The 277739-nt window shown below is 47.9% G+C and overlaps 3 protein-coding genes across 4 annotated transcripts; 1 reads left to right on the forward strand and 2 right to left on the reverse strand.

Moving 5' to 3' along the window:
* Positions 1-12655: 12655 nt before the first annotated feature.
* FGFRL1 (fibroblast growth factor receptor like 1) lies at positions 12656-29404 on the forward strand. Of its 2 annotated transcripts, XM_064286116.1 has the most exons (8): positions 12656-12706; positions 13284-13378; positions 13825-13857; positions 25020-25292; positions 26702-26782; positions 26879-27163; positions 27494-27847; positions 28043-29404. In XM_064286116.1, exons 2-8 carry the CDS (start codon positions 13300-13302, stop codon positions 28459-28461), a joined length of 1524 nt encoding a protein of 507 aa, XP_064142186.1. In that variant the 5' UTR covers positions 12656-12706; positions 13284-13299; the 3' UTR covers positions 28462-29404. The 2 variants fall into 2 exon arrangements, with proteins under 2 accessions (XP_064142186.1, XP_064142187.1); XM_064286117.1 differs by lacking the exon at positions 13825-13857 and having other exon boundaries at positions 12658-12706.
* Positions 29405-59034: 29630 nt separating this feature from the next.
* On the reverse strand, positions 59035-149292 carry RNF212 (ring finger protein 212). The gene is made up of 15 exons (XM_023549721.2): positions 149184-149292; positions 145842-145903; positions 127808-127882; positions 126102-126158; positions 124429-124487; positions 120490-120542; positions 120336-120387; positions 118502-118547; positions 111869-111932; positions 104327-104399; positions 100799-100980; positions 76985-77201; positions 76353-76406; positions 59630-59801; positions 59035-59163 (listed from the first exon to the last, which is right to left on the reverse strand). The coding sequence occupies exons 1-15, from the start codon at positions 149290-149292 to the stop codon at positions 59035-59037; spliced, it is 1404 nt and encodes a 467-aa protein (XP_023405489.2).
* A 61089-nt stretch (positions 149293-210381) lies between these two features.
* Positions 210382-222308, reverse strand: SPON2 (spondin 2). Its single transcript, XM_064286119.1, has 5 exons — positions 221931-222308; positions 221044-221267; positions 220682-220873; positions 219814-219988; positions 210382-214889 (listed from the first exon to the last, which is right to left on the reverse strand). Exons 1-5 carry the CDS (start codon positions 222136-222138, stop codon positions 214705-214707), a joined length of 984 nt encoding a protein of 327 aa, XP_064142189.1. The 5' UTR covers positions 222139-222308; the 3' UTR covers positions 210382-214704.
* Between the last annotated feature and the right edge of the window lie 55431 nt (positions 222309-277739).

Raw genomic sequence — 277739 nt, forward strand, 5'->3', positions numbered from 1 at the left:
GCAGGAAGCATCAAAAGAAGACAGAAGGAATACACAGTCATTATACCAAAAAGAATTAGTCTATGTTCAACCATTTCAAGAGGCAGCACATGATCAGGAACCGACGGTAGTGAAGGAAGAAGTCCAAGCTGCTCTGAAGGCATTGGTGAAAAACAAGGCTCCAGGAATTGATGGAATATCAATTGAGATGTTTCAACAAACAGGTGCAGCACCGGAGGTGCTCACTCATCTATGCCAAGAAATATGGAAGACAGCTTCCTGGCCAACTGACTGGAAGAGATCCATATTTATGCCTATTCCCAAGAAAGGTGGTCCAGCCAAATGTGGAAATTATAGAACAATATCATTAATATCACACGCAAGCAATATTTTGCTGAAGATCATTCAAAAATGGCTGCAGCAGCGTATCAACAGGGAACTGCCAGAAATTCAGGTCAGTTTCAGAAGAGGACGTGGAACCAGGGGTATCGCTGCTGATGTCAGATGGATTCTGGCTGAAAGCGGAGAATACCAGAAGGATGTTTACCTGTGTTTTATTGGCTATGCAAAGGCATTTGACTGTGTGGATCATAACAAATTATAGATAACACTAGGAAGAATGGGAATTCCAGAACAGTTAATTGTGGTCATGAGGAACCTTTACATAGATCAAGAGGCAGTTGTTCGGACAGAACAAGGGGATACTGATTGGTTTAAAGTCAGGAAAGGTGTGTGTCAGGGTTGTGTCCTTTCACTGTACCTATTCAATCTGTATGCTGAGCAAATAATTCGAGAAGCTGGACTATATGAAGAAGAACGAGACATCAGGATTGGAGGAAGACTCATTAACAACATGCGTTATGCAGATGACACAACCTTGCTTGCTGAAAGTGAAGAGGACTTGAAGCACTTACTGGTGAAGATCAAAGACCACAGCCTTCAGTAGGGTTACACCTCAACATAAAGAAAACAAAAATCCTCACAAATGGACCAATAAGCAACACCCTGATAAATGGAGGAAAGATTGAAGTTGTCAAGGATTTCATTTTACTTGGATCCACAATCAATACCCATGGAAGCAGCAGTCAAGAAATAAAGACACATTACATTGGGCAAATCTGCTGCCAAAGACCTCTTCAAAGTGTTGAAAAGCAAAGATGTCACCTTGAAGACTAAGGTGTGCCTGACCCGATGAGCCATGGTGTTTTCAATGGCCTGATATGCATATAAAAGCTGGACTATGAATAAGGAAGACCAAAGAATAGACGCCTTTGAATTGTGGTGTTGGCAAAGAATATTAAATATACAATGGACTGCCAAAAGAACGAACAAGTCTGTCTTGGAAGAAGTACAACCAGAATGTTCCTTAGAAAGAAGGATGGGGAGACTATGTCTCACATACTTTGGGCATGTTATCAGGAGGGATCAGTGCCTGGGGAAGGACATCATGCTTGGTAAAGCAGACGGTCATCGAAGAAGACCTGGATTGACACAATGGCTGCAACAGTGGGTTCAAGCATAACAGAGATTGTGAGGATGACACAAGACCGGCAGCATTTAGTTCTGTTGTATATGGGGTTGTTATGAGTTGGAACTGACTTGATGGCGTGTAACAACAACATGGCTATTCAGGTTATGTTATCTATTTCTTCCTGAGTGGTAGTTGTTGTTTGTCAATAAATTCGTCCATTTCACCTAAGTTATCACATTTATCAGAATAAAACTATCCATAATATGTTTTGTTCTTATTTTAATGTCTAACATCTGTAGTAATGTCATCTCACATTCTTGATATTGGTAATTTGTGTCTTCTTTTTCTCCTATATCCATCTATATCCACAGACTGCCAAAAGGATGAACAAATCTGTCTTAGAAGTACAACCAGAATGCTCCTTAGAAGCAAGGATGGCGAGACTGTGTCTTCCAGACTTTGGACATGTTGTCAGGAGGGATCAGTCCCTGGAGAAAGACATCATGCTTGGTAAAGTAGAGGGTCAGTGGAAAAGTGGAAAACCCTCAACGAGATGGATTGACACGCTGGCTGCAACAACACGCTCAAGCATAACAACGACTGTAAGGATGGCACAGGACTGGGCAGTGTTTCATTCTGTGGTGCATAGGATTGCTGAGTCATACTGACTCGATGGCACCTAACAACAACAACAACATATCCATCTGCAAGAGGTTAATTTTATTGATCTTCCCAAAGAACAAGCTTTTTGTTTCATTTTCTCTGTTGTTTATATTTCATTGATTCACATCATGATCTTTATTATTTCTGTCCTTCTGCTACTTTGGGTTGCATTTGCTTTTATTTTCCTAGATGAAAGCTGAAGTGATTCATTTGAGAGTGTTCTTATTTTCTAATGTAGGCATTTAGTGCTATAAATTTCTAAGTACCCCTTTAACTGCATCCCACAGTTTTTCATTTTCATTCACTTCAAAATAGTTTTAAAACTTCCTGTTGGTGTCTTCTTCAACAAATGAGAAATTGAGATGTGGGTGAAGCGTTCTTTAAGTATCAATTAGATCATGCTGTTTGACAGCATTGTTCAAGAATTCTCTATTCCTACTGATTTTCTGTCCACTTTATTAAGAGAAAGGTGTTGAAATCTGAGCATAATTGTGGATTTCAGCTCTATCAGGTTTTGCTTCATGGATTTTTAAAATCTGTTGTTCAGTGCATGCACATTTAAAGTTATTATGCCCTCTTGATGATTTTACCACTTTGTCATTTGAAATGATCCTATTTATCTTTGGTATTATTCTTTGCTCTAAAATCTACTTTGTCTGATATTAATATAGCCACTCCAGCTTTCTTTTGATTAATGTTAGCATGGTAAATATCTTTTTCCATCATCTGACTTATAACCTATTTGTGTCTTTATATTTCAGGGTGTATCTTTTAGGCAACATATAGTTGGGTGTTGCAGTTTTTTTTTTTTAATTATCCAATCTGACACTCTCTGCCTTTTAAGTGGGATGTTTAGACCATTTACATTTAATGTGATTATTGATATGGTTGGATGTAAATCTGTCATCTTGCTATTTGTCTTCTGTTTGTCCCATCTGCTCTTCCCCTCCCACCCCCTGCTTTTTCTGCCTTCTTTTGGGTTATTCTTAATAACATTTTTGCCTTCTTTGTTGCCTTATTAGTGGCAATTCTTTGATACATTATTTTAGTGGTTGCTTTAGGAATTACACAATAGATTTTTAACTTGTCACTGTCCACTTTCAAGTGATATTATACCCTTCACATGTAGTAAAATAACCTTACAACACTATACTTCCGTTTCCTCCTTTGTGCTATTGTCATACATTTTGCTTTTACATAAGTTATAAACCTCACAATACACTGTCATTTTTGCTTTAAACAGTTGATTACATTTTAAAGACATTTAAATAATAAGAAAAATATTTTTATATTCCATATAAAAACATTCTCTATAGGTACCCATGTAGTTAGCATTTCTGGTGCTCTTCCTTTGTATAGGTCCAGCTTTCCATCTGGTATCACCTTCCTTCTGTTTGAAGGGTGCCTGTTAACATTTCTTTTGGTGCAGATCTGCTGGTGATTAATTTATTCAGTTTTTTATATCTGAAAAAGTATTTCACCTTCCTTTTGGAAAGATATTTTTTGAGTAAAGAATCCTGGGATGACAAGTTTTCTTTCTTCAGTATGTTAAAGATGTTTCTCTGCTTCTCACTTGCATCATTTTCAGCATCGTTATCTTTGTTCCCCTGTACAAAATACATCTGTTTTTCTCAGACTGCTTTTAAGCTATTCTCTTTATAACTGGTCTTCAGCACTTTAATAATGATGTGCCTTGGTGTAGTTTTCTTCATGTTTCTTGTGCTTGAGGTTCGTTTGAGCTTTTGGGAAGTGCAGGTTTATATTTTGCATCAAATTTGGAAAAATGTTGGTCATTTTTCTTTTCCCATCCTATTGCCTCTCCTTGTGGAAATTGTCCTTATATTTCACCACTTGAAGTTGTCCCATAGTTCACTGATTGTTCCCCCCCCCCCCCCCAGTATTTCTCATGTTTTATTTGGTCAGTTTCTGTTATTGTCTTCAAGTTCACCAACCTTTTCTTTTGCAGTGACTTATTGTCCATTAATCCCATCCAATGTATTCTTTATCTCAGACATTGTAATTTTCACCTGTAGACATTCAATTTAAGATCTTTTTTGTATCTTCTATGTCTCTAGTCTTCCAAATTTCTTGTCATAGATGAGTGAGCACCTCCAGCACTGCATCTGTTTGTTGAAACATCTCAACTGATATTCCGTCAATTCCCAGAGCCTTGTTTTTCACCAATGCCTTCAGAGCAGCTTGGACTTCTTCCTTGAGCACCATTGGTTCTTGATCATACCCTACCTTCTGCAATGGCTGAACGTCCACCAGTTCTTTTTGGTAGTGACTCTGTGTATTCCTTCCATCTTCTTTTGATGGTTCCTGTGTTGTTTAATATTTTCCCCATAGAATTGTTCTGTACTGCAACTCAAGGCTTGAAGTTTTTCTTCAGTTCTTTTAGCTTGAGAAATGCTGAGCGTGTTCTTCCCTTTTGGTTTTCTAACTCCAGGTCTTTGCACATTTCATTATAATACTTTGCTCCAGGAATTGACGGAATACCAGTTGACATGTTTCAACAAACATTTCAATGCTAAGAAATTTGGAAGATGGCTACCTGGCCAACTGATTGGAAGAGATCCATATTTGAGTCCATTCCAAAGAAAGGTGATCTAACAGAATGAGAAAATTATCAAACAATATCATTAATGACACACAAGTAAAATTTTGCTGAAGATCATTCAAAAGTGGTTGCAGCAGTATATTGACAGGGTACTGCCAGGTTTAAGCTGGATTTAGAAGACGACATGGAACGAGGGATATCATTGCTAATGTCAGATGGATCCTGGCTGAAAGCAGAGAACACCAAAAAGATGTTACCTTTGTTTTATTGACTATGCAAAAGCATTCAGCTGTGTGGATCATAACAAATTATGGATAACACTACAAAAAATGGGAATTCCAGAACACTTAATTGTGTGCTCATGAGGAACCTGTCCATAGACCAATAGGCAGTCATTCAAACAGAACAAGGGGATACTGTGTGGTTTAAAGTCAGGAAAGGTGTGCATCAGGGTTGTATCCTTTTACCACACTTATTCAATCTGTATGCGGAGCAAATAATCTGAGAAGCTGGACTATATGAAGAAGAATGGGGCATCAGGATTGAAAGAAGACTTATTAACAACCTGTGAAATGCAGATGACACAACCTTGCTTGCCGAAAGTGAAGAGGGCTTGAAGCACTTACTGATGGAGATCAAAGACTATAGACTTCAGTATGGATTCACCTCAAAAAAAAAAAAAAAAAAAGAAAGAAAAGAAAAAATTCTCACAACTGGACCAATAAATAACATCAGGATAAACAGAAGAGTAAAGTTGTCAAGGATTTCATTTTACTTGGATCCATAATCAATGCCCACAGAAGCAGCAATCAAGAAAGTGAACAACACATTGCACGGGGCAAATCTGCTACCAAAGATCTCTTTAAACTGTTAAAAAGCAAAGATGTCACTTTAAGGACTAAGGTGCTCCTGACCGAAGCCGTGGTGTTTTCAATCACCTCGTATGCATGTGCAAGCTGGACAATGAATATGGAAGATTGAAGGAGAACTGATGCCCTTAAATTACGGTGTGGTCAAAGAATATTGAATATACGATGGACTGCCAGAAGAAGGAACAAATCTGTCTCGGAAGAAGTACAGGCATTATGCTCCTTAGAAGCAAGGATGGCGAGACTTTGTCTCACATACTTTGGACATTTTATTAGGAGGTACAAGCCCCTGGAGAAGGACATCATGCTTGGTAAAGTAAACAGTGAAAAAGAGGAAGAGCCTCAACAAGATGGATTGACACAGTAGCTGCAACAATGGGCTCAAGCATAACAATGATTGTGAGGATGGCACAGGACCAGGCAGTGTTCTGTTCTGTTGTACACGGTCACTATGAGTTGGAACCGACTCAATGGCACCTAACAACAAGTGTGTGTAGGGAGCCCTGTTGGCGTGATGGTTAAGAGCTCGGCTGCTAACCAAAAGGTCAGCAGTTCAAATCCACCAGCCACTACTTGGAAACTCTATAGGACAGTTCTATTCTGTCCTAGAGGATCACTATGAGTCGGAATCAACTTGATGTCCACAGGTAAGTGTGTGCAGAGCCCCGGTGGTGCAGCGGTCAAGCAACAGGTCAGCAGTTCAAATCATTAGCTGCTCTGCAGGGAAAAGATGTGGCAATTTGCTTCTGTAAGGATTTACAGCCTTGAAAACCCTATGGGGAAGTTCAACTCTGTCCTGTAGGGTCACTAGTAGTTGGAGTTGCCTTAACGGCAAAAGCTTTTTTTTTTTTTTTTAAGTATGTGTAATGTCCTTGCCAATAAGCAACATCATGATAAATGGAGAAAAGATTGAAGTTGTCAAGGATTTCATTTTACTTGGATCCACAGGCAACACCCTATGGATGCAGCAGTCAAGAAATCCAAAGACGCATTGCATTGGGCAAATCTGCTGCAAAAGACCCGTTTAATGTGTTGAATATATGCCTTGATGGCGACAATTTCCTTGCCTATTAATTCTATCATCTTTGTTATTTCTGGATCAGTTTTGACTGCTTTTTTCTCCTCAGTATGTCTCACATACTTCGGACATGTTATCAGGAGGGACCAATCCCCGGAGAAGGACATCATGCTTGGTGAAGCAGAATGTCAATGAAAAAGGGGAAGACCCTCAACGAAATGGATAGGACACAGTGGCTCCAACAATGGGCTCAAGCATAACAATGACTGTGAGGATGGCGCAGGACTGGGCTGTTGTACGTAAGGTCACTATGAGTTGGAACTGAGTTGATGGCACCTAACAACAACAACAACATGGTCTATAATTTCTTGCTTCTTCTATAATTAATATAATTTTTGATTGGATGCCAGACATTGTGTATTTTGCCAGGTTGGGTGCTAGATACTTTCGTATTCCTATATATACTCTTGCACTTGTTTCTGGGTTGTGGTAAGTTACTTGGAAACTATGTGACCCTTTCAGGTGTTTTTAACTCTGGTAGGCAGGACTAGACCTACATTTTGTCTAGTGTTGATTTCCCCCCACTACAGAAACAAGATGCTTCTTTCTACTTGAACCAGTGCCCCTTGAATTATGAGGCTTTCCCCTCTGGCAGTGGGACACAGGCACCATTCCCAACCCCGTGTGAGCTCTAATCCTTTCCGTTGGTTCCTTCCCCAGCTTTGTGTAGTTTCTTCACACTCTTGAACCAATCTGTACTCAGCTGAAGCCTCAAAAAGACCTTCTGCAGATCTCTGGGGCTCCCCCTCTGTGCAGCTGTCCTCCCTGGTACCCTGTCCTGCGAACTCCAGCTGCCTCGTCCTCCCTGGAACCCCACCTCTGTCTCCTCAACTCGGGGAGACTATCCAGCTCCACCTGGGTTCCTTCTCCCTGCACCGTGGCCTGGAAACCCTCTCCAGGCAGTGAGCTGGGGCAGTTGTAGGGTTTGCCTCACTGGTTTCTTATCTCCCAGGGATCACTGCCCTTTGTTGGCTGAGGTCTAGGGTCTCCAGTGCTGTTCTTTGTTCTCTGCTTTTTGTTGTTGTTTCAGGTGAGTGTGTGTAAATCTGGTCCCTATGACTTGAGTTTGATCTTGAGCGGAAGTCTGTACCTCAGTCTGCTTCAATCCTCTGCCGAGCACTTTCCACCGCCTGACAGTTTTCTTGTCAGTCCCTACACCTGTTACCAAGAAGCCATCACTCCGAGGGTGGGGCCGTGTCTACCTCTCTGGTCCACACATCTCCAGCCTCAGGGACAGAGCCTGACTCAGAGGCTTGCCTGAAACCGTTGAATGACGACTATACGAAGGGCAAATTAATATATATTGGTGCTTACCTGTGCCAGGCAGGTGGGAGGCAAAAATTCATTCATGTAATCCCTGTGATAGTCCTATAGGGTAGGATTGCAGGTGGGGGTGGGGGTGGGGGGGAGTCGAAGGCCAGAGAGGTTGGCTAACTTGCTCTAAATTTCAGTTTAGAAGGGGCAGGGTTGGAATCCAGACATTCTGGTTCCGTGCTCTGAGCCAATTGCCATGAAGGGGCAGTGGGAGCCCGAGAGGGGGCACCCGTGCCTGGTTCCAGGGGTGGGCGAGGGGCTGGTAGGGACAGCTTCCCGGAGGAAGCGGCCCCAGCTCAATGCTCTGGACGGCTTGGCGCAGCGTGGGAAGCGCTGTGTCCTGTGAGGTTGGACGTGGCGGGGCGTGGCCAGGGGCGTGGCCAGGGCGGACAGGGCCCCGGCGCCCTAGGGAGCCGCTGAGCCCCGCGCGGCCGCCAGGCGGCAGGGCGTCTCAGCGCAGGGCGGCCGGGGGCGGGGCGGGGCGGGCGGACCCCGGCGACGCCCCCGCCCCCGGTTCTTCCGCCTCCACTGCTAAATCCCGGGGGCCCGCCGGAGTCTACGGTTCTAGCAGCCGGAGGCTCTCGGCGTCCACAGGAGACTGCTCTGGGGCCCTTGGGACCCAGGATGCGCCTGCGGGAGAGGGTGGCGGCGGGGCGGGACGCGCTGTCCCCCGCCCACTTCCTCACGCACCTACCTGACAGCCTGACACACCTGGGAGGACCGCACCCACCCGCCCACTTCCCCCTCACCCACCCGCCATTTCGGCCACACCCCCTCACCCACCTGGGACCGCCTCACCTGCCCGTGACCCTTTCCTCACTGCCCACCTTGTACCTCCCTCCACACCCCGTCCTTGACTGCCTCACAGTCGGCCCACTTCCTGTTCCTGACCTCCCCTTACAGAGCTACTTTTTCAAACACCTGCCCTTGACAGGCGCACACACCTGTTAGCCCTCTTCACGCTTGAGCGGTGTCTCCTCACAAACCTGTCTGTGAAGGCTGGGGCTGCCTTCGCACTAGCGCGTGACCTCGTCACCCACCTGCCCACTTTGTGCTGGAGCACCTGTCTGTGACCGCCAGCGCCACAGCTGCTCTCTGCCAGCCCAGGCTGTCCTCAGGTGGGCTCTGAGACTGACTCTCCTAGGTGATTCCAAGATAGAGTCTCCACCTTGACCGGCTTCCTTCCTGCCTGCTGGGCCTGGCCCTGTGTGCTGCTGACTAGCCTACATGTGCTGGGGAGGACTACTGAGGTCTCTGGCCTCTGAGTCAGGGCACAGACCCGGCACACTGGGCCAGCAGGGGCCAGACTGACAGGGACTGGGTTCCCCTCCACCATCCACTGGCCCAGAGGCAGGATTTGGGGTTGAAGTAGCTGGGCTGGGACCCTGCCTTCAAACTGCCCCTGCCAGCTTGAGGGGGCACCTTGGACCTTGATGGACCCCTGCCCCTGAGAGCTGGCATCCTCTGGCCCAGCTCTTCTCTGCCATAAGGGTGTTGTCTCCCAAGGTCTCTCTAATTTCAGTCATCCCAGGAAGTCTTCCTGGAAGAGGCAGTTTATGAGCAGATGCCTGATGAGAGATTGTTCCAGGCAGGGTTCCTGGGAACAGCATGCACTAAGAAAGGCCCAGATGGGATGGAGGGCATGTTGTATGGGAGTGGGAGGCTGGTAATTTGGGAGATGGGCAGACCCAGGGTATCTAAGGCCTCAAAAGTGTCTCAGAGAAAGAGAACTTTCAATGCGGTCAGTGAGACGGAGGCACAGTATGCTGACCAGGCTATCCAATTTTAATCTGGATTTCTAGACTAACCAAACCACCAAAACCAAACCTAGTACCGTCGAGTCGATTCCAACTCATGGCAACCCTATAGGACAGAGGAGAACTGCCCCATAGAGTTTCCAAGGAGCGCCTGGTGGATTCGAACTGCTGACCCTTTAGTTAGCAGCCACAGCACTTAACCACTATGCCACCAGGGTTTCCTCTAGACTAACAGCTATGTTTAAACCATACACCCTGAGGGGTCTTGACTAAGTGACCATCTGCACCCCTCAAAACATGTACTCAGGAAGAGCGCTGTCTGGGTGCTGTTGCCAACAAGGTATTTTTGCAAGATAGACAAAGAAAATACATGTAGGCATCTGGTGATCACTGAGCATCCTGTGAGACTATCTGTAATCACTAAGTACAGTTGGTAACAATCAGTAACCAATCAGAGTGGGAATATTACAATATTCGCTGACTTTCCTGTAATTGCCCTTCCTACGGTTTGGTTCTTCTTTTTACCCCATAAGTTGTTGTTGTTAGGGGCTGTCGAGTCGATTCCGACTCATAGCGACCCTATGCACCACAGAAGGAAACACTGCCTGGTCCTTCACCATGCTCACAATCATTGTTATGCTTGAGCTCATTGTTGCAGCCACTGTGTCAGTCCACCTCACTGAGGGTCTTTTTCCGCTGACCCTGTGCTCTGCCAAGCATGATGTCCTTCTCCAGGGACTGATCGCTCCTGACAACATGTCCAAAGTATGTAAGACACAGTCTTGCCATCCTTGCCGCTAAGGAGCGTTCTGGTTGTACTTCTTCTAAGACAGATTTGTTTGTTCTTTTGGCAGTCCGTGCTATATTTAATATTCTTCGCCAGCACCACCATTCAAAGATGTCAGTTCTTTGGTCTTCCTGATTCATTGTCCAACTTTCGCATGCATAAGATGGGATTGAAAATACCATGGCTTGGGTCAGGTGCACCTTAGTTTTCAAGGTGACATCTTTGCTTTTTTAAAGAGGTCTTTAAAGCAGATTTGCCCGGTGGAATGCATCTTTTGATTTCTTGACTGCTGCTTCCATGGGCGTTGATTGTGGATCCAAGTAAAATGAAATCCTTGACAACTTCAATCTTTTCTCTATTTATCAAGGTGTTGCTTATTGGTCCAGTTGTGAGGATTTTTTGTTTTCTTTATGTTGAGGTATAAACCATACTGAAGGCTGTGGTCTTTGATCTTCATCAGTAAGTGCTTCTAGTCCTTTTCAATTTCTCCTTTCAGCAAGCAAGGTTGCGTCATCTGCATAACGCAGGTTGTTAATGAGTCTTCCTCCAATCTCCAGGAGAAAACTTGCATAATGAAACTGCCGGACACTATCTGGTTCCATTTTCAATGGGCTATGTAGTTTCTCAATTGCAATTGTTTTAAACCCTTAATAAACCTGTCTGTTTTAACTTGAAACAGCCTTCGAGCATGTCTCTACAACAAAGGTCATGTGTTTTGTGTTGAGGGCACTGGGGAGTCACAGCAAGATCAGGGTTGTGTTTCGAAATGACCTCACTTCTAGTGAAGGGCCAGTGGGAGGCTGGCCTAGGCGCTCAGAGAGAGAGGATGGTGGGTGGGGATGAGGCCATGAGACCTTGATCAATGGAGGTGGGGGAGGCATGGGAGCCAGTGAGCGCAGGTTGCTGCGCAAGGGAGGAGCAGGCAGTGAGCAACTGGATTCTGCAGCTACATGAGACCTGGATCGCTCCAGGTGCTGGCTGGGAAAAGAAGTCTTGGGTAAATTTCGTGCTTTCTCTGTGCCTCCATTTCTTCCTCTGTTCCATGGGGACAGAGATAATACCTGCCTGGTGGTGAGGATTAAAGGAGGTGCCATACCTGTTGGTTTCTATTATCATTATTAATGTCGTTATTATTGTTGATGGCACTGCGTTCCGGGTAGCAGTGCCATATAAGGCCGGGGAAGCCTCCCGGTGTGTGTGTGGGGGGTGGGGGGCGGTCACATATGTAGGCGAAGCCTCTTTGTACCCCTGTCACCTGAGACCCGTCCTCCTTCTCCCACCAGTCCCCGGTCCCCCGTCCCGGAGCCGCTTGGGGCTAGGGCGGGATCCTGAATCTCCCCTGTGCTCTCAACAGCTCTGCGGGGACGGACCTCTTGGCGGGGAAGCCCCCAGCCGTCCAGTGCGCCCCCTCCTGGGCGACCCGGGAGATGGCCCAGACTGGGGGCGGGGGCTGGCCAGGGGTCATGCGGCTGTGGGCCTGATCAGAGCAGGCTCTAGGAGCCTGCGGGAGGGTGGCCCGAGGCTTGGACCTGAGCCTGGGCGCCGCACCCGCTCATTCCGGGCCCGGGGCGCGATGGGCACAGGTGTGGGGTGGGCGCCGCGGCACCTGACAGGGCTCGGAGCCCCGCGCGAGAATACCTGGGTGTCCAGCCCGGCCAGGGTCGGGGGCCGAGATCCCGAGGTCCGCCTGGTTAGATGGGGAGGGCCTGGGCTCGGGGGCGCGCCCGGGGAAGCCGTCCGGCTCGCCGCCCGCCGCGGGTGCCGCCCCGCGCCGCGAGGGTTAAGGCTCCCGAGCCCGGCGGGGCGGGGGCGGGGAGCGCTTGCGGATTGGCCGAAAGTTTTGTAGCGGGGCGGGGCGAAGGGCGGGCCGGGCAGCGTGGATTGGCCGAAAGTTGTCCGGGGCGGGGCGGCGGCAGCTCGGCGCTCGCTCCGGGAGAGTTGACAAAGCCCCGCAGGGAAGGACGCCTCGCGGCGCGGCCCCGGGCTCCCTCCGAGCGTCGCCGCCCCCGGCCCGGACCCCGGCCCGGCCCGCCTGGCCCCGACCCCCGCCCAGCCCCGGCCCCAGCCGCCCGCGCCCAGGTAGCGCCCCCCGCCGCCCGAGCTCGGGCCCGCGGGCGCGGGGCGGCGGGATGCGGCGCCCGGGGCGGCGCTGAGCGCGGGGGTGATGACGGCGGAGCGCGCCCCGCGGGCCCGGCCCTGAGCCCCGCCGCCCGCCGAGCGCCGCCGAGGTGAGCCCGCCGCGCGATCGCGACCTCCCGGCCGCCGGGCGCTGGGGGCACCCTGGGGCGGGCCGGGGTCCGGGGTCCGGGCTGCGGCTGGAGGGCTCCAGCCCCTGGTGCCCGGCGCGGGGTCGCCGGGCGGGGGACGCGCGCTGCCGCCCCTGCCCGTCCCCGCCGGCGGGTCCTGCCCGTGCCCCGCCCCCGCCCCGCACCCCACGTGGGCCACCTCTCCCCCCAGCGCAAATTTGTCCGCTAATGGCGCAGGCGATTATCTGCGGGGCCGCTCGGTGTTGTGTGGCCCGCGGGCAGGGCCCGGGTTACAAGCGCCAGGAATCCAGACGGTGTTTGGAGAGGGGGGCGGGGGAGGCCAGTAATTAGTGTAAACCCTTTGTCTGCCTTTGATACCCGCAGCTTCGCCCCGCCGCGGCTTCCTTCGCCCGGAGCGCGGGCGGGGAGGGGGCGTGGGGGGCGGTCCCGGGCCCCGCAGCCCAGGACGGGGGAGGGCCGACCCTGGAGCCACAGGCCGGGAGGGGGGTGTTTCCTCCGCCCTGGCGCCCAGTGACCCCCCCTCCCGGGTCCCCCCCAGGTCAGGAGAGGCCGAGATGACGCCGAGCCCCGCGTTGCTGCTGCTGCTGCCGCCGCTGCTGCTGGGGGCCCTCCCGTTGGCCGCAGCCGCCCGAGGTGAGTCCTGGCGCCGCGCCCAGTCGCCCGGCCTCCGCCAGCGCCGCCCCTTCCCGCCCGGCCCTGAACCCTACCACAGTGCCCGCCTGGCAGCGCGTGCCCGCGCCCCGCCCTGGCCTGAGACGAGCCCCGTGCTCACCCGCGTGATACCGCCAGTTCACCCATGGGGGCCCCATACTGCTCAGCCAGGTGTCTCTAGCTCACCTGTGGGGCCCCACACTCACCCCGGGGGTACCTCGGCTCACCCTTGGGGTACCCCTATGCACACCCTTGGGCTATGCCCCCCCATGCACACCCCAGGAATACTCCCACTCAATGATGGGTTATCCCCAGCTCTCCCGAAGGGCCCCCCAGCTCACATAGGCTCCCCACCCTCGCCTTGGGCACTGATGGCCTTGCTTCTGGTCACTCTGTCCCAGTCGCACTTCTGGTCTTGTTTCACACAGAAACCTGCCTTCCCAGGACATGGTGCAGTGAAGGTAGCTGGTCACTCTGTGGATTTCCTGAACAGTGGGCTGCTTATGGCCACTAGCCCCAAGGAGGTCCCTGGGAACCTTCAGAGACCCCTCGGTGACCAGAGTGGAGAGCAGGAGGCATTGGGGACACCCCTGGTGGCCAGGACTCTTCCTGACCCACACACCCTTCCACCCTCCCAGCATGTCCCTGTGCTCTGGGCCTGCCTTCCAGCCCATCCCCAAGCAGGCAGGTAGGGGCTGGGGTCACATGAGTCCCCAGTGCATCTGGGTCATTGCCAGGGCAGGCCTGGTGGTGGAGGGAGCAAGGAGTTGTCTTGAACCAGATCCCTGTGGACCACGGACTTCCGTGCCACACACCGAGTGTGCCCTTGTGGCACAGGTCACGCCATGGTCTGTGCGTGCCTTTACACAGCTGATGTCCAGGTGGGCAGCCCTGAGATGCCTCTGGACGGAACCCTGCTCCCTGGACCCAGGCTTTAAGGGGCATCCCCCGTTGAGGGGCATCCCCCGGTACAATGGTGATGCAAGGCCAGGACGCCCTGCCCGCCATGTTTGCAGAGCAGGAGGGCACGGGGCTGGCTCCCCAGTGGCTAGGCGGGACCTGCGGCCAGGCCAGCCCTTTGGGCGTGCTGTCCACCAGTCCGCTGAGCTTTCGCACCCCCTCCCCCTGCCCGGCGGGCACACTTAGCTGACCAGGCCTTATAAGGCCACGTTCGGGTGTTGGGTGGCGGGCGGCAGCCCAGGTGGGCCTTATGCCATGGTACCCCCTCCCCCCGCCCTCTGGGGACTGGCTGGCTGGCTCAAGGGTGGGGGCTGCCCAGGCGCAGCCAGTCCCGGCGGCTGTTCTGAAGTCCGGTCAGCGTCCTGGCTACGGCGGGCACTCAGGCCTTGCTGGGCGAGGCCCTGGCGGCAGTCAGCCCCAGCCTTTGATTCCTCTTTTATCTGCTTTGATTCCCCCATCCCTGCACCTGCCTGTCCTCTGGTCACTCGGCTGGGAGGCTCTGGAGGCCGCTGTCCTGCTCTGGCCATTGGCTCGAGCTCCAGTCAGTGGGGGCTGTGGGTGGCAGATGGCGGTGGGTGGGTGGGTGGGCAGGGTCTTCATCGGGTGCTGAGGAGCCTCAGACAGGCCACCCCCTCTGCCCTTGTCTTCCCCTGGGCCGCGGCCTTGGGGCTGCGCTCTGGATCCTGCCTCAGGCTCTGCATGGCGAAGGCCCTGGCAGCCCTGGGGAGCTAAGCGAACTGCCTTCCAAGGACCTCTGTGGTTTGGGGGTGGAGGTGGGGAGGCGGAAAGAACGTCTTTCCTGAGTCGTGCTGACTTTCTCCCCTCCAGGCCCAGCCTAGACTTGGGCACAGCCAATCCAAGCACGTTCCTCCCTCATGGGTGAGTGGACCGAGTTTGGACCGTCCTTGGGGCTGACGACCAGCGGGTAGAAGGTTCTGGTTGTTTTTTGTGAGAGCCGTTTTTTCCTGGTGTCCAGCTTCTGGAAACAGCACATCTCTAAACTCGGATCCCATTAAAAAAAAAAGTTCCCCTTTCCCCAAAGTTACACAATCTTGGTGGATTCGTTTGAAACTTTTTTTTTTCAAATTTGAGAAAAGATAAAATTTGACTTTCTTCATTCTGTTGTCCCTCTCAGCAGTAGGAGCTTGAGAGATTCGGAATGAAATATCTTTCAAAAATAATTTCGAAAAGGTTGTTTCAGGGGTTTTCTAAGTAGGGCCACGTTTGAGTTTTTCCCGGGATGGCCTACTGGCTCTGTCTCTGAGCACCCAGCCCAGGAGGTCACGGCCCTGTCCATGGCGCTGGCTGGTGTACTCCGGGGGCCGAGCCCTGAGCCCAGTGGGCTGGGTGTGCTGGCTGGTGCCCCTCCCCGCTGGCCTGACATCAGAGGGCTCTGGGTAACCTGTAGCGATGGCATTGCCTCCGGCCCACTGGGACCCATTGGGGCTGGCTACTATTGCGTCACTGTGTTGGGAAGACTCTGAGGCTGTGTGCGACCCAGCGGGAGGGCCTTGGTGGCCTCCGGTGGCAGGGATCCTCCCCCCTCCTTTCCCCAGACCCCTGTGGGCAGTGTCTGGTGAGTGCGACTGTGTGCAGCCCGGCTACGGTGGATGTGGCAGGAGCCAGTCCTAGCTATGTGCCTGGGGGGGGGGGCAAGAGGTGGGGATGTGGGCCAGCCGCCCCATTTACGCTTCGGGGGCCCTACTCCTGGAAGGGAAAATAAATCACTGTCCCTTGGGGGGGAGGAGGGAGCCACGAACAAAGTCGCCTTTGGCTGGGTCTGGAAATGCCGCCGACCGCAGTGCTCCTTTATCCATTGTGCGGCCGGAATCAATGGGGGCTCCGGCAGCCGCTCTCAAAGTCCCCTTTCAGCGTCGTTGCTCTGATCAGGGGAAATGTTGGTTTTTCCCCAGCCCGGCCTCCAGCCTCGGCCTTGCCCAGGCCCTGGCTCAGGTGCTGGGTTGGTGCTGGGAAGGAGATGGCTGTGCCCTGCAGGCAGAAGCTCACACCAGCCTTGGTTTCTCCATTCTGTGCTTCATCCAGTGAGGCCGGTCCTGGTGTTATCCAGGTGACAGCGCCATGGGCAGGGTCAGCCCACAGAGGGTCAGGTGTGCCCAGGCTACAGTCCCCAGACCCCCAGGGTGTCCTTCCAGTACTGTCCCCCCGCTCTGCCCACCACCCCCTGCTGTCTGTAGGCGTGGTCACCACTTAGTCCTGGGCAAGTCTTGGTGCCCAGGGTGGGACGTTATTGCCCTCGGGACCATCCTGAGCTGCTCCAAGTTGGGGCTTCAAGGTCCAGGGAGGTTGGGGGGGATGGAGTAGGGGCCTGGAGAGAGGCAGGGGCTCGTGGCGGCAGGCCTGGAAGGAGGAGAGGGCAGGCATCCAGGTGATGGGACTGGTACAGGCAGGCTGGGCTGCTCCCCTCAGCAGGGGTGGACATTGGGGGCCACAGATGCCTTGGTGTGGCTGTAATGGGCCATACGGCGGGAAGTACTGGGCTGGCTGAGAGGCGTGGATGGGGTGGTGGGGTTCAGCAGGGATGGACTAGACAGGGCAGTCCTACCCCACCCCAGGGGAGAGTCCTGCCCCCTACTGAGGAGTCCCAGGGATGGGCTCCCTCATACCCTGTGCCTTAGCTGAATGGCTGGGGACTAGGGCCCAGAGGCTGACAGGCTAGCGAGACCCTCACAGCCTCTCACTGCACATACAAACCGGCCCCCCTTGAGGGGGTTCCAGCCAACCCCGTTCCTGAGCATCGGAGGCAGCTGTGGTGGGGAGGGTGCCCGCCGGCCTCGGGGTTGTTGAAATCAGAGGGCTTCCCATCTTGGCAGGAAACACAATCGCTTTCCTCCTGCCTGGCCAGTCTATTTCGTGAAAGATTTACACAAGCTGTGTGTCCTGTCAAGTGGCTGAGGAGTGAATAATGGGGCTGCTGCAGCGGCTGCAGGGAGGAGGGTGGGAGAAGGGCTGGCCGTCCTGGCCTTGGGGCGCGGCCCAGGCTTGCTGGGGCCCCATGACCCCTCAAGACTCCTGAGTCCCCAAGCCCCAGGACAGCGGGTGGCCCCGCAAAGAGTTCCGGTGACTTGTGAGGGCTACACCACTTCAGGGCTGTGTTCCCTACAGCCCACCTGCCCGGGCTCCGGGGGGACTGTGTGGCGCCACGTCTGAGCCCATCAAGGGCACGCTGCTGCAGGCACCACTGTGTTCCTGTGGGCTGGGTGGCCGCCCCCGGGCCTCCTGGGGGCCTGGGGCCCTGGGGCCCTAGCCTTCAGAAGTCTCTGCCCAGCTGCTTGCAAGGGCAGGAGTGTGGACGGTGGGCACCTGTAAAGGGCCATGGGAAGCCTGGGGGCTTTGGGCAGCAATAGAGGGAGAGGCCTTGAAGGCCAAGGCAAAGGATTGGGCCCAGATTCCATCCTGAGCACAGTGGGACCAGAGATGGGTTATGTGAGGTGTATGGAGTAGGGGGTCCCGCATGGAGTACAGTGGACCTGGTGAGATCTGGACAGGGCAGAGAGCAGGCGGGCGGGTGGCTGTTCAGTGTCCAGCAGGCTCTCTGGTGCCTGGACACTGAACTGTAACCTCTGAGGAAAGGCCCCTGTTGGTGGTTTGTGTGTGGTCCCCCTGGCAGTGGCTGCCCAGCCCTCCCACCACCCGCCTTGTTTCTCTCTGTGCCCCTGTGTGTGCCCTGAGGGAGGGTGAGGAGGAGGAGCCCTCAGGAGCAGAGTCTGCAGAAGATGCTACCCGGGGCCTCCAGAGGAGGGTACAGACCTGGAGGGATCAGGCAGGTGTCCCCAGGGGCACCCCATCAGCGTGCGGCCGGCTTGCTGGTGCCTGCTGCCAGGCGGTGGGGTGGACAGGACACTGCAGCCAGCTTCCTGTGGTGTGGCCTCCATTTGCAGCAGCCAGAAAGGCTTGGTTTCTGGGGCAACCACCTGTCTTTAGGGTCCTATAAGTTCCCCTGCTGATCCTGTGGGTCCAGGCCTGGGGGCCGCTGGGCGGGCAGGCAGCTGGGCTGGTGGCTGGTGACCTGGATCCTGTGTGTGTGTGTGTGTGTGTGTGTGTGCGCACGCGCTTGTGTGTGTGTCCCTGCCTGAGGGTCTCGGGGCCAGGCAGGGCCTGGTCCTGACACCTGATGGACAGCTGGGACCTGGGGGGCCCCTTCTCCTGGGGGAGGCCTGTGCTCTCACTTCCCAGGCCTCGATTTCTTCTTGGGGGTCCCGGGTCCTGGGGCCACTGCCTGGACAGAGGGTCTTTGTGGGGAGGGAGATTACCTGGCATTTTCCACCTTGCCCCCAATGGGTGCCCAGTTGTGGGCCTGGCCACACACTTAGCATGTGGGCCTGTGCCTGGGTGCAGTGTCTTCCTCTGCATATGGGGTTCAGGGGCAGTGCCATAGAGAGTAGGGTACTGCCACAGGGAGACTCCAGCACCTGGCAGGCTGGTCATCTTTGAGGCAAATACCTGGGCCACCCTGTCCACTTTGGTGTCTGGCTTTTAGGCTTTGTTCTCCTGCTTACTTCGAGAAAGCACCCCACCTGCCTGCTTGGTGTTGGGTGCCCTGGAAGGCCTAGCCCACCTTCTTCTCTTCCTCCTGCTCTTCAGCCAAGGCCTGCTACACTGTCCTTTCAAGCCCTCATTCCCAGGCCCTTTAACTCTCCGGGAAGAGGTGGGGCCCAGCAAGTTTGGGGGCCTCCTGGCCTGCTTCCCCCGACCTTCCCAGCCCTGTGGCCAGGTCCAAGGTTGTTAGCCTGCCGCCTGTCCGCCACCCGGCCAGAGAAGCCCTTCTAGGCCGGAAATTCCTCGGGCTGTGCAGGGCTCGCCGGGGATGGACTGGCTCTGATGAGCTGACCAGGTGGCCTCCTCGCACACCTACAGCGGTGGTCAACCCTGGAACCCAGCTAGGCCAAGGCTGCTTCCTGGGCACCCCTTCCTGGCAGTGGCTGCAGTATTCCTTGCTGGCTGGGGTGTCCTGATGGTATGTGTGTGGTGGGCCTGGAAGAGGAGTCAGAGGTCAGGACCAGGTGTGGGCTGCTGTGGAGCAGTGTCTGACTTCACTGCGCCCACGTTCAGCATTCTTGGTGGCTCCAAGGGGCACAGACTGGCGCTGGGGGCTAGCCCCTCAGCCTTGTTGTCAGCCAGGGCCCTTGACCCTGGCTCTGCAGCCAACTAGTCCACATGGGGGGCCTCTCATCAAGACCCAAAACCTTCCCTGACGTCCACCCCCCCGGGTCAGGAGCTCTGTCAGAGTCCTGGGCAGGGGCCGGCACATGGTGGTGCTGGGAGGAGGGGGGAAGGGGGCTGGTCTGGGTTTGTCACCTGAGCAGGTAGGGCTGTGCTGGGGAAGTGCTTTAGGCCTTTCTGACCCCTGTCCTGGGACCTGGGCTTTGTCCCTGCACACTGGTGCACTGTGTGTGTGTGTGCAAACTTGCCCATGTGCATGTGCATGTGCATGTATGCGTGCCCTGGCCTCGGGGTTGCCGTGTAGCCTGACGAGAGAACCATGTTCTGGGGCAACTCTTGTCCTGCCTGGCTCAGCCACCGCCAGCCTTCCATGCCACCCCCCAAGACCCCTCCACTGCCAGTAGGCCCTCGAGGGTGTGACAGTGGCTAGGTAGCACAGGGCCACTGCCTTCCCTATGCCTGGTGGCTGGCCCACCACCCCTGCCTTTCATTCAGGAAACGCTTATGGAGTGCATTCTGTATGCTCGGCAGTGTTCTAGGACCTAGACCTGCCTGCCAGGGAGGGGGCTGCAGGTGGCACAGAAGGGCAGGTGGAGGGGGCCGCCTGGGGCACAGATTCGGGCAGCGGCTGGGGCATGCCTCGTCCACATCATTGGCGCCCCCCTGAGAGAGATGGGGAAGGAGCACAGCCAGTCCAAAGGCCCAGCGGCAGACTGTGAGGGCAACGTGTCCACATCACGCAGCCGTGCCCTGGGAAGGGCCGGTGTGCTGGGGGTGCTGAGCTTTGGGCAGTGCCTGGAGGCCTGTGAAAACTTCGGGGTGGGGCGTTGGGAGGGCTGCAACTGGGGAGCTGGAGCTGAGAGGGCGTCCTGGGGGAGGTCTGTCCCCAGACCCCCCAGCTGCTTGTTTGTCACCCCCCATCCTAGGTCCCCTGCCCCACTGCTCCTTCCCTGGGCAGGAGGGCCACCTGCTTGTACTATAAGCTTTGTCTTGTTTTGCAAAACCAGCCCCTGAGAACACAGTGCTTTGGGCTGACGGGTGTCAGGGCAAGAGGGTGGGGCGTGAGGGTGTTAGTGAGTTTTGTGTGGCCTCGTGTGTGCCCAGAGGTGGGTTGTGTGCCAGCTAGGGGCAGGGTGTATGTGCGCATGTGTGTGTCTAAGTTGGTGTGGCAGCATCTTTGTGTGGATGCTAGCGGGGGTGGGGAGGGGACCAGCTGGAGCCTGAGCTCGTCCAGAAGGCACAGGGTAGTAGTGGCCCTCCGTGGCCCTCTAGGCTGCTGAGGCCCACTCTGGCGCCCTCACTGCTCCGAGTAGTCCCCCTCCCTGTACCCCTATTCCTGGTTGTGTTTTTACAGCTGGGCCAGTGAGGCGGGGGGGAGGGGAGGGGGCCTGCATCCTCCCTGCCCGCCAGCTTGAGGCTCTGCGCTGGCCCCCAGTTGTCCTCCCCACCACCTGTCAGAGGAGTTAGACCTGACTCAGCCTCTGTTTCCCCCTGTGTGGCCATCTGTGTCCTGCCTGGGTGGTAGACTTGAGTGTGTGCAGGGTCAGGGGCTTCCTGGAGGAGGGGTTGAAGAGGCAGAGCTCTGGTGGAGGGATCCTAGAAACACTATCATCCAACCCTGCAGAACCCTCCCCCAGAGCTGTCCCCCCATTGGACTCTTCCCCCAGGCTGGAGTGGGGGACCTGCTCTTCCCTCCCCTGCTGCAGGCACCTGAGGCCTCAGCTCTTGCCTCAGTTTCTCTGCTGGCTCAGTGGGTTGGCAGCCCCTTCCAGGTGGAACAATGGGGGCTTCTGTTCCCTGGCTAAATATAGAGCTGTGGCGGCCGAAGTGGCGGCCAAAATTCCCGGGAAGTCTGGGGGGTAGCTGGGCCTCCCGCTGGGTGGGGCTGGCCTGGGAGCCCAGGGGTCCTGGTCTGGTGGTGGCGTCCAGTGGAGTCGACCAGCCCCAGGGCTGCAACCAGGGCCCAGGTGGGGGCAGGGCCAGCTGTGGGGGAGGGCTGTTTGCTTTAGGATAAGGCTGGCTCCAGCCAGGGCCTCTGGCTGCTGCCACTGGCCTGTCCTCCGGCACTGTGTGGCCCTGGGGGCTTAGTTTCCGGCAGTGTCTGGTGGTCACTTGGCTTTGTCTCTCTTTTCGGTGACCTGGCTGGTGTCCCCACCTCTTTATCTGTTCCTGGTCTCCTGCTGGGTTCTGTCTCCTTATAGATGCCTGCCCGTACCTCCTCATGCCCCTTTGGCTGTGACCCCCTCCCTCGGCAGTCAGGCTGCTTGGTTGGGGGTGTTGGACCAGCACCGCCCTGCCCTGCCCTGCCCTGCCCTGCCCTGCCCTGCCCTGCCCTGCCCTGCCCTGCCCTGCCCTGCCCTGCCCTGCCCTGCCCTTGAGGAGCCCTCAGCAAGCCTTGGAAGAGGGAAATGCTGCCCCTAGGGCTGGGCACTGGCCTCTCCCCAGTGCTTTCTGTGCAGGTGTGTGTGTGGATGCGACTGGGCCAGGTGTCCCCCCAGGAGGCCCACGACCCTGGGCAGCATGTAGGGAGCCAGAGGGGCCGGGTCTCCACTCCCTGTCCTGGCCCTGGGGCGGCGCCTTCAGTGATTCCTCTTTGTCCTAAAGCCAGGAGGCCCGGCCCCGAGGACAGTCTCCGTGAATGGTGGAATTTCAGGCAGTGACAGGTGGTGGACTGGGTTTGCCTGGGAATGGGGCCCGGCCCTGGGAGGGCTGGGGAGGGGGTGTCCCGCGAGGCCCCTGGGCGCCGGGGGGCCCGTGCAAATCCATGGTTGCACTGCGAGCTGGGTGGGTGCAGGGTCTGTCCTCTACCCCCAGCCCCCACTCCCACCCCCATGCAGACAGACCGCCCGGGTCTGTCCCTGGAGGAGACCCTTCCCTCACCTCTGCTCCTCCACCCCCTCCCAGGGCCCCTTCATCTGGGACAGTTGGGGAGGCTGCTGGGGACCTTGGCGGGTGGGGGACAGAAGCAGCCTCACCGCGTGGCCCCAGCTGGGATTGTCTGCGAGCCACGTGGTTGGGTGGGGGGACCCAATTGGAGGCAGAGATGTGGGTGCAGAGAAGAGGGGTCCCCAGAAGACTGCAGGGAGTGGGCTTTGTGTCAGCAGGCATGTGGTGAGAGCCCTGATCCTGCTCTTCCCATGGTTTCTGGTCATTGAGGGTCTTTCCATCCAGGAGACCCTGTGTCTTCCAGCCCCCACCCCATTCCCAACAGGGCTGGCCTGACACCTGCTGGAATCACAACCCAGAGACTCAGAGACTCAGGACCCCACTTGGGAGCCCCAGAGAAGCCCCCGAACCTGGTGCTTCATCTCCCCCACTTCCCCATCCAAGTGGGGGCTGGTCCTTCACTGTCCCCCCAGACAAAGGCGAGGTGGGGAGCCTGGGAGGGGGTTTCCAGGGATTTAGCGCTCTGGGAGGTACCTTCTCCCTTGGCCACACATCCGCAATCACAGAGATAACGAACGAAAAAGCTGCTACTTCAGGTTCTGCAGAAATCCGCAGAAGCACCGTGGCCGACGGCTGCCAAGGCTGGGTAATGTAACCAGCTGGTAATTGCATGTTGAAGAAATACCAGCTGGTTATTAAAAACACATGCTGTGCCGTCAGGCCCTGTCGCGATGGCATCTCAGCCTGCCCACTGTTGCCTGGCACCTCCACATACTTCCCCCCACCCTCTGGGAGTCCCCAGGAGCCAGGTCCACCCAAGCCCCCAGGAGGGGCGTCTGGGGCTGCCTGAGGCTAGCTCCCCGCAGGGGGAGTTGTTGACCAGGTGGAAACAGCGTCCCTTTGTGGTGATCCTGGGGGTGGAGAGGTCGGGGGGGGCGCTTCCACAGCAGATGGGGAGGCTCCCCAAACCCAGGGACCACGGCAGGGGCTGGGGGCCAGGAAATGGGCCAAGTTCAGCACCCCCACGCCCTCCTCCGTTCTGACAGCTGCAGACAATCCAGCTGGACCTCGCTGGTTCTGTGTTCTGACCTGTCTCCCCTCCTGGAGCTGGCTAGGTGGGAGTGGGCTCCTTTCTGCTGGGGAGGGCCGCTGTGGCCTCAGCCCCAGGCTAGGACCCAGGCTGTGGGGTGCTGGGGCAGGTGGGCAGCCTCTCCAGGCCGCGACATGGACCTCCTCACCGCCACCCCCTTTTCCCTGAGGGTCCTCAGCCCCTACTGTCCCTATGGCCGCCCCTTTTCCCTGGGGGCCCTGCAGCCCCCAGGTGCCATTGATCCTCTGACCTCAGGGTATGTTGCTCCTTAGGAAATTGCCCCGTTTTTTTTCATATGTGGTCATAAAGGGTGTGTTAAGTCAAGGGTGTGTTACGACCCCTTGGGGACCATGCTCTTATCTTCCTTCTCAAAAGAGCTTGCCTCCAGGTTTGTGGGGCTGCCCGAGGACGTGGGAATTCATTAGTGAAGTAAATAATCCCTTGTCCAGAAGGACTGCCTGTGCTGGACTGGAGCCTGGCGTACAGTGGGTGCTCCACGAATGTGGGACCTCGTGCATATTGGGTGCTCTGTGAATGTGGGGCCTGGCAGGCAGTGGGTGCTTGGGTGGAGCCTGGCACACGGTGCTTGGTGAACGTGGGACCTGGTGCACAGTGGGTGTTCGGCAAACATGGGACCTGGTGCACGGCGGGTGCTCGGTGAACGTGGGGTCTGGGGTGCAGTGGGTGCTCAACGAACATGGGGCTGGCATCCAGTGTGCACTCTGAGCGTAGGACCTGGTGCATAGTGGGTGCTCTGTGAACGTGGGGTCTGGGTACAGTGGGTGCTCTGTGAACATGGGCTTGGGGTGCAGTGTGCACTCTGAGCATAGAACCTGGTGCATAGTGGTGCTTTGTGAACGAGGGGTCTGGGTACAGTGGGTGCTCTGTGAACATGGGCCTGGGGTGCAGTGGACACATGGGTGGAGCCTGGCGCACAGTGGGCACTCGATGAACGTGGGCTTGGCACGCAGTGGGCACTCAGTGAACATCAACCTTGCTCACAGTGGGCTCTCAGCGAATGTGGGACCTGGTACACGGTGGGTGCTTGATGAATGGGGTGCTGCGAAGTCGGTGCTCAGCAAACGTGGGGTCTGGCATGAGCAGGTGCTTGGGGCACAGTGCTGCCCCGCGCACAGTGGGTGCTTGGTGAATGTGAGCCCGATGTGTAGTGGGTGCTCAGTAAATGTGGCTGCTGCCTGGCACGAAGTGGGTACTCAGCAAACATAGGGTCAGTGCCTGGTGTGGGGGTGAACGTCAGCCACTGCGGTCTGGGAAGAGAGCTCTGCCTTGATCCTCTGCTGCGTATACAGGTTCTGGGTGGAAACCCAGAGTCCTGGACTGGAGACCAGGCAAGGATAGTCACTGTTTCTGGGGCTCCCACTGCCTGCCGTGAGTGGTGGGTCCACTGACACCTCATGTCCACTGTCTGACCCTCTCCTGGAAGGAGTGGAACCATGTCCCTCCCCTGCTTGTCCTTGACTGAGCTCTCTGCCTCCTGCTCCACAGGTCCCCCAAGGATGGCGGACAAGGTGGTGTCGAGGCAGGTGGCCCGGCTGGGCCGCACGGTTCGGCTGCAGTGCCCTGTGGAGGGAGACCCGCCGCCACTGACCATGTGGACCAAGGACGGCCGCACCATCCACAGTGGCTGGAGCCGCTTCCGTGTCCTGCCCCAGGGGCTGAAGGTGAAGGAGGTAGAGCGAGAGGACGCGGGAACATATGTGTGCAAAGCCACCAACGGCTTCGGCAGCCTCAGTGTCAACTACACACTCATTGTCATGGGTCAGTGTGGCCACCTGGCTGGCTTGGGGCCCTTGGCCGGATCAGAGGTTGTGGGTGGTGCTGGAGCTGAAGGGGGATGATGTTGTGGGTAGGTGGGCATGGTGTCAGTGGCCTGGGGGCTGGCGCTTTGGGCATCAGCTGCACCTGGGCATCAGGACTTCAGGATTCTCTCACCTGGAACAGGGCGGGCCTCGGCCACACCCTGAGTCAACATGCTCTTCCGCCGAGCTGGCAGACCTTCCTGTGTCACCCCCACCCCACCCCACCCTGCCTCACCTGCTCAGCCTAAGCTCAGCCCATCAGGGACCAGGACAAGAACTACCCCCATCACCCTCCCCTGACCCCTCCCGCTCCTCAGGCTCCAGCCTTGGGGGCCCTTTCCTCCTGGAGCACCACCTCCCTCAAAGGAGCCTGCTGACCCCGGGGTCCAGAGCCGGCCTGGGGGCAACAGGAGTAGGTAAGGGGAGGTGCCAGGATGGTGGTCCTGTTGAGAGCCAGCCAGGCAGGCGGGGCCAGGCAGGCGGCTTTGGCACGGTGCGCCTCGGGCGGCATTTGGGACTTTGAGGCTCAGGTTTCGGAGTTCAGAGGGGCCGCCGGGCAGCCAATGGCCTTTCTGTTCTCCTCTGCCCCCTGAGCCTGGGCGCTGTACTGGACAGGTGTCGCCAGAGACACGCCTGTCCTGCATTGCCACCGGGCCTTGGTGCCCCACCCTCCCCCAGGCAGGCTGCTGTGTGTGGGTCTCCCAGGGAAGGCCCTCCTCGAGCCACGCAGAGGTGGCCACGCTGGGCCCATTTTACAGAGCCCTGCCGGGCCCCACCCTAATGCCCCTAGAGCCACGGGTGGGGACCTGAGACAGCCTGGACTTGGACCCGGTTTCTCAGCACACCGTCCCCCCGCTCAGCACCGCCTGTGGCGGGCCTCTGCAGGCCTTTTCTGGGTTGTGGAATGGGAAGACCGTGGCCGAGGGGCCGCCCTCCACGGGCGTTTCAAAGGGGAAGATGACCGGGCGGCATTCGAACCATGTTAATTCACCACAGCCTCGGGCCCTTGATGTGGGCTAGGGTTACTGCAGCTGCCAGCTGGGCCCGGCCCCCTCCTGTCCCAGGCCCTGCAGACCCCCCGGAGCCAGGGTAGGAGGGGTGGGCCTACCCTCTGTCCCTCCCGGAGCCTGTTGGGATCACCTGCACCCGGGCAGAGGGCTGGACGGGCGGCTCTTCCCCAGCTGTCTCTGGGATTCTGAGATGTGGGGGTGCCCTCATGGCCTTCCGCTGGGCTTCTAGGGCTTCCCCAGCTGGGAATGAGCCTGGGGTGGGGTGGGGCCTGGGTCTGCGAGGGGCTCCTAGGCCTCAGCTCTGCCACTTGCGGGGCTCCCACTCATACGCCTTTCCTGGCGGGTCTTCTCTCTGCAGATGACAGCAGCACAGGACAGGAGGGCCCAGTACCCGATGGCTCTGCTGGGGGCCAGGAGGACCCAGCCAGCAAGCAGTGGGGTGAGCATCACCGTCCACGCTCAGGACCGGGGGAGGTGACTGCTGGCGTGATGCTGAGGCTTCTCTCCTCTGATCTCAATCCCTGACCTCCTGCAGCACGGCCCCGCTTCACTCAGCCCTCCAAGATGCGGCGCAGGGTGATTGCACGGCCTGTGGGGAGCTCCGTGCGGCTCAAGTGCGTGGCCAGCGGGCACCCGAGGCCAGATATTACATGGATGAAGGATGACCAGGCCTTGACACGCACAGAGGCTGGCGAGAGCAAGAAGAAGAAGTGGACGCTGAGCCTCAAGAACCTGCGGCCGGAGGACAGCGGCAAGTACACGTGCCGCGTGTCGAACCGGGCAGGCGCCATCAATGCCACCTACAAGGTGGACGTGATCCGTGAGTGCCATTAGTTGTTGGGTGGGTACCACCAATGCCACCTATAAGGTGGACGTGATCCGTGAGTGCCATGGATGGGTGGGTAGGCATCACCAACACCACTTGTAAGGTGAACATGATGTGTGAATTCTGTGGGCAGGTACCACCAATGCCACCTATAAGGTGGATGTGATCCGTGAGTACTGTGGGCGGGCAGGCGGGCAGGTGCTACCAATGCCAACTACAGGGTGGACGTGATCTGTGAGGGTCACGGGCAGGTGCCACCAACGCCAGTCCTGTGGGTGGATGGGGTCTGGGGAGGGGCTCCCACATGCTACTGCCCCTTCACAGAGCGGACGCGCTCCAAGCCCGTGCTCACTGGCACGCACCCTGTGAACACAACGGTGGACTTTGGCGGCACGACCTCCTTCCAGTGCAAGGTCCGCAGCGATGTGAAGCCGGTGATCCAGTGGCTGAAGCGGGTGGAGTACGGCTCCGAGGGCCGCTACAACTCCACTATCGATGTGGGTGGCCAGAAATTCGTGGTGCTGCCCACGGGTGAGGTGTGGTCGAGGCCCGACGGCTCCTACCTCAACAAGCTGCTCATTGCCCGCGCCCGCCAGGACGACGCCGGCATGTACATCTGCCTGGGTGCCAACACCATGGGCTATAGCTTCCGCAGCGCATTCCTCACCGTGCTGCCAGGTGGGCCCTCCTGTCGCACGTGGGTGGGGGCTGCACCCTCCCGGGGCCACATGTGAGGAGATCCTTCCTGCCTGGGTGGCACGAAACCCCAGGGGCCCTTCCACACAGACCGCGCTGTGGGCTGGACCCCTGTGGGTAGACACCTTTGGCCCTCATGTGACATGTCCCCCCCACCCTTTCCTCTGTCTCCTTCAGACCCAAAGCCACCGGGGCCGCCCGTGGCACCCTCGTCCTCGACCACTAGCCTGCCATGGCCCGTGGTCATCGGCATCCCAGCTGGTGCTGTCTTCATCCTGGGCACCGTGCTCCTGTGGCTCTGCCAAACCAAGAAGAAGCCATGTACACCAGCTCCCGCCCCTCCTGTCCCCGTGCATCGCCTGCCCGGGACAGCCCGCGACCGTGGAGGGGACAAGGACCTGCCTGTGGCCGCAGCCCTGTGTGAAGATCATGGGCCCCCTGTAGCTCCCCAGCACCTGCTGGGCCCCGGCTCGGCTGCCGGCCCCAAGCTCTACCCCAAACTTTACACGGACGTGCACACGCACACGCATACGCACTCGCACTCACACATGGAGGGCAAGGTCCACCAGCATCAGCACATCCATTACCAGTGCTAGGCTTGGCCGGCGGCAGGTGCCGTGGGGTTCCAGCCCCACCCAGCCCTCTGCATGGCATGGGGTGGGCACATGGGGGCCAGGGGCAGACAGATGGACACGTGTGGAGGGCCAAAGACACAGCGAGATGGACCCACAGGCAAGGAGACGTGGCAGCACCCTGAGGCACCCTACATGAGGCGTGTGCACACCTGACCGCAGGTTAGGAGCCACATACTTGGACCCACGCACGTGCGCGCGGGCGCACACACACACACACACACACACACACACACACACACACACACACACACAGAGTGTCTTCATGGAAGGCTAGGTTTTGACTTTGCAGTGCGGATGCAGTGATGGGCTACTTGATGAAGGAATCTCCCTACCCCTGGTCCCCAGGAGGCCATGGTCACCCCCCAGCCTGGCAGGAGATCTGAGAAGCACCCTGGCTTTGCAAACCAAAAACCCTCCCAGCCCCTGCCCCGAGGCAGGTGGGCCTGCTTACCTGCCCAACCTCAGCAGGTGGCTGGCTCTGTTTGCCACCACGTGTCGTGGGTGTCTGGGAGTCCAGCAGGACCCCGGGCTGGGGGAGCCGGTTGTAATAGCTCCAGGCCCTGCCCTTGAGAGCCTGGAGCCCAGGCTGGGCGTGACTCCCCCCTGCCCCCGCCGGCCTCCCACTGCCAGAGAGAAGGAGCCCGTTTGATATTTATATTTAAAAAATGAAGATAATAATATTAATAATAATAAAAAGAGGGACTGCCGTAGGGATGGTGGGCGGCACGGACCTGGGTCCCAAGAGCCTGGCCCTGCGGCTTAGTGTCTGCACCCCGTCGGGGCCAGACGCCCACCATCTCATTGCCCAGGGCGAACCCAAACCTCTGTAATTTTATCTAGAGTTTAAGCTGAAGTCATGTATATTTAATTTATTTTGTTAAACAAGAAAGAGTGCATCCTTTTCCTCGAAGCTGGTGTTTCTGCCCAGGATGCGTCAGGGCCTGCATGTGCGTGTACCCGCATGCACCTGTATACACGTGTGTGCCCACGTTCGATGTACATGTGTCTGTGCCGCCTACGTGTACATGTGTGCGTGCATCCAGGCTGGTGTACATGGGCCTGCCTCTGTGACACATGCATGTATGTATGTGTGCACATGTGTGCCTATGTATCAGAACCAGGATTGAGAGGAGGTCCCTTGCTGGGCCCAAGGGACTAAGACCTGGGGGTCCCCAAGGCTGGTCTTCAAGACCTCCAAACAAGGAGGGCTCAGGGTTTTGGAGCTACAGCCTGAGGGGTTGGATGTGGGGGTCCTGCTCTGCTCCCATGAGTGCACCTCCCTGGCCAGGCCCCGTCGTCCATACCTGCCCAGCAAGTGCCCCCTCCCCCCCATACCTGGTGCAGCCCTGTGGCCCTCCGCGCAGGTGCTGTGTTTCCTCAGTTCTGGCCTCCAGCTCCTCCTTGGGGCCTCTGTGGGACTCTGGCCTCCTCTGGCTCAGTGCCCCGGCACCACCCCCTGTGCCCCTTGTCCCATGGTGGGGCCATCTGCAGGTGTCAGACCTGCAAGAGGGGCGGGCACCCATGTGGGAAGCTTGCCTCTGGTGCGTCAGCAGTGTTGCAAAGGGAGGGAAGTGCAGAGGTCCTTGGCCAGGCCTGGGGTTGCCTATGGATGAGTGGGCCTCTGAGACATCCATCAAGGCCCTGGGAGACTTGATGGGGCCAGCTGCCATGATGGGGGGAGGAGCAGGGGCTCCGTCCTCACCAGTCCTTGCTCCATCCTCCAGGCACCATCCAAGTGAGCGTGTTGTCCTCCCATTGACCCCCATGACTGGTTCAATGAGGATCCATCCTACAGAGGGGGAAACTGAGGCTCAGACTCCATACTTCCCCATATGGTGGGGGGCCACCTGCCTACCACCCTGGGGTCATGGGATCCCAAGACTGTACAATTCTGGGAACTGCTTAAGAAAAAGCACCTGGATGACTTTGGGTGGGTTTTTGCAGCACCTGAGCTGGGAGCCACTGTGGCACCAGCACCTCAGGTTCTGGCTGGTGGGCTGCAGCCTCCCTTGAGTCCAGGCCCCTGCCTGGGGCCAGCGGAGGTTTTAAGAGGCTTTGAAAGTGAGGAGCCCTGGTGGTGCAGTGGTTAAGCGCTCGGCTGCTAACTGAAAAGTCAGCTTTTTGAACCCACCAGCCACTCCACAGGAGAAAGATGTGGCAGTCTACTTCCATAAAGTTTACAGCCTTGGAAACCCATGGGTTCTGCTCTGGCTTATAGGGTTGCCATGAGTCGGAATGAACTTCACAGCAACGGGTTTGGCTTGGTTTTTTGGCCTGAAAGTGAAGTTGCCTGCCTGGCTCCTGTGGTGACCAGTGGCCTTTTCAGAAGGAGTGCTGTTGTTAGGGTGACCTGCTTGGGTCTCTTCTAACCAAGCTCAGCAGGCGGGGATACCACCCTTCTCCCAGCACTGGGGTCCTCCTCTTTGGTCCCCTCCAGACTGGGGTTCCCCTGAGGGCAGGCCTGGGTCCCCTTCCCCTTCTTTAATCCCCCAGAACTGGGCCCCCAGTCCCTTCCTCCCCCCTCCACTGGGGCCCCCACCCAGCTCAGGACAGGGTCGTCATGCCCCTAGATGTCCCCTGTTGGAGGTGCTCAGCCCTGGGAGCCCGGGCTGGGGTGGTGGCTCTCTGGGGGCCTGGCTGCCTCCTCCCACCTGCAGGGGCCTGGGGGTGGGGCAGGGGCTGGCCTGGGAGAGCCACAATGAGGTGGCCCTGACTCATGGGCAGTGACTGCACTTCAGGGCAGGGCCAGTGGCCCCCGAGTGACAGGGGCTGTTAAGGCTCCTGCCCGGGGTCGTCTATGGATGGGTGGGCCTGTGAGACATCAAGGCCCTGGGAGACTGGAGGGGGCCAGCTGCCGTGATCAGGGGGGAGGAGCAGGGGCTCCAAGTACCCCACAGCTGGTGACAGAACAGATGTTGCCCAGATAGGACTGGCGGGTGCAGAACCGATGCCCAGAAGAGTTTCAGTCTGGGGTGGGGGAAGGGTGGTGGTGGGGAGACCACAGGTGGTAAAAAGATCATGGACAGTGGAGAGACCACAGGCTGCTGGGAGACCTCGCGTGGCAGGATGACGCCAGGCTGCAGGGAGACCCCAGGCTGTGGGGAAACCACAGATGGGAAGACCTTGGGTGCCAGGGAGACCACAGGTGGTAGGGAGGGTGTGGTGAGGGGATCTCAGGGGGTGGGGAGACAAGACCACACATGATAGGCAGACTTCAGGCGGCAAGGAGACCACAGGTGCTGGGGAGACCAGAGGCTGTGGGGAGACCTCAGGTGGCAAGGAGACCTCAAGTGGCGGGGACACTACAGATGGTGAGGAGACCTCAGTTCACAGGGAGACCACAGATGGCAGATAGGCCACAGTGGAGGGGAGAACACAGGTTGGGTAGAGACCAGAGACAGTGGGAAGACCTCGGGCAGCGAGGAGATCATGGGCAATGGGGAGACTGAAGGCGTGTTGCCAGCCCCTTCATGCCAGCACTCTGAAGCCAGGTTGTCTCTGCAGCAGAGGGGTCTGGGGGGTTAACGACTGGCTGGTCCACGATGGGCCCTCTCCTGCCCACCGACCCACCCCTCTGTGAGAGGTCAGACATACCACCTTCTCTAGAACCTCCTTTGCTTGGGCCCCAGGGTCCACTGGGCCAGGCTGGGGAGGGAGGTGGGTGGTGGGCTGGGGCAGAGCAGGCTCCCTCCTGGGCAGGCTGGGCTGGCAGAGCTGGGGCCTCAGGCGCTGGGTTCTTACTCAGTCCAGATGATTTCCTGGGCTCCCCACTGCCCTGAGGGCCCTTTCAGGGGTCCTGAGGAGAGAAGGGTGGGTGATGAGTCCCACTTGGCCAGTGTCCCCAGTCTGGCACATTCAGGCTTCTGGTCACTCTGCAGACATGTTAGGGTGACCACTCTGTGCTGGGCCTCAGATTGTGCAGAGGGGCCCTGAGAGGACAAGACAGACACAGTCCCACCCTTACAGAGCTCCCCGGCTACCTCCAAAGTCCAAGCCTTGCAGGGTCCCTCACCCCCACCTTTAACCACTGCACCCAGAGTCTCTCAGCCGAAAACCCCCTTCCACCCACCTCTTCACCCTCCTGCTCTAGGCGTCACTGCCCACCCCCAAGCCTACTCCCAGGGGCCTTCTCAGGGGGTGCCTAGGTATGGGGTTGGCTCCTCCCTGTGGCCTCCAGACCCTTCTCCTTATTGCCCCTGCCCCCTGAGTTCCCAGCTGTGAGCCCCACAATCTGTCTCTACCCCTACCCTTATTGCTGTCATCCCCCTCTCTATCCCTGGACTACATCCAGCCTGACCCCTGCCATGGCGATTTCAGTGTCCCTGTGGGCACCCCCAGCACCTCGGCCTCCTGGCCCTCCTTGGCCATGACTGCTGTCCTCCCCCTGACTGCTCAGCCTCCGTGATTGAGAGTGTCTGCCCCCCACCCCTGCACATCTCCATGTCCATGTCCACGTCCATGTGCATCCCAAGTTTCTGGGTCCAAGATGAGACCTTGCTTCCTGCCCCCACCCCCACCCCCATCCCCCACATGTAGAGGGACACATCTGAGGGGACATAGCGGGGGGGTGGGGACATGAGAAGGGCAAGTCCTCAAAGTGGAGGGAAGAGAAGACTTGAGGGAGGAGGATGAGGCTGAGGACTTGAGGAGTATCTCAGGGGCTCCTGGAGGTGGGGGGTAGGAGGAGGCAGAGAGCTGGTTTCTGAGGCATGGGGAATGCACTGTCGGGGGTGGAGAAGCACAGCTCTGTAGATATGGCTGGAGACAGCTGGGAGAGTTTCTGAGGATGGGGTACCCTCACACCCCAGCCCTCGATGGCAGAGTCTCTGTGCAGCCAGGCCTCGTATGGTGCATAGTTGGCCTTGAAGAGATGTTTGTTGACTGACTAACTGACTGTCCAATGATGGAAGCTGGAAGGGAGGGGCCGGGAGAGAGAACTGAGACGGGGAAGATGGGTCCTGGGCTGGCGGGGGACTGCGGCGGGGCGGCTTGTGGGATGTGCAAGGGACTTCTCTGGGTGGAAGGGGGAGGTACTCAGAAGGGGGAGGTACTCACCTGCCCATTCACACACCTCTACATCTGACCCCTGAGCACCTGTCACTGCCCAGGCACCCACCATGCCCCATGCAGCCCCCCACGGGTTCTTGCCCAGGCCATTTCACCTCAGAGGGTCCCAGCATCCTGGAGGAGATAGAAATGTCAGCACCAGGTAGATGAAACACATGGGGGCAGATGGTGGGGGTGGGCAGGGAGGCTCCTGGAGGATGGGAGGGACGTGGGGCCTGCCCCTCCATGGTCACCCCCATGTGAAACAAGGCCAGGCCCCAGAGTGCCCTTGACTGTAGATGGGACAGTGAGGGGACAGCCACCAACACGCCAGGACCGGGGACAGAAACAAATGCCTGCACTCCAGCTGTGTGCTAGGTCCTCTGTGGTGTTGGGGTGGGCCTGGGCCCTACCCTAGGGGTCCCAGTCTGGGGGCACAGGGGAGCCAGCTGTGTCCTCGGGTGACCCTAGGAGGACCGGGGCTTCTGCCTGTGGATGAGGGGCGGAGGCTCCCGGGTGGGGCCTGGGGGGTGGGGCAAGTGCACAGCAAGGCTGCAAGGGAGCCTCCCTCTGCTACACTCTCTCTGATCTGTGTCCCAGCCCGTGATAAGCTGGTTCCGTGAAGCTCGGAGAACTTGAAAGGGTGGCCCAGGATCTGACACCCTGGGGTGTGACCGCCCCCCCCCGATCCCCCGGCTTCAAAGGGGCATCTGAGGAGCTGCCCGCAGCTGTCCCGGATGGGGGGCCTGATGCCCAGGGTGGGGCGGTGGCAGCGTGCGGCAGAGAGATAGGGCGAGGGGACATGGGACTCCCCACCTCTCCCCAGGCATTCAGGTCAGCAGCGGCTTGGCAGGAGATCATAGTCTTTGTCCCAGGGCCCAGGAGGGGGATGGGTGCAAGGCCTGGGGACCTGGGAATGGAATGCAGAAGGTGGGACACAAGGCAGGGACACAGGCCAGAGGACACAGGGGACATGGGACGTGGGCATAGGATGGGGACACAGGACACAAAACAAGGGCCATTGGAATGAAGACAGGGCACAGGGGACAAGGGTACAGATGGGGGCACAGAACGAAGGACACAGGATGGGGACATGGGAATGGGGAAGTGACACAGGACACACCACGCAGCAAAGACACTTGGACATGGGGTAATGGAAAAGGCCATCCCAGGTGCCAGGCAGGGTCCCATTCAGCTGAGCCACCCTGGCTGGCTGGGGTGGGGACTGGGGATGGGGAGCTAAAATGGCACACCTCCGGTGACCTTGTCTGAGGTCTGGCTGCACAGCCTGGGGCCAGGCGCGGCGCAGGTGACCGTGCAGTGGACAGTCAGGGACACCGTAGGGACAAGCCTGTGCGGCGCTGGCTTCTAGGGAAGCAGCCCCCACCCTGTGTCCGGCACCAGCATCCAGCTTGAGAACCTTCCAGGCGTCCCAGGAGCCAAGGGTGGCTCTCTCAGCCCTGTCATGTCTATCAGACAGGGGGGGCCTGGTGTGGCAGGAGGGGCCGAGTTGGCCATGGGGCGGGGCTGCGGGCGGGACCTGGCAGTGCTTGGTGCCCCGCGCTGACCTCACCTCGTGACTAGCCACACGGTGCCCAGGCCTGGCCAGTCTCAGGGCCCTCATGGGCAGAGGCAGGACCTGGGACAGGAGTGGGCTTGGGTGGGGCGGGGCGGGTGGGATGAGGTGAAGCTGGGTGAGGGGCTGTGTCTGGGGGCTCCCCACTTGGGATCTATACCCTCTGGTGACTCAGGGCCCTGGGGTGGTGGGTTTATTTTTAGGGCTTCAAGAGGCTGGCTCTGAGAAGAGAAACATTTGTTTGAGGGATGTTGCTGCCGCCCAAGGCCAGGGCTTGAAGGGTGGCGAACCGAGGGTCACCGCTTGTCATCTGCCTGCAGGCAGAGCTGGCCAGCTCCCTCCATGTCTCTCAGGCCCCTAGATCACCCTGAAGTGGAGCTGGACAGAGCAGCAGGCAGGCAGGACTCTGGGGAAGATCCCCCAAAGCTGAGCTCTGAGGATGGCCCAGCCCTAGGCCCAAGGCAGGGGGTCCCCAAGGCCCCTTGAAGAAGACCTCTCCAGGTTTGGGGGAGCAGGAGGGAGCCCAGCGGCTGCTGAACTGGATCCAAGAACTGGGCCTACCCAGCCATGCCACTGCCCACTCCCCGGCCCTGCCAAATCCCTGTCTCACCCAGCTCAAACTGTGGTCCCCAGGGGGAAATTGCGCAGACATGGGTGCCCTTCTCAACCCAACTGGGTGTCCTTGTCCAGCCCCTGAGACCAGCTCCACACCACCCCAGATCCCCATGGCCGGGGTGCCTGCCAGATGTGGAGGGGCTGGCACAGATGTAGCCTCTTCAGTCCCTGGGCCCTGCACGCGCTGGTGTCTCACCCCTCTGCCCCCAGGAGCGGCTCCACAGCCCTGGTTTCCTAGCCACAGGGCTGACCCGAGTTTCAGCTCCGTCCGCTGAACACTGACCTCCTGGCCCTGCCCACTGAAGCCCCGTGGGTGGTCCATGTTCTTTCCCTTAATTCAACCCCACCCAGGCCCTCTCCCCAGCAGACCCTTCCTTCCCTGGCCCTTGCTCCCCTCCTGCCCCCCGCCCCACTCTTATCCAGCCTCTAGCCCTCATGCCCACCTGTTCCGTGGCCCCCACTCCCTGGAGGTAAGGTGACCCTGGGACACTCCTGCCACCCCCTGGACGTACTGTCTGGTCCCCCAGCTTCTCATCTGCCCCCAGCAGCACAGAAGGATTTGGAATGGCCCCCAGTACCCACTGCCTTTGCTTTGGCCGTCTCCCCCCACCCCGAGTCCTCACTCCTCAGCTTGAGGCAGGCTGGCCAGCACCCCCCACCCAGCTTCCCCAAGCTGCCCCATTGCCGTCCTGACCCCTGGACTACCTCTGCCTCCCCCAACCTGGGCCAGGCACACTGACGTGATCGGGGTGTGCTGGCTGCATGGTCCTGGAGAAGGGAGAGGAGGTGGGAGCCACAGGGCAGGGTGGGCATCTGTGGGGAGCCCAGCCTGAATCTGAGGCTCATGGCTGTGGGATGGGGTTTTGCTCATTCCCATGCAAAGTGGCCAGGTGGACCATGGCCAGGTCATTCCCTGGGGGCTGGATCCCAGGTGGCCTGGCAGGAGACAGCATTTCTCCAGAGGGTGGCCCTACCCTGTGGGTAGCATAGTGGGGCACGGTGGGCGTAAGGGGTACAGTGGGGTGCAGTGGAGTACAGTGGGGGAATGGTGGGGTGCAGTGGGGCACAGTGGGGGAATGGTGGGGTGCAGTGAGGTGGGGGGGTGCAGTGGGGCATGGTGGGGTGTGGGAGTGCAGTGGGGCATGGTGGGGTGTGGGGGTGAAATGGGGTCATGGTGGGGTGCAGTGGGGCACAGTGGTGTGTGGGGTATAGTGGGGTGCAGTGGGGCATGGTGGGGTGTGGGGGTGCAGTGGGGTGCAGTGGGGCATGGTGGAGTACAGTGGGGTACAGTGGGATGTGGGGGTGCAGTGGAGCAGGGAGGCTTCTGCTTCTCCTGGTGGAAGCCATGACCATGTTTGAATGCCCCCAGGCCTAACTTCCTCTCTGTGGGGTGGGCATTGTGACCACTTGAGGTACAAGGGTTGGTGAGTGTAAATAGTCTCTGGCCAACGGGGAGAAGGACTGGCTCGTTTTATTGTCTTTTACACCAGTTAACAGGATGCCAAGCATATGGTTTGTGCTTGATCATTAAACTAAAGGTTGGCAGTCCAAACCCACTAGCAGTACCACGGAAGAAAGGCCTGCTGGTCTGCTTCTGTAAAGATTATAGTCGAGAAAGCCCTATGGAGCAGTTCTACTCTGCAATGCGTGGGGTCAACATGAGTCAGAATTGGCAGTAGGTCTTTTTGTTTGGTTCTAACAGGACTTCAAACCGTCATTCCCCATGTGGAAGGTCCAGTCCCCGCCTGCTGTCCAGGGCAGCAGCAGTGACTCTTCACCTTCCACAGCAGGTCCACAGGGCCCAGGGACCCTCCGCCACCACCGAGAACATGACAGAGGGTGTAGGGCTGCCGGGACTCCAGCTGCCCAGGAACTCCCCTGTCAGGGGGATGCTCTGCAGGAGCTGGCGTGGGTCCCCACATCTGGGGACACACAAACACTTGAGGCTTTCCAGGGGAGCACCCCCTGCTGAGACCAACCACAGCATGGACAGGCAGAGCAGCTGCAGTGATCCGTTCCCACTGGTCTCCTGGGTCAGCTGTCCTGGTGTCACAGACCCCCACCCATAACAGAGTTTGCCCAGAGGGCCTGGGCACCATGTGCCTCTACTGGGCACATGGGCTGATCCCAGCCGCTGTGGCCACTGCCTGCCCTGGTCAGCTGCCTGTGGCCCTGACGTGGCCGATCTGAGGTGTGTGGGTGTTGCTGGTGCAGGGCTGGACTGGCTGGGGTGTGGGGTGTTCTCCACGTGTGGCCACGGTGTGGCCCAGGGCGTGGCTCCCACCTGGGTATGGATGAACTTCCTCATCCCCTCCCCTGCCCAGAGCACTTCGCACAACCCAGGGAATGGGGAGGGGGGCTTGAGGGGAGCTTGTCCAGCACAAATTCAGTACCATCCCAGGAGAGGGAGAGGCGCTGGGGCCAGAATTCCTTCCTCGGCCCCTCTGTGTACATACGTCTGGTCTAGGAGAACCCAGGCTTCCCTCTCAGGGTCTGAGTTTGTTCCTTCTGGGGGTCCTGACTCAGGAGTTTTCTTGGGGTATGACAAGCCATTGTGTTTGGGTCAGGCCCAGTGGTGGTCAATGTGGCCTGAGGTTTCTTGGGGCTGTGGCCCCACAGGGAACCAGCCCCCACGAAGCGGTCATTCGCCGAGAACACACAGATCCTCACTCCTGACGGCGCTTTCCAGTCCCAGGACCCGGCCTTTGCCCGAAGTTTCCTGGAACTTGGGGTGCCGGAGGGGCACAATAGACGTGGACCCACCCCCAACAGAGGCTGCAGTTGATCCAGGTTCACCCCATCCCACTCACTTTCAGGGCTGGGTGGAGGCTGAGCTCACGAAGCACAGATCTGAGGGACGACCCTTCCAGCCGCCTCCATGCCCAACGAGTGCCCAGCACAGGGCAGGCGTGCAATGTTGCCTGCAAAAGCCAGCTGGGAACCTAGTCCCTGCGGTTTGCTGTGCCCTGGGGGACCCGGGCGTATGTTCATTAGAGCTGCGCCAGGGCCAGTCAGCGTCCTAAAAATGGAACATGGCCCTGTGTGGGAGTAGTGGGAGACCCGAAGGGAGGGGACCTCTAGGGCCCCATCGGGCAATATGTCCACTCTGACCCCACAGCCTTGAGCTGGTAGAGCTGAGATTTGGGTCTAAGCAGCTCCAAGGCCTCTCCAGCAGTCATACACCCACCAAACCATCCCCCAGGGAGGCCTGCGCCAGGTATGACCGATGGGCTGAGGGTGCAGGCGCTGGAGGCACAGGAGGGCCAGGTAAGAGCTGCGGGATTGGTGGAGGAGGGGGCTGAGGCTCCCACGCCCTCAGGCAGCTGCAAACCTCCACCCCCTACTCCCCGGGACAGCCGCCAGGCGTCTGGCCATGTGCCGGCAGGTGGTGACAGCTGCAAACAGCTGGCCGGAGGGGCGGGCACTGGGCTTATCCCAGGCACAGGGTCTGGCTGGGTCCCGAAAGGAACAGGGTCCATAATGGCTAGCCACAGCCCCCACGGCTCCCCCTTGGCACTGAAGGGGGTGTTCTGGGTGAATGTCCAGGAGGCTGAGCACCCAACAGGGCACCCTGCTGTCCTGCCCTGGGTCACCTTCAGAGAGAGAACAACCTGGAAACCTTGGGGATTGTGGGAGGCATCCCTGCCAGTCCCCCGCAGGGGGCTCCGGGAGTTTCGTCTGCTTCTGGGGGCCCCCCTGTTGCCTGGGGGCTCCGGGGGGAGGGCTGAGAAGCGGAGGAGGAACACCTGGGTCCTCCTCCTTGAGCAGGTCTCTGTGGACCTGCAGCAGCAGGAGCATTCACCCCTGATGGGGAGCAGGGCCAGGTGGGTGGTGGGGAGACCTAGGGAGAGGGGCGAACAGATGCTGGTCTCTCCAGGCTCAGGCTGAGGAGCGTGGGCACTGTGGGTTCCCTGTCGGCTCTTATCACCCACCTTGACCTTTCTAGAAAGCAGTCCTGGCATTTTCCCCCTGTTGCTCAGATGGGGCTGGTTGGGGGAGGGGGGAGCGCGCTGGCTGGCCTGTTGGACCAATGTCCTCTCTTCCCTCCAATTCCTCTTGCTCCTCCCCGACCCCCTGCCCCTGACCCCACTTGGTCTCAACAGCCATTTCTGGAAGTCCGCAGCCCAGGGGAGCCCCCGAGCCACCACTCCTCAGCTCAGAACACTCCACCAGCCCCGTCCTGAGGACACGGTGAGAGGTGGGCTTGCATCCCCAATAACACAGGCTGCCTGGCTTGAGCCAAGACACAGGGAGTGAGGGACAGACAGGAGCTGAGTAGAGAGTCAGCATGGCAGGGCAGAACCCTGCTGCCTGCCCTGCCCACTTTGGCCGGGCTTCTCTGTGAGATGGCCGCCACTGCCGACCACCACAAGGACTTAAAGCCACATCCCACCCAGCATCTGGTGTGTCGTGAGGCAGCCAGCTCTGATGGCCAGTGGTCACCTGACCTGGCCTATGCCAGCCTCAGCTCTGACCTCTGATGTGTGGGATCTTTTTCCTGGGGGGTCTTGGGAGTTGCCACCCTCACCCCTTCTGAAGCGCGCAGGGAATGAGGACCCTGTCTAGTGTTCCCTTCGAGGCCTTGTGAATGCCCTGGGCTGGGCCTCCTGGGTGACAGAGTCTTCCCTAGCGCCCTGGGCAGCCTGCACTATCCACGGCGTGTGCAAGCTGACACTTCTGGGGCCAGACACTTATCCAGCCACTCTGACCAGAGTTCCCCTCATCTGATGTGCCCAGCTCAGGGGCTGCTTAGAGCTGCCAGTGACCAGATGGACAGGAGGCAAACCTGGTCCTTGCCCCAGAGAGGCCTTTCTCCTGGGGCCCAGGAGGGGCTGTGGAGGGTAGCCCAGGATCTCAGCCTTGGTCCAGGCCTGGAGAAGGCCGGGCCAGGGGAGGCACGACTCCACAGAGGCAAATTCTTTCCCTGTTCACAGCTTTTTCCTCTAGTTTTTTTCCACTTTCTTCCAAAAGCCATTCTCTGCCTTCCTGGAGCCCCTCCAAGACAATCTCATTGGCCGCTCAGTGTGCACAAAGCCCCTTTGACGGTGGCGTCGGGCAGCCACTGGGCAGGCGGGGGTTAAACCAACAGCAGCAATGGCCCCCTGGGGGGGGGCATGGGGGAGATGGGTAGGGCTGCTGCTGGCCCAGGGGATCCCGTAGGTGAGGCCTCTGGGTGACTTCTGCAGGCACTGGTGAGAGGGGATCCAATTGGCCCCCGGGGAGGGGTTGTCGGGGGAGAGGGGAGGGGCTGCCCCTGTACTCCCAGGTTGTGCTAGGACTCTCCTGCCCCCCTGGCTGTGAAGACGTGCCCACCCCTGCCTGGCCCTGACTTTTAGCTGCTGCGTGCCCAGAGCCTCCTTCTGCACAGGCCTTGCTGGTGATGCCTGCTGGGGTTGGTGCTACCGGGGCAGGAGCTGGGCAGTGACAGGTAGGTGGTTCACAGTGAGCTTGGCCCCAGCATCGGAAGGAAAAACAAACATGAACAAAACTGCATGTGTGTGTGAGCGTGTGTTCAGTGTGTGTGCCAGGGGTATGTGTGTGTGAGTTCATGTTTACTGTGTGTACCAGGTATATGCACACACATGCGTATGTGAATGTGTATTCAGTGTGTGTGTGCCGGGTGTGTGTGTGAGTCCATGTTCACTGTGCACACCAGGTGTGTGCACACCTGTGTACTGTGAGTGTGTGTGTGAGTACACGTTCACTGTGTGTACCAAGTGCGTATACCAGGTGCTTGCACCAGGTGTGTGCACACGTGTGGTGTGAGCATGTGTTCAGTGTGTGTATGCGCCAGGGGTGTGTGTGTGAGTACATGTTCACTGTGTGTACCAAGTGTGTGTACCAGGTGTGTGCACCAGGTGTGTGCACATGTGTGGTGTGAGCATGTGTTCAGTGTGTGTATGTACTAGGGGTGTGTGTGAGTATGTTCACTGTGTGTACCAGGTGTGTGGACACACATATGGTGTGTGTGTGAGTACATGTTCACTGTGTGCACCAAGTGTGTGCACACGTGTGGACTGAACATGTGTTCAGTATGTGTACCAGGTGTGTATGTGTGTGAATGCATGTTTGGTGTATGTAGCAGGTGTGCACGTGTGTGTAAGTGCACATTTGCTGTGTGTACCAAGTGTGCATGTGTGTGTGTTTTTGTGAGTGTACATTCAACACGTAACAGGTGTGTGCATATGTGTGGTGTATGTGTGTTCAGTGTGTGTGCCAGGTGTGTGTGTGAGTGCACGTTCCTTGTGTGTGCGAGGTGTATGCCTGTGTGTGGTGTGTGCATGTTCAGTATGTGTGCCAGGTGTGTAAGTGCACATTCCCTGTGTGTGCTGTGTGTGCATGTGTGTGATGGCAGTGTGTGGGTGACACATGTGACACCTGTGTTGCACAGCCAGCTGTGCCATGGGCGCCCACAGGAGCTGGAACAGAGACCTGCAAGTGCTCTCCAGAGAGGCCGGGTTGAGGCTCTGGCTTCAGAGGGCCTTTTCCTCTGGTCACCTCTGTGTTGTTGTTGCCCCTAGGGCCACTTTGTCAAAAGGGCCAGTGTGGGGTCTGGGTTTGAGGCCCGGAAGTGCCACCCTCACTCTGAATGGCCCCACTGGCCCTGGGGTGCTTTGAGGGGGGCTTGCTGCTGCCTCGTGATCTAAAGGCTTGATGTGCTGACCCTGTCCTTGGAGATGTGTCTTGAAGATGGGTGTCCAGTTAGCAGGCAGGGACTGGACCTCCTTCTGGGGCGTGTCTGCAGCCACAGGGCCCTAGGCCTGCCTGGGAAATGGGTGTTTACTTCCCTGTCTGCCATCTGTCCCCTCACCAGAAGTCCCCAAGCCATGGTGCCAACACCTGTACACAGTGGTGCTCATTATGTGCTTGGTCAGAGAAGGGCTGTTGACCATGGAATGTCAGGGGCCAGGCGGGGCCAGACAGTGATGCGGAGTTCTGGCTGCTCTGCCTCCTACCTGCCCTCTTAGAAACTGGAGACGCCTGGCCACCTTCAGCCCCCTAGGCTCCTCCAAAAGCCCACAGTGAACCATGGGTCACCCCCAGAATGCCCAGGATGGGGGCAGGGGCATGCAGGGAGGTCTGGTATTGGACGGACAGTAGGGGGCTGTCCTGGTCCTGTGGCGGGGGGGCATTGGTGTTAGTCACAGGATGCAGATGCCCAGGCCGAGGTGGGTGGGGGCCTGGCTGGATGGCCTTTGAGCTGCTGGGCTGGTAACAGGAAGTGGCTGCACATGGCTGGGCATGCACAGCCGGGCAGGCACAGCAGAGACGTTCCCTGAACAACTACCCCTGGAGGTCCGGAGTTGGGCCAGCACATCCTGGGACAGGCAGCGGACCTCTGGTCTTCTCAGCTGGGAGGAACTTTGTTTGGCTAGCTAGAAGTGCCAGCGCTGTTGCCCAGTGGCCGAGGCAGAGGTAGCAGCCGGCCTGAGAGTCTGAAGCTGGTCCCGGCCAGTGAGCCCCCAGAGCGAGGCACAATCCACCCTTTGTTCCCACAGCAGCTCCAAGCACAGGCCAAGAGGAAATGAAGGGAGCGCCGTCTGCAGTCCGTGCCCGCCAAGTGCCAGGGCCCAGAGGCCGCCAGGGCACAGCCCACAGAGACTGGCGGGACCACCCCAGGGAGGGCCAAGGGCCTCACTCTGCCATTGGGCATCCACGGGGGGAGGGGCACCACGTCCCAGGGCAGAAACTCTTGGGCTGCAGCATCCAGGTGTCCCAAGGCTCCCGAATCCAGAGGGGCAGGACTGTGGCCTGGAGTGGGACCTGACTGCCTCTGACGCCTCCCGGCCCCTCAGTGGCAGAGTCACAGAACCCACGTTGGGGGAGCAGTAAGGGCAGGGAAGCCCCCGGGGCTCCAGCCCTTACTAGCTGAGCAACCTCAAGTGGGGGTCCCAACTGTGGGGGCCTGGAAGCTTCTGTCCATCCTTGCCTCCTCTACGCCTGCCACCCACCCTCAGGCTTCAGGATGCTCTGTGGTCTGCTTCATCTGTCTGCGGAGGGCTGTCCAACAACCTGCTCCCAACCTGAGGATGGTCCTTCCTGCTCGTGGTCTCCCACCCCAGCACCCTGTCTTCTTTCTCTCCCATCCTTGCCCCATGACAGATGGTGCCCGAGGCAGATGGTAGGAGGAGGACATCACCCTACCGCCTAGCCCAGTGGTGGAGGAGGCCTGGTTGGCTCAGCCGTCGGGCTCCTTTGGAGGCCACAAGAGGGGCAGATGCTGACAGGCACAGACAGGTGCCCCAGATGAGACCAAAGTGTCTGCCATCCACCTCAGAGGCAGCCAGGGCTGTCCCCATGGGTGTCCCCTTGCACAGGTGGTCACCCGTGACAGGTCTCCCAGCAGTCCTCAGCCCTCACCCACGGAGGGGACCCCAGGCTCGAAGAGCCCTGAGAACAGCTTGCAGGGACCCCGTTCCCATTGTCTTGTCACATTTAGTCCAGGAGTAGTCGCGTGTGTGTGCACGTGTGTGTGTATGTGCATGTATGCATCTGTGCAAGCATGTGCACGTGTGTGCATGCCTATACGTGCCTTATGTGTGTGCCTGTGTGCAGGCATGTGTACGTGTGTGTGGGTGCCTGCGTACATGCCTGCGTGTGCCTGTGTGTAGGCATGTGTATGTGTGTGTGGGTGCCTGTGTGTGTGCCTGTGTGTAGGCATGTGTACGTGTGTGTGGGTGCCTGCGTACATGCCTGTGTGTGCCTATGTGTGTGCCTGTGTGTAGGCATGTATACATGTGTGTGGGTGCTGTGTGCATGCCTATACGTGCCTTATGTGTGTGCCTATGTGTAGGCATGTGTACGTGTGTGTGGGTGCCTGCGTACATGCCTGTGTGTGCCTATGTGCATGCATGTATGCATGTGTCCATGTGTGTGGACACCTGTGTATGTGCCTGTATGTGTGTACAAGTGTGTGGACACCTGTGTACATGTCTGTATGTGTGTGCATCTCTGCATGCATGTGTACAAGTGTGTGGACGCTTGCGTACATGTCCATATGTGTGTGCATGGTTGTGTAGCCTGAATGTAAATGTGTGTATGTGGGGTGACAGCTCTCTACCTCTCCTCCCTCACACCTTCCTTCATACCAGGCTCCCACTGAGGATTCTTAGAGGGGCTTGGGGCACACATGGTGGGAGGTGCTGGGTCCAGAGCCCCGTGAGGCCCCCCAAAGGGCCTGGTTCAGAGCCCAAGACTTGCCCCCTCCGGACTCAAGCCCCAGGTCCCCAGCCCATGGCCTCCTCTGCCCACTGGTGCCCTGCGCCCAGGTGGGGGGCTCAGTAAGTTTGTGTGAGAGCTGGCCACCACGCCGCTATCTACATCTCAGGATGCGTTTCAGCCTCACCTGTTCAGAGGCAGAAAGGTGATCCCTGACGCCCCTTTTGTCTGCCGGGGCTGCGATCCTTATCTCCACCTAGAGCTCGGTTCCTTCCCAGGATGACTCCACAGAGCTGGGACCTGGCTTTGATTGTGGCAGTAAGAGATTGCCAGCCAAGGCCAGACTACAGCTGGGCCTCAAGCCTGGGAACCTGAGACCTTGCTTCTGCAAGCCCCACCCCGCCACCAGGCACAGCCTGGGTTTCAGGCCATCAGCAGGACCCCTGAGGGCAAACCCCACAGGGGCAAACCCCACGGGGGCTGCAGCGTTGCCCTCAGGAGCTCAGTCTGGGTGATAGACCCTCTGGGCAGCCTGGGGCCCCAGTCCTCCAGGAAACAGAAAGGCCTTGGCCTGGGAGCTGAGGGGCAGGGGGAGGGTGACAGGGCCAGCAGCAAGGACGGAGCTGGGGGTTTGTCACCATAACACCCACATGGGCCAGAATCCACTCCCTGGCCGTTGAGGGTCCAACGTCTTGGAGATGCTACACCTGAGTCCACTCCCATGAGCCTCAGCCTCGGCCCCCGTGGGATGGGACCTGGGGGCAGCTGGCCCCATGAACCAGAGAGAGTGTCCACCAGGCAAGGAGGAGGGACTCCAGGATCCAGATACCCGAGCAAGGGGAGGGGAGGGAGGGGTCTACCTAGACTGACATGAGCCCCCCAGGCACGTGTGTACGCATGTGTGTGCGTGTGATGATGGTGCTGACTGTTACTCAGCAGGGCTGCACAGACCCACACAAACAGCCCTGAGGCTCCGGGCCACCCGTGCACCCATGGCTACTGCAGCAGTGTTCGCAATATCCAAAAGGTGGAAACTACCGAAACGTCCATCAGCCAATGAATGGATCAACAAAATGTGCCGTACGCAGAGACTGGAATATTACTGAGAGATAACGAGAAGTGAAGGCCTGGTGCACTCCACAAACCTGGATGAACCTTGAAAACACTGCAAAGTAGGTCAGTCACAAAAGGACAAATTCTGTATGATTTCACTTATAGGAAATAAGGAACCCCTGGTGGGGTAGTGGTTAAGAGCTATGGCTGCTAACCAAAAGGTCAGCAGTTCAAATCCACCAGGCTTTCCTTGGAAATCCTATGGGGCAGTTCTACTCTGTCCCATAGGGTCGTTATGAGTCGGAATTGACTCAACGGCTACAAGTTTGTTTCTTTTTAAATAGGAGATAAATAATAGAAATCAAAGATTATTAGTGGTGACTGAGGAGGGAGTTGGGGAAAAGGGACTTTTAGTGTAGGGGGCATTGAGTTCACGTTAATGGTGGTGGAATGTTTTGGAAAAGGATGGTGGGAACGGCGGCAAGACGTGAAGTACATAATCAGTGTCACTGGATTGTGGGTGTGGAAGCTGTTGCATTGCTGAATGTCTGGGTGTGTATATTTTCGCCACAATAAAGAAAACCCTCTCTGGGCTGTGACGCTGGCCACCACCGAGGAAGCCCAGCCCCGGTATGCAGACTTATATGGCAAGGGGGGCCCTCCTGTGGTAAATCACACTCCGCTGTTCCCCCAGGCCCAAGAAGGAGGCCCATCCCAGAGAGTTCCCTGGTGTCCTGCCCCTGTCCAGGCTCCCTCAACTGACAGTTTGAGCTGGCCTCCCCCCAGTCACAGAGGTCCCAGGTGCACCTGCCACCCCAACTCACAGCCCAGGCCTCAGACCTCAGCCAACACCTGGATGGTCTCTTGGCCCACCCCGGCCTCCTCTGGCCCCTGAGGATGCTCCCAGACATCACCCAGCTTGCAGGTGTGTGGGGTCGCACAGCACTGAGGACTGAGGTACACCAGGATGTGGCCACCAGGGCCCTGTCATGGCCCTAGCTCCCCTGCACAGCCTCTCAGGGGCCCAGGCCTGGGTCTTCAAACGGTGAGCTGGAGCTGTGGGCTGCTGAGCCCCTAAGGCAGAGGGACATCCTGTGAGTCCCACTCCACCCAGACAAGACCCCCAGGCTGCCCTCTGCCCCAGAGTCTGGGGGCTCTAACAGGGCAGCTGCCATAGCCCTTCAGAGCAGGCCACAGGAGCTGGGAGCCGGGCTGCTCCCAGCCACCCCTATTGGAAGTGTGGTCCTCCTGGGCTGGGGCAGGGGCAGCCTGTACATAAAAAGCTGGGGTGCAGCAGTCTCAGGATAAAGGAATGCCTCCCCCTTTTAGAGGAGCCACAGCAGAAGGCACCAGGAAGCTGGCCAAGCAACCTGGGCTGGTCCTACAACTTGTCCACCAAAACTGGGATTTATGAAGAGAATGGGGCTGAGAGAGCCTCCCGTCTCCATGCCCCAGTGAGGCAGGGATATGTGGCTGACCTTTCCTCTGGAATGGGCCTTGCAGGGCAATACAACATTCGTGCTAGAGAATCAAAAATATTCCTGATCAGTGCCAAAGTGGACAGGACAGCAGGTTTGTGACAAGGCTTGGTGGGCGCCGCCCTTGGCCCCAGCCTGGGGAAGGGTCTTGACTGTACCCGCTCCAAGTCTAATGCTCTGTGCTGGCACCACTCTGAGCCATGATCTGCAGTCACATGTTTGGGCTGAGTTGCCTAAGTTTCCCCTTATGAAAGGGGCCATGAGGAGCTGTCTCGGTCTCATCAGGGGCCAGTTTGAGATTGGAGGTTTCCAACGCACTCATAATTGGAGCATTGGAGAGGCACTGTTTTTGTTGTTAGGTGCCATTGAGTCGGTTCCAACTTGTAGCAACCCTGTGTACGACAGAAAGAAAGACTGACCGGTCCTGCGCCATCCTCACAATCATTGCTAATGTTCGAGCCCGTTGTTGCAACCACTGTGTCAATCCATCTCATTGAGGGTCTTCCTCTTTTTCACTGACCCTTTATTTATGAAGCATGATGTCCTTCTCCAGGGACTGGTCCCTCCTGATAACATGTCCAAAGTATGTGAGATGAAGTCTTGCCATCTACACTTCCAAGGACCATTCTGGCTGCGCTCCTTTCAAGACAGGCTTGTTCGTTCTTCGGGGAGTCCATGGTATACTCAATATTCTTCACCAACACCATAATTCTAATGCATCCATTCTTTTTCAGTCTTCCTTATTCATTGTCCTGCTTTCACATGCATATGAGCTGATTGAAAAGACCATGGCTTGGGTCAGGCACACCTTAATCCTCAAAGTGACATCTTTGCTATTTAACACTTTAAAAACCTGAAACTAGTTGCTGTCGAGTCAATTCCAACTCATAGCAACCCTAAAGAACAAGGTAGAACTGCCTCATATGGTTTCCAAGGAGCCCCTGGTGGATTTGAACTGCCAACTTTTGGTTAGTTAGCAGCCATAAAAGAGGTCTTTTGCAGCAGATTTGTCCAATGCAATGTGCCATTTGATTTCCTGACTGCTGCTTTCATGGGCGTGGATAGTGGATCCAAGTAAAATGAAATCCTTGACAACTTCAATCTTTTCTCCGTTTATCATGATGTTGCTCATTGGTCCATTTGTGAGGATTTTTGTTTTCTTTCTGTTGAGGTGTAATCCATACTGAAGGCTGTGGTCTTCTATCTTCATCAGTAAGTGCTCCAAGTCCTCTTCGCTTTCAGCAAGTGAGGTTCTGTCATCCGCATATCGCAGGTTGTTAATGAGTTTTCCTCCAATTCTGATGCTGTCTTCTTCTTCATATAATCCAGTTTCTGGAATTATTTGCTCAGCATACAGATTGAATAAGTACGGTGAAAGGATACAATCCTGACACACACCTTTCCTGATTTTAAACCATGCAGTATCCCCTTGTTCTGTCCGAACAACTGCCTCTTGGTCTATGTACAGGTTCTACATGAGCAAAAGTAAGGGTTCTGGAATTTCCATTCTTAGCAGTGTTATCCATAGTTTGTTATGGTCCACTCAGTCAAATGCTTTTGCGTAGTCAATAAAACACAGGTAAACATCTTTCTGGTATTGTCTGCTTTCAGCCAAGATCCATCTGACATTGGCAATGATATCCCTCTTTTCACGTCCTCTTCTGAATCTGGCTTGAATTTCTGGCAGTCCTCTATCGATGTACTGCTGTAACCTTCTTTGAATTATTTTTAGCATAATTTTACTTGCTTGTGATATTAACAATATTGTTGAATAATTTCTGCAGTCCATTGGACCACCTTTCTTTGGAATGGCACATACATGGATCTCTTCTAGTCAGTTGACCAGGTAGCTGTGTTCCAAATCTTTTTGGCGTAGACGAGTGAGCACCTTCAGTGTTGATCCATTTGTTGACATCTCAGTTGATATTCCGTCAATTCCTGCAGCCTTGTTTTTTGTCGGTGCCTTCAGTGCAGTTTGGACTTCTTCCTTCAGTACCGTTAGCTCTTGATCATATGCTGCCTCCTGAAATGGTTGAATGCCGACCAATTCTTTCCTGTACAGTGTCTCTGTGTATTCCTTCCATCTTCTTTTGATGCTTCTTGTGTCGTTCAATTTTTTGCCCACAGAATCCTTCAACATTACAACTTGAGGTTTGAATTTTTTTTCAGTTCTTTCAGCTTGAGAAATGCCAAGTATGTTCTTCCCTTTTGGTTTTCTGACTCCAGGTCTTTGCACATTTCATTATAATACTTTACTTTCTCTTCTTGATCCGCCCTTTGAAATCTTCTCTGTTCAGCTCTTTTGCTTCTTCATTTCTTCCATGTGGTTTTAGCTACTCTACTTTCAAGAGCAAGTTGCAGAGTTTCTTTTGACATCCACTTCAGTCTTTTTTTTTTTTTCCTGTCTTTTTAATGACTTTCTGCTTTCTTCATGTATGATGTAGTGCTGGCAGCCACTAGCCATCCCCAAATCTGTGAAGATCTCTCCATGACCCTGGGCCCCCTAAGCTCAGTGGGGAGATGCTGGGTCTGGCAGTGTGGGTGCTCGGCACCAACTTGTTGGCAGGCATGCGAGGGGTTGAGAGGGTTGCCTTGAGCCTGACCTGTGCCAAGCACTGAGCAGCTTCCTTCCCCAGAGCCCACTTCCGAGGCAGCCCCCTCCCATACCTCCACTGAAAGGTGCTTCAACACCCCCCCCACCCCTCACCTGGGGGCTGGCGTGAGGCCTGTCCAAGCTGTAGCTTGTGGCCTATCCCTGGTTCTTGAGAGGCAGTGGGGGTGGCAGGGCTGGGAAAGGCACCACGGGAGGTTTGATGGGTGGGATCCACCTCTGCCCCACTGGCCTTCTCCAGCACCAGGGACCCAGGGAGTCCATAGACTCAATTTTTCCAGTGGCCAGAGAGCACAGCTCAAGTAGGCCAAGCCCTTGGTGGAGTCTTGGTTTACTAATGTGGATTTATATTAGAATATAGGATGCTGGGGCTGGGCAGGGCTTAGGGGCTCACTGTAGGGGCAGGTGAGAACAGACATGTGCTTTCTGCATTAGGGTGCTGGGAACTGCTGGTGGCTGAAGAGAAGGGGGACAGCAGGGCTGGAGACCTCACCTCTTCCTTTTGGGATCCAAGTTCCTACCGTGAGTCCTGGCTCAGGGAAGGGAAGCGTCCCGTATGGGCTCAAGAAGGCATTGTGAGGTCTGGAAGGAGGGTCGCCTCAGGCGGGGTGAGAGCTTGGGCAGATAGACTCCACCCGGGGCACCGCATTCAGGGAACCTTCCCTGAGGTTCTACGAAGTGCCGGCAGCTGAGGCTTCAAAGGGTCATCGCTTCTTCCGTTCACTGCACAAACATTTTCAAAGCCCCGTTGGGTGCTCTGCCTTCCGGAAGCTCCCGGAACATCTGGGGAGAGAGCTGCAAAGTCAATTTGGGATTGTTGTCTTCATCTTTTGTTGCTTAAGCCGAGCAAGCAGGGTGGGGACAGCGGCTCTTGAAAGGAGGACAAGTACTTGCAGGTGAGCCTGGCCCGGTGAGCGCAGAGCCTCAGGAGTACATTGAGGCAGGAGACCACAGCAGCTGGAGCCGGCACTCGGGGCGTGAGGAAAACAACGTGCCCATGTCAAATCGCTTGGCGTTACAAGGTCCGGGGTGGGGGTTTCCACGTGTAAACTCAGCTGCTACTGGCTGAGGTCGGCTTAAAAGCTCTGGGCCAGTGTCAAGGCCTCTGGGTGCCCTTGGAGGAGAAGGCATCTGCCCAGGGCGCTGGGCTCCCCGAGCATAGTGGTTGGTCAGCAGGGACATCTGGAGCCCCAGGATGGTGTGACAACTCCCCCAGCCCAGCCTGCCTCAAGGCTCCTGTAGGGAGACGCTCCTGGCCGTTTGAAGCCAAATTGCCCACAGTCAGGCCTCTTCTGTCCCAGGCGGGTCAGCTGGGGCAGAGAGACCAGCCCAGTCCAGGCGCCCCGCGGCAGCCCCTCCTTTGAGCCTAAGAGCTCAGGGCTCTGAGCCAGATTGTTCAAGTCTGCACCAGGGCCGTGACTCCTCAGCAAGGTCTGCAGCGCCTCCTGTCCACCACTGTCCCCCAAACCTGTCCGGGCAGCTGCCCCACGGCCTCACCCTCAACATGCTTGTTCACCCAGGCCTGCCCGCTGACCGCAGCTGGTCTGTTCCCAGGGCTCAGAGCTTCATGCCTTAGTGGTGGGACTCCAGGAGTCAGGGCAGGAGGGAGGGCAAGTGTCGTGCCATGAGCCAGGCTGTGGAGTCACCTTAGACTTATGACTCGGGCGGCAGGAGGTGCCTGGTGTGGTCCCTGAGGCGCGACCCAAGCAAGGGCGTCTGGCAGGACAGCCAAACATGGGCGGAGGGCGGTGGGGGCGAGTTTCCGTGAGAGGGGGAAAGTTTCTGGGCTCAGGTTACAGTTTCCACTGGAAAAACAGCCCCGTTTCTAACGTTGGCTCAGAGTTTCTCGAAAATTGCAAATATATCCAGTTTCTTCAACGAGTGCTCACCAGGCAAACGTGGTCGTTTCTGCCGGCCCTGTAAGAGTGGGCGACCGTCCCAGCTGGAATAACAGGCTCAGGCTGGGAGGAGGCCGGCTGGAGTGCCAGGCCAGCAAACCCTGCCCTGGCCTAGGCTGGCCAGGGGGCTGTGGGGGCCAACATCACAGGGCTGTCACGGCTGGGTGCACCTCCCCGGGCCTGGCCAAGAGCCCTGGGGCCTTATGCGCTCACCTGGTTTAGGCCCCATGCCCCGGCACCTACATGGGCACTTGGGGCCAGATATAAGGCAATGGGGAAACTGAGGCCACCTGGTGCTAGAGCCAGAAGGAGCTGTCACTGAGAGTCCTCCATCTTGCGTGGCCATCTACACATCCTATGGCAGCCAGGATGTGGAGGCAGCACTTCCCAGCTCCCTGGAGTTTCAGATAGGGCGGTGATGGGCTGGCTCCCCAGTGCCAAAGTTCAGGCTATTCTAAGTCATTTGCACGTGTCGTGTCGATGGCACAGTCATCCCACAGCCCCAGGAAGGCCCCGGCTGGGATGAGGAAGCCAAGGCTGAGTCCTCACTGGCAGGATGTTCTTGTTGTTAGTTGTCGTTGGCTCACAGCGACTTCAGGTACAGCAGAACGAACTGCTGCTGGTCCTGCGCCATCTTCACCATCCTTGGTCTGCTGGAGTCCATTGTTGCAGCTGCTGTGTATTTTGAGCGCCTTCCAACCTAGGGGGCTCATCTTCTAGCACTATATTGGACAATATTCTGTTGTGATCCATAAGGTTTCCACTGATTTTCAGAAGTATATCACCAGGCACTTCTTTCCAGTCTGTCTTAGTGAGGAAGCGCCACTGAACCCTGCCCACCATGGGTGACGCTGTGGGTAGACAGCTGCCTAGAGGGGCAGGGGTCAGGTGGCAAGGAGAACTGACCATTGGAACAGCCTGTGCAAGCTTGAGATTCAGAACAAAGTCCCAGCCCCAGAGGCAAAAGGCTCTCACACGCTTCATCCGGGGACAGCTATTCCGGAAGAAGGAACGTAAAGACTGATGGGAAGTGTCTTAGTCCCCTAGTGCTGCTTTAACAGAAATACCACAAGCAGATGGCTTTAACACAGAGCAATTTATTCACTCACAGTCAAGTAGGCTAGAAGTTCAAATTCAGGGTGTCAGCTCCGCGGGAAGGTTTTCTCTCTCTGTTGGCTCTGGAGGAAGGTCCTTGTGCTCAATCTTCCCCTGGACTAGGAGCTTCTCTGCACAGGAAGCTCGAGTCCAAAGGACACGCTCTGCTCCTGGTGTTGCTTTCCTGGTGATGTGAGGTCCCCACATCTCTCTGCTCGCTTATCTCTATTGTATCTCAAAAGAGATTGGTTTAAGACACAGTCTAATCTTTTGGATCGAGTCCTGCCTCACTAACATAATTGCCATTAACCCCATCTCATTAACATCATAGAGATGGGGTTTACAACACACAGGAAAATCATATCAGGTAACAAAATGGTGGACACTCACACAATACTGGGAATCATGGCCCAGCCAAATTGATACATGTATTTTTGGGGGACAAAATTCAATCCATGACATTACAAGGAACTGGAAAATAGGCCACAGGGAGAAACAAAGTGAGGTAGCCTCTGCCTCAAACCATGGTTGTTGTTGCTATCCGCTGTCAAGCTGACTCCCACTCTTGGTGACCTCACGTACAACAGAACGAAGCTTTGCCTGATCCTGCATCATCCTCACTATTGCCAGAATTTTCGAGTCCATCTTTGCAACTATTGTGCCAATCCATCTCACCAAGGGTCTCCCATGCCCTCGTTGGCCTTCCACTTCACCAAACATGATCAGAAACCATGTCAAACTCATAAAATAGGCACTATTGGGGAAGAAAAAAACTCTCAGTGTGTGTGGGCCGGCACAGGGGTCCCTACCGTGACAGAGGAAGGTGGGATCAAGAATCTTGAAATATTGGGATGCAAACCTCAAATTCTTCTAAAAAGACCAGACTTACCAGTCTGACTGAGACTAGGACTCCAGAGGTCATAGACCCCAGACCTTCTGTTAGCCCAAGGCTGGAACCATTCCCAAAGCCAGCTATTCAGACAGAGGTTGGACTGGACTATAAGATAGAAAATGATACTGGTGAGGAGTGAGCTTCTTGGCTCAAGTGGACACATGAGACTATGTGGGCAGCTCCTGTCTGGAGGGGAGATGAGAGGGCAGAGGGGGACAGAAGCTGGCTGAATGGACTCGGAAATACAGGGTGGAGAAAAGGAGCGCGCTGTTTCATTAGGGTGAGGGCAGCTAGGAGTATATAGCAAGGTGTATATGAATTTTTGTATGAGAGGCTGACGTGATTTGCAAACTTTCACTCAAAGCACAATAAAAATTAAAAAAAAGAATCTTGAAATAGAGCCCATTTTCGAAATTGGCCCTGAAGAAAAGTCAAGATACTTGAATAAAGACTTGGGTATAGAACGTCAGTTGTGGAGTTCTGCAGGGCCTGTAACATCTTAGTTATCTAGTGCTGTTGTAACAGAAATACCACAAATGGGTGACTAACAAACAGAAATTTGTTTTCTCACAGCCTGAAATCAGAGTGTAAAAGTCCAAAATCAGGGCACCAGCTCTAAAGGAAGGCTCAGCTCCTCTAGAGTTCTCAGAACTTGGATGTCTCCATGTAGCAACTGCCTTCTCCCATTTGTGCTTGCTCACTTCTATGCCTAATCTGCTCCTTTTAGATCTCAAAAGTTGTTAGGTGGCCTCATTAACATAAAAAAGAAAGGCCCATTCCCAAATGAGATTACATTCACAGGTGTAAAAAAAACAAACCAAACCCATTGCCTTCCAGTTGATTCTGACTCACAGTGACCCCATAGTTTCCAAGGAGCACCTGGTGGATTTGAACTGCTGATCCCTTGGTTAGCAGCTGTAGCACTTAACCTCTACTTCACCAGGGTTTCCATCCACAGTTATAGGGGTTAGAATTCCAACACATATTCTGGGGGACACAATTCAATCCATAGCACATAGCAAAGACATATCATTACTTTGTTTAACCCAAATTCCTCCGGCATGTTGTTGGTCATGAACCGCTTTGTGCCATGTGAGGGACATCCCTTTTCTAAGAAGCCCACTGTGGAAACTACAGCCTGTGGTAAAGTAGAAGAGCTGGTGGCCCAAAGGCCAAATGAGGTCCAAAGAGGCGTTTTGTTTGGCCTGCACAGCTTTGGCCTATATGGCTTTTTAAAAAACTGAATTAGCTGCCAACATTTAAAAACAAACAATTTCAGATAAAAATACAATTTCTCACTTCTCAAATAAAATCAGCCCAACACAAAAGGACAAATATAGTATGATCTCACATATATGAACTATGTAGACTAAGCAAATTCATAGAGACAGAGTAGAGGGGTGGTTACTGGGGTTGGAGGGAGGGAGTGGGGCCTTATTTCCTAATGGGCACCGAGTTTCTGTTTGGGATGGTGAAAATGTTCTGGCAATAGTGGCGATGGTTACACAACATTGTGAGTGCACTTAAGGCCACTGAATCGTGCACTGAAAAATGATTAAAATGTCAAATTTTATATTATACATATCTTATCACACACACACACAATTTAAAAAAAAATCACAACGTCTAACATCTGGTAAAAAATTGCCAGGTATGTGAAGAGAAAAGAAAATATAACCTATAATGAGGAAGAAAATCAACCAACAGAAACAGGCCCAGAAATGACACAGATTATAGAATTAATAGACAAGGACCTGAAAACAGTTATTATAATTATCCTCCCACCTGAACAACTTCAAGGAAAAAAATAGTTCTAGCTTCTCTTGAAGTATTAAACCCAGCTTTCATACCTTTTTTTCTTTTTTTCATACCCATGTGGCACCGTCAGATTGGGCTGAGGAGTGGCCTGCCGTTTGCCACGGTCCCTACCACTCCCTGTTGTCTGAGGCCAGTTGTGAGCTGCCCTGTATTATCACCTTGGGCCCCTCCCTCAAATGGTGGGCTTTGTAGCCAGACCACTTGTTGCCCGATGGCAGCTCTGTCCATGCTGGTTTGTTTGTCTGTCCGTCCTTCACCTGCCTCTGGGTCTTGGAGAGAAATAGTGAGGTTCCCCACTTAAAGAGCTTCCCCTCTGCCAGGCACATAGTAAGCGCTTGATCAAGGGCTCCAGGCATTTGTGTGTTTGGTCCCCAGCCAATGGGATCTAGGATGGTCTTTCTAGCCTCTTCTCTCCCGGCCAAAGTCCTCCTTCCCTACCCGCTACTGGAGTGCAGTGAATGCCCTCCCCCATGGCACCTGGAGTCCTCCTGCCTTCCCTTTGCTCAGCATCTCCTCCTCTTGGACATCTGCCCCTCTGTATTTGCCTGTCCTCTCCTTTGTGCCTCCTGGAGTGATCTCCCTTGTCCAGGTACTGCAGTAGTGTATGTAGATTGGGGTGTGTGTGCATGACAGTGTGAGCGTGCATGCACATGTGCATGTATGTGTGCATGGCTGTGTGTGTACACGAGTATGTACACATATGTGAGTGTGTACACATGTGAATGTGTACATGTGACTTGTGCACGTGCAAATGTGTGTACCCATGCATGCAGCATGCATATACACATGAGTGTGTGCCTGCATCAGTGTGTGCGTGTTCCTCACTTCCCCAAGGGGTCAGGACAAGGCCCAGGCACCTCTGCACCCCTCACACAACAGGGAGACCAGGTTTCAGGGAGGATGCTTGTGGGGTGTCCTGGAATTCCCTCGGTCTGCAGGGCCCTAGGACAGGTGGGCTGTGCTGGGTGCTGGGGGACAAGTCCTTGCTGGCCCCATGTCCCTGGCGTGGTGGCCAGCCAGAGGGGGCAGAAGCATGATGCATGACTTCCTGCTTGGCTGAGAGGCAGAGTCTGCAGGGAGGGTTCTGTGCAGTCCTCAGCTCTGGCCACAGGAGCGAGAAGGCCATAGTGGGCCTGAGGTCTGGCGGGTTTGCCTCCAGGCATTGCGTGTGCAGGGCATGGGGAGGGTGCCGAGACATGCCACCACACCAGGCGCCTGCTCTGGCCGGGCGAGGGCCGTGCGCCCACCCCATCAGCCGGCCTGTTTTCTTTGGAAGGGAGAGAACATTCTTTGAGCAGGACGGCTGACACACCAAATGACAAAAGTGCCCACGGGGTAAACTGGAGGCCCCCAGCCCCTGACGCACCAGCCTTCCAAGTTTCACGGAAGGCTCTTACTGATGCCAAAAACATCTGGAAACAGTTCCACGGATCGGATCCGAGAACTTCGCACTGGGAAGTTCTGGCAGCCCCTGTGTGGAGCACGAAGGCGGCTGCTGGGGTGATTTGGGTGGACAGCCAAAGGCGCTCAGGCTTCTGGGTTTTGTGAGCAACCATGCAAGACGTGACCCGTGTGCCTTGGCCACACTCAGAAGCGACGGCCACACCTCCTGGAGCTGGTGATACCTACGCCCCTGCTCCCTGCCTGCGCCCCAGCTCACACAGGTCCTAAGTGTGAGCAGAATGGCCCCACAGCTCTGGGGTTCTGTGCAGATGGGAACCCTGGCGACTCAGGTTAGAAGAGTCCAGCTCTTGGTGGAAGCTTTCCTGGCACAGATGCTTAGGATGGTTCTAGAAGGCCAGACCCTGGCCCATTTCACAGATGGGGAGGCTGAGTCTTCGCCCTCCACTCCCGCAAGGGGCAGAGTTAAATTTTCTTCTTTTTCAAGCTGCATGCCCATCCGCCAGTCTGGGCGGAAAACCGGCTGGCAGTGGCCGTAGAGTCAGTTCCGACTCTTGGTCATCCCACGTGTGTCAGAGTAGAACTGTGCTCCATAGTGTTTTCAGTGGCTACTTTTTCTTCTAAAGTACATCACTGTGGTGCCTCTGGGTGGATTTGAACCACCAACTTTTCGGTTAATGGCTAAGTGCTACCCAGGGTTCCTTTTGAGGCAAAAGACACTACTTGTAATGTCTTCTGGGTGGAGGTGGTGATTTGGTGGAAAATTCTAGAAGTCATGATGAATCTGAACTTCTCCCCTGTGGGTGTGGGACTGCAGCCTGGCAGAGCCATCAACCACCCACCACAGGGGCCCCAGCTGGCCGAGGAGGGGGTGGGAGGCTCAAGGGTGCCTGGGTGCTTCCCCGGGGCACCCCGCCAGCCCCCTGGGGTCGTGTGAATGGGGCTTAGCCTGCTCCAGGAAACCACCTCCCTCCCCAGTCCGCGGCAGCACCTTTGTGCTTTGCCACAAAGGAAGAACATGATCGCCCTTCTTGTTTTACTGTTCAGTGAGCGCTTACAAGGGCGCCGCGCCCACCTCTCCCCCACACTCCCCAGCCGACCGACAGCGCCAGCCACAAGGAGCCAGCGGAATTCCTCAGCTCAGCATTGCAAGCAAAACAAACCTCCACAGAGAGCACATTCTCTGTGGGCCGGCGCTCAAATTATCAGCCCGTCTGTCCTCAGAGGGGTCTTGGCTCGGAAAAACCCTGAGGCGAAACGTTTCTGAGCCAGATTTCAGTCCAAGTTGCAAAAGCTGGGAAATCAGAAGCGGCTAAAGTGAAAATGAAATAGAAGGAGCCGGAAAGGGCATGAGAGGGATGGAAAGTGACCGCGCGCAGCGAGGGTGACACACATTCACATTCACACAGAGGCCGTGGAGATTACCATCGCTGTCTGGGAATCAAGCTGCCTTGTCTGCACGGCCCGCTGACCACCTGCCAGGAAGGCTGGGAGAAGGGACCCCAGGGGGGGCAGCAGTGGTGGGGGAGGGGTCTCAGGGAGGGGTAGAGCAAGGGGGGCAGGCAACCCCAGGGAGGGTGAGAGAATGGGGGAGGTCAGGGGACCCCAGGGAGAGCGAGAGTGGGGGCGAGAAAGGGGAGAAGCCCCAGGAAGGGCAGGGGTGGGGAGCCCAGGAAGGACTGGGGGGAGTGGGAGGAGCTGAGGGGTCTCCAAGGAGGGTAGGGGACCTCAGGGAGGGTGAGTGGGGGAAAGGGACAGCAGGGGCAGGGGAGGATGGCAGGGGTGGCAAGGAGAGTGAGGGCAAGGGATGGGGATAATGGGGTCGGGGGGGTGAGAGTGGGAGCAGGGTAGAATAAACACAAGACAAGCACTTGTCCCAAATGACTGGAGCTTCACTGGTAGATACGGTAAATATGGACATAGTCCAGGCTGGGAAGACCTGGGATTCCCTCGCCCTGGGGCAGGGAGTCACTGCTCATGCCCATCAGGCCACACTCCCCTGCTGGCCCAGCTCTGACTGCCTGAGACAGGGGTCAGGACCAAGTCCCCAACCAAAACTCACAGATGATCTCCATTGCAGAACGTGGCCCCAAGTCCAGGGCTCTGTGCCCTTCCCAATCCTGCTGAGGCCTCCCAGTACTGGGCTCTCCAGGGACCCCAGTAGGGGCCCGAGAATTTTCCCTGCCCCCATCCATCCCTCCAACCCTCCATCCATTCCTCTCTTCCATTCTTCTCTCTCCCCTCTTTTCCTTTCTTCTCTCCTTCCCTTTTTTCACCCCTCCACTCCTCCCTTCCTACCTCCTTCCATCCATCTGTCCTTCCATTTATCTCTCCTTCCTCTCTTCCTCCCTCCCTTCATCCATTCACACCTAGGCTCCTTCCCTCCCTTCATTAATTTATACCTCTATCCATTCATCCTTCCACTCATCCATCTGTCCATCTGCACATCCATCCCTCCATCCACCCAGGTCTTGGAACTGCCCATGCCTGAGAGGGCTGTGACAGTGTGGCTTTGGCCAGGGAGGGTGGCAGGTGGTATCCAGACTGAAGGAGCACAGCTGGGTCCCTAGAGCCATCCAGGAGGGTGCAAGCGGTGAGTGTGGCCAGAGTGTGCAAGGTCAGGAAGGAGGGCCCTGCGTGTCCCGTAAGGTTTCCACACCTGAGGGCAATGGGGAGACAGAGAGAATTTAATCGGGAGAGGCAGATCTATAGCCTGTAGAGTCGAGGCTGCCTGGGCAGCAGAGGCTCTGTCCACTCACCACACGACCCAGGGCAGGACCCCAGTGACTTGGACTCAGCTTCCCCGACTCTACAGCCACACGATTGGCCTTGTCCATCTCCACAGTCCCTGTCAACTCCAACACAGCGGGTTTGTGTCTGGAGAACCTAAGCTGACCACTGGCATCCACACTGGAGTGACTCACATGGCTCAACACCCTCCAGTCAGCCTGGCCTGGGAGGCTGTGTCCTCCTGGCAGCCCTGGTCTCTCTGCGGGGGATGACGAGTCATCGCCAGTGAAGCAGCACGCCACCCAGGACTGATTCACACACGTCCTGGCCCTCTGCCCTGCGCCTCCCGCCTATGCCCTGGACATGGCCCTGGGTCTGAACCACACCCAAGTGGGGAGAGCATAGCAGGGCATGGTGACCAGGGCAGGGTGGCGCCCCTGTTCTCCCCTGGTGGTACCTATACTTCCCAGGGCTCGGGATAAAATGCTGCCACCACATGGCTCTAGGGGATGCAGAGCTGCACCACTGCCCTGCATGTCCACACTCCTGAGCACCTCCTGAGCACTTCCTGAATGCCCCTGAGCATCTAGTGAAAGCCCCTGAGCACCCTTGAGCACACCCTGGGAGCCCCTAAGTACCCCCTGAAAGGCACTGGAGGCCCTGGGAGCCCCCTGAGAGTTCCTGAGTACTGCTGAGAGCCCTGGGTGCCCCTGAGAGTCCCTAAGCACCCCTGAGAGCCCACGAGCACCCCTGAGAGCCCACGAGCACCCCTGAGAGCCTGTGAGCACCCCTGAGAGCCTGTGAGCACCCATGAAAACCCCTGAGAGCCCCTGAGAGCCTCTGAGCACCCCCTGAGAACCCCTAGGAGCCCCTTGAGAATCCCTGAGCACCCTTCAGAGCCCCTGAGCACCTCTGAGAGCCCCTGAGTGCCTCTGAGATTCCCTGAGCACCCTTGAGAGCCTCCGAACACTCCAGAGTGCTCCTGAGCACCCCCCTGAGAACCTCTGAGAGCCCCTGAGCACCCCTGAGAGGCCCTAAGCACCCCTGAGAGCTTCTAAGAACCCCTGAGCAGCCCTGAGTGTCCCTGAGCATCCCTGAGGGCTTCTGAACACCCCTGAGAACCCCTGAGAGCCCCTGAGCCCCCTCGAGAGCCCCTAAGGACCTCTGAGAGCCCCTGAGAACCCCTGAGAACTCCTGAGTACCTCTGAGAGCCCCTGAGCACCTCTGAGCACCGCTGAGAGCCTCTGAGCACCCCAGAGAACATGTGAGAGCCCTTGAGAACCTCTGAGAGCACCCGAGCACTCCTGAGAGCCTCTGAGCACCCCTGAGAGGCCCTAAGCACCCTGAAGAATACCTGAGAGCCCCTGAAAACCCCTGAGAGCCCCTGAGCACCTCTGAGAGACTCTGAGAACAGCTGAGCACCCCTTAAGAGCCTCTGAGGATGCCTGAGTACCCCTGAGATCCTGAGAGCCCCTAGGAGCCCCCTGAGAGTCTCTGAGAGCCCCTGAGAACCCCTGAGCAGCTCTGAGAGCTGCTAAGAGACCTTGAGTGTTCCCGAGAGCCCCTGGGAACCCTCTGAGAGTCCCCTGAGAGCCCGTGAGAGCGCTTGAGCACCCGTGAGAGCCTGTGAGCACTCCTTGAGATCCAAGCACTCACTTGGACACCTAGGTCTGTCTCTAGAACTGCAGGCTGCTCCTACTTTCCTGGAAGTTCAAGTTCACATTTCTCATTGTTTTTAAGGTGGGTGACAATACATTCCTGAAAATGCATTTATTAGACGATTTCATTTCACTTGGATCTACAATCAATGGAAGCAGCAGTCAAGAAATCAAATGAGGTATTGCATTGGACAAATCTGCTGCAGAAGACATCTTTATAAGCGTTAAAAAGTAAAGAACGTCACTTTAAGGACTAAGGTGCACCTGACCTAAGCCGTGGTGTTTTCATTTGCCTCATATGGCATGCAAAACCTGGAAAATGAATAAGGAAGACCAAAGAAGAATTGATGCCTTTGAGTTTTGTTGGTGAAGAATATTGACTATACCAGGGACTACCAAACGAACAAACAAGCCTGTTTTGGAAGAAGTACAGCCAGAATGATCCTTAGAAGTGAGGATGGTGAGGCTTTGTCTCGTGTACTGTCTCAGTCCGAGTTCTCTAGAGAAATATACGTATAGAGATTTATATCAAGGAAATGGCTCATGCAGTTGTAGAGGCTGGAATGTCCCAAGTCAGTGGATCAGGATAGAGGCTTCTCCTGACACATGCAGCCACGGTGGCTGACAAACCCAGGATCGGCAGGTCAGAGAGCAGAGCTGTTATTCACAGGCTGTGAGGACTGATGAATTCCAAAGATTGACAGGCAACACTGCAGGTAAGCTGCTAGCTCAAATCTCAAGAACTAGAGTTCAGATGAACAGAAGCCAGCTGCAGGATCCAGATTGAGCGAAAGCCCACAAGCCTTGCCAGAATATTCCCTTATATTCAATGCAGGCCACGTGCCTAAGGAAACTCCCTTTCAACTGACTGGCTACTCACAGCAGATCTCATTATGGAGGTGATCACGTAATATCAAATCTCATCCTGGAACCGATCACACCGTCATACAACTATTGTCTTAGGTTGGGTTCTCTAGAGAAGCAAAACCAGTAAAGAGTATAAATATATACAGAGAGATTTATATCAAGGAAACAGCTCATGTGATTGTAGGAGTTGGAATGTCCTAAGCCCTTGGATCAGGATAGAGGCCTTTTCCAATTCATGGAGCCACAGAAGTTGGTGAACCCAAGATGAGCAGGTCAGAAAGCAGGGCTCCTGCTCACAGGCCGTGGCGGTAGAGGAATCCCCAAGGCTGGTAGGCAAGACTGCAAGGTTTCTCCTGAGTCACGTAGCTGCAGGGGTTGGTGAACCCAGGATAGGCAGGTTGGGGAGCTTGCTCACAGGCCATGAAGATCGGCAAATCACAAGATGGACAGGTAAGCTGCTAGCTCAAGTCCCAAGACCCAGAGGTCAGACAGGAGACCACTGCAGGATCCAGAACAAGCCAACAACATTTGCAAGGCAAGCAGAAAGGAAGTAGGTGGCAGAAGGTGGAGAGATGAAGGCTGAGGGGGTGGTGAGCTGCCATAGGCCCCACCCCACTGGTACCATTCAGCATATTCCATCATGGGGGTGATCACGTATCACATTTTGACAGGGAAGTGATCACAACATTATACAACTGCCAAAACACTGAGAATCATGGCCCAGCCAAGATGACACAAAACCTTAACCATCGCATGTACTTTGTACATGTTATCAGGAGGGACAAGTCTCTGGGGAAGGACATCATGCTTGGTAAAGCAGAGGGTCAGTGAAAAAGAGGAAGACCCTCAATGATATGGATTGACACAGAGGCTGCAACAATGGGCTCAAGCATAACAACTGTTGTGAGGATGAGGCAGGATCAGGTAGTGTTTTGTTCTGTTGTACATAGGGTAGATTTGAGTCAGAACCGACTGATGGCATGCAACAACAACAACAACTTCAACAACAACAGAGGTTTTTGAAGGTCCATAATTCCCATTACTGAAATCTTTCCAACACCTTCTATGCTTCTGCAGCTGGGCAATTTCCCTTCCCTTGGGGATACCACTTACTACACATGACGGGGTAGCCAGCTGCAAGCCACAAGACCACAAGAAGATATGGACTTGGGGGTAGGGGAGTGGTCCTGGTCACTGTTGAAATGCACTAGAGAGAACCAAGGTCAAGTTGGGAAATTCAGTCCCAGGGGGCCAGAGCTGGTTTCTTAATCAATCTGCCCACAGCATGGCTCAAGGTCAGAAGGTGTGAGCATTTGAACTTGTGGCCAGCCACAAGCCACAAGACTACAAGAAGATATGGGCTTGGGGGTAGGGGTGCGGTCCCGGTCATGGTTGAAACGCACTAGAGAGAACCAAAGTCAAGTTGGGAAATTCAGTCCCAGAGGGCCAGAGCCAGTTTCTTCATCAATCTGCCCACAGCATGGCTCAAGGTCAGAAGGTGTGAGCTTTTGTCCTTGGAGGACGTTGACCCATGGATGGGGCTTGCTGGGAGCCCATGAGTTACAACATCTTGTCCACAAAATCATGAGAGATGGAGAAAAAATTTGAATTGCCAAGGATTTCATTGTACTTGGATCAACAATCAATGGCCAAAGAAGCCACCACTCCATGACCCTCCTTTCAGTGGGACCCTGGAGTGCAGCACCTCTCTGCTGCTAGGACCCCAGCCCATTTGCCTCGAGGAATGAAATGAGGCTACTGGGGGTTCCCATCCTTGAGTGTGACCTCAGTGGGTCTGGGTGGCCTGAGAATTTTAATTTCTCCAGGATCCTGTTGATGCTGATGCTGAAGGTTCAGGGCCCACCCTGGGAGGATCAAGGTCCCAAGAGGATGGAGGCAGCTGTTCACCCCTGACGTCCCCGTCCCAGGTCCCTGTGACTTAGTGGCCTTTGCCCCCTGGAATCAGGAGCAGAGTCTGCAGAGGCAGGCCTGGAATGCTGGTGAGGGAGGGAGGACGAGGGGGGAAGGAAAGAGGAAGAAAGAAGCGGGGAGGCAGGGCAGGGAGAAGGTTCTGCCCGGGCAGCTCAGCCTGGGGTGGGGGGGTCCGGAGGCATGGTCGCTCTGGCGCCACTCAAGGTGGGGTCTGTCCCCTGCTCGTCTGCCCGTGAGCTGCTGGTGACCTGTCCACATTAGATGTGTGGGGAGTTAGGGTGCGCTTTAGGAACTTCTCTCCCAATTTGCCAGAGTAATTTCCTATCTGTTAAATCAAATAAGAAACTTGAGCTTGCATTTTGTATCTTTTCAAAATTTCATTTACTAGTTACCTTGGTTATCTCGTGTTGCTATAACAGAAATACCACAAGTGGATGGCTTTAACAAACAGAAATTTATTTGCTCACAGTTTAGGAGGCTGTTGTTGTTAGGTGCCATTGAGTCATTCTGACTCATAGCTACCCTGGGTACAACAGAACAGAACAACTGCCTGGCGCTGCGCCATCCTCACGATCGTTGTTACGCTTCAGCCTGTTGTTGCAGCCACGGCGTCAATCCATCTTCTTGAGGGTCTTCCTTTTTTTCATTGACCCTCTACTTCACCAAGCATGATGTCTTTATCCAGATATTGGTCCCTCCTGATAGCATGTCCAGAGTATGTATGTGAAACAATGTCTCCCCACCCTCGCTTCTAATGAGCATTCTGGCTGTACTTCTTCCATGACAGATTTGTTTGTTCTTCTGGCAGTCCGTGGTATATTCAGTAGTCTTCGTCAACACCATAATTCTTCTTCAATTCGTCTTCGGTCGTCCTTATTCATAGTCAATAAAACACAGGTAAGCATCTTTCGGGTATTCTCTGCTTTCAGCCAGGATCCATCTGACATCAGCAACGGTATCCCTCGTTTGAGGTCCTCTTTTGAATCCAGCTTGAATTTCTGGCAGTTCCCTGTCGATGTACTGTTGCAACTGCCTTTGAATGGTCTTCAGGAAAATTTTACTTGTGTGTGATATTAGTCATGTTGTTCGATAATTTCCACAGTCTGTTAGCAGGCTAGAAGTCCAAATTCAGAGCACTGGCTCTAGGGGAAGGCTTTCTTTCTGTCAGCTCTGGAGGAAGAATTTTTTCTTTTCAGCTTCTGCTTCCTGGTTCCTTGGAGATCTTCATGTATCTCGGCATCTACCTTGCCCCATGTCTCCTGTGCTTGCTTGTTTTGTTCTTGTTAGGTGTCGTCCAGTCGGTTCTGACTCATAGCAACCCTATGCACAACAGAACGAAACATTGCCTGGTCCTGCGCTATCCTCACAATTGTTGCCATGCTTGAGCCCATTGTTGCAGCCACTGTGTCAATCCATCTTGTTGAGGGTCTTCCTCTTTTCCGCTGACCCTCTGTTTTACCGGAAACCCTGGTGGTGTAGTGGTTAAGTGCTACAGCTGCTAACCAACGGGTCTGTTTTACCAAGCAAGATATCATTCTCCAGGGACTGATCCCTCCTGATAACATGTCCCAAGTATGTGAAACACAGTCTTGCCATCTTTGTTTCTAAGGAGCATTCTGGTTGTACTTCTTCCAGGACAGATTTGTTTGTTCTTTTGGCAGTCCATGGTATATTCGATATTCTTCACCAACAACACAATTCAAAGGCATCAGTTCTTCTTCGGTCTTCTTATTCTTTGTCCAGCTGTCACATGCACATGAGGTGACTGAAAATACCATTGGCTTGGGTCAGGTGTACCTTACTCCTCAAGGTGACATCTTTGCTTTTCAACACTTTAAAGAGTTCCCTTGAAGCAGATTTGCCCAATGCAATGCATCTTTTGATTTCTTGACTGCTGCTTTCATGGGTGTTAATGGCGGATTGAAGTAAAATGAAATCCTTGACAACCTCAATTTTTTCTCCGTTCATTATGGTGTTGTTTATTGGTCTATTTGTGAGGATTTTTGTTTTCTTTATGTTGAGGTATAATCCATACTGAAGCTTGTGGTCTTTGATCTTCATCAGTAAGTGCTTCAAGTTCCCTTCAATTTCAGCAATTAGGTTGTATCATTTGCATAATGCAAGTTGTTAGTCAGTCTTCCTCCAGTCCTGATGCCATGTTCTTCTTCATATAGTCTGGCTTCTCGGGCTATTTGGTCAGCATACAGATTGAATAGGTATAGTGAAAGGATACAACCCTGATGCACACCTTTCCTGACTTTAAACCATGCAGTATCCTCTTGTTCTGTTCCAAAGACTGCCTCTCGATCCATGTAAAGGTTCCCCATGAGCACAATTAAGTGTTCCGGAATTCCCATTCTTTGCAATGTTATCCATAATTTGCTATGATCCACACAGTCGAATGCCTTTGCATAGTCTATAAAACACAAGTAAACATATTTCTGGTATTCTCTCCTTTCCGCCAGGATCCACCTGACATCAGCAATGATATCCCTGATTCCACATTGTCTTCTAAATTTGGCTTGAATTTCTGGCAGTTCCCATTCAATATACTGCTGCAGCCACTTTTGAGTGATCTTCAGCAAAATTTTGCTTGCAGGTGATATTAATGATATTGTTCGATAATTTCCACATTTGGTTGGATCACCTTTCTTGGGAATAGGCATAAATATGGCTCTCTTCCAGTTGGCCAGGAAGCTGTCTTCCAGATTTCTTGCAATAGTCAAGTGAGCACTTCCAGCGCTGCATCTATTTGTTAAAACATCTCAACTGATAGTCCATCAATTCCTGGAACCTTGTTTTTCGCCAATGCCTTCAGAGCAGCTTGGACTTCTTCCTTCAGTACCATCAGTTTCTGATCATATGTTACCTCCTGAAATGGTTAAACGTCATCAAATTCTTTTTGCTATAGTGATTCCGTGTATTCCTTCCATCTTGTTTTGATGCTTCCTGCGTTGTTCATTAGTTTTCCTGTAGAATCCTTCAGTATTGCAACTTGAGGCTTGAATTTTTTCTTCAGTTCTTTTAGCTTGAGAAATGCTGAGCGTGTTCTTCCATTTTGGTTTTCTATCTCCAGGTCTTTGCACATGTTATAATACTTTACTATGTCTTCTTGAGCCGCCCTTTAAAACCTTCTGTTCAGCTCCTTTACGTCATCATTTTTTTCTTTTGCTTTAGTTACTCAATGTTCTAAAGCAAATTTCAGAGTCTCTTCTGACATCCATTTAGGTCTTTTCTTTCCCTCCTGTCTTTTTAATGACCTTGTGCTTTCTTCATGTATGATGTCCTTGATGTCATTCCACAATTCCTCTTGTCTTTGGTCATTAGTGTTCAATGTGTCAAATCTATTCTTGGGATGGTCTCTAAATTCAGGTGGGATATATTCAAGGTCATACTTTAGCTCTTGTTTGCTTGTTCTAATTTTCTTCAGTTTCAACTTGAACTTGCATATGAGTAATTAATATGGTCTTGTTCTGACTGATGATATTAAGCTTTTCCATCATCTCTTTCCAGAGATGTGGTCGATTTGATTCCTGTTTATTCCATCTGGTGAGGTCCATGTGTATGTTTGTGAACAAAGGTATTTGCAATGAAGAAATTTTTGGTCTTGCAAAATTCTACCATGTAATCTCAAGCATCGTTTCTATCACCTAGTCCATGTTTTCCAACTGCCAATCCTTCTTCTTTGTTTCCAACTTTTGCATTCCAATCACCAGTAATTATCAGTGCATACTGATTGCATGTTCGATCAATTTCGGACTACAGATGTTGGTAAAAATCTTCAATTTCTTTATCTTTGGCCTTAGTGGTTGGTGCCTAAATTTGAATAATAGTCATATTAACTGGTCTTCCTTGTAGGCGTATGGATATTATCACTGACAGGGTTGTACTTCAGGATAGATCTTGAAATGTTCTTTTTGACAATGAATGCAACGCCATTCCTCTTCAAGTTGTCATTTCCGGCATAGCAGATCATACGATTGTCTGATTCAAAATGACCAATACCAGTCCATTTCAGCTCCCTAATGCCCAGGATATCAATCTTATAGTGTTCCATTTCATTTTTGACAGTTTCCAATTTTCCTAGATTCATACTTCGTACATTCCAGGTTCCGAATATTAATGGATGTTTGCAGCTCTTTCTTCTCATTTTAAGTGGTGCCACATCAGCAAATGAAGGTTCCGAAAGCTTTACTCCATCCACATCATTAAGGTTGACTCTACTTGAGGAGGCAGGTCTTCCCCAGTCATCTTTTGAGTGCCTCCCAACCTGGGGGGCTCATCTTTCAGCACTACATCAGACAATGTTCTGCTGCTATTCGTAAGGTTTTCACTGGGTAATGTTTTTCAGAAGTAGACTGCCACGTCCTTCTTCCTAGTCTGTCTTAGTCTGGAAGCTCAGCTGAAACCCGTCTACCATGGATGACCCTATTGGTATTTGAATATCAGTGGCTGGGTTTTTTTGGGGTGGGGCATAGCTTCCAGCATCACAGCAACACACGAGCCCCCACAGTATGATAAACTGAGAGATGCATGCGGGGCTTGCTTGTTTAATGTCTTTTATATCTCAAAAGAGATTAACTCAAGACATACCAAACCAAATTCGTTGTCATTGACTTGATTCTGACTCATACCCACCCTATAGGACAGAGTAGAACTGTCCCATAGGGTTTCCAAGGAGCAGCTGGTGGATTTGAACTGCCAACCTTTTGGTTGGCAGCTGAGCTCTCAGCCACTGCACCATCAAGGCTCCAACTCAAGACATACCCTGCACTATTTCTGCATCATTAACATAACCACAGGCATAGAGGTTAGGGTTTACAACACATTTTTGGGGAACATAATTCAATCCATAACACTAGCAATTCATTTTCATAGTATTTTACCAGAGTGTCGGTTGGTGATAGGCTGGAGATGTAGAAAGAAAGTCCCTTCTCCCCAGAGAGCATAGATGCTCCCTTGGTCATGGTCTCAGAGGACTCAGAATCTTTGAACTGAGTCAGAACAACTCGAGGGCTCTAACTGGGACAGGCCCCTGTGAGCTCGCTTTGGACAAGGTTGCCTCCATCCTGAGCCTGGGAATGTTCTGGAGTTAGCTGGGCTTAAACATGGATGTGTGTAGCACAATCTCCTCTTCTAAAGCATGCACTTAAGTCTGCATGGGAGAGTGTCTGGAAACACACACGGGGGTGCGTTTTATTGCATGGAAACTATACTCCAATTAGCTTACTTACATCCACCCATCTGTCAGTCTGTCATACTGTGGTGGCTTGTGTGTTGCTGTGATACTGGAAGCTATGCCACCGGTATTTCAAATACCAGCAAGGTCACTCATGGTGGGCTGGTTTCAGGAGAGTTCTAGACTAAGACAGACTAGGACAAAAGGCCTGGAGATCTACTTCTGAAAATTAGCTAACAGAAACCTTATGGATCACAACAGAACATCGTCCAAGTCTCTTGCTTTGGACATATTACCAGGAGAAATCAACTGCTGGAGAAGGACTTGGTATTTGGTGAAGTAGAGGGCCAGCGAGGGCGAAGGAGGCCCTCAGTGAGATGGTGCTGGTAATTATGAGGATGACACAGGATTCGGTGACGTTCTGTTGTACGTAGGTTGTCTAGAGTTGGAGTCAACTGAATGGCAGACACCACCAACAACAAACTTACTTAAAGAAAGAAGAAGGTGGAGGCAATCTGGACTAGTACTTCAGGTATATCCTCACACACCTCTTCATACACTTGTAAATGTCACATTTTAAAAACTGAAGGTTGCGGTGAGCGTGATGGACCTCGTGTGCTGCAGATGTGACGACCCGGAGAGATACATGTCAACATGTAGTTTCCAGTCTGGAACACCTGACCTGGATCTGGCCGTGAGGAAACATCACACGAACCCAAAATGAGATCCTCTCATGCGAAAAAAAAAAAAGGAGGTCTTTATTTTTAAAGATGTCAATGGCATAAAAAAATGACAGGTTGTGGGACTGTTCCAGATTACAGGATGCCTGAGACACGGCAATTTTATGCAAAACAGAGTTCTAGACTGGACTTGTGCCTGGGAAAAACAGGCTTGGAAATGCCCATCCCGGGGCCAGTTGACAAACTCAGGATGTGGACATGGCAAAAGGCTCCAGGTCGTGTCTGCTGTCAGACCTACGGTCATGCGAGAGAACACCCTTATTCTAGAAAACATGCAGAAGTACTGGGGTAAAGGGCCACACTATATGCAATTTATGATCAAATGGTTCAGAAAAAAATCGTGTGAGTGTACATGTGCAAGCACGTGAGTGTGTGCGTGTGCATGTGTGCATGTGAGCACATATGGATTGCACATACATGTTCAAGTACATGTGTGCAAGTGTGAGCGCATTTGTACAAACTTGTGTGTTTGTCCATGTGTGTCCAACTGTGTTACATGCGTGAGCATGTGATTACACATATGTATGTTTGCATGCATGTGTGTAGTGCATACATGTGAGTGTGTGTGTGTCTAAGCATGTGTATATGTGTGTGCATTTGTTACACAGTGTGTCCAGTACAAATAATAAAGAAATGGGCAAAGTGTCAACAACGAGCCCCGGTGGTGCAAACGGTTAAGGGGTCAACGACTAGCTGAAAGGTTGGGGGTTGGAGCCCACCTAGCAGCTTCTTGGGAGAAAGCCCTGGCAACCTTCTCCCATAACGATTTACAGCCAAGTAAACCCTATGCGGCAGGTCCACTCTGTCACATGGGGTCGCTATGAATCAGAATCCACTTGAGAGCACACAACAACAACAAAATGTCAAGAGTCCAGGAATCTGGGTAAGCATAGACGATGTCCTCTGTATCAGTCTTATTATTCTAACTTTTCCCTGTTGGCAATTATTTTCAAATTAGAAGTTACCAAGAGGCACCACGCGATAAAGGGCTACACAAGAGTGTGCACGCAGAGCTCACACTCACTGGACATGCACGTAAGGCCAGTGTCCCAGCCGGGCCAGTGCTGTGTGGAGCTCAGCGCCCGGGACTCTTTGGTGCTCAATCTGCCTGATGATTACTCCTTCGCGTGTGGGGTCCCTCTACATAAGGGCGGTCGGTGTGTGATTTAAATGACAGAGAGATCAATGCTGTACTGAAGGAGCTCCGACTGCCATAGGAGATGGTCACTCCTACAGGAGTGCTCTTGAGTTTTGGAGAACTGATTTGACAGAGGGTGAAAGAGCCCTTGGGCAAGGAGCCTGGTTGTGGGGAGCCTGGGATCTGAGAGGGTGTAGCCGCGCTGTTTTGACATCAGCTGCGTGCTCTGGTGGAAGGACCATGGGCTTTCTGGTTGCAGGACTCACTCCCAAATCCGGTTCCTTCATTTACCAGCTAGACTCACCTTGGAATCAGCAGACTCCGAGAGATGAATTAGAGGCGCGTGTGAGAGGCCCCAACGCACCCCCTGGCGCCAACCTCCCATCTCCTCTCCCAGAACTGCCTGCTACCAGGAGTCCTCGCACTGTGGTTCCATTACACACAGCGCGGAGTCGGTGCACAAAGTCTTGGATTTATAACCTAAGAATTTCAGGAATTTCCTTAAGTCTGAAGAGAAAACTCGCTCAAAACATCTCCTCGTATTTGTAATTTCTTGAGTTTGCAGGAATGTCTGTCCTCTCAGAAATGGCTGTGTGTGTGTCTGGAGAATGGGCTTTACTCCTCAGGTTGCCCGGTCCTGGGCTCCTGCTCTATTTGAGGGGTCCCCATGGAAGCTGACAAGGGCCATGGGCCCCTTCCCTGGCCCTGGCAGCTGGGTTCAGTGTGTGATCCAGGTCTGGCCAGCGGGACAGTTCCACCCAAGGGGATGACGCAGAGGTGCAGGGACAGAGGGGGTGACTCACGGTGGTTGCAGAGGCGGCGTGTGGCCCTCAGGGAGGCAGCAAACATCCAGGCCTGGCCAAGCCCGGCTGCAGCAGAGTGCGTCCTGTGGCGCCAGGTCAGTGGCGGCGGCCCAAGAAGACCATTCCTGTGGTGTGTTTTGGCTGGACCCTGCCTCCCTCGTGCCTGCCCATTTCCTGAGCCCCATTCCTCCATCTTCCTGTCAATCCTGGGGGCTTTCTGGATGATTCTTCCAGTAAAATTCATTTCTGCTGAGGCTGGCCAGGGTGGGAGTCTGTCAAGGGCCCATGACTCCGATGCCCACTAAGCCATGTTGCGGTGACCGACTGTCCCACCCACTCTGGGCAGGGACCATTTCACCTGCTCTTGTCTCCCTGATACCAGGACACAGGCTCAGAGCAATCCTCCAGACGCCTGCGGGGTCGGGGTGGTGGTGGTGGTGGGCGGGGGGAGAAGGGGTACATAAAAGACCAGTTTCGTTAGGGTTAAAGGGCTATAATACTATAATCTCTTCAGTGGCCTCCTGGCAGCAGGTTTCTTCACCGGCCTTGGCAAAACAGTGCTAGCTGAATATTCTTTCACTTTTGAAAAACACAGTACTCAGTCGTAAATTAATACCTAACCTTTCCACGCTATTCATCCGTGGAAATGTTAAGGCTGACAACAAAATTTTTGCCAAATGGCAGTCCCTTTTCACTCGTAGAGACGGACGCCAAGCCAGGCGCAGAAGCAAGAGCAGTGAGCTGGCCGCTGGCTTCGGTGCTCGCAGCATGAAAAGGTTGGAAATCTGGAAAACGGCGGGTGCAGATATGGAGGCTGAGAAAGACACCCAGGGCTAGTTCCTGACTCCATGAACTGCCCCAAATGGCTCCCAGGCATTTCCATTTCTAGGCAATTCTATTTAAGTAGAAGAGGTGAAGGACCCACAGTGGAGCTGGAAAGACTGTGGACGTGACCCTGGGACACGTTGTCCCGACCCTGGACACTGCCCCTCCGGCCAGAAGGTGCTGTTGTCTTGCAGAGGAGCGTCTTGGGTCCCCAGAGGGCAATGGTGGGCAGTCTGTGCTCCAGGACTCCAGCTGGCGGATGCATTCTCAGCGGACACGTACAGGGCACCGTCCACAGTGATCCCAGTGGTGGCGGTGAGGGATGAGAGCGGCATGACAAGTGCAACCCTTGATGTCCGTCCTCTCCAAGTCTTCCGCAGCCCCTGTCTGGCACTGCAGTAACTACCACAGGCAGCCCTCTCCTGCAGCAGGAAGCACCAAGTGCAGACACAGTTCCAGACTGCACAGGCCCCAAGCTGGGTGCTGGGTAGGCTCTCTGGATCAGCAACCAGCTCTTTGGCTGGGCCATTTCCAATGGCCCCTCTTGATGACATGGGCCAAACCCCGTTGTTGTTATTGTTAGGTGCCGTTGAGTCGGTGCCGTCGAGTCGGTTCCAACTCATAGTGACCCTATGCACAACAGAATGAAACACTACCTCGTCCTGAGCCGTCCTTACAATTGTTGTTATGCTTGAGCCCATTGTTGCAGCCACTGTGTCAATCCACCCCGTTGAGGTCTTCCTCTTTTCCGCTGACCCTGTGCTCTGCAAAGCATGGTGTCCTTCTCCAGGGACTGATCCCTCCTGACAACATGTCCAAAGTATGTAAGATGCAGTCTTGCCATCCTTGCTTCTAAGGAGCATTCTTGCTGCACTTCTTCTAAGACAGATTTGTTCGTTCTTCTGGCAGTCCGTGGTGTATTCAATATTCTTCGCCAACACCACAATTCAAAGGCGTCAATTCTTCTTCCGTCTTCCTTATTCATTGTCCAGCTTTCACACGCATATGATGCAATTGAAAATACCATGGCTTGGGTCAGGTGCACTTTAGTCTTCAAGGTGACATTTTTGCTCTTCAACACTTTGAAGAGGTCCTTTGCAGCAGATTTACCCAATGCAATGTGTCTTTTGATTTCTTGACTGCTGCTTCCATGGCTGTTGATTGTGGATCCAAGTAAAATGAAATCCTTGACAACTTCAACCTCTTCTCTGTTTATCATGATATTGTTCATTGGTCCAGTTGTGAGGATTTTTGTTTTATGTTGAGGTGTAATCCATACTGAAGACTGTGGTCTTTGATCTTCATCAGTAAGTGCTTCAAGTCCTCTTCACTTTCAGCAAGCAAGGTTGTGTCATCTGCATAACGCAGGTTGTTAATGAGCCTTCCTCCAATCCTGATGCCCTGTTCTTCTTCATATAGTCCAGTTTCTAGGATTATTTGTTCAGCATACAGATTAAATAGGTATGGTGAAAGAATACAACCCTGATGCACACCTTTCCTGACTTTAAACCAATAAGTATCCCCTTGTTCTGTCTGAACAACTGCTTCTTGTTCTATGTACAGGTTCCTCACGAGCACAATTAAGTGTTCTGGAATTCCCATTCTTTGCAATGTTATCCATAGCTTGTTATGATCCACACAGTCGAAAATGCCTTTGCATAGTCGATAAAACTCAGGGAAACATCCTTCTGGTATTCTCTGCTTTCAGCCAGGATCCATCTGACATCAGCAATGACATCCCTGGTTCCACGTCCTCTTCTGAAACTAGCCTGAATTTCTGGCAGTTCCCTGTCGATACACTGCTGCAGCCGTTTTTGAATGATCTTCAGCAAAATTTTGCTTGAGTGTGATATTAATGATATTGTTCTATGATTTTCACATTTGGTTGGATCACCTTTCTTGGGAATAGGCATAAATATCGATCTCTTCCAATCAGTTGGCCAGGAAGCTGTCTTCCATATTTCTTGGCATAGACGAGTGAGCACCTCCAGCGCTGCATCTGTTTGTTGAAACATCTCAATTGATATGCCATCAATTCCTGGAGCCTTGTTTCTTGCCAATGCCTTCAGAGCAGCTTGGACTTCTTCCTTCAGTACCATTGGTTCCTGTTTTTGGGCCAAACCCTAGGTGACCCAATAAGCGCTCTCAACCTCTACGTCCCAAGATCATTGAGCTCTGGAATATGACATGTGTCCCAGGCAGCTGGGACAGAGAAAGGCTGAGGAATATTTCTCTGCATGTCCTCCCTCCCTCCTTCTTCTTTCCTTCTCCTCTTCCTTCCTTCCTTCCCTCCCTTCCTCCCTCTCCCTCCCTCCTCCTTTCCCTCCTTCCTTCCCCCCTCCCTCCATTTTTCCTTTCTTCTCTCCCTCCCTCCTTCCTTCTCTGCCTCTCTCCTTCCCTCCCTCCCTCCTTCCTACCCTCCATTCTTCCTTCCTTCCTTCCCTCCCTCCTTCCTTTCTTCCCTCCCTTCTTCCTTCCCTCCATCCCTCCCTCCTTCCTTCTCTCCCTCCCTCCTTCCTTCTCTCCCTCCCTCCTTCCTTCTCTCCCTCCCTCCTTCCTTCCTTCCCCCATCCTTCCTTCTCTGCCTCCCTCCTTCCCTCCGTTCCTCCTTCCTTCCATCCTTCCTTCTCTACCTGTCTCCTTTCCTCATTCCCTCTTTTCTTCCCTCCTTCTCTCCTTCCCTCCCTCCTTTTTTCCCTCCCACCCTCCTTCCTTTCCTCACTCCCTCTCCCTCCTCCATTTCTCCTTCCTTCCTTCCCTCCCTCCTTCCTTTCCTTTTTTCTCTCCCACCCTCCTTCTCTCCCTCCTTACTTCCATCCCTCCCTCTTTCCTACCCTCCCTCCCTCCTTCCTTCCTTCTTCCCTTCCCTCCCTCTTTTCTTTCTCCCCCCTCACTCTTCCTTCCTTCCCTTCTTCCCTCCCTTCCTGTGTACCCCCCACTCCAGGGGTGCAGAGAGAAGCCATCACAGAACCCAGGGGACAGCCGCCCCCCCCCCCACACTCCTGCAGTGAGTGAATGAGACATCGGGATCTGTGGGGCTAGTCGGACAGCTCCTGGGTGCAGAGAGCAGAAAGAGCAACACGGGTAAATATCCACAGCATGTGGCTGTTTCTCTGAGGAATAAAAGGATCTGAGTAAAGTATGCATTTGCTTATATTTAAGAAGGAAGAATAAACCATGAAAAGCTAGTTACATAGAGAGGGAGGAAGGAGCAGGTGAGGCAACCAGGACCCACGCTCAGCTTTTGTGAATATTTCTTTTTGGGTTGATTTGACTTTGGAGCTTTGTAAATGTCATACCTAATTGTGAACAAAGTTAGATTACATAGCAATCCCCACCTGCCTCGCTGTGTGTCCTGCTGGTGGTCCACCCCAGCCAGGGCCTCTTGTCCCCTAGTGGGACAAGAGCAAGAGGGAGATCAAATCAAATGTGGTACCGCTGGCCTTCTCCCCCCAGGGGCCTTGGCCAAGGCTGGCCTCTTCTGTCTTGCAGATGTAGCAATTTCTCAAACCAAACCTTGCCCAGGCAAGGCTACCCGATACTCCCTCTCCCTGTGGCCTCTGCCCCCTGACTTCTGACCCCATTTTCCAACGCTTCCCAGCCAGCTCTGAAGCCTCTTCAGTGAGTGCCGTGAGGCTCCCTCAGGCCCCATGCACACAGGTGGATGACTAGAGGGCTCCATGTTCACCCCCTTCCCAGCCCCTTTGTCCTGCATTAGGGTCCCATTTCCCTTCAGATAGAACAGCTAGCCACCCCTGGGTCATCGTCAGGCTCTCCAGCCTCCTGAATCCTCTTCCAACGACCTTCAGGTCAAGAGCCCTTTCCTGCCCCGGGGTCTGTCTGTCCGGTCTGGGTCCCGTCCTGTGATTGGCTCGCCAGAAACTCCCTCAGGTTGGGGACTCTCTGTGTGCCCCTGGGACTTGGCCCGGCCAGCTCATGCCTTGCTGTAGGTTCAAGACCAAACACTGACCACCGCCGAGCCTCCTTAGGACCTCGGTCAGGCGAAGCCCGGCCAGGCCGCTCTCCCCTTAGTGCGCTCTGCAGTCGCAGCTTCGTGTCGTCACCGTGTGATTGGTTCATTGATGCTGTCCTGCCCCCCAGATGCAGCTGTGAGGGGCGGGGCCGTGGCTGACTCGTCCACAGGCACATCCCTAGGTCCACCTGAGTGGGCTCTCGCAGGCCAACACCTGTGCAGAATGAACAAACAGGGCAGGGAGAGGCTGAAGGTGTCACCGAGCAGGCACAGGGAGGAGGGCTGGGAGGAGGACCCTGGTGAGGTCACTGAGCAAGGCTGGAAGAAGGAGCCCTAGAGGTCAGGTCGGGAGACAAAACTCACAAGGACTACGGTCTCACCTTTCATGGACCCCTATTTCTCGCAGGGCTCAGCTAGTGCCTAGCACTTTGCCGGTGTCTGGAGGACAGTGTGCATCACTGATGCTCACCGTGGTGCTGCTTGTGTAGAGGAAAAGAGGCACAGCCCAAATGGCCATCCAGAGCAGACCGAAAAAAAAAAAAACGAACCAAACTTGTTGCCATTGCGTCTATTCCGACTCATAGTGACCCTACAGGATAGAGTAGAATTGCCCCATACTGTTTCCGAGGAGCGTCTGGTGGATTTGAACTGCCGACCTTTTGTTTAGCAGCCGTAGCTCTTAGCCGCTAGGCCACTAGGGTTCCTTAGAGTGGACTGGGTACCTGGAATTGTGGCTCATTTCCCACCTCCGCCCACCCGCTGCTGCTAGAGACCAGCTTACCCCCAGCAGCTATCGTGGAAAGAGCTCACAGCCAAGCCCAGAGGGCAAGTCCAGAGCAATCCACGTAGTGTGACCTCCGGAGCCCCGGGGCGGTGCAAACGGTCAATGCGCTCGGCTGCTAACCAGGAGGTTGGAGGTTGGAGTCCGTCCACCCAGAGGTGCCTCAGAAGAAAGGCCTGGTGACCCTTTCAAAATATCGGCCACCGAAAACCCTGCGGAGCACAGCTCTGCTCTGACCCACGTGGGGTCGCCGTGAGTCGGAGTCGACTCCATGGCAACTGGTTCAGCATTATCTAATTTTTCTTAAAAACAAAACCAAAGACTCTAACACCAGCCAAACAGGAATTCTCAGAGATGAGAAATCTGTGAGCAGCAGCTGGTCCAAGCCCTTGCACCTGGGTGGGGAGCGCCTGGGGGACAGTTGCCCCCCCACAATGTTGACTCCCCAGCGCCTGCTGGGACGAAGGGTGAGGAGGCGCTGCTTCCTGCTGTCGTGGCTTTAGGGTTTGGGTTGAGTAAGTATTACCTCGTAATTAAAACAAGATGAGAAAAAACAAAAAAGCTATTACGGCAGATACATCATCAAGTATTTATTTAGCGCCTACTGGGTGTATTAAGGAGATCTGGTGGCACAGCGATTAAGCTGACCGGAGGTCAGCGGTTCAAACCCACCAGCGGTCCCCTGGGAGAAGCACGGGCAGTCTACTTTCATAAATATTATAGGCTCGGAAACCCTGCGGGGCAGTTCTAGCCTGTCCTACGGGGTTGCTGTGAGTCAGAATCGACTCAAAGAGAAAGGGCTCGATTTAGGTTTTTTGGATGACTGTTCACATGATGAGGCGTTTGTTGTTGTTAGGTGCCATGGGGTGGGTTCCATGGTTGAACGTCGACCGGTTCTTTTTGGTACAGTGGCTCTGTATTCCTTCCAGCTTCCTTTGATGCTTCCTGTGTCATTCTCTGGTTTGCCCATAGAATCTTGCAATATTACAGTTCAAGGCTTGAATTTTTTCCTCAGTTCTTTCAGCTTGAGAAATGCCTAGCATGTTGTTCTTCCCTTTTGGTTTTCTAACTCCAGGTCTGTGCACATTTCATTATAATACTTTACTTTGTCTTCTTGAGCCGCCCTTTGAAATCTTTTGTTCAGCTCTTCTTTGTGATCATTTTTTCCAATATCTTTAGCTACTCTGTGCTCAAGAACAAGTTTCAGAGTCTCTTCTGACATTCATTTTGGTCTTTTTTTCTTTCCTGTCATTTTAATGACCTTTTGCTTTCTTCACGTATGATGTCTTTGATGTCATCCCACAACTTGTCTGGTCTCTGGTCATTAGTGTTCAATGCATCGAATCTATTCTTGAGGTGGTTTCTAAATCCAGGTGTGATATACTGAGGATTGTACTTTGGCTCTCATGGACTTGTTTTAATTTTCTGCAGCTTCAACTTGAACTTGCGTATGAGCAATTGATGGTCTATTCCACAGTTGGCCCCGGCCTTGTTCTGACTGATGATACTGGGCTTGTCCATCATCTCTTTCCACAGATGTAGTTGATCTGATTCTTTTGTATGACATCCGGCGAGGTCCATGTGTATAGTTGCAGTTTGTGCTGTTGAAAAAAGGTACTTGCCGTGAATAATTTGTTGGTCTTGAAAAATTCTATCATGCAATCTCTGGCATCGTTTCTATCACCAAGGCCATATTTTCCAACTACCGATCCTTCTTTGTTTCCGACTTTTGCATTCCAATCGCCAGTAATTATCAATGCATCTTGATTGCATGTTTGATCAATTTCAAATGGCAGAGGTTGGTAAAAATTTTCAATTTTTTCATCTTTAGAGATTAGTTCATAACTTTTGAATAATGGTCATATTAACTGGTCTTCCTTGCAGGCATATGGATATTGTCCTATCATGGACAGCATTGTGCTTCAGAACTGACCTCGAAATGTCCTTTTTGATGATGAATGTGATGCTGTCCCTCTTCGATTTGTCATTCCCGGCACAGTAGGCCACATGATTGTCCTATTCAGAGTGGACGCTACCAGTCCGTTTCTGCTCACTAATGATGAGGGATGATATACAAACACTATAAGCAGGCACACATCACAGAGAATACAAGACGACGCTAAACAAGATGCTAAAGAAAGTGGCAATTAGTCTCATTATTTTCTACCCCCAGTTTCCATATGAGTCTCAAAGGACAGTTTAAGAAGTTTGCTTTGCCTAGAAGAAAGAGAAGGAGAAGAAGAAGAAGAAAAAAGTTCGAAGACTTCACCCCAAGATTTAGTTTGGATGGCTAAACATGACAAAGTTCCCTGCACGTTATTGTCACTAACATCTGAGTACTTGCCTGAACGTGGGTGTCAAGACCCTTACCTTTGGGTTGACTGTCCAAACGTTCCATGGAGAACATTTTTTAGGATGCAGCCTTCAGAGACATTCCTGTTGCTTCTCTGAGCCGTGTTTCCTCCTGGATCATTGATCAAACTCAGTAAGCCAGACCGCAATGACATCGCGGCATGCTAGCTGTGTGTGTTACTTGGCACGGTGTCTTCACTCAGTGTAAGCTAGACCTCTCAGTCTTGCAGTAGCATTCAGTTTTATCTTTGTAATTCTCTTCAATTGCCTAAAGCTTTTACAGCCTCAGCCAAAAAAAAAAAAGCAGTAATAAATAGACCGCTTGTCCTGTGAAATGGAAATTCAATTTCTACTTTAGGGAAGATTACAAGGCTCACTTGGGCCTAACACCCTCTAGTGTAGCAAAGAGGTACTGTGAACTGGAGACAAAGTAGAAGACTTCAAAGACTACATCGTTGCACTTGGGGAAACACCTGGAATATAAATGGACAGAAAGTGTGGGTTTGGGACCCCATCGTTTATATGGGAGTATTTTATCTATGCTTGTCACAGATTGTCAAATAGCTATGAAATCAAACATTCTCACATGGCAGTTGTTTGAACAGGAAAGAGGGTGCTGCATGGTTTAAAAGCAGAATAGGAACATGGCAGGGTTGTATTCTTTCACCTTAGTTATTGAAGCTGTATAGTCAGCAAATAATCTGAGAAGCTGGACTAAATGAAGAAGACCATGGCATCAGGACTGCTGGCCCCAAACAAAGACGACTTTAAGTACTTACTGATGAAGATCTAAGACTACAGGCTTCAGTGCAGATTAAACCTCAACATAAAGATGACAAAAATCCTCACAACTGAATAAGCAACATCATGATAAATGCAGAATATATTGAAATTGTCAAGGATTTCATTTTACTATGATCCACAATCAATGCCCATGGAAACAGCAGTCAAGAAATTAAACAATGTATTTTATTATTATTAGGTACCATCTACTTGGTTCTGACTCATAACAACCCTGTGTACAACAGCACGAAACGCTGCCAGATTCCACTAATCCTCAAAAGCGTTGCCATGTTTGAGCCCATGGTTTCAACCGCTATGCCAATCCATCTCGTGGAGGGTCGTCTTCTTTTTCACTTCCTCTTTTTTTTTTTTTTTACCAAGCAAGATGTCCTTCTCCAGGGACTCAACCCTCCTGATAATACGTCCAAAGTACATGAGACGAAGTCACACCATCCTCGCTTCTAAGGAGCGTTCTGGTTGTACTTCTCCCAAGACAGATTTGTTCGTCCTTTTGGCAGTCCCTGGTATAGTCAATATTTTTTGCAAATACCGTAATTCAAAGGCGTCAATTCTTCTTTGGCCTTCCTTATTCGTTGTCAAGCTTTCACAAGCATATGAGACTATTGAAAACATCATGGCTTGGGTCAGGTGCACCTCAGTCCTTAAAGTGACATCTTTGCCTTTTAACACTGTAAAGAGGTCTTTTGCAGTAGATTTGCACAATGCAATACGTCCTTTGATTTCTTGACTGCTGCTTCCATGGGTGTTGATTATAGATCTAAATAAAATGAAATCCTGGACAATTTCAGTATTTCCTCTGTTTATCATGATGTTGCTTATTGGTCCAGTTGTGAAGCTTTTTATTTTGTTTATGTTGAGGTGTAACCCATACTGACCAGCAACTGTCTGTCAGTTTGTTGTACTGTGGTGGCTTGCCTGTTGCTGTGATACTGGAAACTTTGCCACCGGTATTTCAAATACCAGCAGAGTCACCACTGTTGAACCTTGTTGAACAGAATATTTGAAAGGGAGGCTCGAGAAGACAAAGTAAAGTATTATAATGAAATATCCAAAGACCTGGAGTTAGAAAACCAAAAGGGAAGAACACCTTTGTCATTTCTCAAGCTGAAATAACTGAAAAAAAAATTCAAGCCTCAAGTTGCAATATTGAAGGATTCTACAGGGAAAACATTAAAGGATGTAGGAAGCATCAAGAGAAGATGGAAGGAATAAACAGAATTACTGTACTAAAAAGAATTGGTTGATATTCAGCCATTTCAGGAGGTAGCATTTGCTCAAGAACTGATGGTACTCAAGGAAGAGGTCCAAACGGCACTGAAGGCACCGGCAAAAAACAAAGCTTCAGGAACTGACGGAATAGCAATTGAGATGTTTCAACAAAAGGATGTGGAGCTGGAGGTGCTTACTCGTCAATGCCAAGGAATTTGGAGGACAGCTACCTGGCCAACCAACTGGGCCCAGTCTAAAGAATGTGATCCAACAGAATTCAGAAATTATTGAATAATATCATTAATATCGCATAAAAGTAAAATTTTGTTGAAGGTCATTCAAAAGTGGGTGCCGCAATACATCCACAGGGAAACATCAGAAATTCAAGCTGGATTCAGAAGGGAATGTGGAAGGAGGGATATCATTGCCGACGTCAGATAGATCCTAGCGGAAAGCAGAGAATACCAGAAAGATTTTTACCTGTGCTTTATTGCAAAGGGATTCAACTGTGTGAATCATAACAAATTATGGACAGCATTGCGAAGAGTGGGAATCTCAGAACACTTAATTGTGCTCCTGAGGAACCTGTACATAGACCAAGAGGCAGGTGTTCGAACAGAACAAGGGGATACTGAGTGTTTTAAAAACAGAAAACGACATATCGCATTGGGAAAATCTGCTGAAAAGACCTCTTTAAAACCTTAAAAAGCAAAGATGTCACTTTGATGACTAAGGTATATCTGATACAAGCCATTGTATTTTCAGCTACCTCATATGCATGCAAAAGCTGGACAACGAAAAAGGAAGATGGAAGAAGAATTGACGCATTTGAATTATGATGTTGGTGAAGAATGTTGAATATACCATGTATTCCCAGAAGAACCAACAAATCTCTCCTGGAGGATGTATGTTCTTTAGGAGTGCAGATGGCGAGACTTTGTCTCAAGTACTCTGGGCATGTTATCAGGAGAAGGACAACGTGGCTGGTAAAGTGGAGGGTCAGTGAAAGAGGAAGGCCCCCAACAAGATGCACTGACACAGTGGCTGCAACAATACGCTCAAGCAAAGCAAAGATTGTGAGGGCAGCCCAGGCCCAGGCAGTGTTTCCTTCTACTGTACATGGGGTCGCCATGAGTCAGAACTGACTAGGTGGCACCTGACAACAACAACATGTTCAAGAGCAACTTTTAGAGTCTCTTCTGATATCCATTTTGGTCTTTCCTTTGTTTTCTATCTTCTTAGGGACCTTTTGCTTTCTTCATGTATGATGTTTTTGATGCCACCCCATGATTTATCTGGTCTTCTGTCGTTTAGTGTTCGATGTATCAAATCTATTATTGAGATGGTCTCTAAATTCAGGTGGGATATAATCAAGTTCGTACATTGGCTCTCATGGACTTGGTCTCATTTTCTTCAGCTTTGACTTGAATTTGTGTACGAGCAATTGATGGTCTGTTTCCCAGCTGGCCCCTGGCCTTGTTCTGATTATATTGAGCTTCTTCATTGTTTCTTTCCACAGATGTAGTTGAGTTGATTACACTGTATATCATCTGGTGAGTTTCACATGGATGTTGTCGTCAGGTGCCATCGAGTCAGTTCTGACTTGTAGCGACCCTATGTACCACAGAACGAGACACTGCCCAGTCCTGCGCCATCCTCCCAATCCTTGCTATGCTTGAGCCCATTGCTGCAGCCACTTTATCAATTTATTTCATTGCGGGTCTTCCTCTTTTCTGCTGACCCTGTACTTTACCAAGCATGATGTCCTTCTCCAGGGATTGATCTCTCCTGACAACATGTCCAAAGTATGTAAGATGCAGTCTCACCATCCTTGCTTCTAAAGAGCATTCTGGTTGTGCCTCTTCCAAGATAGATTTGTTCAATCTTTTGGCAGTCCATGGTATATTCAATATTTTTCACCAACACCACAATTCAAAGGCGTCAATTCTTCTTCGGTCTTCCTTATTCATTGTCCAGCTTTCACACAAATATGATGCAATTGAAAATACTATGGCTTGGATCAGGCGCACCTTAGTCTTCAAGGCGACATCTTTGCTTTTCAACACTTTAAAGAGGTCCCTTGCAGCAGATTTGCCCAGTGAAATGCATCTTTTGATTTCTTGACTACTGCTTCCATGGGCCTTGATTGAGGATCCAAGTAAAATAAAATCCTTGACAACTTCAATCTTTTCTCCATTTATCATGGTGTTTATCATTGGTCCAGCTGTGAGGATTTTCATTTTCTTTATGTTGAGGTGCAATCCATACTGAAGGCTGTGGTCTTTGATCTTCATCAGTAAGTGCTTCAAGTCCTCTTCACCTTTAGCAGACAAGGTTGTGTCATCTGCATAATGCAGGTTATTAATGAGTCTTCATCCAATCTCGATGCTCCATTCTTTTTCATATAGTGCAGCTTCTCAAATTATTTGCTCAGCATACAGATTCAATAAGTATGGTGAAAGACTACAACCCTGACGCACACTTTTCTTGACTTTCAACTACTCAGTATCCCCTTTTTCTGTCCAAACAAATGTCTCTTGATCTATGTAAAGTTTCCTCATGAGCACAGTTAAATGTTCTGGAATTCCCATTCTTCGCAACGTTATCTATAATTTGTGATGATCCACACAATCGAATGCTTTTGCATAGTCAGTAAAACACAGATAAACATCCTTCTGGTATTCTCTGCTTTCAGACAGGATTCATCTGACATCAGCAATGATATTCCTGGCTCCACATCCTCTTTTGAATCCAGCTTGAATTTCTGGCAGTTCCCTGTCGATATACTGCTGCAGCTACTTTTGAATGATCTTCAGCAAAATTTTACTTGCATGTGATATTAATGATATTATTTGATAATTTCCACATTCTGCTGGATCAACTTTCTTGGGAATAGGCATAAATATGGATCTCTTCCAGTCGGTTGGCCAGGTAGCTGTCTTGAAAATTTCTTGGCATAGGCAAGTGAACACTACCAGGGCTGCATCTGTTTGTTGAAACATCGCAATTAATATTCCATCAATTCCTGGATGCTTGTTCTTTGTCAATGTCTTCAGTGCAGCTTGGACTTCCTCCTTCAGTACCATCAGTTCCTGATCATATGTTACCTCTTGAAATGGCTGAATGTCGACTAATTCTTTTTGGTATAATGATTCTGTGTGCTCCTTTCATCTTCTTTTGATGCTTCCTGCACCATTTAATATTTTCCCCATAGAATCCTTCACTATTGCAACTCGAGGCTTGAATTTTTTCTTCAGTTCTTTGAGCTTGAGAAATGCCGAGGATAGTCACTGTTTATGTTGTTGAAAAAGGTATTTCCAGTGAATATGTCATTGGTCTTGCAAAATTCTATCATGTGATCTCTGGCATTATTTCTATCACTAAGGCCATATTTTCCAACTACCAACCCTTCTTGTTCATTTCCAACTTTTGCATTCCCATCACCAATAAATATCAATGCATCTTGATTGCATGTTTCATCAATTTCAGACTGAAGTAGTTGGTTAAATCTTCAATTTTTTCATTTTTGGCACTCATCTGTCAGTTTGTCGTACTGCAGTGGCTTGCGTGTTATGCTGGAAGCTATGCCATAGGTATTTCAAATACCAACATGGTCACCCTTGGTGGACAGATTTCAGTGGAGCTTCCAAACTAAGACAGACAAGGGAGAAGGACCTGGTAGTCTACTTCCAAAAAAGATCGGCCAATGAAAACCTTATGAAAAGCAGTGGAACATTGTCTGGTATAGTGCTGGAAGATGAGCCCCTCAGTTGGAAGGCACTCAAACTACAACTGGGGAAGAGCTGCCTCCTCAAAGTAGAGTCGGCTTTAACGACCCGGATGGATTCAAGCTTTCAGGACCTACATTTGCTGATATAGCACTACTCAAAACTAGAAGAAATCGCTGCAAACATCCACTAATAATAGGAACGTGGACTGTATGAAGTACGAACCTCGGAAAATTGGAAGTTGTCAAAAATGAAATGGAATGCATCAAGATTGATATCCTAGGTATTAGTGAGATGAAATGGACTGGTATTGGCCATTTTTAACTGGTAAATAATATTGTCTATTATGCTGAGATTGACAAAACGAAGAAGAATGGCTTTCTATTCACCATCAAAAAGGACATGTCAAAATCCATCCTGAAGTACAACACTGTCAGTGATAGCATAATATCCACATGCCTGCAAGGAAGACCAGTTAATATGATCCCATATAGACAGATCTTAAAAAAGCACAATGATCGAGGAATATATTCTTTACTGGTTAAGCCAAACTATATATATTTTTTGGTTTTAAAAAGACTTTCAGGGATATTTTTGATTTAAAGTTTAACATTTAAAGATTTTCTCAGGGCAGTAGTTTCAGGGATTTATCCAGGCTCCATGGATTCAGAAAGTCTGGATTCTATGAGAATTTCAAATTCTGTTATGCATTTCCCCCTTTTGATAAGGATTCTTCTATAAAATCTTTGAACAAAATGTTCATCACTGGTAGCTGAGCACCATTTATTTCTTCTGGTGTCATGGTAAAGGAGGCAGCTGTTCCTGGAGGCAGTTAGCTGCACATTCCAATTCTTCCTCCTATTTTTGATTCTCCTTTTTCCTCTGTTGCTCCAGGGAAATAGAGACCGATTGTTGTGCCTTGAATGGCTGCTTGCAAGCTTTTCATAGCTCAGACACTACATAACTAATCAGGAGGTAGAACAGATGGGCTAAACACAATTTTAGGCCAATTAACTGGTTTGTTCCATGAAACCATGTCCCTAAACCTCCAAACCAAGGAACCACATACCCATGAGGTGTCTAGTTGTACATAAGCAGGAAGGAGGGGTGTCCAGGATGGCACTTTGGGGCACGAGCAAGTGGGAGAAGTGGGTTCATTTGCAGAGGGGGACTGACGGGTGACAGGCTGGGGGTGACCAGACTTGGTTTGCTTCAGGTCTGCTGATCAAGGACAGCCAGGGATGGAGATACACTTCCTGGGGTCAAAGGCTCTCATCTCCTTGTGGTTTGTATGATGTTGTCATGACTGTTCTCGCCCACTTGACCCCAGACTCTGCCTCTCTTCTTGCTCACCCTCCGTGCCCAGTGTCCAGCTTGGTCCCAGCCCTCAGTGCCCAATGCCTCTTGCCGAATGGGTGGATGACAACCAGTGCCACCAGGTTCGATCCTGCTTGCTCTCTGCTTCTTCTTGTTTTGTTAGTTCATCTTCATGTTTTGAGCAACACTTATATGGGTCGGAATAAGAAATTAGCACACATCATTCTGTTTCCCCACGGCCAGCTGGACAGGGGTTGCCTCAGGGTTCGTGAGCTCAGAGGGGAAACATGAGGACAATCAGTGAGAGGTCTTTCTTCCTTCTTGCTGAATTGTGGAGAAAATGCAGAGTTTAATACACACCAATTCTACGAATGAATTACGTCTTAAACTTGAAATGGAAAGTCTGAAATTAAAGAATGAGAATTTTAAAACATTGGCTTTCCGTTTGTGGTTTGTCACATCTGTGATTTGGTAGCAGACTCAATACTTCTTGTCCTGGGTCAAGGTGTCACTGTGTGAAGCTCATTTTTCCTTTTTGCAAGGCTTGATAGAGGATTCTGCTTACTCAGCTTTAGTCATTTTCACAATGAAAGCAGATATTTACAGATGTAGGGGTGTCTTAGTTTCCTAGTGCTGCTGTAACAAAAACACCACAAGTGGGCGATCTGAAAATGTCTCAGGAAAGACAACTTTCAGGGCAGTCAGTGAAACGGAGGCATAATATGCTGACCATGCTGCTGTTGTTGTTGTTGTTGTGAGGTGCCGTTGAGTCGGTTCCAACTCATAGCGACCCTATGCACAACAGAACAAAACACTGCCCGGTCCTGCGCCATCCTTACAATCGTTGTTATGCTTGAGCCCATTGTTGCAGCCACTGTGTCAATCCAGCTCGTTGAGGGTCTTCCTCTTTTCCGCTGACCCTGTACTCTGCCAAACGTGGTGTCCTTCTCCAGGGACTGATCCCTCCTGACAACATGTCCAAAATATGTAAGACACAGTCTCGCCATCCTTGCCTCTAAGGAGCATCCTTGCACTTCTTCTGAGACAGATTTGTTCGTTCTTTTAGCAGTCCATGGTATTTTCAATATTCTTCGCCAACACCACAATTCAAAGGCGTCAGTTCTTCTTCTGTCTTCCTTATTCATTGTCCAGCTTTCACAGGCATATGATGCGATTGAAAATGCCATGGCTTGGGTCAGGCGCACCTTAGGCTTCAAGGTGACATCTTTGTTTTTCAACTTTAAAGAGGTCCTTTGCAGCAGATTTACCCAATGCAATGCGTTGTTTGATTTCTTGACTGCTGCTTCCATGGCTGTTGATTGTGGATCCAAGTAAAATGAAATCCTTGACAACTTCAATCATTTCTCTGTTTATTATGATGTTGCTCATTGGTCCAGTTGTGACGATTTTTGTTTTCTTTATGTTGAGTTGTAATCCATGCTGAAGGCTGTGGTCTTTGATCTTCACCAGTAAGTGCTTCAAGTCCTTTTCAATTTCAGCAATCAAGGTTGTGTCATTTGCATAATGCAAGTTGTTAATGAGTCTTCCTCCAATCCTGATGCCTCGTTCTTCTTCATATAAGCCAGCTTCTCAGATTGTTTGCTCAGCTTACAAATTGGATAGGTATGGTGAAAGGATACAACCCTGACGCACACCTTTCCTGACTTTAAACCAATCACTATCCCCTTTTTCTGTCTGAACAACTGCCTCTTGATCTATGTAAAGGTTCCTCATGAACACAATTAAGTGTTCTGGAATTCCCATTCTTTGCAATGTTATCCATAATTTGTGGTGATCCACACAGTCGAATGCCTTTGCATAGTCAATAAAACACAGGTCAACACCCTTCTGGTATTCTCTGCTTTCAGCCAGGATCCATCTGACATCAGCAATGATATTCCTGGTTCCACATTCTCTTCTGAAACTGGCCTGAATTTCTGGCAGTTCCCTGTTGATACACTGCTGCAGCCATTTTTGAATGATCTTCAGCAAAATTTTGCTTGCATGTGATATTAATGGTATTGTTCTGTAATTTCTGCATTCAGTTAGATCACTTCCTTGGGAGCAGGCATAAATATAGAACTCTTCCAGCCAGTTGGCCAGGAAGCTGTCTTCCATATTTCTTGGCATAGACCAGTGGGCACTGCCAGCTGACCGTGCTAATTTTAATCTGAATTTCTAGTCTAACAGCTATGTTTTTGAGAAAAACATGTTTTTTCCTAGGTGGTCAAAACCAGGATGTGAAACTGTATGTCTCAAGGGGTCTTGGCCAAGTGACCATCTGAACCCCTCAAAATACACATACTCAGAAAGGGTGCTGTTTGCTTTTGCCAACAAAGTATTTTTTGCAAGATTGACAAATGTGACCATGACCGAAGCATCCTGTGAAACTATCTTAAATCACTAACTACCGCTATTAATAATCAGTAACCAGTCAGGGTGTGCTTATTATAATATTCATTGATTTTCCTAAGATTGCTATCATGGGTTAAATTATGATCCCCCCCCCACCCCAATGTGTGTATTAACTTGGTTAGGCCATGATTCCCAGTATTCTGTGGTTGTCCTCCATTTTTTTATTGTAATTTTATGTTAAAAAGGATTAGGGTGGGATTGTAACACCCTTGCCAGGTGACCTCCCTGATCCAATGTAAAGAGAGTTTCCCTGGAGTGTGGTCTGCGCTACCTTCTCTGTCTCAAGAGATAAAAGGAAAGGGAAGCTAGCAGAGAGAGGGGACCTCATACCACCAAGAAAGCAGTGCCGGGAGCAAAGCGTATCCTTTGGACCCAGGGTCCCTGCGCAGAGAAGCTCCTAGTCCTGGGGAAGACTGATGAGAAGGCTGGCAGAGAGAGAAAGCCTTTCTCTGGAGCTGACACCCTGAATTTGGACTTCTAGCCTACTTCACTGTGGAGAAATAAATTACTCTTTGTTAAAGCCATCCACTTGTGGTATCTCTGTTATAGCAGCGCTAGAAGACTAAGACGATTGTCACCCCTATGATTTAGTTCCTCTTTTTACCCCCTAAGTATATTTGTACAATGCAACCACCCTGGACTACCTCGTTCCATTTTCAGTGGGCTACGTACTTCCCCAATTGCAATTGTTTTAAACCCTGAATAAACCTGTTTTAACTTAAAACAGCGTTCAAGTTTTTCTCTACAACAAAAGGGTATAAATTAATTTTTCTCACAGTTTAGGAGGTCAGAAGTCCAAATTCAGGGCACTGGGTCTAGGGAAAGGCTCTTCTTGTCCATTCTGGGGTAACATTCTTTCATCAGGCATTCCTTGGAGGTCTCCACGTGGCATTGATCTTTCCCCTAGTCCTGCTTCTACTCATGTGCTTCATCTGCTTCATCGATATCTCACCAGTGATTGGCTTAAAACACAGCCTGCACTGATGTGGCCCATTAACGTAACAGAGCATATTGTATTCCCAAATGGGATCACACCCACAGGGACAGGGGTTAGGGTTTACAACTCCTATTTTGGGGGAACATGTTTCACTCCATTACCAGGGGCTTCTACAGATCTCAGCACAGCGATGTTTCATTGGGGTAACTGCTCTGGAGGTGCTTGTGGACCTCTTGAGTTTGGTGAAGTCTAACTGGGGCTCATGCTGCTGTTGCACTCAAGAGTCTCTCTCTTGCAGACCCACCACGTGGAGGCCCAATCTTTCCCTCACCGCCTCTTCACACTCTCAATATTGAGGAATGTGAAATGAATGGTAATTCATTTTTCAAAGTTGTCAGTCAGAGAAATCTTTTTGGAATGAAAACCCCAATTTTGGAACAATAGTTCAGGCCATCATTTGCATTTCAGGAAACCAGTTCCCATGTAGGATGGGGGCCAGGTGATTCTTTGGCAAATGAGTTTCCTCAATATCCGTTTTCATTGGTCCTGGGTGAATGAATCACTGTCTATGGGGCTAGTTATGAACAGCTGCACAGGAAACTCTCTGGGTGTAGATGGACTCCGATCAAAATGCTGGGAGTGGGAGGTTGTTTTGTATAACTGGAGTGACACGACCAAGTCAACTCATTTCAGCAGTTGTGTATCATTTGGGGTTCTCAGGTGCAAGGAGAAGCTGACCCTGGCTAACCTAAGCAAAAGCTACTTGTGCTTGCAACCCTGGAGGAGGTTGAGGCCAGGCCTGGAGGGAGAACCCTCCACACAGCTCCTAGTCCTGGAGTCACTGGCCACGGTGCCATGCCCTAAGAGTGTGCCCAGGTGGAGGGAGGACTGGGTGCGGAGAGTGGTGCCTGCTTCTGGCTAAAGGAGGGGAAGTGGGGGACAAGCCCCTGGGGCTTCCAGGTGAGGTGACCACTGGAATTATCCTCCCTTCATGATTATACTCATGGTGGAGGGGAGGGCAGAGGCCATTCCCAAGCAGGAAATTGGGGGGTGAGCAGGGATAGAAATGGGGTCCCATCTCACTGAGGGGTCACGCATCGGCCCATCAGCAGAGCCAGGCCCATGCTGAGGGCTTTCACCTCCCCCCAACCAGTCCCACGACCTGGGCTAGCTTGGAGAGACTCCTGGAGAATGATGCCAAGGAGAAGCACAAGTTCCATGGACTTGGAAGATGAGGCCACCTTGACGTGAGTTTTATCGCAAGCCCAATATTGATACCATCCATTTCAATAAGCTTACTCATACCATTCCATTAAACTTTTCGTTTTTTTCTCCACACTCAAAATGAGTCATTTCCTGATGTCACAGACTTCCCACCACCCAACCAAAGATTTTGGTCACTATGAAATTCGCATCATCCTTAGGAATAAATCTGGCAAACAGTGTTGTGTTAATTGTAATGTGTTTGCATCAGCTGCCATGGAAAATGCTGTGACGATCTGACAATTTGTCCTATAATATCTCAGCCTTGTCCTACCAGGCCAAGCAGCTGTATTTCTGGTCAGTCTTGAATTTACACTTTCCAGTTTGGGTTATGACCGTGGCTGCACTTGCTGGTCACTCTTTTATAGACCCACCACTTGTCAAAGGCTTTGACGCACGGCACATTTTTCACTTAATATGTAACAAAGGTTTATAATGGCATCATCTCATGTACTTTTGAATTCAAAACCAATTGAAATTTCAGGACTTCTTTAGCCTTTTTGTTTACATACTTGACATAATTCTTATTACAGTGTGTTTCTTAGTAATGCCTTCAGCTGCGTGGGAAGATGGCCCCTGTATGGGCAGATCCTCCCAATTTTCAAGAGAAACTAAAATCCACTTTTCATTGTGAATCTCCCAAATTTAGATCAGCTAACTCAAAGCAATGTAAAACATAGTGTGGACTTATTCTGGCTCCGGAAAAGAGGAAGTAGATGTAATTCTATTTCTCCCAACAAGGAAATTTAAGAACCCTGGACATTGTACATAAAACATAAGAAGACTCGGAAAGTTAGAGAGAAGAAGGCAGACTCTGCAGGGATCTCAATATATACCAGACTTTGAGCTTGAGAATCCGGAAACACAGAAACATCAATGGGAACAGATACAATAGCCCCCAGTAAAGCCTGCTTACTCTAGCCGAAAGACCAGGAAAGGGCACCCTACCAAGACGATAAACTTTTACACAATGTCCCCTCTAATCAGCCAAACACCACGGAATAGACTGTGTCCCCATACTCACACCTACGCCAGCAGGGGTCAAATGGACAGCCCAGGCTACCCCCAATACACCAATACTTACATTAAATGTTAATGGTTTAAATAAATCAATGAAAAGACTGGGAAGGGCAGACTACAACAACATACCCCAATTATATTCTGTCTACAAAATATTCACTTCAAATATAACGATACCAGCAGATTGAAAGGAAAAGGATGAGAAAAGATATGTAATATAAACATTAATCCGAAGAAAGCAAAGGTGGCTATATTTATATCAGACAAAGTAGAGCTGAGAGCAAAGAAAATTACCAGGGGAAAAAGGGACACAACATAATGATAAAAGAACCATTTCACCAAGAAGATACAGCAATCATAAATGTGTATGCTACAAACTACAGAGTTGCAAAATACTAATAATAACTGATAAGTCTGAGAAGAAACAACAATAGTTGCAGACTTCAACACCCCTCTCTCAACAAATGACAGAACTGAAATCAGCAAAGTTCTAGAAGAGCCCAACAACACCATCAATCACAGGTTCTAATTGGTATTTATATAACTCTCAACAACACCAGAACACTCATTTTTAAGAGCTGGAGAACATTTACAAGATAAACCATAAAAGAAACATCAACAAAATCAAAAGAATTGAAATCAGAGAGACTCCAACCACAACAGAATCAAATTAAAAGCTAATGACACAAAGATTATGAGAAAATCTCAGAATACTTAGAATCTAAACAGCACACTTATAAACAATCCATGGGCCAAAGGGCAAGTCTCAAGGGAAATAAACATTGAACTGAATTTTAATGAAAATATAACATATTAAAAATAGGTGGGATGCAGCTAAAGCAGTACTAAGCGAGAAATTCATAACATTAAGTGCTTAAAAGGGGAATGACATCTTATTCGTTGTTAAAAAGAACATTTCAACATCTATTCTGAAGTAGAATGCTGTCAGCGATAGGATAATATCTATACACCTAAAAGGAAGGCCAGTTAATACAACTATTATTCAAATTTAAGCACCAACCACTGAGGCCAAAGATGAAGAAATTGAAGATTTCTTGAATTGAATTGAAGATTTACCCACTTCTGCAGCCTCAAATTAACCAAACATGCAAACAAGATTCATTGATAATTACTGGTGATTGGAATGCAAAAGTTGGAAACAAAGAAGGATTGGTACTTGGAAAATATGGCCTCAGTGATAGAAACAACACTGGAGATTACATGACAGAATTTTGCAAGACCAACGATTTCTTCATTGCAAATAATTTTTCAACAACAAAAATGGGAATTATAAACATGGACCTCACCAGATGGACACCAGGAGTCAAAATGATTACATCTGTGGAAAGAGACAATGAAAAAGTTCAATATCATCACTCAGAACAAGGCTAGGGGCCAACTGTGGAACAGACCATCAACTGCTCATATGCAAGTTGAAGAAAACTAGAAGAAGTTCACAAGTGCCAAAGTACAACCTTGAGTCTATCCCACCTGAATTTAGAGACCATCTCAAGAATAGATTTGTTGCATTGAACACTAATGACCAAACCAGACGAGTTGTGGAATGACATCAAGGACATCATACACGAAGCAAGAGGTCATCAGAAAGACAGGAAAGAAAGAAAAGACCAAAATGGATGTTAGAAGAGACAATGAAATTGTTATTGAACACAGAGTAGCTAAAGCAAAAGGAAGAAATGATGAAGTAAAGAGCTGAACAGAAGATTTCAAAGGGTGGCTCAAGAAGATAAAGTATTATAATGAAATGTGCAAACACCTGGAGCATTCTCAAACTGAAAGAACTGAAGAAAAAATTCAAGACTCGAGTTGCAATGTTCAAGGATTTTATGCGGAAAATATTAAATCATGCTGGAAGCATCAAAAGAAGATGGAAGAAATACACTTTACCAAAAACAATTGGCCGACATTCAACCATTTCAGAAGGTAGCATAGATCTGGAACCGATGGTACCAAAGGAAAAGGTCTGAGCAGCACTGAAGGCACTGGTGAAAACAAGGCTCTAGAAATTGACAGAATACCAATTGAGATGTTTCAACAAACGGATGCAGCTCTGGAAGTGCTACCACATCACCATTCAACTCACCTGTTTGGCCCATTGCAAAAAACAGGTGGATCTTGGAGAATGACAGTCGATTATCAAAAACTTAACCAGGTGATGACTCCAATTGCAGCTACTGCTACGGGTGTAGTGTCATTGCTTGAGCCAATTAATACATCTCCTGGTAGCTGGTATGCAGCCATCGAGCTGGCCAATGCTTTTTTCTCCATATCTGTTTCCAAGGAACACCAGAAACAATTTACCTTCAGCTGGCAAGGCCAGCAATACACCTTCAGTTGCCTATCTCAGAGCTACATCAACTCTCCAGCCCTATGTCATAATTTAGCTCAAACGGACCTTGATCGCCTTTCCCTTCCACAAGATGTCACACTGGTCCATTACATTAATGACATTATGCTGATTGGACCCAGGAAGGAACAAGTGTCGATGACTGTGGACTTACTGATAAAATATTTTCGTGCTAAAAACAAAAACGAAAAACCAAACCCGTTACTGTCAAGTCGATTCTGACTCATAACGACCCTATAGGGCCGAGTAGAACTGCCCCATAAGGTTTCCAGGGAGCGCCTGGTGGATTTGAACTGCCAACCTTTTGGTTAGCAGCTGTAGCTCTTAACTACCGTGCCACCAGGGCTCCCTATTGCATGCTAGAGGGTGAGAAATCAATTGCACAAAAATTCAGGTGCCTTCCACCTCAGTGAAATTTCTAGGGGCCCAGTGGTTTGGGGGCATATCAACATACTCCTTCTAAAATGAAGGATAAGTTACTGCATCTGGCTGCTCCCACAACTAAAAGCAGGCACGTCTAGTAGACCTCTTTGGATTTTGGAGGCAACATATTCCTCATTTGGGCATGCTACTCTAGCCTATTTATCAAGTGACCCAAAAAGGTGCTAGTTTTGAGTGGGGCCCAGAACAAGAGAAGGCTCTGCAACACGTTCAGACTGCTGTGCAAGCCGCTCTGCCACTGGGGCCATATGATCTAGCTGATCCAATGGTGCTGGAAGTGTCAGTGGCAGATACAGATGCTGTCTGGAGTTTTGGCAGGCCCCTATTGATGAATCATAGTGCAGACCCTTAGAATTTTGGAGCAAAGCTGAGTCAACTTCTGCAGGTAACTACTCTCCTTTTGAGAACAGCTTTTGGCTTGTTACTGGGCCTTAGTGGAGAGTGAACGCTTGACCATGGGCCACCAAGTCACCATCTGGCCTAAGCTGCCTATCATGAACTGGTCGTTGTCTGACCCTCAGAGCCATAATATCGGACGTGCATAGCAGCACTCCATCATTAAATAGAAGTGGTATGTATAAAATTGGGCCTGAGCAGGGCCTGAAGGCACAAGTTGCATGAGCAAGTGGCCCAAATGCCCATGGTCTCCATTCCTGTCACATTACCTCCCATCTCCCAGTCTGTACCTTTCGTCTCATGGGGAGTTCTTTAAGATCAGTTGACTGAAGAAAAGACTCACGCCTGGTTTACAGATGGTTCTGAGTGATATGCAGGCACCACTCGAAAGTTGACAGCGACAGCATTATAGCCTTTCTGGACCTTTCTGAAGGACAGTGGTGGATGGAAATCCTCCCAATGGGCGTAACTGCGAGCAGTACACCTGGTTGTTCAGCTTGCTTGGAAGGAGAAATGGCCAGATGTGCAATTGTATACTGATTCATGGGCTGTGGTCAATGGTTTAGCTGGATGGTAACTTGGAAGGAACATGATTAGAAAAATGGAGACAAGAAGGGGAAGAGGTAGGCGGATAAATCTTTCTGAATGGGCCAAAGAAGTGAAGATATTTTTGCCTCATGTGAATGCTCACCGAAGTGTGAACTCAGCAGGGGAGGATTTTAACTATCAGGTGGATAGGATGACGACTTCTTTCTATACCATTCAGCCTCTTTCCCCAGCCACTCCTGTCATTGCCCGATGGGCTCATGAACCAAGTGGCCATGGTGGCAGGGACGGAGGTTATGCATGGGCTCAGCAACATGGACTTCCACTCACCAAGGCTGACGTGGCGACAGCCACCGTTAAGTGCCCAATCTGCCAGCAGCAGAGACCAACACTGAGTGTCTGATATGGCACCATCCCTCGAGGTGATCAGCCAGCAATCTGGTGGCAAGTTGATTGCACTGGACCACTTCCGTAATGGAAACGGCAGGGTTTTGCTCTTACTGGAAGAGACATTTCCTCTGGATATGGATTTGTCTTCCCTGCACACAACGCTTCTCCCAAAAGCACCATCTGTGGACTTACAGAATGCCTTATCTACTGTCATGGTATCCCACACATCATCACCTCGGATCAAGGGACTCCCTTCACAGCAAATGAAGTGTGGCAATGGACCCATGCTCATGGAATTCACTGGTCTTACCATGTTCCCTATCATCCTGAAGCAGCTGGCTTGACAGGACAATGGAATGCCCCTCTAAAGACAATTATGGCGCCAGCTAGGTGGCAGTACCTTGCAGGGTTGGGGCAATGTTCTCCAGGGGGCTGTATATGCTCTGAACCAGTATCCGATATATGCTGCTGTTTCTCCCACAGCCAGGATTCATGCGTCCAGGAGTCAAGGGGTGGAAATGGGAGTGGCACCACTCATTATTACCCCTAGTGACCCACTTGCAAGATTTCTGCTTCCTTTCCTGTGACCTTATGCTCTGCAGGTCTAAAGCTCTTAGTTGCAAGGGGAGGAATGCTCCCACCTGGAAACAATTCACTGATTCCACTGAACTGGAAGCTCGAATGCCACTTGGCCACTTTGGCTATCAGTTCAAATCCTGCAGATATCAAAACAATAATGGCACACTAGGAACTGCCGTATAAATATGACAATTTACGTGCACCTGACCAGTTCCTCTGAAGGCCCAAATCCTCCTCCCTCCTCCTGTTCCGTCTTTTTCCTCTTCCCCCTTGTACTATTTATCACCATCCGACATTGTACCACATCAGCTCTGAGCCCAGCTTCTTCTCAGGTCTGTCATCTGATCCCCACCCACCTCCCCGCCAGTTCCTTACAGGCAGGCCTTGAATTGGCTCAGACATCATCCATGCTAAAAAGGAAACAAAGTCCTCCCTCTTGCCCAAGTCTTCAAGTATCACCTTATCTTTCTGGCCAATGCCTCCCCATACCTCACTTTCTGAAGTCCCCAGGCACATCCAGGACCCAGAGGATGGGGCTTCAGTGGGCTGAGTTGAGCCACGATGTTTGGGTCCTGTAATGTGGTAGAAGTAGCATCAGACCTACTCACCTAACTTCAGGGAGGAAAATGCGAATCATCACCACGATGCACCCAAAGCTGACTCCCATGAGTCAGAGGTCAGACACATCTCCCCTCTTCAACTTCTGACCAGTTCTGACACCAGCAGTCCCTCCACAGCACTCTCTACTCTGTTGGGTTCAGTAATTCACTGCTGTGGCCACACAGAACTCACAGGCCATCATCATGATTATGAGGTTTACTAAGGAAGTAACAGGTTACAACAGTACACGGACCAAGAGGCAGTCGTTGGAATAGAACAAGGGGATACTGCGGGGTTTAAAGTCAAGAAAGTGTGTGTCAGGGCTGTATCCTTTCACCACCTATTCAATCTGTATGCTGAGAAAAGAATCTGAGAAACTGAACTATATGAAAATGAACACAGCATCAGGATTGGAGGAAGACTCATTAACAACCTGCGTTATGCAGATGACACAACCTTGCTTGTTGTAAGTGAAGAGGACTTGAAGCACTTACTGATGAAGATCGAAGATCAAAGATCAAAGACCACAGCCTTCAGTATGGATTACACCTCAACAGAAAGAAAACAAAAATCCTCACCACTGGACCAACATGCAACATCATGATAAGACTGAAGTTGTCAAGGACTTCATTTTACTTGGATCCACAATCAACACCCATGGAAGTATTAGTCAAGAAATCAAAAGATGCACTGCACTGGGCAAATCTACTGTTGAAAAGCAAAGATGGCGCTTTACGGACTAAGGTGCGCCTGACCCAAGCCATTGTATTTTCAGTCACCTCTTATGCACGCAAAGGCTGGACAATGAATATGGAAGACTGAAGAAGAATTGATGCCTTTGGATTAAGGCGTTGGCAAAGAATACTGAATATACCGTGAACTACCAAAAGAATGAACAAATCTGTCTTGGAAGAAGTACAGCCAGAATGCTCATTAGAAGCAAGGCTGGCTAGACTCTGACATACGTTGGACATGTTATCAGGAAGGACCAGTCCCTGGAGAACACCATGCTTGGTAAAGTGGATGGTCAGTGAGAGAGAGGAAGACTCTAAAGAAGATGGAATGACACCATGGCTGCAACAATGGGCTGAAGCATAACAATGACCGTGAGGATGGTGCAGGACCAGGCAGTGTTTTGTTCTGTTGTACACAGGGTCACTATGAGTTGGAACTGACTTGAAGGCACCTAACAACAAGCGTGCATTTCGATTTAAACCAAGAAAATTGGAGTTTGAGGTAGAAATTATTTTAAACATTAAATTTATTGTCTACATTTAGTCTACATTTTAATGTATGAAGCAATCATATATACCTTATATAATGCTCAGAGGGAAAGAAACGCTTATATCATAATGGGAGATTTGATAACTCTTAATTTCGTCCTAATGTCTGTGGAACAGGAAGCTGCTCGATACAGGTGAGACAATGCTTATAAAGTTCTTTGACAAACTTTAGGCAAATGCTACATAAAAGATTGTCATCAGCCCCATAAGCCTCTTTTCCAACCAGGTGTGGGCCTGACCAATGGGTGAGACATGGCCTCTGGGTGGCGGGGAGAATGCCGCAGGTCTCTGTCCGCTCAGGACACCCAGAGCCGAGTGTGAAGGTCTCACGTCCTCCGGGAGGCTCCCTCAGCCCCACAGAGAGAAGAGGCTGCCCTCAGGCGAGGTTTACCCAGTGCTAATCCCAGGTGCACGGTTCATCTCTGGAGGAAAAGTACGGTCTCACTGAACACGGGCTAACTGTCATTCAGGAGGAATGTGCAGCAGAGCTGTATGATGAGTGAAAGAGAGCACAGGACTGGGGGAGTTGCTCTGGCCTGCTTGGCTGCGCCTGTGTAACGCTTGTGTGCCAATCTCGTTGTTTCCTGACCCGCCCGCAGAGCTAACTGGGCTCCCCAAAGAGCTGCATTCAGAAAAGCTTGCTGAGGCAGTGAAGTGGGTGGTAATTCTGCTCCAACATCAATATTTTAAAGAACTTCTAAGGTACTAAGAAGAGCAAAGTTTCAAATATATCACATACATGCTACCCTCAGATAATAAAAAAAGTACTTTATTCAATTATATTCCTTATTTCATTATTTTATCAGGAAAGAAACCATATAATTACATTTCCTGTCTAACATACACATGCTGGGTCGGCTGAGGACTCTGTAGATTTACAGATATGGACGGCGGAAATGTCTTCATCGTTCTTGTGTGAATCCCCCGAGGTGAGCAGACCCTAGAGGAAGCATCTTGAGTTAGAGTTAGAGTCATGAGAAAAAGATGTTCACTTTGTCTTTGAAATAGCATCATAATTTTACACTGTTGAAGAAAATGAGAATGCAAATGTCAAATAAGAAAATACATTGGTGAAATAGAGCTAATTAGTTTGGGTACATAATTTTTAAGTTCACATGTCACAGCAATCACTTTTCTCGAAAAGTATTAACGAATAGTATTAATGAGTGCTGTTTTAAAGTCATAATTGAAAAATCCACAGTGAATGCAACATGAATATTGCTGAATTTCTGACCTATTAAGGAAATGCTCAGAAACACAGTTCTTAAGAACGTTCAGAGTTTTGTGTCTAGCTTTGTTGCATGTTTCTTTAATGAATTTCTCTTAAACGTGTGCTTTTCCAAGGAAAAGGCTTCACGTTACAAAGTGCCTACCAAACTCACCTGAGTGCTGCCTCTGCAGGAGGCCCGCGATGCTGATAGGCGGCCGCCTCGCTTGGGGCTGGAAGGAGGACACGGCCTGGGGGCCTCGGAGGCTGGGGGTGTCCTTTCTTGCAGCTCTACCTTGTAACTGTGGTGGTGGTGTTTGTGATGGTCCCTTGTAGGGGATTTGTAGTGGTGGGATCCTGGTAATAAATGCAGGACACATAAAAATCATTAACGCTTCCAGTTTCCTTGGCAACATGAAAATTCAAGCAGTGACTCTTTTTAAAGACCGTTGTCGGTTCTTTCCTTTCATACATGCTCTGAATACCCAGGACAAACAGGGTGGCATGCCGTGTCAGGGCTGAGGTGCCACACGGGGCAACATCCACACATGCAACACCCCTACCCAGGCTCCCGTCACCGACAGACCCTCCCATGAAAGTCCTCCTCTATGCAGACACCAGTAAGTCAATAGTTAGTTACAACCTATCCCTTTTTCAATGGTCCATGTTGATGATGGTTACTTTCCTCATAGAAATTTGAAGCTGGGGAGACAAAGCTGAGTGGAGGTCTAGTAGGGGATCAGCATCTCTACGGACTTCCGTGTTTCGTGAGCCCCCAAAACCTGCGTTGTGCCCTCACAGCTCACCAAGGCTGAGTTGCTTGTGGCCACCATTTCATCTGGTGCCTAGCCTCTCTGACACATCCAGAAATTCGAGAACCTTCTCACAATGTGGCCCACTCTCCCTGCTGGGTCCTCCTTTGTACTGTTCTGCAGATTGGTTCAGTGCTTAAATGCTGAGGTTCTCCGAGGCTCCATCTGAGCACAGCTGAGGGCTCCGTGTACTTCCGTGGCAAGCTTATCCAGCCTCATATTCCGACCATGCCATCCAGGGACGTGAATCCCGCATTAGTGTGTCCACGCAGACCAGCTTCCCAGCATCACCTGGGGCTGTGTTTTCACTTGTCCGCTAGATCTCTCTACTTGAACCGTGTTATGGATTGAACTGTGTCCCCCAAACATGTGTTTCAACTTGGCTAGGCCATGATTCCCAGTATTGTGTGGTTGTCCTCCATTTTGTGATCTGATGTAATTATCCTATGTGCTGTAAATCCTAACTTCTATGATGTTCATGAGGCAGGATCAGAGCCAGTTATATTAATGGGGCAGGACACAATCTGTAGGATTTGTTTGCATCCTGAGTCAATCTCTTTTGAGATATAAAAGAGAGAAGTGAGCAGAAAGGAGCGGGGCCTCATTACCACCAAGCAGAAAAGCCAGGAGCAGAGCAATTCCTTTGAGCCCAGGGTCCCTGTGCTGAGAAACTCCTAGACCCAGGGGAAGACTGATGAAAAGGGCCTTCTCCCAGAGCTGACAGAGAGAGAAAACATTACCCTGGAGCTGGCACCCTGAATTCCAACTTCTAGCCTCCTAAACTGTGAGAGAATACATTTCTTTGCTAGATAACTAAGACAGACCACTTCTTCGTACGAAACCAGATTCTTCTCCTTGCCAAGACCTACCCTGCTTGTGCTGTCTATCCATCCATCCATCCATTTACCAGAGGACAGAGAACGAGGTGCTGGGGGTGCAGAGACAGGACATGACCAATGCAGCACGCCAAGGGCCATGGATGCTCCAGAGAGTTGGTGTACCAAGGACACCTTCTAGGGTACAGGAGGGTGTCAGGAAAGGCTTCCAGAGGAGGGGGCTCCGGTGCTTTTGTTACAGGGGAGGCTTTCATCAGGCTGTACAGTGGGGACCTCATGAACCCAGGGAGCAGGTGTGACGGCATGGTGCCTTGGGCTATGCTGGCTTGTAGGTGGGGTCTCCGCAAGCTGTGAGCACTGTAAGTGGAAGTGGGGAGCTCAGGAGAAGCCTGGAGAGGCCATTGGGCTGGATTAGACCATATAACCAAGTGTGGACTTGACTGTAGTTGTTAGGAAGCCATTAAAGGGCTTCAGGTAAGGGGGTGACAGGAGTGGGTCTGCCTTTTAGAGACTGCCCTGGCCTTCGAATGCTTAGATGAAAACCTCTGTAGACAAACATACCCAGTGTGTGCTTAAATACGCAGCAGAAGACTTGAATGCTCCCAAATGTCTAAGAGCACAGTTAAGTAAATCATGGTCTACTCCAGGGGTCGGCAAACTACAGCCCATGGGTCAAATTCAGCCCACTATCTGTTTTTGTAAATAAAGCTTTATTGGTGCACTGCCACGCCCATTCATTTATAAATTGTCTATGACTGCTTTTGCAATACAACAGTAGGACTGAGTAGTTGCAACAGTGGCCATATGACCCGCAAAGTCAAAAATATTTGCTATCTAGGCCTTCAGAGAAAGCGTTTCCTGACCTGGCTTATTCCTATAATAAAATATCAGGCAGCCATTAAATAGGTGTTTTTGCAGTTTTTGATATGTTTTAGCTTCAGAAACAAAATATAAAACAGTATATACAAACCCCCACAAATACTGCCCTGAGATAATCTTTAAACCTGAATCCTGAAACCAAAAATATTCTGAAATCGTCTTAAAACCAAACAATAGTTTAGCTTAACTAGTAAAAGATGTCTGCCTTGAGCATTGCACTCTTTTAAGAACTATCTACATGGGATGAAACTGACAACAGCAGCTCAACTGGAAACTTCGGGGGCAGTGAGCTTATGTCAGTGGGCGAGGAGCAACTCAGAAAGAGAGAGTGAGAATGTTGCTCAATTTGAGGAATGTAATTTACATCGCTGAATTGTACATGTAGAAATTGAACTGATGTGTTCTGCTGTGTATAACAACAACAAGAACTGTTGTTGTTGTTGTTAGGTGCCACTGAGTCTCTTCTGACTCATAGCAACACTATGTACAAAAGAACGAAACAATGCCCGGTCCTGCGCCAACCTAAAATTGTTGCTATGTTTGGGTCCATTGTTGCAGCCACTGTGTCAATCTATCTCTTTTAAGGTTTTCTTCTTTTTCGCTGACCTTCTACATTTTTTTTCTACTTTACCAAGCATGATGTCCTTCGCTAGGGGCTGATCCCTCCTAATAAGGTGCCCAAAGAATGTGAGATGAAGTCTCACCATCCTCTCTTCCAAGAGCACTCTGGCTGTATTTCTTCCAAGGCAGACCTGTTCATTCTTCTGGCAGTCCATGGTATATTCAATATTCTTTGCCAACACCATAATCCAAATGCATCAACTCTTCTTTGGTCTTCTTTATTCACCCTCCAGCTTTTGCTTATGAGGTGACTGAAAGTACCGTGGCTTCAGTCAGGTGCACCTTAGTCTTCAAGGTGACATCTTTGCTTTTCAACACTTTAGAGAGCTCTTCTGCAGCAGACTTGCCCAATGCAATACGCTCTTTGATGTGTTATTTAAAAAATCCCCTCCCAAAATAGTATATAAAATATTATTCCCCAAAATAGAAAAATAGGATTACAAAGAAATACATTGATGTTTTAACAGTAATTCTTTCTAGGAAGTCAGATTATGATTAAGTTTTGTTTTGTTTATGTTTTCAAATATTTTTTAAAACGTTGTACATGAGGTCTACCTGAGAGTTTTTGACACGCTCGCTTGACTTGGTGTTAGTCCAGGGTGCTGGGGGCCTCGGTGAGAAACGCTTCCTGTGGTGGAATGGGGCGAAAAAATAAGTTGTTCACATGAACAGACCATTACACTTTAAGGACGAAGACTAAACAAGCCTGGTGTTTCTGTGAACCTTTTACTCTGTCCCCATCCTGAGATTAATAGGTTAAGCCATGTCAACGTTCAGATCACGTTTGTCAGTCACCCTGGACACAGCCTCAAGCATCCCTACTGATGGGCCATGCACTACCACCTTCTCCCAGCTCTGTGGAAACATCCGACGTGGTAGGAATTTAAGTGCTTTAAATAGTAATCTCTTTACCTTTACACACCTCTGGCACTTTGAGAATATTTAAACCGTCTGAATCAATCACTACTTTGATGATAATAATATCTGGGGACCGGAAACAATTAGTTCCGCTGAGTTGCTGCCTGATGTGGGTGCTCTCTGGGCATGGCTACGGCTTCCACCTCTCGTTAGCCTGGGGTCTCAGTGGGGGGGCCTTGCTCCTTCGCCTAGTAGCCACGGTCCTGCCATGCACGTCTGGTATACAGAAGGTGTGCCATAAACATGCGGAGCACTGTACTTCTCTCTACACTGTTAGTCTTTGATCCTGTTACCATGAGAACTACAGTAAGAAAAGTCACTCTCAGGAACGCTTCCAGCTCAGGCTCGAGGGTGAGAACAGCAGGAACAATGGGGGGTGGCGGGGTGGGGGTGGCGAGGGAGGGAGCACAGCCAGGCTGGACTCCTGAGCAAAAATCTACCTGTGAGATTTTTACAGTGCCTAAATTTTTGTCTGCTGGAATATTCTGAGTTAATGAGAAACTTCTTTTAAAAATGTAAATAGCCCCTTTCCACCTGCTTTAGTCACACCATAGGGAAAATTTGAAGATGACTTTTTCTTAATATCTGAATCCTTTGAACCCAGGTTTTAGAAAATTGTTAACAGAAAAAAGGTAGGGCAAGAGGGAAGAAAAGCATATAGGGACACCTACTTATGCGTCAGCACTGGGTAGGCCCTATTTTAAAACAGAAGAACCTGAATCAGACCGGGAGAGTGAATTTCCCAAGGCCGCAAAGCAGAAAGTGGCTGACAGGGAATGCAAACCCAAGCTTCTTCAGCTCCTGCCCACTCGGTCTTTCCCCTTACCCAGCCCTGCCCTTCAGAAAGGCAAGGCAAGGACTGTGGAGATAAGCATGCGAAGCGGCCAAGACCAGGAAGCAATCTGGTGACAAGATGGACCTAGAGAGTGCTCCGAGAGCAGGACCCCAGGAAACTGGGGCAGGGCACTGAGCGCACAGAGAGAGGGACGGCCAAGTGCCAAGGACAAACTGCAAAAAATCACACTTACCTAATGATCACCTCACTGCAAAAATATACAGAGTTCCCCTGCCATTCTGAATATTGCTGTACATAAAGGGTTAACAAACCCCCCTCCTCTTCTGTGTGGGAATTTGACCCTCAGTTAACTTCCTCCCTGTCCCTGGTAACCTGAAAAGGATGGTATGACAAGTGTCCCATGCTAGCCTAACGACGACCTCTGGACCTGGACAGGGAAACTACCTGGTGGGGAGACCGAGCTGTGGGCTTCCCTGACCGTGGTGACTCTCAGGACTGGCAAGAACCACGGACTGTTACGATATTGGCCCCCGTGGGGCAGGAGGCTTTTGAGGACTAGGTGGCTCCTGCGCCCACCCAGTGCGGGTCTCATCTCTTTGCACCTGAGCTGTCTGGCTGTGTCTGACCACCACACAGGGGCCAGCTCTGGGCTGCTGACGCTGATTCTCTCCTCTGCCGCGTGGCTGGGGGCCTCGGCCACCCCACTACTAGTACTACATTACACTAACATTTGGAAGTTCTGCTAATATTTTCAAAGAAACAACCTTTTGGTCCACTGATTTTCTCTACTGTCTTCCTGTATTCTATTTCATTGATTTCTATTCTGATCTTTATTATTTTCTTCTCCTTCCTTGGGTTTGATTCACTATCCATTTCTAAATTCTGGAGGTGGAAGCTCAGATTATTAATTTTAGATCTTCTTTCTAATCTAAGCATTTAAGGCTGTCAAATTTCCTCTAAGCACTGCTTTACCTGGAGCCTACAAATTTTGATATGCTGTATTTTCATTCAATTCAAGATCTTTTCTAATATTCCTTGTGATTTTTTTCTCCAACCCAGAGGTTATTTAGAATTTTTTGAAAATTTCCAAATATTTGCTTTATTCTCACATGTTTTTTCTATCATTGATTTCTAATGTAATTCCATTGGGGTAATTACACTTTTCCAAGCCATGGTATTTCCAATCACATTATATGCACGTGAAAGCTGGACAATGAATAAGGAAGACCGAAGAAGAGTTGACGCCTTTGAATTGTGGTGCTGGCGAAGAATATTGAATATACCGTGGACTGCCAAAAGGATGAACAAATCTGTCTTGGAAGAAGTGCAGCCAGAATGCTCCTTAGAGGCAAGGATGGAGAGACTGCGTCTTACATACTTTGGACATGTTTTCAGGAGGGATCAGTCCCTGGAGAAGAACATCATGCTTGGCAGAGTACGGAGTCAGCAGAAAAAAGAAAGACCCTCAACAAGGTGGATTGACACAGTGGCCGCAACAATGAGCTCAAGCATAATAACAATTATAAGGACGGGGCAGGACCAGGCAGTCCTTTGTTCTGTTGTACCTAGGGTCGCTACGAGTCAGAACCGACTCGATGGCACCTAACAACAATAATCACACTTTGTATGATTTCAACCCCTTTAAATGTACTGAGACTTGTTTTATGGTCTAGCATATGGTTTAATGTGGACAATGTTCTATTTGCACTTGAATGTATTTTGTTGTTGTTCAGTGCAGTGTTCTAAATTTGTCGGTTAAGTCAAGTTGGTTAATATGTTACTCATGTCTTCTATATTCTTAATAATTATTTCCCTAGCTCTACCAATTATTTAGAGTGGGGGTCTTGTTGGTGTGTACACATTATCTTCCTGATATATTGGCCTTTCTTAAAATCATGAAATGCCCCTCTTTGTCTCTAGCAATATTTCTTATACTAATATATATAGTCTGTTAAAATAAAAGTCACTCCAGCTCTCTTTGGCTACTTTTTGCTTGGTAACAAATAACCAGTTTTTCTATACTTTCCTTTCAACCTATTTGCATCTTTGAATTTCAAGTTTGTCTCTTATAGACACACTTTCTTCTCTATCCAGTCTGACAATCTGTGTCTTTTTATTGGAGTATTTTATTCACATTGAGGAGCTGTTCCAGGCTGGAGGAGACTGAAGAGACAGTGTGACTAAACGTAATGATGTCTGGAGACGGGATCCTGGGCCAGAAAGGAAAAAAGACACTGTTTTACAGCTGATGAAATATGAATGGGGTCTGTAGGCTGGACGGTAGGGCTGTATCAATGTTGACTCCTGGTCAGGAGGGCTGTGGGGCGGTTTTGTGGAGGCGTGCCCTTGTTTTTAGGAAACGTACTCTTTTTAGGGGTGCTAGGGCAGCAAGTCCTGCCTTTTAGGGCAGCAAGTCTGTAACATTCTCTCAAGTCGTTCAGAAACCACGAGCGGTAATGGACATGGCGCAAATCTGGTGAAATGTTAACAGTCGGAAGATTTGAATAAGGGGATATGGGAGTTTATCATACTGTTCTTAAAATATTTCTGTGTTTGAAATATTTTCAAAATAAATTATTAAAAATACAAGTTGCATACCCCCATCTCATGTCTCATTATAAAATCCAAAGGATTTGGGGAAAAAAAGCATTAAAAATCTAAAAGAAAATTATTTAGGTATGGAAAAACAACTAAGCATAAAGACGTATGAAAGAAAAAGGATAAGAGCAATAGATTTGATGATACAGAAATGTTAAACTTATAAAATTAAAAAGCAAATTTGGTAAAAGGTCAATATTCTTCATATATAAGGACTTCAAATACATATAGAACCATGGGCAAAAATAGGTAATTAATAGAAAAATCACAAAAAAATGAATAAAGTTAAAATATTTAGGATGAACTCCAAGAGATCCACACTAAGATACATTATAGTCAAACTGCCAAAACCCAAAGACAAAGTGAGAATTCTGAAGCAGCAAGAGAGAAGCCATTTGTCATGTACGAGGGATCCTTAATAAAATTAACAGTTGGTTTCTCCTCAGAAACCAGAGGCCAGAAGTCAGTGGGATGCCATATTTTAAGTTCTGAAGAAGAAAACTGCCAACCAAGAATTCTGTATCTGACAAAACTATCCTTCGAGATAGTTACTGAAGGAGAAGTTAGGATATTTCCAGAGAAACAAAAGATGTACGGTGAGCAAATAGTCCAAGAAGCTCTGTTAAGTGCAACGTGGCATCAGGACTGGGGGAAGACTCATTTACAGGCTGTGATATGCAGATGACACAACCTTGATTGCTGAAAACGAAGATAACTTGAAGCGTTTACTGATGATGGTCAAAGGCTGCAGCCTTCAGGATAGATTACGCCTGAATTGAAGAAAACAAAAATCCTCACACCTGCATGGATAAACATCATCATGCTAAATGAAAAAGACATTAAGTTGTCAATGATTTCATTCTACTTGGATCAACAATGAATGTCCATGGGAGCAGCATTCAAGAACTAAATTGACATATTTCAACAGGCAAATCTGCTGCAAAAGACCTTTAAAAGTTTTAGAAAGCTAAGATGTCACTTTGCTGATCAAGGTGCACCTGACCCAAGCCATGATCTTTTTAATCATTTCACATGTGTGCAAAAGCTGGACGATGAAAAAGGAAGGCTAAAAAAGAACTGATACCTTCAGACTGTGGTGCTGGCAAAGAACACTGAATGTTCTATGAACTGCCAAAAGAACAAAACAAATCAGTCTTAGAAGAAATACAACTAGAGCGCTCCTTAGAAGAGAGGATGCTGAGACTTTTGCTCCTTTATTTTGAGTTTGTCATCAGGAAAGATCGATAGCTAGGAAACGACATCATGGTTGGTGTTACAGATTGAATTATGTCCCCAAAGATGTATGTTGTGAATCCTAAGCCCTGTACCTGTGGTTATAATTTCATCTGAGATTAGGTTTTGTTATGTTATAGAAGCCTTATCAGTGTAGGGTGTGTTTTAAGCCAACCGCCTTTGAGATATAAAAGGAACAGATTAGGACAGAGAAGCAGGCAGAGATGGGAGAAGACAGATGCCATGATACATGCAGATCACCAAAGGGCCAAGGAATAAGAACCTTCCCCTAGAGCTGGCACCCCGAATTTGGACTTCTAGCCTCCTAAACTATGAGACAATAAATTTCTTGTGTTAAAGCCACCCACTTGTGGTATCTCTGTTATAGCAGCACTAGATGACTAAGACAAGATGACTAAGACAGTTGGTAAAGCAGGTCATCAGTGAAAACAAGGGTAACTTTCAATGAGATGGGTTCAAACAATAGCCAAACCAATGGACTCAAACATAACAACAATCATGGCACAGGACTGGGCAACATTTCATTCTGTTATACGTTAAGGCCACCATGAGATGGAGTCATCTTGGCAGCAACTAACAACAATAGACCTGCCCAATAAAAATTGTTAAAAGGAGTTCTTCAGACTGAAATAAAAAGACACTACATAGTAACCTGAAGCCATACAAGAAATGAGAAATACCAGGAAAGGTAATTACATAGGTAAAATATATATAACAAAAAAACCCAGTATTATTACACTTTAGGTTTATGTAACTCCTCTTTCTCCTCCTAAAAGGTTTAAAAGGGAAATGAATAAATGATAATTATAAATCTATGTTAATGGGCACACAATGTGTAACAATAACAATGTAAAGGGGGTGGGGCAAAGAGGTAGGGAGGAGAGTATTTGTATATTATGGTAATTAAGTTGGTATTCTGCAAACTAGGTGATTTTAGGTTTAAGATGCTAACTTTAATCTCAAAGGTAACCATGAAGAAAATAACTAAAAAATATACATAAAAGGAAAGAAGAGAATGTAAATGTTACACTACAAAAACCCAACAAAATACAAAAAAGGCAGTAATGGAGGACTGGAGGACCAAAACACAGATAGGACATACGGAAAACATAAATGGCAGGTGCAAGTTCTTCTTTATCAGTAATCACATGAAACATAAATGTATTAGGCTTTTTTATTGAAAGGCAGAGACCAGCAGATTGGATTAAAAAAAACAGGATCCATATATATGCTGTGGGCAAGAGACTCACTTTAGATATAAGGACACGAAGAGGTTGAAAATAAAAGGATGAAAAAAAGATATTCCATTCAAATGGTAACCAAGAGAGCTGAGGTGGCTATATTACTATCATAAGAAATAGACTTTAAGTCAAAAGTGGTTACAAGAGACAAAGAAGGACATTATATAATAATAAACATTTAATACATCAAGAAGATACACCAATTATAAATGTGTACCAACAAAGCCCCAAAATCCATGAAGCAAAAATTGACAGAACTGAAGAGAGAAATTGACAGCTTGACAATAATAGATGGGGACTTCAATATTCTACTTAATAATGAATAGAATCCAGAGATTAAAAACATATTACGTACAAATGAAAGAATCAGCTGATGTCAGACTTATCAGTAGTGGTGAAAATCCAAAAGGATGGTGAAGAGTATCTTCAAAGTGCTGAAGGAAAATAACTTGGAACTAAGAATTCTACACGCACCTACAGTATCATTGAAGTGTGAAGTTCAGTGAATGAAGATAATCTTAGAGAAATGTCACTCAGAAAATTCACCATCTGCTGACCTTCTCTGAAGTAATGATTAGAACAAATTTCAGGAAGAAGAAAAATGAATCTAAGAAGTTAGATGGAAGAAGCAACAGTGAGAAAGAAAATAAAAAGGCTTAGAGTTGGGAATATGTAAGAATTTACTATAAATGTAAAAATTTCTATGACAATATTGAGATTAAAATTTCAGAGATGTCAACTCAGAAGTGGGCAGGGTGTTTAGTAAGGAACAGATGCAGCAGAAAAGAGGCATTATGTAACTAGTGGAGAAGGAACGGGCAGGAAAGCATAGTGCTTCAAGAAGGCACTGGGGAGCCAAGAGGCAGAGCCTGTGTTGGGAGGAACCAGGACCACAAAGGTTCACCTCTCTACCCACCCCACTGACTGGGGAAGAGAGGCTAAGACCACAGGAGTGTGGGGTATGGGGTGCTACCCTTGGAAACAGACCAATGATTCAAAACCAGTGCTGCTGAATGAGGCTGGTAAGCAAACTCAGCACTACAATTTTCTTCAAAAGCAAGGAGAGACACAATGCAACAAGACCAGTTTTCCTTTGCAACTTGCCAAATGGTAGTTACAAAAGAGTTCTCCCTAAAAGGATTCAATAGCTGCATCATTTTGGTAAATATGTAGTCTCCTATGCTGACAACACTCACTTGGATATGTTCTGATAACTTTTATTAAAAATTACTTTTGTGGGGATATATTTTAATAGGTGTATCATTTTGAGATATAGGAATTTTTACTTACCCATGCGTCCATCTTGAGGTGGGCTGATCAAAGACATTCTCATAGGGCCAGCTGCTACCTCAGGCTAAGTATATGAAAAGAAAACAATTAACAAAATTCCAAAGTCACCATTTACGAGATGAAGGCTCTCATTCTTTATTAAGAACACATTTCCTTGCGCTCAATCTCCTTAGTCTTTATCACAAATTTGACAAATTGCATCTAACTTGGTTATATGTTTGTCTTCTGCCTCTCCTGCTAGAACGAGGTCCCCATGAGGCAGGGGTTATCATCTGTTTTATCTCTATCAGGCTATTTCACCACGGCCTAAAACAGGGAATGAAGGAAGGACTCCACCAGTGTCTTAAGATTTCAGAAGATAAAAAATAAAGTAACACGTAAATCAGTTTAGCCTGTCAGTCTTTAATACCCCCGTCCTCTCCCATGGTCCGATTGTTAATGGATATTAATATAACATCCTCTCCCAATTACCGAAATTTTAAGGAAAACCAGGAAGCCAAGCTGCTGCTGCTGCTGCTGCTGCTGCTGCTGCTGTCAGGTGCCGCTGAGTTGGTTCCTACTCACAGCCATCTGTCTTAGTCATCTAGCGCTGCCATAACAGGAATCCCACAAGCTGATGGCTTTAACAAGGAGAAGTTTATTCTTTCACAGTCCAGTAGGCTGGAAGTCCAAATTCAGGGCTCTGGCTCCAGGGGAATTCTCTCTGTCGGCTCTGGAGGAAAGTCCTGGTCATCAGTTGTCTTCTGTTCTAGGAGCTTCTCCACGCAGGAACCCTAGGTCCGAAGGACGTGCTCTGCTCCCAGCACTGCTTTCTTGGTGGTATGAGGTCCCCCTCTCTGCTTCCTTCCCTTTCCTTTTATCTCTTGTAAGACAAAAGGCGGTGCAGGCCACACTCCAGGGAAACTCCTTTACATTGGATCTGGCATGTGACCTTAGTAAGGGTGTTACAACCCCACCCTAATCCTCTTTAACATAAAATTACAATCACAAAATGGAGGACAACCACACAATACTGGGAATTGTGGCCTAACCAAGCTGACACTTATTTTTGGGGGATACAATTCAGTCCATGACACCATCCTGTGTACAACAGAACGCTGCCCTGTCCTGCACCATCCTCACAACTGTTGCTGTGTTTGAGCCCGTTGTTGCAGCCACTATGTCAATCCATCTCATTAAGGATAGCCCTTTTTTTCACTGACCCTCCACTTCACCAAGCAGGATACCATTCTCTAAGGACTGATCCCTCCCGATAACATGTCCAAAATATGTGAGACAACGTCTCACCATCCTTGCTTCTAAGGAGCATTCTAGCTGGACTTCTTCCAAGAGAGATTTGTTTGTTCTTCTGGCAGTCCATCGTACATTCAATACTCTTTGCAAAAACCATAATTCAAATGCATCAATTATTCTTTCGTCTTCCTTATTCACTGCTCAGCTCTCACATGCATATGAGGTAACTGAAAATATCATGGCTTGAGTCAGATGCACCTTAGTCCTTGAAGTGACAACTTTGTTTAACACTTTAAAGAGGGCTTTTGCAGATTTGCCCAGTGCAATATGTCCCTTGATTTCTAGGCTGCTTCTTCCGTGGGCATTGATTATGGATCCAAGTAAAATGAAATCCTTGACAACTTCCACCTTTTCTCTGTTTATTATGATGTTGCTTATTGGTCCAGTTGTGAGTTTTATGTTGAGATGTAACCCATACGAAGGCTGAAGTCTTTGATCTTCCATCAGTAAGTGCTTCAAGTCCTCTTCACTTTCAGCAAACAAGGTTGTGTCATCTGCTTATCACAGGTTGTTAATGAGTCTTTCTCCAATCCTGATGCCCCATTCTTCTTCATACAGTCCAGCTGCTTGGATTATTTGGTCAGCATACAGATTGCGTAAGTATGGTGAAAGGATATAACCCTGACACACGCCTTTCATGATTTTAAACCACGCAGTACCTCCTTATTCTATTGGAATGACTGCCTCTTGGTATCCGAACAGGTTCTGCGTAAGTGCAATTAAGCATTTTGTGATTTCTGTTCTTCACAACGTTACCCATAATTTGTTATGATCCACACAGTTGACTTTGCACAGTCAATAAAACACAGGTAAACATCTTTCTGGTATTCTCTACTTTCAGCCAAGATCAATCTGGCATCAGCAATGATATCCCTCCTTCCATGTCCTCTTCTGAATCCAGCTTGAATTTCTGGCAGACCCCTGCTGCAACCATTTTTAAATTATCTTCAGCAAAATTTAATTAGCATGTGATATTAGTGATATTGTTTGATAACTTCCACATTGTGTTGGATCACCTTTCTTTGGAAGGGGCACAAGTATGGATCTCTTCCAGTCATTTGGCCAAGTAGCTGTCTTCCAAATTTCTTGGCATAGAAGAGTGTCCCCCCAAAATATCTGCCAACTTGGCTAGGTCATAATTCCCTTGTATGACTGGCTATGATTTTATCTTCTGACGTGATTTCCCTATGTGTTGTAAATCTGATCACTATTATGTAATAAGACGGATTAGTGGAAGTTACACTGATGAGGTCTACGAGATTGGGTAGTGTTTTAAGCCAATCTCTTTTGAGATATAAAAGAGCATTGACCAGAGAGATATGGGAACCTCATACCACCAAGAGAGCAGTGCCAGGAGCAGAGTGCATCCTTTGGACCTGAGGTTCCTGTGCTAAGATGCTCCCAGACCAAGGGAAGACTGATGACAAGGACCTTCCTCCAGAGCCGGCAGAGAGAGAAATCCTCCCCCGGGAGCTGGTGACCTGAATTCGGTCTTCTAACCTACTGGACTGTGAGAGAATAAACTTGTCTTTGTTAAAGCCATCCACTTGTGGTATTTCTGTTATAGCAGCACTAAAGGACTGAGGCAATGAGTGAGCACCTCCAGCACTGCATCTGTTTGCTGAAACACCTTAACTGGTATTCCATCAATTGCCAGAGCCTTGTTCTTCACCAATTCTTTTAGTGCAGCTTGGATGTCTTCGTTCAACGGCATCAGTTCTTGATCGTATGCTACCTTCTGAAATGGCTGAAGGTCGACCAATTCTTTTTGATACAGTGACTCTGTATATTCCTCCTGTCTTTTTTTTTTTTTTGATGATTCCTGTGTCGTTCAATATTTTGCCCGTAGAATCCTTCAATACTGCAATTCGAAGCTCTGATTTTTCTTTAGTTCTTTCAGCTAGAGAAGTGATGAGTGTATTCTTCCCCTTTGGTTTTCTAACTCCAGATTTTGCACGTTTCATTACAATACTTTGTCTTCTTGAGTGGCCATTTGAAATCTTCCGTTCAGCTCTTTTACTTCACCACTTCTGCCATTTGGTTTAGCTACTCTACAATCAAGAGCAAGTTTCAGAGTTTCTTCTGACATCCATTTTCGTCTTTTCTTTCTTTCTTTGTCTTTTAAATGATCTTTTTCTTTCTTCATGTATGATGTCCTTGACATCATTCCATGACTTGTCTGGTCTTCGGTCATCAGTGTTCAATGTGACAAATCTAATCTTGAGATAGTCTCCAAATTCACGTGGGATATACTGAAGGTCATACTTTGGCTTCATGGGCTTATTTTAACTTTTTTCAGCTGCAACCTGAACTTGCTTATGAGCAATTGATGGTCTGCCCTGCAGTCGGCCCCTGGCCTTTTTTCCGACTGATGATATTGAGTTTTTCCACCGTTTCTTTCCACAGACATAGTTGATTTGATTCCTGTGTATTCCATCTGGCGAGGTCCATGTGTACAGTTGTCTTTTTTGTTGACGAAAAAAGTTATGTGCAATGAATAAGTCATTGGCCTTACAAAATTCTATCATGTGATCTCTGGCATTGTTTCTATCACCAAGGCTGTGTTTTCCAACTACTGATCCTTCTTGTTTCCAACTTTTGCATTCCACTCACCAGTAATTATCAATGCATCTTGATCGCATGTTTGATCAATTTCAGTCTACAGAGGTTGGTAAAAATCTTCAATTTCCTCATCTTTGGCATCAGTGGTTATTGCATAAATTTGAACAGTATTCGTATTAACTGGTCTTCCTTGTGGGCGTATGGATATTATCCTACGACTGACAGCGCTGCACTTCAGGATGGATCTTGAACTTTGACTATGCATGTGACGCTGTTACTTTTCAATCTGTCATTCCTGGTACAACAGACCATAAGATTGGCAATAGTGGTTGGTGTGTAAATTTGAACAGAGTCGTATTAATTGGTCTTCCTTGTAGGCGTACGGATATTATCCTGTCACTGACAGTGTTATGCTCCAGGATAGACCATGAAATTTTCTTTTTGACAATGAATGTGACACCATTCCTCTCCAATCTGTCATTCCCGGCATAGCAGGCCATATGATTGTCCAATTCAAAATGGCCAATACCAGTCCTTTTCAGCTCACTAATGCCTAGGATATCGATCTCAGAGTGCTCTATTTCTGACAACTTCCAATTTTCCTTGATTCAGTTTATACATTCCACATTCCAGTTATTAATGGATGTTTGCAGCTTGTTTCTTCTCATTGAGTCATGCCACTTCAGTAAATGAAGGTCCCAAAAGCTTGACTCCATCCATGTCATTAAGGTAGACTCTACTTTGAGGAGGCAGCTCTTCCCCAGTCATGTTCTGAGTGCCTTCCAACCTGATGGGCTCCTTTCAGATCTTAGACAGTGTTCCGTTGATATTCGTAAGGTTTTCAATGGCCAATTTTTTTTCTGAAGTAGATTGCCAAATCCTTCCTCCTAGCCTGTCTTAGTCTGGAAGTTGCACTGAAACCTGTCCACCATGGGTGGTGGCCCTGCTGGTATTTAAAATACTGGTGGCATAGCTTCCAGCATCACAGCAACACACAAGCCACCACAGTATGATGAAATGACAAACGTGGACCAAAGAAGAGATGAAAACACATGGTTCTAGCCAGCCCAGAAGGAGTGAGTAGGAGGCACATATATTCCCTGTGCACGCCTGTGAGCTCCAGGGAATGCTTCCTTAAGAGCTGCCTGGGCCAAAGCCTGAAGTGGGGGCCTGGCTTGGGTACAGAGTGGTGGCCAGATGCCCAACAGGGAGGAGGGGTGTGCGAGGCCACCCCCTTGGTATGACGCAGAAGCATGTCCCATCTGGAACCAGATGCCCTTCTGCTGGGAGTCATGGATGGGGCGGGAGTGGGCATGGAAGGGAGAAGTGGGAGAGGGTGAGCTGGGCAGGGAGATTAGGTGTGTGCTTATATTAACTACTGAGGAATTGGGTTTTTTCCTCTGCTGAAGCTTTTAATGGCTCTTTATTCCCTATTTAATAAAGTCTAATCTTCTTTTCTGAGAATTCAGGTTCCTCCATGATCTGATTTCAAGGTGATTCCCTTGGAAATTAACACTATTTCTCACTACATACCTCCACGAGTGTATTTACCTCCTAGGGATACTTGAAAGACTGAGTCCGTATTAGTAAAGTGCACAGAACAGTGCTTGCCAATAATAAGCACCATGTAATGTTATCACAAAGTAATATATGAATTAAATATTAAATAATAATAACAATAAACAAATGTGTACCAAATTAATCCACTCACTGTGCTTTAAAATTCATTCTCTTTTCCTGCTTTTGCTCATTCCACCACCTCCTATCGCTGTGGAATCTCCTTATCCCCTAATCCCCAACCCCAATCATAGCTGACCCATCCACCTAGGTCCCTCCCAATGCGGCCCTTTCCTTCTTGGTTCTGAACTGCCCTGGTGTTTGGCTCCAACAGGGACCCGGCGCAGGGAGCTGCAGGGTCCCTGCCCAGAGCCTCCAGCCCTCTGACTCTCTCTGGGTTTGGGGCCGTAGTTTCCTCTGGTCTTGTTTCTCTACAATGTGAAGCTGTCTGTCTTCCATTTTGCAGAGCAGAGTTCCTTTCCATTTCTGACCCCCTTCTTTCCTTGGGCTGAGAAGGATTTATTTTGTTCTCATGTTCAACATGAGGCAGGGAGGCCACAGATACTTGTGCTGTCACCTGGGTTCCCTCTCAAAAACCAGCACCTCTGCCTGGCTTTGATCTGAAGTGTTTTTCCTCTCCTAGATACCCTGAGTTGGCCCGGGCCCTCCAGCCCTCTGTGCCTAGGTGTGGGCACCCTGCACAGGCTGTCAGCACCCATCAGCCTCATGCTGCTGCTTCCCCTCAAAACCAGCATGGACCTGCCACCTCCCTGGTCACTCTCCTCCCACCTGATGCTCGCCACTGCCCATTTATTGAGGCAGTGGGGGACTTCTGGGCAATAGTCATTCAGGACCATTTATAAATCAGACCTCAGTTCACTTGGCCCCTGAGCCCAGCACCCAATAAAGACACCATTGGTGATGAAGGAGCCCTGGTGGTGCAGTGGTTAAGAGCTGGGCTGCTAATCAAAAGGTCAGCATTTTGAATCCCCCAGCCACTCCTTGGAAACCCTATGGGGCAGTTCTACTCTGTCCTATAGGGTTGTTATAGGTCAGAATTGACTGGATGGCAATGGCTTTGGTTTTTGGTTTGGTTGGTGATGTAATCATGTAAACCTGCCCATTATTAAGTGAATGGTTAAGTTTATTAAAGCCAAGAAAAATGGTAAGTAGTAAATATCTGGTACACGGGAAACGACACAGTACATTGAATGTACTTACTCTTCTCATGGGGGAAGGAGTAACGTCAACTTCCATGGACTCCATTCTGTTAAATATATAGTGAAATATGCAAGTGAGCCTGAGACTTATCCACCAGTCAGTGGCATCAATTTAAACACACCTATACATGGTAAGACCATTTATGAATGTTATAAATCTTCCTCTAGTTTCATAATTCGGTCAGAGCTTTCTAAATCACCAGTTTGATCACTGCCATTTTCCTTCTTAAAGCTCTTAACTGGCTGCTCACTGTCTTTCAATTAAAACATACACGCTTCCCTCCAGGACACGGAGACTGTTCTGATCTGGCCCTTACTTGGCTTCTGGGCCTCAGTTCTTCACATTTGAACCCTCATAACTTGTACCTTCTTTGCTAAATAGTCAGCTGTCTAGAATGGTCCAGACTCTCTTCTGCCTTTGTACATGCTGCTGTCTCTCTAGACTATTCCTCCTTTCTGCAGCCCCCTCCCTTGGTTCTTCTAGCTTCTGCCTGATGCCTGGTGGACTAGAACTGGCCAGGAGTGGGGGCATCTTATTTATCTTTGTTAACACTCGCCGCCTGGCCCATACCTTTTATATAACCAATGCTTAATAACTGTTAGTTCCTTAATTAGCCCAAAGATGGAGAGAAAAACCTCATTTGGGCACCTTCCAGGAGGAAGAGAGAATCACCTATGCACTTTCTGAATGCCTGTAACTGCCCGATGCTATGCCGTCTTGAGAGAAAGCAAAGGAAAGAAGGGAGGGAACGGACTGAATGCCGACAAGAACCGTATCTGGTGATACTTCAGTCAGAACCTCTCTGGCTACAAGTGAACACAACTCAAATTGTCTTAAGGAAAAAAAAAATGTGGAGAAGGAATTTACTGGTTTCCATAACTGAAAAGTTCTGGATTATCTCCCTTCAGTCAGGGTGGAATGGGGGTCCAAATGCTGCCACCACACAGTCTGTATCTCAGTCCTACTTTCCTCTGCGTTGGACTCCGCTTTTGAGCTGGCCCTCCCCATACAGTGGGAAAGATCAGCTCTAACTTGGCCCGTGCATCTCTCTTTTTAGACAGCTCCACCAAGGGTCTCAGGGTCAATTCACATTGGTCCAATGTGTGCAGTACATGACATTCCCAAACCAACCACTATGGCCACAGGGATGGGGTACTGACTGGCCAGCCTGGATGACACACTCACTTCATTCTGAACCCTAAGGCCTACCAGGAGAGGAAAGGCCTCCTGGGCACAGGCCACGTGGGACAGAGCCACTCCAGGCTTACACCAAAGGCTCCTGGGCACAGGCCACGTGGGCAGAGACATTCCATGCTTACACCAAAGGCTCCTGGGCACAGGCCACGTGGAACAGAGACATTCCATGCTTATACCAAAGGCTCCTAAAGCTAACACACACTTGGGCTTGTGCATGATATTCTCAGTAACGGCTCCTCTCTCTCCCCTGAGTTTCCTTTCTCCGGGTCCTGGGGCAGCATCTGCATCGCTCCTCTCCGGCCCTGGAAGATGTGATCCAGCAGCTCTGCCATGTCTTTCCCATTTCCCTCCACTCCCCACCCCAATCTTCACACAATCAGCTGAGACACCTACAACAATTGCATGGTAAGTATGAAAGGGAGCTGGAATCACAAGTCTGTGAGTGCCCAATTTTTGACTGTACTGTTGAATGTCAACAAAATGTCCAAGATTTGGGTTACTTAGGACTTGGGGATTTGGAGAGGCCATGGGATGGGATGCGAAAGGACGTGTAAGAGTGTCCAAAGGAAGAACTTGTCCAACTTACAAATGCCGGTTTGGGGATTTCTGTGAATTCCCAGCATCGATGCACAAGTACCTTTCCAAGGTCGATGAACTAGATGGAAGGAGCAGATGTCCATTTCGCTTTGCTGAAGGTGCTGTGATAAAAATCTTTATGTTAGCACATTACTGAGTGAACTTCAGCAGCATGCATCGTTAACTTTTCCCCTTTCAGGCGTTATTTTACTTACTGGACACAGGATTTCTGACTGGGTTGAAAGTTGATTGTTGTGATGATCTCATACTAAATAGATGGAGAAAAGGTATTGGATGAAGCCATAAAAATTGAAGTATAAGAAGAATGTGAAATAACCACTTTTTTTTTAGGCTGACAAAGGTTAGTGGCTCTCCACAATGCCCTATAGGTCTGACTGCCCCGCCTGCCCCAACCCCTCTTGGAAGATGCAATTAACATGCGCTGCCATTTATACGGCTGGTTCTTGGGACTGTCATTGGGCAAATGGCCATTTGCAGGTGTGAAACATAGGAAATAAAGACGTCACAGCAGGAGCTACCAAGTTATTACAACCAAATTGTTTTTTGGAGGTCATCAAGAGAAGTGTTACTGTGGAAAAGTTATTGAGTTGTTTTAAAGCGATGAAAGTTCTGGATCTATCTCCACAAGGCAGCAACTGACAAAAGACAACAGTGCCTGAAGTCCAAAGCCTGGCGTTTCAGCTCAGGCCCTGCTGCACTGTGCACTTAGAGAGCTCCCACAGCTGGGCCCTAACCATAGGCTCGAGATCCAGGTGTGCGCCAGGTGTGTGCTGTCTGTTTCACTGGGCGTGGTGGGCACTGGAGATGTGCATGTGAACGTACAGTGATTTTCAGGCGCACACGGGGGCGCCAAGAGGAGCAGAAGAGGAGGCTGGGCCTTCTCTTCTGCCCCATCACACACCTACGTCCTCTGGGATGGCTGGGGCTGGGAAGCAGGCACCTGAGAAGCCACACCAAACTGTGATGCCTTCAAGGAGTCCATTTGGGGATGAGACTAGTAAGGAGCACATAATTATGCAAAGACTCACTGCTCCAGGTCCCTGCCCCAGGTCACCTCCGAGAGCCTTCCCTGGCACCCCAGCCCCTCAGTCCCCTGACTCAGCTTCAGTGAGCCTCGTACATAGCACATCACCTTGCCTGCCATGGTGTTCACTGTCTGCCTCCCCTAAAAGCATCAGCTCCCTGAGGGCGGGGGCTTCACCTGAATTTCTAGTGCCCAGAACAGGCTCAGGCAGACACTAGGTACTCGGTAAAGACCTGTGGAGTGACTGACTGACTACAGTGGGTAAAGATATCCTAGCCCTCTGCATTTGGGCACTCATTCCTGCTTCCAAATGGCCACGGAGCAGATTTTGTTACATGCTGGGCTCTCCGTGGGACCCCACCCTCCTAAAAGACAAGAATAACAGGAAGTCAGCAATAATACCACCACCTCAATTCCATGGAACACTGAATGATTTATCCTCAGGCAGGGGCAAGGAGAGGGAGGGGAGCCAAAATTGGGGCAAAAGTGCTCACAGGTCGGTAACCCCAATCCAGCAGAAGTACAAGTGAATCCTCTCTGGAGGAAAACGCAGGCAACATGACCCCTGGTGTCCACAGGCTGAGATCAACCCACGACCTCACTAAAGACCACGAGCTATACCAGAAGTAAATCACCTCAAGTGACAATCAGAGGGAAACAGTGGATTCGGACTCCTGAGGATATTGGGTATAGGAAAAAAAATTGCATGTGGAACGCTTACAGAAATAAAATATGGAGACATAAAAATAAGCAAGTGACACAATAATATAAAAATGACAAGGAGTATTCTAGGAATGTAAAATGTAACAGTCAAAATAAGAACTCCACGGGTGTTATGTACTGGTAGACCTGAATAGAGGATCAGGGAGCTGGAAGACGGGTCTGAAGAGGTCACCTGCAATGTATCAAAGCAACCTCAGACAACAGAAATCATGAAGGCAAGGCTGAGAGACATGGCAGACAAAAGGAGCAGGTCTGTTATATTCATAGCAGACTGGCAGAAGGAGAATGGGGGAGAAGCAATGTTTAAAAAATCAGCAGTTGAGAATTTTCCAGAACTAATGAAAGGCATGAAGCCACAGAAACAAAGCAAATTACACATGAAGGAGGATAAATAAAAGTAATTCCACACTTAGCTACATTAGAAGTACCTGTCTTTACTCTTGTGATACTTTAAAGCAGAAGTCGGCAACATTTTCTGTCAAGGGCCCTTAGTAAAGAATGGGAATTCCAGAACTCTTAATTGAGGAACCTGGACATAGACAAAGAGGCAGTCACTCAGACAGAACAAGAGGATACTACATGGTTTAAAATCAGGAAAAGACGTACACAATGGGCAAATCTGCTGCAAAAGACCTCTTTAATACTTTAAAAAGCAAAAATGTCACTTTGATGACTAAGGTGTATCTGATACAAGAATGGTAGTTTCAACTGCCTCATATGCATGCGAAAGCTGGACAAAGAAGGAAGGAAGACAGAAGAATTGAAACATTTGAATTATGGTGTTGGTGAAGAATGCTGAATGTACCACTGACTGACAGAAGAACAAACAAATCTCTCCTGGAGGAAGTATAGCCAGAATGCTCATTAGAAGTGAGGATGGCGAGACTTTGTCTCACGTACTTTGGACACGTTATCGGGAGGGACCAGTCCCTGGAGAAGGACATCGTGCTTGGTAAAGTAGAGGGTCAGCAAAAAAGAGGAAGACTGACACAGTGGCTGCAACAATGGGTGACCAGGCAGTGTTTTGTTTTGTTGTACACAGGGTACCTATGAGTCAGAATCGACTTGACGGCACCTAACAACAACATCAGTAAGTATATTAGGCTTTGTTACACTAGGTCTCCGTCACATATTCCTTGTTTTTTTTTTTACAACCCTCTATAAATGCAAAAGTCATTCTCGCTTGGGGATATAAAAAATACATGGCAGGCTGATTTAGCCTGACCCCTAGGACACACTATTCACAAAATAAGCACACAGCAACTCCTACAGCCAAAACAATGACATTTGAAAGAGGCCTTTTTCATCCTAGAGAAAGGTGGTCAGGAGCAGGACCACAGACCACTGTGACGTCGCAGGCACAGTTTTTCTCCTGCCTTGTGGCCCCTGAGCTGCCGTAGGACGTGAACTTCCACATGGTGCACTGGATGGCAGACAGCAACCCACAGGGCCATCGGCTCCCATGACCCTTAAATTAACATGTAACCCTCTAAACTGTGATTTCTGAATACTCGACATGCTAAGAAATGCTTAACAGAAGATCATACCATATTTCATAAAATCTAAGATGCCAGTGAATATAAGGTCTAACGAGTTTTGCTACATGCACGGTGGACCACTGTGTTACCTGTGGCATGTGACTAACCCCAAATTTCAGGGTCTTTCATGCACAAAAAGGTACATTCACAAAGATGCAATGTGGGGAAGGCACTGATAAGCCAAAATGGACAAGAAAGGAGAACTTTCAATTGCTAGATGTTCCAGGTGTTGAAATGCAGTACCTTCTGGTGAATTCTAGCCACTTTTGGTGTGTCTCTCTAAATGTACCACATGCTCACCACGGGCCTTTACAGACAAGTGTGCTGTGTAGACAAGACCCTCTACACCTCCTGGCAGGAGGAAGGTAAACACGCTGCAGGCTGGGCCCTCAGCGCCTGGCTACCGAGTTCACTGGGCAGGGCTGGCTGCTCCCAGGAGGCAGCCTCATGCCCTCTCCTGCCAGCACACCAGCCAGGCCCCTTCCTGTTGCCTTGAGAATCACTGCTGAGCCCACCCACCAGGGGAACCATTCGTTTCCACTTTCTCTTTCTTCCTGTCTCCCTTTCTTCCCTTAGGTTCTCCCACAGTACTTCCCCTTGACAGAAGTTATTAGCAAATGAAAGTGCTCTTTCCTTTGCTCACTTGGCGTACGACTACAGCTGCATCTATGGTCATCTTTCTTCGGCCTTTCTCCACTGTTCTCAGGCCTGCCTGCCTGCCTGCGGAGGCGGTGTGGCTTCTTCTGGATTGATGGTGGGGTCCCGCTCACCCAGAGAGAAGGTCGACACAGGCACAGTCACTCACGTGGAGTGCTGCGCGCGCCGAGGTTCACTGAGAAGGGCCTCACCTTTGTAGCTGTTCTATCTGCAGCACCGCCCTCCTGAGCGATTCTTCCAGCTGAGCGATCTAGACATAATCAAACGGTGGCTAGTTATCGGGACAGACAGTGCCAAGTGATAGTTTAAAGAAGACGTGTTGACCCCTTGCATGTTCTTAACTATGAATCAGAATGTTGAAGTTGCCCTCCAGCTAATTCACATCAAGTCCAATTCACCCAGTATTTATGACCTTGGCCTTCAAAAGTCATCATTGCAAAGCTAACTCAACCCCAAACCGCAGGAGACACATTTCAATCTGCCACTCCCATTGACTAGGGTGGTACCAACAGGTACGAACGGAAGCCCCTGTCAACTTCAGCCCCGGCCAGGTTTTTATCAGAGCATTCGTCCTCAAAATTTAAGAGACAAAAATACCATAAAGGACCAAATCTGTTCAAAAGCACAGTCTTCACAATTTTATCCAGTTTAGATCTGGGCCCGGCCACTCTGTGTTTGCCATGTAGCGAGGAGTAAGACGGGGCCTGTAGTCAGCAGAGGGAATGGGAGAACAGGACTCAGAGGGAAAGCTGGATTAACGCGGTTTCTACTTGCAGGGGCAGCGCAGTGACTGCCTCTTCCTGGCAGACCGCTCTGCTGTAGACCACCCACTCGCTTCTCCCTTCGGCCCCGCAGCTCCCAGCCCAGGATCGGACTCAGGACAAACAGGGAGGACATGGGAGAAGGCCGGGGGCTCCTGCACTGAGGCCTGAGGGCTGCACCGCTCATGGACACCTAGGCTCTATCCGGGCCCAGAAGAGAGGTGGCATGAGCGTCAAATCAGAGGCCAGGTGAAAGGGGAGCATCCAGACTCGAGAAAGGGACCCCAGGATACTGAGTCTTCAAAGTCAGTCCCCTTATGTTCCTTATTCTGCAAGCTTCAAATCAAAAAATTAAAACAACAAAAACGGTGGTGGAATAAGAGAAGTTGATACGACCTGCCTCCTCTGCACCATCAGCCTGGGTGAGGAGGGTGGTCCTGGTGCGGTATGGCCCGACAGTCACCCTGGAGTTTGGGGGGCCCATGTGTGCCCTTCCTGCTGTGTGCCCTTCCTGCTGTGTGCCCACCCTGCTGTGCGCCCACCCTCTGGCTTTCCCCAGCCTGGCTCCACCTGTGTCCTTCCTCTCCCTGTTTGCACACCCTCCATGGAGAACTCGCTAATCCGAATCATGTAGATGAAGGCAGGACTGAAGTGCCAGGCTATTTCTTGTTGCTTTCACTAAAATTTTATTTTCCTTTGCTTTACTTTAAAAATCAAGCGAGGAGAATCCTGTATTGCAAATGAATAGGTACTTCTAGTTTCCTTTTACAGTGATTACCAGAGCATTCTTCACAACTACAGTCTAAGGAAAGGTATCTAATGGGTTTGAGGGATAATGATGGGTCAGTATTTCAAAGATCTAATCCCAGAGTTCCCAAAGGTGAAGCTGCCCCTAGGGCCCACCCAGATCAGGGTGATGGTCAGGAGGGGAAATGATGACGATGCCTCCAGATCTGAAGCCTGCCCCATAACTGGAACAGCAGTTAAGAGTAGACTTCACACCGAGCAGCCCATCACCGTGAAGAGGGGAATGTTAGATAACAAGTCTGAAATTAAATCAAAAAAGCCAAAAGCTTCAAGAGACATGAATCAATTGGATTTACCTTTTCTCTATAGAAGGCTAACAATCTCTTCCTGTGTTTTTCTTGAAATTCTGAAATCTGAGAACAGAACACATTTCAGCTGCTGACGCCGGCACATGGTCTCTATCACAGAACGTTTTGTCACAGGGAACCAGGCTACAACGTGCTCCATTCCACAGGTGCTTCCCCAACTCACACTGGTCTCCTCTAGCTAGGCTTGGTGTCCACTGGGGAAGGGGCTGCTGGGTCCGCCATACTCCCAGTGCCCGGCCCAGAGCAGACGCTCGGGGCTCCTTTGTGCAGTGAATGGGTCAGTCACATGCCAGCAGGGTATGGGCAAACAAGCCCAAGTTCGGTTTAGCCTGTTCAACAGGAAGAGCTCAGAAAGCCCTGAGTCCTGTTTCCCAGCAGCCCTTCCCCTCCCTGCTGTTTCAGTGACGCTCCCAGCCCTCCGCCATGATAACTGGATGCATGGCCCACGACAGGCCAATTCCGTGTGCTGCCCGTGGAATGGACTCCTGACCAAACAGTGCCAATCAGAGAACATTCCTGAAACTGATATATGGGCCAGGGAGTGGGGGTGGGGTAGAACAGACATAACAGAATGAAGCCAAGCAGGGTCTGGAAGAGCTGAAAAATTCCGAGAGCCCGGGGGACCCGGTCTGAACTCCCAGAGTCAGCTACGCCTGAAACAGACACCATCCCTGGATGTCTCATTTATACGACCTCAGCATTCCACTTCTGCTGCATATCCTAATTTGAACTGGGCTTCTGAGAACGCCAATATGAATTAGAAAATAGTGATGTGGGATTTACTTAGAAGAGGAAAGAGCTAATCACATTAGTTGAGTCTTCAGATAATGATGCTTACCCTCTTGAAACACTACACCGTAATTGTTTAAGCCTAACTGTTATCATCCTCTCTGCAGACCACTGGACAACAGAGCTCATGGACAACAGAGCAGTTAGGCTGAACTAGTACTAAAGTCAACATCCTATAAATCTATCATGCCGCCTCAGGAATCTGCTAACAAAACACAAACATGAAGCAACCGTGTCCCCCCCGCCCCCACCCCGCCTGCCCAGGACTCACTGGTCCAGTACAACAGAGAGGGAGAAAACTCCCCTGGGGAAAGGAAAACTGCCCCCACCACCACAGGGCTCCCACTTCCTACCCCTCCACTGTGCGTGAGGCAGAGCTGCCTTTGTTAAACCAGCCTATTACCGGCCAAGAATAACAAACACCAGCTTCGAATGTGCCCACCCATCTCGGCTCCTGCGTTTTGAGAATTTTTTCAATTGGACTTCCACATGTTTCATTAGTAAGAAAGTGAAAAGACAACCCACAGAACAAGGGAACACACTACCCGATCATGCATTGAGAAGGGACTTGTATCCAGGGTATGTAAAACACTCAATCCCTTTTGAGGGAACTGACCCTGGGCTATCCCCAAGCCGAGCCCTGGTGGTGCAGTACTAACCAAAAAGTTGGTGGTTCAGACTCACCAACCACTCCACGTGTGAATGATGTAGCAGTGTGCTTCCGTGAGAGCACAGCCTGGAAAGCCCTAGAGCAGGTCTACCCTGTCCTATAGGGTCACTGTGAGGCGGGGGTGACTCAACGGCAACTGGTGTTGTTTTCTGGTGTTCCCAGACCAGGGCCGCAGCTGACTGGCCAGGAAGGTGGCAGGCAGCCTGAGGAAGAGCAGCCTGTGCCCACCACTCACCTGGGAGGCTTCCTTTGAGTACTTGGTGCACAGGCCATCTATGCCCATAAAGAATGCCTGGATACTGGAGTCGGTCTGAAAGAGAAAGAAAATGATGGCCTACAGTGACAGGGTGGCTATGAGTCAGAATCAACTTAACAGCAATGAGTTTTGGTAAACTGATTGTGTCTAATAAATGCTTCTAGGATGGCAAGCCTTCATCTCACGTACTTTGGACGTGTTATCAGGAGGAACCAGTCCCTGGAGAAGGACATCATACTTGGTAGAGGGTAAGCAAAAAAGAGGAAGACACTCAACGGGATGGATTGACACAGTGGCTGCAACAATGGGGTCAGGCATAACAATGATTGAGAGGATGGCACAGGACTGGGCATTGTTTGATTCTCTTGTACGTGGTGTCACTATGAGTTGCAAACGACTCGACAACACCTAACAACTAACTACGAGAATAAATGCTTACAGTCGCTTGTTAAAAGACTGCATATCAAGATTTAGAACTGGCACACCACACATGATACAAATGAACAGCACGTTGTGACTTCTCCAGATGCCCTGGGATGTGTCCACACTGATCGGCAGGAGGACTGCACATCCTGGGGCCCTGGGCAGCTGTGGCAGGTGAGGGACATGGCCACTCTCCCTCTTAGGACTTGGTAGGGCAATGATAAGGGGCTCTGGCTTTGGGGTAACCCTTTCCCTCTACCACTTGAGCTGGAGGGGTCTGGCAGGGAGTCGAGCCTCTCTCGGACACTCGTCCTCTTCTGTGAGGTGAGAAGACACATGTTGAGCCCAGGCACAGGACCACAAACAATGGAGACATACGAAAATCAGAAGAATGAGAAAAGCTGATAAGCAAAATTCATGATTAGTCACAAGTTTATCTTACAAGTTATTTAAAAAGCAAACAAAGTATTTTAAAAAACTAAGGTTTAAGAAAGGGTGTCTATTATAATTCCTAAGCAGACACTCCCTACTTTCTTAACTATCTGCAACATGCCCTGTCCTGCCTTCTCTCACCTTCCACTACCTCTCACCCAACACCACTTTAGCAAAAAACACAAGGGCCAGCAGCCATTCTAAAGCAGGAATCTGGAAGGACCTTCCATTAGCCAGAAGGCTAATTTGTTTGTTGCAGCCACTATGTCAATCCATCTAGTTAAGGGTCTTCCTCTTTTTTGGTGACCCTCTCTATTTTACCAAGTGTGATGTTCTCCAGGGACTGATCCCTCCGGATAACATGCCCATAGTACATGAGACGAAGTCTTGTCACCCTTGCTTCTAAGGAGCATTCTGGCTGTACTTCTTCCAAGACAAATTTGTTCATTCTTCTGGTAGTCTATGGTACATTTAATATTCTTCGCCAACACCATAATTAAAAGGCATCAATTCTTCTTCAGTCTTCCTTATTCACTGCCCAGCTTTCACATATGTGTGAGGTACCTGAAAATACCATAGGTTGGGTCAGATGCACCTTAGTTCTTAAAATGACTTCTTTGCTTTTTAACACTAGAAAGAGGTCTTTTGCAGCAGATTTGCACAATGCAATGTGCCGTTTGATTTTTTGACTGCAGCTTCCATGGGTGTTGATTATGGATTCAAGTAAAATGAAAGCCTTGACAACTTCAATCTTATCTCCATTTACTGGTCCAGTTGTGAGAACTTTTGTTTTCTTTATGTTGAGGTGTAACCCATAATGAAGGCTTTAGTTTTTGATCTTCAGTAAGTGCTTCAAGTCCTCTTCCTTTTCAGCAAGCAAGGTTGTGTCATCTGTGTAATGCAGGTTGTTAATTAATCCTTCTCCAATTCTCATGCCCCCTTCTTCTTCAAAAAGTCCAGCTTCTTGGATTATTTGCTCAGCACACAGATTGAATAAGTATGGTGAAACGATACAACCCTTACACACACCTTTCCTGACTTTAAATTACTCACTATCGCCTTGTTCTGTTTGAACGACAGCCTTTTGGTCTATGTGTAGGTTCTGCATGAGCACAATTAAGTGTTCTGGAATTCCCATTCTTCACAATGTTATTCATAATTTGTCATGATCCACACACTGAGCGCCTCTGCACAGTCAAGAAAACACAGGTAAACATCTTTCTAGTATTCTCTGCTTTCAGCCAAGGTCCATCTGACATCCCTCATTCGACATCCTCTTCTGAATCGGCCTGAATTTTTGGCAGTTCCCTGTCGATGTACTGGGCAACCACTTTTGAATGATCTTCAGGAAAATTTTCTTTGCTTGTGATATTGATAAAACTGTTCCCTAATTTCCACATTGTGTTGGATCACCCTTCCTTGGAACAGGTACAAACATGGATCTCTTCCAGCCAGTTGTCCAGGTAGCTGTCTTCTAAATTTCTTGGCATAGATAAGTGAGCACTTCAGCACTCATCTGTTTGTTGAAACATCTTAGTTGGTATTCTGTCGATTCCTGGAAGCTTGTTTTTTGCCAATGCCTTCAGCGCAGCTTGGATGTCCTCCTTCTGTACCATCGGTTCTTGATCACATGCTACCTCCTGAAATGAACGAACATCGACCAATTCTTTTTGGTACAGTGACTCTTCCATCTTCTTTTGATGCTTCCTGCATTGTTTAATACCTTTACCACAGAATCCTTCAATACTGTAACTTGAGGCTTGAATTTTTTGTTCAGTTCTTTCAGCCTGAGAAATGCCAAGTGTGTTCTTCTCTTTTGGTTTTCCAACTCCAGGTCTTTCACATTTCATTATAATACTTTGTCTTCTCGAGCCACCCTTTGAAATCTTCTGTTCAGCTCTCTTACTTCATTTCTTCCTTTTGCTTTAGCTATTCTATGTTCAAGAGCAAACTTCAGAGTCTTTTCTGACATCCATTTTGGTCTTTTCTTTCCTGTCTGGCCTCTTGCTTTCTTCGTGTACGATGTCCTTGATGTCATTCAGCGTTTGGCATGTCAAATCTATTCTTCAGATGGTCTCTAAATTCAGGTGGGATATACTCAAGATCGTGCTTTTGGCTCTTATGGACTTGTTCTAATTTTCTTCAGCTTCGACTTGAACTTGCATATGAGCAATTGACGGTCTGTTTTGCAGTCGGCCCCTGGCCTAGTTCTGACTGATGATACTGAGCTTTTCCACCGTCTCTTTCCACAGATGTAGTTGATTTGATTCCTGTGTATTCCATCTGGCAAGGTCCACATGTGTAGTTCCCCTTTATGTTGTTGAAGAAAGGTACTTGCAATGAAGCAGTCATTGGTCTTGCAAAATTCTATCATGGATCTCCTTCAACATTGCTATAACCAAGGCCACATTTTCCAACCACTTTGGAACAAATGAATAGCCATATGCAAAAAATGGAACTAGATCCCTACTTTACGCTGTATACTATATGCACCCGGGTGGCGTAGTGCTTAACAGCTACAGCTTCTAACCAAAAGGTTGGCAGTTCAATTCCAACCAGTGCTCCTTGGAAACCCTATGGGGCAGTTCTACTCTGTCCTATAGGGTCGCTATGAGCTGCAATCTACTTGACGGCAATTTTTTTTTTTTAAATGCACCTGGCTCAAAATGGCTTAAATACCTATTGTATTAAAGCGCACAAGTGTTAAAACTAAAACTATAAAACTCTTCATGACCTTGGATTTGGCAAAGGATTTTTAGTTATGACACCAAAAGCACAGGCAAAAAAAAAAAAAAAAAAAGATAAATTGGACATAATTAAGATGGAAACCTTTTGTGTTTCAAAGGATGACATCAATAAAGTGAAAAAACAACCTTCGGAATGAGAGAAAGTAACTGTAAATCAAGCATCTGATAAGAAACTTCTATCTACAAAATATTCAGTCATAAAACAATTCAGTCACAAAACAGTAAGTAACACAATTTAAAAACGGGCAAAAGACTGGAATAGACATTTCTCCAAGGAAGATACACAAATGGTCAATAAGCACATGAAAAAATGCTCAACATCCTTCTTCATTAGGGAAATCAAATCAAAACTTCGGTGAGATACCATTTCATACCCACAAGGTTGGACAGAATAGGATGTAATAGCAAGTGCTGGCAAGGTTGTGGGGAAGTGGGAATCCTCTTATACCACCAGGGGGAATGTAAGCCGATGCAGGCACTTTGAAACTGCTTGGCAGATCCTCTAATAATTAAAAACAGAGCTACCATATGACTCAATAATTCCACTCCTAGGTATATATTCAAAAGAAAGAAAACATACGTCCACACAAAAACCTGTACATGAATGCTTTTAGCAGCATTATTCATAAGAGCGAAAAGATGGAAACAACACAAATGTCTACCAACTGACAAATGGATAAACAAAATGTGATATATTATACAACAGAACGTCATTTGGTCATAAAAAGGAATGAAGTACTGATACATGTGACAACATTAATGAACCACGACCACATTATCTAAGTGAAAGAAGTCAGACACAGAAGACCACATATTGATTCCGCTCATATTAAATGTCCAGAACAGAGAAATCTATAGAGATGCACAACAGATTACTGGTTGCCTAAGTCTTAGAGAAGGTGGCTGAGGGGTAGAGATGATGGCTAAAGCATACAGGGGTGATGAAAATGTACACAGAAGCAAGTGATGATCTTAAATGTATTTATTAAACTAGAAAGAAAATAAACCACCTATGAGGTTAAGGTTGTGTGTCAACTTGGCTAGGCCATGATTCTCAGTGGTTGGCAGTTATGCAGTAATGCAATTTGGCAATTGTGTAATGATGTAGTTAGCCCCCATTTTGTGATATAAGGTAATCACCCATGATGTGATCTGATGTGATAAGCCAATTGGTTGTAAAGGGAGGTTCCTCAGGGGTGTGGCCTGCATTCAATACATATGGACATTCTGGCAAAGGTTAGTGGCTTTTGCTTGCTCTGGATCCTGCACCCGGCTTGTCATCATCTGACCTCTGGTTCTTGGGACTTGAGCCAGCAGCCACTTCCAGCCTGATGCCTGACCCAAGGACTTGGAGCTTGCCAGCCTCTACAACCTCATGACCCGTTTCTTTTGAGATAAATCTCTCTCTTCCTATATGGTATATATGTACATATATATGTTAATATATATACATGTATATACGTATATCAAATAAAACACGCTTCACTAGTTTTGCTTCTTTAGAGAACTCAGCCTAAGACATTTGGTACTGACAGTGGGGTCAAAAGACAGAAAATTGTGAGGATGAGTTTTCTAAATTGGTTCTCAACTCTGGCTAGTCTTAAAGATGTTGATGACTCTGCTTCCAACAGTAAAGATGGCACTTCTAATCCATGGTGTGAGGTGGCAATAGAAATATGCAAAAGCACTGGTGAGAGATGAGGCTCTGGGTGATCACGTTTGATACTTTTCTACAATTTTATCAGAATGAGAAGTATAAGGAAGCTGGCTGGTTGGTCCTACTTTCGCTAGACAAAGTGGTGAAAGGAAGAAATGAGCTCAGGGCTTCAGGGTCACAACCTGAGCACCACATAAGAGACCTCAAAGTTGCCACTTGTGCCCTGAAAGCCTTATTTCTTGTAGTAACAGAGCCAATGCCACCAAAAACCAAACCCAGAATCTTATTGTAAGAGTGGCTGAATTACAATGTCAGTTGAATTCCCAACCTCAAATGATATGTAAAGTGAAGGCACTTATTGGGAAAAAATGGGATCCTGAAACTTGGGATGAGGACACATGGGCAGATAATCAGGAAGATGGGGACACTGAGCCCCTAAATTCCATTGAATCACTCCTGCCAATAGAACCAGCCCTCTCTCTCCCATTTGAAAAGGTTACTCCATATTTGTCTGCTAATCCACCCTCTCCAGTAAAACCATTGACTCCTGCATCCCCATCTGAGGAGATAACCTAGCTGTATCTGAAGAGCCTTTGTCTGAGATATCACCTGGGGCTGTGTCTGCGTCATCACCTAGGGCATAGACCTTACAAGACATTGCTGAATGTTCTCAGAACACATCCCCACCACCCATTTCTGCCTCTAGACCTATAACTAGTCTTAAGTCCCACCAAGCCCCAAAAGGTGGAGTACAAAGTATGACCCGAGGCGGTATGCTACACTCCAAAAGAACTGCTTGACTTTTCTTATACAAAAAGACACCTGGGGAATATGTGTGGGAATGGCTATTAAGGGTTTGGGTAAAATGTACAACGAACATAAAGTTGGATCAGTCTGAGCTTACTGATGTGGGTCCACTAAGCACAGATCCTTCATTCAATGTTAAAGCTCAAGAGCTTGGGAAAGCATCTAATAGTTTATTTGGTTGGTGTGCTGAAGCACTGATTATGTGGTGACCGACACTAAATCAAGTTAAAGTACCAGACCTGCCTTGGTATTCTGTAAGTCTTAGTCATCTAGTGCTGCTATAACACAAATACCAAAAGTGGAGGGCTTTAACGAAGATTAATTCACTCTCTCACAGTCTAGGAGGCTAGAAGTCCAAATTCAGGGTGCCAGCTCCAGGGGAAGGCTTTCTTTCTTGGTTCTGGGGAAGGTCCACGTCATCAATCTTCCCCTGGACAAGGAGCTTCTTAGCACAGGGACCCTGGGTGCAAAGGACGCACTTGCTCCTGGCACTATTTTCTTGGTGGTATGAAGTCCCCATGTCTCTCTGCTCACTTCTCTCTTTTATATATCAAGAGAGAATGGCTTAAGACACAATCTAATCTTATAGACTGAGTCCTGCCTCATTAACATAACTGCTGCTAATCCACCTCACTAACATCATAGAGGTAGGATTTCCAACACACAGGAAAATCAGGTCAGATGACAAAATGGTGGACAAACACAAAATACCGGGAATCATGGACTAGCCAAGCTGACACACATCTTTGGGGGACACAGTTCAATCCATGACACCGCAGAGGAAGGTATCCAGAGGCTTAAGGAAATTGGCATGCTAGAATCGATTTATCAGCTTAGAACCATGGACTCACACATGGGGTGCCCAGAAAACACACTTTTTGCCACAAGGATGAGAAACAAATTTGTGAAGCGAGCCCTGGCACCCTTGAAGCCTGCTGCAATCGCTATCTTATGTAAGTCAGATTTGACAGTGGGAACTGCCCTAACTGAATTAAGACACCTAACTACAATGGGGCTGATAGGAACCCATGGTACGGCCCAAGCAGCAGCACTCAATCAACAAAGACAAGGTGGGCATGGTTACTGTAATGAACATCACAGTCAAAGCAGTGATCAGAATAGTCTGAATTGTTATGGCGTTGGCTAATTAGTCACGGTGTCCCCAGAAGTGAAACAGATAGGAAATCTACTAAATATTTACTTGATTTGTACAAGCTGAAGAATTCTGCGTCAAGTGAACAGCAGTCTAACTCAAATCACCAGAATAGAGAGTCACGGCCCCTCAATCAATTCCTACACTACAGCAAGTTTATAGACCCACAACCCCTTGAATGAAGGGGAGGTCAGGTCCCCTTGCAGAAGGGCCCCGCTGCACTGCCAAAAATTTATACTGTTAATCTTTCTCCCAGCCTTCCTCAAAAGGATCTATGGCCTTTTACAACTGTGACTGTTCACTGGGGAAAAGGAAATAATCAGACTTCTCAGGGATTCCTGGATACTGGCTCTGAACTGACACGAATTCCTGGAGACCCAAAATATCACTGTAGTCCACCAGAGTGGGGGCGTACAGAGGTCAGATTATTAACGGAAATCTTAGCTCAAGTTTATCTCATTGTGGGTCCAGTGGGTCCCAGAACTCATTCTGTAGTGATTTTTCCAGTTCCATACTGCCTCATCAGAATAGATATACTCTGCAACTGACAGAACCTCCACACTGGATCCCCAATAAGTGGAATAAGGGCTATTATGGTAGGAAAGGCTAAGTGGAAGCCATTACAACTGCCCCTACTTAGGGAAAAGAGTAACCAAAAGCAATGGAGGAATTGCAGGTATTAGTGTCACCATCAAGAACTTGAAGATGCAACAGTGGTAATTCTCACCACAATCCCACTGAACTCGCCTATCTGGCCTGTGCAAAAAACAGATGGATCCTGGAGAATGATAGTGGGTTACTGTAAACTTAAACAGGTGGTGCTGTCCCAGATGTGGCTTCACTGCTTGAGCAAATACATCTCCTGGTACCTGGTATGGAGCCACTGAGGTGGCCTACGCCTTCTTCTTGATTCTGGCTTTGAAGGGACTCCAGAAACAGTTTGCCTTGAGCTGACAAGGCCAGCAATACACCTTCACTGTCCTACCTCAAGGTATATCAACTCTCCAGCTCTGTCTTAATTTAGTCTGCAGGGACCTTGATCACCTTTCCCTTCTATAAGACATCACGCCATTCCATTACATTCATGATATTATGCTGATTGGACTTAGAAAGGAAGAAATGTCAGTGACTCAGGACTTGCTGGTAAAGCATTTGTATGCTTGTTGTTAGGTGCCGTCTAGTCGGTTCTGACTCATAGTGACCCTATGCACAACAGAACAAAACACTGCCCAGTTCTGAGCTATCCTTACAATTGTTGTTATGCTCAAGCTTATTGTTGCAGCCACTGTGTCAATCCACCTCGTTGAGAGTCTTCCTCTTTTCCGCTGACCCTGTGCTCTGCAAGCATGACGTCCTTCTCCAGAGACTGATCCCTCCTGACTACATGTCCAAAGTATGTCTCACCAACCTTGCCTCTAAGGGGAATTCTGGCTGTACTTCTTCTAAGACAGATTTGTTCATTCTTTTGGCAGTCCGTGGTATATTCAATATTCTTCACCAACACCACAATTCAAAGGCGTCAACTCTTCTTCGGTCTTCCTTATTCATTGTCCAGCTTTTACATGCATATGATATGATTGAAAATACCATGGCTTGGGTCAGGCACACCTTAGGCTTCAAGGTGACATTTTTGCTCTTCAACACTTCGAAGAGGTCCTTTGCAGCAGATTTACCCAATGCAATGCACCTTTTGATTTCTTGACTGCTGCTTCCATGGCTGTTGACTGTGTATCCAAGTAAAATGAAATCCCTGACAATTTCAACCTCTTCTCCGTTTATCATGATGTTGCTCATGGGTCTAGTTGTGAGGATTTTTATTTTCTTTACGTTGAGGTGTAATCCATACTGAAGACTGTGGTCTTTGATCTTCATTAGTAAGTGCTTCAAGTCCTCTTCCCTTTCAGCAAGCAAGGTTGTGTCATCTGCATAACGCAGGTTGTTACTGAGTCTTCCTCCAATCCTGATGCCCCGTTTTTCATATAGTGCAGCTTCTCATATTATTTGCTCAGCATACAGATTGAATAGGTATGGTGAAAGAATACAACCCCGACGCACACCCTTCCTGACTTTAAACCAATCAGTAGCCCCTTGTTCTGTCTGAACAACTGCCTCTTGACCTATGTAAAGGTTCCTCATGAGCACAATTAAGTGCTCTGGAATTCCCATTTGCATGCTAGAGAGTGGGTAATTAATCCGACAAAAATTCAGGCACCTTCCACCTCAGTGAAATTTCTAGGGGTCGAGTGGTGTGGGGCATGCTGCAATATTCCTTCTAAGTGAAGGATAATATATTGCATCTGGCCCCTCCCACAACTAAAAGGTAGGCACAACGCCTAGTGGACCTCTTTGGATTTTGGAGGCAACATATCCCCATTTGTGTATGCTACTGCAGCTTATTTATTAAGTGACTTGAAAAGCTGCTAGTTTTGAGTGGGACCCAGAACAAGAGATGGCTCTGCAACAGGTACAGGCTGCTGTAGTAAGCTGCTCTGCCACTTGGGCCATATGATCCAGCTGATCCGATGGTGCTTGAAGTGTCAATGGCAGATGGAGATGCTTCTTGGAGTCATTAGCGGGCCCCTATTGGAGAATCACACCACAGACCCTTAGAATTTCAGAGCAAAGCCCTGTGATCCTTTGCAGATAACTACTCTTCTTTTGAGAAACAGCTTTTGGCTTGTTACTGGGCCTTAGTCGAGACTAAAGGCCTCACCACAGACCACCAAGTCACCAGTCACTATGCAGCCTGAGGTGACCATCATGAACTAGATGTTGCCTGGCCCACAGAGCCATAAAACTGTATGGCAGAGCAGCACTCCATCATTAAACGGAAGTGGTATATACAATTCGGGCCCAGAAAAGACCTGAAGGCACAAATAAGTTGCGTGAGGGGTGGCCCAAATATCCATGGTATCCAGTCCTGTCACATTACCTACCCTCTCCCGGTCTGAACCTATGGCCTCACGGGGAGTTCCTTACAATCAGATGAAGCGAAAACTTGTGTCTGGTTTACAGATGGTTCTGTGCGGTATGCAGGCACCACTTGAAAGCAGACAGCAGCACCCCTACAGCCCCTTTCTGGGACCTCTCTGAAGGACTGTGGTGAAGGAAATCCTCCTAGTGGGCAGAACTTTGAGCACTGCACCTGGTTGTTCACTACTTAGAAGGAAAAATGGCCAGATGTGTGACTGTATGCTGATTCATGAGCCGTGGCCAACAGTTTGGCTGGATGGTCTTGGAAGGAACATGATTGGAAAACTGGAGACAAGGATGCATGGGGAAGAGGAATGTGGATAGACTTCTCTGAACAGGCCAAAGAAGTGAAGGTATGTTGTGTCTTGCGTGACTCCTCACTGAAGAGTGACCTCAGCAGGGGAGGATTTTAACGATCAAGTGAACAGGATGATGTCTTCTGTGGAGACCAGCCATCCTCTTCCCCTAGCCACTCTTATCATTGCCCAACGGGCTCATGAAAAAAGTAGCCATGGTGGCAGGGATGGAGATTATGCATGGGCTCAGTAACATGGACTTCCACTCACCAAGGCTGATTTGACTACAGCCACTGCTGAGTGCCCAATCTGCCAGCAGCAGAGACCAACACTGAGTCTCCAACACAGCATCATTCGTCAAGGTGATCGGCCAGCAACTTGATGGCGTGTTGACTACATTGGACCACTTCCATCACGTAAAGGGCAGCATTTTGTTCTTATTAGAATAGACACTCTGGATGTGGATCTTCCTCCCCTGCAAGCAACGTTTCTGCCAAAACAACCATTTGTGGGCTTACAGAATGCCTTACCCACTGCCATGGCATCCTACACAGCATCATCTTGGACCAAGGGACTCACTTCACCGCAAATGAAGTGCAGCAATGGGCCCACGCTCATGGAATTCACTGATCTTACCATGTTCCCCATCATTCTGAAGCAGCTGGCTTGACAGAATGATGGAATGGACTTCTAAAGAAATAATATGGCACCAGCTAGATGGCAATGGCTTGCAGGGTTGGGACAATGTTTTTCCAGAGGCTGTATATAAAGAAAAAAAAAATTTTTTTTTTCTTTTTTTTGTATATGTTCTAAACCAGTGTCCAATGTACGGTGCTTTCTCCCATAGCCAGGATTCAAGGGTCCAGGAATCAAGAGGTAGAAATGGGAGTGGCACCACTCACTATTATCCCTAGTGACCCACTCACAAAATTTTTGCTTCCTGTCCTCACTACCCTATGCTCTGCTGGTCTATACGTCTTAATTCCAAAGGAAAGAATGCTCCCACCAAAAGACACAACAACGATTCCACTGAACTGGAAGTCAAGGATGCCACCTGGTCACTTTGGGCTCCTCATGCCTCTGGATCAGCAGGACAAGAAGGGAGTTACTGTATTGGCTAGTGTGACTGATACTGATTATGAAGGGGGAACTGGATTGATATTATTTAATGGAGATCTGTGGAAAGAGATGATGGAAAAGCTCAATATCATCAGTCAGAACAAGGCCAGGGGCCATCTGTGGAACAGACCGTCAATTGCTCATATGCAAGTTCAAGCTAAAAGTGAAGAAAATTAGAGCAAGTCCACGAGAGCCAAAATATGACATTGAGTATATCCCACCTAAATTTAGAGACCATCTGAAGAACAGATTTGATGCATTGAACACTAGTGACCAAAGACCAAATGAGTTGTGGAAGGACATCACACAAGAAGAAAGCAAGAGGTCACTGAAAAGAAAGAAAAAAAAGAAAAGACCAAGATGGATGTCAGAGGAGACTCTGAAACTTGCTCTTGAACATCGAGCAGCTAAGGCAAAACAAAGAATTGATAAAGTAAAAGAACTGAAGAGAAGATTTCAAAGGGCGGCTCAAGAAGACAAAGTAAAGCATTATAATGACGTGCAAAGAGCTGGAGATTGAAAACCAAAAGGGAAGAACATGCTCAGCGTTTCTCAAACTGAAAGAACTGAAGAAAAAATTCAAGCCTCGAGTTGCAATAGTGAAGGATTCCATGGGGAAAATATTAAACGATGCAGGAAGCATCAAAAGACAATGGAAGGAATACACAGAGTCATTATACCAAAAAGAATTAGTTGATGTTCGACCATTTCAAGAAGTAACACATGATCAAGAACTGATGGTGCTGAAGGAGGAAGTCCAAGCTGCTCTGAAGGCACTGGCAAAAAACGAGGCTCCAGGAATTGATGGAATATCAATTGAGAAGTTTCAACAAACAGATGCAGCGCGGGAAGGTACTCACTCATCTACGCCAAGAAATATGGAAGACAGCTTCCTGGCCAACTGACTGGAAGAGATTCATATTTATGCCTATTCCCCAAAAAGATGATCCAATGAATGTGGAAACTATAGGACAATATCATTAATTAATCACATGCAAGCAAAATTTTGCTGAAGATCATTCAAAAACAGTTGCAGCAGTGTATCAACGGGAACTGCCTGAAATTCAGGCCAGTTTCAGAAGAGGATGTGGAACCAGGGATGTCATTGTTGATGTCAGATGGATCCTGGCTGAAAGCAGTGAATACCAGAAGGGTGTTTACCTGTGTTTTATTGACTTTGCAAAGGCATTCTGCTGTGTGGATCATAACAAATTATGGATAACATTGTGAAGAATGGGAATTCCAGAACATTTAACTGTGCTCTATGAGGAACCTTTACATAGATCAAGAGGCAGTTGTTCAGACAGAACAAGGGCATAGTGATTGGTTTAAAGTCAGGAAAGGTGTGTGTCAGGGTTGTATTCTTTCACCATACCTATTCAATCCGTATGTTGAGCAATTAATATGAGAAGTTTGACTATATGAAGAAAAAAGGGGCATCAGGATTGGAGGAGGACTCATTAACAACCTGCGTTATGCAGATGACACAACCTTGATTGTTGAAACTGAAAAGGACTTGAAGCACTTACTAATGAAGGTTAAAGACCACAGCCTTCAGTATGGATTACACCTCAACATAGAGAAAACAAAAAGGTGATCCAACCAATCGTGATAAACAACATCATGATAAACGGAGAAAAGATTGAAGTTGTCAAGGATTTCATTTTACTTGGATCCACAATTAACAGCCATGGAAGCAGCAGTCAAGAAATCAAAAGACACATTGCATTGGGTAAATCTGCTGCAAAGGACCTCTTCAAAGTGTTGAAGAGCAAAGATGTCACCTTGAAGACTAAGGTGCGCCTGACCCAAGCCATGGTATTTTCAATCGTATCATATGCATATGAAAGCTGGACAATGAATAAGGAAGATTAAAGAAGAACTGACACCTTTGAATTGTGGTGTTGGCGAAGAATATTCAATATACCATGGGCTGCCAGAAGAATGAACAAATCTGTCTTAGAAGAAGTACAAACAGAGTGCTCCTTAGAAGCAAGGATGGCGAGACTGCATCTTACATACTTTGGATATGTTGTCAGGAGGGATCAGTCCCTGGGGAAGGACATCATGCTTGGCAGAGTACAGGGTCAGCGGAAAAGAGAAAGACTCTCAACGAGGTGGATTGACACAGTGGCTGCAACAATGAGCTCAAGCATGACAGTGATTGTAAGGATGGCACAAGACTGGGCAATGTTTCGTTCTGTTGTGCATAGGGTCGCTATGAGTCGGAACTGACTCGACGGCACCTAACAACAATGGAGGTAAAGAAGAGTAAGTGTGGAATACAGGAGATCCCTTAGGGCATCTCTTAGTACTACCATGCCCTGGATTAAAGTCAACGGACAACTTGTTGTTGCTGTTAGGTGCCATTTAGTGTGTTCTAACTCAGAGCGACCCTATGCACAACAGAAGAAACACTGCTCGGTCCTGTGCTATCCTCACAAACGCTGCTATGTTTGAGCCCACCGTTGGAAAACTACAGCAATCCAATTCTGAAATGCCTACTAATGGCCCAGACCCTTCAAGCATGAAGGTTTTGGTCACCCCACCAGGCAAAGACCTATGATCAGTTGAGGTGCTTGCTGAGGGTAAAGGGAATACGGATGGGTGGTGGAAGAAAGTAGTTCCAAATTCTAGTTATGACCCCGTGACTAGTTGCAGAATGGAGAACTGTAATTATCACGAGTATTTCTTCCTCCTATGCGTGCATCAAATATTTTTTTCTTCCCTTATAAAATATGAGACATAAATGGGGCTAGTGCATTTTTGGTTGTACACATGTTAGTTGTATCATGTTAGGCCCAAGTGTGACTTTGTAGTTGTTTTTATTTAGAGATTGTGCATGGTTTAAGGAGTATGTGTACAGGTGCCAAGTAGATAAGGAGTGGACTGTGATGGTTAAGGTTGTGTGTCAGCTTGGCTGGGACATGATCCTCAGTGGTTTGGCAGTTATGTAATTATGTAGTTATTCTCCATTCTGTGATACAATGTAATTACCTCCACAATGTGATTTGATGTGATCAGCCAAACAGTTATAAGGACAGTTTCCTTGGAGGTATGGCCTGTGTCCAACATACATGGATGTTCTGGCAAAACTTGCTGGCCTCTTCTTGCTCTAGATCCTGCATCTGGCTAATCATCACCTGACCTCCAGTTCTTGGGACTTGAGCCAGGGACCTGCCTTATTGCCTGGGGATCTTTGGATTCATTGATCTCTGCATCCTTCGAGCCAGCAGCCTGCCATCTTATCGGCCAATCTTGCATTTGTCAGCCCCTGCAGCTACATGAGTCAGGAGAAGCCTGCAGCCTGATGCCTGACCCACAGAGTTAGAACTTGCCAGCCTCTACAACCACGAGAGCCATTTCCTTGAGATAAATATCTCTCTTTCTCTGTATATGCAGGGAGTTCTCACTCATCTATGCCAAGAAATTTGGAAGACACCAACCTGGCCAACGGACTGGAAGAGATTCATGTTTATGCTTATTCCAAAGAAAATGATCCAACTGAATGTGGAAATTAACAATACCACTAATATCACATGCAAGTAAAATTTTGCTGAAGATCATTCAAAGCGTTTGCAGAAGTACATCAACAAGGAACTGCCAGAAATTCAAGCTGGATTCACAAGAGGAAGTGGAATGAGGTATATCAATGCTGATGAGAGATGGATCCTGGCTGAAAGCAGAGAATATCAAAAAGATGTTTACCTGTGTTTTATTGACTATGCAAAGGCATCTGACTGTGTGGATCGTAACAAATTACAGATAATATTGCAGAGAATGGGAATTCCCAAACATTTAATTATGTTCATGAGGAACCTGTACATAGATCAAGAGGCAGTCTATCAAACAGAACAAAAGGATACTAAAAAAAAAAAAAAAACCAAAAACCCAAACCCACTGCCATCGAGTTGATTCCCACTCATAGTGACCCTACAGGACAGAGCAGAACTGCCCCATAGAGTTTCCAAGGAGTGCCTGGTAGATCTGAACTGCCGACCTTTTGGTTAGCAGCTGTAGCACTTAACCACTATGCCACCAGGTGCTGTTCAAAGTAGGAAAGGTGTGCACCAGGGTTGTACCCTTTCACCATACTTATTCAATTGGTATGCTAAACGAATAATATGAGAAGCTGGACTATACGAAGAAGAACAGGGCATCAGGGTTGGAGGAAGACTCAATAATTACCTGCGATATGCAGATGACACAACCTTGCTTGCTGAAAGTGGATTTGAAGCACTTAGTGATGAAGATCAAAGACCACAGCCTTCAGTATGATTACACTTCCAACACAAAGAAAACAAAAGTCCTCACAAATGGACCAATAAGCAGCATCATGATATCTGGAGGAGAATAGGGCAATTTCTATAAAAATTTAAATGTTTAAATCTTTTGCCCTGGCTTTTCCACTTCTGGGAATACACTGTTGTTGTTGTTAGGTACCATCAAGTCAGTTCCAACTCACAGCAACCCTACGCACAACAGAACGAAACACTGCCCCGTCCTGCACCATCCTTACGATCGTTGTTATGCTTGAGCACACTGTTGCAGCCACTGTGGCAATCCACCTCACTGAGGGTCTTCCTCTTTTCTGCTGACCCTGTACTCTGCCAAGCATGATGTCCTTCTCCAGGGACTGATCCCTCCTGACAACATGTCCAAAGTATGTAAGACACAGTCTCCCAACCTTGCTTCTAAGGAGCATTCTGGCCGCACTTCTTCCAAGACAGATGTGTTTGTTCTTTTGGCAGTCCATGGTGTATTCAATATTCTTCACCAACACCACAATTCAAAGGCGTCAGTTCTTCTTCGGTCTTCCTTATTCATTGCCCAGCTTTCACATGCATATGATGTGACTGAAAATACCATGGCTTGGGTCAGGCGCATCTTAGTCTTCAGGGTGACATCTTTGCTCTGCAACACTTTTAAGAGGTCCTTTGCAGGAAAAAAAAAAAAAAAAAAATTTTTTTTTTTTTCCAGCAGATTTGCCCAATCCAAGGCACCACTTGATTTCTTGACTGCTGCTTCCATGGATGTTGACTGTAGATCCAAGTAAAATGAAATCCTTGACAACTTCAATCTTTTCTCTGTTTATCATGATGTTGTTTATTGGTCCAGTTGTGAGGATTTTTGTTTTCTCTATTTTGAGGAATTTGTGCTACATAAATATTCCTATAAGTGTGCAGATACTGGTAAAAAGCATTGTCTTAAATAGTGGAAAACTGAAAAATCCCAAGGTTCATCAATAGGAAAAGTGTGAAATATTGTGAAGTCATTTTTAAGAAGAGTGTGGATGTGCCCAAAATAGAATGTCAACTGAGAAAACATCATTTTTGTAAAAAGATAAATAACAATAATGCATGGAGAATAGGTACTGAACTTCTGGCCATTGTCATCATCAGCACATAAGATTTGGGCGAATTTCACATTCTCTATTACAATTTTCTCAACTGTATGAATTGAGTTTAACTTTTTATTATATTGGTAATTAGGAAAAATTACGGTATTTTAAAACATCAACTCAAATAACATTTTGGAGCCTGGGTGTCCAAGAAGACATTTGTAACTAAAGTTACACAGGGTAACAAGTAAATTAATGCACTTTATAGGTATGTCTGAAGCCTCCTGCAGCAGTAATCAATTGTAAACTTACTTCTGGATTGACCATATCAATTATACACATTGCTGGTGTTGTGTGCCGTTGACCTGATTCCAGCTCATAGCGACCCTACAGAACAGAATGAACTGTTCCGTAGGATTTCCTAGGCTGTAATTTTTATGGGAGCACATCACCAAGTCTTTTCTCTCGCAGAGTGGCTAGTGGGTTCAAACTATCAACCTTTTGGTTAGCGGCTGAGTGCTTAACCATTGTACCACCAGGGCTCTTAATTGCATATGACCCTTTTGAAAAAACCAGCCTCTAAAAAAAAAAAAATTGCCCTTCAAATCCACTAGGCGCTCCTTGAAAACTGTATGGGGCAGTACTATTCTGTCCTATAGGGTCTCTATGAGTCAGAATCGACTTGACGGCAGTGGGTGTGCGTTTTTTGGGGTTGGCTAAAAAACAAACCCTGCTGGTATAGTGGTTAAGTGCTACAGCTGCTAACCAAAGGGTCGGCAGTTCGAATCTGCCAGGCGCTCCTTGGAAACTCTATGGGGGTTCTACTCTGTCCTACAGGGTCGCTATGAGTCGGAATCGACTCGACGGCACTGGGTCTGGTTTGCTTTTTTTTTTAACTGAGGTTCTAAAAAAATATTAATTGTACTTTGGTTTATTATCTTATAAAAATTTCTAGTTAATCTACCAAAATTAATGAAAATTTTAGACACTACAGATGACTAAAATTAAATTTCAAATTTAAAAGGAAATACTACTGTGATTAGTAGGCTACAGATTTCAACTTACATGTTTTGAAAGTAAAATTGTATGACAAGGAACTTTACAAATCAAGCATTCATCCTTTTTACCTGTAAAATAAAAGCAAGCGTTATTATATTATACTGATTAGTGCTTTTAAACACAAAGAAGCACAAACTTTAAATTACAGTGGTTCTCCAAGAAATATGCAGGATTCTAGCACTCAAATGTTTTCATATTCAGATAGTGGATGAAACTATGGGTATGGATACAGTTGAAAAGACTTACTTAACTAAAAACAGTTTTTCCCCCTGCTTTGCAAATGTGTCCAAAAATCAACAATTCTTAGACTTAAATCTATCCTAAACCAAACAACTATAAAAATCAACAATACTTGGACTTACTCCTATCTTAAACAAACAAAAAACCAAACCCATTAATCCACTGCCATCAAGATTGAGTCAATTTCAACTCATAGCGACCCTACAGGACAGAATAGAACTGTCCCACCGGGTTTCCGAGGAGCAGCTGCTGGATTCGAACTGCTGACCTATCGGTTAGCAGCTGAGCACTTAACTGCTGATTTTTTTTTTTAATAATTGGATTTATAGTCATATCTTAATTTGAGAATTCTAACTATTCAAAATGAAAACAGCTCCTCAAAACCTCACCCAACAGATAAATTAAGCCTTGTCCTGTCCCTGTTTGTCCCACTTCTACAATACCACAAGGTACCCAGACATTCTGGACAGATGGTTTCCTCATTCATTTAATACACCTAGCTGGGACCCAGTAGCCAGCCATGTCAGTGACACAGCTGCCTCATTCCTTGTCCTTCCTGGGACACGCCCAGCCAATGCCTGAACCTGGGCAAGTCCAACTGCTGTCTTCTCTTCTTTTGGCCCAAGGCAGCTAAGAACTGGAAAGAAATGCAGCTTAACTGAAAAGGGGATTATGGGTTCCAATGATGATGAAGCACCACTGGGAAATCCTTCCACTTTTTCTTGGTAGAGGTATTTTTTTTTTTTTTTAGCTATTCCCTATGTGGGGTGTTCAAACAAGCTCCCTCATATTATTGAATGAGAAAAAAGAAGCCCCACTTCCATCAATCTCCCTGCCCTCTCCTCTAGACTTACCTGCCACAGAACAACAGAATTTTCTCTCCTTCCTTCCTGCCTAAAAGGAGGCATCTTCCCCCACCCACCATGCCTAACCTCTTCATTGGTGTATTCACAATCATCTCTGTATCAGTAGCAGCTAGCCCAGGGAATGTGCTAAAAAAAAATATATCCTTTTTGAGAAATGGGCGGACCCCCTTCTAACAATCTCCAGAATTGTCTCCTTCCCTCTCTATCTACAAACATGTTCAAGTCATCCCCATCCCCCAAAAAACCACCCTTGACAATATGTTCCTGCCCCTCTATCTACTGCTCATTCTGCTAGAAGAACGGTCTGGAATGCAGAAATTTCTCTTATGCACGATTACAGCCAGAAGCCATTGAATAAAAGATTAACAGATCTAACACATAAAAACCTAAAAGTTGTGTTCAAGCTGGGGAAATTAAGTGAAATGACAGAAAATTATTTGCAACTGATAGACAACAGGGTTGACACTAAATATATATTGTTGTTGTTAATTGCCCTGAACTGATTCTGACTCAAGGCAACCCTGGGTATATGGAGTAGAACTGCTCTATTGGGTTTTCAAGGCTGTGACCTTTAGGAAGCAAAATACCAGGCTTGTGTCCTGAGGTACCTCTTGGTAGGTTCAAGCCACCAACCTTTTGGCTAGTAGTCAAGTGCTTAGCTGTTTGCCCCATGCGAAACCCCATGCAGGGACTCCTTAAAATATGAACAGCACCTACAAATCAATAAAACAGTAACCACTTCACAACTAGATGGTGTCCGGCTACCACTACTGACAGGGATCACACACAATAGAGGGTCCCGGACAGAGCTGGAGAAAAATGTAGAACAAAATTCTAACTCAGAAAAAAAGATGAGATTTACTGGTCCGACAGACTGGAGAAACCCTGAGAATATGGCCCCTGAACACCCTTTTAACTCAATACTGAAGTTACTCCTGAGGTCCACCCTTCAGCCAAAGATTAGATAGGCAGATAAACCAAAATGAGACTAAAGGGGCCACTAACCCAGGGACAAGGATGAGAAGGCAGGAGGGTACAGGAAAGCTGGTAATGGGGAACCCAAGGTCGAGAAGGGAGAGTGCTGACGTGTCATGGGGTTGGCAACCAATGTCACAAAGCAATATGTGTATTAACTGTGTAATAAGAAACTAATTTGTTCTGTAAATCTTCATCTAAAATACAACAAAAAATAAATTAAAAAATTTAAAAAAGTATCCACTTCAATAAAAGTCATGAAAAGACCTGCGTAGACAATCAGCAAGAGTGTAAACGGTCGATAAGTACACGAAGAAAAAAAATGAAGGTCGATAATGAAAGATAGGAGTCCCCGGGTGGTGAAAACGGTTAACTCAATCAGCTGCTAACCAAAAGGAGTCACTGAGAGGCAGGCTGGAAGAAAGGCCTGGTGATCAATTACCCACTGACAAGCCCATGGATCACAGTTCTATTCTGACACACACGAAGTCGCCGTGAGTCAGAATCATTCGATGGCAACTGGTTTTGTAATAAGAGATGCAAAACAGGGGAGAAAAACAGGCACTCCCATATGGACGCCGGGAATACAAATTAGCACGCCCTTTCTGGAGGGCGGTTTGGTAATACATAACAGTCTTAATATGCAATCCCTCAGTCTAGCAAGTCAACCTCTAGGAATATATCCAAAAAGAAAACCAAGTAAACAAATATTTCATACATGGCTGTTCATCTAAATGATGTTTTAACAGCAAAATATTAGGAAACATAAATATCTTTTAATAAGGGAATCAGTTAAATTATGGTTCAGTCACTAAAAGATACATTATGCAGTCTTAAAAATGACGAAAACACATTTTTTTTTCCTTTTTTGCCACGACTTATTTTAACACGGAAAAAGGTCCATGTCCTATCAGACAATTAAGTGTTACACATACTACATACATTTTAAAATGTGTATTTATATTAAAACGTAAGACCAGCAGACTGTTTCCCAGGCTCAAGAGCGGGTTTCTCCAACCATTCGCCCATCGAGGGACCTGCTGGCTTCTGCTTCCCCTGAAGTCCACAGGGAGCCACGCGCTGGGACACCCTGACCACCCAGTTGGAGCGTCCCTCTCCCACAGTCCCCCCGTGTGGCTCCCGCCACGGGGACGGCTCCCGCCACGGGGACGGCCCCCACCCCGCGAACGGCTCCCACCCGAGAGGCCTTCAGCGCTGGAGGCTCTGGGGTCCCGGGCCTGCCACCAGGGCCCTCATCTGCGCTGACCTTTGTGGAGGCAGAGGTCACAGTACACGTGCCCGCAGTTGGTCAAGCTGAAGCGTGAGGTCCTGTGGGGCGGCTGGAAGCAACGATTGCAAAACACCCGGCCGGTCATGCTGGGCCCAAGACTGTACCGCCGCGGTCGCCTCCGGTGCCACGACTAGGTGAGGCCGGAAGGAGGCAGCTATAGCCGCTTCCGGCCGGCCGAGGGCGGGCAATTCTGCGCCTGCGCACTTGCAGACGTTCAAGCTTGGGCCTGCGCATCAGCGCACCGTGCCTGTTCCCGCCAAAACTTGAAGTGGTCAGAATGTACCAACCTGGGAAGGGAGGGAGGCATGAGTTTGATTTTTGGGGGAGTAGGAGTTTGTTTTGGCTGGAAGTAGGGGAGGAAGGATATGAAAATGAGGACGTGGTCTCTTCCATTCTATCATTGCAATCCTCAAGGATTCTTCTGTGGAACACTGTGGAGTAATCCGTCCTCCCCCCCACCACGCGGCCCAACAATGGGGCACGCAGGGATGGTGGTGCACGAGCTGAGGGAGCGCGAGGCAATCGTCCTGAAGAGATGTCCCAGCATCCCCGCTGCAGGTTAGCTTGCCAGGCGGGGCGGCACGGGGTGCCTCAGGAGACCGCCGCTCCTCTCCTCCGCAGGCAGGTGAGGCTGTGGCCGGGGGGGGCCAGGACAGAGTGGTGGGCTGGGGTGGTTACAGGGCAGGCAGACAGGATGAGCACGGGGCCCCGCGGGCTACGGTGCACTGAGCAGACTTGGCCGGGGGACTGTGCGGACACAGGATCATGGGACTCTACGAAAGAACTGGACAAGGGCAGAGGCCGATATTGGCTCTAACACACATTCCTAGTCCCGACTTAAGGGAGATTGTTTACCTTTCAAAAATTAATGGATGGAATTACCACTGGGGGAAGCTGGGCGAAGGGACTCTATCATTTTAGCAACTTCCTGTGAGCTCATCATTATTTAAAATAAAAAAAAGTTAAAGATATAGATGGAGGTTACTTTTTATAAAATTGACACTCTTCACATAATGTTCACCTCCCCCAATTAAGGCATGAGTGGTGTTCCACTGAGGTGCGGCCATGGACCTGTCCCAGAGCCTAAGGGAACCACCCTGAGGAAGACTTGGTTCAGAGAAAGCTTCTGGGTCACTTGCTTGTGTTAGAGATAGGTTGCTATCCTTACGGGGAAACAAGAGGAAAAAGAGATTCAGGGTAACTGTTTCAGATCAGGAATGCTGTAGGTAAAAGTTGTATATCCTAGCAACAAAATATAAAATAGGTGTATTGGACTTCATCAAAATTGAAAATTATTGTTCAACAAAGGACTTTAACAACAGAGAAGCAACCTACATAAGAGGAGAAAAATTTGGAAACCATGTATTGGATAATGGTTTAATATCCAGAATATATTAAGAATTCCTACAACTTAACAAAAAAGGAACAACCCAATTAAAAAATCAGATAAGGACTTGACTAGATTAATTTCACTGAAGAAGATATACAAATGGCCAACAAGCGTATGAAGAGGTAACATCATTAGCAATTAAACCAGTTGCTGTCAAGTCGATTCCGACTCATAGTGACCCTATAGGACAGAGTAGAACTGCCCCATAGAGTTTCCAAGGAGCATCTGGTGGATTTGAACTGCTAACCTTTTGGTTAGCACCCATAGCACTTAACCACTACACCACCAGGGTTTCCATTAGCAACTAGGGAGATGCAAATCAAAACCACGATGAGATACCATCTCACTCCAACTACGACGGCTAAGATAAAAAAAAAAATGGAAAACAAATATTGACAAGGATGTGGATAATTTGGAACTCATCCTTGCTGGTCGGAATACAAATTGGTACAGCTGCTGTGGAAAACAGTTTGGCAGTTCCTCCGGAGTTAACCATATTACCCAGCAATGCCACTCCTAGGTAAATATCCACGAGACTTGAAAGCAGTGATTCAAACAGATACATGTACACCAATGTTCCTTGCAGCACTAGTCACAGTAGCCAAAAGGTGGAAATAAACAGATGTATGTATATGTGGCATATACATACAATGGAATATCACTCAGGCATAAACTCATTGCTGTGGGACCGATTTTGACTCATAGTGACCCTACAGGAAAGAGTAGAACTGCCTGAAAAGGTTTCCAAGGAGCAGCTGGTGGATTCAAGCTGCTGACCTTTTGATTAGCAGCCGAGCTTTTAACCACTGTGCCACCATGGCTCCATAGCCATAAAGAGAAATTAAGTCCTGATACATGCTACAACATGGATGTGTCTTGAAAAGATTATGCTCAGTGAAATAAGTCAATCAGAAAAGGACTAATATTGTATGATCTCACTTATATGAAATAACAAGAATAGGCAAACGTATAGAGACCAGAGTTTATTAGTGGTTACCAGTGGTGCCGGGGGGGGGGGGGGGCTTGGGAAACAATGAGTGATGGAAAATTTGGCAGCCGTTAAAGGTGATGGTTGCACACCATGATTAATATAAATGTTATCGCTAAATTGTTCACCCGAAAAATGTTGAATGGCAAATGTTTTATCATAAAAATTTGACCTGTTCTGTCAAACCCGCTGCTGTCGATTCTGATTCATAGTGACCCTACAGGCCAGAGTAGAATTGCCCCATAGGGTTTCCAAGGATCACTGCTAACCAACCTTTTGGTTAGCAGCCAAGCTTTTAACCACTGTGCCACTAGGGCTCCATTTTTATGATACACACACACGAATGTATAACAGGTCTGTCCAGTACAGTAGCCATGAGTCACCTGTGGTCATTGAGCCCTTGAAATGTGGTTAGTCCAAATTGAGATTTACCATCAGTGTAAAATACTAGTGGGGCTTCCAAGTCTCAGTATGAAAAAAAGAATGTCAAATATCTCAATCATAATTTTTATGTTGATAACATGTTAAGATGACATTTTTGATGTTTCGGGTTAAATATGTCACTAGCATCAAATCTGTTCTTGAAATGGTCTTTAAATTCTGGTGGGATATACTCAAGGTCATACTTTGGCTCTCGTGGACTTGTTCTAATTTTCTTTAGTTTCACCTTGAACTTGCATATGAGCAATTGATGGTCTGTTCAACAGTTGGCCCCTGGCCTTGTTCTGACTGATGGTATTGAGCTTTTCCATCATCTCTTTCCACATATGTGATCTGTTTGATTCCTGTGTGTTCCATCTGGTGAGGTCCATGTGTATAGTTGCCATTTATGTTGGTGAAAAAAGGTATTTGCAATGCAGAACTTGTTGGTCTTGCAAAATTCTATCATTCGATCTCCGGCATCATTTCTATCCTCAAGGCCATATTTTCCAACTACCAATCCTTCTTCTTTGTTTCCAACTTTTGCGTTCCAATCACCAGTAATTATCAAAGCATCCTGATTGCATGTTCGATCAATTTCAGACTACAGACATTGGTAAAAATCTTTAGTCTCCTCATCTTTGACCTCAGTGGTTGGTGCGTAAATTTGAATACTAGTAATATTAACTGGTCTTCCTTGTAGCCATATGGATATTATCCTATTACTGACAGTGTTGTACTTCAGGATAGATCTTGAAATGTTCTTTTTGTTGATGAATGCAATGCCATTCCTCTTGAAGTTGTCATCTCAAGAATAGATTTGACGTGTTGAACACTAATGACTGAAGACCAGACGAGCTGTGGAATGACATCAGAGACACCATACATGAAGAAAGCAAGAGGTCATTAAAAAGACAGGAAAGAAAGAAAAGACCAAAATGGATGTCAGAAGAGACTCTGAAACTTGCTCTTGAATGTCAAGTAGCTAAAGCAAAAGGAAGAAATGATGAAGTAAAAGAACCGAACAGAAGATTTCAAAGGGCAGCTCAAGGAGACAAGTAAAGTATTATAATGACAAGTGTGAAGAGCCGGAGATGGAAAACCAAAAGGAAGAACATACTCTGCATTTCTCAAGCTGAAGAAATCGAAGAAAAAATTCAGGCCTCGAGTTGCAATAGTGAAGGATTCTGTGGGAAAAATATTAAACAACACAGGAAAGATCAAAAGAAGATGAAAGGAGTACACAGAGTCATTATACCAAAAAGAATTGGTCAGTGTTCACCCATTTCAAGAGGTAGCATATGATCAGGAACCGATGGTACCGAAGGAAGAAGTTCAAGCTGCATTGAAGGCATTGGTGAAAAACAAGGCTCCAGGAATTGATGGAATCTCAACTGAGATGTTTCAACAAACAGATGCAGTCCTGGAGGTGCTCACTTGTCTATGCTAAGAAATTTGGAAGACAGCTGCCTGGCCAACCGACTGGAAGAGATCCATATTTATGTCTATTCCCAAGAAAGGTGATCTGACCGAATGTGGAAATTATCGAAAAATATCATTAATGTCACATGAAACCAAAATTTTGCTGAAGATCATTCAGAAGTGGCTGCAGCGGTATATTGACAGGGAACTGCCAGAAATTCAGGCCAGATTCAGAAGAGGACATGGAACCAGGGGTATCATTGCTGACGTCAGATGGATCCTGGCTGAAAGCAGAGAATACCGGAAAGATGTTTACCTGTGTTTTATTGACTATGCAAAGGCATTTGACTGTGTGGATCATAACAAATTGTGGATAACATTGTGAAGAACGGGGAATTCCAGAACACCTAATTGTGCTCATGAGGAACCTGTACATAGATCAAGAGGCAGTTGTTTGGACAGAACAAGGTTTAAAGTCAGGAAAGGTGTGCGTCAGGGTTGTATCCTTTCACCATATCTATTCAGTCTGTAAACTGAGCACATAATTTGAGAAGCTGGATTATATGAAGAAGAACAGGGCATCAGGATTGCTGGAAGAGTCATTAACAACCTGCGATATACAGATGGCACAACCCTACTTGCTGAACATAAAGAGGACTTGAAGCACATACTGATGAAGATCAAAGACCACAGCCTCCAGTATGGATTACACCTCTACATAAAGTAAATAAAAATACTCACAACTGGACCAATAAGCAACATTATGATAAATGGAGAGAAGACTGGAGTTGTTCAAGGATTTCATTTTACTTGAATGCACAATCAATTCCCATGGAAGCAGCAGTCAAGAAATCAAAAGATGCATTGCATTGGGCAAATCTGCTGCAGAAGACCTCTTTAAAGTGTTGAAAAGCAAAGATGTCACCTTGAAGACTAAGGTGCGCTTGACCTGAGCCATGGTATTTTCAATAGCACCTTATGCATGAGAAAGCTGGACAATGAATTAGGAAGACAAAAGAACTGATGCCTTTGAATTGTGGTGTTGACAAAGAATATTGAATATACCATGGACTGTCAAAAGAACAAACAAATCTGTCTTGGAACAAGTACAAACAGAATGCTCCTTAGAAGCAAGGATGATGAGACTACGTTTTACATACTTTGGAGACGTTGTCAGGAGGGATCAGTCCCTGGAGAAAGACATCATGCTTGGTAAAGTACAGGGTCAACGAAAAAGAGGAAGACCCTCAATGAGATGGATTGCCACAGTGGTCATAACGATGGGCTCAAGCATTACAACGATTGTGGGCATGGCGCAGGACTGGGCGCTGTTTTGTTCTGTTGTGCACAGGGTTGCTATGTGTCAGAACTGACTCAACGGGACTAACAATGACACGTCACTAGCATTAATTTTATCTTTACTTTTTGTTAATTTTAATGTGGTAACCAAAAAATTTTTAATTACATATTAGTTCACATTTAATTTCATTTGGACAGTGCTGATCTATACTGTTTGAAGTGAGAAATGATGTGCTTTTCTATACCATTTAGAAACTAGTTGTTAAATGACATTTTATCAATATTCCAGTGCTGATCAAATAGAAATTTGATTTCAAAGCCTGATGTCTTTGAGGTCACGTACAAATAATACATATTTTTACGTGCCCTTTGGTTTATTAACACACACATGCAAATTAGCAGGTAGTTATTTGCCTTTATTAATATCTTAAACAAGCTTTTTAGCTATAAAGAAGTCTTTAAGGTACTTCATTTGGAAAATTCCAACTGAGATCAGGATTAATATTTGTGCAAAAGCCCACCATAAAACATTGCTATTTGTATCTTCACTGGTCATTCGGAAATTTTCTTCACGGTCCTATGCAGAAGAGAAATAGACAGGTTTAGTTACTTAAAGTACTTAGCCCAAGGGTTTGGGGGAAGGTGCTGTATACATTCAAGGTATTTAATGTTACCAACTTAATATCTTATACCAAAGTAGAAAGTATCTGATTTTCTAAGCAAGAAGCAAGCACCAGAGAGTAAGACTCAACCTTATAAAACACATTTTTTGCATTTGGTGTAGGATAGCTATGACTGCATTCATTTTATCTTGGTACCATCAGGCAAAGTGAGCATTTATATGGTACATTACCCAGTAATGATAGATTCTCATCATTTGGGTCCTTACCTTACTTTATGCCGGGCACTGTGTCAGGCACTTGCATGCCTTATTTAATTATCACACCTGTCCTTATTTTATTTTCCAGATAGGGAAACTAAGCCTTAGATATGACACAGAGGTTAGTAAGTGATAGAGAGGGATCTGAGCCCACGTCTGGCCAGAGTCCACTGAGTGCAGTGACTGGGTAAACATACAATGTCGTAACAAGAACATGATGTTGATTTAGAAGGTGGGTATTCTTGTGCCTCCACAGATACACGGGTGGTATTTGCATTGCCGAAAGGCTGAATGTGGGAGCGTTCACCCATTCACTCTGTAACACACATTTATTAAGCTCGTGCTCTGTGCTGTCGAGCACTTTGCTGGGCACTGCAAGTAAAAAGATGAATAAGCTGCAGTCTCCTTCCCATGGGGAGCTCAAGTCCACAGACAGAGCGAGAGATGGCTCTTTCCCAACCCCTGTGTGTCTGAGTAGTTCTAGCTCAGAGAGACAGAGGAACAGGCGGTTCATTCTTTCCTTGCTCCAGAGGCCTTGTCGCTGGAAAGTGTTCCTGGCAGGAAGAGATAAAATAAGCTGAATAGGCAAACTGACCCTTTGATAGTTTTGTTCTTTGACTATTTGGTCAATTTGCTCAATCAGACGTTCAAGCCTGAAGCCGACTTCATTAACTTTGTCCTTTGCTTGAGCAATGGCTGCATCAAGGTCATGTTCTCCAACCCGAATATCTAAATGGATCCTCTGGACAAACAGTAAAAGGAAGAAACGCAATGTTTTTACAACAGCTTACTCTTTTTTTCCTTACTTTCTCCCTCCTTATTTCCTCCCATTTCTCTCCCTCCTTCCCCCCTCCTTCTCCCTTTTTAGTGAACGCAGTTTTTGGCATTTAGAGTACTACTTTATTCTCTGTCTCTCTCTTTCTCACTACCACTCTTCACTGTTCTACTTGGTTTTTCTTTGTAAAGAGAACACAGTGAGTGGTAGCCTACTGACCTGAAAGCATGCTTTTACCTTCCTGAACATAAAGTTCATTAGGCAAATACCTTTGGCACTGAGAAAATTTGATGAATGTTCTCAGGGAATTATAACTAAATTTCTTATGATAAAGTATAGATTATCTTCGTCTGTTCTCAGCACAGTTAGAAAGTAGCCAGTCACCATCTACTGTGTAAGAGTTTTATTTATTAGGATTCCATTATTAATTCACCCTTCAGCCTTCACTTGTTTTCAAGCCTGAATAATCACAGTTCTTTTAACCTTCCTTCACAGCTCTTATTTTCAAACCCTTTAATCAACTCCGTGGCTCTCCTTTGAACCCTTTCCAAGCTCTCCAACTCCCTCTTTAGTAGCTGCGCCCAGATCTGGACTCAGGACTTTAATAAGTTTCTATCCAGTATGAGTGTAATGGTGCTGCATACCAGCGTCACACTTGAATAGTGCTGACACTGTTTCATCACAAGGACATGAAAGAGGTCTACTCACCAGCTTACTCCCTGCGAATGCCACAAGCCGTGTAGAATTCGATTTTAAGCAAATGATGTGTTCTCCAGGTGAATGTGATGTAAAAGAGAATGTTCCTTGTGGGCCATATAACTTTGACAGTAATACCTGTAATTTGAGGATGTCCATAGTTTAAGTTTATTATTCTCTACTTTTTGTTCTTAAAAATAACCCCCCATAAAATATAGTAAAAATTGTACAATTCCAAGAGAAGAAATCAAATGGTCAACGAACATATGTAATAAGTTAAGCTTTGCTGGTAATCATAAAAGTACAAACAGCAGCGATGAGCTCTCACTTGTTCTTTATTAGATTGGTAAAAATTGAAAAGTATCCAGGGAGTGTATGCAGAGACAAGCACTCTCCAAACCCTGTTGGGAGCCCTGATGGTGCTGTAGTTAGGCATCTGACTGCTCACCAAAAGGTCGGCAGTTCGAATCTACCATTTGCTCATTGGAAACCCTATGAGGCAGCTCTACTCTGTCCTGTAGGGTCGCCATGAGTTGGAGTTGACTCGACAGCAATGTGTTTAAACACTGTAGGTGGGAGAAGGAAAACTGGAACAACTACTTTGGAGAGCAGTTTGGCAATATGTATTAAGAATTAAAATGTCCATAACCATTGACCAGCAGTTCTACTTGCAGAATTTTATCCTATGGAAATGCACAAGTAAACAAAGATATGCATAAAAGAATATTCAGTGTGATGTTATTTGTAGTAGCAAAAGTGCAACTGTGAAATAACTTCAATATTTTTCATTAGGGAACTGATTAAATAAATTTAGGCAAAGCGAAGTAAAGGAACATTATTGTTGTTGCCTTCGAGTCAGCTTTGACTCATACTGACCTTATATACAACAGAATAAAATGTTGCCCGGTCCTGTGCCATCTTTACAACCTTTGGTATGCTTAAAAGACAATTTTAGATCTATTTTTACTGTTATGGAAAGGTCTCCATAGTATTCTGTTGTAGAGCAGTCTGTACAGTATCCTATTTTTTGTAAAAATTACTGTATAGAAAGTACACATATGTATATATGTTCCTGTATGCTTAGAAGAAGGTCCCCAAAATACACAGCAACGTGTTAATAGTGGCTATATTTCTTGGGGAACTTTGATTTTCTGCTTAGTATGCTTCTATATTGTTTGTCATTTCTGAAACAAGTGTATATTCCACATAGTCAGAAAATGCAATAGTCTTCTTTTTTAAAGTCTTTCTATTTTAATTTGGAGAAAATTAATGAATCTCGCCATGCACTTAATTTCCTTCAAAAGACCACTGAAAGGGAAATTTTTCCAAATACAACTGCATTCAAGGACCGGGTTTTACAACTGGTTTTTATTTTTGTAGGCATAATTAAGAACTCTTCCCTGAAAAAAAGATTTAGTGACTTACCTATTAAATTCAGTTTCTAAGGCTTATTTGCATATTCAAGGCCCTCTATATAGCCTTGTCCCAGTGAATATTCAAGGCAACAGGTATTTCAGGAATGCCTGTTAGCTTGGTATATTGGGGAAAGTAAAACCACTTGAGTTTCAATCTCAGTGTTTCCACTTGCCGACTTGGTGGCTTGTATAAGTCACTTAGCCTCTCTGAACCACAGTTTCCTCATCTACAAAACAGAATAGGAATCTTGGAAATGGACCAATGGAAATGGAGTATAAAATGCATGGCTTTGTATGATACATATCTGTTATTATTATCTACCCTGTATCCATTTTTTAGGGAACTGCCCTGCCCACCCCACCATCTATGTTATTTCCTTGGACTGCCAATCACATGTTCCTGACTCGTACATTGTCAAGGTTGGCAAATCACAGGACACCGTACACCTAGACACAGTGACCCAAGCAAGAACAGAGCCCTTGTGGGGTACCTGTATGTCTCTTAAAAAGAGATCTTGAGTTATAAGAAATGGTGAAACTAGAGCTGTTTGTTGTCATCTTGCCTCCAGATGGAGAGAGCCTTTCTGACAGTTAAGCCTATGAGACTTCCTATTTCCTTATGTATTTCCTAGGCCAAGAAGAGAGTCCCTTAAACATTTGTGGAATGTTTGCAAAATGAATGAAGATATTTCTCCTCCCTCCTAGAAGGGGATGTTGCTTCAGGTAGTTGTAATTTTTGAAGAATGAGCCTTCTCTGTATTTTAAAAATAGTGAACAGGTTTTCCTGCAGCTAATATTTAGGTTCTAGGTTTAATAGACTATGGAGACATTTCCAGGTTGGTTCTCAAGGACTACTGGGACAACAGAAGAGAATTTGGTTTTTGGTATAATAGGGAAAAGAGCGTGGACAAGAAGCACAGGAGGTTGGGGGTATAAGGGAGGAGAAAGTAGTTCTGTTGACAGGTGACAAGAGCTAGGAAAATGGTCCCAGTGGAGCTATTGTCAGGCAGGTGCCAAGCGTGCTAAGAGAAGACTGATACAAGGGGCAATAATCAAGTGCACAATAGTCCACTTGAGCTGAACTCTTCAATGACCCAGCTCCCAGTCTCCACATGAGTGCAGTCACAATGCCTGCACCCTGTGCCTGGGCCAGTTTTCACAAGAATGAGAATTTTGCCCTGTCTGTGTTAAGGGCCCTCCTCTTGCCAGCTAGAAAGACGCTTTTTCTTTTACGAGGCTTTATTCTACCATCCTGCTAGCCCGTGGGTGCATTCCCAGAACTCTTAACTTCACAGGGAAGTAGCTCCCACGTTTGCATTATTGGACTGAGCATGGCAGAGTACCTTGAGCTGGAAAGTAGGGAATGGGCATCTTTGTTAATCTATTGCACAAATGAAAAAAATGAGAATCAGAGCAGTTAAATAACCTGCCCAAGGCTTTAGCTTGTAGCTGACTATCTACACTTGGCTCTGCCTGACTCTAAAATCCACATCCTTTCTACCTGACCATGATACCTTTTCAACTCCCTTGCTAACTCCCCAGCTAACTTCAATGCGCATGGAAGCAGCAGTCAAGACATCAAAGGACGCATTGCATTGGGCAAATCTCTAAAGGATCTCTTTAAAGTGTTAGAAAAACAAAGATCGCTTTGATGACTAAAGTGCACCTGACCCAAGCCGTGATGTTTACAGAACAAACTAGTTTCTCATTAAACAGTTAGTACACACATTGTTTTATGACATTGGTTAACAACCCCATGACATGTCAGCACTTTCCCTTCTCAACCTCAGGTTTCCCATTACCCACTTTCTTGTCCCCTCCTGCCATCTGTCCAGTCCTTGCCCCAGGGCTGGTGTGCCCCTTTAGTCTCATTTTGTTTTATAGCCTGTCCAATCTTTGGCTGAAGGGTGAACCTCAGGAATGACTTCATTACTGAGCTGAAAGGGTGTCCGGGGCCATACTCTCAGGGTTTCTCCAGTCTCTGTCAGGCCAGCAAGTCTGATTTTTCTTTTTGAGTTAGAACTTTGTTTTACATTTTTCTCCAGCTCTGTCTGGGACCCTCTATTGTGATCCCTGTCAGAGCAGCCGTGATGTTTTCAGTCACCTCATATGCATGTGAAAGCTGGACAATGAAAAAGTAAGATTGAAGAATTGATGCATTTGAATTGTGGTGTTGGTGAAGAATATTGAATATACCATGAACTGCCCGAAGAATGAACACATCTGTGTTGGAGGAAGTATAGCCCGAATGTTCTTTAGCAGCGGGGATGGTGAGACCTCGTCTTACTTACTATGGACATATCATCAGGAGGGACCAATCACTGGAGAAAGACATCATGCTTGGTAAAGTAGAGGGTCAGTGAAAAAGAGGGAGACCCTCAATGAAATGGATTGACTTGGTGGCTGCAACAATAGACTCAAATACAGCAACAATTATGACGATGACATGGGACTGGGCAATGTTGCATTGTTATACATAAGGTCGCTGTGAGTCAGAGCCAGCTCGAAGGCACTTAACAACAACAACAATAGCTAACAGGTAGTGAGGAAGAATCCCGTGAGACCCAGCAGACCGGAGGCTGCTGCCTCAGAGAAAGCACCCACCAGGGCGCGAGGAGGGAGGAGGTGGTCTGCCTGACCTTTGTGCTTGTGTGAGGCTGCAGCGCCTGCACAGCAAAGGAGATCTGGCCTGTGTAGGACCAGAGAGATGCCGTGACCCTGAGATTTCCTTCCACCCAGTGCGACCAGCAGACCTTAAGATGACAAATAGAAGGCCCAAGGTGACAAAAATGAATCTAACATTTGAATTGTCTTTTAGCTTTTTTATATTAAAAAGTTTGTCTTTGCTCCTCAGCTAGACTATAGGCTCATTGAGAGCAGGCACTTTTTATATTTCTGGGTAGTGCCTTTATTCAGCGCTATGTACATTGCCTGGAGGTGCAGTGGTTAAGAGCTACGGTGAGCTATGGCTGCTAACTGAAAGGTTGGCAGTTCTAATCTACCAGCCACTCCTTGGAAACCCTATGGGGCAGTTCTACTCTGTCCTATAGGGTCGCTATGAGTTGGAATTGAATTGATGGCAACGGGTTTGGTATTTTTTAAAAATATATATTAAAAATTATGAATGCTGTTTAATGTGTGTTTATGTCCTATATTTAGAAGTTTAAAAACTTTGTGGGGACTCAGGGCACATGAATTTTTACAAAATGAAAAATTTTACTAGTAAAACAGAGAAGAATGTCTTACCTCATCATGATACGTTGTAACGGTCACAAACATTCCCAAACCAGGAGCAGATTCAAGGAAGTCATGTCTGCCCATGTCCCATTGCTGGATCTTGAAAGCCCCTGTTCCAAAAATATAATACATTTATTGTAAAATAAATGTTAAGAAACGGTTATAGGTGATTACTGCTAAATTAGATTTGTCTTTTTCAATTTACCCAAATCACAGAATACTCTGACAGCTTGGATAGCTTATAGCTTGATAATTAGGTCATGTAACAGAGTAGAAAGACTTAAGTACAGAGGAAGAATTGAGTTCTTGGATCAGTTTTCATTCTTGTTGACTAGGTGACTTAGGTCACTTCACCACTCTAAGCCATGGTTTCCTATTCAGAAAAATGGGGGTAATACATATCCTGTCTAAGTCTTGGGGTTATGAGGATTGTTGAAAATAGACCTATGAAAGCTTTCTTCTTAGGATATGAACTCCATGTGGCCCAGGACTGAGAGATATAGTAACTCCTGGACCTTTTCCAGCATTCCCAATAGTCCTCCTGCCTTCAATTTCTTCCTCCCGTAACTTATCCTTTGTACTTCTGGCAGAATTCCTCCCTAAAGCATAGATGTGGTCCATTGTATCCTTCCATTCATTGTCTCTGAAGGCTCCTGCTAAAGTTTGGATCACTGCAAGTGCCTTCTCTAGCCCAGCATTCTTCAACTTCCTCCTAGTAGTATGTGGTATCTGTCACATGGCTTTCCTCACCCTCTATATGCTTGAAAGGTACAAAGGAGATGAAAAAATGGCATTTATTGGGTCCTTATTACGTGCCAGGCACTGTACTAAGCACTTAACGTGCATTATCTCATTCAGTTCTCGAAATGATGCTCTGAGGAAAGTATGTCTGTTCATTGACCCAGTCGTTTGTCAAGTATATGAGCACCTTCGACAAAGCAGGTTCTGGGAGCAGGGGGTACAGCAGTGAGCAACACAGACAATGTCCTTGCCCCACCTGGAGCTTTCATATAGGCAGGAAATGGACAACAAGCAAATAAATATATAATGTGCATGGTGTTAATACTATAAGAAAAGTCAATAACGGGGATAGCAGTGCTGGGGAACTTTGCAGTAGTGTTAGGTAGGGAAGTCAGGGACAGCTTCTCTGGCATTTGAACAAAGACCTGAAAGCCCTGCCAGTGCTTTAGAATGACTCCAGTCTTGGGCATCCATTTGAATAGTACTAGCCTTTTCCTGGAGTTCTGGTGGCCTGGTGGTTAAGAGCTTGGCTGCCAACCAAAAGGTCAGCAGTTCGAATCCACCATCTGCTCCCTGGAAACCTTATGGGGCAGTTCTACCCCGTCTTACAGGGTCACTATTAGTCAGAATAGACTTGACAGCAACAGGCTTGGTTTGGTTTTTGGTTTTGGCCTTTTCCCCTCAGAAGTTTGTTAAATGTATGTTTGGTTTTTGGTTTTGGCCTTTTCCCCTCAGAAGTTTGTTAAATGTATGTTATGTATATTCAATAATTTTTTAAAAACGGTCCATCTCAAGAAGCTCTTTAAAAAGGCATCATTGTCGGTTCTGGACAAGATGGAATAAGTACATTCTACCCTATTCCTCCCACTAATTACAGCTAAAAACTGGACAAAATGCTTAAAGCAACTGTCAGAGGACTCTGAAAGGTGGAGAAAAGAAGGTGAACTGGCTAAAGGCCGTGAGACTCAAAGGATGACTAAACAGTGAGTTTCATGTTTGTTTTCCTCACCTGATGTATGGCCTGGCCTGGGCAGTAGAGCAGTTTGCAACCTGTGACTGCAGACCCAAAAAACAAAAGACCAGCTCAAGAAAAACCTGCTCTCCCTAGCCAGAGGCTCTGTAATAGGATGACCCTGCAGGGTGGAGCTTCTTTCTCCTTACTGGTCCTACTCCAGATGCATACCACGAACCAAGTTGCACTCCTCCCCCTTCCCATTGGCTGCTGCAGCTGTGGAGACTATGGTGTGGAGCCCTTGACCATGACCACCTTGCACTAGTGAAGGAAAATGAAGAGGCAGCAAACGTCCTCCCTACTAGGGAGTTGGGAGAGGATTACATAGAGGAGGGAGCTGAAGAAAGGCTTCTATAAATCTGTGTACGAAGTCCTGCACATGCCCCTACGTGGCCCATGCGTGAAACCGATCAGAGTCAATGCAGCAAAAGCTTTGAGAACTGAATTTTGGTTTGGAATACCACCCAGGTTTCAGATTGGCCTCTAAGTAGCACACAGAGTAGGCCAGAATGGCAGTGCAAAGTCTCTGAGAACTAAATTAGTATTAAGATGTGTATTCTGAACTAAATGGTTTGACTGCCTGCTAAAATGGAATATTTAAATAGGAAGCAGTCTCGTAACAAAATACTCAAAATGTCCAGGGTATAATCCAAAATTATTAACCATACCAAGAACCAGGAAAATCTCAACTTGGATGAGAAAAGACAGTTAACAGACACCAACACCGAGATGACGCAGATGTCGGAATTATCTTACCAGAATTTTAGAGCAGCCAGCATAAAAATGCTTCAACAGTGGTTATGAACACCCTTCAAATAAGTGGAAAAATACAAAGAATCATCAAAAAAAAAGTAGAAGACATAAAAAGAACAAAATGTACACATTAAAACAGGAGAAACATATTTGTAGTAAAAATTCACTGAATAGACTCAATATGAGAAGGGAGATGACAGGGAAGAGTCAGTGAACTTGAAACTAGATCAATAAAATTATTCATTCTGAACAACAGAAAATATTTGAAAGAAAAAAAAAAAAAAAGAGCAGAGCCTCATCACTCTGTGGGACAATAAGTAAAGGTCAAGAAGTTATACCATTGGAGTCCCAAAAGAGAGGAAAAAGCACAGGGCTGAAAAAAATGTTGGATAAAATAATGACTGAAAACTTGGTGAATTTGGTGAAAGACATAAACTTATGTATTCAAGAACCCCAGTGACCTCAAAAAGTATAAACCCAAAGAAATCTATCCCCAGCTACATCATAACCAAATTTTTCAAAAATAAAGAAAAAAATCTGGAAATTTGCCAGAGAGAAACGCTGTATTACTGATAGGGGAACAAAAACTGAATGACAGCAGATTTCTCCTCAGAAACATGGAGGCCAGAGGGAAATGGCACATTTTTCAAAAGCTGAAGGATAAGAATGATGAACTCAAAATTCTGTACCTAGCAAAAATATCCTTCAGGAATGAAGGTGAAATAAAGTCACTGTTACATCAAGAAAAACTAAGAATTTGTCACCAGAACACCTGTTTTAAAAGAACTGCTAAAGGAAGTTCTTCAAACAGAAAGGAAATGATAATGAAAGGAAACTGAACATCAGGAATAAAGAAAAGAAGAACAGAAAGATTAAGGTGAACTACCATAGACTACTCTTTTCTGCTTTATTTTTAAAATTCTGTTTGACAATTGAAAAAAATTGTAACTTTGTCTGATGTGGTTCTCAGTGTATATAGCCCAAAAAAACAAACCTATTTTTTTTTTTATTGCTGTAGAGTTGATTCCAACTCATAGCAACCCTGTAGGACAGAGCAGAACCGCCCCATAGGGTTTCCAAAGAGTGCCTGGTGGATTTGAATTGCCAGCCTTTTGGTTAGCAGCCATAGCTGTTAACCGCTACACCACCAGGTTATGTAGAGATAATATTTAAGACAACTGTATCACAAAGGAAACCCTGGGTATGTAGTGGTTAAGAGCTATGGCTGCCAACCAAAAGGTCAGCAGCTCAAATCCACCAGGCACTCCTTAGAAACCATATGGAGCAGTTCTACTCTGTCCATAGGGCCACTATGAGTCAGAATCGACTCGAGGGCAATGGGTTTTAATATCACAAAGTGGGAAGAGGGTTAAAGGAATCCCAGTGGTGGTAAGTTTTCTACATTCTTCTCGAAGTGGTATAGTATGGATACTAGTAAACTGTTAAGTACATATGTCGTAACCCCTAGAGCAACAACTAATAAAAACTACACAAAGACATATAGTGAAAAACAGTATAGATAAAGCAAAATGGAATGTCACAAAATGTTCAAGTAACCCACAGGAAGACAGAAAAAGGAAAACAAAACCCATTGCCGTTGAGTTGATTCTAACTCATAGTGACCCTGTGGGACAGGGAGAGCTGCCGCATAGGGTTTCCAAGACTGTAATATTTATGGGGACGGACTGCCACATCTTTCACCCACAGAGCAGCTGGTAGTTTGGTTCAAACTGCTGACCTTTTGGTTAGCAGCTGAGCACTTAACCACTGTGCCACCAGGGCTCCTTGGAAAATCAGGAACAAAAAACAGGGAACAAAAAGAAAACAAATAAAGTGGCAGACCTAAATCATGGCATGTTAATAGTTAAATATTAGTGTAAGTAGTCTGAACAGAGACTAGGCAAAGATTGTCAAAATGGGTTTTTTAAAATGACCCAACAGTATGCTGTATACCAGAAATTCAGTTTGAATATAATGTTATAAAACCCACCAACAAAGGGTTTATAGGTAGGTTAAAAGTAAAAGAATGGAAAAAGGTATTTATTGTGACACAGATCAAAAGAAAGCTTGAGTGGCTCTATGTGTATCAGATAAAGTAGGCTTCAGAGCCGAGAAAATTACAAAGAAAAACATTACAAATGATAAAAAAAGGTCAGTCACCAAGAAGACATAACCATCCTAAATGTACCAAACAGCAGAGCTGAAAAATACATGAAATAAAACTGACAGAACTAAAAGGAGGAATAGGTAAATCCACAACCATAACTGGGGACTCCTCTAATAATTGAACTACTATTAATCCATAGAAACTCAGCACAGATACAGAAGAACTGAGCAGCGCCATCAGCCGGCAGGATTTACGTGATATTCGTAGATGATTCCACCCAACAGAAGCAGAATAGATGTGACACATTTATCAAATTAGCAACAAGACCCTAAACCTGATTAGGCCCGACTGTTCCCTGTCCCTCACTTTTGCTGAAGTAGCTGAATATTCCCGGAGAAAAGCACACAGCCAAGCTGACTGATGGTTTTCTACGTTTGTGGCCACCTGCCAATCTCTCTTATGTGTGCTTTCCATTTTCCAAAACTGCTGGTTCATGGTGTGTCTTTGCTTCTGAGCCCCTTCTGGCACCCTCCCTTCCCCACCTCCGCCTCTTAGGTGGAAATAGACACGGTCTCCACCTTTCCACCATCAAATGTTCTAACCTCCCTACAACTCCCTCACTCTGCCTCCCTCTCGTGATGGTTACAGTGCTCTATGGTGTCAGTGCCCAGCCCCTGTACCCACATCCTGCTACTTCTCTAGGACTTTGCTCTTGTCATCCCCACACTTGCCCATATGGGGCTATACAGCATGTTCTGGTAGTCCTTCTCTCATCTAGTCCGTAAGGGCCTGGGGAGCAGGAGGCGTATTTTATTCTTTCTGGATCTCTAGGCCCTGGCAAAAAAGCCTAGGACGGTGTTTGGCCCCATGATAGAAGTTCAATAAATATTTATGAGATGAATGAGTGTCCCATATACATGTTCAACAAAGGTTTTTGAATGAGAGTGCCAGCTGAGCCGTTGTTAAAATGCCAATGTCCTTGGCATACTGCCACGAGCTTTCAGAGTGAATGAGGGATTTTCTGCTTGGTTTCACCATGATACCCCAACCCTTTGGGCCTGAGCTGGGAGGGAAGCAGATGTCATGTCCATCCACTGCCACCAGGTGGCAGAAGAGAAGCGTTATTTGTGGGCCGAGTAAGCCTCAGAGGCCCCGATGCCCCAGAAAGAGCTCTTCAATACCTTCAGTACAGTGTGAGTAAAGCAATCGATGTGACAAAAGGCGTATCTACAGAACGTGAACACTAACACAACAAGATGCCTTGTCTTGCTTCTCCCTGCCAGCAGGGTTCCCTGGTAAAGAACAGGGACTCAGAATCCTGGCTCTGCAGTTTACCAGCTGCGCAGTCTTGGACAGGGTGCTGACCACTCTGTGGCTCTGTTTCCCCATACCCAGTAAGTGACCGCTACCCCGACTCTTCTAAAAGCAGAGATTAGTTTTGTCTGTTTTTGTGTTTTATATAAATGCGTGTACTCTTGTGTCTGGCTTCTTTTAATCAACGTTGTGTTTGTGAGATTCATCTATGTTATATGGAGGCATATCATTGTTATTGCTATTTAGTATTTCATTCTTTGAATAGAAAAGTTTTTGTTTTTTTTTTTTTTTTTTTACGTTTTTCTATTGATGAGCATTTGGGCAGTATCCAGTTTTGGCTCTCACAGATAGTGCTGCAACGAAGATTTTCGGGCCTGTCTTTTGGTGAACACATGTATGCTTTTCTGTTGGAGACGTACCTACATTTACCTGGGTTGCGGGGTGTGCCCATGTCCAACTTTAGCAGACACTGAAATGGTGGTGCCTTGTGTAGTTGCTGACAATAAGTTGTATACCTGTGAAAAGCTGAACTGGCAAAAGAAAAAATAATGGTGGTGCCAATTCATGGCTGGGAGTTTGTGAGCCCTCCACAGCCACTTGAACACTTGCTATTTTCCATCTTTTCCATTTTGGCATTTGTGTAGTGGCACCTCATTTGACTTTGCATTTTCCTGATAAATAACAAAGCTGAATCCCTTTTTATCCATTTCCTGGCCATTTGGATCATCTCTCTTGAGAAGCGCCTGTTAAGCCTTTTGTCCATTTTCCTATCCCATGAACATAGTGTAGCGTTCCATCATGGTTTGTCATTTTCAGTGTAGAGGTTTTGCACATCTTTACATTTATCCTTAGGTATTTGATTTTTTTTTTTTTTTGAGTAGTGGATTTTTCATCACTAAGGAAAAATTTGAAGAAGATTGAATGCCTTGAAATTGTGGTGTTGGCAAAGAATATTGAATATACCATGGACTGCCAAAAGAACGAACAAATCTGTCTTGGAAGAAGTACAACCAGAATGCTCCTTAGAAGCAAAGATGGCAACACTACGTCTTACATACGTGGGACGTGTTATCAGAAGGGGTCAGTCCTTGGAGAAGGACATCATGCTTGGTAAACTAGAGGGTCAGAGAAAAAGAGGAAGATCCTCAATGAGATGGATTGACACAGTGGCTACAACAATGGGCTCAAGCGTAACAACAATTGTGAGGCTGGCGCAGGACTGGGTGGTGTTTCATTCTGTTTTACATAGTGTCGCTATGAATTGGAACCAACTCAATGGCACATAACAACAACAACAACAAAGGAAAATTTACTGTAATTCCCATACCACTGTCTTTAGAAACCATGGATATTAGCAAAGTGCCTGTGGGAAGGCAGGGTGGTTAAGAGAAATCAGTAACCCTCCTGAAACAAAAGCACATTTCTGTGGCCACGGAGAAAACAGCAAGCCGTGATTGCTGTTCTCTTCACTGCTGATGCCCCACCCAGGCCTCTTCAGATCATTTTCCACTCTGGCCACCCCTGGCTTTGGCATCCTTTGTTGGTAATGGCTCACACTGTGACCTGCCACCCTCAGAGGGGTGTCCTCAGGCATGGAGCCACCTTTCCTTCTGGAGAACGGGAGAAGTCCATGAGTTTTACCACCCACTCTCCACCCTCAGCCAATAGCTACTGAGTGGAATGAGAGTACAAAGGCCCAGATTCTTTGCCTAGACATGAGACAAATGGCGGTACATCTTATGCTCCAGCGCTCCCCCAGGGCTCAAGGTGATTCTGGGGTTCACTTGAAATCGTACCTTTGCCTGGCTTCTGCCCCTCCCTCCTCCTGGGAGCATTTCCGTAATGAGTCACTCAAATCCTTGGCTCAGAGTCTGCTTCTGAGAGCACCCAACCCAGGAGAACTCTAAGGTGTGGTTATGCACGTTTTCCATGAAAACGTAAGTGGGGTCTGCTAGTCCCAGTGGATTAACGAATGATCATACCCATTTCATGTGTCCTAATCTTCTTCTGTCCCCTAGTGTTCAATAAAACTTGCACTGTGGGGAAAAAAAAAAAAATGGGTAGTTTGGCAGAGTGCATGAGTCGTAGGTGAGAACCCTTTGAAAGGGAACATGGAAGAGCAGAATTTTTGCTCATTGATTTTGAATTCTAAGTATTTTCCTTTTAATGAAGAATTGTGATCACTATGCTCCATGGAACTTTTCCATTTCTCTCAGTGCCTTTCTTTTATATGGAACTAACAGCTTTGTTTAACAACAACAACAAAAGAAATCCTCTAAGGACCAGCAAGTAAGTGGTTTTAAAACTCATTAAAAGTTATTGCTCCATGCTCTAATAACTTATACAGTTGCCCTGGACCAGAATTTTTCCTCATTGTTCCTCTTATCCTTCCCTCTCAAATTTATTATTAAGAACACTTTCTCCCTTTTTCATTCAAGACAATATGAAATTTATTATTAAAGAACATACTGTGAAGAACTAGGAAAAACAAACAATTTGTTCAGAACATCTCTCAGGCTCAAAGGTTTCCAAGCAAGTTTACAGAGCAAGGCTTTCTTATCCTGGGCTTAGCTACAGAGCTCTTGGTTGGCACTGTTTATGGTATACAAGTCCTGTATTGTTTCCCTGAGCCTCCAGCTGGGGAACGCAGGTCTCTTCTCGGCTTCTTAGACAATCTCTCTTAATTCCATGGAGAGCTTGAGCCACGGTCAGAGTCACAGGTATGTCTGTAGGTAAGCTAGGACAGATCCTCATTGTGGTGTTGTCAGGTGCCGTTGAGTCAGTTCTGACTCACAGTGATCCTGTGTACAACAGAATGAAACACTGCCTGGTCCTGCACCATCCTCACAATCATTGCTATATTTGAGCCCATTGTTGCAGCCACTGTGTCAGTCTATCTTGTTGAGGGTCTTCTTCTTTTTCACTTACCCTCTACTTTACCAAGCATTGTGTCCTGGACTCCTGGTAACATGTCCAAAGTATGTGAGACGAAGTCTCACCATCTTCAATTCTAAGGAGCATCCTGGCTGCACTTCTTCAAGACAGATTTGTTCCTTCTTTTGGCAGTCCGTGGTATATTCAATATTCTTCAAAAACACCACAAGTCAAAGGCTTTAGTTCTTTGGTCTTCCTTATTCACTGTCCAGCTTTCGCTTGCATGGGAGGTGATTGAAAACACCATGGCTTGCATCAGGTACAACTTAGTCCTCAAAGTGACACCTTTGCTTTTTGACACTTTAAAGAGGTCTGTTTGCAGCAGATTTGCCCAATGCAATTCATCTTTTGATTTCTTGACTGCTGCTTCCATGAATGTTGATCGTGGATCTAAGTAGAATGAATTCCTTGACAACTTTAATCTTTTCTCATTTTATCGTGATGTTGCTTATTGGTCCAGTTGTGAGGATTTTTGTTTTCTTTAGGTTGCGGTGTAATCCATCCTGAAGGCTGTAGTCTTTGATCTTCATCAGTAAGTGCTTCAAGTCCTCCCCATTTTCAGGAAGCAAGGTTGTGTCATCTGCATAATGCAGGTTGTTAAGGAGTCTTCCTCTCATCCTGATGCCCTGTTCTTCATGTAGTCCACCTTCTTGGATTAGTTGTTCAGCACACAGATTGAATAGGTATGTTGAAGGGATACAACCCTGATGCATACCTTTCCTGACTTTAAACCACGCAGTAACCCCTTGTTCTGTTCAAAAGACTGCCCCTTGATCCATGTATGGGTTTTTCATCAGCACAATTAAGTGTTCTGGACTTGCTGTTCTTCACAATGTTATCCATAATTTGTTACGATCCACGTAGTCTAATGCCTTTGCATAGTCAATAAAACACAGGTAAACACCTTTCTGCTATTCTCTGCTTTCAGCCAACATCCATCTGACATCAGCAAGATGTCCCTGATTCCACTTCCTCTTCTGAATCTGGCTTGAATTTCTGGAAGTTCCCGTCGATATACTGCTGTAAACACATTTGAGTGGTCTTCAGCAAAATTTTACTTGCGTGCAATAGTAATGATATTGTTCAATAATTTCTGCATTCGGTTGGATCACCTTTCTTTGGAATGGGCATAAATATGAATCTCTCCCAGTCAGCTGGCCAGGTAGCTGTCTTCCAGATTTCTTGGCATAGACGAGTGAGCGTTTCCAGCACTGCATCCTTTTGTTGAAACATTTCAGTTGGTATTCTGTCAATTACTGGAGCCTTACTTTTCACCAATGTCTTCAGTGCAGCTTGGACCTCTTCCTTCAGTACCATTGTTTCTTGATCATATGCTACCTCCTGAAATGATTGAAGTGTACCAATTCTTTTTGATACAGTGACTCTGTGTATTCCTGCCATCTTCTTTTGATGCATCATTTAATATTTTCCCCTTAGAATCCTTCAGTATTGCTACTTGAAGCTTGAATTTTTCTTCAATTCTTTCAACTTGAGAAATGCCAAGTGTATTCTTCCATTTTGGTTTTCTAACTCCAAGTCTTTGCACATGTCATTATAATACTTTACTTTGTCTTCTAGAGCCGCCCTTTGAAATCTTCTGTTCAACTCTTTTCTTCATCATTTGTTCCATTTACTTTAGCTACTCTGCATTCAAAAGCAAGATTCAGAGTTTCTTCTGACCTCCATTTTGGCCTTTTTTTTCTTTCTTGTCTTTTTAATGACCTCTTTCTTCATGTATGATGTCCTTGATGTCATTTCACAACCTGTCTGGTCTTTGGTCATTAGCATTCAATGCATCAAATCTATTCTTGAAGTAGCCTCTAAATCCAGGTGAGATATTCTCAAGGTTATACTTTGGCTCTTGTGGACTTGTTCTAATTTTCTTCAGTTTTAACTTGAACTTGCATATGAGCAGTTGATGGTTTGTTCCACAGTCGGCCCCTGGCCTTGTTCTGACTGATGCTATTGAGCTTTTCTGTCATCTCTTTCCACAGATATAGCTGATATGCTTCCTGTCTATTCCATCTGGCGAGGGTGTGTATAATTGCTGTTTATGTTGGTGAAATGGTAGAAAAAAGGTATTTGCAATGAAGTAGTCGTTGGTCTTGCAAAATCCTATCATGAAATCTCCGGCGTCGTTTCTATCACCAAAGGCATATTTTCCAACTACCGATCTTTATTCTTTGTTTCCACTTTTTGAAGTCCTATCATCAGTAATTATCAGTGCATCCTGATTTCATGTTCAATCAATTTCAGACTATAGAAGTTGGTAAAAATCTTCAATTTCTTCATATTTGGCCTTAGTGGTTGGTGGGTAAATTTGAATAATAGTCATATTAACTGGTCTTCCTTGTAGGTGCATAGATCATATCCCATCACTGACAACATTATACTTGAGGATAGGTCTTGAAGTGTTCTTTTTGACGATGGACACAACGCCATTCCTCTTCAGTTTGTCATTCCTGGCATAGTAGACCATATGATTGTCCGTTCAAAATGGCCAATACCAGTCCATTTCAGCTCGCTCATGCCTAGGATATGGATGTTTATGCATTCCATTTCATTTTTTATTGTTTCCAGTTTTCTAGATTCATACTTCATACATTGCATGTTCTGATTATTAATGAATGTTTGCAGCTGTTTCTCCTCATTTTGAGTCATACCACACCAGTAAATGAAGGTCCCGAAAGCTTAACTCCATCCACACCATTGAGGTCGACTCCACTTTGAGGAAACAGCTCTTCCCCAGTCATCTTCTGAGCGCCTTCCAACACGAGGGGCTTATCTTCCGGCACTATATCAGACAGTGTTCCACTGCTATTCATAACGTTTTCACTGGCTGCTGCTTTTCAGAAGTAGACCACCAGGTCCTTCTCCCTAGCCCGTCTGAGTCTGGCGGCTTAGCTGAAACCTGCACGCCACGGGTGGCTCTGCTCGTATTTGAATACTGATGGCATAGCCTCCAGCGTCACAGCAACACAAGCCCCCGCAGTACGACAAAATGACAGATGTGTTGGCGTAGAGACAAGAGTTCACAAGGGTGGGAATTGGTGTTGACTGAGCACCTGTTGCATGTTAAGAATGATGCCAGGTGCTGCCACTTCAAGACAGGTTATAGACAAGGAAACAGAAGTCAAAGTCACCCAGCTATTAAGCAATAAAAGTAAATTTCAAATCATATCTCTTCGTCTCCAAAGTCTGTTTGTCTGTGGTGCTCTTAGCTACCTCCACATGGGGAAGATGGCAGGCCAGCTTCTCACATTTCTTGCAGGCTATTTTTAGTCCTAATGAGCAAAAACAACTCTTAAGGTAGATTTTGATGACTGACCCTGACGTCATCCCTCCAGGGGTTTCTAAATGTATGTGTTTTGTTGGACTTCATTTGTCCTAAGAACTATGAAGAGAGAAACATGACGTAACTGGTGTGTGTTCTTCTGAAACTGGAAATCTTGGACATTTTCTCAGATTCCCACAGATCCTCAAAAGATTTTTTATACTTGTCTTTCATTTTAATGATGATCTAAAAATTAAATACAAGCATATTTTGGATCAGCACCTTTTAACCAAGCAGTGTTTGATACTCGCATTAGGATCAAGTATGCACTAAGTGCAAGTCAAGGGATATTCAGTCGGCTGAAGGTTCTGAAATGGTTCAGTTAGACAAGGGGGTGAAAACAAAGTCATTTTTTGGTCGAGGCAGACTAGCCATGGCAGACGCCAAAGAACCTGGCCCACAGCACTTACTAACGTGGTCACATTGCAAGCAGATGAACTGAGCCAAGTCCTGGCTTTAAAAATAGGGGCTTGCAACATATTATAAACAAAAAATGTATAGAGTAAATAATGCAATGAAATTTTTTCATCCAAGAGATTTTTAAAAAATGTTTCAGAATTTTGTTTTGGGGTATGCTATTTTTTTTTATTACATTATTTGATACATCAGACCGATGATTAAAGATACAATCATAGTGAAAAGGAAAAAATGACAATAATAGAGACTTAATTATGGTCCCTCATGCTCCGTTTTATTTTTTAAATGAAGCTCGTAACAGCGAATTGGGAAACACTCCCAAAACATGTTTCAGTTATTAAACCCAACATTAGTGATTTGTGTGCCTCTTTCACTCTTTTTTTCTTTCACTCTAGTAAAAGATACTTTCCTAAAGTTTGTTTTTACTACACCAATTTTCTTTTGGCTCATATTTACATGGTATATCTTTTTCTAGTCTTTTATTTTCAACTTTTCCTTGTATCTAGTTTCTTTTGGAAATAGCATGTAGTTTTGTTTTGTTTTAATCCAGTCTGTCTTTTAATTGGAGTATTTAGTTTATCTCTAACTGAAAGGTTGGAACTTTGAATTCACCCAGAGGCACCTCAGAAGAAAGAGCTGTTGACCTGTTTCTGAAAGAGCAAGCCATTGAAAACCCTATGAAGCCCAGTTCTACTCCGATGCTCGCGGAGTCACCATGAGTCGAAATTAACTAGATTGGTTTGTTTGTTTGTTTTTTAGTTTTAATCCATTTACACTTAACCTAATGTAAAATATGGTTGGATTTAAGCCTACCATCTTGCCATTTGTTTTCCAGTTGTCCCATTTTCTTCCTATTCCTTTATTTATCCTTTCTTGCCTTTTTTAGATTGATGGGTTTTTTTTTTTCATTTTTCTCTAGTCTACATTCTTTTGTTGTTATTTTATTGATTAGTGATGTGTCCTTGTTGTATTAAATTCTTCCTTAAATTGTACTTAACTACTTACTGATCATTGCAAGAATCTTTCAACAGTTTAACTCCATTTACCCTCTTTCTTCCTTTGTGATATTGTTGTCATACATTTTACTTTTACATGTTATAAACCCCACAAGCAATATTATTGTTGTTTTAAATAGTCAGTTGTTACTTAAGTTTACCTACGTAGTCATCCTTTTTTTTTTCACTCTTATTCCTTCCTTCATCTCTTCACTTCCACCAGCCTTCGGCTTGAAGCTTTTAGTGTTTCTCATAGTGTGGTGCAGTGGTCAAAAACTCGGCTGCTAACCAAAAGATCAGCCATTCAAATGCACCAGCCACTCCTTGAAAATCCTATGGGGCAGTTCTACTCTGTACTAGGTCACTATGAGTTGGAATTGACTTGACGGCAACAGGTTTGTTTGTTTTGGTAATGAAGGTATGCTGCTAAAACAACCTCTGAGCTTTTGCTTGTCTGGAAACATCTTCATTTCTTTTTCATTTTGAATGATATTTTCACTGGGTACAGAAATCTAGGTTTTTATTATTATTATTATTTCAGCATCTTTGAGGATGTCATTTAATTGACTTCTGGCTCCCATAGTTTCTGTTGAAAAGTTGTAATTTTTATTGTTAGTCCTTAAGGTGATATGTGTTTTTTCTCTATGGTTATTTAAAAAATGTTCTCTTTGCATTGGGCTTTGAGTAAGTTGACTATGATATGCCTATGTGTGATTTTCCTTTCATTTATCCTCCTTGGCATTCTCTGAGCTCCTTGAATCTGCGGGTTGATATCTTTCATCAATTTTCAAAAATTCTTGGCCATTGTATCTTTGAATATTGCTTTTCCCCCATTCTTTCATTTAATTTTGGAATGGCAATTAAATCTGTTAGACCATTTGTCATCCTCCTGTCTCTTAAAACTGTTGTTTTTTCTATTGATGCCTCTTCCAGTTCACTAACCCAGTCTTCTTTTCCAAGTCTTTTTTTCAATCCATCCAATCATTTCTTAATTTTAGATACTACATTTTCATTTCTAGAATGTTCATTTGATTTTTTTTAGAGATTCCAATGGTCTGTTCAAAGGCTCCATCTTTTCATCCATTTTATCTTTTTCTCTATTCTCCTTAACATATTAACAGTTATTTTCCAGTCTCTCTCTGAATGATCTTTTTCCGTTGCCTGTTTTATATTTTGGTTTTCAGTTATTCAGTCTTCTTTTTTTCTTTTTCTTTTTAGTATGTCTCATAATTTTTTACTGGATGATGAATATCGTGGAGGCTTTAGATAGTATAAGGAGCCCTGGTGGTACAGTGGTTAAAGTGCTTGGCTGCTAACCAAAAGATCAGCAGTTCAAACCCACCAGCTGCCCCGCAGGAGAAAGATGTAGCGGCAGTGGCGTCACTACAGGGGCGTAGGAAGTGCGTACCACAACGGGTGACACTATTACGGGGGTGACACAAAAATGACCGTCAGTAAAATTTTTATGCAGTGTTTCAGAACTCACTACCCTCCACCCTTCCGTGCCAGGGACGGCTGGCCGGGCAGTGGTCTCTGTACCCTGGCTGGGTTGGGCCTCGCCAAGTTGGCCTGAGGAACGACTCAGGGGGAGGCATGCATAGGCAGGTGACACTACTGCCAAAGAAGAATGTGTTACCCTTTTCTGTGCATGGTTACCAACCAGGAAGCTCTATTTGAGCTTCCATTTTTAGGGCTCTTATTGGCCTCACCACATGGCCATGATAAATTACGTCATGCCTCATGATGCTTGGTCAGCATCGGGCCCCAGGGAGTCCCTCTTGGTCTGATTAGAACCGTAGCTAGAGGCTCCTGGGAGGTGCCCCAAGGCTAAAGGCTTCTGAGAGTCACCCTAGATGGGACAGAGTTGTTGTGCAAGGTCCATTAACTCCCTTTTCTTCATAACTAACCACTGATACCCTCCTGGCAACATTTTCTTAGTAACATTTTCCAGGCCAGAAGGCTGTACCTTGAGAAGAAGCTCTAACCAGCTACCCCCACCTGCACAGAATCTGACCTCAGAACCTCCCTCCTCTGGAGGGAAGCACATTTAATAGCCCACTATTATACCCGGTTTTTTTTTTTTTATTGTACCCGGAGCCCATTTTGGAGCAAGAGGTCCACCCACCAGTACATCAGGCCCAAGATGACTCGGCATTCAGACTCCCAAACTTGGACAGAGGAAGAGAATTCCAAGAATGGGCGGGCTAAGGGAGACTGAGGTGTAAGACTTGGAAGCAGTCTCCCCATGAAAGATCCCAAAGTCCCCAGCTCGGGAAGCTCATAGTCTTCTGGTCACTAGACCCCATGTTACTTCTTATTTGCACAGATAATACACTTGCCACTTTCTGTTTCCCTTGCAACTGTGTCCATCTTATTTCAATCAGCATAAACCAACAAAAAACCACCAACTCATTGCTATTGAGTTAATTCCAACTCATAGTGGCCCTATAGGACAGAGTGGAACTGCCCCATATGGTTTCCAAGGAGTGCCTTTTGGATTCAAACTGCCAACCTTTTGGTTAGCAGTTGTAGCTCTTAACCACTGTGCCACCAGGGTTTCCAATCAGCTAATAGCACAGGACAGGAACCTGAGACACATTTGCTTACATGATGAGCCCCCACTCACTGGCCACAGGTGTTGGTACTTCTCGAAAGAACAAAGGCCAAATTGCTTTCTGTAAGATGATTCCATACCCTGTACCAACAACACACACTGACAGTGCCTCAGTTTAAATCTCCAGCTACACGCTCCTGAGCTCGACAGATGCATCCTATTGCACACTCAACAATCTCTACTTAGATGGCCAGTTGACACCTCAAGTTTAATACGTCCACTTCAACATTTTTCTGGGACAACTGGATTTTCGCATGCAAAAAAATGAGATTGTAACCCTACCTCACACCATACACAGAAATTAACTCAAAATGGGCCAACAACCTAAATAAAAGAGTTAAAAGCATAAAACTCTTGGAAGAAAACATGGGGAGAAATCTTCACAACCTTGGATTTGTCAATGGATTCTTAGCTCTCTCACACTCACTCACACACACACACAAATATGAACAACAAATTGAAAAATAGGTGAATTGAACTATATCAAAATACAAAAAAAAAAAACTTTTGTGTAACAAAGGACATTTAAAGAAAGTGAAAAGACATCCTACAGAATGGCAGACGATATTTGCAAAGCATATATCTGATAGGGTTTATATTCAGAATATATAAAGAACTTTAACAATTCAGCAACAAAAAGGCAAGCAACCCAATTAAGAAAGTGGGCAAAGGATTGAATAGACATTTCTCAAAAGAAGATATGTCAAATGGTCAGTAACTACATGAAAAAATGCTCAGCATCATTAGTCATTAGGGAAATGCAAATCAAAACCACAATGAGATACCACTTTACACCCACCAGGATGGCTGTTATAAAAAAGATAGACAATAGCAAGTGTTTGAAAAGATGTGGAGAGATTGGAACCCTCATGCAACAATGAGCTCAAACATAGCAACGATTGTGAGGATAGTGTAGTACTGGGCAGGGTTCCGTTCTGTTGTACATAGGATCGCTGAGTCTAAATAGACTCGACAGCACCTAATGACAACAACAACAATGCATTTGTGGCAGAAATATAAAAAAGTTCAGCTGCTATGAAAAAGAGTTCGGCAGTTCCTTAAAAAGTTAGACAGAATTACCGTATGACCCATCAATACCACTACTAGGCATATACATGAAAGAATAGAAAGCAGGGACTCAAACACTTATACACCAATATTTATAGTATCAGTATTTACAAAAGCCAAAATGTGGAAGCAACCAAATGTCTATCAACAGACGAACAGATAAAGAAAATGTGGTATATGAGTGCAATGGAATATTATTCAGCCACATAAAGGAGTGAAGTTCTGAAAAATGTGGTATATGAGTGCAATGGAATATTATTCAGCCACATAAAGGAGTGAAGTTCTGACACTTGAACCTTGAAAACATTATGTGAAGTGAAATAAGCCAGACACAAAAGGACAAATATTCTATGACCACTTATATGAAATATCTAGAATAGACAAATTCATAGGTACGAAAAGTAGATAGAGATTACTGGAGACTATGGGGAGGGGAAATTGATGAGGTATTGCTTAATGAGTACAGAATTTCTGTTTGTGGTGATGAGAAGGTTTTGGAAATAGTGGTGGCACAACATTGTGAATGTAATTGGTGCCTTTGAATCGCACATTTAAAAATGGTTTAAAAGGCAAATATTATACGTGTTTTACCACAATAAATTAAAAACAAAAAAACTCAAAACAAAAATGAATACATCCAAAAATGAGTTCCTGATTTCCCCCAACCAAAACCGTATTCTTCTGTAGTCTTCTCCATCTCTGTAAAGCCTGTTCTTCCAGTTATTTGGGCCTCAACCCCTGGAATCATCCCTAATCCCTCTCTTATATCCATTCTGTGAGACAATCTTGTAGACTCTAACTTCGAAGTACATCTAGTATGCGACCACAGCTACCCTGATCAAAGCCCATCTTGTTTCCTGGATTATGGCAAGAGCCTCCCACCTGATGTCCCCTCTTCCACCCTTGCCTTGCTACATTCTTTTCTCAACACTGCAGCCTTCTGACCCATTTAAAGTGTAATTTGTGCTAAAAACCTTCCAAAGTTTTCCATCTCACTCAGGGTAAAGACCAAAGTCTGTACTGTGTCCTTTGACCAAGGTCCTTTATGGCCTCATCTTCTAGCACTCTCCTCAGGCTGGCCCCAGCTCCACTGGCAGCCTTCTGTTTCCTCAGTCACACCTTGGGCCTCCAGCGTCCCTGTGGCTTGCCCCTTCCTTTCTTTGCATCGATGCTTCAATGTCACCTTATCCATGAGGACTTCCCTGTCATACTGCTCTTTCACTGTCCACTGTAACATTCTCCATCACACCTATCACCTGATATGATACATAACTTGCTCGTTTATTAGTTTATTGTTTTCTTCTAGTGAGACTGTATGGTCCATGAAAGCAGGGATCTTCATCTGTTTTCTATTCATTTTTCAGTTTGAACCGTTAGCACCTAGAACAGTGACTGATGCTCAGCAGATGCTCAGTTGGTATTTGCTGAGTGTGATTGTTATAGTCATGTATCAGCTGGGCTAGGCCGTGATTCTCAGTGGCTTGGCAGTTATGGTGTAGTTTGGTAGCTATGTAATAATGTAATCACCTCCATGATGAGATCTGCTCTCAGCAGCCAATAGGTCGGAAGGGACTTTCCTTGGAGGTGTGGCCCGTATCCAATATAGGTGGGCTTTCTGGCAAAGTTTGTTGGCCCCTGCTCCCCCTGGATCCTGTAGCTGGCTCCTGTTCATCCGACCCCCAGTCACTGGGACTTGAGCTAGCAGCTTACCTGCCAGTCTTGGGATTCATCAGCCTCTGAAGCCTGTGAGCAAGAGGTCTGCTGTCTGACCTCCCGCTCGTGGGTTCACCAGCCCTTGTGGCCACGTGAGTCGGGAGGAGCCTCCAGCCTGACCGGCAGACTTGGGGCTTGGCAGTCTCTACAACTGCGTGAGCCATCGCCTTGATATAAACCTGTCTCTGGATTGGGTAGTGGTTAAGAGCTCAGCTGCTAAAGGTCAGCAGTTCGAATCTACCAAGTACTCCTTGGCAGCTCTGTGGGGCAGTTCTACTCTGTCCTACAGGGTCACTGTGAGTTGGAATCGACTCGACGGCACCAGGTTTTTGGTTTTCTCTATATCTTCTCATACCCTTCACTTGTTTTGCTTCTCTAGAGAAGCCAGTCTAAGACAGTGAGAAAGAAGATAAATGAAGGTGGGGAGAGAGGGAAGGAGGGAGAGAGTGAAGTGGTGTTTAAAATGAAGAGTGGAGGAAACATGAGTAAAAAAGCAATCTTTGGTTGTCAAGTGAGCTTGAAATTAGTTCCTGGGCAGCTGTCAAGCTATCCCTGAGCCCTTCCTGAGAAGGGCAGTGAGCCTCGTGATGTCACGGAGAACAAACTGTGTCACCCTGGTTTGAATTCCTTTTTTGTGTGGGAATGCTAGACTGGTAGAGCTTAGGGTACTGTGGAGATGGATTTCAGAAGGACTTGCGTGGTACATTTCTGGACAAGATGCAGATACAGGGGGCTGATCTTTTTTTTTTTTTTTTAGCCAAGTCAAGAAATTAGATAAATCCACAGTTGGTTGACTGATTAACGGATTCAGCTCAATATGCTTGGAAGTCTCAAAATCCACGGTCTGATCTGCCGGCCTGTTAATTCAGCTCAAACCAAAAGCACTTACTGAGGGCCCCATGTGCCATGTACTGCAACGGGCTTTGGGGGTACAAAATGGGTATGTTGGAGTTCATGCCTTCAAGGAACTCATTCTGCTCCCATAAATCTTTGAACTGGAGGTGTCTATCCATGCTGGCACAGAACCAAATTGCCACATTTGCAAGTGACACAAAGCTGGAGAGGATAACCAGAGTGTTCTTCTCACACGCAGGCACCCTCCCACAGCCTCTGCAGCTCAAAGGTGCAAGGCCTGAGTCCTGGCTCCTCCTGGGGCCACTCGGATCCGCGGAAAGCTGTGCCCCAGTTTAGTCAGCATCATATGTGGACTGTGACTTACTTGTAGTGATTGTTTGTTTGATTGTTGAAGTTTTGTTTGTTTTTCTGTCCTTGGTCTATTTGCTGTATTATATCCTCAATTTTTCCATGTCTGAATCATAACACTCTTTTCTTTTATGTCCCTCGTTTTTGCCAGAACCTTCCGTCCTCCTGCCTCGGTCTGTACAGCTTGCTCTCTAGCCGGCCTCATGCCTGTCTGCTTTGGACATTCCTTGGCTGCTGTCCTGGACTGGACACTCTTCTCCTTTGTGGGGTTCTTCCCTCTCTTGCTGCTGCTCTTCACTATCTGTCTTCTCTGTCAAACTTGAATTGTGAACAGGGTCAGGGACCTGGCCTGTCCTGCATCTGCCGGATCTCAAGTCCCCAGTTCAGAACTTGACACAAACTAGATGCTTCATAAATGCCTGGTGAGTCAGTGGACTTGAAACCATGTACTCTGCAAATGAGGCCATTTAGCCTGGCAAAGAGAAAGCTCAGGTGAGTGGAGTCATTGAGTTCAGATTTATGAAGGATTTTCAGATGAGAAAAATTAGGTTTATTCTGAGTGGTCCCAGATGGCAGAGCAAAGATGATTGGATAAAAGTTGTGGGAAGGCAGGTTTTTGTACTGTGGAGGTAAACACCATTTCACCAGTCCTGGAATGCACTGCCTTGCAAGAGAAAGGTGCAGTGCCACCCCTGGGAGGCTGAGTCGAGGACACCAAGTGCACAGGGCAGCGTGTCAACACTTCCTGCCCTGGGAGCAGTGGGGACAGGAGGGTCAGACTCAGAATGTCTTCCAAGACAACCAATCAACAAGTGGTTCTGTGGCTTTGTGACCAAATTCTCTTCTTTTAAATCAAAATTATATTGTGGGACCTGACATGTTTCCAAATTTTCCCTGTAGTTATAGGAAACTTGAAGTAGCTGAGCTCTCAATCTAAATAATTGCATAGGGGTGGTGGCTAAGAAGACCACAGAGTAGACAGAGCAGACACAGACACTTAGGAAAGCAGGAGGAGAAGAGAAGCATTTAGAGTTCGCGAAAAACTAGAACAGCTGAGGAATCAAGGAAGGCGGGCTTGTTAAGGAGCAGATGGACGGCACTATCCAGACAGGATGAGGGCTGAGCGGCTCTTGACTTTTAGGATGAGGTGGCCGGCTATGGTAGTGCTGAGGGACCATGAGCCAGACTCGATTGAGATCTCCTCAATTCAGGCACCAGAAACATTGTCCCTCTGGATTTGCTGTTTGCCACGGAGGCCTCCAGTGGCTCCTGTGACTCTCTGGCTCACTGTCACAGTGTGTCCTGGGCCATGTCCCATCCAGCTGGTGGGCCAAGAAGGCAGGACTCCTGTCCCTTCTACTCCTCCTCCACCCCTTCGAATAAACCAATAAAAAACCAAACCCGTGTCTGTCGAGTCAAATCTGACTCATAGCGCCCTTCAAATGCAGGTTGATAATTCATAAATTCCTAGGAAAATGACCAGCTGCAACAGGGCTGTTCATCCAGAAGGCCAAGGCTTTCCTCCGGGATGAGATAGCTGGGCTCCAGAAATATGCTTAGCAAAAACTTAGCACTTTCTGTGTGCCTGGCCCAGTCCTAAAAGCTTTACAAATATTAATGCACCTGTCATCGCAACCAAAAGAAATCGGTATTGTTATTACTGTATTGTTATTACTCTGTTTTACAAATGAAGAAACAGATTGGTAAAGCAGTTTACCTCAGGGCACACAGTTATTAAGTGGCAGCCTTGTTCAGAATCCACAGTCTTAAACGAGGCTTATTTTCATTGGGATCATAATCAAGGAGGGTTCTGTTGTTGTTGTTAAGTGCCATCAAGTTGGTTCCAACTCATAGCAACCCTATGTACAACAGAACGAAATACTACCTGGTTCTGAGCCACCTTCACAATCGTTATGCTCGAGCGCATTGTTGTAGTCACTGTGTCCATCCATCTCATTGAGGGTCTTCCTCTTTTTCACTGACCCTCCACTTTAACAAGCGTGATGTCCTTCTCCAGGGTCTGATCCCTCCTGATAACATGTCCAAAGTATGTCTTGCCATCCTTGCTTCTAAGGAGCATTCTGGTTGTACTTCTCCCAAGACAGATTTGTTCGTTCTTTTGACCAAATCAAAATAACCCACTGCCGTTGAGTCGATTCCGACTCATAAGTGACCCTATAGGACAGAGGAGAACTGCTCCATAGGGTTTCCAAGGAGCTGCAGGTGGATTTGAACTGCTGACATTTTGATTATAGCAGCCGAGCTGTTAGCTACTGTGCCACTGGGGCTCCACCTTCTGAGTATTCAGCCATAATTAGCATAATTAATAGCATCAGAGATTCCGTTATTTAAGAAAACCTGACCCATCAAGCTTGGACTCTGTGGTATCACCCTGGTTTCCTGCTTTATGAATTATACAACTCACTTTTAAGGCCATTTTCACGTTAGGTTTGCAGAACTTGATAAACTATCGAGAGAGAGCCATGTAGTGTCATACTCATGGAGTGGTTAGCATCATAATCCCATAAAATGACATTTTGAGTTTAACATTCAACAGAGTGCATGGTACCTACCTCTTATCCATGTGTCACTCGGAATGTCCTCTATTACGCACTTCTCCTCTCGTTCTCCGACATGGTACCTACCTCTTATCCATGTGTCACTCGGAATGTCCTCTATTATGCACTTCTCCTCTCGTTCTCCGACATGGAAATAAAAAGCAGTTGAGAGTGAAAAGCAAAAACCTAGAAGAAATGTCAGCACTTGCATTTCTGTTGGTTTCACCAGGCCTGGTGGCACCCTCTCTGGAATGGGTCAGTGGCAGATGACACTGTTTCCAGAGCGTTTGTGTTTCACTGGATCATTTCGTAAGATTGATTTTCGTGAGAAGACACAGATGGTGGCTACACTCGGGCACGTAGCTGCAGCAAATCCCACGGAACGAGATAAAAAGACAAGCCGCACCAACCTGGGGGCCTTTCCAAGCATGACGACATCAGAGTTCGTCCTGTGCAACTTGACCTGTTACTTTTTAAAGATTCGAAAGTGTTCTGACATGCTGCAGAATGAAAACCAACATAGGGTCAAGGGAGAAGCACTCGAGGAAACCCAGAGAGGCCACGCATAGTAAACGCCAAGGGACAAGGTACCCCAGGGCCGTGCCTTCGTGACAAAACTGAAGTGGCCATTTTCTGGTTGTTTCTTCTGCTTGGCAGGAGCTGAGGGAGGAGGAAGTGAAGATGGTGTTACGGAGGATGGGAAATGCAAGGAGGGGGGAGGAGGGAACACTGCAGGAAAAGAAAACTGGGGTGTGGAATCGATGGACAGGAGAAGGGAGCAGGCTGATGAAATAGGTTCTAGGCTAGGAAGAGGTGGTGGCCCCAGTTCTGAGGACTAGCTGGATGATTTCAGATAAATACTAAACGTCTCCGCGTTTTGGTTTCCTCCTAAAAAAGAGGGAGTTAAAATCACTCAGTGATCCTCGAGACCCCTTTAGTTCTAGCATCCCCTCCCCCCCTTTTTTTTAAATCCTTTTGTTTCAAAATATTTGTAGACTCACAGGAAGCCACTAAAACTGTACAGAGAGGTCTTGTGTATCTCCATCATTGAGATCCATTGGTCAAATTTCACATAGCAAAGTCACCGACATAACTGCACCATTGAAACCGGAAATTTGACATTGACACAGTGCAATTAACAAGACTATGGCCCTTACGTGGATTTCGCCAGTTTTGCACATACTCATCTGTGTGTGTGTGTGTGTACTATCATTAGAAGGCTTTGGCAAGTAATTGCTAAAAAAAAAAACTCTCGAAACAAATGAAGACTATTGAAAAGTGCGGCATTATGGTTTTGAGCAAGAGATTGGAGTCCAACCACCTGGGTTGTTTCAGTACACTGTTATTTAGCTGTGTGAGTATGGACAGATCACCAGACTTCAGAGTTGTCATCTATAAAGCAGGGAAAAAATAGTAACACCCATCTTACGGGAAGGAGCCCTGGTAGTACAGTGGTTAAGCACTCAGCTACTGCCTGAAAGGTTGGTGGTTTTGAACCCACCAGCCACTCCAAGGGAGAAAAGACTTGGCCATCTGTACCCGTAAAGATCACAGCCTTGGAAACCCTATGGGGCAGTTCTACTCTGCTCTGTGGTTCTATGGGGTCACTATGAGTTGGAAATCCACTCGACAGCAACAGGTTTTACCTACCTCACAGCAGTGTTGTAGGGATTAAATGAAATAAACTGTATGAAGTCCTTAGCTCTGTGCCTGGCATCACACAGTAAATGATATAAATATTTACGGCGTGGGGTGGAGCCCCAGCTGGATGCATTCATCCCTGCTGCAAGAAACACAGGCCTTCTGCAGCTGTCTCCATCCTTGACACTGCCCTTGGGCCCTCCTCCTACCTAAAGCTAATCTTGGCTCTGGTGCCCATCTTCCGCCTTCTCAGGGATCTCACTCTGTTTGAAGCTTCAGCGTTTCCCTTCCTACCAGCTTGTGTCTGCATCTCAGTCTCTCTCCACTTGCTACTAATACTTTCCCCTTGAGAAGCAATATAGTGTAGTGCTTAGGAGCCCAGACTCTGGGGCCACTGTCTTGGGTTATCTCCTCTGCCACGTACACTTACCTGCTGTGGGATCCTGGGCAAGTTATTAATAGCTCTCTTTGTGTCACTTCTCTCATTCCTACAGTTGGGATAATAATAATACCCATTTTTTTTTTAGAAGGATAGTGGTAATGAGCTAATGACTATATATATATTTCACTTAACCAACACACATGACTGGGTCAGGTGCACCTTAGTCCTCAAGGTGACATCTTTTTTTTTTTTTTTTTAACACTTTAAAAGAGGCCTTTAGCAGCAGATTTGCCATTCAATGCAATACATAGTTTGATTTCTTAACTGCTGCTTCCATGGGCATTGATCGTGGATCCAAGTAAAATGAAATTCTTCGTAACTTCAATATTTTTTCCGTTTATCATGATGTTGCTTATTGGCCCAGTTGTGAGGGTTTTTTTTTTTTTTTATGTTGAGGTATAATCCGTTCAGAAGGGTATATTCTTTGATTTTCATCAATAAGTGCTTCAGTTCCTCTTCATTTTCAGCACGGTTGTATCATCTTCACATTGCAAGTTGTTATTTAGTCTTCATCTAATCCTGATGCTGCGTTCTTCTGCATATAGTCCAGTTACTCAGATTATCGCTCAGCATACAGATTGAATCAGTATAGTGAAAGGATACAACTCTGGCCCCCAACTTCCCTGATTTTAAACCACTCAGTATTCCCTTGTTCTGTTCGAACTACTGCTTCTTGGTCTATCTATAGATTCTGCATGAGCACAATTAAGTGTTCTGAAATTCCCATTCTTTGCAATGTTATCCATGATTTGTTACGATTCACACAGTTGAATGCCTTAGCATAGTCAATAAAACACAGGTTAACATCTTTCTGGTATTCTCTGTTTCAGCCAGGATTCATCTGACATCAGCAATGATATCCCTGGTTCCATGTCCTCTTCTGAATCCAGCTTGAATTTCTGGAAGTTCCCTGTCGATACACTGCTGCAGCCACTTTTGAATGATCTTCAGCAAAATTTTACTTGGGTATGATATTAATGATATTGTTCAATAATGTCGGCATTCTGTTGGATCACCTTTCTTTGGAATGGGCACAGATAGGAATCTCTTCCGGTTCATTGGCCAGATAGCTGCCTTCCAAATTTCTTGGGTGGTGCATTCGTTTCTTGAAACATCTCAATTGGTATTCCGTCAATTCCTGGAGCCTTGCTTTTCATCAATGCCTTCAGTGCAGCTTGAACTTCTTCCTTCAGTACCACTGGTCTTAATCATATGCTACCTCCTGAAATGTCTGAATATCAACCAATTCTTTTTGGTACGATGACTCTGTGCATTCCTCCCATCTTCTTTTCATACTTTCTCCCTAGTTTGATATTTTGCCCATAGAATCCTTCAGTATTGCAACTGGAGACTTGAATTTTCTCTTCAGTTCTTTCAGCTTGATAAATGCCGAGTGTGTTCTTCCCTTTTGGTTTTCGTACTCCAGGTCTTTGCACGTTTCACTATAATATGTTACTTTGTCTTCTTGAGGTACCCTTTGAAATCTTCCATTTAGCTCTTATATTTCATCACTTATCCCATTCACTTTAGCTGCTCTACATTCAAGAGCAAGCTTCAGAATCTCTTCTGACATCCATTTTGGTCTTTTCTTTCTTTCCTGCCTTCTAAATGACCTTTTGCTTTCTTCATATGTGATGTCCTTGATGTCATTCCACAACTTGCCTGGTCTTTGGTCATTAGTGTTCAATGCATCAAATCTGTTCTGGAGATGGTCTCTAAATTCAGGTAGACTGTATTCAAGGTCATACATTAGCTCTTTCAGACTTGGTTGAATTTCCTTCAGTTACAACTTCAAATTGCGTATGAGCAATTGATGGATCGTTCCGAAGCTGGCCCCTGGCCTTGTTCCGACAGATGATGCTGAGTTTTCCCATTGTCGCTTTCAACAGATGTAGTCGATTTGATTTCTGTGTTTTCCATCTGGTGAAGTCCACATATATAGTTGCCATTTATGTTGTTGAAAAGTGGTATTTCCAATGAATAAGTAGTTCATATTGCAAAATTCTGTCATGTGATCCCTGGCATCATTTCTATCACCAAGGCCATATTTTTCAACTATTGATCCTTCTTCTTTGTTTCCAACTTTTGTATTCTAATCACCCGTAATTATCAATGCATTTTTATTGTATGTTTGATAAATTTCAGACAGCAGAAGTTGGCAAAAATCTTCAATTTCTTCATGTTTGGCGTTAGTGGTTGGTGCTTAAATTTGAATAACCATCACATTAACAGGTCTTCCTTGTACGCATGTGGATATTATTCTGTCACTGACAGCATTGTACTTCAGGAACATCTTGAAATATTCTTTTTGACAATGAATGCTATGTCATTACTCTTCAAGTTGTTTTTCTCGGCATAGTAGACCATATGATTGTCTGATTCAAAATGGCCAATGCCAATCCATTTCAGCTCACTAATGCCTAGGATATTGATCTTCCAAGCATTCCATTTTATTTTTTACTTTAAATTTTCCTTGATTCCTACTTAGTGCATTCCACATTCAGATTACTAATGGATGTTTGTAGCTATTTCTTCTCATTTCAAGTCTTGCCATATCAGCAAATGAAGGTCCCGAAAGCTTTACTCCATCCACATCATTAAAGTCAACTGTGGTTTGAGGAGGCAGCTCTTCCATCCTGAGGGGCTCATCTTCCAACACTGTATCAGACAATGTCCTGCTGCTATTCATAAAGTTTTCACTGGCCGATTTTTTTTCAGAAGTATATCACCAGGTTGTTCTTCCTAGTCTGTCTGAGCCTGGAAGCTCTACTGAAACCTGTCCATCATGGGTGACCCTGCTGGTATTTGAAATACCAGTGGCATAGCCTCCAGCATCGTAGCAACAACATGCAAGCCCACACAGTACAACAAACTGACAGATGAGAGGTGGGATTTAATTTAAATTTAAGGATACTTATTGAATTACTTAATTTCTTTGAATATGTATTTGTATATCTTTTATGCTGAAATCTTGGTTCCTATTGACATTAACATAATTGCTTTATCCTTCAATATGTCTACAATAGTTTCTAAATAAGCATAAAATTTTGCTACTACTGGAAAAGAAGAAAGTTTAAAATCAATGACATAAGCTTCTACCTTAATGAGCTAGAGAGAGAACAAACTAAACCCAAAGTGAGAAAGAAGGAAGGAAAAGTGAAATATTAAAGAGTGGAAATAATTGGACACAAAATGAATAAACACTAAAGAAAAGTGATTAAACCAATCTTTGAAAAGATCAATAAAATTGATAAACATTTAGCTTGACTGATTAAGGAAAAAAGAGAGAAAACACGTATTATCAAAATGAAAGCAGGGACATCACTATGAACCCTACAGTCATAAAAGGGTAATAAGGAAATACTATGAATGAGTTATGCCAATAAATTTGACAATTTAGATGAAATTGACAGATTTCTTGAAAGCATAAATTACCAAAATGTTCCCAAGAGCAGAAAATCTGCATAGTCATATATCTAGTAAAGAAATTATACTGTATTTGTAATTAAAAACTCTTCCCACTAACAAAACCCTAGGTCCAACGGCCTCACTGCTAAGTTCTAGGAAACGTTTAAGGACAAATTCATATAAATCGGTCACAAAGTCTTGCAGAGGAGAACACTTGAATTTATGAGGCCATCGTTATCATATACCAAAATCATACAAAGACATTATAGGATCTAGTAGTAAATGTCAGTATCTGGAACTGTCAATTCCCTGAGTTATTTTAAGATTCTGTGGTAAAAAATTGGCCAGTACTTTGAATTTCCTCAAGGCCAGTTTAGGATTTGTTTTTCTCAGGTCTGCTAAGTAAGTTATCGTCTGTCCACTATTTTTCAGCTTCCCAAATTTGCTGCTATATTTTTCCATCTGTGGGGAGTTTATGTTTTTGTTATTTGGGAAATGTTTGTTTTTCCTTTATTGTCATCCATTTATCTTAGACCATCCTTTTGGGGTAGTTTTCCTCCATCCTGAAGCATATCCATTAGTATAGTTTTCATGGTATTAAACTCTGTTTTTGTTAATCTGAAAATGTCTTTATTTTACCCTTATTCTTTTCTTTTAAATTTATTTATCGTGCTTAAGGTGAAAGTTTACAAATCAAGTCAGTCTCTCATACAAAAAGCCATACCCGCCCCACCGTGCACACCCAGCTGCTCTTCCCTTAATGAGACAGCACATTCTCCTCTCCACCCTGTGTTCTCTATGTCCATTCAACCAGCTCCTGTCCCCTTCTTCCTTCTCATCTCGCCACCAGACAGGAGTTGCCCACGAAGTTCACTTCCCACTAGCATCATTGTCTATTTTATAGTCCAGGCCAATCCCTGTCTGTAGAGTTGGTTTTGGGAATGGTTCCAATGTTGGGCTATGAAAGGGTCCAGGGATCATGACTGTCACAGTCCCTCTGGTCTCAGTCAGACCATTAAGCCTGGTCTTTTTTATGAGAATTTGAGATCTGCATCCCACTGTTCTCCTCTTCCATCAGGAATTCTCTGTCGTGTTCCCTGTCAGGGCAGTGGGTGGTAGCTGGGTACCGTCTAGTTCTTCCAGTCTCAGGCTGATGGAGTTTCTGGTTTATGTGGCCCTTTCTGTCTCTTGAGCTCATATTTACTTAGTGTCTTTGGTGTTCTTCATTCTCCTTTGCTCCAGGTAGGTTGAGACCAATTTATGCATCTTAGATGGCCGCTCGCTAGCATTTAAGACCTCAGACACATCTCACCAAAGTGGAATGCAGAAAGTTTTCTTAATACATTTTGTTATGCTAATTGACCTAGATGTCCCCTGAAACCATGGTCCCCAGACCCCTGTCTCTGCTACCCTGGCCTTCGAAGCATTTGGTTGTATTCAGGAAACTTCTTTGCTTTTGGTTTAGACCAGTTGCACTGACTATCCCTGGGTTAAGTGCTGCCCTTCCCTTCACCTAAAAGTTTTTGTCTACTATCTAATTAGTGAATATCCCTCTCCCTCCCTCCCTGCCCTCATAACCATCAAAGAATTTTTTCTTCTGTGTTTAAACTTTATCTGTTGTTGTTGTTAGGTGCCGTCGAGTCGGTTCCGACTCACAGAGACCCTATGCACAACGGAACGAAACATTGCCCGGTCCTGTGCCATCCTCACAATCGTTGTTATGCATGAGCTCATTGTTGCAGCCACTGTGTCAGTTCACCTCGTTGAAGGTCTCCCTCTTTTCCTCTGACCCTGTACTTTGCCAAGCATGGTGTCCTTCTCCAGGGACTGATCCCTCCGGATAGCATGTCCAAAGTATGTAAGACGCAGTCCTGTCATCCTTACTTCTAAGGAGCATTCTGGTTGTACTTCTAAGACAGATTTGTTCGTTCTTTCGGCAGTCCATGGTATATTCAATATTCTTCGCTAACACCACAATTCAAAGGTGTCTATTCTTCTTCTGTCTTCCTTATTCATTGTCCAGCTTTCGCATGCTTATGATGCAATTGAAAATACCATGGCTTGGGTCAGGCACACCTTAGTCTTCAAGGTGACATCTTTGCTCTTCAACACTTTGAAGAGGTCTTTTGCAGCAGATTTACCCAATGCAATGCGTCTTTTGATTTCTTGACTGCTGCTTCCACGGCTGTTGATTGTGGATCCAAGTAAAATGAAATCCTTGACAACTTCAGTCTTTTCTCCATTTATCACGATGTTGCTCATTGGTCCAGTTGTGAAGATGTTTGTTTTCTTTATGTTGAGGTATAATCCATACTGAAGGCTGTGGTCTTTGATCCTCATTTGTAAGTGCTTCAAGTCCTCTTCACTTTCAGCAAGCAAGGTTGTGTCATCTGCATAACACAGGTTGTTAATAACTTCCTCCAATCCTGATGCCCCATTCTTCTTCATATAGTCCAGCTTCTTGGATTATTTGCTCAGCATACAGATTGAATAGGTATGGTGAAAAAATACAACCCTGATGCACACCTTTCCTGACTTTAAACCAATCAGTATCCCCTTGTTCTGTCTGAACAACCACCTCTTGATCTATGTAAAGGTTCCTCATGAGCACAATTAAGTGTTCTGGAATTCCCATTCTTCGCAGTGTTATCCATAGTTTGTTATGATCCACACAGTCGAATGCTTTTGCATAGTCAATAAAACACAGGTAAACATCCTTCTGGTATTCTCTGCTTTCAGCCAGGATCCATCTGACATCAGCAATGATATCCCTGGTTCCACATCCTCTTCTGAAACCGGCCTGAATTTCTGGCAGTTCCCTGTTGATATACTGCTGCAGCCATTTTTGAATGATCTTCAGCAAAATTTTACTTACGTGTGGTATGATATTAGTGATAAACTTTATCTAGAGTTCTTATAATAGTGGTCTCATACAGTATTTGTCCTTTTGCAATTGACTGATTTCACTCAGCATAATGCCTTCCAGATTCCTCCAAGTTATGACATGTTTCACAGATTCATCATTGTTCTTAATCGTTGCATAGTATTCCATTGTCTGAATATACCATAATTTATTTATCCATTCTTCCGTTGATGGACACCTTGGTTGCTTCCATCTTTTTGCTCTTGGAAACAGTACTGCAGTGAACATAGGTGTGCATATATCTGTTCGTTTGAAGGCTCTTATTTCTTTAGGGTATATCCCAAGGTGTAGAATTGCTGGGTCATATGGTAGTTCTATTTCTAGCTTTTTGAGGAAGTGCCAAATTGATGTCCAAAGTGGCTGTACCATTTGATATTCCCACCAGCAGTGTATAAGTGTTCCAGTCTCTCCACGACCTCTCCAACATTTATTATTTTGTGTTTTTGTATTAATACCAGCCCTGTTGGGGTGAGATGGAATCTCATTGTAGTTTTGATTTGCATTTCTGTAGTAGCTAATGATCGTGAGCATTTCCTCATGTATCTGTTAGCAGCCTGAATATCTTCTTGGTAAAGTGCCTGTTCATATCTTTTGCCCATTTTTTAATTGGGTTATTTGTCTTTTTGTAGTTGAGTTTTTGCAGTAACATGTAGATTTTAGAGATCAGATGCTGATCGGAAATGTCATACCTAAAAACTTTTTCCCAGTCTATGGGTAATCTTTTTAATCTTTTTGTGAAGTCTTTGGATGAGCAGAGGTGTTTGACTTTTAGGAGCTTCCAGTTAACTAATTTCTATTATGGTGTCTGTACATTGTTAGTATTGTTTTGTATATTGTTTATGCCATGTATTAGGGCTCCTAGCCTTGTCCCTATTTTTTCTTCCATGATCTTTATCATTTTAGATTTTATATTTAGGTCTTTGATCCACTTTGAGTTGGTTTTTGTGCATGATGTGAGGTATGGGTCTCGTTTCATTTTTTTTTTTGCAGATGGATATCCAGTTATGCCAGCAGCATTTGTTAAAGAAACTGTCTTTTCCCCATTTAACAGACTTGGAGACTTTGTCAAATATCAGCTGCTAATATGTGGATGGATTTATGCCTGGACTCTCAATTCTGTTCCATTGGTTCATGTATCTGTTGTTGTACCAGTACCAGGCTGTTCTGACTACTGTGGTGGTATAATATGTTCTAGAATCAGGTAGAGTGAGGCCTCCCACTTTGTTCTTCTTTTTCAGTAATGCTTTACTTACCCGGGGCCTCTTTCCCTTCCATATGAAGTTGGTGATTTGTTTCTCTATCTCATTAAAAAATGTCACTGATGTTTGAATCAGGATTGCGTTGTATCTATAGATCTTTTTGGGTAGAATAGATATTTTTACAATGTTGAGTCTTCCTATCCATGAACAAGGTGTGTTTTGCCACTTATGTAGGTCTCCTTTGGTTTCTTGCAGTAGTGTCTTACAGTTTTCTTTTTATAGGTTTTTTACGTCTCTGGTTAGATTTATTCCTAAGTATTTTATCTTCTTAGGGGCTATTGTAAATGGTATTGATTTGGTGACTCCCTCTTCGATGTTCTCTTTGTCGATGTAGAGGAATCCAGCAGTTTTTTTTTTGTTTGTTTTTTATTTTATTAACTTTTCTTGAGCTTCAAGTGAACGTTTACAAATCAAGTCAGTCTGTCACATATAAGTTTATATACATCTTACTCCTTACTCCCACTTGCTCTCCCCCTAATGAGTCAGCCCTTCAGTCTCTCCTTTCGTGACAATTTTGCCAGCTTCCAACTCTCTCTATCCTCCCGTCCCCCCTCCAGACAGGAGATGCCAACACAGTCTCAAGTATCCACCTGATATAATTAGCTCACTCTTCTTCAGCATCTCTCTCCTACCCACTGTCCAGTCCCTTTCATGTCTGATGAGTTGTTTTCAGGAATGTTTCCTGTCCTGTGCCAACAGAAGGTTTGGGGACCATGCCCGCCGGGATTTCTCTAGTCACAGTCAGACCATTAAGTATGGTATTTTTATGAGAATTTGGGGTCTGCATCCCACTGATCTCCTGCTCCCTCAGGGGTTCTCTGTTATGCTCCCTGTCAGGGCAGTCATCGATTGTGGGAATCCAACAGATTTTTGTATGTTCGTCTTGTATCCCGATACTCTGCTAAATTTTTTATTAGTTTCTGTAGTTCTCTTGAGGATTCCTTAGGTTTTTCTGTGTATAAAATCATGCCATCTGCAAAAAGAGATACCTTTACTTCTTCTTTGCCAATTTGGATGCCCCTTATTACTTTATCTAGCCTGATAGCTCTGGCTAGGACCTCCAGCACAATGTTAAATAAGAGTGGCAATAAAGGGCATCTTTGTTTGGTTTCCGTTCTCAAGGGGAATGCTTTCAATCTCTCTCTGTTTAGAATGATGTTGGCTGTTGGCTTTGTATAAATGCCCTTTAAAATGTTTAAGAGTTTTCCTTCTATTCCTTTTTTGCTGAGAGTTTTTATCATGAATGGGTGTTGAATTTTGTCAAATGCCTTTTCTGCATCAATTGATAAGATCATGTGGTTCTTGTCTTTTGTCTTATTTATGTGATGGATTACATTAACTGTTTTTCTAATGTTGAACCATCCCTGCATACCTGGTATGAATCCCACTTGGTTGTGGTGAATCATTTTTTTCATATGTTGTTGCCTTCTATTGGCTAGAATTTTGCTGAGGATTTTTGCATCTAAGTTTATGAGGGATACTGGTCTGTAATTTTGTGTGTGTGTGTGTGTGTGGTGTCTTTACCTGGCTTTGGTATCAGGGTTATGCTGGCTTCATAAAATGTTTGGGAGTATTCCATCCTTTTCCATGCTCTGAAATACCTTCAATAATAGTGATGTTAACTCTTCTCTGAAAGCTTGGTAGAATTCTCCAGTGAAGCCATCGGAGCCAGGCTTTTCTTTGTTGGGAGTTTTTAAATTATTTTTTCAATCTCTCCTTTTGTTATGGGTTTATTTAGTTGTTCCGTCTCTGTGTTAGTTTAGGTAGGTAATGTGTTACTAGAAATTAGTCCATTTCCTCTAGGTTTTCAAATGTATTAGAGTACAGTTTTTCATAGTATTCCATTATGATTCTTTTAATTTCAGTTGGGTCTGTTATGATATTGCCCGTCTCATTTCTTATTCCAGTTATTTGCATCATCTCTTGTTTTTCTTTTATCAGTCTGGCCAATGGTTTATCGATTACCCTTATTCTTGAATGATGTTGCTGAGTGCACAATTCTGGGTTGACTGTTTGTTTGTTTTTTTTTTTTCTCAGTGCTTTGAAAGTATTATTTGGCTGCCTTCTGACTTGCTTTGCTGCTGTTGATAAGTTGCCCTGACTCCCGTGATTGTTCTTTTATAGGTTATCTGTCCTTTTCCTCTGGGTCCTTTTAAGGTCTTTGTGTTTTGTGTTCAGCACTTTCAATATGCTATGTTTGGGCATGGATTGCTTTTCATTTGTCCTGGTTGAGATGTATTGTGCTTTCTGGTTCTGCAGCTACCTTTTTATTTAATCAGTACTGGAAATTTTGTACCATTTTCTCTTTAAATATTCTGTCTTCTTCATTCTCCCATCTCCTTCAGAGTCTCTGATTTTAAATATTTTTAAACTTCTCATTTTCCATATCTCTTAAGAGCTCTGAAATTTTCCACCTGTTTGCTTCTCTGTGCTGTATTCTGCAGACCTTCCGCTCTATCTTCCAGTTTACTAATTCTTTCTCCAGCTATGTTTAATTAGCTGTTTAACTCACTGACAGAAATTTTGTCATTTCATACCATTTTTCCTTGTCAAATGTATCTCTTAATTACTGACCATAGTCCCTTGTTGATTGGCCATTTTTGTTGTACCTGTTCTGTGTTCTATGTCTGTCAATTTCATTATCTGTGACCTTCCGGTGTCTAAATCTGTTGTTCTTTTTTTTGTTTGTTTCTGCTGACTTTCAGTCTATTATAGTGACTTGCCTTCTTATTTATTTGGTAATTTTTTTTCACATTCATTGCTTGACTTTAATTGGTGTGAGACCTGGGGGCCTAAATTGGGGATTATGGAAGGTTTTCTACAGGGATAATTTATTTCTGCTCTTGCAAAGAGTACACTGACCTGGGACCCGTTCAGTGTCCCTTGAGGGCCCAGCTCAGCATAGTATCACCAGACTCTCCTTCCCAACTTGGCATCAGACTCGAAGCTCAGAAGCAGCCCTGGGAGCCCTGCCTTTTCTAGATGCTTACCAGCTCACTTTCTTTGGCCTGGCCCCAGCTCCTCTTTGCTCTGGCCCAAGCTCAGTTTCTTTGCTTAGTTTTGGAAGTAGGGGAAGCATCTTGGAGTCCTCCCCACCTCTTATGAAAAGGGCAGTGTCTCAGACAGTGTATCCATTCAGACTTTAGGATGTAGTTGTTCTGTGTCTGTGGATGATGCCCCCCTCAGAGTGTCTGGCCAACCATAATGCCCAAGGCAGGAGTCTGGTTTACGTCTTCTAAACACCCCTTTTCTGTAGTTTCAGTGACGTTTGGGAGGAATGAGTGTTCAGTCTACCATGTTTGCCAGGAATTCATCTCTCCATCACTTCCCAGTGTTACACCTTCTGTCTTCTTCCCCCCAGTGACTTCTCAGCCCAGCTCCCGTCACCTGCTTGTTGTTGCTGGGCACAGTGGCTCTTTCTCATAGTCTTCATCCTTCTACAGCAGTTGACACCGTTGACTACTTCCTCCTCCTGCTTGAAATTCTGGCTTCCGGGACACCCACCTACCACCCTGCCCCAGCCCAGAAGCCTCACTGAAACCCAGCCATATACATTTCTAACTGTAGTCAGGATAGATGCTGATGACCACCTTGTTTGGGCCAGGTGTACTTCATCTGCCCTGGGGTTATTCAGTACAAGACGGAACTACAGAACCCAGCACAGGATTCTCAGGCATGAACCCAGTCCTCACTTGGAACCTCAGCCTCTCTGGGCTGACCCAGCTGGGCCAAGATGTCCCTGAACTCTTTTTTTTTTCTTAATTTATCTTATTTTTATTGTCGAGCATATACACAGCAGAACATTTTTCTACATGTATAAATTTCTACATGTACAATTCAATGACATTGATTACATTGTTGAAGTTGCACAACCATTCTCACCCTCCTTTTTCCATTTTGCTCTTCTCCCATTGACAAAAATTCACTGCCCCCTAAGTTTTCTAACTTTCAAGTTGCTGTTGTCAATTTGATCCTATATACCAAAAACCAAATCCACTGCCATCAAGTTGATTCCGACTCATCAAGATCCCATATAGATAGTTCTTAAAAGAGCACAGTTCTCAAGGCTAATTAAGCTAAACTGTTGTTTGGTTTAAAGAAGACTTCAGGGGATATTTTTGGTTAGGGTTTAAAGATTATCTCAGGGCAATAGTTTTTGGGGTTCATAAGCCTCAGTGGCTCCAGAAAGTCTGGATTCCATGAAAAATTGAAATTCCATTGTACAATTTCCCCTTTTTGATCAGGATTCTTCTACAGAATCTTGATCAAAACACCTGAATTTAGTGCTCTTGAACTAGGACAAGGGTCAGATATCTCTGCTAGTTATATGAAGTGCAGGTCTGTAAGTATTTATATTGCTACCTCATCAAAGCATTCAGAGTCTATCCACTCTTTCCACCAGTATCTCTGTGGACCAAGCCATGTCTTTTGCCTGGATTAGTGCAGTAGTTTCTGTTTTCCCTTTTTCTTCTGTGGGGTAAATGGCTTAGCTTTACCCAAAGCAAGGTAGTCTTTTTTCATGATTTATATGAAATGATCCTTGGAGTAATTGGCATGCCTTGGTCTGGGACTTCCAGGCCACACTGGAGCTGATAAGTGGGGGCTGACCAGACCAGAAAAGACTCACCTGAGAGGTTGATATCAACCATCCTCAGGAGCCATGATTTAGCTTATGCAGAACTGGCTAATAAATCCCTTAACATAGAGGCTCAGAGAGCTTCCTAGTTGGAGGGAATATCTGCTCTTGATAGGGTAGTGCATCCCTTGGTACATGAAAGCTCTGCATTGGGAACATGGAAGCTCCATTTTGGGAAACTTCCCAGACCTCCTTCTATGCATCTCTTCATTGTATCCTTTTTGGTTATAATAAATCTGTAGTGTTAAATATGGTATACTCTCCATGAGATTCTGAGAGTCATTCCAGTGAATTATCAAATCCAAAGGGGCAGTAGGAGCCAGCAGGTTAGGAAGTGAGGGTACTGTGTGAACTCCCCAAACATGGCTGGCATCTGCCTATTTGGTAGCCTAAGGATGGTGTCCTTCTACCTTATGGCTCTGACCTAACTCCAGGTGGGTAGAGTCAAAGAGAGAGAGTGCCGCGAGGGCAGCTAGTGACGAGGATGGAGAAGTGAGAACGAGAGGTTGAGGACTGGAGATTGAATGCATGCAGATCCTTACCACACAGTTGGTGAGAAAGGTGTGTTTACCCCTTACTTAGCATACGTGCCTTTACCCTTCTATATCCTGTTCTCAAAATAGCAGCCAGAATAACCTTTTAAAACATACATCCATCAGTTCTAAATTCTCTACTTAAAGCCCTCATCTGATCCCACCTCCCTCAAGGTAGGAGCAGAAGTGCTCACAACCCATCTCTAACCCTGTCTCCCACCAGCCTGCCCCGCTCCCCCTGTGCTGGCCACACGGGCCTCCTGGCTATCTCCCGACACAGCAGGGCCTTGTGTTCTGGTCTGCAGAGGCCTGGGGCACTCATCATAGACTCCACCTGGCTCCCTCCTTGCCTCCTTCACATCTCTGCTCAGTCACCTTGTCAGGATGTCCCTGACCACCCACCTGAAATAGCCCTCCTACATCTTTACTAGCAGTGTTCCACCCTTCCCTACGCAATTGTTCTCCAAAACCTGATCAGGCTTCTTCTGCTAAGGCACCTCCATATTGACATGGGCTAAGAGTTGTGGCAGCCAAGCCTGGCAAAACATGGAACTAGAGTACTTGGGGAAACGCCTGGAATATAAGTGGGTGGATAACGTGGATTTGGAACTCCACTGTTAACCTGGGAGTGTTTTATCTATTCTAGTCACAGACTGTCAAATAGCTAAAAAATTAAACTTTCTCACGCTGCCTTTAAAAATTGCCATTTTACCATTTCATTCGCATATACCAGTTGCTGTCAGGTAAACCCCAACTCATGGCGACCCCATGTGGAAGAGCAGACTATGCCCCGTCGGGTTTTCTGTGGCCGGGGTTTTGGAAGTAGATCGCCGGGCCCTCCTTCCCAGGCACCTGTGGGTGGACTCTAAACTCCGACCTGTCGGTTAGCAGCTGAGCACATTAACTATCTGCACCACCCAGAGACTCTATTGTTCATCTATAACAATAACATTATTCGTAGCAAACATCCTGAAGAGAACAAAGTTTAGCCAATTCGAACTAGACTTATACTATTTTCCCCAAGCACCATTAACACAAGGAGTCAAATGACACGAGGCCACACCTCACTGGTGACTGTGCTATGCAAGCAGCGTGCTAAGGGCTTTTTTGTGTCATCTCGTTTGATCCTTGAGATGACAGACTTGGTGAGGGGCAGCATCTGCATTTGGCTATTTCTATTGTGAAGAAAATTAAGAAAATAACATGAACTACTAAAATTATAGCATCAAAGTTTATACCTAAGAAGCAAGATAAAGTGATAGAAGAAATAGGTTTAAAAAGTATGGATTGACAATCAGTACCCCCCCACCCCCCCCCCAAAAAAAAAAACAACAAGCTCCACCTGCAGAGAAGAGTGTGCAGATCCAGAGAGGTAAAAATATCCAACCAGACTGCATTGACGTTAAAATAGTTCTTGGCCAAATTTTCAATGAAGTCAGTGTCTTGGTTTCCTAGTGCAGCCATAACAGAAATACCACCAGTGGGTGGCTTTAAAGAATGGAAATTGATTTTCCCACAGATCTGGAGGCTGAAAGTCTGAATTAAGGGCATCGGCAGGACTAGACTGTCTCTCTTTGGCAGCTCTAGGGGAAGATTCTTGTCTCTTTCAGCTTCTGTAGCCCTGGGTATTTCTTGGCATTCATTGGCTTCTAGAGGGATCCTCACATGGCACCTTCCTCCTTTATGTGTTTCTCTCTGTGTCTGTTTTCCCTTTTATAAGACACCGCTAAGAAAGGATTAACTTTAGGACCCACCCTACTCTTGTATGACCTCATTAACATTTGGTGGTGTCATTAGGTGCCCTTGAGTCGGTTTTGACTCATAGCGACCCTATGTACATCAGAGCAAAATACTGCCCAGTCTTAATGCCATCCTCACAGTCGTTATGTGTGAGCCCATTGTTGCAGCCACTGTGTCCATCCATCTTGTCAAGGGTCTTCCTCTTTTTCGCTGACCTTCTACTTTACCAAGCATGATGTCCTTCTTCAGGGACTGGTCCCTCCTGATAACATGTCCAAAGTACATGAGACGAATCTCACCATCCTCTCTTCCAAGGAGCACTCTGGCTGTGTGTCATCCTGGACAGACTTGTTTGTTCTTCTTGCAGTCCATGGTATGTTCGATATTCTTTGCCAATGCCAAAATTCAAAAGCATCAATTCTTCTTTGGTCTTCCTTATTCATTGTCCAGCTTTCCCATGCATAAGAGGTGCCTGAAAATACCATGGCTTTGGTCAGGCGCACCTTGGTCCTCAAAGTGACATCTTTGCTTTTTAACACTTTAAAGAGGTCTTTTGCAGCAGATTTGCCCAATGGGATATGTCATTTGATTTCTTGACTGCTGCTTCTATGGGTGTTGATTGTGGATTCAAGTAAAATGAGATCTTTGACGTCAGTCTTTTCTCCTTTTATCATGATGTTGCTTATTGGTCCAGTTGTGAGGATTTTTGTTTTCTTTACGTTGAGGTGTAATCCGTACTGAAGGCTGTGTTCTTTAACCTTCTTCAGTAAGTGCTTCAAGTTCTCTTCACTTTCAGCAAGCAAGGTTGTGTCATTTGCATATCATAGTTGTTAATGAGTATCCCATCAATCCTAGGATGCCACATTCTTCATATAGTTCAGCTTCTCAGATTATTTGCTCAGCATACAGATTGAATAAGTATGGTGAAAGAATACAACCTTGATGCACACCATTCTTAAATTTAATCCATGCTGCATCCCCTCGTTCTGTTCAAAGAACGGCCTCTTGGTCTATGTACAGGTTCCTCATGAGCACAATTAAGTGTTCTGAAATTCCCATTCTTCCCAATGTTATCCATAATTTGTTATGATCCACACAGTCAAATGCCTTTGCATACTCAATAAAACACAGGTTAAACATCTTCCTGGTACTGCCTGCTTTCAGCCAGGATCATCTGACGTCAGCAGTGGTGTCCCTCATTCCCCATCCTCTTCTGAATCTGGCCTGAATTTCTGGCAGTTCCCTGTCAATGTACTGCTGCAACCGCTTTTGAGTGATCTTCAGCAGAATTTTACTTGGGTGTGATGTTAATGGTATTGTTCAATAATTTCTGCATTTTGTTGGATCACCTTTCTTTGGAAGGGGCACAAATATGGATCTCTTCCAGTCGGTTGGCCAGGTAGCTGTCTTCGAAATTTCTTGACGTAGATGATTGAGCACTTCCAGCACTGCATCCATTTGTTGAAACATCTCAATTGGTATTCTGTCAACTCCTGGAGCCTTGTTTTTTGCTAATGCCTCCAGTGCAGGTTGGACTTTTTCCTTTAGTACCTTTGGCTCTTGATCATATGCTACCTCCTGAAATAGTTGAACATCGACCAATTCTTTTTCGTACAGTGGCTCTGTGTATTCCTTCCACCTGCTTTTGATGCTTCCTGCCTCATTCAATATTTTGCCCATAGAATCCTTCAAAATTGCAACTCGAGGCTTGAATTTGTTCTTCAGTTCTTTCAGCTTGAGAAATGTGGAACATGTTCTTCGCTTTTGAATTTCTTACTCCAGGTCTTTGCACATTTCAGCATAATATTTTACTTTTTTCTTCTCCAGCTGCCCTTTGAAATTTTCTGTTCAACTCTTTTACTTCATCATTTCTTCCATTTGCTTTAGCTACTCTGCATTCAATAGCAAGTTTCAGAGTCTCTTCTGACATCCTTTTTGGTCTTTTCTTTCTTTCCTGTCTTTTTAACGGCCTCTTGCTTTCTTCATGTGTGATGATGTCCTTGATGTCTTCCCATAACTCATCTGTTCTTCAGTTATTAGTGTTCAATGCGTCAAATCTATTTTTGAGATGGTCTCCAGATTCAGGTGGAGTATAGTCAGTGTCGCATTTTGTCTTTTATGGAGTCGTTTTAATTTTCTTTAGCTTCAACTTGGACTTGTATATGAGCAATTAATTGTCTGTTCCACAGTTGGCCTTGTTCTAACAGATGATATTGAGCTTTTCCATTGTCTCTTTCCACAGATGTAGTCAATTTGATTTCTGTGTTTTCTATTCGTGTTCCACGTGTTCCACGTGTATAGTTGCTGTTTATGTTGTTGAAAAAAGGTATTTGCAATGGATAATCATTGGTTTTGCAAAAGTCTGTCATGAGATCTCCTGCATTGTTTCTATCACCAAGGCTATATTTTACAACTATTGATCCTTCATCTTTGTTCTCATCTTTCACATTCCAATCACCAGTAATTATCAATGCATCTTGATTGCATGTTTGATCAATTTCAGACTGCAGAAGTTGGTAAAAATCTTCAATTACCTCATCTTTGGCGTTAGTGGTTGGTGTATAAATTTGAGTAATAGTCGAATTAAGTGGTTTTCCTTGTAGGCATATGGATATTATTCTATCACTGACAGCATTGTATTTCAGGATAAAAAAAAAAAAAAAACCCAGTGCCATTGAGTCGATTCTGACTCATAGCAACCCTATAGGACAGAGTAGAACTGCCCCATAGAGTTTCCAAGGAGCGCCTGGTGGATTCGAACTGCCAACCCTTTGGTTAGCAGCTGTAGCACTTAAACACTACACCACCAGGGTTTCTGTATCTTGGAATAGATCTTGAAATATTCTTTTTGATGATGAATGTGATGCCATTCCTCTTCAGTTTGTCATTCCTGGCAGAGTAGACCATGTGACTGGTTCAAAATGGCCAATACAAGTCTGTTTTAGCTCATAACACCTGGGATGTCAGTCTTTATGCGTTCCATTTCATTTTTGATGACTTTCAATTTTCCTAGATTCATACTTCGTACATCCCATGTTCTGATGATTAATGGATGTTTGCAGCTGTTTCTTCTCACTTTGAGTCATACCACATCAGCAAATGAAGGTCCTAAAAGCTTGACTCCATCCACATCATTAAGGTCAACTCTACATTGAGGAGGCAGCTCTTCCCCAGTCATATTTTGAGTGACTTCCAACCTGAGGGCCTCATCATCTAGCACTGTATCAGACAATGTTCTGCTGCTATTCATAGTGCTTTCGCAGGCTAATTTTTTCAGAAGTAGACTGCCAGGTCCTTCTCCCTAGTCTCTCTTAGTGTGGAAGCTCCTCTGAAGCTTCTCCACCAAGGTCGACCCAGCTGGTATTTGAAATACCGGTTACAAAGCTTCAGTATTACAGCAACACACAAGCCACCACAGCACGACAAACTGACAGAAGAAAAATCTTATCTCCAAACAGGGTCACATTCACAGGCACAGGAATTGAGACTTCAGCATATCTTTTTGGGGGACATTATTCAATCCATAACACTGTACCCTTCCCTGCCAAATTAATGTTCTTCCCACATGCAAAATACATTCACTCCATCCCATCACCCTCCCAAGTCTAAGTCCATTCAGGCATCCACCCTAAGTCCAAAGTCTTATTTCTGAGTCTTCTGAATTACTTGTGTGAGCCCCTGGTTATGGTCCATCCCAGGGAAAAATTCCTTTCCATCTGTGGACCTGTGAAATCTAGGATACACATTTTCTTCTTCCAAAGTATGATGATGGGACAAGCACAGGTATCTTCGTCTCTAGTGCTGCTATAACAGAAATGCCACAAGTGGATGACTTCAACAAACAGAAGCTTATTCTCTTACAGTCCAGTAGGCTAGAAGTCTAAATTCAGGGCATCAGATCCGGGGGAAGGCTTTCTCTCTCTGTTGGCTCTGGTGAAAGGTCCTTGTCATCAATCTTCCCCTGGACTAGGAGGTTCTCCGCGCAGAAACCCCAGGCCCAAAGGACACACTGTGTTCCTGGCGCTGTTTTCTTGGTGGTATGAGGTTCCCCTGTCTCTCTGCTTGCTTTTCTCTTCTGTATCTCAAAAGAGATTGACTTAAAACACTATCTAATCTTGTAGAAATCACCAATATAACTGCTGCTAATCCATCTCATTAACATCATAGTGACAGGATTTACAACCCATAGGGAAATCACATCAGATGATGAAATGGTAGACAATCATACAATACTGGGAATCATGACCTAGCCAAGTTGGCAGATATTTTTTGGGACACAGTTCAATCTATGACAACAGGAAAGACATTCCTTTTCCAAAAAGGAAAAATGGGAGGGAAAGAAGGGGCCATAGGTACCAAGCTAGTCCAAAAACCAGCAGGGCAAATTTCATTGAATCTCAAGGCTTGAAAATAATTCTCCGTTTTCTGAGACCATCTGGGCATTGGCCCTACCCACTGGATTCTGGGTGGGAGCCGCTCTGCCCTCTGAGGTGTGGGTCCTGCCCCCAAGCCATATGTGGCCCTGATTTACCAGCATGGCAGCCCACACCCTCAACTTTGGTTGGCTGCCTGTTCTTCTGGGCCACCACCATGGCAGCTCCACCCTCTAGAACTGAAGTGGCAGTGCTACCCTTTGAAACGTAGTTCATGGCTCTACCTTTGAAAACTTAAGATGCAGCAGCCCTGTCCTCGTGCTCCTTCCAACAGTCCTGCTGGTCTCTGAACTTCTCCCAGGATAGTCCTTTCCTTTTCTTGGAAGACAACAGATGTTTGCAGCCAAGTCACTCCTTTGGTCCATTCCCTGCCTGTAGAATTCCAGGAATCAGACAGCTTTCCTTCTTTTCATCCATCTCTGTTCCCCTAGTTGATAATATTTTCACTGAGATGATTAATTGGACCCATAGGTCGCACACCCAATCTCTCCAGCAAATGGCTGTCTAGCCACACCCTTTATGTTCTCTCCAGAGCATGGTTTCTTAATTTCTATATGTAGAATGCTGGGAGTAGTAATAGTTACAGCATCATCAGAACCTGTGTAGCTTCAGAGGGGACAATAAGAATCACCATCAGCACAAAACTGATTCCCACGAGGTGGAGGTCAGACATACCTCCACTCTGCAAACTTTTTACCAATTCTGACCATCCCCGCCATGGCGCTCTCTACTTCTCTTCTGGGTTTGATAATCTATTGCAATGGCCACACAGAACTCACAGGCTGTACTCACAGTTAAATGGTTTCTTAAGGAGCAGGGTACAACTTGGGATCAGGATCAATAGGGTACAACTCAGGATCTAGATCAGGAATCATATAGGCAAAGTCTTCCTTCTTCTGTGTAGGACAGCTATCTCATTATTCTAGGCCATGCAGGCCTCCTCTCAGCCCACTGAGGACAGGCACTTCTCATCCCCTTCAGGACAGCCTCCTCTTAACCACTTAGGACAGGCTTCTCTTAGCCCTGCCATCTGTCAACCTTCTGGGCCTGCTGCCACTGGCTCTGCTGCTGGACCCCTCTGGGCCTGTCGCTGCCTTCAGTATTACAGCCCTTGACCTGTGTTACAGCTCTTTTAGGAGGTTTCTTGCCTCCTCTTTTCTCTCTGCTTTTTTTCTTCCTTTTGCTTCCTACTGCTTCTCTTCCTGCTTCTTTCTGTCTCAAAAACGTCTGTGAGGTTGGCTGCTTAAAGCCACAAACTCTGTTAATTTCAAGGCATGGCATTCCCACCAGTGCCACGAACTGACCAATCCCCTTTCGGTAGGCCACAGACACTTCATTTGCATAGTAGGCTACAACTTACCTCAGTTGCATAGTGTATTGACCAATCCCTGCAAGGTGCATACCAAACACAGGGCAGGCTACAGCCCAGGACCAGACAAAAAGTATCAAAACTAAGTTGTTTACGGCCTACCCTGGATGTGTCAGTCAACCTGGACAAAAGCAGGGCTTCATACTGGTTCTTTGTGGTTCAAACCCCTGCTGAGAATTTGTATTTCTAACAAGTTCCCAGACAATGCTAATGGTGCAGGTTATGGACCAATTCTGAGAACCACTAGTAAAGCAGTCGTTCTCAAAATTTATTATACATAAGAATCTCCTGGGGATCTTGTTGAAATGTAGATTCTGATGTTCAGTACATATGAAGTGGAAACGCAAATTCTCAGCAGGAGTTCAAGCGAGAATGAACCGGTTTGAAGCCCAGGACAAAATTGACAAACCCTCTGGGGTTCAGAACTCAGGTAAAAGTAACTCCTCAGGGCTTAGGGGAAAAATCTCTCAAGTTGTTTTTCCAAAGAACCTGGGCAAAAGGCCACATAAAGGAACTCATTTTACCACACTACAATAGAACTTTCCACATCTTCAAGTTCTGGTGTCTTTCTGTGCCGTTCTTTTCTCAATTTATCTCTTTCATCTTACATTTTACTATAAGCAGCAAGGAGAAACCAGGCTGTACCTTGAAGAATTTGCTTAGAAATCTTCTCAGCTAAATATTCAAGTTCATCACTTACAAGTTCTATTTTCCACAAAACACTTGAACATAATTCAGCCAAGTTCTTTGCTATCTTATAACGAGGATCACATTACCTCCATTGTCCAATAATATGTTCATCATTCCCTTTTAAGGCCTCTCCAGAAGGACGTTTAACATCTACATTTCTAGCAACATTCTGTTCATGATGATAGCTTCCTCACTTCTTTCTGAGCCCTCGTTAACATTCATAATTCCACCAACAGTCTCCTCAAGGCAATCTAGGCTTTTACCATCAAAAAAAAAACCAAACCAAACCCAGTGCCATCAAGTCTATTCGAACTCATAGTGACCCTATAGGACAGAGTAGAGCTGCCCCGCAGAGTTTCCAAGGAGCACCTGGAGGATTTGAACTGCCAACCCTTTGTTTAGCAGCTGTAGCAGTTAACCACTATGCCACCAGGGTTTCCAACTTTTACTATCAAGCATCTCAAAACTTCTAGCCTCTGCCCATTACCCACTTCCAAAGCCAAGTCCTCATGTCTCAGCTCTCTGCACCTTTGGCCTAAGGTGGCCCAGTTGCCCAGGGCAGTCCTCTGAGGAAGGTTGCAGAGGCCAGCAAAGCACATGGAGGCTGGGGGATGGGCACACAGAACTGGCAAGAGGTATCTGGTGGGGCACCACCCTGGCCACGTCAGCATGTGGACATGTTCCCTCCGTCCTTCACCTCCACTGCAAACTTTGTGCCTGCCCTTGCCTTGCTCAGACACAGTTAATCACACCTCCTTGAAACACCTTCTTCACTTGGCTTCCAGAACCACACACTCTGCTCACTTAGGGCCACCATCCTGCAGGATGGTCACAAGCTGCCCTTTCTTGGTAAGATGACCACACATCCCCTGTGCTAAGGATGGTACAGGTTACTCCTTTTGTCTTGGAGACAAAGGAGGCCTGGCTTGAATAGCTATCTGCCACCTGTTTCTGGGCAGGTCACTCTATTTGCATAATAACTTACCAGTCCCCTCACTGGACTAAATTTGACCAGTCCCCTCACTGCACCAAAAGTGGCTCCATCTATTTGCGTAACTGACACTTTCTGCCAGTAGGGGCTGGCTTCTTCCCTGGGCAAAAAGAACAAGCTTCTCAAAAGGACTAGGGCAACTATAACAACTCTTCAGGGCTTTGGGGAGAAATCTCCAAAATTATTTTCTTACAGAATCAAGGCAAAAATTCACATAAAGGAACTCATTTCACCACAGGTCCAAACTCAAGTTTTGCCGCAAAGGATGGAGTATCTCGGGCAAGTGACCAAGAAATGGTTTATGTGCAAATACATGTGCTAAGATGCTCTGCCTCCAGCTTCCTTTCTAACTATCATAGTAGCCCCATGTCATTGGCTTGTTTGAGTCAGTATCTGTTACACATTTGGGACGGGGACAGTCACATGGGAGATGAGTCAGTATCTCAGGTGTGTTGAGGATGGGACAGACACATGTGAAAGGAGTCGCTATCTGGGACATGTGTTGAGCATAGGGATGGCACATGTGAGAGAGTCACTATCTGGGACGTGTTAACAGGGACAGCACATGTGAAATGAGTCGCTATCTGGGACATGTGTTGAGCACAGGGATGGCACATGTGAGAGAGTCACTATCTGGGACATAGTGAGGCCAAGGGCAGCACTTTGTGCTCAATCTTAGCTCTGCAGTTTGCCAGCTGATGAGATGTGGTATAAGGTGATTCCTCAGGGCCTTGGTGACTCCTGCCCACCCCACAGCACTGCTCTGAGGGTTGAGCTAGACAAATGTCATGTTAAGACTCAGCCAGCTGGAAAATGTGAAAACTCAAACCCCACTCCTGGCCAGAGGTATAGCAAGGGAGGTGGAGGAAGAAGGAGACACTTGCCCCCAGGTTCAAGTCCAAGGCGGCACCAGTGGCATCATTAGGGGGGTGCAGACTGCACCGGGTGACACTGTCAGAAGGGTGACACCACATAGTCCAGAGATATGTTCAAGACCAAACTGCACGACTTGAGCTGCTCCAGAAGGCCCACGCCTGCTTCAGCCATGTTTCCGAGGTGCTCTCTCCTGCCGCAGCTCTCGGTGTCTGCCAGGATGATTCACCAGCCTGGTGGCGCCGCTTGTGCCACTGCTGCTGCCTCCTGGACACCCAGAAGCCCACCTGTCAGCCAGCCCACCAGCTGGGATGCGTGAGCGGCAGAAGTCTTGCCAGCCCACGGCATGCTCAGCTGCTCCTTTTCTTCACCTCTATCAACATCTATTCATCTTGAAATGGGGTGGGGGGGGGGCAGTGCTCAATTTAGGGATTGCCCCTGAGCACCTGAATTGGGGGAGCACACAATTTAGAGATTGTCCCTGGGTGCTCATTACCCTTGCTACACACCTGCTCCTGGCCTGTGACATGGTCTAGGCGTGGCCGTCCCTGGCCACACATCAGAATCACCTGGGGACACTACTTTTTCATTCCAACAAAAGTATGTATTTAATACATGCATCAGGTCCAGCTCCCTCTGTGGCCTCCCAGGGGTGGGGGTGTATAGGACGTCACCTTTCCTGTGGTGAAGACATTGTCTGGGAGGCCCGAGCTTCCAGATCCTCCTGGATTTGATGCTAGAAATCGTTCAGCTCAGAGTTCCCTGTGCTGCTGCAGGCCCTGCTCCACCCCTCCATCACCTCCTCCCATCTCCAAGGCGCTCAGCAGAGGACCTGTGTCTACTCAGCATCGTTACTCCCAGGGCCTGGCTTCCTCGGCAACTTGTTCATAGTCATAATGGATCCCGTGTATTCTTGAAGTCTGCGTTGCACAGGCCGGTTGCCTGCAAGACTGTCCCCAGATCCCAAGTATCCACCCGATGGGATTTTTTTAGCCTATCAAGTCCTACACACAAGACACACACATGGTGTTGCCAATAGTGAAAGCTGTTTTAATTATTCATAGACAACATACAACAGGAAAAGTTCCATCACAGGGTCTTCCCTGGCTCCAAGCTGTCCAAGTGGGTTGGAAGTCCTCCACGGGGCCATGCTCTTTGCACTGTGGATAGAGAACCCCAAGGATCCTCCCCCATCCACTTTAACACCCTTAAAAAAAAAAAAAAAACACTGCTGTTGAGCTGATTCCGACTCAAAGTTTCCAAGGAGCGGCCGGTGGATTGGAACTGCCAACCTTTTGGTTAGCGGCTGTAGCTCTTAACCACTGCACCACGAAGGCTCTTGTATGTTTCACGGCACAGAGCATGATGCATGTTTTCCCACCTGATCAGCCTAAGAGGGGGATCATCAGATATGGGGGTGCCAGCCCTGCTGCTTCTTTAGACAAACCATTAAGCTTCATTGGTGGTGGTGCGACGGTTTTTCCGAAGTCCAAAGATGCCACTGGGGGAGGAATGGGAGTGATCAGAGCCTTTTGGGCCACGTAGAGGACTGCCTCCTCTGAAGTCCTGTGCTTCCTGTGGCCACAGGAGCGAAAGGAGGTGTGTCAGCTGCGATGTTCACCTCCCAGCTCAGGGAGGGCATCTTGTAGCTCAGACAGATGGTAATTCCTCTCCTTGTTCTGATGGTGGTTTTAAGACGTATTATTTCTTGTTCAAATTCTACCAGTGTCTGAGCTCCATACTTTGTCTCCTGGGAGAAGGCTTCCGGGAGCAGCTTGAGGTCTTCATAGACTGCCCATATTTTTCTCCCCCTAACTAAACTAAGTCCCCAGAATAAAAGAGTCCCCCAAACAAATGCCTGCCAGGACGTGAGTTTGAATTCTGTCCCAGGCCAAAGGTCTTCAGCCCATGGCCCCCGTGCTCCTCAGCCCAGTGAGGCATGAGAACTGGGCCCTGCACCCCTCTGAGCACTGGAGGGGCCTCCACCCTGGGCCACAGATGCTCCCGAAGACCATGATCAGAGTCAGGAAACTCTGCCTTCACGGCTAACCCTGCCCCTCCCTGCAGACACTGTTTCCGCCGGTGCTAGTGGCTTGGTTCCTTTCTTGTTTCCCGCTGCCGGTGGACAAGCAGAAGGGTGAAGATGGTGGGCTGGGCTGGGGTTCAGCAGACGGGCAGCGGTCCAGGGGATGTCCTGTGAGGCTTCCTTGCTGCTTGTGGACCAGTGGAATGTTAAAGATGGTGGGCTGGGGTGAGGGATCCACAAGTGGACGGGGGGACGCAGGGGATGTTTGGTGCGATTTCCCTGGTGCTGATGGACCAGCAGAGAGTAGAAGACAGCGGGCTGGGATAGGGATACACAGGCGAGTAGACAGCAGTCCAGGGGACAGTCAGTCAGGTTTTCCTGTTGCCAACTGACCAGCACAAGGTCAAAGATGGTTTCTGGGCTGGGTGTTCAGCGGGTGGACAGGGATCCAGGGAACATCCAGGGTGTTTCCCTGCCGCAGGTGGACGAGCGGAAGGTTGAAGACAGTGGCCTGGGTGTGGGGTCTGCAGGTGAGTGGGGGTCTAGCAGATGTCCACTGAGGTAACTCTGGTGACAGTGGACCAGTGGAGGGTTGAAGATGGTGGCCTGGCATGGGGGGTCCTCAGATTGGCAGGGGTCGGAAGGATGTCCTGTGTGGTTTCCCTCATGCCAGAGGACCATCAGAGGGTTGAAGATGGGGGACTGGGACGGGGAGGTCGTCAGGTGTGTGGCAATCTTTCTCTGTTGTAAGTGTACACTGTTCTTTCTCTGTTGTAGGCATGCAGGTGGAGGGTTGAAAATGGCCTGGGATGTGGGGTCTGCAGGTGGGTGGGGGTCCAGCACACAACTTGTGATGTTACCTTGCTGCCAGTGGACCAGCAGAGGAACAAAGGTGGTGGTCTGGGCTGGGGGTTCTGCAGGTGGGCAGGGGTCAAGCAGATATCCACTAGGTTTCCTGCTCCTGGTGGACCAGCATAGGGTTGAAGATGATGGGCTGGGATAGGGGGTCCACAGGTGGGTGGGAGACCAGGGGATGTAAACTGAGCTTTCCGTGTTGCAGATATGTAAGCGGAGGGTTGAAGAGGTGGCCTGGGATGTGGGGTCCACAGGTGGATGGGGATCCAGAGAACATCCGGTGATGTTACTTTGCTGTCCGTGGGCCATCAGAAGGTTGAAGATGATGAGCTAGGCTGCGGGTTCTGCAGGTGGGCAGGGGTCCCATGGATGTCCACTGGTTTCCCTGCTGATGGTGTATCAGTGTAGGGTTGAAGATGGTGGGTGGGGATAAGAGGTTTGCAGATGGGCATGGGTCCAGGAGACACACAGTAAGGTTACCCTGGTGGTGATGGGCCAGCAGGGGGTCAAAGACGGTGGACTGGGCTGGGAGGTCCTTAGACAGGTGAGGACCAGGGCAAGTTCACTGATGCTGGTGGGTGAGTGGAAGTTTGGAGACAGTGGGCTGGGCTGGTGAGTGTGTGGACACAAGGGGGTCCAGAAGATGACAAGTGCAGATTCATAGGTACCAGTGAACAAGCAGAGGGTTGAGGACAGCAGGCTGGGATGGGAGGTCCTCAGCTGGGCGGGGGCCCAGGGAGCCATGAGTGTGAATTCACTGGTTCTGGTAGATGAGTGGAGGGTTAAAGACAGTGGGCTAGGATGGCAGGCCCTCAGGTGGTATAGGAGACGATACGTGCAGGTTCAAAGGTGCCTGTAGATGAGTAGAGGGTCAAAGAGCGGGCTGGGATGCCGGGTCCATGAGCTGGTGGAAGTCCAGGGGATGATGTGTGCGGGTTCGAAGGTGCCAGTGGACTAGTGGAGGGTCAAAGATGGTGGGCTGGGCTGGCAGGTCCTCAGGTGGACTGGTGTTCAGGGGACAACGAGCCTGCGTTTGAAGGTGGCAGTGGATGAGGGGAGGGTTGAAGGTGGTGGGCTGGGATGGGTGGTCCGTGGATGGTTAGGGGTCCAGTTGAGGAAGACTGCAGGTATGTGAGCTCCCCAGACCACAAAGAGGGATGAAGGGGGACAGCAGGGTTTTGGCCAGGGGCCTGGGATAGGCCAGGTGTCCGAGGAGAGACTCCTCTGCAGAGAAGAGAGGGATGAGGAGTAGCAGTGCCAGCAGTGTGGCCCCCATCTCTCCTGGTCCAGCTTCTCTGTGAGACCACAGACCCTGGCCACCTGCCTCTTATACCTGCTGGGCTCCTGGGTGAGCAGATCACACTGGGGCCTTCTGATGTCACTGCAGCATCTCAATTCCAAGGGACTCCCCTTGTGGTGCCCTGTCTGGCTTCCTGATCTGACCCCCCATGCCCATCCTTCTCTCCTTCCAGTCCCTGCCTGTGTCCCAGAGGATCCCAGAGAGCAGGTGAAAGCGTTGGGTCTGGGTGCCATGTCCTCTCCCAAGTCCTGTCCCCTCGGCTTATGGCCACAACAGCGTTGCCCAGTGCTCCTCGAGGTGTGTCCTCTGGTATTCCACACCAGAATGTCCCTCCACTGCAGGGACACTCAGGACCCGAGAGATGATAGGCCATCAGCCTTTGTGAGGGAACAGAGATCACAACATCGGAACACCAGGTGGATTTTCTGAATGTGACCCTGGTACTTGACCGCCGTTACTCCCAATTGGCTGGCAGGAGCAGGGCGTGGCTGGCAGCCCCTCTGAGGAGCGATCGGTGGGGGGGTCCCCAGCCATGACTGTGTTTCCAGGGGCTCCCGTGTGCATTGGCTGCCCAGATGGCCAAATCTGAGGTATGTCACAGCCGTGTGGGGTGCACATTCCAGACGTTGGGCACAGCGCTCTGCTTGGCATTGAAGACAGTCTCCGTAGCGGTAATAAATTACAGTGAAACATAATTTAGAGTAGAGATTAGTGAGCCTCGGGGATATGAAGTATCCTTGTGAAACGACAGAGCCTAAGAGCAGAGAGAGATTGGGACATGGGATGGATTGTATAGAAGGGAAAATGTGGGCAAAAAGGAGCAGCTATTCAGGGAAGTCCCCTCCCTACCACTAGGGGGCAATGCAGGCTCTTCTGTGCTGCGATCTTGGGTCCCGCCTGGGCCTCCACCCTCTGTCCAGAAGGTCCACCAGGGTGCAGGAATATGACAGAACCACCTCAGGCAAAGGCCATCCAGCCTGCCGTAAGCTTGCGTAGACCCCTCTGCGACCCCAGACCCGAACCACCAGAGGTTCGCCCGCTGTCTGCCTGGCCTGCCCGCCTTGCCTTCGGGGCCCGAGGATCTGTGCTCGTCTTAGACACAGTTGTCAGGGGTGCAATCTGCCTTCTCTTCCAGCTCAGGGCAGGGGGTCCCGTTGTTGGCGGGCTGCACGCGGACGTAGCGAGTTCTGCTCTTGGCTCCCAGCCTCCCACAGCGACCTTCGCACAGCCCCCAAGACGACCACAGGGACACCTCGCAGTCCAGCGGCGTCTGTGGAACTGGATCAAGCACAAAGACCCAAAACATGAACACTGGTGTAACGGAGATGCTTAACAGAGACAGAAGGACCCCCCCCAGCCCCCCCTGCCACCCATGTGTATATACACCATTGCAGCCCGCGGTCAAACACATCACAGCCACATTGTAGAGTGAGCTACAAAGTGGATGTTACCAAAAGCAGCCTTCTAAAAGACAACCGGCACGACTTGAGTTTGACAGTGTTATCCTGAAGTCCGGACGGTGTGCCCAGTCTCAGCGGCGTCTCGGCCTTTGGGCATGAAGTCCGGACGGTGTGCCCAGTCTCAGCGGCGTCTCGGCCTTTGGGCATGAAGTCCGGACGGTGTGCCCAGTCTCAGCGGCGTCTCGGCCTTTGGGCATGAAGTCCGGACGGTGTGTCCAGTCTCAGCGGCGTCTCGGCCTTTGGGCATGAGGTCCGGACGGTGTGCCCAGTCTCAGCGGCGTCTCGGCCTTTGGGCATGGATGAGCTGTGGGCTGCGGTGAGGTCGGCTTCTCTGACAGCAGCTTAGATCGACGCAGACATTGTTCCAACAACTGCTGGATTCCTCAAGGGCTTGTTTGGGTTGTTCATCTCCATCCGTGGGGCTCAAACATTTCCAGTATAGATTTCCCATCTGTTTCCAGTATTGTCATAATAAAAATACTCAGGTTTTGTTATGGTGAAATCACCTTGTCATTTCCCTTTTTCCAAAGGAAAGTGGAAGTGCCTCTTGTGCACACCCCGTGCCGAGCCGGTCGGTGAGCAAGGTGTCTCGTCGCCTCTGTGTCGTGCCCGGCGGAGGTGGAAGCACGCTTGTTACCAAAAAAAAAAAAAAACCGGTTGTGGTGGAGTCGGTTCTGATTCACGGCGGCCCCATGTGTGTCAGAGCAGAACTCAGTTCCCTAGGGTTTCAGTGGCTGATTTTTTGGAAGTAGGTCGCCAGGCCTTTCTTCTGAGGTGCCTCTGGGTAGATTTGAACCACTAACAGTCTGTACCACCCAGGGACTAGAATTCCATTTCTGCCTTTTAGATTCGCTTAAAGCACGTTTAACTCCGTCAGTCAACACAACAGGGGCCATTGCCTTCCCCCATCTCTCAGCTATCTCACTGTCCTGGTTGGACGTGGACTCCCTGGTTAAAAGGCTTGATTCTCCCAGCATCCTGTTCCCAGCTCGGAGGTAACAAGGAATGAGACCTCCATAAGTACGTCATGAGTGTCTGAGGAAGTCAGGAAGGAGAGAAGGTATGTGAAGAGGGGAGTCAGCGGGAATCAGAAAGGCAGTGCCTGCAGTGTTTTACAGTGACGCCCCACACCGCCCACTGAGACCCCAGCATCCAGCCAGGTCCACATCTGGGGCAGGGGTGGAGCCGGGTCCTGCAGCGGCCCTCGGGAGCTGAGGCTTTGGAGAGACTGTACAAGAAGCTGTGTCTAGAATTGTGGCTGAGTGTGAGAGCACAGGAGCCAGCCTGCCTGGGAGTGAACCCCAATGTTTCTTAACTCCTACGATCAAATCAGGGTAGTCATAGCACCCGCCTCGCTGGCCTGTTAGGAGGTTCACCTGAGTGCTTGGGAATCAAGTGCCTGATACGCAAAACCAAACCAAACCCGTTGTAGTCGAGTCGATTCCGACTCGTGGTGACCCTGTGTGTCAGAGCAGAACTGCTCCATAGCATTTTCTTGGCTATAATCTTTATGGAAGCAGAAGCCAGGTCTTTCTTCCATGGCAGCACTAGGTGGTTTGAACTGACCACCTTTGGGTTAGCAGCTGAGTGCAAACCATTTGTGCCACCCAGGGACCTAGCACACAGCGAGGGCATAATAAGGGCGAACCACTTCAAGGCAAAGGCGGATGGGAGCAGCTGTGTGCAGCGAGGCAGCGAGGAAGGCCTGCATTGCAAGCTAGCTTTAGTGTTGTCACAGCAGAAGGCGCAGTGGCCTTCCAGTCCTTTGTGCTGGCCTCATGGATGAGTGTGCACTGAGAGCCAGGCCATCTGGGCCCTGTGTCCTCTGGGACTCACAGTGGATGGGAGAGACAGGGTAGCAAAGGTGCACATCCCGCCTCCCCCACAACGACTGTGATGGGCACCAGGAAGCTGTCAGAGCACCCGACAGGGACCTCTCCAGAGCCCTGAGGACATGGTGGCTATGGGACCCCTGCAGCCAGAGAAGCAGGTCAGCTCTGGTGAGGTAGGCGTGAGAGTGGGGCCCAGGACAGCGTGAGGGAGGACAGCTCTCAGAAGGGGCCAAGAGGGAGTACGAAGGCCAGCGGGCCAGGCTGCAGCCTTCATTCTAGCAGACATTCTAGGGGCGCCCGGGACAGGTTTGAAGCAGGGTTTGCCTTCTTCCCAAGAGCCTTGGGTGCTGAGTGGAGGATAGATGAAGCCCTGTCCTGTCTGGGGACATCTCCTGGTGGAACCCTACATGCTGATTAGACTGCCACTTTACTGTCTGCAGGCTGTACCAGGCTCCCTGACCAAGCTCCAGCCACCTCCCACCCGAGAGAGCACCTTGGCGCACACACCCACACTGTAGCTCGCTCTGTGTCCACAGGCTGGACCTTCCTCCTGGCATGTCCTGCCGCTGCCAGCACCCGCTCCTTCTCCCAGCCCTGCAGTGCATGTCTGACTGCACCTCTCTCCCACCAAGGAGAGTTGGTCACCCAGTTTTGTGCCACAATGGCCTGCCCTCACCTGCAGGGGCAGATGCCACACCTGTTCTAATGGTACGCTCAGAGTTTATCTTCCTGCCAGGCTGTGCCTTCCCTGAGGATGAGGACCACAGCTCTTGTATCTGGTTCTCTGGCTCCCAGCACATTTCCTTCAGCCAGGTGGCCTCACTTACTCCCAAGGTGGCCTCACTGTCCCACTGGCTGAGCTGAGCTGACCCTGACCAACCCTGTGAGCCCAGGTGGAGGCCTGCCTGAGAAGCTCCCAGCTGTCTGAGATGGACTCCTGTGTCCTGCCTAAATCCAGCCCTTGCAGGGAGCAGGGTCTGCTGTAAGTAGCAAGAACAAGGCGGACTGGCCCCACCGCTAACGAGACTCCTCCGATGTGGGTCGAACCCAGATCTACCACAAGAGATACCTGTTGTTATCATGTGCAGTGCCCTATGCAACCGATTGGATGAAGTCCTCTTTCACTGGGGGCGCTTAGGTGTCACGGATGTGCAGCTACTCCTGCCCTCTAGTGGTGGTGCATTGCCAGGTCACCCTAAGTGGCAGACTGTCGTTGAGTGCACATGGGCTTCTCCAGTCTGTCACGGGGCCCGGTGTCCCGGGATGTGGAGGTATTCCAGGAGCCGCTGGTGGGAGCGTGGTGGGCAAACAGGCCTTCACTGTGCAGTACCCAGCCTGCACACCACCAGGCCACCGGTGCTCAGCCTCCGGCTGACACTCACGAAGGGGTTCAGCCGGATGCTCGTGGCTGCTCACCCTGCCTCAGGTGCGCTATCAGCCTAGCCCCAAGCCAGCGGGAAAGGTCACCTCCATTGGAGTGAAGCCCTGTGACTTCCCACAGGAGCTGGTGTGTGAGATCTAGCCCACATCCAGACACTGAAGCCCAGGTCCTGTCACTGCAGCATAGACGGGCTCCACGCAGCCATGTTCTCATCCTTCCCTGTTAGCAGGGATGTCTTTGACTGGGCCACTGCTTCTCAGAGCCTGTCTCAAGTTGACTGTTAAGATTCACTTCTGACCGCAATCACGAACAATGCTTCCATTTGCATATTTTGTGGAACGTTAAAACTATTCACTTCAGGGTTTGAATCAACCAAATAGCAAATCTTTTAGAATTATGTTAATGAATGCTCCAGATCCCCTAATTTTGAAATTGCTTAAAGAGACTCAGGCTTTTTTGAGCCAAAGCACAGGCGGTCCCACTGGGGCCTGAGGAGTGGTTTGTGGCTTCAGGCATCTGAGCACCAGAGGGTCAACACTCTCCTGGTCAACCCACCTGTGATTAATACCCACCTCAAGCCCCTGCTGTCATGCCTGTCTCGGGCAGCTCACACCTGAGGGAGCCTGGTTTCCAATCGGAGAAACCTGCTTTCAAAGAATCCAAGGGCATCGTTGCCCAGGTCTTCACCTGGAGTGCCTTGCGGGGGCTCCTGCCTCCTTTTCCCCATTACACAGCGGGGCCGAGTGAGGGCGGTGGTGGTGGCTGTTGTCAGATGCTGTTCAGTTGCCCCCAGCTCATGGCGACCACATGTGACAGAGTAGAACTGCCTCAGAGGGTTTTCTAGGCTGTAATCTTTACGGGAGCAGAGAGCCAGTTCTTCCTCCTGCAGAGCTGCTGGGTAGGTTTGCAATGCCAACCTTTCAGTTGGCAGTCGAGCACTTAACCATTGCTCAACCAGGGCTCTTGGATGTGAGGGTGACCCGTCTCAAGTCCACAGACTTGGCAAGTCATCTGGTTTAGCTGGCTCTCTGCCCTACCCCAGAGGGTTGGCGCTTGGACGCTGTATTTCTGTCATGAGGGCTTGCCTCACGCCAGCAGATGTGCCATCTTGGACATGGCGCTCACCTCTCTGAATGTCAGTTTCTCTTCCATGGCAATAATAATGCTCCTAAAGATTACCTTAGGGTTGACAGGAGATCTCATGCTATGAGGTGCCTTACAGCGGGGCACAGTTATTGGGCTGCTGCTGTGTGCTCTGTCACAGAGCCCTCTGCACCGGTGCCTCGGGGCACCCACAGGCCCCGGGACATGAGGAGCCCAGGGAGTGAGCACCGCGAGCACCGCAGTTCCCTGAGAGCCTCCACTCTGGCCTGAGCCCTGGGCATGGCCACGCCGGAAATCCTGCATCTTAATTGGAGGGAATGAGAGGTGGGCGAAGGTGGGTGCTCAAAGCCATCTCCAATGCCCTCCTCCTCTCTGCTGATGTATCGGTATTCTTGAGGGTTATGCCCACCCACCACGTGCATTACCTGAGAGGGTGTCGAGAATCTCGTTACCCGTGCCGGCCAGGTCCTGGGTGGGCAGGACGAAGGTCCTGGAGCTGTGTGGAAGCCGCACCAAGTTCACTCTGGCCATTGGGGGCAGGGACTTCAGCCGCGGATAGTAGAAGGAGTTTGCTGGATGACTTGGGAAGGAAGACGTTATCTGGGATGAGAAGAAGAGAAGGAGTTGGCACAGAAACCCCAGAGCCCACCTGCCAGCGCCCGCAAGGCTCCCAGGTGCAGAAGCCTACAGCGCCAGGTCCATGGGCCCAGCAGACCCCAACTGGGGTCTGCACAAGCGAGCACAGGCAGGACGGCTGTGGTTCCTGACCTCTGGGGCGCACTCCTCGGGCCCACCCCAATCCTCAGGCCCCACTCCAACAATATCCCACCGGGTGGGCTCACAGACTGCACAGCAGAGATGGGGCTTACCAGCCACGTGCTCTCATCTTCTCTGTGGCCCCACAGAATGAGGGCTTCTGGGAACCAAGACCAGTCGGGGCAGCGACCACCTCAAGACCCGGCAGGGGAGGTTGGCCTGAAGCCACATTCCTGCACTGTTCCTCCAGAGCTACCGTTCCTACCCCCAGGACCACGCCCCCCCACACCCCTTCATCAAGGACGCTAGAAACAGGGGTGTCTTCTAAACTCACAGCAGATACCAGAACGCCCAGAGAGCACTGTTAACACAGACTTGCCCTGCTCGGCGTCCTCAGGCCTTTGGGCAGCGTGGACACAGGAGGCCTGGCTCCCCTGCTCCCTGCCCCCTCCTGAGGCTGCACAGCCAGCGCCTGGGGTGGGGACTCCTCGAGCACGTGCAGTAGATTCCAGGACGAAGGGTGGCTGCCCCACTCACCTCAGTCACTGTGTCCTGCGGGATGGTCGCAAAGTTGGGGGAAGAGAAGGTGAAGCCACTGTCTGTGCCAGCGTCGTAGGGAAACAGGTCCAATGAGACCTGGTCCTTCCAGCGGTCTCCCTCGCAGAGATCCAGGCTGTCGATGCCCACAAACCAGTCGGGGCTGGGCACGATGCGCACCACGAAGGAGACCTGGGGCAGCCGGGACGCGGCACACTGACCCGGCTGACCACCGGGCAGGGAGGCTGAGCCTCAGCTCTGCCCTCACGCCTACCCAGAGGCACCTGAATGGGCTCCCTTTATGGGCTCCCTTTGCCCTGCACCGCCGCCCCACTCCCTTGGCACGGCCGTGGCCCCCTCACCAGCGAGTGCCTGGCGTGCGCCTCCAGCTCTGCGGAGGTCTGCCCCGTGCCTGTGGGGACAGCGGGGGCCGAGAAGACCCCGTGCACACTCTGGATCTTCTCGCCGGCCGCCTCAATCTCCTTCATCAGGGCCCAGGCCTCGCCCCTCTCAGCAAAGTCCCGCAGCCCGTTACTGACATATTCATTCTTCTTCCACATGCTGTAGTCAGAGCTGTGGGTGGCCCCTGGGGACAGAGCAGCCCGGGGAGTGGCCCTCTGAGGCTGGAGGCCCAGCTGGCCCCCTCGGGGCAAGCCCTTTGGCCCCCCGCTCTCTGAGTGAGACCTGTGTCCCCACCTCACCCTCTGGCTGAGAGCTGTGCTCCCCCCCATCCTCTGGGTGAGGGCTGTGCCCCCCCACCCTCCGGGTGAAGGCTGTGTCCCTCTGCCACCCCCTCCCCCACCCTCTGGGTGGGGGCTGCCTGCCCCCCCCGTGAGGGCTCCATCCCGCCTCTCCCCTCCCCCTTTCCTTCCCCCTGTGAGGGCACCAGGGAGCACTGCCCCCCCCACTGTGCATGAATGGTGAGATCTGCAGCTGTTCCTCCCTGGGCCCCTTCACCTGGCTGACCGGCCTTCCCAGAGACCAGCCACCGGCCCCTCACCATGTCCCTGGGGCCAGGGATCACTGGCACACCGCGGGCTGAGCTTTATTTCCTGCACGGATGTAAATGGAATGGGAGCTGCCCTTCAACCTGAAGTGCTGTACAGCTGTCAGGGCTGACTGCGTGTGTGTGTGTGTGTGTGTGTGTGTGTGTGTGTGTGAACAGCCGGCTCTGTAACCCTCCCTGTGCTCCCTGTGGACTCCAGGGGCTCTGACAGCCCAGCCTGGCGGGGAGAGAGCTCTCACTTACCCAGCAAGGAAGACCACTGCGCAGGGGGCCTGAATAGAGGGTACTGCTTGGGGAAGGCTGTCTGGCTCCACTTCCCCATGAAGGTGATGCTGTATCTGGCCAGGTGCCGGGCAGTGCAGCCGGGCTCTCCCTCCAGAGGTAGGCCAGCCACGGAGCCCAGTGTGGCCAGGAGGAGGGCCCAGGAGGTGGCAGGCATCAGGGTCCCCATCGCCTGTGAGCAGAGAGGGAGTGTCACATGCTGGCCCCACCCGTCCGCAGACACTCCCTGAGAACCAGGCCTGTAAGACCTCAGGCAGCGCAGACACCAGGAGGACGCTAGGTGGCACGTTGGGGCAAGGTGCTCTGAGGACACCCCCAATGTGCCCGCACTCCTCTTGGTGCTCCCCACAACTCTCATCTGGCAGAAGTCTCAGCAGATCTATCGCCCTGGATATCTTACCTCAGGCTAGCTAACGGTTCTGCACAAACAGAAAGAATCCCTGGCTCACTGTGGCTGTGAGGATGACAACGCCACCTCCTTTGCTAAGGACTGTGGGCTACAATTGCACTTGGCAGCTCCAGGGGGTGGCCTCAAGGAGTTACACACAGCACACGCGGCTCCGTGCCCCACTGCTGAGGCTGCAAACCGTGCAGATTGCTGACCGCAGAGCAACCTTGGAGCAAAGCGAGCAGCATGCTGTCCCCAAGGACTCCAGAGTAAAGCTCGGCGGTGGCCACTTCCTGGCTGGGGTTCCTTCCCTCTGGGCTGTTGCAGGTTTCTGGTCTGAAGGGTCGCGCTCTGGGTCTGCGCATCTTGGGGGCAGAGGTGCGCGCAGTACTCACCAGGAAGGAGCTGCAGAGCTGGCCAGCAGTGGGGCTGGTCGGAGCAGAAGCCCTGAACCTCCTCTTTGTGCCAAGGATGAGGACGGCACCCGCCTATGAGGCTGTGGCTCCTCCTGCCACCGCACTCCAGCACTCAGTTCCCGAGAGAGGCAGGGGGCCAGGGGAAAAGGCTCTTTAACCAGCAGCTCCTGGCCCAGCGTGGCTCCCTCGGGTGCTGACTGAGCCTCCCACCCTCCAGAGCACTCCTCCAGCTCCTCCCGAAGACTGCTGAGCTCAGGGCCTCCTCCAGAGTTGAGCTCACTCCCCTCCCTCTGCTCCTGCCCAGCCGCACCCCTTCCTTTGTCTTCCCTTCCTGTCCTCCCCTCCCTTCCTCCCCGCCCTCTGCCTTTCTCCTCTCCTCTCCTGCTTTCACAGAGTCCCCTCTGGGGCGACTGAGCTCCTTTGTGCTCCTGGACAGTATGTAGGCCCAGCCTCTGGGCACAGTCTCTGAATTAAAGCCAGGTGTCACACCTTTCTGGGCAGGGTGTGACCTGAATGGCTGGCCTATTCCTGGTCTGATGTCAGCTGAAGTATTGGATGTGGGCTGGGACAACTGCCAGGGGTTCCCGGCTGGGGACATCTCTGGCCTTTGGGGCTCAGGGTTTCAGCCAGCCGGTCAAACACAACCACCTCTATCCCACCGCAGCCTGTCACTTCCACAGGAGCAGCCAGCCACACTGCCCCAGACGCCATCCTGACGCCGACCCTCCTCTTCCTCTTTTGGACAGAACCACGTCTGGGGCAACGAGTTCAGGGAGCCAGTGATGAGACCAAGAAAGGGCAGCCATCCTCCCTTTTGCCCATGCCAGGCTTCAGACGGCTGCAGGGTGGCAGGTCTGTGGACCAGGGACAGGCAGTGCACAGATGGCGTGCCCCAACAAGCCTGAGCCCACTGCTCCAGGGCCCTGGGAAGAAAGGGCTGTAGGGATCTCAGCAGCTTTCCCCTCCCTTAGGTAGAGTTACTGGAATGGGTGGCTTGTGGAAAGCCATCACCAACATATTCTGAAGTTTATCACTGCTCAATGTCAGAAAAATATTTATAGAAATTGTAGTCACGGAATCTCCGAAGTTGGAGGGCCGTAGAGAGCGTCTTGCTCAATAGTGCTCAGCCCTCATTGGAAGTGCCCACGGAGCTTTCAAGCTCAAAAACACACGCACACACTCTCATTTGGGAACCATGTTAATGCTTCCTATATTCAAAAAGAGATAGGAAGTAGATGGAACCAACAAGGATGGGATACAAACCAAATGACCCAACCTGTATTCCGTATCAATAAGGCAACCATGCAGAAGTTAACTCTTGAATGCAGTATTTAGACTCTGTCCTCAGGCTAAAGACAAACAGAAACTCTAAATCAGGAATTCTCGAACTTTTTGGCCTCAGGGCCCCGCTAGGCTCTTAAAAGTCCCTGAGGACCCCAAAGAGTTTTCGTTTATGTGCATTACGGCTATCGATACTTACACGTTCAAAATCATGATAAATGTTTAGAATGTTTACTGATTTGCTTAAAAAACAAAAGTAAACCTATTACATGTTAACATAAACAGTATAAATATTTTATGAAAAATAACTATATTTCCCAAAATAAAAAAATCTTAGTGAGACTGGTGGCCTTGTTTGACATTTTGGCAAATCTCCTTACTGTCTGGCTTAATAAGGGACAGCTGGGTTCTCGTATCTCCTTCTGCAAGTAGCCTGATAAACTTCACTGTCTTAGTGGAAGTCGGGAAAGAAAGTCCAGCCTCACACAGATACGGAGCCGGAAAAGGAAGGACTACTTACTTATGGACACGCTGTGTGAGTGAAAGGCAAGCAATGTCCTGGTGTTAATATGATAACACTTTTGACCTCACAGACCCTGAAGGTGCCCCAGGGGCCTGTAGGCAGCTCTAGAGTACAACTACTGCTCTAAATAAATAATCAACTCCAGTCATTTGAGGGAGCCCTGCTGGCAGAGTGGTTAAGTGTTTGGCTACTAATGGAAAGGTCAGAGGTTCAAATCTACCGGCTGCTCCGTGGGAGAAAGATGTGGCAGCCTGCTTCGGTAAAGATTACGGCCTTGGGGCACATATTGTATAAGACCACTATTATAAGAACTTGAGAAATAGTTTAAACTGAGAAGAAAACATTCTTTTGTGGTTACGAGAGGTGGGAGGGAGGGAGGGTGGGAGGGGGTAGTCACAAATTAGATAGTAGATAAGGACTACTTTAGGTGAAGGGAAAGACAGCACACAACACAGGGGAGGTCAGCACAACGGGACTAAACCAAAAGCAAAGAAGTTTCCTGAACTGCAAAGGCCAGCGTAGCAGGGGCAGGGGTCTGGGGACCATGGCTTCAGGGGACATCTAAGTCGATTGGCATAATAAAATCTATTCAGAAAACAGTCTGCATCCCACTTTGAAGAGTGGCGTCTGGGGTCTTAAACGCTAGCAAGCAGCCATCTAAGATGCATCAATAGGTCTCAACCCACCTGGATCAAAGGAGAGTGAAGAACACCAAGGACACAAGGTGATTATGAGCCCAAGAGACAGAAAGGGCCACATAAACCAGAGACTACATCATCCTGAGACCAGAAGAACTAGACGGTGCCCGGCTGCAACCAAAGACTGCCCTGACAGGGAACACAACAGAGAACCCCTGAGGGAGCAGGAAAGCAGTGGGATGCAGACCCCAAATTCTCAGAAGGCCAGACTTAATGGTCTGACTGAGACTGGAAGGACCCCAGTGGTCATGGCCCCCAGACCTTCTGTTGGCCCAGGACAGGAACCATTCCCAAAGCCAACTCTTCAGACATGGATTGGACTGGACAATGGGTTGGAGAGGGATGCTGGTGAGGAGTGAGCTTCTTGGATCAGGTGGACACTTGAGACTATGTTGGCATCTCCTGCCTGGAGGGGAGATGAAAGGGTAGAGGGCGTTCGAAGCTGGTGAGATGGACTCGAAAGGAGAGAGTGGAGGGAGGGAACGGGCTGTCTCATTAGGGGGAGAGTAATTGGGAGTGTGTAGCAAGGTGTATATAAGTTTTTGTGTGAGAGACTGACTTAATTTGTAAACTTTCACTTAAAGCACAATAAAAATTATAATTAGAAAAAGTACATAAAAAAGATAACGGCCTTGGAAACCCTATGAGGCAGTTCTACTGTGTCTTATAGGGTCTTTTTGAGTCGGAATCAACAGGATGGACTTTTTGGGTTTTTTTTTTAAGTCTTCCTTTGAGCTGCTGTGGAGTCCCAACTCATGGTGACCCCACACACAGTGGAACACAATGCTGCCCAGTCCTTGCATCATCCCCGTGATTGGTTGCAGATCAAAACTGTACGACCCATAGGATTTTCAATGGCTGATTTTTGGAAGTAGATCACCAGGCCTTTCTCTCCAGTTCATCTTAGTCTGGAAGCTCTACTGAAACCTGTTCAGCATCATAGCAGCACACAGGCCTTCACTGCTGGGTGGGTGGTGGCTGTGTAAAAGGTGCATTGGCTGGGACTCGAACCTGGGTCTTCTGCTTGCAAGGTGAGAATCCTACCACTGAAACCACTCAGTACCTCACTGAGCTCTAATTAGTAGACGTCTTTTCCACACAGGCACTGGCAGCAACGCTGCTGCTCCCGTCCGTGTATTCTGTCGTTGTTAGGGTCCCTCAGGCTTCGACTCCTAGGGACTCCATGTGTAGTAGGATGAAACGGCACCCTGTCCCGCGCCGTCCTCACAATCCTGGCTGTGCTCGAGCCCATTGTTGCAGCCACTGTGTCAGTCCACCTCCTTGAGGGTCTTCCTCTTTTCTGCTGACCCTCTACTTTACCAAGCATGATGCCCTTCTCCAGGGACTGATCCCTCCAGCCAGCATGTCCAAAGTACACGAGAGGAAGACACTCCATCCTTGCTTCTAAGGAACACACTTCTTCCAAGAAAGATTTGTTCATTCTTCTATCAGTCCACCGTATAATCCCTGTCCTTCACCGACACCATAATTCAAATGCATCAAGTCTTCAGTCTTCCTTATGCATTCTCCAGCTTTTGCGTGCATACAAAGTGATTGGAAACACCATGGCTTGGGTCAGGCACACCTTCTAGGATTAAGCATATAGGGATATTGCTGCCAGTGGGAGCCAGGTTTCTCACAGCTGGAGAGTTACAAATGAGGAAAGGGAGCAAACGGGAACAAGCCCTGTGGCACTGGAGAGGAACTGGAGATATCAGTGCGAACCCATGCTTTCTAAGTAAGGGTGTGTGTGTACACCATCTATTTCCTAGCTCTGTTCACTGAGAGGGCCTAGAGGCAGTGACACCAAGGTAGTAGTGAGCACACCAGTGCCCAGACCTTGGTCTCTAGTACCAGTCTCCAGGGAAAGGAGCTGGGCTCCTTGGGGACAGTGCTGACCCAAGGATGGAGGAGGGAGACTACAAGGTGAGCCAGGGAAGCCTACCTGTCTTGGAAAGTAAGGAGGTGCACTGGGCTTCCTTTGCTCAAGGACAGCCTAGTTCTCACCCAGTGTCCAGGGCCAGCAGTGGCCTCAGAGCTCACCCTACTCTATAGGAGGCTGAGGACAGCTGAGACACACTCCCAGCAGAATCAGGGGGTTCCTCCTTGCCCCGCTCTTTCTGTGCCCATTCTGGAAAAACTCTTAGACTTAGGGCTCCAACTAGGATGTCGGCACTTCTGACTGGGATCTGGGGCCCCCTCCAGGCAGGGCTGTACCTGGTTTGCCTCAGTCTGCCCCAGGAAGAGGCTAGGCTGGCTTGAAGGGAGGGCTAGTAGGATAGGAGGGTAGCCAGAGAAGAACTTCTTTTGTGGGGTAAGGGTTTCCCCCAGAGCACCCCTGAGAGAGGGTTCTTGGGAAATAGTGGGACATGAGAAGAGGCCCTGTTCCTTGCTGTGCTCAGAGAGGGGCACAGAGGGAGGTGAGGGGCACAGAGGGAGGCCTGGGGCACAGAAGGAGGCCTGGGGGCAGAAGGGTGGGATCTGTGGCCCCTTGGGCTGAGATCTTGGGTGGAGCCGTTTCTGCACTGAGGCTGGGGAACCCTGGCCGTTAGGGAGTCAGCTTGTGCTACCATCACGCACTTGCTGCAAATCCCTTTGACCCTCAGGCTCCTCTTCTGTAAATCAGGGTGCCATGTCCTACCTCTGCCTGAGGATGGAATGAGGTAGCAGCTGGGGAAGCACTTTGCAGGGTGTCACCTTATGGACAGAAGGGGTTCCTCTCTGCACACAAGTGGGCTCCCACACCCCACCCCACCTCCCCGCCACACACAGTAAATTCATCCATTCATTAAACACATGTCGAGCATCTCCAGTGTCTCAGCACTGGGAACACAGAAGTGACCCCAATATAATAGGGGGTGAGGACACATGCTGTAAATGGGCGTTTGTTACTTCGTAGGAGTTTGGTTAATTGGCTGACACTAGTACAGGGTCCCCTGAGCACTGGTCCCTGCAGCCAGTTGTCCCTGAGGTGGCTTCCAGGGCTCGGGGCTGTGGCTTCAGGCCAGGCTCCTGAAAGCCAGTGCAGGCGCCTTCCCCCAGGGCCGAGTGGCAGAAGCAGTCATTCCGCTACACCCCAGCCCCCAAGCCTGCATGCCCCTAGTATGTCGTGTCCCTAGGAGGTATCACTTTAGCTCCTATCTTCCCACCTGAGAAAACCTTTATTCTCTAAAACAAAAATCCAAACCGTTGCCATGGAGCCAATTCCAACATAGTCGAAACTGACCCTATAGGACAGAGTAGAACTCCCCGGTGTAGGGATTCCAAGGCTGTAATCCTTACGGAAGTAGACTGCCAAATCTTTCTCCCGCAGAGCGGCTGGTGGGTTCGAGCAGCCTACCTTCGGTTAGCAGTTGAGCGCTTAACCACCGTACCTTCAGGGCTCCTGCTTTTAGCTCGAATTAGCCTTGAGTACAGTAGGAGCAATTGATGGGCCAAACTTTCCCAGGACCTTTGCAGTTTTCCAAAAGTATCTATTATGAGTTGCTAATAGTGGACTTTCAGGCAACCACAAGGCACTGTAAAGAATTCCCTTCCCGGTTTGGAGTGGGAGGTTGGGGTTTCTGCTGCTCCCAGTGGGCCTCAGAGTGCTGGTGTGTGTTCCCGTGAGCGGCCTTTATAGGCTCCCTAGAGCTGGCCTGAACGTGGCGGAGGCTCTGTCAGTGTTGTCTATCCTGCCGTCCTATTCCACTCCTCCTCTGATGGTAGTCGTGCCGTGAGGCCCAGAACACAGGATGCCCTCGGAGGACACGGGGGCTAGAGAGGGGAAAGCTTTCTTTTTCCCTTTGGATTCTGGCCCAGGCGCCCTCCACGGTGGGGCAGGAACAACGGCTCTTTCAGGGCCTACACGTGGCCCCTCCCAGGGGTGCGGCACAGGCCCACAGGGGCTGACTCAGAGTTGGAACACCCCACCCTTGGGACAGGCTGCCTCTTTCTGAGCACACAGGCTCCCAGTGGGACCCTGAGCACCCCCAGACACCCGCTTATTCCCGTTCACACAGGCTCATACTTGTTCGCCCGCTTGTCCAATCAGCAGGCGTTACCAAGGGCCTGTGTGTGCCAAACACCACAGTCTCTGGACACACCTGCTTTTTAAAAGTCACTTCAATACTTGAACGCGAACGTACCCCCAGATTAACACCAAAAGTGCCACATGGCCCTGTCCCACCCTCCCCCTCGCTCTCCAGTCCCAGACACCTCCCTGACCTTCTCTCTGTTCTGGGACACTCCCAGCTGTGCACACTCCAGGGCCTTTGCACTCACAGCTTCTGTGCCTAAAGAACTCTTCTCTGGCAGCTTCCTCCTGCCATGTAGGCCTCAGAGAGAAGGTCCCTGGCCACCAGCTCAGAGGAGCGCCTAGTCACACCCTGGCACATCACAGTTTTATTTTCTTGGTGGTGTTTTATCAGTTAGGGCTTCTGTGGGGAAAATAATCAACTCCAGGCGTTAAGTGGCATATAGAATTGTTAGAAGGGTTGAAGAAGGACTCTGGGCTGAGCTTCCAAAAACAATTTTCAAAGCTGCACAGTAGCACTGGCTGCTAGGTGGCTGTTAGTCACCTGGTCAGGAGCCACCATGTCTGTATAACCCATAGGAGCACATGGCTGCCTCACCCTGCCTCCCCGCATCCTGCTAAACTCCCTCACCCTGCCTCCCTCCATCCTGCTAAGCTCCCTCACCCTGCCTCCCTCCATCCTGCTAAACTCCATTCCAGACCTGGGTTTCTCTGAGTGCTTCTGATTGGCGGAGCTTGGATCAGGTCAGGAAGTCCAGGCTTCTGGGTTTATATCTGCATCCTTTGCAGTCCAGCGAGACCACTGAAGGAGGTGGGGAAGGACCTGAGCTAGCTGGGTACAGAGCCCGCCACACCCATCCCCACCTGTTCCTCTCCAGTGTATGTAGCTAGTGCCTGCTTTCCAGTCAAGCGGGGGCCTTGGCTGATTTGCCCTCTGCAAGCACCGCCTGGACGGCCACACATGGCTCCCAGGGCGGTCAGTGAATCCATCATTTACCAACCATCATGGCGGCTCCTCTGGTCCCATTCTACAGAGGGCCCTGGCTGGTGAGCTGCAGATCCAGGAGGAGAATCCACTGCTATCTGGCTCTCTGTACAAACTCCCTCCTCCATGCAACAATGCACCTCCCTTAAGCACAGGCCTGTCCTTTTTCTAGCGTTTCCCATAGCTTTTTCTCATTTAAATTAAGATACCAGGACATAAACAAAAAGGGCAGAGTAAGACCCTCTGAAAGTTGTCTCCTCCATAAAAGCAGTGAGAAATCTGACGAAATTTGCCAGAATCAATTTTTTCAGTACTCTGGACATTGACCAAAGGCTTGCGGCAATCCAGGAAGCATTTATTCAAGAAAAATGGCTGAATCTCAGTAAGAACATTCTACGTTGCTCATTGGTCCTGTTGTGTGGATTTTTGTTTTCTTTATGTTGAGGTGTAACCCATACTGAAGGCCGTGGTCTTTGATCTTCATTAGTAAGTGCTTCAAGTTCTCTTCACTTTCAGCAAGCAAGGTTGTGTCATCTGTACAATGCAGGTTGTTAATGAGTCTTCCTCCAATCCTGACACCCCATTCTTCAGATAGTCCAGTTCCTTGGATTATTTGCTCAGCATGCAGACTGAATTAAGTGTGGTGAAAGGATACAATGCTGAAGCACACCTTTCCTGATTTTAAACCACACAGTATCCCCTTGTTCTGTTTAAACAACTGCCTCTTAGTCTCTGATGATAAATGGAGAAAATATTGAGGTTGTTAAGGGTTTCATTTTACTTGGATCCACAACCAACACCCATAGAAGCAGCAGTCAAGAAATCAAATGATGTATTGCATTGGGCATATCTGCTACAAAAAAAAAAAAAACCCTTTAAAGTGTTAAAAAGCAAAGACATCACTTAGAAGACTAAGGTGTGCTTGTCCCAAGGCATGGTATTTTCAGTCACCTCGTATGCATGCAAAAGATGGACAACGAATAAGGAAGACCGAAGAAGAATTGACGCCTTTGAATTATGGTGTTGGTGAAGAATATTGAATATACCATGGACTGCCAGAAAAACGACCAAATCTGTCTTGGAAGAAATACAACTGAAATGCTCCTTAGAAGCAAGGATGGCGAGACTTCGTCACAAGTACTTTGGACATGTTATCAGGAGGGATCAGTCTCTGGAGAAGGACATGAAGCTTGCTAAAGTAGAGGGTTAGTGAAAAAGAGGAAACCCCTCAACTAGATAAATTGACATAGTGACTGCAACAATGGGTTCAAACATAGCAATGATTGTGAAAATGGCGCAGGACTGGGCAGTGTTTAGTACTGTTGTACATAGGGTTGCTCTGAGTTGGAACTGAATGGATGGCACCTAATAACAACAAACTCTAAATCAAGTCAAATACAGATGGACTTGCAAATGGGATCTTCTGGAGAACCACTGGACAGATCAAATAACAGTTTTTCTGAGAGTGAGGCTTTGAAAGACCTCCAGCCCTGCTCTGCAGTCTATGGTGGCTGCCAGCCTGTTGGTTTTCGCTACAAATGTGGGCTGTTATTCTTCAAGGCTACTGCAGAGCTGGAGAGTGGGTGACTGGTCTAGGGAAAGTTAAAATACCACAATCCGCTGTTCACAGAGCTTGCTCAGTGTGAAAAGCCTTTTCCCCAGGGGTGATTGTTAAAAACAATTACAGGCATGATTAACTTTGTGGCAGCCTGAGGCAAGGAGCTCCTGGTGGATTTGAACTGCCGGCCTTTTGCTTAGCAGCCGTAACTCTTAACCACTATAAAAGCCTAAAAGAAAAAGGGAATAGGATGTCCACAGAGACTTTTAAAAGCTCTGGCAAATTCCTGGGAATTTAAGAGATCAGATGTATACCCCGGGCCGTGTACATGCTTAGAAAAGACCGGAGAAGGTCCTAAGCTCTTACCCAACTTTCAATAATGGATAGAATAAGACAGAAGGCCAAAAAGGAAGTAGAAGACATGAAAGAACACTATAACCAACTACACCTAACAGACATCTATATACCACTCTACACAACAGTATCAGATACCCATTCTTCTCAAGTACGCATGGAACATTCTCCAGTATAGACCAAATGTTAGGCCATAAAGTAAGTCTCAATAAATTTAAAAGGGTTGATGTCATATAAAAGGCTCTCTGACCACAATGGAACGAAAACAAAGATCAGTCACAGGAGGACATTTGCGAAATTCACAGACATGTGGAATTTAAGCAACACAGTCATAAATAACCAATGTATCATAGAAGAAATCACAAGGGAAATTAGGAAATACTTTAAGATGAATGAAAACAAAAACACAGGAAACTAAAACCTTATGGGATGAAGCTAAGCAGTGCTGGAGGGAAATTTATAGCTTTAAACAACTATTTTAAAAAATAGGAAATATCTCAAACCAATAACCTAGCCTTCAACCTTAAGAAACTAGAAAGAAAAAGAGCTATTGTGCTATGACTACAAATAAAAAAAATCTAATGTGGAAAAAAAAAAGAAACTAAAAAAAGAAGGGAAAATGAAACCCAAAGCAAAGATTAAAGTGGAAATAAAAAGACAAGCTAGAAAATCAAGAAAACCCAGTTGATCCTTTAAAAATATCAACAAAATAACAAATCTTTAGCTGGAATGACCAAGGCAAAAAAAAAAAAAAGACTCCAATTGTCAAAACAAGGAAGGAAAGATGGCACTTCATAACCGACCGTATAGAAATAAAAGGGATAATAGGGGAATATTATGGACAAGCGTATGCCAACAAATCGGATAACCTAAATGAACTTTCCCCCACGTGTCATTAGTTTGTTGTATTGTGGGGGCTTGCGTGTTGCTGTGACGCTGGCAGCTCTGCCACCAGTATTCAAATAACAGCTGTGTCACCCATGGTGGACAGTTATCAGCTGAGCTTCCAGACTAAGACAGACTAGGAAGAAGGACCCAGGAGTCTACTGCTGAAAAGCATTAGCCAATGAAAACCTCATGAATAGCAGCGGAACATTGTCTGACGTAGTGCCAGAAGATGAGCCCCCAGGTTGGAAGGCACTCAAAGACGACAAGGGAAGAGCTGCCTCCTCAAAGGAGAGTCGACTTAATGATGTGGATGGAGTCGAGCTTTTGGTATCTTCATTTGCTGCTGTGGTAAGACTCAAAATGAGAAGAAACAGCTGCAAACATCCATTAATAATCGGAAAGTGGAATGTACAAAGTATGAATCTAAGAAAACTGGAAATTGTCAACAATGAAATGTAACACATAAACATTGATAACCTGGGAGTTGTTGTGGTTGTTTTTAGGTCCATCAAGGTGGTTTGGGCTCATAGCCACCCTATGCACCACAGAACAAAACACTGCCTGATCCTGCGCCATGCTTGCAACTGTTGTTATGCTTGAGCCCATTGTTGCAGCCACTGTGTCAATCCACCTCGTTAAGGGCCTTCCTATTTTCCGCTGACCCTGTACTTTAACAAGCACGATATCCTCCAGGGACTGATCCCTCCTGATAACATGTCCAAAGTATGCGAGACGAAGTCTCATCATCCTTGCTTCTAAAGAGCATTCTGGTTGTACTTCTTACGAGACAGGTATGTTCGTTCTTTTGGCAGTCCATGGTATATTCAATATTCTTCTCCAATACCACAATTCAAAGGTGTCAATTCTTCTTCAGTCTTCCTTATTCATTGTTCAGCTTTCACATGCATATGATGCAATTGAAAATACCTTGGCTTGGGTCAGGCGCACCTTAGTCTTCAAGGTGAAACCTTTGCTTTTAAACACACTTTTCCTGACTTTAAACCAATCAGCATCCCCTTGTTCTGTTCAAATGGCTGCCTCTTGGTCTATGTACAGGTTCCTCACGAGCACAAATAAGTGTTCTGGAATTTCCATTCTTCACAATGTTATCCACTACATCTGTGGAAAGAGATTATGGAAGAGCTCAATATCATCAGTCAGAACAAGGCCAGGGACTGAATGCCAAACAGACCATCAATTGCACATATGCAAGCTCCAGTTCTAACTGAAGAAAATTAGAACAAGTCCACGAGAGCCAAAGTACAACCTTGAGAATATCCCACCTGAATTTAGAGACCATCTCAAGAATAGATTTGACAAGCCGAACACTAATGGCCGAAGACCAGATGACTTGTGGAATGACATCAAAGACATCATACACAAAGCAAGAGGTCCTTAAAAAAACAGGAAAGAAAGGATCAAAATGGATGTCAGAAAAGATGCTGAAACTTTCTCTCAAACATCGAGTAGCTAAAGCAAAATGAAGAAATGATGAAGTAAAAGAATTGAACAGAAGATTTCAAAGGGCAGCTCAAGAAGACAAAGTATTATAATGACACGTGCAAAGAACTGGAGTTGGAAAACCAAAAGGGGAGAACATGCTTGGCATTTCTCTAGCTGAAAGAACTGAAGAAAAAATTCAAGCTCTGAGTTGCAATATTGAAGGATTCTATTGGGGAAATATTGAACGAAGCAGGAAGCATCAAAACAAGATGGAAGGAATACACAGAGTCACTGCACCAAAAAGAATTGGTCAACGTTCAACCATTTCAGGAGGTAGCATATGATCAGGAACCAACGGTACTGAAGGAAGAAGTCCAAGCTGCACTGAAGGCATTGGCAAAAAACCAGGCTCCAGGAATTGATGGAATATCAACTGAGATGTTTCAGCAAGCGGATGCAGCGCTGGAGGTGCTCACTCGTCTATGCCAAGAAATTCAGAAGGCAGCTACCTGGCCAACAGACTGGAAGAGATACATATTTATGCCTATTCCCAAGAAAGTTGATCCAAATGCATGCAGAAATTATTGAACAATATCATTAATATCACACACAAGTAAAATTTTGCTGAAGATCATTCAAAAACGGCTACAGCAGTATATCGACAGGGAACTGCCAGAAATTCAAGCCTGATTCAGAAGAGGACGTGGAACCAGGGATATCATTGCTGATGTCAGATGGATCCTGGCTGAAAGCAGAGAATTCCAGAAGGATGTTTACCTGTGTTTTATTGACTATGCAAAGGCATTTGACTGTGTGGATCATAACAAATTATGGATAACGTTGCAAAGAACGAGAATTCCAGAATACTTCATTGCGTCCTTGAGGAACCTGTACATAGACCAAGAGGCAGCCGTTTGAACAGAACAAGGGGATACTGACTGGTTTGAAGTCAGGAAAGGTGTGCATCAGGGTTGTTTCCCCCTACCTATTCCATCTGTATGCTGAGCAAAAAATCTGAGAAGCTGGACTATATGAAGAAGAATGGAGCGTCAGGACTGGAGGAAGACTCATTAACAACCTGTATTATGCAGATGACACAAGCTTGCTTGCTGAAAGTGAAGAGGACTTGAAGCACTTACTAATGAAGATCAAAGACCACAGCCTTCAGTATGGATTACTCCTCAACATAAAGAAAACAAAAATCCTCACAACTGGACCAATGAGCAACATCATGATAAGTGGAGAAAAGACTGAGGCTGTCAAGGATTTCATTTTACTTGGATCCACAATCAACAGCCATGGAAGCAGCAGTCAAGAAATCAGAAGATGCATTACATCAGGCAAATCTGCTGCAAAAGGCCTCTTTAAAGTGTTAAAAAGCAAACACGTCACCTTGAGGACTAAGGGGCACCTGACCCAAGCTATGGTGTTTTTGGTGGTACCTGTCTTTCCCTCTCTGGGCCCAAACGAGGCAGTCTCTGGAGCCTGACAAACTGAGTGACCTATCCTGCGTCCCTAAGGGACCGGCGGTGGGAGTTACAGAGAGCAATGTCCAGGGCTAGAAATCAGACCCCGCCCACAAGGAAAGTAGCTACACTGCACAGTGGCTGTCACCGGGATGTGGGGGTCCCTGGGGCTCCCAGCAGACAGGGGGCTCCTGCCCTGAACAAGAGTCAGCAGCACCTCCAAAGCCCACCCACTCAGCAGTGCTGGGCTGGGGCGTGGGAGGGATTCCTGGGCGGGTGGTGAGGCCCAGAAGGGAGAAGCAGTCCTCTCTCCCCACAGGTCTGGCCCCTCTGCCTGGGTAGCTCTCCCTCCTTAGAAGGCGAGGTGTTGGAGCGTGTCTCCTCACACGTGGGATCACTGGTTCTCAGAGGGCTGAGCCTCAGGTGGAGGCCCTGGGAGAAGCTGAGTGGGGACCAGCCACAGAGCAGCCCCTCCCTCCCCTCCCCCCCACCCCCACCAGCTCTCCACCCAGCATGCACTTCTCTGCCTGGCCTGCGCCCTCTGCCCCCACTCCCCTTGGCCACTCCCTGCCCTCCTCTCCTCTCCCAAGTCTGGTCTTACTCAGGCTTCAAGCTGAGCTTGGGCCCAGGCGGGAGCAGGACAGCACCTCCTGAACCTCTGCAGACCCCACTCGGAAATGAGACAAAATGCTTTTCTTCCCCAACACCAGCTACAACAACAATGAGAGGCCAGTGATCAGTTGCCGTCAAGTTGACTCTGATTCATTGCAACCCCAAGTATGTCAGAGTAGAATTGTCTCCACAGGGTTTTCAATGGCTGATTTTTCTGGAAGTAGATTGCCAGGCCTTTCTTCTGAGGGGCTTCTGGGTGAACTGGAACCTCCAACCCTTCAATTAGCAGCCAAGCGTGTTAACTGTTTGCACCACCCATGGACTCTGGCGTAGAGTCAAGGGTATCCTTTTGAATGACACTGGCAGATGCCCATGAAGAGAATTGGCCCAATTGCAGCCAGTGAACTCAGCTGAGGACAGACAGCAGGATGGCACAGGCCCGCCTGGGTCTTGTCAGGGCACAGAGTCTCCAAACGTGGGCTCCAGCTGGAGTGCTTGGCCAGTGGATGGGCTACGAAAACCTGCATGGACGTGCAGTCTTTGAGGTGAGCAGAGTGGCAGGGAAAGAAAGGGGCATGTGTGGCCACTGGCAGGGACATAGGGTAATAAGTGCCCAGGGGCAATCTCTAAGTTGCACCATCACCCCCACCCCCAAATTTCAAGACAAATAGATGTTGATAACGGTGACCAAAAGGAGAAGCCCAGCTACCTGTGGCCCATGTGCAATTTCTCATGTCGCCTGCGTCCCAGGCTGTAGGCCAGCTGACAGGTAGGCTCTGGGAGCACCAGGGTCACTGCAGCGGGGCCAGTAGTGCCTCTAGGCTGGTGGATCATCCTGGCAGACACCGAGAGTCGTGGCAGCAGAGAGCAGCTCAGAAACATGGCTGAAGCGGGCACAGGCTTTCTGGAGTGGCTCAAGTCCTGCATAGTTTGGTCTTGGACGTACCTCTGGACCATGTGGTGCCACCCCCTCTGACAGTGTCACCCAGTGTAGCCTGTACCCCCTGCATCCCCCTAGTGATGCCACAGGCACCTCCTTGGACCTGCACCCAAGAGCAAGTTCTCCCCCCACTCCGCCCGAGTATGCCTCTGGCCCCAGCTCCTCAGGTCTGCTATACAGACTAGCACCAAGGTACTAGTGGGGCATGGGACCTGAGGAGCTGCATGTGGGCCCCCACACCTCTGGCAGCCTGGGGGAGGAACGTGGAGCTGCAAGCAGAGACATGTCCCAAGAGTGTCCACATGCTGGCACGCCAGCTCACCCACCTCCCACCAGGCCCCACCGCACTCCTGAGCAATGATGGGTAGCTGAAGCTGGTCTCGTTACAGGTGACATCCGCAGCAGAAGGGGCCCCCAGGGACAACAGAGAAAGAAAGAGTTCTCCAAGAGCTAGCCAAACCGAGTGTTGCCACGATACACAGAAGGAAGTTACAAACACTTCTCAGTAATTAAAGGAAATTTAGCCTGTTTTAAAGTTCTAGAAAGAAACACAGAGGTGAAAACGCCTCTGGCCCTCTTGGGAGGCGTGGTGACTGTCCCCAGCACCCAGTTTCCCTGCCTGGCAGATGGAGGCCTTACATGGAACAGCCCTTTGCTGTCATCTTGGCCACAGGACTGGCTAGCCCATTGGGATCTAGTGAGCCCTTTCTGAGTATCACCTCCAGGCAGGTAATTGCCCATGCTCAGCTCCCTAGGCTGCTCTTCGCCCACTAAGGAAGGTGGAGCTTCCAGGTGCCTAGGTCCTGGAGAAGCCACTGACGCATGGTAGCCGTGGGCATGAGTGAAAAATAAACCTCTGTCATTTCCTAGCCACTGAGATGTGGGGGCTGTTTGTTACCACAGCACAACCCCGCCCATTCTGACTGATCGCATCCTAAGAGATGACATTTATTGAGGGTTTTCCATTTGCCAGCTGCTATATAAGAGATTTTCAGATTATTAGTTCATTTGAATCTCACTCTGTGAACAGTCTTTGGAGCCCTGGTGGTGCAGTGGTTAAGAGCTCAGCTGCTAACCAAAAGATCAACAGTTTAAATTCACAAGCTGCTCCTCGGAAACCCTATGGGACAGTTCTAGTCCATCCTATAGGGTCGCTATGAGTCTGAATTGACTTGACTGCAACAGGTTTGGTTTTGTCTGTTTAAACAGCCTTTATCTCATTTTGCAATGAGGAAACCAAGGTAGAGAGAAGTTAAACACCTCCCAAGGGCATTCAGCTGGTAATCGAGGGTTTTGGCACAGGCCCACCTGTCAGACTCAGACCATGCAGGCAGCCACAACCTTACACTGACTTTTTTCAGGAAGGAAACAGGAAAAACACAAAGTCCTCAGATGCATGGAATCCACTCTAGAAACAGCAAACAGCAGGACATACCTGCTGAAACACCACCCGAGTGGAGGTGACACAACTGAAAAAATACCATTCATGTGTTCCAAAAACATTCAGTGCCTTCTGTGTGCCAGGCACTGTTCCAGGAGAACAGGACACACCAGTGAGCAAAACAGACAGAGACCCCTGCCCTCCTGGAGACTGCATTCTACAACTGAGCCAGATGGAATTTTGGACAGAATAAAGGGTTAAAAAGAATTAGAAATCGGGAGGTTTAGAAGGCAGGAGACTTGTTACAAAACACACATTATTGGTATTTCCTAAAGAAGAGAATAAAATAAATGGAAAAAAAATTTTTTCAAAGATATAATAGAAGAAAATGTTCCTTAGATTAATGAGACCCTGAATCTGCAGATTGAAAGAGGATATTGTGCCCCAGAAATCAGTGATAAGTAGTGGTGGACAGCTAGAAAGTCTTGAGGAAATAACTGGATTTTTTGATAATTTTTATTGAGCTTTAAGTGAACGTTTACAAATCAAGTCAGTCTGTCACATATAAGCTTATATACACCTTACTCCATATTCCCACTTATTCTCTGAGTCAGCCCTTCCAGTCTCTCCTGTCTTGACAATTTTGCCAGTTTCTAACCCTCTCTACCCTCCTATCTCCCCTCCAGACAGGAGATGCCAACACAGTCTCAAGTGTCCACCTGATACAAGTAGCTCACTCTTCATCAGCATCTCTCTCCTACCCATTGTCCAGTCCCTTCCATGTTTGATGAGTTGTCTTCGGGAATGGTTCCTGTCCTGGACCAACAGAAGGTTTGGGGACCATGATCGCCGGGATTCCTCTAGTCTCAGTCAGACCATTAAGTCTGGTCTTTTTATGAGAATATGGGGTCTGCATCCCACTGATCTCCTGCTCCCTCAGGGGTTTTCTGTTGTGCTCCCTGTCAGGGCAGTCATTGGTTGTGGCCGGGCACCATCTAGTTCTTCTGGTCTCAGGATGATGTAAGTCTCTGGTTCATGTGGCCCTTTCTGTCTCTTGGGCTCATAGTTATCGTCTGACCTTTTTGTTCTTCATTCTCCTTTGATCCAGGTGGGTTGAGACCAATTGATGCATCTTAGATGGCTGCTTGTTAGCATTTAAGACCCCAGACGCCACATTTCAAAGTGGGATGCAGAATGTTTTCATAATAGAATTATTTTGCCCATTGACTTAGAAGTCCCCTTAAGCCATGGTCCCCAAACCCCTGCCCTTGCTCCGCTGACCTTTGAAGCATTCAGTTTATTCCAGAAACTTCTTTGCTTTTGGTCCAGTCCAGTTGAGCTGACCTTCTGTGTATTGAGTATTGTCCTTCCCTTCACCTAAAGTAGTTCTTATCTACTAACTAATCAGTAAATAACCCTCTCCCACCCTCCCTCCCTTCCCCCCCCATAACCACAAAAGTATGTGTTCTTCTCAGTTTATACTATTTCTCAAGATCTTATAAAAGTGGTCTTATACAATATTTGTCCTTTTCCTCTGACTAATTTCACTCAGCATAATGCCTTCCATGTTCCTCCATGTTATGAAATGTTTCACAGATTCGTCATTGTTCTTTATCGATGTGTAGTATTCCATTGTGTGAATATACCACAATTTATTTAACCATTCATCTGTTGATGGACACCTTGGTTGCTTCCAGCTTTTTGCTATTGTAAAGAGACCTGCAATAAACATGGGTGTGCATATATCTGTTTCTGTGAAAGCTCTTATTTCTCTAGGGTATATTCCGAGGAGTGGGATTTCTGGGTTGTATGGTAGTTCTATTTCTAACCTTTTAAGAAAATGCCAGATAGATTTCCAAAGTGGTTGTACCATTTTACATTCCCACCAGCAGTGTATAAGAGTTCCAATCTCTCCGCAGCCTCTCCAACATTTATTATTTTGTGTTTTTTGGATTAATGCCAGCCTTGTTGGAGTGAGATGGAATCTCATCGTAGTTTTAATCTGCATTTCTCTAATGGCTAATGATCGGGAGCATTTTCTCATGTATCTGTTAGCTGCCTGAATATCTTCTTTAGTGGAGTGCGTGTTCATATCCTTTGCCCACTTCTTGATTGGGTTGTTTGTCTTTTTGTGGTTGAGTTTTAGCAGAATCATATAGATTTTAGAGATCAGGCGCTGGTCGGAGATGTCATAGTTGAAAATTCTTTCCCAATCTGTAGGTGATCTTTTTACTCTTTTGATGAAGTCTTTAGATGAGCATAGGTGTTTGATTTTTAGGAGCTCCCAGTTATCTGGTTTCTCTTCGTCATTTTTGGTAATGTTTTGTCTTCTGTTTATGCCTTGTATTAGGGCTCCTAAGGTTGTCCCTATTTTTTCTTCCATGATCTTTATCGTTTTAGTCTTTACGTTTAGGTCTTTGATCCACTTGGAGTTAGTTTTTGTGCATGGTGTGAGGTATAGGTCCTGTTTCATTTTTTGGCAAATGGATATCCAGTTATGCCACCACCTTTTGAAATAACTGGATTTTAAGGATAAAGAAGCTGACGGGCATGTGGGCAAGAACCATAAGGAAAGACCAGGCTGGTATCACACTTGCCCACGGCAATATTCTGGAAGATAAGGCCACCTTGTGAAGTTGGTTTGAAGGCTCACTTTACACGGTGGGGGGAGGACAAGGCTGAGAGAGGTCCACAATGTCCACCAGGAGGTCTTCTTGACTCACGTGAACGTTTCGACTCCCAGCACTGCCATGGACACATCTGGCACCCATCCACCAGGGAGGAGCTGGGAAAGGAGCCCCAGCTGCAAGCAGGGCAGTGCCCAGGGCCCCTCTTGTGCAGGTCTGTTCTGGTTATCTGTTGTTGCCTTTGTTGTTAGCTACAGCCGAGTCAGCCCTGACTCATGGAGACCCCATGCACAACAGAAGGAAATGCTGCCTGGTCCTGTGCCATTTCCATGATCAGTTGCCAATTGGACCATTGTGACCCACAGAGCTTTCACTGACTGATTTTTGAAAGTAGATCATCAGGTCTTTCTTCCTAGTCCATCTTAGTCTGCAAGCTCCACTGAAACCTGTCCACCAAGGGTGACCCTGCTGGTATTTGAATTACCAGTGGCAAAGCTTCCAGTATCTCAGCAACACACAAGCCACCACAGTACAACAAACTGACAGATACATGGTTGTAGTTAGGTGCCATTGAGTCAGCTCCAACTCATAACCCCACCAGACCCAGTGCCATCCAGTCGATTCCAACTCATAGCGACCCCATATATAACAGAACAAAACATTGCCCAGTCCTACTATCCTCATACCAGAAAGTATGTTTGAGCTCATTGTTGCAGCCAGTGTCAATCCATCTCATTGAGGACCTTCTTCTTTTTCACTGACCCTCTACCAAGCATGATGTCCTTCTCCAGGCATTGTCCCTCCTGATAACATGTTCAAAGTAAGCACGAAAAAGTCTCACCATCCTCGCTCTTAAGGAACATTCTGGCTGTACTTCCTCAAAGACAGATGTGTTAGTTCTCCTGACATATTGTTGTTGTTAGGTGCCGTCGAGGCAGGTCTGACTCATAGCAACCTTATGCACCTGAAACACTGCCTAGTCCTACACTATTCTCAAAATCCTCGCTAAGTATGAGCCCATTGTTGCAGTCACTATGTCAGTTAATCTCATTGAGTATTGTGGTCATTAAGTCGTGTGTCAGCTTGGCTGGGCCATGATTCCTAGTGAAAAGGACTTGAAGCACTTACTAATGAAGATCAAAGATCACAGCCTTCAGTATGGATTGTACTCAACGTAAAGAAAACAAAAATCCTCACAACTGGACCAAAGAGCAACATCATGATAAACAGAGAAAAGAAATGGACTGGTATTGACCATTCTGAGTCAGAGAATCATATGGTCTACTATGCTGGGAATGACAATTTGAAGAGGCATGGTGTTGCATTCGTTGTCAAAATGAACATTTCAAGATCTATCCTGAAGTACAGTGCCGTCAGTGACAGGATAATATCCAACAGGCCTACAAGGAAGATCAGACAATGTTTCATTGCTATTCATAAAGTTTTCACTGGCTAATTATATTCAGAAGTAGACTGCCAGGTCCTTCTTCCTAGTCTGTCTTAGCCTGGAAGCTCAGATGAAATCTGTCCACCATGGGTGACCCTGCTTGTATCTGAATACCAGTGGCATGGCTTACAACATCACAGCAACATGCAAGCCCCCACAGTACAACAAACTGACAGACACGTGGGGGGTAGCATATGATCAGGAACCAACGGTACTGAAGGAAGAAGTTCAAGCTGCACTGAAGGCATTGGCAAAAAAAAAGGCTCCAGGAATTGACGGAATATCAATTGGGATGTTTCAACAAACAGATGCAGCACTGGAAGTACTCACTGATCTATGCCAAGAAATTTGGAAGACAGCTACCTGGCCAACTGACTGGAAGAGATCCTATTCCCAAGAAAGTTGACCCAACTAGATGTGGAAATTATCAAACAATATCATTAATATCACTCGCAAGTAAAACTTTGCTGAAGATCTTTCAAAAGTGGCTGTGGCAGTATATCAATAGGGAACTACAAGAAATTTGAACTGGATTCAAAAGAGGACGTGGAGCCAAGGTTATCATTGCTGATGTCAGGTGGATCCTGGCCGAAAGCAGAGAATACCAGAAGGATGTTCACCTGTGTTTTATTGACTATGCAAAGGCAATTGACTGTGTGGATCATAACAAATTATGGATAACAGTGCAAAGAATGGGAATTCCAGAACACTTAATTGTGCTCATGAGGAACCTGTACATGGATCAAGAGACAGTTGTTCGGACAGAACAAGGGGATTCTGTGTGGTTTAAAGTTGGGAAAGGTGTGTGTCAGGGTTGTACCCTTTCACCATGCCTATTCAATCTGTATGCTGAGCAAATAATACAAGAAGCTGGACTATATGAAGAAGAACACGGCATCAGGATTAGAGGAAGACTCATTAATAACCTGCATTTTGCAGATGACACAACCTTTCTTGCTGAAAGCGAAGAGGACTTGAACCACTTACTGATGAAGATCAAAGACCACAGCCTTCAGTATGGATTACACCTCAACATAAAGAAAACAAAAATGCTCACAACTGGACCAACAAGCAACATCATGATAAATGGAGAAAAGATTGACGTTGTCAAGGATTTCATTTTACTTGGATCTATAATCAACAGCCATGGAAGCAGCAGTGAAGACCTCAAAAGATGCATTGCATTGGGCAAATCTGCTGCAAAAGACCTCTTTAAAGTGTTAAAAGCAAAGATGTCACCTTGAAGACTAAGGTGCACCTGACCCAAGCCATGGTATTTTCAATCACATCATATGCATGCAAAAGCTGGACAATGAATAAGGAAGACTGAAGAAAAATTGACATCTTTGAATTGTGGTGTCGGTGAAGAATATTGAATATACCATGGACTGCAGAAGAAGAAACAAATGTTTCTTGGAAGAAGTACAACCAGAATGCTCCTTAGAAGCAAGGTATGGCAAGGCTGTGTCTTACATACTTTGGACATGTTGTCAGGAGGGATCAGTCCCCAGGGAAGGACATCATGCTTGGTAAAGCAGAGGGTCAGCAGAAAAGAGGAAGACCCTCAAAGAGATGAATTGACACTGGCTACAACAATGGGCTCAAGAATAAAAATGATTGTGAGCATGGCGCAGGACCAGGCAACATTTCGTTCTGTGGTACATAGGGCCGCTGTGAGTTGGAACCCACCCGATGGCACCTAACAACAAAAACAAACAAGGAGAATCAGTTAATACAGCTATTATTCCAATTTAAAAACCAACCACTAAGGCCAAAGATGAAGAAACTGAAAATTTTTACCAATTTTTGTGGTCTGAAATTGATCCAACATGAAATCAGAATGCACTGATAATTACTGGTGATTGGACTGCAGAAGTTGGAAACAAAGAAGAAGGATCGGTAGTTGGGAAATATGCCCTTGGTGATAGAAATGAGATCACATGATTGAATTTTGCAAGAACAACTTCATTACAAATACCTTTTTTCAACAACATAAACAATGACTATACACATGAACCTCACCAGATGGAATACACAGGAATCGAATCGACTCTATCTGTAGAAAGAGATGACGGAAAAGCTCATTATCATCAGTTGGACCAAGGCCAGGGGCCAACTACAGAACAGACCATCAATTACTCATATACAAGTTCAAGCTGATGTTGAAGAAAACTAGAACAAGTTCACAAGAGCAAAAGTACGACCTTGAGTATATCCCACCTGAATTTAGAGACCACCTCAAGAATACATTTGACTTGCTGAACACTAAAGGCCAAATGAGGTGTGGAATGACATTGTCTTAGTCATCCAATGCTGTTATAACAGAAATACCACAAGTGGATGGCTTTAACAAAGAGAAATTTATTTTCACACAGTTTGGTAGGTTGCAAGTCCAAATTCAGGGTGTCGGCTCCAGGGGAGACTTTCTCTCTGGTACTTGTCCTCAATCTTCCCCTGGTCTAGGAGCTTCTCAGGTGCAGGGATGCTGGGCCCAAAGGATCCACTCTGCTCCTGGTGTTGCTTTCTTGGTGGTATGAATTCTCCCAGTCTCTCTGTTTGCTTCTTTCATTTATATCTCAAGGGATTGCCTCAAGACACAATCCAATCTTGTAGATTGAGTCCTGCCTCACTAACACAACTGCTACCCATCCTCTCTCATTAACGTCACAGAGGCAGGATTTACAACATGTAGGAAACCATGCAATACTGGGAATCATGGCCCAGTCAAATTGATACAGACATTTTTGGGGGGACATTATTCAATTCATGACAGACATCAAGGACATCATAGACGAAGAAAGCAAGAGGTCATTGAAAAGACAGGGAAGAAAGAAGAGACCAAAATGAATGTCAGAAGAGAGTCCAAAAGTGGCTCTTGAATGTCAAGTAGCCAAAACAAATGGAAGAAATGATGAAGTAAAAGAGCTGAATGGAAGATTTCAAAGGGCAGCTCGAGAAGACAAAGTAAAGTATTATAACGACATGGGCAAAGGAAACCAAAAGGAAAAAACATGCTTGGCATTTCTCAAGTGGAAAGAACTGAAGAGAAAATTCAAGCCTTGAGTTGCAATATTGAAGAATTCTATAAGGAAAATATTAAACGACACAGAAAGCATCAAAAGAAGATGGTAGGTATACACAGAGTCACTATACCAAAAAGAATTGGTCAACATTCTACCATTTCAAGAGGTAGCATATGATCAGGAACCAATGGTGCTGAAGGAAGAGGTCGAAATGGCACTGAAAACATTGGTGAAAAACAAGGCTCCAGGAATTGATGGAATACCAACTGAGATGTTTCAATAAACAGATCCAGTGCTGGAATATCTCACTTCTCTATTGCAAGAAATTTGGAAGATAGCTACCTGGCCAACTGACTGGAACAGATCCATATTTATGCCTATTCCCAAGAAAAATGAGCCAACCGAATGAGGAAATAATCAAAAAATATCATTAATATCACATGCAAGTAAAATTTTGCTAAAGATCATTCAAAAGAGGCTGCAGTAGTACATCAACAGGCAACTGCCAGAAATTCCAATCAGATTCAGGAGAATGAATGGAACCAGGGATATCATTGCTGATGACAGATGGATCCTGGCTGAAAGCAGAGAATACCAGGAAGATGTTTAACTTGTGTTTTATTGACTATGCAAAGTCATTTGACTGTGTGGATCATAACAAACTATGGCTAACATTGAGAAGAATGAGAATCCCAGAAAACTTACCTGTACTCATAAGGAACCTGTACATAGACCAAGAGGTAGCCATTTGAACAGACAAAGGGATACTGCTGGTTTAAAATCAGGAAAGGTGTTCGTCAGGGTTGTATTCTTTCACCATACTTATTCAATCTGTATGCTGAGTCAATAATCTGAGAAGCTGAAATATACGAAGAAGAAGGTGGCATCAGGGTTGGAGGAAGACTCGAGGAGACTCATAAACAACCTGCATTATGCAGATGACACAACCTTCCTTGCTGAAAGTGAAGAGAACTTGAAGCACTTACTGATGAATATTAAATACCACAGCCTTTGTTAACACCTCAACATAAAACAAAAATCCTCACAAGTGGATAAATAGAGAAAAGATTGAAGTTGTCAAGGATTTCGTTTTACTTGGATCCACAATCAACACCCATGGAAGCAGCAGTCAAGAAATCAAACAATGTACTGCATTGGGCAAATCTGCTGCAAAAGATCCCTTTAAAGTGTTAAAAAGTAAAGATGACACCTTGAAGACTAAGATTCTCTTGACCCAAGCCATGCTGTTTTCAACCACCTTATAGGCATTTGAAGGCTGGGCAATGAATAAGGAAGACAGAAGAAGAATTGATGCCTTTGAATTATGGTGTTGGCGAAGAATAGTGAATATACCATGGACTGCCAAAAGAACAAACAACAAATCTCTCTTGGAAGAAGTACAACCAGAATGCTCCTTAGAAGCAAGGCTGGCAAGACTCCATCTCACATACTTTGGACATGTTGTCAGGAGGGATCAGTCCCTGAAGAAGGACATCATTCTTGGTAAAGTAGAGGGTCAGTGAAAAAGAGGAAGACCCTCAAAAAGATGGAGCGACACAGCCACTGCAACAATGGGCTCAAGCATAACAACGATTGTGAGGATGGTGCAGAACCAGGCAGTATTTTGTTCTGTTGTACATAGGGTTGCTATGAGTTGGAACGCCTAACAACAGCACCTCAGAACAACAATATACATATATTTATATACTTTACTGGTTTTGATTTTCTAGAGAAACCTGCTTAAGACATTTGATACCATGAATGGTTCTAGAGAAACAAAACTATAAGGACAAGTTTTCTAAATTGATTTACAAGTCTGGTTAGTAAGAAAGATATTGATGACTCTGCTTCCAGTAGTAGAGAGGGCATACCGTTCTACAATTTTTGTCATAATGAGAAGTAAAAGGAACTGGTTGATTAGACCTACTTTAGGTGGACAAAGTGGTGAAAGAAAGAGATGAACTCAGGGCTTCAGAGTCAAAGCTCGAGCACCTCAAAGTTTCCACTTGTACCTCAAAAGAAAGCCTTAGTTCTTGTAGTAACAGAACTGATATTGCTGAAAAACAAACCCAGAGTCTTATCATAAGAGTGGCTGAATTACAACACCAACTGAATTCCCAATCTCGAGTGGTGTCTGAAGTTAAAGTGAGGGCATTGATTGGGAATAAATGGGATCCTGAAACTTGGGATGGGGACATAAGGGCAGATAATCAGGAAGGTGGGGACACTGAGACTTTAAATTCTGTGAAATCACGTCTGCCAACAGAACCAGCCCTCTCACTCCCATCACAAGAGACTATTCCTTCTTTGTGTGCTATGCCACCCTCCCCAGTAAATAAGACCCTCCACCCCCATCTGATGAGATTAACCCTGCTGTGTCTAAAGAGCCTTTGTCTGAGTCATTGCCAGGGGCATCATCTAAGGCAGATGCCTTACAAGATAATGCTAAATGTTCTCAAAACACATCCCCACCACCCATTTTGGCTTCTAGACCTGTAACTAGACTTAAGTCCAAGTGAGCCCAAAAAGGTGAAGTACATAGTGTGACCCAGGAGGAAGTACACCACACTCCAAAAGAACTGCTTGACCTTTCTAATATGTAAACAGACACCTGGAGAATATGTGTGGGAACAGCTATTAAGGGTGTGGGATAATGGTGCAGGGAACGTAAAGATGAATCAGTCTGAGTTTATTGATATGGGCCCACTAAACACAGATTCTTCATTCAATATTTCAACTTGAAAGGTTAGGAAATGATCTAATATTTTATTTCGTTCAATTGCTCAAGCATGGGTTATACAGTTGTTGTTATCAGGTTAGACCCACAACCCACACAACGAGTACCCAGAGGACACACCTTTTCCTACAACTGTGAGGCATTTGTGAAGGGAGCCTCAGCATCCTTGAAGACTGCTGTGATTGCTATTTTATGTAAGTCAGATTTGACAGTGGGAACTGCCCTAACTGAATTAAGACACTTAACTACAATGGGCTGATTGGCCTCCTTGGTGGTAGGGGCCAAGTGGCGGCACTCAATCAACAAAGACAATGTGGGAGTGGTTACCATAATGGACAGCAGAGTCAAAGCAGTAATCAGAATAGTCTGACTTAAATGGACTTATGGCATTGGTTCCTTAGTCATGGTGGTCCTAGGAGTGAAATAGACAGGAAATCTAACAAATATTTACTTGATCTTTACAAGTAGAAAAATTCTAAGTCAAGTGAACAGCAGTCTAACGAATCACCAGAATTGAGAGTCACAGCCCCTCAATCAATTCCCAAATTTGAGCCAGTTTAAAGACCCACAACCCTTTTAATGAAAGGGAGGTTGGTCCCCTTGAAGAAGGACCACACTACGTTGCCGAAAACTTATACTGTTAATATTTCTTCCAGGCTTCCCCAAAGAGATCTACCACCTATTATGAGAGTAACTGTTCATTGGAGAAAAAGAAATAATCAGTTTTCAGGGATTACTGAATGCTGGCTCTGAACTGACACTAATTTCAGGAAACCCAAATTGTGGCCCACCAGTCAAAGTGAGGGCATATGGAGGTCAAGTAATTAATGGAATCTTAGCTCATGTCCGTCTCACAGTAGATCCAGGGGTGCCCAAACCCAGACTGTAGTTATTTCCCCAGTTCCAGAAGGCATAATTGGAATAGATATACTCAGCAACTGTCAGAGCCCTCACATTGGATCTCTGACAAATGGAGTAAGGGCTATCATGATAGGACAAGCCAAGTGGAAGCCATTAGAACTACCTAGGAAAATAGCAAACCAAAAGCAATACCACACTCCTAGAGGGATGGCAGAGATTACTGCCACCATCGAGGAGTTGAAGGATGCAGGGGTGGTGATTCCTGCCACATCCTTGTTCAGCTAACCTATTCTGCCTGTGCAAAAACAGGTGGAGCTTGGAGAATGACAGCAGATTATCAAAAACTTAACCAGGTGATGACTCCAATTGCAGCTCCTGTTCCAGTGTAGTTTCATTGCTTGAGCGAATTAATCCATCTCCTGGTAACTGGTGTGCAGCCTTTGACCTGGTTAGTGACTTTTTCTCCATACCTGTTTCAAAGGACCACCCGAAGCAGTTTGCCTTCAGCTGGCAAGGCCAGCAATACACCTTCAGTTACCTACCTCAGAGTTACATCAACTCTTCAGTCCTATGTCATAATTTAGTCCACAGGAACCTTGATCACCTTTCCCTTCCACAAGATGTCACACTGGTCCATTACATCGATGATATTATGCTCACTGGACCTAGTAAGGAAGAAGCGTCAATCACCCTGGACTTATTAGTAAAACATTTGTGTGCTACCTTTTGCAGTTGAGTCAACCCTGACTCATAGCGACCCCATAGGACAGAGTATAACTGCCCCATAAGGTTTTCAAGAGCAGCTGGTGGATTTGAAACGCTGACCTTTTGGTTAGCAGCCAAGCTTTTAACCGCTGCAACACCAGGGCTCCATTTCCAAGTTTGAGTGCTAGAGGGTGAGAAATTAGTCTAAGAAAAATCCAGATGCCTTCCACCTCAGTGAAATTCCTAGGGATTCAGTTGTGTGGAGCATGTCAAGATATTCCTTCTAAAATGAAGGATAAGTTATTGTATCTGGCCCCTTCCACGACTAAAAGGAGACAAAGTGCCTAGTGGGCCTCTTTTGATTTTAGAGGCAACATATCCCTTATTTTGGTGTACTACTCCAACCTATTTATCAAGTGACTCAGAAAACTCCTAGTTTTGAATGGGGCCCAGAACAAGAAAAGGCTCAGCAACAGTTCAAGCTGCTGTGCAAACCAATCCGCCACTTGGCCCATATGATCCTGCTGATCCAACGGTGCTTGAAGTGTCACTGGCAGATAGAGTTGCTGTTTTGAGTCTTTGGCAGGTCCCTATTGGCGAATCACAGTGCAGACCCTTAGCAGTTTGAAGCAAAGTCCTGCCATCCTCTGCAGATAACTGCTCTCCTTTTGAGAAAGAGCTTTTGGCTTGTTACTGGGCCTTAGTAGAGACCGAATGCCTAACCATGGGCCAACAAGTCACCATGCAGCTTGAGCTGCCCATCATGAACTGGGTGTTGTCTGATCCACAGAGTCATAAAGTTGGACATGCACAGCAGCACTCCATCATTAAATGGAGTTGTACAAGATTGGGCCTGAGCAGGAGATGAAAGCACGAGTAAGTTGAATGAGGAAGTGGCCCAAATGCTCATGGTCTCCACTCCTGTCTCATTACCTTCCATCTCCCAATCTCCATCTATGGCCTCATGGGGAGTCCCTTGTGATCACTTGACTGAGGAAGAGTAAAGTCATGCCTGGTTTGCAGATGGTCCTACTTGATATGTAGGAACCAACTGAAAGTGTACAGCGGCAGCACTACAGCCCCTTTCTGGGACGTCCCTGAAGGACAGTGGAGAAGGGAAATATTCCCAATATGCAGAACTTTGAGCAGTGCTCCTGGTTGTTCACTTTGCCTGGAATGAGAAATGGCCAGATGTGCGATTGTATAGTGATTCACCGGCTGTGGCCAATGGTTTGGCTGGATGGTCAGGGACTTGGAAGGAACATGATTGGAAAAATGGAGACAAGGAGGCATGGGGAAGAGGTATGTGGATAGACCTCTCTAAATGTCCTAAAGAAGTGAAGATATTTGTGTCTCATGTGACTGCTCAGCAAAGGGTGACCTCGGCAGAAGAAAATTTTAACAATCAAGTGGATAGGATGATGCATTCCGTGGAAACCAGTCATTCTCTTGCCCCAGCCACTCACTCCCATCATTGCCCAATGGGCTCATGAATAAAGTGGCTATGGTGGCAGGGATGGAGGTTACGCATGGGCTGAGCAACATGGACTTCCACTAACAAAGGCTAACTTGGCTACAGCCACTGCTGAGTGCCCAATCTGCCAGCAGCAGAGACCAACACTAAGTCTTTGATATGGCACCATTCCTCGAGGTGATCAGCCAGCAACTTGGTGGCATGGTCATTACACTGGAACCACTTCCATCATGGAAAGGGCAGAGTTTTGCTCTTACTGGAAGAGACACTTCCTCTGAATATGGATTTGGCCTCACTTCACGCAATGCTTCTGCTAAAACTACCATCTGTGGACTTACAGAATGCCTTATCCACTCTCATGGTATCTGTCATGGATCGAATTGTGCCCTCCAAAAATATCTGTCAACTTGGCCAAATCATGATTCCCTTGTATAATTGTCTACCACTCTATATATGTAAATCCTATCACTATGATTTAATAAGATGGCTTAGTGGCGGTTATTTTGGTGAGGTATACAAGATTAGATAGTGTCTTGAGCCAATCTCTTTGAGATATAAAAGAGAGAAGTGAGCAGAGAGACATGGGGACCTCATACCACCAAGAAAGCAGTGCTGGGAGCAGAGCGCACCATTTGGACCTGAGGTTCCTGACCTGAGATGCTCCCAGACCAGGGGAAGACTGGTGACAAGGACCTTCCTCCAGAGCCGACAGAGAGTAAGCCTTCCCCTGGAGCTGGCACCCTGAATTCAGACTTCTAGCCTACTAGACTGTGAAAGAATGAACTTCTCTTTGTTAAAGCCATCCACTTTTGTATTTCTGTTATAGCAGCACTAGATGACTAAGACACTATCCAACACAGCATCATCTCAGATCAGGGATTCAGTTCACAGCAAATGAAGTGTGGCAATAGGGCCATGATCATGGGATCACTGGTCTTACTATGTTACCTATCACCCTGAAACAGTTGGCTTGATAGAATGATGGAATGGTCTTCTAAAGACACAACTATGGCACCAGCTAGGTGGCAATACCTTGCAGGATTGGGCAATGTTCTCCAGGAGGCTGTATAAGCTCGAAACCAGCATCAAATATACGGCGCTGATTCTCCCATAGCCAGGACTCATGGGTTCAAGAATCAAGGGGGTAGAAATGGAAGTGGAACCATTCACCATTACCCTTAGTGGCCCACTCACCATTACCCTTAGTGGCCCACTCATAAAATTTTTGCTCGCTGTTCCTATGACCTTATGTTCTGTAGGTTAGAGGTCTTAGTTCCAAAGGGAGGAACGCTCCCACCTGGAGACACATCACTGATTCCATTGAACTGGATGTTAAGAGTGCCACCCGGCCACTTTGTGCTCCTTATGCCTCTGAATCAACAGGAAATGAAGGGAGTTACCGTATTGGCTGGTGTGATTGATCCTAATTACCAAGAGGAAATCAGGCTGATAATATATAATGGAGATAAAGAAGAGTATGTCTTAAATGCAGGAGATCTGTTAGGGCATCTGTTAGTACTATCATGCTCTGTGATTAAAGTCAACGGAAAACTACAGCAACCCAATTTTGACATGACTACTAATGGCCCAGACTCTTCAGAAATGAAGTTTTGTGTCACCCCACCAGGCAAAGAACCACGACCAGCAGAGGTGCTTTCTGAAGGTAAAGAGAAAATGGAATGGATGGTGGACAAGGAATTCTAAATACCAGCTATGACCACGTGACCAGTTGCAGAAGCAAGGACTGTAATTGTTATGAGTTGCAGAAGCAAGGACTGTAATTGTTATGAGTTGCAGAAGCAAGGACTGTAATTGTTATGTGTGCATCAAATATTTTTGTTTTCTTCACTTATAAAATATAAGATGTAAGCAGGGCTAGCGTGTTTTTGGTTGTACGTGTATTAGTTGTATCTTGTTAGATGCAAATATGACTTTATAATTGTCTTTATTTAGAGATTATGTATGGTTTAGAGGTGCCAAGTTGACAAAGGGTGGAATGTGATGGTTAAAGTTGTGTGTCAACTTGGCTGGGCCACAATCCTCAGTGCTTTGGCAGTTATGATGTAATTTGGCAATCTTATAATGATGTGATCACCTCCATGATAAGATTTTATACAACGCAGTCCCTCCATGATGGGTCTCCTGTGAGTAGCCAATCAGCTAAAAGGGAGTTTCCTTGGGGTGTGGCCTGCACCCAATATAGGTGGAGTTTCTGGCAAGGCTTATTGGCTTTTGTTCACTCTGGATCCTGCAGCTGATTCTTGTTCATCTGATCTCTGGTTCTTGGGACTGGAGCTAGCAGCTTACCTGCCATCTTGCCTGCTGGTCTTGGGATTCGTCACTCTTCACAGTCCCATAAGGCTTTCAATGGCTGTGATCTTTTGGAAATGGGTTGCCAGGCCTTTCATCCAAGGTGCCTCTGAGTGGATTCAAACCACCAACCTTTCATTTAGTCAAGTGCTTGACCTTTTGCACCACCCAGAGACTCTTCTGATTAACATTGTTAGTTACCATCAAGTCAGTTCCAACTCATAGTCTCACATAATCACCCAGGATGGATGGTGGGCTGCTGTGCTCCTCACGAACTCACGGACACACACGGAGTCGCCATGAGTAGGAATTGACTTGACGGCAACTTGTTTGGGTTTTTTTTCAGTCATTATTACTAGAAGAGGGAGATGTCACTAATTTTCTGTATATTTATGTCAAAATTTCTTACTGGTTTTAATTTTTTAAACATGGGCATATAGGTTTACAATCATGTCATCCACAAAAATATTATATTTTCTAATGTTTATATCAGATCAGTCCCTGGAGAAGAGCATCATGCTTGGTAAAGTAGAGGGTCAGCGAAAACGAGAAAGACCCTTAACGAAATGGATTGAGGCAGTGGCTGAAAAAATGGGCTCAAGCATAACAATTGTGGTGATGGCATTGGACCAGGCAGTTTTTCGTTCTATTGTACATGGAACTGACTCAGCGGCACCTAACATTGACAACAACAGATGGGCTATTTAGTTTTCTTATCTTATTGCACTCACTAGACCCTCCAAGAAAACAATGAGTAAGAATGGCAACAGCAGGGACCACCACTCATTCCTGGGCTTATTGTCACGGTTTTATGTTTTTCACGATCTTGGACGTAGTTTTTGTCTTTTTCCATTTTTAATTACAGGTAGTCCCTGACTTACCACTTTTGCAAGTTACCACAAAGCGCACTTACAACTCTCTGTTTATGTTTTTATTTTGTACATCTTATTGTCAGTAATATGTACTGTGTAGAATGTAAATGTAGCAGCATGTAATTTGCTGATGTCACTGCCCTCAGGGGAGGCCCGAGGCCTGGCGTCCCCACCAGGCATTTATGGTGTATTTGTCGTCCCCAGCCCAAGTGCCCTTTCCTGATCAGGGGTCGGTTCACGGAAGCAGTGTTGCCTGGTAACAAGAGCTGACACAAACCATCTTGTCTGTTTCCCAGGAAACAGAGCTGCAGATTTACAAGGTCAGTATCTCCTGCAGCAGGTGGAGAGGTTGTTTTAACCCTTTGCCCTCTGAAATTAGAAAGTCTGCCCAATTTGTTCAGAAAGGGACAGTGCCGAGATGATGCCCCTTGGCTAACACCCAGCAGAGTTCTGGGCTGATTGAGGCTGAGCTTCTGTCCTGGTCCCGCTCTTGACCCTCACAGGTGAGCAGACAAGCTGCTCGGGCAGCGGGGACAGTCTCTAAGCACCCCTGACATCCCTCGGAGGACCCAGTAGTGAGGCCGGGGCTGCATCTCCCTAGAGTGGGCGATGCCATCTCTCCTTACACCCGCTCTGTGACCTGGTCAAGTGGAGCTCGGCTGCAGGGAAACAAGGCTCTGAAATCCACAGGGAGATCCTGGAAGTGAGAGCCAGGCCCCAGTGGAGCTCAGCACCCACCAGGGGCCACTTGAGGCAGTGCAGCCTGAGAGTCATGGTCTCAGGTCAAAAGCCCAGTGTGTCATCCTCCCTGACACACTCTTCCGGAATGGAGATTCACGTCACCATGGACGAAGGGTGAGGAGGTGCCAGAAGTCACCAAGACTGGCAGCATGCGTGCACCACTCACCAGAGGCTCCTGCCCCCTGAGCCTGTGCCCAGCGTCTCAGCAAGACCCCCACACATGCAGTCCTGGGGGGGATGTTATGGGCAGCTCCAGCCTGTCCCTCCGGGGCAGACAGTTGTGTCCCCTGTCGGGGGCGAAGAGGAGCAGTGTGCGCTGTGCATAGACTGTGTGGACACCCCCCACTGCCAAGGGTCAAAAGACGAAGGTGCAGCCAAGGCCCTTGCTGAGATCTGTGTGCGTGTCCTGTGTGGGCCCTGTGGGCTCGTGGCCGCAGTCTCCCTCTGCAAAGCATGGACCTCCACCAGCCTCCCCAGATGCCTCAGGGCACCTCCTACGCTGGCATGCTTCAGCACAGAGCTAATCCCCTTCTCTCACAGCTCCCTGGCCAGCCAAGCTGCTTTGCTAAGGAAGAAATTCCTTCCAAGGCCTGCGTCAGCCCTCAGGCCAGGGCCTTGGCAGCCTCTCTCGGGCCAGCTGGGCCTTGGCTGTGGGTCCCGGCAAGGGGAGGCCCTCACAGGCCCTGTCTGGGAATCACTGGGATTTGTGCTTTAATTTTCACGTTTTCCTCTTCCCAATGGGCTTTCCTTCCCTTGCTTTCCTAGATGCTGGTAAAAATCATTGGTTGTGTCTAAGCCTGGACGGCAGCTCGGCAGTTAGACAGGGCGCCTACAGTGAGAGCCTGAGGGGGCAGCAGGGCCCCTCCCCCAGCCCTCCTAAGCTGGCCTCCGGCTCCTCACCAAAGAGGTGGGCGAAGAAGGGATTGAGCCGGCTCCTTTGGAGGTCTTTGATGTGGTTAATCCCTGTGCCCCTGCCCAGGCCTGTGTCCAGGGAGGCGGGCGCAGCCTCCCATAGCGGGGTGACAGGAAGAGCCAGATGGCCCAGCAGAAGGAACAGCACTCAGGGCTGTGGGTACTCGAAAGCAACCCACAGGGCATGAGGCATCTGCGGGACCACCCCCCTGGAGACAGAGACAGCCCAGGCCTGCAGGGGGATGGAGGGAGAGGAAACACCCCCCACACAACCCAGCCCTGTCCCTGAGGTCCCTCCTGTCTGGGTCAGGCTCCGGGAACAGAACAGGATGGGAAGAAGCAAACGGAACGACCATCACCCCCACCCACAGAGTCTTCCTGGCCCGGGTCTGCCGCCCTGACCCACCAAGGCCAGAGACCCCTGGAGGACAGGAGGGAAGGCCCTTCCCCCTTCCCCCTGCAGGACCCATTCACCAGCCTGGAAAGGGTGAGCAGGCACTACGCAGGCCAAGGCCTTGTGGTTGGGACACTCTGGCTCCAGCCACTCTGGTGGCCTACTTTCCGCCTGGATGCAGCGGGAATGTGGGTCATCTCTGCTCGCCTGCCTGGGGCCAGCATCAGTGGAAGGAAAAACACCCAGCCCATGGCTGCCTGGCAGGGTCCCAGCCTAGAAGTCAGCCCCTGCACCCCAGTGGCCACCCCCCTCCCCCGCCTTACCCAGGCCCCGGCAGCTCAGGGCCCAGGGCCGCTGGGAAGGGGGGAGGGTCCTTTCAATCTAGGCTGCTGCACAGAGCCAAGACCTGGGCTCTGCTCAGAGGGCAGGGAGAGACAGGTGTACAGGAGGGGAGGGAGCCCTGGGCCTATGGGTAGGGATGGGGCCCAGGTTCATGGGAGGGGAGGGAGCCCTGGGCCTACAGGTGGGGAGGGAGCCCGGTTCATGGGTGGGGAGGGAGCCTGGGTTCATGAGAGAGGAGGAAGCCTGAGTTCACAGATGGGGAGGGAGCCTGGGCTCATGGGAGGGGAGGGAGTCCTAGGTTCATGGGCGTGGGGGGAGTCCTGGTCCACAGAGGCTCTGCCACCAACAAGCCCATCCCTGTTGAGGTCTCTGAGCTGGGCTCCATGAACCATCTACTCGTTCATTCTCTTGGTCATTTGTTCCTGCCGCAGGTCGGGAGGCAAGGTCTGGTTGGTGTGTTTTCAGTTCAGACTTGTGCACTCCATAGACCAGACACAGATGGCTGACCTGAGGGCCCCTGGCCACACCCACGGGGAAGCAGAAGCCTGTGGCTGCCCCTCCAGCATCCAGTACTCAGGTGGTCTTCACCCACTCTGTGCCCATGGGTGTCCTGGTCCTCCACAGACTGGCAGGGGCCTATGGGTCATAACCCCACAGGGTGAGCTTCACTTGGGAGGAGATATATACCTTGAATTCAAGAGAGTCTCCCTGGAGTTGAGCCACGCTGCAGTCCTAACCATAGGGCCACCCTCCTGGCATCTACAGAACGTGGATCTGGGGGTGGTCAGCCCCAGAGAGGGGTCTTGCGTAGAACCATCCCACAGCCTATGGGGCAGAGAGGTGTGCAGCTGTGAAGGGCTTCCAGGGAGACTTAAGTCACAGTTGCTGGGTGAAATACCTGTCTTCCCTTCCTTCCAGAAATTTTGAAAATCATGGAAAACAGGTATTGTTCTTGATGATTTTTTTTAAAAAGATCATGCATTCTCTTTGTGCCTTCAAGCCCCCAAAAGTGAATGAGAAAATGAACGTGTGGACCGACCCCCCAGCTCTGGGTCATGTCACCACTGAGGAGGGCAGGGTGAGGGCCAAGGAGTCAGCTTTGGAGTCCCACGGATCCTGTGCCAGGACAGGGGCAGGACAAGAGCCTTCTCAGGCCCCAGGTCCCTGGAGGGTGAGGTCATCTGATAAACTAAGGTGAACTGGGTGACTTCTGGCAGAGCAGGGAAAATGGGGGAGAAAAGGCTTGCGCATCACTCCCATACCAACTCTCACTCCAAGATACATTCTTTTTTTTTTTTTGTCTAAACTTTGTTTCTGAAATAATTTTTTTTATTGTATTTTTGGTGAAGATTTACAGAGCAAATTAGTTTCTCGTTAAACAATTAAAAAGCATATGATTTTGTGACATTGGTTGCCAACACCACAACGTGTCAACACTCTCCCCTTCTCTACCTTGGGTTCCCCAAGTCCATTCGTTCTGCTTTTCTGTCCCCTCCTGCCTTCTCGTCCTTGCCACTGGGCTGGTGTGTCCATTTAGTCTCATATACGTGGTCGAGCTATGTGTATTGTTTTATGGACCTGTCTAATCTTTGGCTGAAGGGTGAACCTCAGGAGTGACTTCATGTTTCTGAAATAATTTTAAACTTGCATAAAAGTTTCAAAAATAGCACAGAGTTTCCCTATACCCATCTCCCAGCTTCCTCTAATGTCAACATCTTATGTAACCATGGTTCCATGATCAAAACCAGACAGGCTATTTAGGAAACTACAGACCTCTGTTGCATCTCAGCAGACTTTGCATTCCCGTCGTCTTCTGCTCCAGGATCCCATCCAGAGTTCCACAGTGCATTTGCTCACTGTCTCCTTGGCCTCCTTCAGTTTTTACAGTCCTTCTGTCCCTCTTTGTCTTTCAAGACCTCGAGCCGGTTCAAGGGCCCTATTTAGACATGTTGCAGACTGATCTTCTGTTCTGGGTTTGTCTGATGTTTTCTCGGGACTGCATTCAGACTTGCCCTCTGGGCAGGAATCAGCAGGAAGATACTGCATCCTTGGCATGTGACCTCAGGGGACCGTGAGGTGGCTGTCTGACCACCAGTGACGCTAACCTGCTGATGACTTGGTTAAGGCTGTGTCCGCTGAGTTTCCACATGTGAGCAACCAGGGTGGCTACCACAGCCACAGCGATTGTCAGGTCCTGAGAGTCAGGCAGGATGCTAAGGAGAGGGGGCTAATGTCCCTTTGGTGACAAGCTGTAAGGCACCCTCATCAGCCACCCTCTGTCTGACTGTCTGAGGGTGTTGAGACAGAGGGAGGGTCCCTGGATCCAGCAGAGCCTGACGATGCTGTTGCCCTCCACTCCCCATCATTTCAATCAGTAAATTTCATCTTTGCTGTGGTCAACTGTGTGGATCATAACAAATCCTGGATAACATTGCGAAGAATGGGAATTCCAGAACACTTTGTTGTGCTCATGAGGAACCTGCACATAGATCAAGAGGCAGTCATTTGAACAGAACAAGGGGATACTGCATGGTTTAAAATCAGGAAAGGTGTGCATCAGAGTTGTATCCTTTCAACACACCTGTTCAGTCTGTATGCTGAGCAAATAAACTGAGAAGCTGGACTCTATGAAGAAGAGCAGGGCATCAAGATTGGAGGAAGACTCATTAACAACCTGCGATATGCAGATGACACAACCTTGCTTGCTGTAAGTGAAGAGGACTTGAAGCACTTACTGATGAAGATCAAAGACCACAGCCTTCAGTATGGATTACACCTCAACCTAAAGAAAACAAAAATCCTCACAACTGAACCAATAAAGAACATCATGACAAATGGAGAAAAGATTGAAGTTGTCAAGGATTTCATTTTACTTGGATCCACAATCAACACTCACAGAAGCAGTAGTCAAGAGATCAAAAGACACATTGCATTGTGTAAATCTGCTGTAAAGGACCTCTTCAAAGCGTTGAAAAGCAAAGATGTCACCTTGAAGACTAAGGTGTGCCTGACCCAAGCCATGATGTTTTCGATTACCTCATATGCATGTGAAAGCTGGACGATGAATAAGGAAGACCGAAGAAGAGTTGACGCCTTTGAATTGTGGTATTGGTGAAGAATATTGAATATACCTTGGACTGCCAAAAGAAAGAACAAATCTGATCTGAAAGAAGTACAACCAGAATGCCCCTTAGAAGCAAGGATGGTGAGACTATGTCTCACATACAGGAGGGATCAGTCCCTGAAGGACATCATGCTTGATAAAGTAGAGGGTCAGTGAAAAAGAGGAAGACTCTTAATGAGATGGATTGACACAGTGGCTGCAACAATGGGCTCAAGCATAACAATGATTACAAGAATGGCACAGGACTGGGCAGTGTTTCGTTCTGTTGTACACAGGGTCACTCTGAGTCAAAACCAACTCGACCACACCTAACAACAAAAACAACATGGTGGTCTGAATTGGGGTCCTATGACTAATGCAAAAATAGACAAACTTGGGGGGTTCATGGAAACTGGAGGCTGCACATTCCCTAGGTAACCTATCACCCTCCTCCCCAAACACCCACCCCCTCTCTATGAACCAAGAAGATGCACCTAGAAGGGCGTCTGCGGCACAGCAGAGGCATGGTCAGTGTTGCAGAGTGAATGAGCAGCCTTCTTACTGGGCGCACACGCAGAGGAGGTTTGGCAGAGCAGGTGAAGGCACATGCTCTGGGGTCAGAGAGACTGGGAGGAACTCCAGCTCCTCCACTTACCGGCTCTGTGACCCCAGGATGGTTGCTTTGCCTCACTGGGCCTCAGCTTCCCCCATCTGGCAGCACGACGGTTTTCAAATCTCTTCGGTCAAGGGCCTTGCTGTCTCTGCTATGGCTACTCATCTCTGCCGTGCAAAAGCAGCTAAGACAAAACGTAAATGAGTGGGCATGGCTGCGTTCCCATACAACCTTATTTACAAAGGCCTACGACCCCTGTGATAGCTTGACAGATGGTTAGGTGAGATAACACATGAAATGCTGGACAGAGTCCCTGGAACATCGTGAGGGCTCAACAGACGCTGCTGTTATTATCACGGTTACTGTCATGCACTCACTCGCTACACACAATACACTCTGCTGGTTCTTCTGCAAACCTCCCCATCCATCCTCACAAAACCCCATGAAATCTGCATGGATAGGTGGTGACGCCAGGGCAAAAGGGAAACATCTAGACACTTGCTGGCAGAAAGAACAAGTTATTTCAAAAAAGAAAATACATACTAGGCCTGGAATTCCCATCTGCAACACAGAAAGCAGAAGACACAGAAACGTCATTCACAGGTCATAGAGGAAAAGGATTTGCCCAGGAAACCTACAGCCGGCTCAGAAACCTTCGCCTGTGAGAGTGAGAGGAGGTACCTGGGTATATGTCATCTCTCGTACCCCATCTACCACGAATCCTGGGGAAAACCAGCAAACTAACAATGAGTCAGAATGGACAGCGAGAGATCCTTTTCAAGATCAGGCTAACAGGAGAGGAACAGAGGATGAGGAGCCTGAGCACATCATTAATCTACATCCCTGTGCATCATGAATACACATCCATGTATACATTGAGTCGATTAATAGGCTATCTGAGAATGACTGAAATATGAGTCATAAACCTGTATGTGCCAAACACCACAGTAGTTAAACATATAAAGTCAAAAGAAAGGTGAACTTACTCAATGTATGGATACAGGAGCTTTCACTGTATCTCTTCATAATCAGCTCTAATTGCAAGAGTAATATGGAAGGACTTAGAGTAATTGAGAAATACAAACCCATTTGTGTATAGCTATTGATTCTCACATTCCTTAAAAATATAGTATTTTTTATAAGTCCATGTATGTCTGTTAAGTTCTTGACAACAAAGAAAATCTCAATGAGCTAAAACTTAGGTTAATTTACATTATCTTATTGTAATCCATCAACATTAAAAATAAATAATAGAAAGGTGAACCTTTCCCTCCTCCCCCAATCTTAACCATTTGGAAATTAAGGGATATATTCCTAGGGACCCTTTGGTAAAACAGCTCTCTAGAAGCCATAAGAATGTCAACACGTCTTACCAGAGCCAAAGACTCTGCAAGCATGGTGCTCAGAGTCTTCAACTCAACTACTCTTCTTTGGGGCAAAGGGGAAAAGGGACGAAGTTTGCATCCATTTTCAAAAAAGTATTATTGTTGTTGTTATTAGGTGCCGTCCAATCGGTTCTGACTCATAGCGGCCCCAAGTACAACATAACAAAACACTGCCCAGTCCTGAGCCATCCTTACAATCGTTGTTATGCTTGAGCTCATTGTTGCAGCCACTGTGTCAATCCATCTCATCGAGGGTCTTCCTCTTTTTCAATGACCCTCTGCTTTACCAAGCACGACATACTTCTCCAGGGACTGGTCCCTCCTAAAGGCAATAAAATATATCAAGAGAAAGTAGAAAGAGAGAATAATGAAAATAAACTGAAAAAATTAATGAAATACAAAACTAATAAGTAGAAAGGGTAATTAAAAGAAAAAAGTTGGGGGGGTTCCCCTAAAAGAAAATAAAATAGAAACACTTCACCCTGCCCAAGAGCCGGATTAAGGAATGACTGTATTTAGGATTCGTATATGTTAAAATTTATAGACCCACAGTGTTTCATTCTGTTGTACATAGGGTCACTCTGAGTTGGACCCAACACCTAAACGGCATCTAACAACAACAATAACAACAACCACAAACCCACAGTAATCGGGAGAAGACAGGAAACCCAAGTATGGAAGAGACTGAAGTAGGATACCACGACTCACAGATCTGTGGCAACTAGTTGGAAACCTAGAGCAAGTAGGAATTTTCTAGTGGGTATAAATTACCAGAATAAGTTAGAATAAGAGGAAAACATGAATATACCAATCCAAGAAACTGGAAAGGCAATTAAATTGAACCAGTAAAGAAAGCACCAGCCCAGATGTTCCCAGCTGAGTATCATCTAACCTTAAGCTGGAAGAGAAGTCATTCCAGTGTCGTCTTAACCTTTCCAGGCCACATAAAAAAGACGGAAAACTCTGTAATTCATTTCATGGAACCAGTATAATTTAATACCAAAACCTGACGTGGTGCAACAACAACAAAAACCATATATTGCCTTGAGATAAGCTTTAAACCGAAACTAAAAATATTCCCCAAAGTCTGCTCAAGCCCAAACAATAACCAATAAATAAATAAATAAAACCGCTGCTGCTATGTCGATTGTGAATCATAGAGACCCTACAGGGCAGAGTAGAACTTCCCCATAGAGTTTCCAAGGTTGTAAATTTTTATGGAAGCAGACCGTGACATCTTTCTCCCACCGGGCAGCTGGTGGGTTTGAACTGCTGGCCTTTTGGTTAGCAGCTGAGCGCTTTAACCACTGCACAACCAGGGCTCCTTAAACAAGTGTTTAGCTTAACTAGTAAAAAATGTCTGCCTTGAGCATTGTGCTCTTTTAAGAATTATCTCTATATGATCAAATTGACAATAGCAACTCAAAAGATTAGATAGGACCCTTGGGGGGCAGTGAGTTTATGTTAATAGAAGGGACAATTGGGAAAAGGAGGATGAGAACTGTTACACAACTCGAAGAATGTAAACAATGTCACTGAATTATACATGTAAAAGGTGTTGAATTGGTGTACTGCTGTGTACATTCTCGACAACAACAACAAAAATAAAATAAACTATAAAAAAAGAAAACTATAGACAAGTAAGTATCACATATGACGAAGATGCAAAAAAATCTCAATAAAAGAATAGCAAATAGAATTCATTAAAATATCCACAGAATTATACATCCTGATCAAGGAGGGTTAGGCCAGGTTTTCAAAGATGGCTCGGTATCAGGAAATCAATTGACATAATCATTTCGTTGACAAATTATCACAGAAAGCTCATGGAGTCCAATCAACAGCTGCCACTAAGAAACTTGACAAGATTCAGCAGTAATTATTGATAATAACATGACAGATACTCCTCAGCTTATGACAGGGTTTCGTTCGACAGCTCCCTCCTAACTCGGCTCTGATGTAAGTCGAATATCTCATTTTTTTTTTTTAAGTTTAAATTATTACTGCCTTTTATTATCAGTATCTTTATAAATCCAATCTTTATCTTTGGGGGTTGGAAACATTACATACAAACTTACAGGTATATTTTAATACACACATACATTAAAAAAAACACACAAATCATAAAAATATACTCCATCCAAATCACTAGCCATTACAGAAATGCAAATTGAAACCACAATGAGACACCTTCTCACCCTGTCATTACTGGCACGAATCAAAAAAAAAACAAAAAAACAAATGTTGGAACTCTTATGCACTGCTGGTGGGAATGCCAAATGATACAACCATTTTTGGAAAATGATACGGTGCTTTTTTAGAAAGCTAGCAATAGAAACACCATAAGATCCAGCCATCCCACTCCTAGGAATATATCCTAGAGAATGAGAGTTGTCACACGAATAGACACATGCACACCCATGTTCGTTGCAGCATTGTTTGCAAGCGCAAAAAGATGGAAAAAAATAGATGCCCGTCAACAGATGAATGGATAAACAAACTGTGGCACAATGAAGAATCAGGGAAGCATTTCATAACATAGATGACCTTTGAGAGCATTGTGCTGAGTGAAATAATGCAATCACAAAAAGACAAATACTATATGAGACCACTACAGTAAAAAGTCATGAAAAGGTTTACATGCAAAAAGAAACAATCTCTGATGATTACGAGGTAGGTGAAGTGTGGGGATGGTAAAACACCAAATAGACAACAGATAAGTGGTAGCTTTGGCAAAGGGTAAGGCAGTACACAATACTGGGGAAGCCAGCACAGCTTGTACAAGGCATGGTCGTGGAAGCTCCATAGACACATCCAAGCTCCCTGAGGGACTGAACTGCTGGGCTGAAGGCTGTGGGACCATGGTCTCAGGGAACACCTAGCTCAGTTGGCATATCATAGTTTATAAAGAAAATGTTCTACATTCTAATTTGGTGAGTAGCGTCTGGGGTCTTAAAAACCTGTGAGCAATCAGCTAAGATATTCCACTGGCCTCACCTCTTCAGGAGCAAGGGAGAATGAAGAAAACTAAAGATATAAGGGAAAGATTAGCCCAAATGACTAATGGGCCACAACTACCACGGCCTCCACCAGACTGAGTCCAGTACAACTAGATGGTACCCAGCTACCACCACCGACTGCCCTGACAAGGATCACAATAGAGGGTCCTGGACAGAGCTGGAGAAAAAAGGAGAACAAAATCCTAACTCACAAAAAAAGACCAGACTTACTAGCCTGACATAGACTGGAGAAACCTTGAGGTTATGGCCCCTGGGCACCCCTTTAGCTCAGTAATGAAGTCACCCCTGAGGTTCACCCTTCAAACAAAGATTAACTTGGTTAGGCCATGTGTGGTTGACCTCCATTTTGTGATTTTCCTATGCGTTATAAATCATAATCTCTGGCTGTGGTTACAAGGATTAGGGTGGGATGTAACACCCTTGCTCAGGTCACCTCCCTAACCCAATGTAAAAGGAGTTTCCCTGGCGTGTGGTCTGTACCACCTTCTATCTTACAAGAGATAAAAGGAAAGGGAAACAAGCAGAGAGTTGGTGACCTCATACCATCAAGAAAGTAGCATCAGGAGCAGAGCACATCCTTTGGACCCAGAGTCCCTGCGCCTGAGAAGCTCCTGGACCAGGGGAAGTTTGAGGACAAGGAACTTTCCTCCAGAGCCGACAGAGAGAGAAAGCTGTCCCCTGGAGCTGGTGCCTGAATTTGGACTTTTAGCCTACTTTACTGCGAGCAAATAAATTTCCCTTTGTTAAAGCCATCCACTTGTGGTATTCCTGTTACAGCAGCACTAGATGACTAAGAGAGGGTCCATAGTTTCAAGCAACTGAAACCCCTGACTAAGTGTAGAAAACTAGATCTCTGTGGCAGTGTTGTGAAGAATAAATCATAAAATTGAGCATCTGCAAGTGAACATATGAGAATGATGACATCAGCAAATTACATGTTGCAACATTTTATGTAGTACATATTACTAACGATAAGACGTACAAAATAAAAACAGAAACAGACGGCTGTAAGTGTGGTTTGTTGTGACTCAAATACATGGTAAGCCAGGGACTACCTTTTATTAAAAAATGAAAAAAGACAGAAACTATGTAAATGTGATAACGACTTTGCAAACAACAGCGTCCAAGATTGTGAAAGACAAAAAACTGTGACAATAAGCACAGCAATGCGTAGTGATCCTTGCTGTTGCCATTATTACTCGTCGTTTTCTTGGAGGGTCTAGCAAGTGCAATAAGATAAGGAAACTAAATGGGTGATATGTTGTTGTTGTTGCTGTTGTTAGGTGTCTTTCAGCCTGTTCTGACTCAGAGGAACCCATGTACAACAGAACGAAACACTGCCTAGTCCTGCACCATCATGCAATCCTTGATATACTTGAGCCCATTGTTTCAACCACTGTGTCAGTCCATTTTGTTGAAGGTCTTCCTCTTTTTCACTGTCCCTCTACCAAGGGACTCATCTAATATAAACATTAGAAAATGTTTCTGTGGATGACACAATTGTAAACCTAGAAACTCCTATATGCCCATGTTTAAAAAATAAAAACCAGCAAGAAAATTTGATATACATAACAAAAAATTAGTAATGTCTTCCTCTTCTAGTAGTAACGACCAAAAAAAAAAAAAACCCAAACCAGTTGCCATCAAGTCAGTTCCAACACATGGCGACCCCGTACGTGTCAGAGTAGAACGGTGCTCCACAGGGTTTTCAATGGCTGTGATCTTTTGGAAGTGGGCTGCCAGGCCTTTCTTCCAAGTTGTCTCTGAGTGGATTCAAACCACTAGCCTTTCAGTTAGTAGTCAAGTGCTTAACTGTTTGCACCAGCCAGGGATGTCTCTGGTTAATGTTGTTAGTTGCCATGAAGTCAATTCTAACTCGACCTCACATAGTAACCCAAGATGGGTGGGTGGGCTGCTCTGTTCCCCAAGAACTCGAGGGCCATTTCCTCCCACCACACCTCTCCTCCACTCTCCAGAGGGCTGTCCTTGGCTGTGGCATTCCAGCCCAGAGGAGGGGCGAAGAGCAGGAAGAGGCAAGTGCCCTGTGTCACCCTTGCTTACGCTCCCCTTGTCAGCACCTGGTCAGATGGGAACAGTCTGGACACGAGCAGGAGACAGCACCATTATAACAGGAGAAGGGTGTTGTAGATTATTTCCCTCAAAAGGATATGTTGAACTTCCAGCCCCTGGACCTGTGAATGCGACCTTGTTTGGAAATAGGGTCTTTCTTTGAAGATGTGATCAATTAAGTTAATGAGGTCATACTGGAGTAGGGTGGGTCCCAATCCCTTCTGAGTGGTGTCTTATAAAAGGGGAGAACGAGCAGGGTCACAAGAGGGGAAGACATACACCATGTGATGGTGCAGCTACAAGCCAAGGAAAGCCAAGAAACACCTGGGCTACTAGAAGCTGAAAGAGACAAGGAAAGATCTTCCCTTAGAGCTGACAGTTCTCCCTTGGGTACTCAGATGAGACTCAGTGAAGAATCTCAGGGAGCTACTGATGGGGGGGGTGACATGGGGAGCCTAACCAGCAGCTGGGCTCTGCGGGCAGAGGAAGGGGATGTGGGTGCTGGGGGTAGCTGTCCTGTTCCCACTAACAGTTGCTGGGAGAACTGGGGACACAGGCTAGGGGCCCCACCCTGAGGACGATGGGGCGTGGGGCCATCGGACAGAAGAGGTGTCACAAGAGATCCAGTCTCAAACAAGCCTCCGTGGGTGTCTCCAGAGGCGGGTGCCCCAAGGGCCTAGAGGGCAAGTTCCGGCGTGGGCAGGGAGGTTGGCCCAGTCCCCCTGAGGAGCCGTCCAGCTCTGAGATCCTTTCGTTCCGTGACCTTATCAGCCTGCCGGAGAATGTGTAAACCATGAGCTCAGTGCCTTGGGAGCAGTTTCCTCTGGCTGCCCCCGTGGACGACAGCTGTTCCCCATCAAACTACGTCCCCCAGTCCCCCACATCTGTTGCTGCTTGTTTTCCAGCAGGAAGCCTGAGGCTGCAGCCACTGCAGGCCAGGTGTGGACACCCTCCCTCCCACCCCATCGTCCCTAACGCCGAGACAGCTTGAGAGGGGTAGACTTGGGAGGAGCACAGAGACTCCACCCGTGGGGGCAGCAGTGATTGACCACCCTGGGTCCCCCACCTGTGTGCCTGCCCAGCCCTAGGGCCAGCCAGGATACCGCAGTCTTCTGGGAGTCGCTGAGCAGAGGAGACGTACAGGAGAGTAGAGGGTTCCCGCGGGTAAACCGAGGGTTCAACGGGCAGACAACCATCGCACAGACAGGTGGTCAGGTCCAGGGCAGCCCAGGGCCTGGCTGTCCAGGGAACACTGGATGGGGCCGTGGTGGCTCCCTGCCCCATGGCTGAGCCAGGACACAGGCTAGGAACCATCAGCCCAGGGATCGGCTGGAGGGCAAGGGTTGGCACCCCATGGGCTTACTGAAGACAAAGGCACCATGGGCCAGTGCTGGGACTGTGACCCAAGCCCCTTCACAATGCTCTGTGGCAGGAAAGCCTGAAGACGGAGACTCTGGGTAGCCTGGCCTCTATCCCTCACAGACTCTGAGGACCAAGCATACACAACGAGCTGCAGAAGAACCCAGCACGGGCTTAAGAACAGCCTGACATAACCCCTCCATGCTGAAGGTCACTTCTCCTCCATGCCTGATGCAGCTGGGCAGCTCTCCAGGCAGTGACTCAGGGATGCACACAGCTTCCATTTTTTGCGATACCTCCATAGTTGCTCCAAAGGTGAAGAGAGAATGGAGGAAGTACCCTGGCTTTTTTTTTTTTTTTTAAGTGGCTTTATTGAGACAGTCATGAGGGTAGAATTCAGTGCTAGAATTCTCACCTTTCATGTGGGAGGCCTAGGTTCGTTTCCCAGCCAACTCACCTCAAGTGCAGCCATCACCCATCTGTCAGGAGGGGGTTGTGTGTTGCTGTGATGCTGAACAGGCTTCAGCAGGGCTTCCAGACTAAGATGGCCTAGGAAGAAAGGCCCAATGATCTACTTCTGAAAATCAGCCAATGAAAACCCCATGGAGTACAATGGTCCGATCCACAGCCGATCATGGGAATGGTGCAAGACCAGAAACATTTCGTTCAGTTCAGCATGGGGTCACCATGAGTTAGGGTCAAATTGACGGCAGCTAACAACAACAACAACATTGAGATAGTCACATTCCATGTAATTCATCATTTTAATGGGACAGCTCAGTGGTTTTTAGGATATTCGTAGGATTGCGCAATCATCAGCATTATCTAATTCCAGAACAGTTACATCACTCTAAACAGAAACCCTAGACTTGCCAGTAGTCCCTCTCCACTTCTTCCCAACCTCCCAGCCCTAGGCAACCACTAATCTACTTTTTTGTCTCCATGGATTTGCCTAGTCCGGACATTCCACATATTTGTAAATGGAATCATACCATATGTGATCTTTTGTGACTGGCTTCTTTCACTCAGCATAATGTTTTCAAGGTTCATCAATGTTGCCGTATGTACCAATACTTCATCTTTATTGTCAAATAATATTCCATTGTATGAATATACTGATGTTGTTTATCTATTTATCCACGAAAGGACATTTGGGTTGTTTCCATCTTTGGGCTACTATGAATAATGCTTCTGTGAACACTAGCATACAAGGGTTTATGTGGGCGTATGTCTTCAAATCTCTTGAATTCAATTCTTAATTCTTAGAATAGAATTGCTGGGTGTCTTAGTCACCTAGTGCTGCTATAACAGAAATACCACAAGTGGATGGCTTTAACAAAGAGAAATTAATTCTCTTACAGTCTAGTAGGCTACAAGTCCAGATTCAGGGGGCCAGCTCCAGGGGAGGCTTTCTCTCTCTGTCGGCTCTGGAGGAAGGTCCTTGTGATGCATCAGTCTTCCCTTGGCCTGGGAACATGTCAGTGCAGGAACCTCAGGTCCAAAGGAGGGACTCTGCTCCCAGCACTGCTCTCTTGCTGTTTGCTTTCTTGGTGCTATCAGGTTCCCAACTCTCTGCTTGCTCCCTTTTTATCTCTTGAGAGATAAAAGTTGGAGGAGGCCGCATGCCAGGGAAAGTCCCTTTATGTTGATTGGATCAGGGATGTGGCCTGGGCAAATGTGTTACGTCCCACCCTAATTCTTTTAACCACAGGTAGAGATTATGATTTATAACACAGGAAGATCACAAAATGGAGGACAACCACACATGGCCTAACCAAGTTGATACACACATTTTTGGGGGGACATAATTCAATTCATGACACTGGGTCATATGACAACTCTATGTTTAATACTTAGAGGTTCTGCCAAACTCTTTTTTCTTAAAATGGCTGCCCCGTTTTACATTACCAGCAACGTGTGAGGGTTCCGATTTTGCCATATCCTAGCCAACACTTGTTATTTTCCTTTTTTTTTTTCATTCTAGTCATCATCTTTTGTTGTTGTTAGCTGCTGTTGATCTGCCCTTGACTCATGGCTACCCCATGTGTTATTGAGTAGAACTCATCTATAGGGTTTTCTTGGCTGTAATCTTTATGGAAGCAGTTCCCCCAGCCTTTCTTCTGGGGAGCTGCTGAATTGGGTTACGAACGGTCAGCCTTTTGGTTAAGAGCTGATTTCAAACCGCTTGGGCCACACAGGCTTCTGTAGTCACCCTGGAGGGAGTGAATCTGGTTATGGTTTTGATTTGCATTTCCCTGATGGCTAATGACTTTGAGCATCTTTTCATGTGCTTATTGGTCTTTTGTATATCTTGGTTATCTAGTGCTGCTATAATAGAAATAATACAAGTGGATGGCTTTAACAAAGAGAAATTTATTTCCTCACAATAAAGTAGGCTGCAAGTTCAAATTCAGGGCGTCAGCTCCAGGGGAAGGTTTTCCCTCTCTGTTGGCCTTCTCATCCATCTTCCCCCAGACTAGGAGTTTCTCTGCGCAGGGACCTTGGGTCCAAAGGATGAGCTCTGCTCCTGGCACTGCTTTCTTGGTGGTAAGAGGTCCTCCAGTCTCTCTGCTTGCTTCTCTGTTTTAAATCCCAAAAGAAACTGGCTCAGGACTCAAGCCAATCTTTTAGATTGAGTCTTGCTGCCCATCCCCCCTCATTAACATCATAGAAGTAGGATTCACAACACACAGGAAAATCACGAAATGGAGAACAACCACACAATGCTAGGAATCATGGCCCAGCCAAACTGATACACACATTTTTGGGGGAACACAATTCAATCCGTGTCAATCTTCCTTGCAGAAAGTCTATTAAAACCATTTGTCCATTTTTAAATTGAGTGATTCATCCTTTTTATTGCTAAGTTATGAGTTCCTTAGCACATTAGTCTTCCTCTGGAAATATCTCTGCTCACTGTCTTTGGCTAGAAATAGTCACATGCCCTCAACTGACCTTGAAGGGAGAGCGTGAAAAATTTCACGAGCATTAACTCTCTCTGCCATGATGTCTCTGGGCTAACCAACTCACAGCGGATGGCCTGACACTATTTCCCTGACACTTTATCTTTCTCCCACTGATTTGAAATGTCAACTTTACCACATACTTAATTCTTGTGGATTTAGGTCTACTTGTGGACTTCCTGTGGAGCCCTGGTGGCTCAGTAGTTAAGAGCTCGACTGCTAGCCAAAAGGTTTACAGTTCAAATCCACCAACCATCCTTGGAAACTCTATAGGGCAGTTCTACTCTGTCCTGTAAGGTCACTATGAGGCTGAATTGACTTGACGGCAATGTTCTTTGTGTGTGTGTGTGGACATTCTATTTTGCCACATTGATCTATTCATCCCCGTATGGCGACCACACACATTTAGCCACTGTAGCCTTATAACAAGGTATTTTAACATCTAGCAGGACGATTTCCTCCTATTACTCTTTTATTTCAGAATTCTTAGCTATTTTGAGTTTTTCCTTGTTAACCTTTGAGTTGACCTACCCAGTTCAGAGAAATCCTGCTAGTGTCTATAATTGGGTCGTGCCATGTTTTTTTTTTTTACATGAATAGGTTAGCTTAGATGGAAACTTCATTGTTATGTTAAATCTTTCCATCTAAGGCAGCAAGTGCCTGCCCTTTCATGGAATGTGTACCCTTGGTAGCTTTTCAAGTTTGTTTTATTTTATTTTTTTATATAGATCTGGCATGTTAAGTATATTCCTAGATATTTTGTCATTTTTATTGCTATCGTAATTGTTGCCTTCTGTTCCCTATATCTTCTAACTGAAAGCTGTGTGGAAGCTGAGCTCTCAAGGCGAGGCCAGGACAGTTTGCCACCCACCACCCTCCACCCCTCTGCCCATTGCCCTCCACCCACCACCCACCACCTCAAGGGCTGAAGCCTGAAGCACAGCTGCCTTGGGTTTCTCCCACCGGCCAAGGCATCCCAATGTGTTTCCCAGAGGTGGCCCTGTGGGGAGGGCGGTGTCAGAGTGGGTGGGGTGGTCACGGCTGGGCCCCAGGGTGTCATCTGGTGTTGATCAGCAGCCGCTGCGGTGCTGGCGGGTTTCAGCCAACCCCAAGCTTCCCACCCACCAAGTCTTTGTTCACCCAAGCCTCCACACTTAAAGTCGCCCCAAGCGCCCCTCCCAGGCCTCAGCCCCCCACTTGGCGTGCACCCACCCAGGCCAGGTCCTTCTAGGGGTGCCTCTCTTCCCTAATGCCAAGGAGGAGGCCTGGGACAACACTGCCGGTCAGCCCCATGGAGCAGGTCTAAAGGGCATAGGCACCACCCCAAGAGAAGCTCTGCCAGGGACTGAGGGGCCTGGGGTAGCGGGAAGCAGGAGCCCCTCACCGACCACTCCACCTTGAGCTTTCCTGGCTGATGCTGCCTCCTGCAGACCCCCACCCTGTCCCAAGAGGTGATCTGAGCAGGTCCTGCCATGTAGGGGGCAGGGCGAGGTGGGCAGGGGCCACTGTCCTGGCCCCATCCTGCTGAGCAGCCTTGGCCTGGGGAAAGGCCAGGTCCTCATGTGGTTCTCATTTCTGGCTGTGATGGTGCCACCCCTGGGCTGGGGGCTGCATGGTGATCCTGCCCCTCCCAGGGCTGAGCAGGGAGGACGCCACCCCTCAGCACAGCAGAGCCCCTCCTGTCCCCTAGCTCCCTCTTCCTGCACCCCTGTGTACTGCCAGGCAAAGCAGTGGATGACAGCTGGACCTCCTCTTCTTTGGGTGCCCAGCTGGGAGCTTACCCTGCCCAGCCTCCTGCTCTCAGAGAGGGCGAGAGGGCCCTGCCCATGGTCAGTTGGCACTGACCACTCATCTGGCCACAGACCCCCAGTTCGCCCCACCCACCCAGGCCCCCTGTTCCCCACATGGAGCTGGCGGGGGCTCGGCAGCCAGCCTTGGCCTGGCCCCACCCCCGGGCTCTGCCAGGGCAGAGGGGGGCATGTGGTCAAGGCCACCTGACTGATGCATGGCCCCAGTCCCGGTGGCGAGGCTGATTGCGTAACCAGAATATCCTGCCCCGAGGCCGTGGTGGGCTGTGATCAGCTGTCCTCCCCACTCCCCCCACCCCAGACTGCTCAGCACCCACCACTCACACGGCCAGGCTGAGCTCCTGACCAGCCATATTGTCACAAAGATGGTGGCACCTTCTGGGGCAGGTGCCATGTGAGGAGGGGGCGCCACAGACCAGTGGGACAAGCAAGTACGACAAGCACACTGCCACGGGGGGGCGGGGAAACAAGGCAGGCACGGGCACGTGGGGGTGGCCCGAGGCCTCCGGGGCAGAACCCGCCCTCCGGCACCAGAGAACACCCTGCGGATCCTGCTCTTGGTGGCCTTGTCTACAGTTACACCATGCGGACCTTCAGCGCACACGTCATCACCTGACGTCTGCCTCCAGGTCACCGTCTCCCAGCCTCCCTCTCACCTGAGGAAGGGGTGGGTGCCTGGCGGGCAGCAGCTTGGGTGGCTGGAGAGGGCCGTGATGCCCCGCTGCCGACAGGGGTCCTGAGTGCATCAGATGGCTTGAGAGGATAGGGTTCGAGAAGCCCACAGCCACTCCACCCAGTCACAGAAAATGACCCCAACAAGTGTTCACGAGCACCCTGAGAAGCCAAGCAACCCTGTTCTGGGCTCAGCCACGAGGCCAGGCTCTGGGGAGAAAAAGGGGGGGCAGGGTTTGCCCTGGGGGGTGTCTGACAGGGAGCAGAGGCGCTGGAGCGTCCCTCTGAGGGGCTGTGATTTGAGCACTCAGTGCTCAGGGGGCACAAGCCCAGACCACAGGGGCCCCGTGGGGTAGGGGGGGCGTGAGAGCAGGTGGCTTCGGTCACAGGTAGACATGTGAGGTACAGGCAGGTGAGGTGTGGGCAGGTGAGGGGTGGAGGTGAGTGTGGAGAGGAGAACACCGCCTTGGCCACAGTGGGGGGCCAAGAGGATGTGGACCTAGACCCCACAGTGCAGGCCCCCAGCGCAGAGCGGAACACAGTACCTCATCCCCTCAGGGCTCACCCCAGTGAGGCCCCGAGTCACAGAGAGAGGGCAACGGCCAGGTCTGAGCCAGGGTGGGTGCAGGCAATTGGTCTGGGGAGCTGCTTCCCTGGTTAGGACCAGCTGGGCCTCAGGTCCTGGGCGCAGGCCAGGCCACCTCCTCCTTCCAACTCACCTCTCTGTACCCCGGGCTTCGGCCAGGAGCTGGGGTGGTGCCACCGTGAGTTGAGGGGCAAACCACATGTGTCATCAACCCAACCCCCATTTTACAGATGAGGAAACTGAGGCACGCACATCAAACCTCAGCCAGGACACCCAACCACAAGGACACATTCCCTTGCTGAGGGTGGGCCTGACACCCCATACTTGGAGCTGCTCACAGGGTTCAGTACTACCCTCCACAGCTCTTCTTTTGAGAGGCAGCCCCCTGAGAGGGGGCCATGGAGGGTGGGGTCTGGGTGGGCCCCTGGGCACCCTGCAGGAACACCTCTTTCCAGGCTTGTGGGTGGGGTAGGCTCACTGAGGCCCCCACACCCTGCTCAGCCCAAGGTCAGGAGTGGCACTCACTGGCTATGGCCCACCCCAGGCCTACTTGAGGTACCGTGGGCCTGATCTCCACCTCCCCAGGCCTTGGGCAGCCCTGGCCGAGCTCTGGGCTGCAGCCACAGTACGAGAAGCTGGGGCCCTCAGCAGCTTGGGAACAGCTGCTGCTACAGACCACCCCTGCTCCCAGCCAGCAGGGGGCCAGGAGCCAGGCCTTCCAGGCCCAGGAACCCACATGCCCATGGCAGAGCCTTTGGGCATCCACCCCTCCCAGACATCTGTCCTGCTCCCCACAAGTCTCCTCCCAGCCAAGCCTGGTTGGGCCAAGGACTGTTCCTTCCCCCCACCCCTGCCAGCAATTTCCAGGATCTCGCAGCTGCTCACCACTTTTACTGGAAAGCTGGCACCTGGTCTTGGGCTTCTGCCTTGGGCCCTGTCCCTGTCCCTGCCCCTGCCCCTGCCCCTGCCCCTGCCCCTGCCCCTGCCCCTGCCCCTGGGGACCATGCAGCACACCTGGCCCGACAGCCTCCAGGGTCAGCATGACAGCTGCTGTACAGACGAGGAGGCTGGGCATACAGCTCCAGGCCCACCCTCAGTGCCCCTGTGCCCCACCAACAGGTGGAGGTGGTCTCCCCCAGCCTTGGCCTGCCCCAGATCTCCTCCCAGCTGGGCTTGGGCCCAGTGCACCCGGCCTCCACCACCTGGATCTCCTCTGTCCCCCACCCCAGGCAGGGCTGGCCTCACCTGCCCCGGCCGTGGGCACCCCAGGCCCAGCAGGAAAGACAGCCACAGTTTTCCATCTGATTCGATACCCCTCAGCTCCTCATCTTGGCCTCCCCCCACCCCCACCCTGTGGCTGTAAGGGAAAGGCCAGCCAGGCTTGGGCTGTGGGTTCAATGACTGACGACCAGGCTGCGACACCCAGGGGGCAAGGAGGCTCCCCCTTGACTCAGCAAAGGTTGGCCCTGGGTCCAAGCAGGAGGGAGGTCTGGGAAGGGCTGGACATGTTTACAGTCATCAGTCCCTGGAGCAGGGCCACTGAGGGGCTCAGCCCAGAGACATGACAGCCAGGCAACAGCGGGGGCTGTGCATATACAGGCGGCGGGGGCCAGCCTGTGCATAAGTGGGGGGCTGTGCCTATGGAGGTCTGTGTGTGGGGGGCATCTGTGCATGTATAGGGGGCTGTGTATGTATATGGAGGGTCTATGGGGTCTGTCTATATGTAGGGGGCTGTGTGGGAAGGGCCGTGTGTGGGAACTGTGTACAGCGGTATGTGGAGCCATGAGTAGGTGGGGTGTTTGGGGATGCCCGGAGACAGCCGGAGGTAACACAAGCAGGTGGGGTGAGGCTGGCCGGAGCCCAGTGTTGGCCTGGGGTGGAGAGACCACAGCTGTCCTGGCTGGCAAGGCCCAGCAAGCCTCTGCGTGACTGTGCCTAGGGAAACTGAGACTCTGAGGGGCAGAACCTGCCCAGAGCTGACGGAAAACCTACTGCGGGGAGTTGGTGCAGACCCTGCCCCTCCCCAGGGTGCCCTTCGGCCTACAGTCTTGGTGCCAGGAGTGCCACTGATGGCTGACCACCCTGCCGGCCTCCACTAGGCTCCACACCCCCTCTCCTCCAGGGGCCAAGGCATCATGGGCCAAGGCCTCCACATCCCCTCTCCTCTGGGGGCCAGGCCCTGCCATGGGGTAGGGATGCAGCCTCAGCTTCCGGGCCTCTGGTGGCAGTGGGGAGGTCTCAGGGCTGCAGGTCTGAGAGGGGACATGGTGATGTGTGTGGCTACTCCGCAGCTCCGGAATCCGTCAGACGAAGACTTAGGGGCGCCTTTCCACGTGTCTGGTCTGACTCACATCCAGAGAGCTGTTAGAAGTCTGTCTTCCCAGTGGTGCATGGAAGAACCAATGATGGTGTCAGGGAGGGCAGCAATGAAGACGTCTCGTGGTTTCTGTGCGAACAGGCCCAGGGGCCTTGCGGTGAGTCACAACAGCTGAGCTGTGAGAGATGAGACGTAGCTAGGAAACAGACAGCTCCGGCCTGAGCAGGGAGTGGGGCTGGTCACCAAGCACAGCCTCGTCATACCCTGATGGGACGGACAGTCACCAAAAATGCAAGCCCTCCTCTCTGCCACTATTCCACAGGCTGTGGAGTTGACTCCAACTCTTGACGACCCCATGTGTGTCGGAGCAGAACTGAGCTTCAGAGGGCTTTCAACTGCTGATTTTCCAGAAGTAGACCTCCAGGCTTTTCTTCCGGTGGACTCGAACCTTCAAGCTTTCGGTCAACAGCCGAGCACATTA

Source organism: Loxodonta africana, chromosome 5, assembly GCF_030014295.1.
Source record: "Loxodonta africana isolate mLoxAfr1 chromosome 5, mLoxAfr1.hap2, whole genome shotgun sequence".
Taxonomy (NCBI): Eukaryota; Metazoa; Chordata; class Mammalia; order Proboscidea; family Elephantidae; genus Loxodonta; species Loxodonta africana.

Excerpts from the sequence above, each read along its gene's own strand:
- FGFRL1 (XM_064286116.1), top strand. The coding sequence starts at position 13,300 with ATGACGCCGAGCCCCGCGTTGCTGCTGCTGCTGCCGCCGCTGCTGCTG. Across the intron at positions 13,858-25,019 it reads CAGGACATGGTGCAGTGAAG|GTCCCCCAAGGATGGCGGAC; the intron begins GTAGCTGGTCAC and ends CCTGCTCCACAG. Across the intron at positions 27,164-27,493 it reads CTACAAGGTGGACGTGATCC|AGCGGACGCGCTCCAAGCCC; the intron begins GTGAGTGCCATT and ends GCCCCTTCACAG.
- RNF212 (XM_023549721.2), bottom strand. The coding sequence starts at position 149,292 with ATGACCGGCCGGGTGTTTTGCAATCGTTGCTTCCAGCCGCCCCACAGG. Across the intron at positions 100,981-104,326 it reads AGCGTGTCAAAAACTCTCAG|GATCCCACCACTACAAATCC; the intron begins GTAGACCTCATG and ends ATTTATTACCAG. Across the intron at positions 59,802-76,352 it reads CAGGACACACAGCGAGGCAG|GTGTGGAAACCTTACGGGAC; the intron begins GTGGGGATTGCT and ends CATTGCCCTCAG.
- SPON2 (XM_064286119.1), bottom strand. The coding sequence starts at position 222,138 with ATGGGGACCCTGATGCCTGCCACCTCCTGGGCCCTCCTCCTGGCCACA. Across the intron at positions 221,268-221,930 it reads GCAGTGGTCTTCCTTGCTGG|GGGCCACCCACAGCTCTGAC; the intron begins GTAAGTGAGAGC and ends CTCTGTCCCCAG. Across the intron at positions 214,890-219,813 it reads GATTCTCGACACCCTCTCAG|TTCCACAGACGCCGCTGGAC; the intron begins GTAATGCACGTG and ends TGCTTGATCCAG.